The sequence below is a fragment of the Asterias amurensis genome, chromosome 18 (genome assembly GCF_032118995.1).
Source record: "Asterias amurensis chromosome 18, ASM3211899v1".
Lineage (NCBI taxonomy): Eukaryota > Metazoa > Echinodermata > Asteroidea > Forcipulatida > Asteriidae > Asterias > Asterias amurensis.
Genome location: NC_092665.1, coordinates 15,961,221 through 16,240,490, shown reverse-complemented (window position 1 = coordinate 16,240,490; position 279,270 = coordinate 15,961,221). Strand labels below are relative to the sequence as shown.

The following is a 279,270-nucleotide window of genomic DNA, read 5'->3' as shown; positions in this document are numbered from 1 at the left end:
TAAACACACGCAACTTCGTGTGACAAGGGTGTTTTTTCTTTCATTATTATCTCGCAAGTTCGATGACCGATTGAGCTCAAATTTTCACAGGTTGGTTATTTTATGCTTATGGTAATATACACCAACTGTGAAGGCTAGTCTTTGACAATTACCAATAGTGTCCACTGCCTTTAAGTAAAAACATGTAGTGTCATCACAACTTCATGGTTGACTTTGGGGACTTTCATAGAGATCTGGAATATCCTGAAGATAATCAGCGTATTCTGACCGAAACGTCGACAAACTTGTCTCACCATTTAGGTCAGGCTACATTTAGGGCTCGGGCTACGTTTAGGTGTCACACACACCATCGAACCCGAATCGTAACAACGCAACACTCGCCATCACACTAACACTAATCAAGATTGGTCTAAATGAGATCGCATGGACATTTAGCGGCAGTTACAAAATGCAAATTATACTTTTAAGAAACAAAAACAAAGAACAGCAGCTACACTATAAAACAAGCAAGCTTACAAAACATTTGGTTATTAATTTGATTCTTTGATTTATTGGTATGCAATGTAGCTTTTCGGTAGGGAAAAAGGAATGTTAATACTGGGCCCAGGAGAAACAACACCCTAGCAAATCGTGGCTACCTGGAAAAATAGTCTGGTCCATTGTTTTAAATTGAAACTTAACACTACAAATGACATTGTGTATACAGGGAGTATGACAATACAGTGAGATAATGAGCTATGGGTAAGTTAAGAATTCATCAGACACTCTAAAAAGATTTCCGAGTTTTACCAAATTCCGAGTCCATTAAGGCCTGACCCATTGCAGGGTCAATATAATCCGGAATCTGTGTCAAAATGACCCAGACATGGGTCGAACTAACACAGAGTTTGAGTTTAAAACCCATTTGTAACCACTTCTTGGGTAATAGTCTGAACCGCAAATGGGTCAGGCCCTTGGCACCCTGAATATGGGTCAGTTGTGACCTGGCATCCGGGTCAAGTCTGACTCCTGACATCCGGTTCACTCTGACCTGTGAGTCTTCTAGAGTGTAATAAAACTATACTGAGAATAGTGTCCTGAGAATGGGCCCAGCTGCGAATGTTAGAAACAATAGAACTAGGTATAGTACCTTGACGTATTGCATGCAAAGTAAACATTTATTAGATATTGAACCACCCTTTTTCAAGAAGAGGCTTCGTGATCGAAATAAAAACTATACAGTAACTGATATTCTTGATATGACTCGGTATTTATGTTTCTTTCATTTTCGACACTTTGTTTGCTTTCACTGAATCGTATTCTCTTTCGAATGCAAGGTAACAAAAACAAACTCTGATGACTTGCTATTTTGATATTTAATTAAGCCAAAAAAGGTTTGGCACAGTGTTTTGGATGAAACGCACTTTTTTTAAGGCGGATCCCGGAAATGTGGGAAGGGTAGGGAGAGTCGTGTTTAACTATGATACTAGACTTGTGCAAGTCTCGCGCGTATTTGAACTTCCTAAACCAAGTTTTGATCCTAAGCATTGAATGTTATGTGTAAAAGATTCGGTTTATTGAAACTTGTTTATACGTAGTTTATGGCTGCAAAATAATGTGTTGTAAGTTGGGACAGTATAGCCAATGAAATATAATTAGGCCGTAATAAAGTAACTTTACAATCAACGAAGATTTATATGATTTTGTTTCGGAGGTAGTAATGTGTTAACATTTTTTATTTGTCGCACAGGAACATTATTCTTTATTTTAACAGACTGTTTTTTTAATTTTTCAGAAAATTGTGTAAATATATTTTTAAAAGATCAAACAAACAAACAAACAAACAAATCTTCATTCGACTTTTGTTTCGCATTTACAATACGCGCGAGAAACTTGCACAATTTATTCATCACAAATGTATGAAAATGTTGTCTGCTGGTAAGGGTTGGGCGTGCGTAATAACAATCAGAGGTTTCTGAATTTTGATAAAAATATTGTGTTTATCCATCCTCCTTAATATTCAAAAGACTACTCTTGACCTGTCCTCAACTCATTTGATATCATCATGTACTTCACCATTATCTGTATCTAATACTTCTTCACTTATTATTTGAATTATCTTTATCAGCTGCCTTTGACTCCACGTGGTCACTCGCGCCCGTTGCTGCCGGTTTGAAAACAAGTACATGAGAAATGCTAGCGCCCTCAAGTGTCGTCTCTCCTTTAATGTTTGTAGGCTCCTCTTGTGGTATATTTTTAGCGGCTGACTTGTGTGTTTCTTCATCAAGCGTAGCTTCAGCTGCCTGTTCTTTATTTATGGACTCTGATTTTTCTTCTTCTTTTGTAGCCTCAGTCCAGGGAGAAATGTTACTAGCGCCTTCAAGTGTCGTCTCTCCTTTGTTGTTTGTGGACTCGTCTTGTGGAATTTTAATGGTTGACTTGTGTTTTTCTTCATCTAGCGTAGTCTCAGCTCCCTCTTCTTTGTTTCTGGACTCTGCTTCGTCTTTCTTAGCCACAGCCACCACTTCATTATTTGTGGGTTCTGCTTCTTCATCTTTCTTAGCTTCAGCTTGTTCTTCTTTTTGTGTAGACCCTGCTTCGTCCTCGTCTTTCTTAGCCTCATTTTGCTCTGCTTTTTGTGTAGACCCTGCTTCGTCCTCGTCTTTCTTGGCCTCATTTTGCTCTGCTTTAATTCTCGCCTCCTCTTCTTCTGCTTTCTTCTTGGCTTCTTCTTCTTCTGCTTTCTTTTTAGCCTCCCGTGCAGCCTTCTTTTGGGCTCTGATCTTAGCGAAGTCAATATGGCACACCATGCTTTCATTTTGCTCGCCGTATCCTTTACGGCTAACCAACCAGTAAGTGTTCATCATACCCTTTCCCTGAAAAAAAAACCCAACATATTGAGACAATTTATATTTTTAAATCGATGTCAAGCAATAAACTCACTTATACTGTACCGTTCAAATCAAATCAAAATCAAATCAAATTAAATCAAATCAAATCAACAGAAAAAACGAAACCAATGAATTAATTGATGCAATCATGACTGATTCATTTTTGAAAAAAAAATCTCTTAATTTTTTTTATTTGTGTCAGATGTATAATAATGTTGTATAGTTAAGTTACATTGGTTTGCTTTTTAGCGCTTTGATCTGGTTGAAAAGGCGCTTTACAATGCTGTACTGTAATGTAGGTATGCATGTATTGAAACTGAATTCAGCTCAATCAAAATTACTGGAATTTACTTTCAATTTGCGCTCTCTTTTCATTTTAATGAAATATTATTCGCAATTTATTTTGTGATAGCACTGACTAACTCTAAAAGGTTTTAGCTCGTCATTGAGATATTAAGATTGACGTTTCTCATTAGACATTTTCCCGTGTGTCCTCGAGAAGGAATTAATAATTCCATCTCTGATGACATTTCTGCACCTGAGGGTGGAGAATAATTGTCAAGATATCTTAGTGTAGCTCTAAGTATAGCTGCAACGAGACTAGCCTCCGACTCAAGGGTGCTTCAAATTTTTCCAATAATCATTGGTAATTAGAAACAAGAGTCGTTAATGATAGCACCCTATAATCTCATGAGGGAAGTATAGACCCGGACAATCTCTCGCTGAGAAAAAGCCTGGTATAATTTCAAGCAGAATTTAAAAACTTTACTCATGCTCAAGCCACATTTTAAGGAACTGCTTAATAATCACAAAACATAGCTTAGCATGAACAATTCTGCTCACAAGCAAGAACAAGTTTATCATCCAAAATACCATCTCACACATGCCATCTCTGGCTGGGTTCTCTTTTTTTGCTTATTAGTTTTGCTCAGCCTGGTCGGGCCTGTTGAGGAGTTCCTTTGTTTCTGTGATCATTGATATTCGACTAAGGTTTGCGTTGTACTTGAACATTTATCTCTATGAGTAATTGTGTCGGTTCTTCAACGTGGTGAAACAACGTTTCGATCAGTATGCTCTGAATGTCTTCATGAGAATGCTGTTGTCAGATGCAATACACATATAACAACTCACCATTAAATACATTCATGTAATCAGTGTGGATTAACTGTGTGACAAAATCACACCGTGGCATTTTTATAAACAACTCCGAAACCTAAGCGCATTTCAGATACTGATTTCTGCAGCATCCACTTGACCATTAGGAAAGTTTGAATCCGAAAACGGCAAATTTATTTTCACCCAAAGACAGGACAGATCTATCAAACAGTCTCACCTTGATGTTAATTTCTCCTCGCTTTTCCATCTCGTACGAACTGTCTTTGGACAGGGCCATGTATGTGACGTCACTGGCGTGGATCTTATTTGCTGAAAACAAAATGATTCAATCTAATCCACATCAGAGCACGTTATCACCATGGTAACAAGTAGAGTAATAAACATCGAAATAAATGGCGTACGTATCCAACAGAACAGATATAAAACAAAAACATGTTACAACACAACATGAAATAAACAATATAACACAATAGCGTATACGTGAGATAACAAACGAACATAAAAATACCAAAAGCGAATATTATGTTTAGAGAAAAATATAATTTAATTGCCAAAAAATAAACGAACTCACGTAGACTGTTTGACTCCATTCTTGAAGCTGTATTTACGGTGTCACCGAAAAGACAATATCGAGGCATCTTTGAACCAACGACACCCGCAACACACGGCCCTAAAACATACAAAGAGGAAATTGGAAGATTATGAAAATTCCTGAAAAGGGCTTTTGGGCTTGGGTTCCCTCATATTCTAGACCCATCAGAACCTTTAAGATGTTACAATTCAGGTGAGTTACAGACTCTGTGTATCATAAGAACAACAAAACCACACTTTAAAGACAGTGGACACTGTTGGTAATTGTCAAAGACTAGCCTTCACAGTTGGTGCATCTCAACATATGCATAAAATAACAAACCTGTGAAAATTTTAGCTCAATCGGCCATCGAACTTGCGAGATAATAATGAAAGGAAAAACACCCTTGTCACACTTGTGTGCGTTTAGATGGTTGATTTCGAGACCTCAAGTTCTAAATCTGAGGTCTCGAAATAAAATTCGTGGAAAATTACTTCTTCCTCGAAAACTATGGCACTTCAGAGGGAGCCGTTTCTCACAATGTTATCCATGAACCTCTCCCCATTACTCGTCACAAAGAAAGGTTTTATGTTAATAATTATTTTGAGTAATTACCAATAGTGTCCACTGCCTTTAAGACACATTGTGGACTATTTATTTCTCACATTGATGACTATATCACTGCTTTAAAGGAAAATCTGAACTCTCAAGGAGGTTTAGAGAAAATCCTGAAATATTATGTGCGTCACATTTGTGTATAATCGAGTAAGCTAAAAACAAATATCAGGCAAACAAAACAATATTCTTTAAAATTATAAACAAAAATATAAAGTTTGTCATTATTAATTTTTTCTTTAAACTTATCATAAATGGTTTAAAAAGCAATTTCATAAAACAAATTCAACTACCGGTACATGTTTATTACACACATTTCTGTCGGTGCCAATAATATATGCGTCTTTTATGTTCTGCACGGACACACACAAACATAATTTCATTAGAGTAAGAAACCAACTACGAGATATAATAGCCCCTTGTTTCCGCAGCAGGAAGTCCTACTCTTCATAAAACCCATAAATTAAATTTTAGTAAAGGCCTACCCTTTACCCCGGAAACCCTACACATTGTCATATTTTAACTTGATTCAATAATCTCTTGAATTTGAACTTTTGGGGTTAGTGTATTTAATAAGGATGTTTTTCAACGGGTTAATGCTAAGGACGTTGATTGGATTAAAACTGGATTGGGGGTTTTAGTGATCGATATTTTTTCCTCTTCTTTTAGGAGCAATTTATTTTATATAAATATTATTAAAAAACATTTTGCTCAACCAGTTAGGAATATTAAGTAATAGTGTTCCTCGAGCATCCCGGTAAATGCACTTATCTTGTTGTGTCTTTCCTGCTGTGAGTGTTTTTCCGGAAAACCGAATTTGTTATCATTCGGGAATATTTTTCATTTTATGTACAGATGTTTAAAACACTGTAGTAACTACCTGTCATGATGACATTATTGTAATATTTCCATTGCTTTAATCACATCGTACCGGCAGTCGTCTCATATAAGGCCATGATATCCTAAGTTGGACCATACCACATGTCATAGAGGGGTGTCAATCAACAGGGGTTAGTGATTTGGTTTGATGGGGGCAAGACAAACTCTGCCAGTATGTTCTTTGTGCACAGAATTTGTATGTCAATTGTCAACGATAGATCAAACAAATTAACAAACTTAAATACTGAGGCAAGTTATAACCCAGGTTATAACTGAACACGTTAACAACTCACTGGATAAAACATCCTATGAGAAATACAAAATATCCCCCCGCCCTTAATCTAGGGGGAAAGCTTGCCAGCATATTCTGACAACGACTCGAACCAAAGGGGGGCATTGCAACCAAACAGGTGTACGCTGCGGGATAATAATTAGTTCTTGTACACCAAGAGGCAAAACCAATTACAAACACAGTACAAGAAAAATAATAGCATAAATAAAAGAATGTCCAAATTTGTAAGAGTAGTAAAATTTGATCAATTGGTTGAATTTATTTGAGTAAAAATACAGCAAGAAGGTCGAATACATACAAATACATACACAGCATCGAGAGGTTGAACAATGAAATTAAATAAACCAAAATATAACTCTTACAGAAGAAAGAAAAACTGAAAAAAAATCATCTAAGGATATAGCCCCTCAAACCTTAGTTCCATTGGGTCCTTTTAATGACTTTCCTTTTCAGAATTTGAGAATTTTCTTTAAAAATCGAAACCCTTACCAGTGTGAATACCGATTCTCAGTTCTAGCTTTCTCTCCGGGTCGTGTGGCAACTGAACCTGCTTGATTGCACTACGAAGGTCTAGGGCCATCGTTGCGATCTCCCCGGTATGTTTATCCCCGTTGAGATGAGGGCAACCACTGACCACCATGTACGCATCTCCAATCGTCTCCACTTTATATACATCGTAGATGTCGATACGGCCATCGAAACACATGTATAAACGATTCAACATGTCCACAACCTATGGGAAATAAAAGATAAAAAACATCAGTAATATTTTGTATAGTATTTTAAGAAACAATTTATGAGTTCAGTTTGAAAATTGTCTGGTACAACGACTTGCTTGAAGTCGCAAGCAAAGATCTCACAGCAGCAAATGCACACTCTCGTTTTGCATCCATGTGGAGACAGCTTTGTTCTTTCTTTTATCCATTATACAAAAGATTTCCCCATAGATTGTGTACACAACATTCCTTGAGGAGCACCGGTCTTTGGAATTCCCGTATGGAGCCCCCCCCTTTCCCTGCGGTCTCAAGAAGGTACCGAAATAAAGGCAATGGTAGCTGGGTTTGTGAAGTTGGCATGGAAACATTGCGGCCATTGTATACATCAGTCTATTGTTACAACAAATAAGTCGACCAGTGCATATAACTTGATATTTGGAGGCAAGGAACACACACACACACAGATGAATGAGGTTGCAACACAAAAACATTTCCCCAAACCATTTAACATAACAACTGTCTTTATACTTTGAACAAATCTAATTTTAACTGCAATTTGTGACGGTAAATAAGCAAATATCAGTGTATGAACATTACTCACAGTGATTCCGCTTATCCTTTCAAACATCAACTAGAACGCCAAGAACATACATTGATGTCTTAAAGATAGGCCAAGGTCTCTCAGGCTGGGGGTGGGGGAGGGGGGAGCCTCAAAGCATTCAGATACATTTGCCGACAGTCCCTACCGTGGCAGAGTCTTTTTAAATGACTACAGAACACAATCTACACGTAATCTCGTGACAGATTGAGGTCAGGCAGGAAGAGACATGAATAGTTAAGAACGAGGCACAGAGAAAAAGGAAAGCAGTCGCAGAAGATGGACAATTCAAATACTTTTGCAGATATTTATGTTTGCTTTATTGGGGAAAAACGCACTGTGTGTTTAACACATGCTTTGATTGAAACAGAAAAAGCTCCACAGAAAAAAACAAATCTGAGTCAATCAAGAATAAATAACACAAACAATACCCAAAAAATAGACATCCCCAACAAACAACCACCGCATACAATAATAATAACAAGTAAAATTAAGATATGAAAAAAAAATACAGAAAATAACGAAAAATACAAAACAAATTGAAACAAAAGAGCATATAAAATAAATTAATAAATAAATGGTTTGAGATAATTACAAAATGTCACACGATTGATTTATGAGATAAAAACAGAACGGCGAGACGCACCAACAAAATGTTCCTCTCACATTTCTTTAATATCTTACCAACAAATCTAATAATTATGCCTGTTTTTCTGTATCACATCTGCTCCTTCCAAATTTCTCAATTTAAATTAAACTTATAGAATCGTTGATCTCGGAAGAGATTTAAAATGTATATATAGCTTGGGATAATTACTTCCAAGGACGAGCAATATTTGTTTTTCGAGGTGTTTGAAGTGACCCTTGAGAAAGGAATACTATTATACGGAAAGGAGAAATGAAACAATTATGAACGAACAGCCCTTTGAAGCAACTTTCACACAAATTAATCCACTTTGTTGTTGCCCCTTTTTAGTAAAAAAAAAAAAAGAAAGACAAAAAAAAGAGATGAAGATGGAAATGTAAAATGCACTTCATATTCATGTTCGGTGCTGCTGCATAGACTTTCCCGTGCAAGCTTTTAAGTCCAACAATGCTACCGCAAGCCTTTTTAATAACCAATTTGTATATTTTCAAATCCTACTGTCATGTCTGTTTAGTTCCCTGACCCATACAGTGTTTTCTTCTCCCGTCTTGGTATAAAGAGAACATACTGTTTTCTCCTTTTCAGCAATGTTTTGCTTTAATCAAGTTGAATTGTTGTATAGAACAAGAGAGTTTGGCACCATACGGCATTAACAAATTGTCTATAAATTGAAACTGTTGTCCCCCAATGTCACATTTTGTTAACATCATCAAGTAGCAATAAGAGATAGTATCAGGCAAAGGTCATTGAATTGTTTGTGTAGAATGTATTTAAAAGGATAACGGGGAAATATTTATTCAAGGTTTCTCGGAGTGCGATTAAATTAAAATGTCAAAAATAACCGTTCACGGAACGGCAAGTTAATTTTAACAAATTTTGTCATGAAGTTCGTTTGTGGTTATAGTTTTATTCGGTTGGCACATTGTGTCAAACAAATAGCATAATTTGTGGCTTGGTGTATTTTGAACGATAAAATACAACATCGGGTTGGGGTTAATCTTCGCATTTTTAAAAACTTGATTTTATAGCCATCTCTTGTCGCCAACGCTTTTTACTTCTTAATTTAAAACTTATGAGCTCCAAGAATGTCGAATTGTTTTCTTGCGTCGATAGTCGCTCTAGCTCTCCCTCTATAGCTACACGCTCTCAGAATCCGGTGTCGCATGCAATTATGTCCTCTATGCAATACTATCCGGAGGGCATTATTGCATATGCAATAATGTCCGCCGGACGGTTTTGCATATGCAATCGTGTCCGCCCGGACGCTGCTGCATAATGCAATTGTGTCCGCCCGGACACATTTGCATATGCAGTTGTGTCCGCCCCGTGCAAAACCGTCCTTGCAGTATAAAACGCCCTTAGTCGATTACAGTACACGTTCGCCATTTGTTATTTTACAAGCTAAGTGCATGTCATGAATGACATGCTGGGAAATGTTCGGCCGTTTGGTGTTCGCTGCAATCATAAAATACGTAAATAATCATGCTGCACTACGTAGGTTCAGTGCGTGCACGCTCGCTTACGCGCGCACATACATGTACAGTCATGCACATGTCCACCGGACGGTTTTTGCATAGCCCCGGACACTATTGCACATGCAAAGGTGTCCGGAGCGAACAGTTTTGCATGGCGGACACAATTGCACCTGGCACAGGCTTAGCCGGAGGAAAAGGTTTCATCAAGCGTATTTAAAAAGGGCTTTAAAAGATGTCTCGAGAAGTGTAAGTGAAATATGGAAATGGGGCGACGACTCTCTTGTATTGGTTTAGCCTTGAATAATTTGGTTCATTTAGACTAAATTAGATCAACCGTAACCTACATGTGAGGGCCGTAAGCTTTTATAGTCGGCTTTAAAAGCTTTAAAATTTATCTGAGTGCCCCATGTTCGGGAACAATTTTGCCTTTCGAGCCCCGCTGAATGAGTTGGACCACGAGACATGAACATGAACATGAATATCATTAAATACACTCATTCAAACTATAAAATGAGTGCCGCTGTTAGGACTAAACAGGTGCTTCAATTGAGGGTTTTAAATCAGGTGGCAAGAAGTGTACCTTCATTCACATTAATCTTTGACGTGTTAACCCAAATCATTAGAAATTAAATTGAAACGGGCACAATTGGATTTCCAAGCTGCTAGTAGGCAGTGCACACCCAAAAGGGAACAAAGAAATGTTCACAGAGTATGTGTTCCATAAAACTGTATTTTAGTGAAATTGTAGCGATATTAAAGCCATTGGACCCTTTCGGTAAACAGTGTTGTCCAAGGCCCACACTTTGTGTACCACAACTTCTAAATCAAATAACAAACCTGTGAAAATTTAGGCTCAATCGGTCATCGGAGTCGGGAGAAAACAACGGAAAAACCCACCCTTATTTACGCGCGTTTCGCCGTGTCATGACATGTGTTTATTAACATAGATCCGTAATTCTCGTTAACGAGAATTTATATTGTTTTGCTGTTTTCTCAAAAAGTAAAGCATTTCATGGAATAATATTTCAAGAGAAGTCTTTCACCATTGCCTACTGTAAACCCTGTAAGTTATTTGTAAATCTGTAACCTTTTTTTTTCTTAACCGAAAGGGTCCAATGGCTTTAAGACCGAGTACTTATAACATACAGACAATAGGTCCACGATTGCTATTCTAAGGAAAACAATTAGGTCCTTGTTTGCCAGGACAAAGCGTGGAGCAAAGGAGGGTGCACGCCTAGGGGCTATTATTAAACACTTGAATGTGTGCGGGTTGGGGTGGGGTACCATACCTGCATAGGTGTTATCTGAGCAGAGATGGATGTGAACCCGACAATGTCAGAGAAGAATATTGTGACGCTGTCAAAGCTCTCAGCGGGCACCGATTTGCTCCTCCGTAACTGATTGGCTACGGTCGGGGGTAACATTTGAAACAGCAGCCCCTCCACGATCATCTTCTCTCTTTGTAGCTCTAACGTCTTCCCCTGTAGCCTCTTGATATAGTCTTGAATCCACCCGGTCATGCTACACGCTGAGTGAAGAAGCAAAGGGAACGAGATGACTACGAGGATCGTGACCGCGAACTCCAAGGCAAGCAAACGGGTCGTGGACTCGATTTCAAGGGTGAGATGTTCGATGAGTCGCGCTCTCCGGTTGCGCTGGATCTCAAGCAAGATTACAAGAAACTCCTCCGAGGTGTCCAACCACCTTAAGGCTTCTGCAAAATCACACTTGCCCGTCCTCTCTACAGTCGTCTGTCTTATCTTAGACATCTCTTCAAGAATTTCCCGGGAAATATTTCCATTAAACTCATCTTTAAAGACGTTCAAAATATCCTCATCAATGTTAACTGCATGAGCAAAGAAAGCATCTCCAATGGAACGAGTTGACTCAAATCCCAGAGTTGATGTTCCTGCGTAGAAACTTGCCCCACCATACATGTTCCTGCTATAATAATCCTTCGCTAACATCAGCGAATCGTAACTTGCAATACAAACTCCAGAATTCTCAACTTCAGATTTACTTATAAGTTTCGAAACAGCCGTTACTAACGAACCGGTAAGGTTGTAGTAAAAACCAACCCCTGAGACGGAAGAGATTTGGTTTGGGCGGGAACGGTGCACTTTTATCGTCTGCAAAAAGTCATTGATTGGAATGGTTTCAATGGAATCTAAAGAGGCACAATAGGTTAAGGTACATGTACTCCAAGCAAGGTCAGTGTTTGAATAGCTTTGACGAAGACCAGCTTCAAAAGTTAAAATTTCAGTTAGGTTTGAAGACATATTAGTCGCACAGTTACTATGCCACGTGTGCCAGAATTCAGACATGGCACTTTCAACTTGCAAGGAGTGCAAGAGCGTTTCATCACCCGTGAGGTTCGTGAATCGAGTACGTGCTTTATGGAGAGCAAACTCAAGATTAGTGAAGTGTTGAATATCGACCAGAGACGAGAAAATAAGAGCGAGTGAAGCCAGAGCGCAGACCACACCAAGGCGGGCAATCTGGAGCCGTTTGCCCCTCTCCGAAGACAGGTCTGTCCTGCAGACAACGTTCCCCAACTCGGTGTCCGAACCCAGCGGGGCCACGCTGTTTCGTCGGCCGTAACTTTTGGTTTTTATCAGGCAGGTGCAGCACATTATCTCCCGCGCAGATTCCATCTGGGCTAGTCGTTCAACTTGTCCTTGTATATGCGGGAATTTTTTTTCTTAACCCATGGACGGCGAAGAAAATGATATAAACATATGACCAGAATAATCAATATAACCCGTCATGGCTATTCCTACCCTTCAACATTTTGATATCTTCAATGCGCACTGTACAAGCCTATCAGATTATTATACATTATTTTGATATCTCCACACGCACCACTTCAACATGTATCTCCATGTTGGTTGATACAGCATCAAGCTGATGGGTCTGTTTATATGACAATCGAATCCTCTCAGCTCAACAAACAGTGACGTGTTTTTAATGTAACATTTGTAGCGTGTCCAGATTTCACAGTTCAATGGTTAGGAACATCAGTGATAGGACCTTTTGCTGGGAGTGACTTTCGAATCACGGTGTTCTGATCCATCAGGGATTAAATTAACGTCACCTACGTAAACACACATTATTATGTGTGTTTACGTAGGTGACGTTAATTTAATCCCTGATGGATCAGAACACGATTTTTAAGTGACATTATTTATAAATAATCCTGGAATCTTACAAGAACTGATCGTTCAATAACTTGACGTTCGACCGCTATGTTCTGACGATCTTCAGGAAAACAATTGTGACGTTAAAACTCATGGATCAGAACACGATTTTCAAGTGACATTATTTATAAATAATCATGGAATGCACAGGAACTAATCGTTCAGTAAATTGACGTTTCGACCGCTATGTTATGTTGGTCTTCAGGAAAACAAAAGTGATGTGAAAATTCAATTTAAGCTTTAATTAGCCCTGGCAATGCATGTACATTGTAGGCAAAACACGAACAAATGCAAAATAAACCTCTAATTAAACCAATGGGAAAAGATTGTCAGCAACACAACGTACCGCAGGGGCGTTGCAGCCAAACAGGTAAACAATTATAATTTGCTGCAGGGTTAAGTAATTGTTAGTGCAAAATTTCATATTAGTTATTTCTTTTGCTCCTCAAATCTCCGCCAAATCAGAAAAATCAAAATATGCTCTTATCTCGAGGTAGTCTAACTCACAACCAGCATTATAAAAAACCAACCACTTATATGGATTATTTATTTGGTCTTCCCTCAGACAACATTAAGGTGTCCTTCAACTATTTCCAATGCAATAAGCATCGCCTTTTATTGCGCCATCATGCGACAGTCATTCGTAAATCATCGAAATATTCATTGATGAAATCCCCTTCGAATAAAAAGGAAGAAAGTTAGAGAGACGGAAAACAACAAAACAAGAAAAGAATCAATCTGTGCTAAGAAGCATCAGTGCGAGAGACGTTTCGATTATGCACCCATCAAGTTCAATCTCACCACACTGTGATGAACACTAAGAATCAGTTTCATTGAAGCAGATGCAATCTTATCACCGAATTATACAATAGTAAGTAAGTTTATTCAAGCGATACCACTTCAAATGCACTGGTTATTATTATATTTCTGGCTAGAGTGATGCCTGACGGGATAACGCGGGAATGGAGAACCCTTCACGTGATTTGGGTGTTTACGCTAGAGTGTTGCTTGTATCTTCACACAGTTCGATGTTGCTTTGGATATTGAGGGCTTTGAATTTAAAAGTACGTTTGATGTTATAAACTGATCAGCAGTTGCTTTTTAATATCAAAGGTGGTCTTGGTCATACACGGCATGAGATGTTTTTCTAATCGTGATAAAGGCACATTTTATATTGGGGATTTTCAACTATTGTCGGTTCGAAACTCGAAGTGTCTTGTCATTTGTGCTGGCTTGTGTCTTGTGTCGTGACTTGCCGTGTCGTGACTCGACGTGTTTCGTGTCTTGTGTGGCTTGTCGTGACTCGTGACTCGGCGTGTCGTGTCATGTCTCCTGGCTTGTCATTAATGACTCGCCGTGTCGTGTCACGTCGTGTTGTCGTGGGCCTTTGTGTCGTGACTCCGCGTCATGCCATCGTAACGTATTGTGAGTTTTGTTTCACATTATTTACGTGTCGTGTCACTTTTAGGTACCGTTATGCCGTAATGCAAATGCAATTTATTTGTAACAATGAACGATTGACGCTGTCTTTATGTATCTACTGTATGTCTTTAACTACAATCTTCTCCCAAAGTCCAAGATATTATATCAATATCATTTACATCGCATCAAACAGTGTGCAAATAACGTGCGCGATGACAATGTATTAAATTGACCGTCGAGTTAGATACCCGAGGTTGCTGCCATCTCAAGCATTAGCCAATCAGTGGCCTTCCTGTTTAGCAAAGAGGTTGTCCTTGAGCAAAGAGCAAGAACCTTTGAGATAATGGATTCGTGAAAACCTTTTTCTAGTGACCAGTAACAACAACGACAACAATTTGAAACGGCTATGGACGTACACAGATGAAGGGTTTTATTAAAGCATTGGAATTTAATATCAAGAAATAGTAATTATGAATAATGAATTAGTGCTGGCTGCACAGTTTAAATGGTCAATCGAGATATGGATTGGTTACTTTCATCCACCACTAAACAATTTTTAAAAAATCAACATGACCACAAAAGACTCTTAGATATCACAAGTTTTTCCTTCCTGGCGTTTTAATTCAATTTGAAGGTTGTTGGCTTTGCATTAAGTTCTCAAGGTCACTGATGATGGTGCGAGATGATGAATTAGTACGAGGAGTGAGCACTCACGCACCTGAGCGGAAACAGACTCAGCTTTCCCCCCGGTGTTTCGTCGCCATCGACGGTATAGTCTTTGCTCCGTGAACAGACAACAACTTGAGTTGTAAAGGCACTGGACACTATTGGTAATTGCTCAAAATAATTGTAAACGAGTAATGGGGAGTGGTGTAATATAAAACATTATGAGAAATGGCTCCCTCTGTAATGTAGTTTTTGAGAAAGGGTAATTTCTCACTCAAGCATAAGCAACAAGGGTGTTTTTTCTAACACAATCTCTTGTAAATTCGATGACAAATTGAGGCCGAATTTCCACAGATTTATTATTTTGTTTTATGCATAATATGTTGGGATACACCAAGTGAAAATGCAGGTCTTTGACAATTACCAAAGGTGCCCAGTGCCTTTAAGCACACTCAGTCATCCTTTTTTTTTTTTTTTTTTTTATTCAAGCTATGCTTTAATGGGGGACCGTGTAGGCTAGGTAATTGGTTGAAACGGGCTACAATCTACAACGTACTTTTTTAATACGTTTGTGAATGCAGTCATTATTCGTTATAATTATGCAAACAGTATTCGTAATTTTATGAAACAGCATTTTTGAGGAATTACAAGATAGTTTTGTAGTAGTTGATTTATTTTAACCTGACGTGCGATTGATCTCTTATGTCATCATTTTGTGGTCTGTAATGAACACATCACAATATACAACATATTTTATCTTACAATGAATCCCAATTTGTCCCTTTGTTAACGTCTATTTTTGTTAAGTCTCATTATTGTTTTAAGTGCTGGGTGATTGTTTTGTTGTTTGGACTGTTTGTAATACTTACTTATTAGCTATCGTGTGTTTTAAATGTTTAACCTTTAGCTCTTTTTAAAGATTTGTTTATTTTATAATGTACATGATCTAGTGCAATTCAACCGTATCGGTTGTCATACTGTTCATTTCTTTGTAATGTTTTTATGAAATAAACCAATAAATATAAATATAAATATAAATATAAAATATTTTATTCTTATCCGTAGCAGGAAAAGGAAAATAAATCACACGTTCGATTTTGAATCGAACACAGATACTTTTTGAGGAAAACTCTCCAAATAAACTTGACAAAGGTTACCTTTGTGATCAGTTATTAATGAATTGGTTTTTAATAAAACTGCAAAGTGTCAAGTGTGTTAGGCAATAAACATACCAATTTTAAATCGAGAAGCAACGAAAATTGTTTATACAAAATTAATGTGAAATGCCATCTTTAATTTTATTTCATTTGATGTTTTAGCCGACTCGTTTCAGACGATGACAACTGTTACATCTCTTCCATTCAAACAACGAGAATTCTGGCTGTTCGTCCACCCACCGTACCCTGAGCTCTCTGACCGGGCCGTGTCTCGGCTCCCAAACACCGGGTAAGTAAACAGCCGAATGACGGTGGTCCCATTTGAAGGTAACGTGAGCGAGGTACAACAGGACTGTAGCAAGACACGCGAGGAAAGTAGAAAATACTGGATGTCTGCATGCGGCACTCGACAAGTAAAACATGAAACTCTCGTTTTCTGAAACAGAGATTGAAATTGGGGATACAAATGAGGAGATAATCACTTTAAAACAATTGGGTGTCAATTTTTGGCGTAAAGATACTAGTCTCATAGCGCATACAAGTCTTGTCTGAAATGCGCACTCTGCACACAAACAAACGAGGTATTCCCAAAATGTCGGAGAAAGGATTTGTTGGAATGATGACGTCAGGTATGGGGTCAATACCCCAAATAAAGTACATGACAATCAATTTTGCAACGAGTCAGGAAAAGGAGGGTTAATAGTATATAAGGATTACAAAATTGTCCACTGCCATTGATGTTCCACCTCCAATAAACCAGTCAAAACTCTTTCATGGAGTATTTAAAGGCAAATCAACCATTATTGTTATATTTACAGGGAAACGCTTAATAACATGCGAATTTATCATATTAAGCATAATCAGTTGACTAGTGCAGAATCAAGTAATATGCTGTGTGGTTTGGAACTAGGTGAAGGTTATAAGGCAGATTGTCTGTCTTGCAAAAACATTCTCTTCCCTGTATTTTATGATTGCTATTTTAAAAGAAAACAACGTAACCAAGACTTCGATTTTTGTCCCGGATGAATCAGTTTTTGTTTTTCCAGCTGTTTCTTGACTAAAGATCATCCGAAAAATTTTCTTTTGTAAACAATGCAAAAAATTGTCCTTTTATTGTTTATTTTTATCGTGACAGAACAGTTTGAACAGAAGGTCAGGGCGGCGTGTGTTTGGAGACACGGGGGGGGGGGGGAGAGAAAAGGCATAACCTCAGATACCTTCAAGATATATCTTTTCCAGAAACATCGTACATGGATAACGAGAATCATCGCCCTCATCGGTCATTGAGGAAGGGAGAAAATGTTGATCGTCGCAAGGCGCCCTCATTGTCCACTCTGACAGAAACCCGTCCGCTAGTTTTGATCGCCGCCAAATAAAAGAGAAATAAAACCCGGATGTTGTGAGTCAAAAGTATATTATATTTAAAGTATAAAAGTTAATACTAATTTAAAAATAGTAGGCCTACATGAATAGTCTCATGTTTTTATTTCCATTTTCTAAAAATAATCTCGTCAGAATCTAATCTTACTGGTATGGCCTAAATTAAGGATAAGGAAAACAGAAAAACGTATGTTACGAAATTTTAAAATCTTACACTGTGAAACCGTTTTCAAAGTTAAGATTATCACTTCAATTGTGTACAACATTATCATGGCTTACTATGTCTACAATATGTTTAAACATAAAATGCTAAGATGGAATAAGTACCTATGCCAATGCATGTTGACAAGCCGAGCACCAGCGACAACGCCTTGATCCACTGCTGCATACTGAAAACCTTCTAGTGATTCAGAGTTTGATTGTTACCAGCGTAGATTCTGGACCAAAAAGGAACATTCAACCATCTTTTAAGAGTCTTACTTTATTTATGAAGCGTTTAAGAGACAGGCCCGTCTCTCTCGCTGCAAAGTGTAGAAACATGAACTACTGTGTTTGTTTGTTTTATGATGACGCGTCGCGTAGTAGCCCAACGCGCGTGTAGCTATCGCTGTACGGCGCCCAGGGGAGTATAGTGTGACGTCATAATGCCAATAAGTCTTTGTAACTGACGTCACATTTCTCCAGCAACGCGGGAATCTACTGATGGAGCAAGGCCATCACGCGTTCTTGCCAGATACGTTTCGGAATAAGGGCTTACAAGCTTTTTGTTTCAGCCAAGGTGATTTTTATTTTTTAGTAGTAACTAAAAACCAAACACAACTGCGTCACTTATTGGTGTAGTGGTAGGTATTGCACTCGTGTCATACGTCATTTATTTGCAACTAAAGACGAACTGGGTGGATTTCACAAAGGTAGTCCTAACTTAGAACTAGTCCCAGGCAATGCTAAGAGATAGGTCCTAAGTTAGGATGAGTTACTGGTCCTAACTTAGGACCAGTCCTATCTCTTAGCATTGCCTAGGACTAGTCCTAAGTTAGGACTACCTTTGTGAAATCCAGCCCTGATGTTATAAGGTGAGGCTGAGGTTTGAGGTAGTTTGAAAGGTTTAAAAAGGTCCACATTTGGGTCGGGAATACATCAATTAAAGGTCCATTATTAAAAAACATTGATCTAATTATTGCATGAACAAACACTAACAAACAAAGCCTTGGGTGAACTTAAAGGAAGGATATGATCATTTAATAAATAGCCTCGAAATATTGTGTAATTTCAATCCGAAAGCTTACCTAGTATGTAAAGATGGTAAATGGTTGTACGCATCCTGCCAAATCGTGTACCCCTTGTTTACAAATCAATACTGAGATTCTCTTTGATTCTGAACCCGAAAACAAAATTATTTCAACCGACGACCTTTTTGTTGTATACAATTGTAGTGGAATCCAGCACAATTATTTCATCTGAAGTTACCTCGTTGATCAGAAACCAATGTGAAACATGTATTCCCCATAGATCGACTTCAGACGACTTATGGCGAGTCAACTTTCCATGGTGTCTCTTTGTGAATGCTGCAATAGGAGATGCAGTTGATACCCGCATAGTCACTTTGTTAATGTGGATGGATTTGACAATCTTAATAAGTAACCAGATTCCCATCTCGTAGTGACAGAGTAGCCCCGGAAAAGGATGGGTTTCTATGGAAACTATTTTCTGAGTCTATGATTCATCTTTAGAACTGAGTAAATTATTATCCGTTTGGTTTGCAGACCGTTAAAGTTGCACAAAAATAACACAATTTCAAGGCATATTTATGTGAATTTAATGATTTAACTTCTAAACGTATGCCCACAGCATCATTGAAGCCAGTGTGCCCCTTAAACAATAAATCAAATTGGCTGTTATCGATCTTGCGACGACCCTGCTAATCGGACAAGGTTTGCTTTAGTTTGTTCATGAACGCAAAACCCTGTTTTACAAATTGATTTTGTTCTATTTTATCTGTAGGCTCTATTGTTCGAAAAAATTCTTTTCTCAGTATTGTTATAATTATTATTATTATTATTATTATTATTATTATTATTATTATTATTATTATTATTATTATTATTATTATTATTATTATTATTATTATTATTATTATTATTATTATTATTATTATTATTATTATTATTATTATTATTATTATTATTATTATTATTATTATTATTATTATTATTATTATTATTATTATTATTATTATTATTATTATTATTATTATTATTATTATTATTATTATTATTATTATTATTATTATTATTATTATTATTATTATTATTATTATTATTATTATTATTATTATTATTATTATTATTATTATTATTATTATTATTATTATTATTATTATTATTATTATTATTATTATTATTATTATTATTATTATTATTATTATTATTATTATTATTATTATTATTATTATTATTATTATTATTATTATTATTATTATTATTATTATTATTATTATTATTATTATTATTATTATTATTATTATTATTATTATTATTATTATTATTATTATTATTATTATTATTATTATTATTATTATTATTATTATTATTATTATTATTATTATTATTATTATTATTATTATTATTATTATTATTATTATTATTATTATTATTATTATTATTATTATTATTATTATTATTATTATTATTATTATTATTATTATTATTATTATTATTATTATTATTATTATTATTATTATTATTATTATTATTATTATTATTATTATTATTATTATTATTATTATTATTATTATTATTATTATTATTATTATTATTATTATTATTATTATTATTATTATTATTATTATTATTATTATTATTATTATTATTATTATTATTATTATTATTATTATTATTATTATTATTATTATTATTATTATTATTATTATTATTATTTTTATTTTTTACATATTATGCTGTTTTCGGGTTTTAATTTTTCGGGAGTGAAAATGTTGTTTATTTTTTTTTCTATGAAAAAATATTAATAATAAAACAATGGAATTATCTTTATATACGAAGCTCCGGCAATAGTAGGCCCTACAAGTCATGTTTGAAGATGTGCATAACAAAGAAGTGCTCATAATTTATTTTATTTATTTATTTATTTATTTATTTATTTATTTATTTATTTATTTATTTATTTATTTATTTATTTATTTATTTATTTATTTATTTATTTATTTATTTATTTATTTATTTATTTATTTATTTATTTATTTATTTATTTATTTATTTATTTATTTATTTATTTATTTATTTATTTATTTATTTATTTATTTATTTATTTATTTATTTATTTATTTATTTATTTATTTATTTATTTATTTTTTATTTTATTTTATTTATTTATTTATTTATTTATTTATTTTTTTTTGGGGGGGGGTTGAAGCGCTTTGAGGATCCTTGCATAAGGTGCTACATTGTTTACATATTTTCTATTGTTTGAGAACAAAGAAATCGCCGCAGAGTGTATATTAAAAGATAGCTGTGTTTTCATAATGGGTGAAAATGGTGTCACCGAGCTGGCAAATTGTCATTATCGATTTTGCTTGACTCGCGACGAGCAGTGCTCGATACAGATAGTGAACTCAGGGGCATTTTGGACTGACGCCTTAAAGACACTAGACACGTTGTTATTGTCAAAGACCAGTATGCTCACTTAAGTGTATCCAAATATATGCAACAAAGAATTTAAACTACGAAAGTTTGGGCTCAATTGGTCATCGAATTTGCAAGAGAATAATGAAAGAAAAAACACCATTGTTGCCCATATTTGTGTGCCTTCAGGTGCCTTATAAAAGGCTTCAGATCTGTATAGTCTTTTACTATTTAAAAATACATTTTTAAAGCACACTGAACGGTTGTGATGACAACCAGACTAGAAATGATCTAAGTGAATGTTTTAAGCTAGTTGCAGTCGTACAACATCAACTTGAGTGCAGTACCTTCAAATAAAAATTTGATGTTTAATGGTGTTTGAAATCCGAAATTAAAGGTGCCGAAGTCTTACATAATGATTGTTTTTTCTTTCTTCACCATTCAAAATTGAAGAGAGGGTGTACTGACTAAACCTAGACTGTCCCGGGCCAATTTCATAGAGCTGCTTAAGCAGAAAATATTGCTTAACAAGTTTTTGCTAAGCAACAATAACCAGGATACCAGTCACAGATATGCAAACTTAAAGGCACTGGGACACGTGTCTAAGACCAGGGGCCAATTTCATAGAGCTGCTTAAGCAAAAAATTTGCTTAAGCACGAAAAATAGCTCGCTTATTTAATTAACATGTTACTGGCCAAAATTTCATGCCATATACATTGCTTATGACTAGTATTTAGCTGTTGTTTACCTAGCATAACAATTGAGTGGAGTCTTGGCCGGTGATTTGATTTTACTTAGCAAGGATTTTTTTTGCTTAAGCAAAATTTTGTGCTTAAGCAGCTCTATGAAATTGGGCCCAGTATTCTCACTTGATGTATCCCAAAACTATGCATAGAATAAAATAAATTGGGCTCAATGGTCATCGAGTTTGTGTTGACATTACTTTGTTTGCTTTCAGATGCATATTAAAAGGCTTCCGCCGAAATCGTTTGTTATTTGAGGGAGAAATTACCTCTTTCACAAAAACTACGTTACTTCAGAGGGAGCCGTTTCTCACCATGTTTTATAATATCAACAGCTCTCCATTGCTCGTCACCAAGTAGGTTGTTATGCTAACAACTATTTTTAGTAATTACCAATAGTGGCCAGCGCCTTTGACCATAGACTTTGCACGCAAAATTCCCTGTGGAGACCCAGGTTTTTATATTTCCTTATTATCATGAAAAGCTTTTGATTTCCATTTGCTGTGTGTTTTCATCGGTCCCCATAAATAGCAAATATTACAACAGCAGATATTACATGCGTGTGTTCACACAATAAGTTACCACTATCTTTATTTATAGATCAATTAAATCAACTCACGGCGCATCAAATCCCTCCAAACTTGAGCTCCCGGTTCCAAATAAGGGAGATTCAGCAACAGATGGGTTTCCATAGCAACGCATTAACTGTGTCCGCTTTCTGATAATAACCTATCTCTTTGATGTTTGTTTATACACGGCGTAGGATTGGAGTTTCATTTAATATGATTTAGATCAGAAAAACTGGATGGTTTTCATGCTATCAACATAACTATTGTCAGATTCACGAACGAACGTGATTACAGATAATATACATATTTCATTTGTAATAAATTGTGTTATCAACATTATGAACACTTGCTTTCGGTTTTTGGTTCTTTGCTTTATTTGTTTGTTTCTATTGCTTCAGTCGTGTTTGACAGTTTAACGTACGAACGTGATTACAGATTACAGGAATAAATATAGACACATTTCATTTGTAATCATAATTATTATTAACATTTATTTTTATTTTTTATTTTTATTTTCTCTGTTTGGTTCCTTTGCTTTGGTCGTTTTTTTTTTTTTAAATGTTTGCCAGTGCCCATCTCGATTGTGATGCAATAACAAACAGTTTCCCCCGTATCTTATATAAAAAATAGTTTAATTAAATCATTTGCAGGAAAGGCAGTTCTGAAGTACCTGGCTGGCCCAGTTCACTAAAAAACAGTAATTAAAAACAAGGAAAGAAATTGACGCGTGTTTCTGATTATGGTGTAGTTTTTAACAGTCACTGGTATACTCAGTAATAACATTTACTCAGTAATAACAATTTATCCTTTGACGAATACTAAATTCGTCCTTGCCCTGGATTCCCAAATCTAAAAATAAACAGAAAAGGAACACACAAAAATCGGTCAGGTGATGGCCGTTAATTATTTTCAAACGTTATCCGCCAGGGATTTCTTTTTACAGAAAGATTAGTACACAAAGGCTTGGGCGTGGTCATTTGTCTTCAAACCTACCGCCAATTCTAGTGAAATTAAACTGTTTGCCAGTAAAAATAAAAAAAAATTGTGCAGCTCATAAAGACTGATAAGCACGGGGGTGGGGGGGGGGGGGTGGGGGTGGTGGGGGGGGAGCTATTTCATGAATAATTCATAGAATAGTAACAAGTAGTCACGTTTTCCTCAACTAGTTTACACACTTGATTAATAGCACGATAAAAAATTGTGCTTAGCTAAGGTTGCCAGCCAAGCCACAAAATACCATCAAGCACCTTGCTAGTTTTTGATAAGCAGTAATTTAATAAGCAATACTTTCTGCTAAGCGGTTGTTGGTAATTTTGCCCAGTTTGGAATTACAATGTAGTGAACATTTTAATAGCTGTTGTGAAACGAATTCTGTTACGGAAGGAGCACTCCGTAAGCTGGAAATATCTGCTTTAATATTCAATGCTAATTATTATTTTCTTTTCTACGAAAATGTTTCAGAGTGTACAATCAGCGGGTTTTACTAAAACCACTGTCTAAACAAGAACTTGACAAATTCACGATGACTTTGTGTTCACAATGAGTTTAAATTATTGTTGTTTAGAACTACAAGGCAGGTTGGTGCTGTTTGTTGCCGTTGATGTTTCTTTACTTAAATGCAGTAAAAACAAACTCAAAAACCCACATCTACAACACAAGCAAGTGTGACAATTATAGGCTAAACAAAATATAATAGTTGTTAAACAAATATTCGACAGAACCTGTCATCAAAATTCAGTCAGCTTTTAGAGACGTTTGTGTTTATAAAGATCTTTGCTGTCGTGGAAAAGTCACATCCGAGAGATGGTGTTGTTTGACCAGTTTAATTAATTCTCCTATTTAGGAAAAATGTAATTGTTAAAAAATATTTTCAACCAAAATCATGATCTATCTTGGTATAATTGCACATAATTGTTGATGGCCTCACGTGTTCACACAGCCTAGCTTAAGTCTTTAATCACAACTCAAAGTTGAAGCAGAAGAGTTAAGAACTCTGACTGTCTTTAGCCATCTTGGCAAAGTGGCCAGTTAGGCACGGGGGGACTTAAAGTAGCCGTCATCATCAGCTTCCAAGCAGAATAGCACGGGGCTCGAAGACGCACGGTGCGGCAGTGTGGTGGTACCGGTAATGACATTGAACTCACACATCCCGTAGTTAAGTTCGTCGCATTGTCGGTCATTTAATTTCCCGTCGAATTGGCTCCTCATCTCCACACAATGTTCCTTAGCATGATTGCTAGGTTGGTTTGAAGCCCATTCAAGGTAGACACATTCGTAGTCTCCCAAACCAGCCTGCACCCACCTTCCATCTGTCTTATTCTCTTCGCAGCCGATCCACAGTTCTCCTTCTAAGGTGACAGCGATCTTTTCCGTGAACATCTTCCAGATACCCGCATGCTCTTCCGGGGTGTCTGGGACGGCCATTTTACCCCCCATGGCCGAGCAGTCGTCCCGAGTATCTTGCCAAGTCTTCGTACCGGTGAGCAACTCGTAGCAAGAAGTGCCGAAGAGTTCTCGATGACCGGGTTGGCACGACTCCATGGCATACACGCAAACCAAACTCGTCAGAAATAGCAGCTTCACCATCATGTCTTTCAATGTTAAAAACACCTCAAAAGAAACGTCAGTTGTCTCTGTTTGGTGAAGACACCTCCAACGAAACGTCAGTTGGGCTTCTAAAAAGAATTACCGAACCAGATGGATATGTTGACGTGTGTGCAAAATCCCCGTGCGGTAAAAACGGTTTAGAATGTTCACCAATTATTCACACGGCCAGTGCACAGTGAAATAAATCACACAGAAATAAATGTTTCTTACCACAGGTACATACAAAATCGAAATTGGACTCAAACAAGTCGTTAGAAAGAAATCGATTCGATGACACTGACGAGTTAGCGATGTGACTTTACTAGATTTTCTCTCTGGGTCATGAAACTCGATTTCACGGGCCGTCGACTCAGACCGTCACAGTCGATTGCTTGGAGGTTATTCTTCTTATGAACGTGAGTGCTCACAATATTGTGCCAGATACGTCATCGTTGGCGTGTGTTTAGAATCCAACTGCGCCCTCTTTGATCTTGGGCGTAATATAACTCTTTCAATTTGTTTACTCTAAGAAACTGCATTTTGAACATGTATCTTCCCCTTTAGCTCTCCTTACAGGGACAGGCGACATTATTCTTCCTGTCGCTTAGTTTCTCTGTGGGGAGCATGTTTCGTGTTAGTCATGTGAAAGGGATCATAATTATTGCCCCCCCCCCGAGTTTCTTTTGGGTTTATTCCAAGTCATACATATTGATACCAAATAAATGAACAGAACGCAACCCTAGACATAGTGCTGTATGATGAGGTGCATCAACACTAGCAAATGAACCAAAACAATAAATTCATCATTTTATTGAATTGGTGAAAAAAAAATGAGCAACCCACCACATGCAGGGCTTTATAATGGTCGTGACAGATTGAATGTGAACAACTCCCTTCAGCAGAGGGCGATGGGATGAGAGCTCGACTGATGGAAGGGCTTGTAGAGTCTCTTCTACCGAGCGTTGAGGGCGTCGGGAGAGCTGCCTTCACGGGAGGGTACGGGTTTCGCTGTAGAAGCACTCGGGGGAGCTTGGGGCCACTCGGTTCGGGACTACTCGGTTCTTCGGTACCACATGATGAAATGTGATGTGCGGTCAATCACTGGGTTGGTGGCAATGCTGCACCCTCACGACCGATCCATGAGGGCGCACCAATTGAATATATACACCACTGGATCATGAGCAATTCTACCTATGGTGTGGTGGGGGAAGAGGGGCGTCAAAAATGTTTCAACGGACACTTTTTTGTTCTTTAATACACTAATCCAAATTTACGCCTTGAGATTTCAGTTCCAATTTCCCTTCTACAAGTAAAAATACAGGCCCGAATGATTGTGATGGAAATAATCGTAACGTTTTCTATTCGTTGTTGCGAATATTGACAGTAACTCAGGCCGTGTCCGCATTGGTGAATACGGCTGCGGCTACGACCGTTGCCAGGGGTGTTGCTAAGGGCGTCCTATACTTCAATGCATGATGACGCGGCGATCCAGCCGTAGCCGCCAAATCGGATACGGCCTTAGACCGGTAGAGGTGACGTCACATCGTTGTGCCGGAGAGATGGACCTTTAGTCTGCCTATCATTATCACCCCATCTGAGCCAAATGTTAGTTAAACATAAACTTGGAAATCATTGGCAATCAGACCTCAGACTCCCACACTTAATAATCACCATAACATCTTCACCATGCAACTACACCGTTAGAGTTATGAGACCTACACCTTTTACATAGCACCGTGTAATGGTTTACAAGGTGCTGTGGCGCAGTTATGCTGTCACTCAAACCAGGAACACCGGGGTTAACCCATTCCCTTTACACTGAGGTGTTTCAAAACACACGGGACCAACGGCTTTACGTCCCATCCGAAGAACGGGGCAGGATGGTTATGAGATCAGTCAAAATGATAACAACAATAAAAACTTGTTGAAAGATACATCGAGTTGTTAATGGGCTGTATAGAGAAGTTCGCAATACATAAGAAATAGTGTCGACAAACTATTTTGAACCCTAAAATAATTATATAATGATAATAAAACAAATCGACACGCAAGTATACATTGAGTCATTTCCAAGTAGATAGCAGCACTCGAAAATTTATTTTTAAATTATCTATATCGTGTTTTTTCTCATCCATTTTTGTTTTATATTGTATTTCACATCGTAATCTTATCAAAAGCTTCGTTTTACAAAACAGCAGCTGAAAGTTCACAAGCTTTTTACACGAGGGTTAAAAAAAAGTTTTGTCTGTATCGTTTGTGTCTCTCGTTGAGTTTGAGAAAAAGGGTTGTTGAGAAATGAAAAAAAAAAAAACTCTACAATGAAAATAATGATTTCCCAATATTATTGTTATTAAATTTAATAGTAGAAAATGGCTGAAAATTCTGCTGACTATAAGAGCATACTGATCGAAATGTCGAGTTGTTATAAAAAGCTGTTCTTTTTACGGCCACCAAAACTGTTTTGAACAGTTGTTTTTACTTTGATTTACATGGTTCTACCACAAACCATAATTGCGAATCCATCATGCAAAGTTTAAATCATATACCGATGCTGTGTATCACCAATTTAGTATTTGGAAGGATAAAACCAACGCGTGTCATGGCCGAGCGGTTAATTTAAGAGCACTGGATTCAAGCTCTGGTGTTTCTGATCAGCAGAGTGTGGGTTCGAGTCCTGGTTGTGACAAGACTCTTAACCATGATTGCTTCGTAAAGTTGGAAAGGTAGTGCTCCGCTCTGCTAGCTAGGCTTCTGATGGATGATACCCAAGCCTACATCCATATGGACTGTAAAGGGGGTAACCCTGTTTCAGCCCCAGGAGTAGGTGGCAACGGCCCGTGAAAAAAAATAGATTGTAGCCCACACCTTGAAGTGGCCTTCAGGCCTCGTGTATCAGGCGCCTTGCATGAAAAGGGGGACAAATGAAAGACACATGGAAATAGGATTTTTTTTCTTTTAAACATAAGAGTATGTTTATTAACAATAAAACATTTTTTTTAGTAATTGTTTGTCACGATTTATATGTTAAAAAAATTAATTAAGTGCTTGGGGGCTGACTCCGCCTACCCCTTTTGTGACGTAGGAAAAGGAAGACTTTGCATCGATGCGTAGATAAACACACGTGCAAAAGTACGTGTATTGCTGCTGGATGCAGCAAAACAACTAAAGATGGGGTCAGTCTTCATTTATTTCCTGCAGATCCCAAGTAAAGGCGGTTGTGGGCTGCGAAAGTCAGATTAACTAGAGCAAAGTGGTCCGGTCCGACGTCTTTTTCAGCGCTATGCAGCGAACACCTCGAGCCGTCGTGCTTCGAATCCGGGATACACCACTCATTTGACATGACGAGAAGAGCCATTCTTAAACACGACGCCGTCCCAACAATTTTTCCAGCTAGTGGGAAATCGAAGAAGGTATCTGAAAGACGTGACGAACCCAGAGGAGCATTTGCTAAACGTGAAAAAAAATCGGGTAAGTTTGAACTTTGAGGGTATGTTTTGAGCTTTTGCCAAGTGGCACGATTTGTTTTGGTACCGCATGCGATTCACCGTGCGTGCAGGTCCTATGTGATCGTCCGCACATTATACAGCAGCCATAGTGCGTGCGTGCAGTCTGCTCGTGGCCGTACTTCTATAATAATACGTAGGCAGACCCACTGCGTAAAATCGTGTCTAAATTTGTTTTGATGTGCCATGTTCCCAGACGTAATGTACGGGGGCCTGACTACAAATTTTCTCTTCAAATATCGCGCCTTGAATTACGTCACGAACAGCGCCCTCTCGGGTCGGGGCCTACTCGTAAATTTGTAAATACAATCAAAGCTAATATTTTTAAACCTTAGTTAACTTTTTATTCACATTCCTCTCGTAAAAACACATATTTGAGTGACAAAAGCTTTATTTATAAAAAATACCACTTCCAGGTGACTATTTTAGGTCTGGAACAATGCAGTAATTACAACTAATAAACCGTGGACACCCATTACGTCGCTTCATTACTAAACACCAACGTCAGCTCTGCCGTCACGAGTTTAAGAAATAAATAAATAACTTATTTTAAAAATGTAGTTAAAACTGTAGTTAAATAATAACCATTATCAACAGGAACAAACGCACTCTTCCTCAAAAAAAATGTTCAGCTGTTTAAACTCGCACGTGCTATCATTGTTGATCTACTTTTTAGTCAATATAAACCAGGAACACTCACCAAACACTTCACGCAAAGCTCTCTCTTATAACTTGAAGAAGTTTTAAACTCCAGGCCAGCCGAGACTCCTCTGTCATGAAGATCATCATATTCCTCTCCTGCCTCACGGTGGCTTTGGGTAAGGTATTCTTTTAAGAATTGAGTTGCCACAAACCATAGTTATTAAAATAAATATGGTTTGTGCTAACTCAATTCGACAACGGATGCAACAGGCTTAAAACTGCTCAATTACTAAAACCACCCCTTCAGTTGGAAGATCATAATAATTCATAAGGGGCTATTCCATCAAGAAGCTAGCGCACTTAGCGCAACTAACATGAAAAATGGGGAGTCTTTAGAACTTTACGAAATGCAGATTGAGTAACAGATTCCTTAATGGCAGTATGGAGGTTGTTGCAAATCATTGGACCAGCTACAGTGTACACTGAAAGCTTTTTGAACTAGAACTTTGTTTCCTCGGGGAACATTCAAGCGAGTGATGTCAAGAGTGTGGACCGAAGAAATCTGGAGGAGTGTAATGTGACAGTAAAATCGAAATGTATCGAGGAGTAGTTTTGTGTATAAGCATCAACACTTTTGAAATGGATTTTATTCTCTAATCGGTAGCCAATGAAAATCCCTAAGTGATGATGGGGTAACATGCTCTCCCAAGGGTGTGGAACATATTTATCGATCTGCTATGTTGATTATAAAATAGTATACTTTCCCTTTACTATCAATTTATAGTGCACTATCGACCATTTTGTTTTTCCTATTATTTTCTTTTCTCTCGTCCCAGCATTGCCCCGTGGTTATTCACCACGGAAACTCATCGTTGGGGGCGTTGAAGCACCCCGGGGGAGCCGCCCCTATCAAGTGGCTCTGTCATACACCGAAAAAGGGGACTCCCAGTTCTGTGCGGGAACCTTGGTCCATCCTAAATGGGTACTCACCGCAGCCCACTGTGTCAAGTATGTTGAGTGTTTTATTTTTTACTTTTTTTGACTGTTTTGTGTGTGCGTGTGTGTTGTTGTTGTTGTTGTTTTGTTTTTTTGGGGGGTGGAGGGGGGGTGGGTTGGGGTGGTTAAGTGACAAATTAATATGCAGCATGTAGACGGGTTGGAATGTCCTTTTATGTTTTAATAGTGTATTTCTAAGCACGAGAGCAAAGGCAGTTTCTACTGTATAGGGCCTATTAATAGCTTTAAACCAAATATAATCCCAATCAAATCTCGTGGTGCATAAAATGCTTTCACTGCAAGCAACTGTTTTTGTTAGCAAAACCAATTATGTAATGTTTCTTTTAACAATCATGGATACTTGCATTAATAATATATGTGATATGATGTATGTTCATTTCTTAGCGAATGGTCTGTGTTCGCTGGCATGGGATGGCACAACTTGGCAGACACCGGCTTTGAAGGTGTAGCTATTGAAGGTATATGGCACAGACACCCGAAGTTTGACAAAACAAGTTTTGACAACGACATCGCTTTGATTGAGCTTCATAAAGAAGTCACCCTAACCACCGTAATACAGACTATTCCTATTGCAAAGGCTGGAAGTGACGTAGCACCAGGCACCAAACTCCTTGTCAGCGGATGGGGCTCCATTCAGTGTAAGTATGTTATTTTTATACCAATGACGTCATCTGTGACATGTTTAAGAGGCGTGACTTGAACAACTTTATAAGTTAGACATTGCCAATATTTTTTAAAGATTTCCAATACTATAATATTATTGATGCTAATTACAGTTAAGGTATACTCAACTTGCATTATTGTTTCCCCATCTAAAACGGGAACGGTTGTACATAAAAGAAAAGTCAAAATAAATGTCAAAATTCGTTCATGACACAGTTTATAACGTAAACAGTTAACTTGACGTGATATTCACTTGTTCACCCAACAGCTGGTGGTTACCCCCGATGGGAACTTCGACAAGTTGTTGTGGATGGTATTGACAGGGCTAAGTGCGATTATCAGTATGATGGTGCTACAATTACAGATAACATGATCTGTGCAGCTTCCGACGGAAAAGACGCTTGTCAGGCAAGTTATGAATCAATAGATGTTAAATTTGTATCGGGGGCAAAGAATATTAATTTCGGTTTTACCTGTATACACCGATGTGTGTTAGAACTGTAAACTCTCAGTATATTCCCGAGTTATGTAATCAATATCAAAGGCATGATGTATCCTCCCTCTCAGCCAACATGTTTTACGAATTCGGATCTAGATAAATATTCTGAACGCTCTTATTAGAGCTAAACGAGAAATTAGAGAAGATGGTGAAGAAATTTTAGTTTTAGATGTGTGAGGAAACCCTAGAGAATATTCCAATCCCCGTGCCCCGGTGGGATTCAAACCGGGGTCCCAGAGGTGGAAGACGAGGCAAGACACCCAACACTAAGGGTGCGTTTGTTTAGCTTGCCTGGGTCGACCCCGGTCTGCCCCGGTGGTACATTCGAATAGCTTTAACGGGGCTCACCCGGGTCAGCCCCCAGTGCCATGCTTGTGGAGTGGGTCACTTGGGGGCGAGTGTGATTGTTCGATTAGCTCTTGTCAGGGGCTCGACCGAGTGAGCACTGCGGGGTCGACCCAGGGAAGCTTATCGAACGCACCCAACCTTATGCCTGATTTTATCTCCTAATCTCCTGACCCGTACCATTATTTGACACAGGGTGACAGTGGTGGACCGATGGTCAGTCACTTCGACGAGAAAGCTCACCAAGATGGCGTCGTTCTTGAAGGGGTTGTTAGCTGGGGCTGGGGTTGCGCCGACCCTAAATACCCAGGTGTCTACGCTCGACCTTCCAACTACTGCACGTGGTTCGCATCCACGACCAATAACGCCGTAACATGTTAGACTATCACTTCTTTGATCGACGGCTCAACCGACAGCTTGATCGACTACTTCACTGACAGTTTGGTCAATATCTTCAATTAACACTAAACGAATTAACAGTTTGTTACAATGGCTACTCTCACGATGTACAATGACAATCGATATTTATAAGGTATTTAAAAAGCAATTAAATTGTTGTATAATGCACCGGGCGGCTGTTATAAGCCATCGCAAGAGGGCAGCAGACATTTCCTAAACAATGAGCTTGTCTTAAGAGAGTAGGTCTTTGCCTTCACCAACAGTCTCCCTAAAATGACTCCAGATTGTTTAGTGTTACCTCCACGTGATATTGAAAATGCTGAAACAATCATGATACTTTTTGGGACACTTGGTGGCAGCAGACAGCTATATACTGCATTATTACTGACACATTATTTTACATACTGACTTTCATAACTGTATGACACCCTAAAATGAGTACACTTGCCTCCATGGCTCTGCTTACCGCCGAATTCTGCGCTTACGATCACGATTCCCCGCTTACGTGCAAGCGCCGAATTTCTGCGCTAGCCTTGAAAGCGTAGAATGCCTAGTAACGTGGAGTACGCAGACGCAGAAGCCAAAATTCGCCGCTAACCCGTGAAATACGCTTGCCGTAAGCACATAATTCCCTGCTTCCGTAAGCGCCGATTATTTGCTTACGGTAAGCAGAGCCATGAAATTTGGCCCAGAACTATCAGTTCATATAGATATCCTCAAGAACTGACATCTCAAGTTCGCCTTTTCAATCGTGTAACATCTTCGAGACAATGTACACAAGACAGTGTGATGTTCCTTGCCATAAGCACTTTGTTGAAAGCCACATTATTTTCTGGGTTTTATAATGATGCAGAAAAATTAAAGATTACCTTATCTTTGATCATAATATCAAACTTAATGATTCTTCGTGCGAATTTGCAATTATGATGGCAGAAATAAAAGAGAGTAGAATCATGTAAACTTCAGACGTTGTCCAGTTTGTTGTTGTCGAAGTGTTTTTGTTTGTTTGTTGGGGTGTTTGTTAGTTGGGGTGTTTGTTAGTTTGCTGGGGTCTTGGGGTGTCTGTTTGTTCATAGTGGTAAGAGTGTATACTCCGCCACCAAAATATGCAAAATATCAGTATATTTCCAGAACGCAAAATGCCACAGGGTTCAAACCTACACCGAAATGAAGCTTATAATAACACCAATACAGCTGTGTATGTAACTCAGTTTATTTGTTATGTCCCTTAGTACCCATTTTTGTAGAGCCGGTCATAGTCCCCATGTATAATAAGGAAAAGGAGTTCACAGTGTAGTCTAAAGCACGTTTATAGGATTTTGTCTTGAACATCCTATTATTGTCGCTCCCATATCCTGCTGTTGTTCTGCATGGTATTTTGTTGAGCTGTTTGTCATGTTTGACCGGGTAGCTGGCGGGAATGGATTGTGTATAATATAACAATAATATACACACACAAAATTTAACCGTGATGTTCACGATCACCAGTGAGCGTAAAAATAACTGTGATCTAAGTTCGCAAATGCACAATCCAAAATCTTAGATTGATGTTTGCTCTCCTAAGTTTAAGTTTCAACTATGGCAAACTCCCCCTCACCACCACCTCCATAGATACTGCCGCTGATCGTGTTGTAAATAATATTATTCATCATACAAAAATCGGCGATAGTGTTTAACGGAGAATGTACATGTTTTACAGCAATTTTTTAAGGCCTTAAAGAGTATATGTGTTTTTTCCAAACAAAAAACAAAATGTCAACAGATTTACATTGAACTTACACAATTTGAAGATTATGATAGTAGAAAGCTTCCCTTGAAATTTTACTTACTGAGGTGCTGTAGTTTTTGAGAAATGAGTAAAAGTGATAATTTTCGTCTCAGTTTTAGCATGTAAAAACGTATTAACCAGTTATGCTATGGTTTTGGTATAATATCATAACTGGTTAAGGGGATTTTACATGCTAAAATAGTTTTGGTCTCATGAGACCAAAACTATTTTGTGACTTGTTTTACTCATTTCTCAAAAACTACACAACCTTAGTTAGTAATATTTGAAGGGAAGCTTTCCACTATCATTATCTTCAAACCCTGTAAGTTTAATGTAAATCTGTGGACATTTTGAAAAGTATCCGAATCCTTTAAAGGGAATGTACACGTTTGGTAATTACTCAAAACAAATATTAACTTAAAAACTGAATTGGTAACGAGCATTGGAGAGCTGTTGATAGTATAAAACATTGTTAGAAGCAGCTCCCTCTGAAGTAGGATAGACTTTGAGAAAGAGGTAATTTCTCACTAAAATAATAAAAGACCCTTAGCCAGAAGTCTTTTATTCCTACCTGAAAGCACACAAATTCGTCCAACAAGCGTGTTTTTCCTCTCATCATTTTCTCGCAACTTTGATGACCAATTGAGTTCAAATTTTCACAGGCTTGTTATTTTAAGCTTATGTTAGGATACACTAAGTGAGAAGACTGGTCTTTGACAATTACCAAACGTGTACCTTCCCTTTAATGTTTTCTCATAAACTCAAAGTAATAAGGAACCAGGTTCCCCCCCCCCCAAAAAAAAAATGGTTGTTTAAAATAAGAAACAGTTTTTCTCAGAACAACCTAACGCATGAAAATTAATTTTCAAATGAAATTTTCTCCTTTTCCGTTGACTTTTTTTCCATGATGAAACCTACTCAAAGAGTATTACGCGCGATTTCCCAATAATAAAAATAAAAAAATTGTGTGATAACAAACATTTTAATGAACTTTAAGCCTAACCAAACATTGAATGAAGAAGAAAACTTTGTATCCATCTTTTACTTTCCATGTATCAATGAACTTTCTATAGTTTGCTTTTTTTTTTGTATATCATTTTTTTTTTGTGTTATCGCTGCCTGGTTAACCTCTATAGATAATATCTGGCAGAAACCAGTCTCGATGAATTATATATCTAATTGGGTTATCTGGCTTTATGGAAACATGTGTGTCTGTGACTGAAGTAAAAACAAAAGCGTCTGTAAAAAAAATTCGGTAAAATTATTAAATTCATTTTGTTTATGAGAATATTTTGCTTATTTAAAATGCTTACCGACGTACAGGATTCATAAACAAAATGTATTTATTTATACCTGACGTTTCGATACAAACTTCATAGTGTTGTGCTTTCAGGGCCAAAACTTATATAGGATGAAATTTGGGGGGCACAAGGGTGCACAATTTTTTTTAAGATATCCGTAGTCCAGGGTTTGATGACTGCATGAACTGCATTTACAAGGTTGTGGGTTCGAACCCCCACGCTAACTGCAGATTTCACAACGACTAATATGAAAAGTAGTGTCGTCTATTATTATATTTATTGGTTTATTAAGGAAAAACATCACAAAGGAATTAACAGTATGGCAACCGGTATGGTTAAATTGCACTATATAACATGAATACCTTACCGAATCACAATATATTGATGTGTGCAGAAGACGTTAAACTAATGTTTGTATGGGAGAGAGTGGCTGTTGCTAGCTAGTCATTTATCCCCTCGCGGGGGGGGGGGGGGGGGGCTAGTTCCTTTAGACGAGAAGATCATCTTAACAAACAACAAACAACAAAGCTTCTGGTCCTATTTAGTTTACTATTGTCTTAAAGGCAGTGGACACTATTGGTAATTACTCAAAATATTTATCATCGTTAAAACCTTTCTTGATTACGAGTAAAATGGGGAGAGCTGGATGGTATAAAACATTGTGAGAAACAGCTCCCTCTGAAGTGGCGTAGTTTTTGAGAAAGAAGTAATTTTCCACAAATTTGATTTCGAGACCTCAAGTTTAGAATTTGAGGTCTCGAAATCAAGCATCAGAAAGCACACAACTTCGTGTGACAAGGGGTGTTTTTTTCTTTCATAGTTATCTCGCAACTCCGACGACCAATCGAGCTCAAATTTTCACAGGTTTGTTATTTTATGCATATGTTGATATGCACCAAGTGAGAAGACTGGCCTTTGAGAATTACCAATGGTGTCCACTGTCTTTAAACAACACATGTAATTGTTCGTGTTTTATTGCAACGTGACATGTTCTCGTTATCTTTCCTTCTACATTCTCCACAGCTGGTGAATGTACATCACCAATCTACAAACTAATCAGTCAAATGAAGAAATTGTTATTATTGATAGCAGAAATTATTGCGGCAATAATAGGTCAGGACATCGGGCAGATGTTTTCATTTTCTCGCTGATTTCCAACCAGACATCATCTCAATCACCATGAGGGTTGCTGCCTTCCTCGCCTGCCTGTCACTGGCATTTGGTAAGAATTCACGGTATTGTCTGTTCTAGGAAACGTTCACGTCAAAATATGATCTTAAATGCATCTTTATTAAAACAGAAGTAAACATATTAATGTTCGATCTTTTCCCTCGGTAGCCTTCCGACCACCATCCAAGCGGATCATGGGGGGAACGGAGTCCCCTGTAGGTAGCCGGCCGTATCAGGTCGCTCTCATGTCAACCGACCATGGCTCGGACCAATTCTGCGGTGGCGTCTTAGTCCACAAGAAATGGGTTTTAACATCTGCCCATTGCAGCCAAGGGTAAGTCTAAGATCTGAATTTAAGTCGGCAAAGCATCCTCATGGAAACATCACATCAACTTTTTGTAGAGAAAACAATGATGACATTTAACTGATTCTGAATTATAAAGTCGGCAATGCATCCTCACGGAAACATCTAACAAATTTTTAGTAGAGAAGACAAAGACATTTCAGTTTTTAGACGAGGAAGAAAAACCCCCAAAGGGGTACATCAAGAGCTCAAGAGCGTCCATAGCATCCTCGGGACTTCTCTGTAATGGCTATCAAGAAATTATACTCAAATAATTTATAATATGCCAATTATTAAAGGTAGACATGCCTAAACATATTATGTGTTCGTAAGATGTGTTCAAATTTGTAATATGCTAATTATCCCTAGACACTGATGGAGTCAAAATGGCAGACAAAGCATGCCTCTTTTTTATCCAAGCACTAAACATAACAAGAAAACATGCTTACAAGACGTGCTCCTTTTCTTAAACAGGTCTACAACCGTGTACGTTGGACTCGGGTTTACCAACCTAAAGAACCAGGCTGGTACACAGGTAATTATGGGAACGTATCGACCCCACCCTAAGTTCGACGTCGCCACGTATGACGATGATATCTCTCTCATTGAGCTTGAGGAGGAGGCGGTACTTAACAGTCTCGTCGAGCCCATTGCACTCGCTAAGAAGGGCAGTGACCCCGCGGATGGAACTACACTACTGGTCAGTGGATGGGGCAGTACTTCAGGTAAAGAGTTTTGGGTACTTGTTGTACAATACAAAACACAATGTCAACACTTACAATAAACTTATACGGTTTTAAGATAATGATGATAGAAAGCTCCCCTTAAAACACAACTTGCTGAAGTGCTGTAGTTTTTGAAAACCAAAAATGAATTTTGTCCCAGGAAACGAAAACTAATTTAGCATGTGCAACGTAATTTATTTTACGCGACTCTCCTAAAAAAACATTACTCTGGGATTTTTACTTTTTATCCTCAACAACTTGACTGACGAATCGTGAAGCTGAAATTTCTACATGTAAACGTCTTCATTCCATTCGCAGTTAGTAAGGATTCATGTCATGACCAAATACTTGATCTACAAGCGGTACAAAAACTCATTAATATATGTTGGCGTTTGGCAGCCAGGCAATCATTTTAACACACTGCTCCAGCGAGCCCGCCTCCAAAAGTCTCTTTGAAAATACGACTTACTTGGGATTGTGCTCGAGGACTGTCCCCTCCGATAGAAACTGAATCCAACTATATATCTTATTATTAAGAACTTGGTTCACAACACACTGGACCAACGTATCTACGTCCCATCCGAAGGACGAAGCATCATGATTAATCATGGTTAAGTATATTGCTTAAGGACACAAGTGTCACGACTGGGACTCGAACCCGAACTCTGCTAATCAGGTGCTCTTAACCGCTAGACATCGACACTTGTTTTGTATTATTTGCTCCAGGTTATGGTAGTTTGGTTTGGGAGTTGATGCAGGTGGATGTGATGGTAGTTGAACGACGACTTTGTGATTCCTGGTACACTGGTGTTTCTATTACTGATAACATGTTCTGTGCGGGGACCAGAGGCAAGGACGCATGCATGGTAAGAACCCAGTAATAACGAGTAGTTAATGTTTCTTAGTCTTTATCGCCTTTGATGGAATGATAGCTGTTTGGTAGGAACCAAATAATAATGAGCAGTTAATGTCTCAATCCAATCAAACTAACCCCAAGATATTTCATTGAAAAAAAAAACCTATGTTACTTCAGAGGGAGTCGTTTCTCACGATGTTTTATATTATCAACAGCTCTCCATTGCTTGTTACCAATTAAGTTTTTATGCCAACACTTCATTTTGAGTAAGTAAAAATAGTGTCCAGTGCCTTTAATATTTTTGGGTTTTCTTTAAACAGGGTGACAGTGGAAGTCCCGTGGTCAGCAACTACGATGACAAAGTCCACAAACCAGGAGTGGTTCTAGAAGGGACTGTCAGCTGGACATGGGGCTGTAACAATCCCGGGTATCCTGGCATCTACATGCGCATTGCTAATTACTGTGACTGGTTATCAGCCAATTCGGGAGGTGACGTCACCTGCTAAAAATAGCTGCGAAAGATTGAAAATTGTTTGTGCATTTTGTTGATCTATTGCTATTTTAAAGGTGTTTGGTTGTAAGAAATAAAGTAAACATAATGGTAATATAAAGTGATCGAAAGTATAATGATTTACTGTTACAGTATGGGAGTACAGAGAGAGTTTTAGAAGCTATGGCAGGCATGGGATAATGTAGCCCTTTTTAGTAAGTTTCTGATGAAGTTTCCAGAACTACCATGTTAACCTGTACCACACATATGGCTAAGTTTTCTTTATGTTTTCTTAACCTTCGGTGAAACCACCACTAGTGTCAACAGGCTGTTTGTTTGTCAACGAATTCTGTTAACTCCACCCAATGAAAATTCAGTTCAAAATATTAACCGTTCAAAGTTCTCTATTTTAGACATAGCAAATAGCACGGGAAATGACAAACTATACACCCTGAGTTGATAATTGTTTGACTTTACAAAATCCATCAAATGTCCTCTCCTTTTGAACATCCACAGAATTGCAAACAAAAATTTCAATATTTGGCTAAAAGCCACACCAGGCTTTCACCCTCAAATTAACTTAGTTATCATAAACAAACTGTTGGAAACAGTACGATGGTGTAAAAGCGTTTGTGTACAGAATCTTATGGTGTCACCAAAGGTTTTAAGTTCTGTACGGGCAAGGGTTTTCCACCTCCCCGTCTCTCAATAACGGCTAAATGAACTCTAAATAATGGGGGGAATAAAATATACAGATTAAAACAAGCTGTTGATTGTATTGCATTGATTGTCCGTATCACTGTGTGTATACTGCTGTGCTAATACTACAGCCATGGAATATAGCAATTAGTCAGAACATTTTCTTGACAAAAGATTAATTTTCCACCTACAATACATATTTTTAAGACGTCACTCAAATCTCACCTGTTTACAAGAGCTTACTGTACGGCACAATGAGCAATGACCATTGGAATATGACGCCATTTAAATGTTACGATTGACTGATTGGAGTGTAATCAGAAGAAAACAAGTTTTTGAAAATTTCAAGTTTGACAATAATTAAGGAAGATTCAACCGAAGTCAAACATGGAGACCTGTGTGCCATCGACTTCCATCTTATGTTCTTCTTTCTTTCTATTTTTCTGGTTGTGCCCCCCCCCCCCCCCCCTCACCCCCCCCCCCTTGCATGCCAATATTTCAAACCTTGAATTTTCAGTGTTTATAATTCTTACCCAAAATGAGGCTATGGGCGCACGTTCCCCATCACTTGCAGTGGCTGCGCCCATCGCCTCGTTTTGGATTAGCATTGTGACGTACCTCATGCATAAATATTAAGAAAGGCGTATCACACGACCGCCGACCCTGCCGTCTTTAAACGGCCGTCGCTACCCCTTTATTCCCTTAGTGATGCATTGTTAAAAAATATCAATATTCCCAATAACAAACATCCCTGCATCACCTTCAAAGTGTCACGTGTTTTGAGGTCTATTGTTCGGTAATCATGCTGAACAATATTGTGGACTGCTGCTTTGGTCTTTAACTGTTTTGGTCTCTTGCAATTGCAATTAGATGTCGAGCGAGCGAGACACAGTACCAGTACGTGGGTGTATACACAAACACAGTGTCAAGTTTGATCGGAGCAACCGGTGTCAATATTTGCAGCAGCTGTGACATTTTGGTAGAGAGAGAAGACGAAGTTGATTAAAGTTGCAGACCACTAAGATCGTGTTTTACTACAATGAAAATCGCTGGTGTTTTCCTGCTTGTTCTGGGAGTTCACTGTGGTCGTCAGATGGCAGCAATATGCCCTCCTGAGTGGCAGCGATTTGGTGAGTCTTGTTATTTTATAACAAAAACAATGACATGGTTGGAGGCAAATCGCACTTGCGCTAAGTTACGAGCAACCCTCGCTGTGCCAACCTCAATTTCTGAGCACAACTATATTTGGGGACGTTATGAAGAGATGGTCGCAGAACCGTCAAGTCTCTGGATTGGATGTAATGATATTGAAGAGGAGGGAGATTGGCAGCCATGTCCACTTAAAGGAGGGTCCACTGGATTTGAAAACTGGTCAGTAAACCAACCCGATGACAGTGGAAATGCCGATTGCGCAGTTATGTTTAGCAGGTATAAGTCAAACTGGGACGACCAAGAATGTTCTCAGCAATTATGCGCAGTCTGCAAGCTGCCAGTCAGCAGCACCCCGATATTCAGCCTTCAGACCGGTCCTGATGGCCGCGTTGAGTCCCAGTGTCTGGTCGGTCACGTCATGAAGGAGCTACGGGCTGATGGTGTAGTGTCGTGCGGGAAGGCGTGCCGATCAGAGCCCCGATGTCGCTCCTTCAATCTGCTGATGGAACATGGCTCAGGGAAGATGGTTTCTCAGCTGAACAACGCGACTCGTCATGAAGCTGCTGATGGAAACATGAAGGCAAGAGAAAAGTGCTACTTCTTTGATCTGTAGCGAGATATCAAAGCAGTTAAGAACTGTTTTTTTTTTAATCTCTAAATTGAACACTTTGACCTATATTATTCGCCGCATCAGTTGATGTAATGCGCAGTGTTCTTAACTGTTTGAACATCAAGATCACGGAACGTCGGAACAATCATGCCAAATCAACAATATAATGACTTACATGAACTGTGTTGCTTAACATGACAGCATTATAGTCGTGTTGAATAAAGTGTTTTGTGGTTAGATCATTCGGGACATCAGTTTTAGTTGCATACTAGCCCGGTTATAAAGCTCATTATATTATTCATGTCCTGAACTATACATTGACTCTTAATATTGGTCCACAAATAACAATATTTATCAATGGGTGACACCATTCCATATAATATTATTCACATATCAACTTCAAATACGGAGTCAAAATTTAAAGTTACAAACTGCGGCTTGAATTCTTAAAGCTTTTTGTTGTCAAGTCGCTCTTATATTATTCCTCAATGTGTCCTTTTTGTTATTGGAGATATTTTCTTTTGCATACCTGCGAGTCCTGTATTAAACGGAAGCTTCAAAATAAAACACGTGCGCACAGCAACTGAAACAAAACAACTCGAGTTGCGTTACTGTGGTATCGAATATCATATTGTTGTAAAGTGAAGGTGTCGACACTCTAACTCGAAGATCTGTATAACTTGAAAATGAATTGCAAAAGAAAATCGAAACCAATGCAGCAGTAGTTAAGCTTTGAAAACGTATATAGACGTCTCAGAACTTCTAAAAACAAAGTCAAAGTATTTCATTTTTATCATAAATCGTCAAAGAAAATCTATGTTGAAACTCGTTTTGGAGTTCTGTGCTCACTTTATACCGTACTTATACGCACTGCCTTTGACTTCAGCCGTGTAAGAAGGCTCACAATGGGGGGGGGGGGCTATCGCTATTTCTAGACGCCGTTTCATGAAGTTTTAGTTAAACTACCGAATTGTATAGTCATTTTAATTCAAGTAAGTCCGATGTACCACTAAACTCTGCCATAATTATGCAGGCTGGTATAATTTTTTTAGCATTTTTGGTTTCAACGAGTTTTTACCCCACATTGTCACTTGCATATTATTATAGCTTATTGTATTTTATTTTTCTTTCGCGTTTTCTTTCGGTTAACTAGGTACATTCTCTTTATGATAACCAAGTCGATTTGTAAAGGGTTTTGTAACACTTTCAACAAGTCACGCGTAAACCATTATTATAATCATAATTGTGACATTATTGTGAATTATTCATAAATATCCGGTCTGCGGTGTAACATCGTCTCATCACTTTGAGATAAAGGTGACTACCAATTCATATAAGACCTTACCCGGCTATTGTTTCAGCTTGGAGACGAACCTTATAAGAGCTGGGGCCAATTTCATAGAGCTGCTTAAGCAAAAAAAATTGCTTAAGCACGAAAATAGCTTGCTTATTTTACACATGTTACTGGTCAAACTTCATGCCATATATACATTGCTTGTGACTGGTATTTAGCTGTTGTTTGCTAAGCATAACAATTGAGTGGAGTCTTGGCCGGTAATCTGATTTTACTAAGCATGATCTTTTTTGCTTAAGCAAAAATTTGTGCTTAAGCAGCTCTATGAACTTGGGCCCTGGTGTAGGACTTACGCTCAGTGGTCAGTGAAACCAACGAGCAAAGGGGAATCAAGGCACTTCGCGTTATTAACTTCCCTGCCGCAGACGGAGAATGCATTTTCGGTTATGGCCAAAAACAAAACCTTCTTTCATAACTGTACAGCCCAATGGTGCGTATATTAACGTACCTTTTGTCGTTGCCATCTGACCGTGTTAACGTGATAACAACGCACTGAGATGAAGCGTATGGTTTTAATAATGTACCGAACTGAGCGTGCAAACCTTGGATTATTGAGCTATCGTTAAAAAACTTCGTGACGGCATTTTTTGAGATACCAACGAGATTATAAAAAAAACCAATAAAACCATTAAAATGTAACAATTTTAACAAAGGCCTTTTTGGACACATCGAATCACACCTTAAAATGTTTTTTATTTATTTTTCAAATAAAATGTTAAAGAAAGTATGCTTCGTGAAAGGATCGTTCGTCGCAATAATCGATTTATACCGAACACGACAGCTCCTTTAAATCATCACATGTTTTGAGGTCTAATATTCGGTAGTCATAGTAAATGATTAGGGTTTGTTGGTGTTTGCGTTTTTTAAATTGACAATTGAAAGAGTGTCAAGATGGAAATCACACATACGCAGAAGCTGTGACATTTTAGTAGAGAGAGAAGCAGAAATTGAGTAAAGTTGCAGACCACTAAAGATTGTGTTTTACTACAATGAAAATCTCTTGTTTGTTCCTTCTTGTTCTTGGCGTCTACTGCGGCCATCAGATGGCAGCAATATGCCCTCTGAACTGGCAACGATTTGGTGAGTCTTGTTATTATTTACTGATGACAAACAAAATGACGTGGTTCGAAGCAAATCGCACTTGTGCCGAGTTACGAGCAACCCTTGCAGTGCCGAACTCTAGAGCTGAAAAAAAATATATCGGGCGACTTCGTGAAGAGAGGCACATAAATGGAGACTTGTGGATGGGCTGTAACGACATCGAGGTGGAGGGGGAGTGGCAGCTCTGCCCACATAAAGGGGAATCTGAGGGTTTTAAGAACATAAACGGGCAACCTGATAACGTTTACAATGGCAGCTGTGGAGTAACAATGAAAGGTTCTGGCTGGGATGATCGGGTATGCACCAATAAATACTACGCAGTTTGCGAGCTCCCAGTCATCAGCAGCACCCCGATATTCAGCCTTCAGACCGGTCCTGATGGCCGCGTTGAGTCCCAGTGTCTGGTCGGTCACGTCATGAAGGAGCTACGGGCTGATGGTGTTGTGTCGTGCGGGAAGGCGTGCCGATCAGAGCCCCGATGTCGCTCCTTCAATCTGCTGATGGAACAAGGCTCAGGGAAGATGGTTTGTCATCTGAACAACGTGACTCGTCATGAAGCTGCTGATGGTGATGTCGAAGCTAACGATAATTGTCACCTGTTTGATCTGTAGGTGAGAACGACACTCTCACCTTTGTGACACTCGTTTCACTTTTAAATGTCTTCATTTTCTTCTGAAACTTCATTCGTTAATCAACAAAGTCTCAAAAAGGCAATCTTGATCACTTAGTTTAGCCAATAACCACATGGAGCGAAGAAACATGAACTTACAGTTTCACATGATGATGAATTAGTCCGGGTTAAACCTGCGGAATAGGAACGAACGACCCAAACAAAATAGTGCCCCCGGTAGGATTTGAACCGTGTCGTGGAGGAGGAAGTCAAGGAAAGATGGTAAAACCAGCCCAACCCGAGCCGCTGTATACAAAACATATATAACAAATCTCGCTCCTCTAGATTTCAGACGGACACACTTTACACAGACTTGCTTTAATTGATGAAAGAAATGACGTTCAACTAAAAATCTGATCACAGACCATAATGGAGGACAATTGATGCCTGAGTCGTTTCTTATGATACACTTTTATTATTATCTGTGTGGCAAAAAAACAAAACAACAACTGTTTTTACAACAACTATCTAAAACATGAACCATGTACTTTGTGGTTGAACCATCTTTAATTTTAAAATGATATTATTATTAGCATCAATATAGCAGTCTTTTCAAAGTAGCTAGTATAGCAGAAAAGCATTAAAACCATAATTCATATTTTTGTAAATGTTCACGTCCGATATTCAGCACAACACAAACATTCATAAATTAACAAGTATTAAGACTCAAAGCTAGCGTTTCGTTTTAGCTAGGATTACATTTTGTTTTCTTGCACATTGCTCTGTTTTATCCCGTTTTTTGTCTTATTTTTCAAAGCAGGCAAAGTGAATATAAGACGCTTTTAAATACGATCGTAGTTAACATGTTATCAATATTTTTTAACTTAAGTAAGATTATTTGATTCCACTTGTTGTTCTTTATTTATTTAAAAAACAATTCTTCGCAAAATATTAGATAAATTCTTATTTGAAAAAAAGTTCAGTCAACAATTGTAACTTTTACGTGCAGCTGGATGTCGATATAAATAAGCTCTTAAAAGGGACACACACAAAAAAAAACAATATAAAAAGGAAAATTATTCCACGTCATTTTTTTGTTTTGAATTCGTTGTGTTTTTGGCCCAAACTATGTTGTTATAGCAATTACTATTATTTTATATAGAATGTTACCAATTATAAAAACGAGATGCATCCTACTGTTTATTTGATAATTCCGTAGTGAACATAAATGACTCCATTTCAAGAAGCAGTACATTCTTAAGAAGAGTTATCAACATCACCATAATAATAATAACAATAACAACCGCATTTCTATAGCGCCTAACACCTCCAAAAGAAAGTCTCTAAGCGCCCATAGTAATCTGTATTGTGGCATCACACTCATGCTAAGCAATAAGGATTAATACACAAGATAAGTCATAGCTCTTTGTGAAATCGGTTCCCATGGTTCGTGGTTCGTACTTTCCATGGAGGTGGAGATACCATAGAGGTGGGATAAACAGCGTCTCGGTCACTATAGACATTAATCACGGTGCAGCCATCTTGAATTTCTCTCATTGATATCAATGTTACCAAACCGAGGCTGAAAGAACAAAATAGTCTGGTTCCTATTTGCAAAATGATTATTAGCATTCACTATTGTTACTCGATACGAGGAGCATGACCAAGATAGAGGCAGCATGATAGGTCTATTGTTAGTACTGATAAAGAAGTGACTGAAATTGTCCGCTATCTATGACGACAGAAATTCCTGCACCACAGCGTCGGGAAATTCAGCGTCTTGGTGGTGTTGTGCCATTTTGTCGCCCGACAAAAGTGTCCATGCTTCGGTCTAACCCACTGGCTCTCTGCATCAGCAGCGACAGTTTCTCCGGAATAAAGCTGAGAAGAGAACAAAACAAAAAGAAGAGCTGAGTTTATAAATGAGTAAAGTGTCAAATACCTTGCCAGTACAAATTATAGGTTCGAAACTAAAACTTGAATCTGGTGTCCTATTCTTGAATCACGTGTCAGATTTTAACCAATGAAGTCAGTACTCGATGTACACATTTCTCGATATATGGATGACGTCATCATTGTAATCCAAAACGAGGCTACAGGCGCAGCGCCAAAAGGTGGGTATAGCCTTTTCGCGGCGGTGATTGGTCAATGAGAAAAGGGGCGGGCTGTGTGTATTGGTGGCACTGCGCCGTTAGTTTCGTTATGGCTAACAGTGATGACGTCATACATGACTTATTAGGAATAGCGTATAGAAAAATATATTTACCACATGAAATAAAAACCACATGAAATATCATCACAATCTTGGTGGCGCCATTTAGGGCATCAACGCCCCTGTGTGTTACACACTATAGTGCGAATTAGGCGATGCGGCGTTTACAAATTGTGGTAGTATGACTTGACAATCTAAGAGTTCTTATTATGTTACTCTATGAACTTGACTTACTATTTTAAAAGGACAGTCCAGAAGACGGAGCCTGGAATGCACGTCATCTTCTCCCTGAGTAGCATCCCTTCTAGAATCTTACTGACTACGTACTTTGGCTCCAGAAACCTGAAAACAAAATATTGAAAACAATCATTAATGCATAAACCTGTTGCTGTCAAAGTTTAAAAGATATCCGAACAAGGCTTAGGCCTATTTAGTGAATATGTTTTGTGGAAAAAAAACTTTAGGTATCAAAATGAGTATACAAAAATTATTGTGTCTCTGAAATGTAATATGCAATGTACACAAATGAACCATACTCTTCGCCCTTCCGGCCCCGGTTTGGTTTATACACTGATTTGAATGTGGAGAATCAAAATGGCTCCTCGTTAGGAACTTACTTGCTGCTACACTTGGCTCCTCTGAACATCCCAGTGTCCGTGAAGGCAGGGCATACCAGGGTCATATCAATGCCGTGTAAACCGTTATGTGCCAGCTCCATTCGTAGCGTCTCGTGGAGGCCAACAGTGGCGAACTTACTAGCACAGTATTCCGTCATGTTCTTGAAGCAAAAAAAGCCGGCCAGGCTGGCGATCGTCACGAGATGGCCTCGGTTTCTGGCCATCATGTTTGGTAGGAAGGCCTTATGAACCTGGAATTCAAATTAAAACATAGGGTTAGGGTGGCCTAACCTTTTTTTCAGTGCAATTTATTAATAGATATATATATCAAACGCTGACAAATCTGTTATCAAACAACACACTCTATTTTTATTTTTCAAACTAATGACATTATTTGAGGAAAGGTTAGATTCGATTGTCCGGAATTTCAGTTGGTACTAAATGAAAAGGTATTGCCAATAATAAACGGACGAAAAGAAAACAAAGCTACAAGTACAGCTTGACGGTCATAAGCCTATTTTGAAACCCCTTTACAGATGCTCCAACTTCATGGAAGAACGTTAACTTTTACTCTTTAAAAAAACCCGGGTCAGAATTATCACAGATTCCAAGTCCCATGGGGCCTGACCCATTTCTGGGTCAGTATGACCCGGAATAGGAGTCAAATGACCCAGAAATGGATCCAAACCCGATATAAAAACCATGTAACCAGCTTACGGGCGGTCAGCCTGACCCAGTATAGGTCATCAGGTCTGACCTCCCTGGACTGGGAATTCGAGTCAATTCTCCGGGAATTTTTATAGGATGTTCTCCTTTTCTTACCCAAAAATGTGCCATGACGTTGACGTCCATAGACCTGCGTATGAGGTGATCTGGGCATTCCAGTAGAGGTTTCCCCGCCACCACACCAGCATTGTTAACCACTACAGTGACCTCACCAACCTCACGCCTCACAACCTCAGCTGCTTTATAAACCTCATCAGACTTCGTTACATCTACTGTGTAAGCTAAGGCTTGACCTCCAAGGTTCCTAATCACATCTACAGTCTCTGCGTTCCCGGACTCATTCACATCCCATAGGACTACCGTTGCGTGGAGCTTTGCTACTTCCACGGCTAAGAGGCGACCCATGCCGCTACCCCCACCCGTGATTAAGACGATTTCCCCGGCGATGTTCTTACGAGCTCGGAGGCGGCGTGGAATAAGAGATTTTAGGACGGCCTCAAGGCAGTACCACATGGCAAGCAGAAGGAACATTACAGATTTCAAAAACGCCATTTTTTCCAACTCTAAAATGAACTTTCAAAGTCAATATAAAAAAAAAATAAGGATGCTGTCCGATTGTCCAGATCGTTGGGTGTACTTTCGGCAGCTAATAACTGGATAAAATTGACAATGTTGACTCGTTTTTCTTAATAGCCGACGAAGAAGAACTTGTAGAGCCGTAAGAGTAAAGGTTTCAAACCTAATGAATGAAGCCTAGAATAGAACAAAAACAGATTTATATCAGTGATATCAAAAGGTTTGTCTAATTGAATACACGTTGCTTACAATAATGGATTAGAGCCACGATGTCACTCCCGAGTAGTAGGCCGATATACCACTATGAAAATTTACGTTTTAATTAATAAAGTTCTCTAAAATTCTAAGCTGCAGCCCTTTTTTATAATCTGACACGGCCAAGCTTTGTTTTTATCATCCGATCAAACAGTAGCCATCCACAGAAATTTACATAAAGATGAGTTTATGGCTCGATGCGATAAGTTTTAATAGGCCTAGCTACCGTTTGAGCGATCATTAATTGCATTGGTCGTAAACGGCATACAATAAAACGGCAAACAACACACCAAAGTCTCACACCAACGGTGACAGTTTGGTTGTAAAGGTGTCCAACATCAGATAAAATGAATATGCCAATAAAACAAGATAAAACACTGCAGTTAGTTTTTCTTGTATTTTTAAAAGGCTGTTTTCATGCTAGATTCACAACATGTTTCCGAAAATGCTTTACTCTATCGAAATCTGCGGTATCTCTAACCTAGTACATGTATAAGTTTTTATTGGCCCTAATTTTTAGAGTAATTAACAAACGATACCGTCGACCTCTTTAATTTACCGTGACGCACAGTCTAAGGACAAAACCCAACATTGAACATGTACTCACCTATGATTAGAAGATTCCCGTTCAATGAAACTAGAGTAAGTTGAAGAACTCTCCAGACGCAGATCTTTTCATAAATTGACTTAACTTACTCTAGGATCGCGCTTTTTATTGTTTTTCACTGTCCTTGGCAATGGCAATACCCAACCTTGATTCTTTAATCCCGTCCGTTTCGAGGAGAAAACTTATGTCGTCATCATCAGATCCCATAGGTCAACACGCCGGGGTTTTAGATTGTCTGTATTGTCAATAGTGTTTAAGTTTGCAAGGTTGCATCAGCGCATTGTGAAAACAATGCATATAGGCCCTATATGTGCTCTACAATAATTTGATTTCTAACATCTGAAAGTATTTTCTCAAAAGGTGGTTGCGTTTTTCGATATTGCCAAAAATCCAGAGCGAGTCCATGCAGGAAGTCACCCCCTTATACAAAGTCACCTCCTGACGAAGTCACCCTTACAAAGTCACCGCCTAACAAAGTCACGCCCTTACAAAGTCACCCCTGACAAAGTCACCCCCTTACAAAGTCACGCCCTTACAAAGTCACCCCCTGACAAAGTCATCCCTTACAAAGTCACCCCTTACAAAGTCGGCCCCTGACAAAGTCACCCCCTCACAAAGTCACCCCTAAAGTCACCCCCTTACAGAGTCGCCACGTATAAATCACGCCCCCCCCCCCCCCCCCCGTTTGAGAAGTCCTGGATCCGCGCCTGATCTTCACCATAACCAAAATGATAACACTGTTAGTACATTGTGTTTGTGTGTTCAGTAACCTCCTTATCACTAGCTAACAAATACGATAAGTTCTGAAGTCCTTGGCATCACAGTAACCTCCAGCTCCCTGAGCCACATTCAACATTACCAAGAATCAACCACAACAACCAACAATAAGTTTGTCAACAACTGAAAGGGTTAGCAGTAGTTTTACCCAATAACCTGTCACCCAGTTCAATGTTCTCATGACGATTAAACAGCTCGCCTCTCTTTTTCTCAATTGTCACAATGGAGAATATTTCACAAGGGACCTTATACACAAGATTGTTTTCTATTTTACACGAGTTGCATTAGGTTTAATTTCGCATTCAGCCTTGCTAAATTACTCACGTGAAAAAGGCTTTTTAATTAAGGCTGTTTTTTTTTGTTAGACAGATAACAAATTAATGACACTACAGACGTAAACAAATTAATGTTTGATGTTTACGTTGCATCACTTCGTATTGTTATATATTTTTTTGTAAATATCTTTGTGTTGCATTGTATTATCTCGTACGATTTTCTATTTTTTGTATTGATGAATGTATAGGCACCTTTAAAAAACTGTTTCACTGAAATGCTTCCACATAAACAAGAAATTAATATGCGACAACGTAAATTCACATTGAGGCAAACGACGTCACACTATTGCGCGATGGCACACACAAAACTGTTCACGGTGCTGTATTTAAATGTTTACCAAATTTATCGGTTATTTATGACGACAAAAGATTGTTTTTTGTTGTTTTGTATTCAAGTCCCACAATACGTGTTTGCAATTTCAACGACTGCATGCTCAAAATATGTGAAGAAATGTTTTGTTTAATATTTTAGTGGATATTTTAAAATTGTAGTTTGACATCTTTAAGTAGACTACTTAATTGTTATAACATCAATGTTTTTCAGGGGGCACATCCGGAAAAGTATCCCCCGTTCCTGAAGCTGTACTTCTATACCTAAGTAGTGAACCCGTCTTCGTTCCCCTAGCCTCTAGCCTATAACGGTTAGAACAACCTCGTACCCCAAAGTTCAACCTATCCACGGAGGGGATAGTGACGACATTGGAGGAGCGAGTCAATGGATCCCGCACCAGCTGCCGACGATTCCTCCCAGTCATGATGGATGGCAGCCTCGCTCTGGTAGTTTTACGAGAATGAGGCTCCTCTGATGCCGTCGTAGATGCATCAACTACTGGGTGCTTGAAGATGAGAGGAAGTTTGAAGTCTTTCAGGATGGTGGACGCTTGGTAGCTCTTTAACTCTTTCATGCGGCCGCGTTCAGCAATGTCGTAACGGACTCTAAGACCGGATGGGTTGAGGTTCGAATCCCCCTTGGCTGAACTGACGTCTGGTAGAAGGGATCTCGCCCGAGAATGGTGCATTGGGGAGCTCTTGGTGGAGGTCAAAGTTTTAATTACTGCGATGAATCTTTCGTTACTTCATCCACGGATGGAGATGGTTACAATACAACAGGCGAAGTGTCCAGCCACTGCGACTACGAAAAGTATTACAAGAGTATGAGGTAGATTGTTACAGACGTAGTTTTAGCAACTACTTTGAGTTCAAAACAAATCACTACAAGTTGGAAAATTGCCCAGGTACAAACAACACAATGATAAGAATGTTTAAAGATCTTGTGACTTGTCGACATCTGACATCGACTATAAGCCTTCTAATCATGTGAATATATTATATCCTAAACTCACTTTTTAGCGATCGCACACACACTTTGCAGTCTACATCTTAGTTGGTGTAAAATATAGAGCGTTCGTAAGCATCGTCTTCTCTCGTACCAAACAATAAACTGACCATCTGATCATCACACTTTAGTTGTGTGCGATGCGCCCCCACGCGAACGCGCGCGTCGACTCCAAGCGACGCCTTTGTGACGTCAAAGACTCGGTTGTAATGTTGAAAATGTGACGTTTGATACTTTTCCCCAACCTCAATCCCATCCTTGTATGTTAATATCCCCATACATACATGCTGCCGCCGAGGGGTCGATAAGACGCTATCATTATGGGAACAGGTTTGTTTTAAATTGTCTCGACAAAATAATGTGCACGAACTTGCTCAACACAATTTCAAGGCATTTCTCTTTCTACTTTGCATGTACAATAAGAAGTTTACAGAAGACAAACCAAAAATGTAGTAACAAAGTTTATTTTCAGCAAAATTCTATTACTTCATATTGCACATAACCAAAGGCACTTTGAATGTATACGTTGCTAAAAGGCCTTAAATTTCAAATCCTTTTCACAAAATTGTTAAACTTATGAATGAAGAATTTACTAGTCACCAAGACTGGCCCATTAAAATTCTCTGCCAACAAATTCACTTGCAGCAGAAATATTTGGACGGTATCATGAACACATGGTCAACTTAAGTACTGCCTATCGACGGACCATGACGTCATCACGCCGCCATCTTAAAAGATAAAACTTTGATGAAACAGTATAAACGAACAGCAACTACGCGCGGCGGTGCACAGGTTGGACCAATTCGCAACCTTCTTATGACTTCTACCCGAGGGCGCCCTACCCAAATGACGTCATGTGCATAAGGCATTACTATATACATCAAGTAGGTTTTAGAAACATTGCATCCAAAATATATAAATTGTACTTCCAACAGAAACCGCACGTGTGTTTTGACAAATATACATTCTATTTACATAAATCTGTTTCTTGCAACACGTTAAGCTTGTAGAAACGGCTCTCATTTATAGGATTCCTGTTGCATCTTTTGAGTGCATGTTTTAGTACTGCATTAATATTTTCAAATTCTTAAAATCCATCTGAATAAATATTACTATAGACACACACTTTCCCTAACCCCCTCACAGCCCAAAGGAAAGACATAATACAAAAAGTACAATTTGTGAAAGGTACAAAATCTTTGGTAACCAAAAACTGTTCAGCGCACTAAAGCTTTCTGAACACATAAAAAACTCTCCGGCACATTAACCCTTTTTCAGGTACTGTTTCATCGTAGGCTGGCACAGTTACCCTATCACCAAAACCACACTGGAAGGTATCAAGCTGGTGAGGCAGTAGGAGGTTTGACTATGTACTGTATTGACTAAAAACGTTTCCTCGTTGTTGCCTTGTACTGAGTTTATCTATCATTCAAAATGGATGACATTGAATGGTCACACAGTAGGAGGGTTAGGAGTATATCGTTCTGACTAAGAACGATTCCTACTTGTCGTCTTGTGCTGAGTTTATCTATCATTCAAAATGCATGACATTGAATGGTCACACAGTAGGAGGGTTAGGAGTATATTGCTCTGACTAAGAACGTTTCTTCATTGTTGTCTTGTTCATCGTTGATGAAGATGAGTATCTCGGCACTGCCTGCTTGTTGACATGGAGAGAATCTTAAACCAAGACCGTACGTCTCACCACCATCAATCTAAGGAATCCAAAAATCAATACCATAATTAATCAATCAATCAATCAAGCTATGTTGCAACTAATCAAACTAATACTAGGCCTGGAACTTTATATTTGAAAGGGGCAAGGAGGTTCTCATTTTGCAAAGGGAATCGGAACATCTTAAAGTCAAAGACAAGGAGCAATGAAAGCCATGTCCATAGTGGCCTGTGGGGTATTCTAGGCCTACATGTATAATAGGTCAGTCAATACCTTAATTATTCAAATTATAATAATGAATCGTTACCATGATCAATCAAGTAATAAATAAATTAGTCAACCAATATCATTATTGAATCTTAAGAGTAACACTAAAGTTGATGAGTTTGAAAAAAACAAATCAATATTAAAATAGGACAATACCAAATTTACCATTGTATTTTAGACAAAGATATCGGGAATGTATCTTATTTTTAAATAAACTATCTTAATAACAGGAATCAATACCCTAATCAATCAATAATCAATACAATAGTCAAATATTATAAAATCAAGGTGGGAGTAAGAACCACAATCGAGTTATGAATAGATATGCACATTGATCAATCAATCAATAAATCAATAAGTCATTAATTTAATCAGGCAATTAGTCAATCAATCAGTTGTGTGATTGATAGGTCAATTTTGCAAGGGTAGAAGGCAACAGATACAGAAATGAATTAATAATCACAGTATCAATAAACAATCAGAGAGAATCAATAAACAAATCAAGAGTCATTAACCAATCAGATAGTCAATAACTGATTAGAGTATCAATCAATAAATAATTATATCAGTACAATCAATGCAAACAATCAGGAAATCCAGACAACAAGTTTTCAAGTTTAGAGGAGAACGCAAAATGAAAAGGATTCACAACATCAAGTAAATTTAATCAAGTTTTACAGGTACAAAGAAGTCAAGGGATCAACATCAATCAATAAACAAATATCAAATATTTATGTCAAGAATAAAATAGTTTAAGATTCAAGCATTCATAAATTTACATAATCTCACAATCAAAAGAATGAGAGAAGTAGAAATAGAGGGCGCTGTAGCCTACCTGAACCCGTGTCTCCTTAAACTGCAGCAAATCGTCCCGATTACATCGGATGTTAAACACTTTATGATGAGGGTACGGATTGGTGTACGTTATACGCTGAATAAATAGAATAATAACGGAGAAAAACAACTTAATACAAAACATATCAATTAGAAAATCTTAAGAACTAACTTTAAATCGTAAATTTGATGGTACAACCATGTACATGTACACTATCTCTTTTGGAGGAGTGCTGGCTCAGAAAAGAGCCAGTGTGGTTTGAGTGTTTCTAACAGTTTACTCTGCTCGTCTTCAGAAGACGAGCAGAGTATACTGTTCGAAACATCAAACAAAAACTGTTTCAAGCCGCTGTGGTCTATAAAGGGTTATTAAATGTATGCACATAGTACAACTGTAAGTCAAATAATATTCTCTGCACCTCTTCTCGAAGATGAGCAGAGAATATTGTTTGAAACATCGAGACCACATCGACCAAAAACTGTTTCCAGCCACTGTGTTTTCCAAAGGGTTATTAAATTGATGCACGTATTACAACTGTAGGCCTGTCCTAGCCTGACTTCCTTACCTTATTAGAACCTTTGCCTCCGCCCACCGGTAACTGCAGCTCAAAGGCTTTGGATATAACAGGCTGACGACACTGCACGCATACCAGCCAAGAACGTATGAGCTGGTGGTACTCATTGTCTGATGAACCAGGCTAAGGAAAATACCAGCACTTTCAGACTACTCTTCCAAAACAAACCAGAATGCTTACCTTGAAAGCACAGTTCTAAGTTGTTTAAATTTGAGAAAAAATATAATCATAGTTTGCATTTCTTATCACAACTTACAATTTGGATATCACAGATCATTTTTTTGATAAAAATGTTCCCTAACTCAAAGGATACCGACAACATTGATGTACATGAACTTGTTGCCAACTGATAGAGGGCGCACTCCTACGTGGATCTCGTGGACGGAGTTGGCTAGTAGCATGAAAGGCTCCGAGGGAAGCAACTGCTCAAATAAATACAAAAATATTTAGGTCAGTTCACTTGCAGAAAGTATCTCAATCTTCTGGAAAATTGAATTATTTAATTTTACTTTGTGATTTTTGTGTTGAGGATAACCCTCTTACATAATTTCAAATTTCAGTGAGTTAACCAACCATTTGAAAATATTCAACCAGTTAAAATATAAATATAAAAAACAATTAATGGCCAGAGCTTTTCGACCCTACCAGACTCTTCCTCAATAATTGATTTACCTTCATTTCGTTTGGATGTGAGGAGAAGCTTTGAACCAGTCTAGAGGCGTGCGTTCCTCTGAGGATGAGGGACTGGCGACTTGTCTGTCCCTGGACGCAACTCACGTCTACTCTCTGCAAAGCGTGGATGTAAAACTGCCACGTCTGGAGAGGTCTGGAAAGAAAGGGTGTCCTAAACCAGAGAGAAGGGAGAAGAAAAAGTTTCAATTTGATCTAAACCACCACTTATTTTATTTTATTAATTTAGCATTTTTTTCCTTTGTTCCTGCACTTTAGTTTCCCAAAGACTTTTTACACAAAGAGCACCCCAATCTTGATAACGGAGTCCTTTTCTTTTCCATTCTTTTTATTTTGTCCTCCACATCTGAGAATGTTTGATGGCGCAAATTTACTTACGAGTAGATTAGGATGAACAGCTTCTTGATAGAGGGCGACAGACCACACGCTACCTTGACGTACACATCCTGAGGCTCACCAGGAGGCTTAAGAAAACAAATCAATAAATCTCATTTAATTTCTTATAGAGGTAAAGTATTCATTGTTCATTAGTTGATTCTTGAATTTGTTAATCAATTGATTTGAAGATTAATGTAGTACTCACCACTCTCTTTGTTTCACAGATTGCATTTTCGTCGCTGCATTTGACAAAAAGCTGCCCCACAGCACCGCCTCCTTGATGTAAGCCTTTAAAAAAAAAAAAAAAATGGGAAGGTCCCAAGATAAATACCAAAACATTGTTGCAAATTTATACTAAAAACAGTTTCAAAACAAGCTGGGACAAAAATAAATTGACTTATCAGAGTCATGGCTCCACTAAAACCAGAAAGAGTCAACTTCTGAAAGATTCTTAAAAGTATAAAATGACTCGGACAGAGGGACTCGAACCCACAACCAATCAGCCAAATTAGCCACAATTCCTTACCTTGGGTGGAATGAAATGGAGGTAGACGGATGGACTTCTTGAGGAATGATTGTTCTGGGTGATTGAATCGAAACGTCTGATCGATAACGTGAGGTTGAGGCTCCACGTTAAGAGACAAGATGGCTATAGGTTTGTTATCCTGCGTCTTGAAGTATACCTGACAACAAGAAATAAAATTTAAAAAAACAGTAAGCCAGACAAAGCAGGGATAAGATATCCAAAATATAAAAACTCCTGAAAGTGACTTGCTGGTCCTGAACACCCTTATTCTAGAAGTTACAATTCAGGTTTAAAGACTTTGTGAATCACCATCTTTCAAGAAAATGTAAGTGCTGCAGGAGATTTTGAGGCCAATTAACTATTGTTATCGAACTGAATGGAATTAACTTGTCCCTCTAGACTGACCTTAACGTTTCTAGAATCCAAGGCGAGATCGACTTCCTTGTGCTCTTCAGGTAACTGAATCTTGAAGTGAGGTTTGGAAGTGACTTGAGGACCCTGCAAAAGGAAAGAAATATGAAGGATTTGAAACTTTCTATGTGGAATCAAAAACACGAAAATAAAAAAACTGTCGGTATAAGGTTAGATGACTTTTAACTGGTCAAACGGCATCTAAAACTAACATTGTCTTGGCTGTGGATTTTTTTCAAAAAACTCAGGAAAGTGCCGAGTATACAGTGCTGAATACACTTGAGTGTAAGGGTAAATTCATCAACATTGCTTCATCATCATCTTCACTTTACAGGTATCTACACGTTACAGTGTGAGACATCTTTGAGGAATCTTATGACCAGGAAGATAAAACAATCCTCACCTGTGGTTGAACGGAGTGGTTAGCCTTGAAGCTCTGATACTTAAAAGGAACGTTCACCGTCTCCTTGGGTCTGAGGAATAGTTGTAGACCTGGCACATCTCCGTCCGTCTTCTTATCTTGGTTAAACATGTTCTCCTCGATGGCTGTATACGTCTCAAAAAGCTGCTTGAAATGTCTCCACTCCCTGGGGTCCGTAATTACACTGGTCGAGATGAAAGGAGATCAGATGAGATATCAATTGAATTGAAGGAAATAGTTTCTTCATCAAGTATAAAAATACATGAAATTAAAATTCCAATTCTACAACAGAACAAAAAATGACCCACTCAGTTTCCCTATTACAAGATAGATTACAAAATTGACATTGACATAGCAGAAAAACTTTGCTTAACAGTTCTACAGTTAGCAGGGCAACAATCACATAATATAGTACATGTAATGAAGTATTTTTGGCTGGTAACCTTAGTCTGGTAAGCATATTTGTTTGACTTAGCGGAAAAACTTTCCTTAACAATTCTACAGTCAGCAGGATAACATTTCAAATAGAAAATGGAAAAAAATATTCTGGCTCGTAACCTGTTTCTGGTAAGCACATATTACATGTGCTTAGCTAGTTTCTGTGCCTTGATTTTACCTCAGCTCAGGTTCGTCCCACTGTATTGAGATGGTATGCTGGACATTGTACGGATTCCTCAAGACGAACTCAAAGAATTCCGCTTGTCCGAAGGTTGGATGGACGATGTGTTCTGTGGTGATTGCCGATTGTAACATCGAGAGGATGCCATCTTTTTTCATCCTGTCACTGATGGAAAGATAACATAACACACAGACAACTTATAAATTATTTTTCTGTACGCAATATATTTCTATTCTGACAAAAACAAAATTTCAGTTGTGTTTTGGATATATCAAGATGGAATTCAAAACATTATGTCCTTACCGGTGAATTTCAATTGTCTTAAGATCTCTAGTCCGTTGCACTTTCTCCTCTTTCTTCAACTAAGGATAAGACAAGATGAAAAAAATCACATTTACCTCTTTCAAAATGATCCAAAGAAAACTTTGACTCACTTATTGTTAGCATATAATTTGTCTTTACAAACTATCTTGATATTGGTGTAACCTACCAGTAAACTTTGGCTGAGTGGGCCTTTGTTTGTGTCGTTATTCTGAGCTTGTCTGATTGCCTGCATCCGAGCAAGCTTCCTCTGTTTCTTGGAGTCAGCCTCCCGCCCGGTGGCCTGACCAGTTTGATCAAGTTGCCCCTTCCGCGTCATGAGGAGGGATGACGCCAGCTCTTTGTCGGTCTCCACCATGTGTGACGCCATGTAGCTACGTTTTTGCCTCAGGTTTGCTAACCCAAGCCCTGATGGGGGGAAACAAATATCATTGTTACTCTTTGATGACCAAAGTGGCCATGGACGCTTGTATTTACATCACATCGTACATCTTGCATTCCGTTTAATTTTTAAGGTTCTCAGAGTACATCGTAAATTTTTGCCAGCTCTGGACACATTTTGACGATTGTACAGAAATACATCGTCTCTTAAAAGGTCAAGTCTAATCTGTTTTGTTGCTAATTGTTTGGGCCATTACTCAACTCTTGATTTCTAGATTCAAGCAAGTCGTGATCTCAGGGTAAAGGAACCAAGAATATAAAGATGAATCGAGAGAGATTTACCGCTTGGCCGAGTCCCAAGGTTGACGCTCCCGCCAAGAAAAGCTCCGCTTCCATCTTCCTGAACCACCACCTTAGCGGCCTTAACAGGCATCGTACCTGCCTTCATCACGTTCACGTCAACACGGTGCCCAACGTTGGCCAACTGAAGATGGAGTCGACCCTTCAAAATGGCTTTCACACCGACGGGGCGTACGCTACCACTTCTCATCTAAAAACAAACAAACAAACAAAGTCAACTCTGAAAAACAAACAAGCACACTTCAATCCTAACACGTAAAGGTAAATTCATTCAAAGTCAAAGAACTCAAGGGGCAAACCCTATGAATCAAAATCTGACAAAACCAAACAAACAAACACCCCAACGAACAAACAAACAAAATAACAAAAGAATTTATTCATCTAGCTAAACACTCCTTAATCAAATAAAATGATGGAAAAAAATGTTAAAAATTACTTTGGTTTTCCACCAGAAAGAAACATATTTACAAGTATGTGACAGTGCATGTTTAAGTGCAACGGTAGATGTCACGGAAGAAGGTCAATGTTACATAGCGCCCTCTATCATCACATTCATGTGATCGGGTTACTTCAATGACTCACCAAATCTCCCGTCATTGCATTTGCATCTTCACCATACTCAGTAGTAATGACATCCAGTTCATGCGTGATTTGCACTGCTTCACGTCCACATCGTAAAAGATGCTAACAAAACACAAAAACAAATGTATGATTTGAAGCAACTATCAAAGGTAGGTACACATTCAAACTATGACCCTATAAAACAAGGGACTTTAGGGTGCCCGGTTGGGTGAATTCCCTAGTTTGAAAACGTGTACAAAACCAAAGGTTTACACAGTTTTTGCTTTTACGTCCGTCTACTTTTTAAAATGATGAAGTGTTTGTTCTATGCAGGGCCCAAATGGAAACCAGTTCTTTAAACTGATTTGGCTCACCCTGGGTGAATAAAGGAAATAAATAAACAAATAAGGGGGACAAAAGGAGCTCACCAATTGCAGCCTGTGTTAGCAAACTTGTGTATGTGTGTGTAAAGCAGGTATTTGATTAATTGCTCAGGAGGCGTAATCCTCATCCCATCCCATGGACCAGCCCGAACTATTCTCTTCAGAACTCTCTTTAATCTCACCTTGAGTTCCACGGCGGACGAACCCAGCAGAAGCAATGAGTCTCCGTCCCATACATCAATATGGAGAGTCTGTTGATACAAATACTTCACAAATAGCCGTCCCTCACCGGGTTTTAAGAAGGAAGGATCCACAGTGTATCGCACCTGTCATATCAATTCAATTCAATTCAATATTGGTTTATTTTCATATAAAAATACAAGACCAAATAAAAAGTCATCGACTAATGGCATTTGGTTAACAATAAAATTACATCAAACATATATGTATAAGTTTACATGATAAAACAATAATATTAAAAATATTACTAGAGTTAAACAGACAAACAGGAATTGGGAAAACAGCTACAGACATGAGAGGGGATTTGTGGACACAAAATAAAAACAAAACAAGGGAGTTTAAAACAAAGGGAGATTTGGACACAACATGAGCACAAAGGAAATGAAACGGAGCTGTTCCTGTCATGAAAGAACGTCACATTAGCTTGAGTAGAATGAATGGACCTGTTTAAAGGGGACACTGGCTTTAATAACCATAGACTGGCCGCCTGCCCTTATCCCCAAGGATTAGTAGGATTAGGACAGGTGGATTTCCCCTTAAGGGTTTCCCTCCCATAAAACTGCACACTTCTTCTCATTTCCTATTCATTCTGTATTTAGTTGTTGGATGTGAAATAAAATAAAATACAAAATGAAATGAAGTAAAATGAAATTTACCGTCCACCCAGGTGGTTCATCATTTTTCTTCCCATCGTTCTGCATCTTCTTAAGAACACACGGCAAGCTGTGGGAATCTGCCGTCAAGTTACCCTCCACATTCCCAAGTAATAACCTACAAACACAAAAAGTATTTTGTTACTCACTTCAGTTTTTCAATTCGCATCAACGATTATTTACATACTAACAGCAAGTAAAGTAAAAAAAAAAGAAATGATTCTGAATAACCTCTGACCTTTCTGTCGTGACCGGTGGGTATCTATAGAACTGGAAGGTGAAGAACACGGTGCGTGGTGAATCGGAAGGAACGGACTGCTGAAACTGAAGCATTCTGTGGCAAAACAAATAATAAAACACATTAAAGCACCGCTAAAGAAAGAGGCTAAAATTAAAAATCCTTTTTTGTCTGGCAACTCACACCTGTTATGTTCATGTAATTCCTGTTTCAGACAGTGGACTTAGTTGGGTCATGCACAAACCATTGAGGGCTGGTAACCTTATTTTGGTAAGCATAACTTTGTTATACTTAGCTACTTTTTGTGCTGACGCAGCTCTACAAAATTGGGCCCTGAAGTCAAGGTGTATAGTACTCAAAAGTTTGAAAGAGACGAGATTGCTAAAATACAAAACAGAACCAATCATCCAGCGCGGAAATCTCACCCACCTTGAAACAGCCAGGAATCTTACAACAATCTCATTGCACTGTAGAAGATCCTTGTTCTCACGCTCCGGGTTTAAGACCACATGATCCGAGGGGTCAACGACCTCCGGAACCTCTCCTTGTCTGTCCAGGATGTCGACGAACCCTGCCTGGTAGAGATGAGCGTAGGAGGCTCTGCTTAGTCCTGGACCACTTTAGGGGGAGGGGGAAGTAACAAAAAGGTTAGCTCGGCAATAACTTAAGGGAAGAAAACGAGTGGAAGACTAGTAACAAGTTTACTTTCAGGAAAGGTTTATTGAGTTTCTTTAAACTGAAGTTGGAAAACAAAACAAAGTTTTCTCCTCTTGGTTTTAGTCATAAACCATCATGTGAAACCACGACTTTGACTTTGCCTGGGCTTAGACTTGGTGTTGGGGTTTGTGTAAAGTCTTAAGGTTCAACCTGACTGTTTGAAGCTTAAACAAGACCCCAAAAGAATTTGAAGAGTACCTTGTGTGGTGTGGGCCTACCGGCATGATGGGTGCATGAACAGGTGTATAGGGAAGCTCTTCCAGCTGATCTCCAGTACTAACTGTACCAACCTATAAAGACAATTAAATGTGGAGGTGCTTTAAGAAATCAAGGTGGAATAAAAAAATATTGTAACTTTCAGAATATAATCTGTGTGGATTATAAGCCACTATATTTTAAAAAACAACCAAACGAGCATGGCTTCATGGAAAGTAACTTTCTTAAATTATAATTTTATTTTTGGCTTATTCAAATTGTTACCTCTGTTCATCTTCAGAAGAATGAGAGAAGAAGACGGCACAGTGTCTTCTCTGAGTGAGAGAAGAAGACGGCACAGTGTCTTCTCTGAGTGAGAGAAGAAGACGGCACAGTGTCTTCTCTGAGTGAGAGAAGAAGACGGCACAGTGTCTTCTCTGAGTGAGAGAAGAAGATGGCACAGTGTCTTCTCTGAGTGAGAGAAGAAGACGGCACAGTGTCTTCTCTGAGTGAGAGAAGAAGACGGCACAGTGTCTTCTCTGAGTGAGAGAAGAAGATGGCTCAGTGTCTTCTCTGAGTGAGAGAAGAAGACGGCACAGTGTCTTCTCTGAGTGAGAGAAGAAGATGGCACAGTGTCTTCTCTGAGTGAGAGAAGAAGACGGCACAGTGTCTTCTCTGAGTGAGAGAAGATGGCAGTGTCTTCTCTGAGTGAGAGAAGAAGACTTCACAGTGTCTTCTCTGAGTGAGAGAAGAAGATGGCACAGTGTCTTCTCTGAGTGAGAGAAGAAGACGGCACAGTGTCTTCTCTGAGTGAGAGAAGAAGATGGCACAGTGTCTTCTCTGAGTGAGAGAAGAAGACTTCACAGTGTCTTCTCTGAGTGAGAGAAGAAGACGGCACAGTGTCTTCTCTGAGTGAGAGAAGAAGACGGCACAGTGTCTTCTCTGAGTTGGTTCTTTGAAAAGTTGAGCACGCTAGCAATGGCATGCAGTAGCACTTCACACACTTACATTTTACAAAATTGAAATGTAAATTTGTGGTTGTTTTACTTTCGGCCTTGTTTGGGGCGAGCTTGCATAAAAAAAATATAATAGAAATAAATCTCTTACCTCCATGTGTTTGATCTCCATTGGGTACAAGGACTGGGTTCCAGTCTGGCCTCTCCCCTGGTACTGGTCACTGGTATACTGGCCGGACGGAAACTGGCCGGTGGGATGGAGGGAGCCGGGTGGTTGAGAAGCTGTCATGTGACCGTACTGGTTCGTCATTGGTTGGCTGCCGTGTTGCGGATACGCGATAGATGGTTGTAAGTTCATTGGTTGGATTGGAGCATGACCGATTGGTGAGGATTGACCCCTAAAACAACACAAACAATTTATTACCCTAGGCAAAACTTTTCCCAACAATGAAAAAAGTATTCTTAGTCTGCAAGTAGTCTGCAAAAAAAGTAAACATTTCTGTGGACTGTCACTTTAACTTTCATAATGCAGCCGAGTCAGAAACACCGGAGTGAGCCACTTTTCTTTCATGGTTAGTGTCCTGGGTATTTTGTGCATTATACAACGCACAAGGACCTAGAGGTTTTTGTCCCATCTGAAAGACATGGGCTCGATGTTAAGGAACCGTATCATATCTAGCCATCAACAAAGACAATACATGGAACGGTCTCCCGTCCAACGACTGACCACAGTCAATGGTGCTTAACTTTGAGATTGACTTACCTTGAAGGCACTCTGGGACTTCTAGGCATTGGAGGTCTTCCTGACACCATACCCATGATGTCACCCGCTATCGATGCCTGGTCTGTAGCAGTAGTAACTGACGGAAGAGACGCAGCTGATGGAAATCTACCTTTCTGTTTTTTTTGGGGGGGAAACGTCCAATGTGTTTATAACAAGAATCCTACACATATCCTTTTGCAAAAAATACTTGATGGCGCGCGTTTCAACCCTAGCAGAGTCTTTCACACATGCAAAACAAAACATGAACAAATAAATAAATATCCTTTTGCTATGATCTACCTATGTGTGAAATGGGTTTAATTAAGCAAGTGGGCATACTGGTCTTTGACAATTACCAAACGTGTCAAGTGCCTTTAAGTGTCTTTTAAAATCGTTTTCTTTAGAAAATATGCATTTATGATTGAACCATCTTGAATTAATCTTGAAGAAAGTAGATTACTACCTCAGAGTCAGTCTGATGTGCCAGAGATGTAGATTCGGCAGCGAGAGGTGGCATGCAAGGATGGAGGGAAAACACAAAATGATCATCTAAGTTAGTAAACTAAAAGCGCTAAATGTATGGGTTTAAAATAATAGAAAATGATTTATCAAAGGCCGTGTCCTAATTAGCGGCTACAGCTACAGCTATGGCTGTCGCTAAGGGTGTTGCTATAAGGATGTCCTATACCTCAAGGCATAATGGCGCCGAAATCTAGCCGTAGCCATAGCCGTAGCTGCAAATATGGACATGGCCAAACAATCTATTATGAGAAAAATGTGAATGGTTTGATGAATGCAAATTATTTCTAAAATTTGTTCCACGGCAATCAGGAAACAATTGTATTAAACAGTTCTAAAGGTATGATTTGTTAGTCTCAATTGAGCAGAGGAGTTCTAATTGAGCAAAGGAAGGTTTAAAAGTAGGATCAGAAACTTTGCCTAGTGGGAGTACAATATTATCTGAGGTTTGCGGTCACATCATGTGTAAAACTTCTCTTCAGTAGTGGTGGTTCAGAGAAGAACCAGTGGTTGAAGAGTCAACTTTCAATCAGTATTCTTTGATCATTTTCAGGAGGAAGAGCAGACTGATTGAACTATTGAGTTGTCAACCACTGGTTCTCCTCAGAACAACCACTACTCATTTGAGATTTTAAACATGAACCACAAAACCTCACAAGAGAGGGAGATCAAATTAGGACCCAATTCCTCGGCTCTGCAGTCAACAGAATCATGCGTTTTATATGAGACAGTAAGCACAGAATTCTGCGGTAAGCAGTTGCCATGAAATTTGGACTCAGCCCAGCCTCCAAACTACCCCACCCAACTCCCTTCCATCCTAAGCTCAGTATCCAGAAAAACATGGTTTAGTTTTAAGCACAGACAGTTGCGCCGTCGAATGTACAATGTACATGTTCAACCAGAGCAAGGTCTTAAATTAGTTTGACAAACCGTTGGGAAATATTACACAAAGTAGAAAGGCTTATTAACGACAACAAATCTTCATGAAGCTAAAACACATACACACTGGTGACGTTTTCAAACTAGTTCAGCCTAGCTGTTATGTACAATGGGAGTTGATATGGTTGAGTGTTAACTACAAGCTGAAGATGATTATAGTTGAGCACATTACCAGTAGAGATTGTCTGTGGGATTCTGATGGCTCGGTTGACATTGGGGATGTGGGCCTGGATCCCCCTGGTCTCTGTAGACAACAAAATAGAGACAAATCAGAGCAAGAGTTGTATATGCAATTCGAGGCATTGCATGGTGTGGTATCAATGTGTATTTGGTTTGTGGTTTTAAAATATGTATCTACTTCCCCCTGTACTTGCTGGGTAGATGATGTTCGTTTGAGAACTTGTCTTAATATGAGTTGCATACTTAACCGCAACTGCCGTGGTGCCCTGTGCTTTTGCTGTGGTGCCCATTGCAAAGTTACAATACAAATATATTTTCCTCATAGAGTGTCCCTTTCCAGAGGAAAATTGCTAGGCCCCTTCAAGAGCAAAGTTAAAGGCCTGAATAAATCCTGTGGTTTTGTTGATTTTTCCCCCAAATTCAAATCCTGGTCTGATATAAAATATTTTACCTTGGACTTGAAGACAAACTGTAGTTTTCCGGCAGCAAGTTTAGCCATCTCCTTATCGTTCAACTCAGCGCTGAGGTTCTTATAGACTAACATATTATCAGGGTTTGGTAGAGCGCCCCCTTGCAGCTGGATCGAGACTTCACTGGTACTCTCTTTAAAAGACGGTGTCCATGCCCCCCAGCGTAGAGCAACTGTTTGGGTTTGTGCTCTGTTCAAGCTCACAGAAAGCTGGAAGTTAAAGGGAAAAAAATCAGAAATGGTTATAAAGCATACAACGTTAGTTTTCTGTTACAAAAAAGTACCATAAGCAATGTAAACTTGGTGCTTTTCCAAGGTCTACAGGAAAGCAATCTATTTAATGTAACTATTTAAACCGGTTTGACAACACAAGACTTGCTTGGTTGATTCGCTTTCAAAACAAATATGACCGTTACTTTTATATTTTCATCACATAACTGACAAGATTTACCTTTTTGTCTTGCGTAGATGTTGGCATGGATACGATGTACTCAAGAAAGAACACAATTGCGAACGATGGACTATCAACAAGATAAGGTAAAGTAACCTTATTCTTGACAAGTAAAGCAGATCCAAGATTCTCCCTAGAAGCAGAAATGAAATCATAAGAACTCTTTAGAGGGCATCATACTTGCAGCTTTGGAAAAATGTATGTCTAATGTTTCCGACCTAAAAAGCTTTAAAAAAACAACTGACTGGCACCCCCGAACAAAGATATTGACAAAATAGGGACACCGCCAATATAGGGCTAGATAGCTCAGTTGGTAGAGCGCCGGCACGTTAATCCGGAGGTCGTTGGTTCGAATCCCACTCTAGTCAATTCTTTGTTCAACCCCCAAAATCATTTCAAAAAAACAACTGTGCGGATCATTTTGAACTCTTGAAACTCTCCTTGAATTTCTCCTCTAAGAAGGTACTAAAGTTACCAGGTCTTGAACTTCACTCTTAAAGGGGCACATTAATTTTCCTCTGGTAAGGGCGCTTTTTTGAGGAAAACGTAAATTTGTATTGGAATTTATCAAAGGGCACCACAGCAAAATGCACCATGGCAATTGCTGTGGGTGCTGTGGGTGTTTTTGAGGGCCTGTTACCTAGATTCTGCCGAGCCTTGTCTTGACTTTGTTTTCTTCATACTGCCTCTGATGCCTCCTCTAGCCATGGACGAGTCGGAGGTATCTAAGAGAAGGATCTGTGGTTTACTGATGTACCCCCAGCCATTGTGGACACCAATCTGAAGTCTTCGCTCTGAGACGACGACACTTGACTTCTCGGTCTGCACGTGCTCCTTAAGAGCAGAAATGGAAAATAAAATTATAACAAATTATAACTTCAGTCAGAGAAGAGATTGCTAAAAGAAGAAGGCCCAATTTTATAAAACTTGTCAGCATAAAACCTTGCTAAGCACAGATAATTATTGCTTAGTAGAAACTGGTTACCAGCCAAAATACTTTAAAGTAAACATTGGTACAACTGGTGCCACACTTTTTTGTGCTTAACAAAGAAATTTGCTTAGTAGTATTTTCTACTTAAAACAACTTTTTGAAATTGGGCCATGATTTCAAAACGTTTTTTTTTTTCTCTGATAAAGTTAGATACACAGTATGCAGATATTATTCAAAACTTAAACTTTTGCACTCACCATGGCTAGTCGGTCTGAGTTTAAATGCTTGCATAGATCTTCTTCAAACTGATCAATATTTGGGTAGAGGATGAGGGAGAGCTTATCGATAACGGCTTGTACTTGCTTCATGGGTTTAGGTCGACGTAAACTGTCCCCACCTGTCACAAAAATAACGATTATACAAAGTTAACAATGTTCTCAAATTCTCTAAAGTCAATGAAAAGAAATTGTTTAGCGAATGTCTTCATTGTCTTCATTTATACTGTGTCAAGTATTATGCACAAAGACATTTGCCAAATTTCATAAAGCTGTTTTAAGCAGAAAATACTGCTAAGCAAAAATTGAGTGGGGCACCAGCCACATGATCAATGCAAGCGTGATGTAATTTTGGCTGGTAAAGAGTTTCTGCTAGGCAACACTATTCTGTGCTTAGCAAGTATTTGTGCTTACAGGCTTTATGAAATTGGGCCCTGGTAAGAAGCCAGAAGATAAGCCGTGTCCGAAACAGCAACAATGGCTACAGCTACGGCTAGATTGTGCATGTCTCCCCGTTCTTAAACACTGGCAGACATGCTGAAGTCGCAGTTTTGGACACGGCCGTAGTTTGACAATTGACCACATACCATCTTTTGGATCCACCACAGTCACACCAGGGATCAGTTCATTGCCACCCACCAGTACGTTCTCAGGTAGTAGATGCATGATTTTATCCATGTAACGATGGGTGCGTATCGTGTAGCAAAACTGACACTCAGATATGATCGTCAGCTTTTTATTTCCTGCAGCAACAAATGAAATGAATATACACTTATCAAATAATAAACCACAAGAGAACCGGAGAGAATTATTTTCTTTTTTTACTTATTTGAGGGTTTGAACAAAGAACAATTCACTCGAGCGTGATTTGAACCAACAACCTCCTAATAACATGCCAGTGCTCCACCAACTGAGCTATCTAGCCCTATAGATGTTGGTGGTCTCCCTATTTTGTCAATATCTTTGTTCGGTGGTGCCAGTCAGAAGCCATACAAGCCGTGTAGCTTCGAAGGTTGTATTTTAAAGCACTGTTTACTCAGTATTTTCTCAGTACTGAGCTCTTTAAAGAAAGAACAGAACTCAGGAAAGTACTGAGTATACAGTGTGTAATACACATCCATGAAGCAAGTCAATTTTCTTGATCAGAAGCTAGTCTGTTTAGGGTATGGGTGGGGTGGGGCCAGGAGGGAGTGGTCAGCGGGGAGGGCCTACCTTCAATGTCATCTCCAAGGAAGAAGAGAGCTCTTGGAGATCCATGAAATAAATCCACTCTCTTGACAGGTGCCGGCGTACTATGAGATGTATCGGTGAAATCGCCTTTAAAAAAAAATACAAATCAAAAATTATTTTTTTAAATTCAATAAATTGGTGAAACCACAAACTCAAACAAAATGGTAGATTTACAGCTGATGGGAGTTTCATGTTTGAAGGAAATGGGCAGGCTGTGTTTAATTTGCCAAGGGCAATCCAAGGGCACTTTTGTTGGAAAATCTTAAAGTTAATAAGAACATTTGAAAGTGGCACCAAGGCCAACAGAGTTCCAGTCCATTTAAGATTCTGAGGTACACCTGCAGTCTTAAGGATTTTGTTTCCAAAATTGAGTCCTGTGTTTAAAATCACAGCTGAACAGATGAAGTGCCGAATTGCAGAAGGTCTTATAACATTTCCAGAAAGAGAAGCAGACGTTTATTTTTGAAAAAATATTTACCTTGTTGGAAAATTCTTAAGATTCCCCATCCACTTGACATGTGTTGAGCTTTGCCGAGCTTTGGTACAGTGACCCGCACTATTTCAATTACAACGACGATGTTGGGGTCGGCTAACGAGGTGTGAAAATACACTGGCTGCAAACGAAAGGTCAAATGGAGGTCATGGTTAGGTGTAAAAATTGTTTAATATACAAAATGTTTTTAGATGATGAAAATTTTACCAAGATGGTGTGACAAATTCTTCAGTCTCCAATATTGACTAGAGTGGGACTTGAACAACCAACAACCTCCACTTGTTATTAATAAGGGGGTTGAAGAAAGAAATATTGACTAGAGTGAGACTTGAACAACAAAAAAACCTCTGGAAAAAAACAACCATCTTTTCTACCCTACCACATTAGAAAAGATCAAAACATTCACAGTATACAGGAAACTTACCACATTGTACTGTAGCCTTGTGCTCTGGGCTACACCTTTCTTGATTTTACGCCGAGGCCCGACCCACGAACGCCCAAAGAACATGGTGTACGTCAAGTCAAAAAGGTGCAGTCTGATCTCATATTCAATCTTCACACCTTCCTCTTCCTACAGATAAAAATATGAACGATTTTAGAACTTTAGAACAAACAGATTTCTTAAGTTTAAGATTCATGAAGGGTCACTTCAAAATGTACACATATTTTACAGGTCTATATTGAATGTAGAAAATGGAGGCACGGAGGCCATGGTCACTGTTGCCCCATGTGTTGGCCTTGGTGCCCCTGGAAAGGTTCACAATAGACACCGATGATAGACTTTAAGTTTGCAATGGAAGTGCCCTTTGCAAAATGAAAATGACCTTGCCCTATCAAAGATGAAATCCCAGACCTGCCTGTACTTTGGTAAAAGGGACTATGGCATCTTGATCAAACCTGGCCTGTGGCTATGGAAGTATAACCTCTCACCCTCTTCCTGCACGCGTACAAACAATAAATATTTTACAGAAAACTTTAAAACTAGGTCATTTGAATAATTAAAGAAACAAGAAGCAAGAAACAAGAAGGAAAGTCAAATAAATGTTTTCAGCTTGAAATTTGAGAGGAAAACATCACAAAACATGCAGTTTTGTACCTCATCTTCAAAGCTCCAGGAATGTTCTTGTGCTTGTGGTATCCCATCCACAAAAAGTATCGTTAGACAAAATGGCACCCAATCTTCTTGCGTGCTTTCTTTTAAGAGAGTCCGTCTAGAAGCAGCCGGAATAACAGAATGCTCCGAGAAAAACTTGCTTAAATTTCTGACCTCCTGCTTTGTTTGAGACACTCTTGCTACAGTCAAAGTCTGAGTAAAGGTTTGCGTCAAAGTTTGAAAAGATTGGTTAGATTTAGGACGAGTTGTTGATATTTGGCTCGGGAGGGTGTTGAAGGGTGGCGATAACCGTCCAGTGCTGGAGAAGTTGGGCGGTTCCAGCAGAGCGGGTGTGGCCAGAGAGATGGTTGGTACCCGCAGCCTACCCATACTTCCTGATGCTTGAGAGTTCATCTTTTACAGATGGACACCAGTGTTATTTATTGCAGTCCGATCATCATCATCAGTGCCGAGTACATAGAATCACTCACAACAGATTGATGAAAAAACACGTCTCTGTACTATGAACATAATCAATTCCAATTTTTCGTTGATCACTGAAAATAAACGAGTGAGTTGGTCTTCAAACAATAAAGATCAAGGTCTTGACATTTTTATTGTCGATCCAGGTCCAGCTGTGGCACCTTCTAGTCTGTGGATACTAATGACCGTGTAAAGTACAGAAAAACAGCGTCGTCTGCAAATGAAGCAATCGCAACCATTGTTGACACTGTCTATACCTCAGAGTACTAGATCATGTGAGATCACGTTTCTTGGAGCGCTTGATATTCCATGGCTACAAACTCTACAGCAAAAGGCAAACACACTGTCATGATGAACTGCTCGATGCTTTTAAAGGATATCTGAGTTAGCCAAAAGCAGCGGGTGTAGATATCTTAGACATGCTGTTGACGGTGTATCAATATCTTCCTCTCATATTTCACTGATCGTGGATGGAATTTGAGAAATAAAAAAATTCCTAAAAATGGCTCGCATAAATGAATTTCCTCCCAGAAGTTACACTTCAGGAGGTTCAGATTCTTTTCATCACCATAAAACACAAAACTATGATACAATGTTGACAACTTCTCTCTCCCCCAAATGTCTGTTTCACGGCTTAAAAAAAAAATAAGACTCAAGGAGATTTATTGAAGAAAATCCATAAATCAGGACAAAATCCAAGGAAATTACACGCCTGGGTGATCAAGTGCCTTTCTGGATCAGTCTTCGTTAATATACCCTTAGAAACAGAAGTCCTCTGTCACAGGCATACAAGACATCTACTCAAACATTTGTCTCCTGTTATCGTTAGCGATAAGCGAAATGAGCTCTGAACAGGTGTACATATAACGGAATGATGGTTATGGCTAATACTTCCTTCCTCTTTGATGGAATACACATCGTCGTCGCAGAGACCTTAACAACAAGTCATAACAGCAATGTACCGCCCGAGGCAGGTTTGACGTTTCACCCCTTGAATCATTCAAACATTAACGTTCTATCCTTTTATGATTCTAAAATTCACCTCCAAAAGATGAATACAAAAATAATCTATTCACTTCAATGCCAAGTTGTGGATAGTCAGCACACACATTGCACAATGTACACATGGTCAATTCTATGTATGTATGCAAGTCTGCAGCGTGGCTGAGTAAATATTCCGCAAGTAGCAATACTCGGAGAATAAATAAACCAAACAGCAACAACAAAACACACCCACCCCCTTATCAAGTGGCAAGATCTCCAATCACCATCCACAACAAAAATGTAGAAGCCAGGCACTGTGTGTATTTGTGCTCTTGTGTTACCATGGTAATTTAGTCTTGGTACAGTAATTCCTGTGGTGAATATTGAAGGATCAATTCCAATTGAGACCTTGGCAATCGAGAAGCGAGGCATTTACAACTGAGTCAGGTCAAGTTGACGCCAAGTGCTTAAGGCAACCTAAATGCATCTCATTATTATGATGATGTTGGGCAGACAAGATCCTTGAGTTGAGGGGGGGGGGTTGCTAGATATTATCTCAACCATCTAATATCCTGTGTTGAGGATTGGCGAGGGCTGCTAAAAGATTTAAAGATGAACGACTTAGTAAACAAAGAGACCACCTCTGCACACAGGTTTCTGCGTTTAGTAGAGTCACTGCGAAAACGGCATAAATGTACATTATGTACTCTAAAATTATGTACAAGACTTAAACAACAATATATTACGGAGGATAGTTACAAAAGAACTTTGTTATTTAAATATTTGTGGAATAATAAAAACAAATAAAAAATAAAAAACACAAGCAGGAGAAAGGATTTTTTGTTTTATTTTTTTTATATTAAGGAAGACTTATATAGTCTAACTGCCCTAGGGTAAATCTAATGAAGTCAATATACCAGGAGAACGACGGAAGGTAAGGTGGAGAGAAATATTACTTCATATGTCCGAAAATCAACATGGGGAAGGAATGAAGACAGGCAGTTGAGATGTTCTAGGATTGTTCCCTGAGATCAATTACACCTGTCATCAATTACTCCGTTATGGGGAAAGGAGATACAGGTGTGGGGGTGTTATGTGCCAGAGGACATGACATCAGTCTTGTCAGCTTAGCAGAAGGTATAAGATTGACTGCATGATGTTTAAGATTCGCTTTCAATCTTCTTGGCCGTTTGCCTTTTACATCTAAACTTGGTAAGTTCTCTTAAATTTCATAACACAAAGCTTTCTGACATTTCTTGTTCAGTTTGCAATTCTATCTAGTTTATATTTAATAAAGGTTTTACAATAAAAGAATAATTATTGGTAAACTTGGTGAGTGCAAAGATGAATACAACCTTATTGGGAGAAGTGTTGGCTTTGTGAATAACCAATGTGGTCTTGAGGTTGACAAACAATACGCACTCTGCTCAGTGCTTATTCTCCCAATGACATGTATAATTTAGAAAAGAGGTTTCAAACAAATTGCCATGTATCTTGTTCAAGATTTGCCACTAGGTACAATCTTTTAGTAACCCCTGGCATAAACTTCTTAATAATTGGGTGTTTCCTTATAAAGAGAATTTTGTTCATAGAATCGGGAAAGAAAACAAGGTCCACTTTTTCACATCCTCTAAAAAATGCATTAGAGTAAATTAGGTTTTTCTTTTTAAATACAGTTGGATTATTAGTACTGAGATGCAGTAAATTAAGGGGAAAAACATGACAGCAATTTACACTGAAAGAGTGACAGGTAATGATGATAAATAGCAGGCAAAGTGAAGGTTACTGGCACTCAAATTCAAATTAAGAAAATGTAGGTCAGTGGATCTATAAATACAATACACTACTTGCTGGGGCTGGTGGGGGGGGGGGGGGGGTAAAGAGCACCAGTAAAGGGCCATTGAAATGTCTTTGTCTTATAACCACCCTACACCTACAATGCAAATGGTTGCTAGGCATTCCTGTTAATGATAACAAGACTTGTCGGAGCGAGTCGGTGGATTTAGGGTTTTTGTCTGTCGCTATTTCTGAGTGAGAATGAAAGAACTGAGCCACACTGCCATTTGCTTAATTAGCAGAGTGATGTTTCCACTGGTAATGATTGCTGACAGGAAGTGTACATTTAATTATGCGAGACAGCTTGTCAAACATGACCAAATGTTTTCGTCTAAATTTTTGCATTTTAAAAAGCGTGTATGTACTTTTTGTACAACAAAAAACACAATGTCCACAGATTTCGCTAAACTTACACAGTTTGAAAATAATGATAGTAGAAAGGTTCCCTGAAAATATTACGTGCTGAGGTGCTGTAGTTTTTGGGTAATGAGTAAAACAATGTCATGAAAGTAATTTTCGTCTCATGAGACGAACATTATTTTAAGCATTTACAAACATATTTTCATGACTTTTTTGGACTCATTTCTCAAAAACTACAGCACCTCAGTAAGTAATATTTGAAGGGAAGCTTTCCACTATCATTATCTTCAAACCCTGTAGGTTTAATGTAAATCTATGGACATTTTGAAAAAGTACCCAAATCCTTTAACCATTTAGCCACTGTACCGCCCAGCCCCATATAGCAATACACTGTATGCGGTACGAGGAAACCTCGCTAGCTTGTGTTTGTAAAAAAAAAAGGAACATCAAAAGAAAACTCGATAGTCATTAGTAGGTCTACGCATTTGTTAATAAATCTAGTTGTTATAGATCATTATTAATTCTCCCTTCACAGTTGACTTGACGAAGCTAATGATGATGAAATAATTTAGCTCTTACGAAAAATAAAACGCTCATTAGTAAACAGGAAACTGTTCATCATTTATGATGATATTGTCGAAAATTAACGACTTCGCATTTAGTCAGTATGAGCATTGAGCCAGACAAAAGCCTTGAAAAGCTATTGTGTTCATTTTATCCGTGCACAAAAATATTCGCCATAAAAATTACCATAGCCATTTAACGAGAGGCATTTATTGTTCCCATGAGAACTTGTACTTTTATACAAATATTAATGAAAGGGTAAAAAATTGTGCATACACATTAAGCCATGGCTATCTTTTAAAATTTGAACTACGATTCCAGTAATTTACTGCAAGAATCTTGGATTTCAGCAAACTCAGGCGGTGCAGGGACTAAAGGGTTTTAACAAGGCATTTGTCCATATAGTTATGTACCTACTTTTAGCTTTAGACTAGTTCCATTTGTTCAGCGCCATAGAGCATGCCTACAATGTATGATTTTAAAACTTCAATTGCTAATAAGATTACTATTTTAACCTCCTTTCCCCAAAATGTAAAAGTAGAAAACAATGTAAGGTCAAATAAAAAAAATACCAGTTGATCGTCCCCGCCCGCATCATTTTTGGGGGCCGCAACCTTTTTTTTAACTTTTGTCATTTTTCGATTTTTGAAACACCCCAGATTTGTCTTCTTTTTGTTGTTGAAGGGACTGGCCTAGGAGCTTTTCCTGAACCTAACGCTATGCTCTTGACCATGTGTAACCGTCTGTTTCATGAAACAATATAAGTGAATGCTTACCAGATACAAGCAAATCTTTTTAGTGTAATAATCCGACCCTGTTAACACGGGTCCTCATTTAAAATAAGTTTGCGATGTTACAAACTGAAGAATTTGTGGCCTACTTGATTTGAAACACTAATGACCATCTTGGACGAAGAAAAAAAACAAATAAAAAATAAAGGCCCTCATCCTTCTCTTATTTGAAAAAAAAGGCAATCAACAGGTATTTTTTTTTATTTGGCCTATTCTTAAAAATAATGCAGTCCAACAAAAAATTTAAGTAAATTACAATTGTTTATCAATCAAGAGAAAATACAATTCTGGGTAAAGTATCAATGTAGGTTCCATGTTTGTTTGTTGCTTTTTTTTCTTTTTTTTTAACACAAAATTTATATTTCTGTGTTGAAAACTACATACGATTCAATTTTGAAGTATACACAAACCATTAGCCTAATGCCTGGCGTAGGCTTCTAAAAATCAAAAGAGGGCGCTATTTATAATTATGCTAAAAGTAATTGTAAAGTTTATTCACAATCTGAGTGAATGTACATTTTTTAAGTAAGTTAGTTCGACCAAACATTGGGGTCCCATTGAAATAACAGAAACATTGCTGTATTCGCCACCACCTTTCCATTTGTTAATGAAATAAATTAAAGGCAGTGGACACTATTGGTAATTACTCAAAATAATTATTGGCATAAAACCTTTCTTGGTGAGGAGTAATGGGGAGAGGTTGATGGTATAAAACAATGTGAGAAACGGCTCCCTTTGAAGTGCCATTGTTTTCGAGAAAGAAGTATTTTTCCACGAATTTGATTTCGAGACCTCGGGTTTAGAACTTGAGGTATCGAAATCAACCATCTAAACGCACACAACTTCGTGTGACAAGGGTGTTTTCTTCTTTTATTAATATCTTGCAACTTTGATGACCGATTGAGCTCAAATTATCACAGGTTTGTTATTTCATGCATTATGTTGTGATACACTAACAGTGAAGGCTAGTCTTTGACAATTACCAATAGTGTCCACTGCCTTTAAAATATGAAAGAGAAATTAGATATTCCGGAAAAGTTTCTGTATGGCGCCACCACTTTTTCATTCGAAATAAAAAAATATAGTATCTAATTTACCTGATTGATATATCCCTTTTTGTAAAAATTAGTGAAAAAGTGGTGGCGCCATGCGGAAAGTTATCCGATATTCCTTTTGGTAAAAATTAGTGAAAATAATGGTGGCACTGGCAGGGTTACTTCTTAATATTCTTAATCTTATTGTTAGAGTACAGAAAACAAATCTTAATTTTTCATCCGACTGGAACCCAAAGAAATAATATCCAACCAATTCAATTGACTTTTTTTTAAAAGATAATGGTTTCAAAACTTTCAAAATCAAAACTAATAAAAAAAAACCTCAAGTCAAGACTCAAGTCAAGTCAAGGAATTTTTTTATTTAAGACTAAGAGCGCAAATTCTTTGATTTGATGTTTTTAAAAGTTCCCAAATTGAATGAGTATTAAGGTTAAGCTGGTCCCAGCAAAATTCCTTCAAAAGGGCCAAACATTTTCGTCGACCTCCTGCACAAAAAGTGGGCTAACATGGCTAAGGTCGACTTGTCTTTTCAATTAACATTTACACACCAAACAAAAAACAACAAATTAAAAAGTTAAACCAGAACTGCAACTTACCGATACGGCTAAGCCTTCAACAACTTGAACATTAAGGCAATATGATTTGGAAGGATTACTAGCGACTTCATCACTCCTTTCACCCGCAAAAGGCTGTATATTGTTACAAACTGCAAATATATTTTTCCATGATTTTGGCGTTGTCCGTTCTCGTCCGTTGCCACTGATTGCGGCCATTTTAGCGTCAGTCTGGTACCTGGATCACGGGATAGCGCGCTCTTTGAGTTTACATGGTAGATACTTCACATCATGTGAAGTCATATTACACACAAACAATACTAAATTTCTTTGACATGTGTCAACATCACATGCGCAGGGTTCCTGCCAAAACAAATTGCAGTCAGGGTTCCGGGTGTTCTGCCCTCTTTATGTTTTATCTCTTTATTTTGACAGCTGTGTGGACTGCTGCACTGCAGACACAGACAGGATGTGCGCTTAAACTTCAAACTTTCTACTTATTGGCGATTTGCACCTCAGTGTTTGTAAATCGAGTTGAGGTACTGATCCGTCGACATTTCAATGAAAGTCCTGAATGATTTCAATTTTCTGAATGATTAAAAAAGGTTGAGCTAAAACTAAAAGTAAAGATTAAGAAATCGTCAACATGCAAATTGCAATTCAATGATTGTTATAAAACAAATGCAAACAATTTTCTTGTTTTTTTAGTAAAATTAGCAAGTAAGGTAGAAGTGTCACTGTTTATGCTGAGTAGTCATTTCGCATGTTGCATCACGGATGAAGGAAATGTTTGTGATTGTAAAATGTATTTAATTTTTAATGGTCTAAAATATTCAAATTGGATGTTTTTGTTTTTACAGGTGATGGTGTCAATCAATGATGTGCCAGCCTGGGTGCTACTGCTATAGAGGAAATGCTTGTAAATCACCATGCTTGTTGCAAATCATCCAGCATAGCCCATGAAAACAAGCACACAAAATGATGATCGGCTGTCATGAAAACCTCAATACTGAAGAAGAACGCCCCTATGCCTGTGAGCTCTGTGAAAAACGCTTCACAAAAATCGGCTATCTCCGCAGACACATGCAGATTCACTCCGGAAACAGGCCCTTCAGTTGCAAATTCTGCGCTCAGTCGTTCACCCGTAACAGTCACCTACAGCAGCACGAACGAATCCACACCAACGAGAGGCCTTACGTTTGCGACTTCTGCGGAGACACTTTCAGACAGCAGTTCAGTTTCAAACAACACGAACGCCTTCACACTGGTGTTAAGCCGTTTGCCTGCCACTTCTGCGAGATGAAATTCCTAAGCAGAAGCGACTTAATGAAACATCAGCGCTCTCACACCGGTGAAAAACCTTACGCCTGCGGTGAATGTGGAAAGGCTTTCTCCCTGAGCGTCCATCTAACAATACACCTCAGAACTCACACCGGGGAAAAACCGTTTGCCTGCAGATTCTGCGGTAAAGCGTTCACCTGCAGCGGTAACCTATCCCATCATGAACGCACCCATACGGGTGAGAAACCCTTCACCTGTGATGTATGCAACAAGACCTTCGCCCAGAACCACAATCTTAAAGTTCATCAGAGAGTCCACACAGGAGAGAAGCCGTTCGTCTGCAATCTCTGCGGGAAAGCTTTTGCTGGGAGCGGTGATTTAAAACGACATGAGATTATACACACCGGGCTGAAACCATTCGTATGTGGCGTATGCGGGAAGGGGTTTTCTAGATCGAGTCATCTTACTCAGCATGGAAAGAGTCGCACTCTGCCAAGATGTCGAGTCGGGCGTCGAAGCATTACTCAACCTCCTGCTGCCGAACCTTGAATAACTCATTATTTTTGAACTTATCGAGTAATGTTTCCCATCACTGACCGGCCCCGCCCTAAGCAACTGACCCTTAATCCCTAGGGCAAATTGACCCAAGGGCAACCTAAATCATGTACTATACTCCACCCTCTATGGTCACTCAACACCAAACATAATATTGGTAGTTGCGATAACGTAACCCTCCTGCCGATGGCAGTTACGTTATCGCAACTAACAACTTTAGACTAAAGATAGTTATGCCTAGCCCAGTGATAAATGAACAAATATTGATGTCATGAGCAACCTCCAATAATTTTGTGTTTAGAATTATAGACTATGTGGTAAAATTGTTATTTATTTGAGGTTTCGGAGGAACAGCTATACCCTTGATTTTCCCCTTAGTTATTAAAATCATGGATCATATAAATGAGTATTGGATTGCACAGCAATTATTATTCTGTTTAAAGAAATCAGAGCGTAATGTCCAACTCGATATGGGCCGATGAATTTTTGTTGGGTATTTATTTAACAAATTAAGGGCATGTATTATTATTATGAAAAGTTTATAACTCTTATTTATTCCTTCACAAACTTCCCAGGGCCCGGGCCCCCTCCCCAGGACCTTTGAGTTTAACAAATTTAATAATTAGATTGCCTTTTGTTTGAAGCTGTACATGCATGTAATACTATATTGTTATTTATTCGTATACTCATTGAGATTAAATATAATAACTACTTAGAACTGCAGTTAGTTTGTGTTGGTTTTGGTTCTTGTTTTGAATTCCCTTTTGTTAATTGTTTTTACATAAAATTGGAAGTAAAAAGGGGCGTGGTTACTGGGAAGGCTGTAGAATTTCTGAACATCGCCCTCTCTTGATATTTGCAGGCCATTCGTTGTACGCGTGTCGTCCATTCATTGATGACGCGAAAATGACTGAAAGTTAGCACTTAATTTCGATACCTTATCAAACACCGTAAACGACCGTCATCGGTGACAGTACGCACTTTCTCTGAAAGCTCTATGCGAACATTACGTGGCCACGGTTCGCAGCCACACACGAGCCATCACGCAGTCGGTTTGGGACTGCATTACATTTGACGATTGTTGACTAAAAAAAAGTTAAATCATGTTTGGCCGGGGCCCAAAAGTGGTTTGTTTACGGACGGTCATTCATCATCGGATTCCGGAAGAAAATCAAAACACAGTTTCGTCTTGTCAAAGAAAATCAAAACACAGTTTCGTCTTGTCAAAAATCATCATGGACGATTCTGGCGAGTTGACTGAAAATTGCCTTTATCAGCTGAGAAGAATTGGAGCAGCGGCAACATGCAAAGGAATCGAAGATGTATTTCTGTAAGTAGTAGCTTTTTTGCGGAGGGAGTGCAGAATATTAACTTATTTATTGCCGATTTTGCACTTTTTAATAAAAAGGGGGGGGGGGTAGTTAGTTAGACTGGCTCCAGTCCTTCTGAATCCGTTTTTTTTTTTGGCCATTCTGGCCTGTCCTGTCATTTTGCTCTAGCTTTATGTATTGTTATGATTTCTCAGTAAGGATTTGGAACCAGTGATTGTATGGGAGTATCATCTGGTACCATAGACCCAGTGGAGTAACTATAGAATACAGGTACACTTGGAGCTCTATCTGTGCCTCCGCGGAGGCGGAGTCGCGGTCACGTACGTTTTAAGTAACTTGGTCGTAGCATGGAGGAAGAAAATAGCTGATCGTACTATACTACTTGATTGTATTGAGTGCGATTGATGAATACAACAGATAAAATGTTAGGGTCGTAGGGAGTCAAAGTGTGACGTGAGTGGTGGGGTAGGTGAAGCAGCCGATAGAGGGCGTTTTAGGAAGACGTGCATTTGATGCAATCGTGAAAACGGGGAAGCTGGAGGCGCGGAGTCGCGGTGTTGACAATGGCCGATAGAGGGCGTCTTTAGGAAGACGAGCATATGATGCAATCGTGAAGACGGGGAAGGTGGAGGCGCGGAGTTGCGGTGTTGGCAATGGCCAATAGAGGGCTTTTTTAGGAAAACGGGCAATTGATGCAATCGTGAAGACGGGGAAGGTGGAGGCGCGGAGACGCGGTGTGGACAATGGCCGATAGAGGGCGTCTTTAGGAATACGAGCATATGATGCAATCGTGAAGAAGGGGAAGGTTGAGGCGCGGAGGCGCGGTCGGGCTTTCTTTCCCTTTTTTAAATAATCCTCTAATGGGGTCAAGTGTATGAGGGCAATATTAATAATTGTACGGAATTCGGGCTTTCTTTCCCTTTTTTAAATAATCCTCTATTGGGGTCAAGTGTATGAGGGCAATATTAATAATTGTACGGAATTCGGGCTTTCTTTCTCTTTTTTAAATAATCCTCTAATGGGGTCGTGTATGAGGGCAATATTAATAATTGTACGGAATTCGGGCTTTCTTTCCCTTTTTAAAATAATCCATGGTCTTGTGAGTTATCGTATAAAATAAATTGACAACACAGGTGCGCATTAGCTATAGCGCAGTTGTGTATTTTCGAGCCTAATGAGGGCGCTGTTGTGCATCTTTCAGAGTGCCCCCTAGGTTGCCAAATATTTATAGTTAAGCAACAGAGCGCGACCTCAACTCCAGTGTACTGTGTACGTATGAACGTCACCGCGACTCCGTCTCCGCGGAGGCGCAGTGGAAGCTTCGAAGTGTACCTGCATTCTATAGTTGTGCCGACCCAGTACTGGGGCGCTGTATGTCAAAAGTTACTGGGTCTAGTACCACCACAGGGTTTCGGTCTGAGTGCATTCTGCAAGTGTCATGAGTGTGCAAGCCAAGGTCTTCAATCAACCTCTTTTTATTAGTTTGGATAACTTTCCGTATGGCACCACCACTTTATAACTCATTTTTACAAAAGGGATATCTCATTGTTTGAAGTAAATTAGATACTATATAGTATATTATTTCATATCGAATGAAAAAGTGGTGGCGCCATACGGAAACTTTTCCATTAGTTTTACTCAGCCTTTACTTTACTCTTTAGTCTACAATTTACAAAGAAAACAAGCAAAGTCCCAAAACCACAAACCCACCTTCTTTTTCTGTATTTTATTATGTGACCCTATTCTTTAGGAGAATTAGGTCTTTTAGAACACTTTTAAACAAGCTGAGACTCTTGAGAAGCTATTTTAGTATTACTTATTTTTGGCGTATTTATCTCATTCAGCCTCAATCTTTATGCCATGTAAAATTATCTTTTCAAAAACAGATTAAATAAACAGAAGCTTACGATTGGTCGTCACATCGCGATGGTAGACGTCTACCTGAACTCATCTATCCACAAGCAACTCATCTCAAGACAACATGCCGTCGTGACGAGCGAATATCACAACAATAGACAGATGGTTTATGTACAAGACATGAGTACAAATGGAACCTTCATAAATGACATCAAGGTAGGCATCCAGTCCAGTGTGCAGCAGCCTAGCTAGTTGCGATACCGTAACCTTCCATCCTCCCGTTGGCGGATGGATGAATGGGTTAAGTTTACAACTACGGCCTAGCCCATTCTTGGGCTGCTATGGCTCACTTTTAACATCGGTCTTATCATAGTGATGAATTGAAATGGCATCTATGATTGATAAGGAGATACGATTGATAAGATCGATGTTTAAGAGAGCCGCAACAGCCCATTAAGGTGGCCGTCACGTTTCCTGTATCCATTTACTAGTGATGATTGCTACGTGTAGCTCAATACAAAAAAGGAGCCTGACTAATTTCTCTATTGAGTCCGAGGCTGTGAAAACACAAAGGATAACGTTTTTAGGTTGTTAAAGACGATTCTTTGCCTGGGATTCATTTTGTAATACATAATTTTAATTTTATTTTTTTGCATTTCTAGATTGCAGGTAGAGTCAGAATCAACGAAGGTGATACATTGACGTTTGGGCACACGTCTGGGGTCAAGCTCAAGCCTGGCATGCTCAGCCGACAGATACATTCAGAATTCAGATTTGTGGTAAGTAATTCAGAAACATAGCAAACAAATAACTAACTATTTGTCTTTGAAGAGCGACAGCCGGGGCTGTTTACTCCCCAGGGAGCTGAGAAAGATTACAGGAATGTTATTTGCCCAAAGACCAGGGCACTAATGTAACTCGCATTGATACAGTTATTGTAAAATGCGCTATATTAAAGAACTCAATTATTATTGTTGTTATTGTTATTTTCAGTTTGAAAAGGTCCTCTCAGAGAATGCCATACAAACCGATGAACTCAAAGTGCCGCCAGTTTTCATCTCACGCCATCCATCAACGACAACTTATTCACTCCCAAGAGACCAACACTCCTCTCCTCCTGGTTTCGATACAGCGGTACTTAGTGACATTGCAGTTGTCCCGAAATCCAATTCTGAAAATAGAATTCACAACTTCTCTACTCCGAGTCGTATCCCATCCCTTCAGCCAAACAGCAATGTAGAGTCTTCCGATTCGTTGACTCCCACTAACTTTGGAACGCCGCAAAGATTCACCAGCCCGACTCCTCGTGATGACCAAACACCTGCAACGAAAAGTAAACTATCGACAGACTTTGATTTGCAACCAACATCAGGCCTTCATGTATCACCAGAAATGCCTTGTATTCAAAATATGAACCCTTCGTTAAACTCTCTGCCGGGAACTCATTCCTCAAAACATTTCACGACAACTCCTGCAGCCCCCAGATTAAGAGAAGCCAGAGCTCCTGGAGATTACATCAGCAAAGAAGTCCGAAGTTCAGAGAGCAAAGACAAACATAGTTCGGGAAGCGGAGAAGAAGACAAACGTACTGCGAGATTAGGTAATGGTTTCCGTCTGGTTTAGTGGGGTGCCTTGGGTTAGCAGTCTTGGGCGGTAGACTTAAGTTCTGTATTTCACAAAATGTGGGTTTGAATCCTGGACGGTCAGTGCTGACAATTGTGTCATTGAGCAAGGCACTTTATCATAATTGCTTCTCTCAACCCAGGCGTACAAATGGGTACCGGCCCGAGTTGAGAGTAACCTGCGATGGACTGGCATCCTGTCCAGGGGGAATTAAAATATTCTCAGTCAATTAATGCCAAGGAAACGGGATACAAACATTGGCCTGTTTCCATTAGGATGCTTTGCGGACTCGGATTCAGGTCAAGCCTTGCCTCACCCAGAGTGATCTTTAGGTATCTGGGTTTTATTTTGACATCTCTCTGATGTGCCCAAAGTACAATAATGCTGACATTCTTTGAATTTTATTTTATTTCTAACCCAGATGATGAGCTGTTTCGACTGACGTCAGCCGTCAGGGCCAAGGCGGAGCACTTTGATTCGTCGGCCTCGGAGCAGGAATTGGATCATTTGCCTCAAAGATTCCAATTTGGAAACACAAACTTTTTAGCGCCTAAGATAACCAAGAATTCATCTCAGACACGCTGGACAAGTAGCACTCCATGTCAAGGTAGATTAATTTGTATAACGAAGCACCATTGCGCCATTGTCCATAATTGATTCTTTCCATCCATGAAGACAGAGAGAAATGAGCACAAATATTACACCCACAAATTGCTGGTTAAGTAGCACTGTGCTCAAATCCAGCATACATAATTCAAGTGTTCATATCCATTGTTGATTCTCTCCTACTGGGAGGATAGGGGAAAGTAGGCTTCATTTACAAATAATGGATCAAAAATGCAACTGATATTATTCCACTGTGTTGATATACATAGTTGATTCTCTCCACCCAGGAGGACAGCAGGAAATCTCACTTTTGATAATTTAAGTAACAGCCTTGTAGCAATCAAGGATTAAAAATCCTTCATCTTTGACTTTTAAAGGTGCTCATTTCTCCGCCTCATCAGACTTGCATTCCTCTAGATCATCATCTTCTGTTGTATCCTCTCAAACACCGTTGAGGAGTACGCTCTCGTCTTCGGATCAAGAGAAAGTTACTAGTACTAGTAGCCTTGGAGACTCGATATCTACTGAACCGCGGTCAACTTCTCCAATTCAGACATCCAAGAAGAAGAAAAGCATCAATGATTCAGAGGAGATACAAAGCAAGAAAAGAGGACCATCCTCAATGGAAACGGCCAAGAAGAAAGGCTCTAAGAAGCATCGTCGTAGAAGGTCAAAGACGAAGACTCAACCCCCTGCAAAGCTTCCCCTCGGACCCCCTGCAAAGCTACCCATCGGAGCACCAAATGAAGCCCAGATGCCGGATGTGGAGTTTGAAGTGTGTGACTCCTATGATTGCTGCAGGCCAACAGACAACACGCTTGAATGGGTGAGTGATAGAAACATAAAAACAAGCGAGGGACCGCTAATACCGGGCTAGACAGTTGGTAGAGCATTGGTACGTTAATTCGGAGGTCGTTGGTTCGCATCCCACTTTAGTAAATTTGTCTTTGGTCAACCCAAAATTCAAACTTTCCTACGTTGACATCTAATGTGACTTATTTGTATTATTTTATTTTGCAGGTACAATGTGACAGCTGCGATAGCTGGTATCATGTCACGTGTGTGGGCTGCGATTATGACTCAGTCAGGAAAGATTCAGCTTTGTTTCACTGTGGATGTTCAAAGTAACGTGTCTGCAAAAGTAACTCTGCCGTCAGAGTCCTGGGGCCAACTTCACAAAGATAGTCCTAACTTTGGACTAGTAATAACTTCAGACTTTTCCTATCCCTGTACTCAAACTTCAGGCTAGTCCTAGCTCCTATTAGTTATAGGACGAGTTATACTCGTCCCAACTTGAGATAAGAATAGTCTTAACTCTTTGTGAATTCCACCACTGACCTCGAGCAGGAAAACTTTTGGCCAAAACCTGTAAGTCATGAAGTTATCATGGAAATAGATTTTTAAAAGTTTCTATCTTTTACGTATTAATTTTGTGTCTTTTTGTAAACGATGTGGATATTGTGTTACGTCTTGGGTTTTTTCCCTATTTTTTTTTTTACACTTTGTATTTTTTTTATTTTTATACTTTTTACTTTAATGGGTTTTCAGGCTGTTCAAATGGAGGACTATTTATATAAATGTTCAACGCAAAACAAATCTGCAGACTGTATACTTTGTATCAATGAACAAGTTTGTAATGAAATACCTTTTGTGCCTAACTTTTACATACTGTAAGGAAACCATTCTAGTAATTTCATACTTGATATCGTACCACTGCTTTACCATCCGAGATCATGTTTGAATAGACCAATTGTAAATGATGTCACAAGCCCAAAATAGTCCCCTCACTGAGGTATTAATGAAGAGCAATTTGGCTGAGAGTCATGCACAGTGAGTACGAACATGCCATCAACAATCACTCAACTCTGATGTTTAAATATTATTAGAATTTCAGTTTAATAGCTATCATACAAGATAAACATTGAATGGGTCGATGAATCCTCAACAATATCATACATCTAGATATATGGTCTAAATAAAAGTTTTTATATTCTATACAATATAATTATTACATTATGTACACACTCTCCAAGCTGAAAAGTGAGGTAAACTACAACTGATTTCAAATTTCATTGAAAACATTTGCACAACAAAACGATAAAGAATTCACGGCAACATCTTTTCTACAGAACGCCTAAACACAAAATGTGTAAAACAGGAATGTGGTCTTTTACAAAGAAAAAGATAACATGTTGAACAATATTTTTAGATAACGGTGTTAAAGTTCATTGTGGAACTAGCTTGTTGTATAAATCACGTGCTTGGTGGGTTTTAACGACCCTTACAAATTACTGACCGCAACAATTTCGATGAGCTACGCAAAAACAATTGAGGTCAGTTTGAAGATCAAATAGTCGATCGGCAATGTTCAGTTGCTAAAACTGACATTTACGTTCTACATGAACAAACAAAAATGGACAGGCTTGAAATTTCCTTTAGCCATGTTACCTTCTATGAGAAACTTTTGAAGGGGTAACAAGGCAAAAAACGAGCAATACCAGGCCTCCCTGATTGTTGTACAAAACCTCACTGAATGCAAGATGCAAAATTTGAAATCGGTATCCAATGAACAAAAAAACAATCACTTGAACAATAAACTGTTGGTGTCACAGATTGACATGGTTTGTGTCTTGCCTTTTCTTATTGTGTCTTGGTGGGCAGCACAGAAACTAAGTTAACATTAAAGGGGGGGGGGGGGGCGGAAGGAGAGCATAATCTTGTCTAGGGGTACTTCTGGCATTACTGTAATTTCCTTCTCACAAGCTGAATTAAAAAAAATTCAAATTATCGCATTAAATCTTGTCCACATTTTACTCTGGCAAGCTTTAATCACGAGTCAAAACTTCAAAGGTTCACGAGTCAAAACTTCAAAAGTTTATTTTATAAATGTTTTGTCTGTGGGTTCATCTCTCCTTACAGCTCTCCTCAATGTTTTTATGTTTTTGCTTTGTGTATTGATGAGTTAGACAAGTTCATCTTTAAAACACATCTCTGCAGACATTTTGTCTTATTTATTTAGTTTAATGTCTTGGTGGGTGTCTATTAAGGCCTCGGTGTCTTCAGATTTTCACTTCTAAGTGCTGTGATGCTTTTCTCTAGGTGGGTTCAGCCAATCTCTGTTCTTGTAACTATCTTTACACTGGTGTCTTGTTATAGCTTTGTTCTTTGGTGGGTTGGTTGATACTCTCTCAAAAAGTTAAAACTGCGTTTCTTGTGTGACTTGGATCTTACTTCTTGGTGGGTTTCTTGAATTTATTTAGGCCTCTGTGTTTTTCCTTTGGGTTTGCGCTCCTTGGTGGGTATTTTACTCTTTGTTGCTTCTGGGGCTTTCTTTAGTGGCTGCTTGTCAGACGGGTTCTTGCTTTCTCTCACTGAAAACAAATTGAAGATGAGCAAGAAATGAGCTTTAGAATGTGGGCGTGTTCATTTCGATAAGAAAAATATAACTAGCTGTTGCAAACTGCTTAACGACCCAAGGGACTTTGAGCATTTATTGAAAGCAAGATTAAAACACTGAATTAACTCTTCTTAAAACCAATACATGTATTGTACTTGACGTTAAAGTTCTGACCTCTTTTGATGGAAGCTTCTCGTCTTGGGTTCTTAAGACAAGCATCCTTCCCCGTCTCCATAAGATGTTTCCTCCAGTTTTCATCTTTATCATCTTCAGCTGCAATACTATTATGACACAAGGGGCATTTACTCATGCCAGCCTTGGGTGCTGTGTAGAAACAAAGATCAGGTTTACAAAGTTGAGAGTACTTAGAGAGCGTCTCAAAAGTCGGGCACGTTCCTAGCGCAAAAGAACGTTCCTGCGGGCATATGCCCGCAGGATCGCAACATCATGACAAAGTATACGCGGAGCGTTCCAAAAGACCGGTCCTGTGGAACGGACAAAAGCGGCGGGGATACTCTTGCGATCCAAAAAGAACGTTCCTACTGTTCCGACTTTTGAGACGCTCCCTTATTCAAATTCATAAATCCTCACCAATATTATTAAGTCGTACGAGGTGGAGGACTAAAGCACATCTATCTCTCTCCACCGATCAGGGTTAACAAGGTGGAGGACTTATACAAGTTTACCCCTACTCACTAATCAAGCTTAACAAAGTGAAAGACTAAAGCAACTCTATCCCTAGTCGTCAATAATGATTTAACATTTTCCTCAAAATATAGTGAATTTTTTAGTTTGTTTTCCAATAATTTGACTTTCAATTATAATGCATTTTTACCAAACTAACCCTCCTACTGTCTGACCATTTAACATCATCTACTGATATTGCAATAATATCTATGCCAGCCTGTAGTCAATATCAAGGGGCATCAAGGCCATAACCAGGAGCAACAGAGGCCAGGGCTTCAAGGCCTCTGTGTATCTCCTCTGGTGTACACAAGTAACTCAGAGGCCCTCGATGTTGTTAGAGGATACTTACGATGACAGATCTTTTCCGATACATAGCGATCAATCTCAGACTTCTCATGAGTCTCCGTACATCTTGGACACTTGCCAAACTTTGCTCGTCCCTCACACTCCGTCAGAAGGTGGTTATTCAACGCTGAAATCTCAACAACCTGTTTATGCAATCAGAAAATGTCAACAAAGTAGTCAATAAATAATATGATTTTTTTAATTATAGTTTATCTGTCAATTTCACATAACAATTCAAAAATCAAAGTATATACATAAGTAGATAAAAACTCTAGAAGCATTATATATATTATGGTTTATTTATCAACTGCACTGGCGGCAAAGCAGGCCGAAAAAGTACATTTATAAGTAAAAATAGATCGTAAAAAATATATAAATAAGTAATTATTTTAAAATTAATTAATTGCAAGAACAACCCAAAAGCTCATTAAAAATCTTGATTCAACACTGGTGGTCAGGCAGTCCATAAAAAACGCATTACAGAAAATAGATTATATTAAAAAAATATAAGGAACCGATTTGGCCCGGTCATAGTGTGTCACTTTTTACCTGTTTACAGCTATGGCAGCGTTTAAGCATCGGGCAATGTTTCCAGTAGTGCATATCCAGCCCTTCATCCTTGAAGTTCTTGTCCTCTTCTGAGCAGAAGATGCATTGTTTATCAATCTCGTCTCCGTAGTCGGATTGCTCAGCGATGCTTGGAGCTCGAGGCAGCTTCTTTGGCAGATCTAGAGGCAAACAGGTAATAATACAAAAAAGGTAATAATAACAACAAATAAAGGGCATTAAGATCCGCTGGTGTCCATCTTAGAGAATGGAGATGCTCTTGGGGCAGCGACACATCAATAATTTAAATGCTGATGCAGTATACCAAGGGAGTCTTACAATTCAACATTACGATGACAAAACCCAATATATGAAACACAGTTACAGTACAGGTGTAGGGGAGAGATTGCATGGAAATAATTTTTTAAAAATTGCAAATTTCATAAAAGTTCCCTCCTGGTGTGAAATTAAGCTGGCTCTGTTACTGCCCAGTTAACCAAATCCACCAAGAGACACTCTTACCTTTATTTCCAGCTTTTGGACCCTTCTTCCCTGGAGCATCTGGCTGAAATTGAGAAGAAATACAATCATTGATTATTTATGACAGAAGTAATTAAAGTCAACAAAGAAACTTTTGTTTCACATTTTGATTCAAAGAAAGACTGAAAGTGACGTACGTTTTTCCCTTGTGCCAAGGTGGCTGCTCTGAGGTCAGCCAGCTGTTGCTGAAGCTCTTCAATCTCTGCTTGTTTACGTTTCTTCTCGGATGCTTTGTCACTCTGAGCCTTGGCCTACAAATATTTAATAAAAAATAGTAATAATTTAGCAAAAAACATTGGTCGTGGTGTCAGCCACTTTCTCACACGGGCCATAGCAAGTACAGATAAACATTAACAATTAAACAGATAGAAATGACACAATTAGATCTCTTTTAGCCATCGGGAAACATTTTTGTAAAGTGATTGGCCAAAAAGGACACAACAATTTTTTTTTCCAGAGAAATATGGACAAATCTCATTCATCCCTGTAATTTGTGAATTTTTTTCGAAAAAAAAAAAATTTGTTTGACTTGTACATACCTTCTTCTCCGCCTTGGTTGGTTTCCCATCAACTTTATCCATACCATCAAAGATCTTATGATAGAGTGGATTCTTTAACGTCTTATGATCGTCTTCCGAGGGGAGATGCGATCGGACGGCTTCCGATTTTATCCGATATAACTCCAAGATCAGATGAACGGATGCTTCCCTGACCTCACCGGCCGTATGCTCCAAAGCGCGCTTTGCAAACGTCATCACATTGTCAACGGTCAAACCACTGAAAGATTCAAGTGTCAAGATTAAAGTGAACAACTATGACAACAATAATAGTTTATCAAAACCATGACTGGCAGTTTAAAGATGAATAAGTTCTTAATGTGAAAATTAAAGACGAAATAAAACAAAAATTTGCATACAAGAACATTACAGGAAAATTAAAATTCAGACCCCCAAATGACAACAGTAAAAAAAAAAAATGCCATAAGAGAATTAATTACCAATTATTTAAAAAGTTAGTTGCATTTGGTTACCTTAAGGACAAAGCAATAATGGTCAAGCTGGGACTCTAACCTACACTCTGCTGATCAGAAACACTAGACCTAGAGTCTGGTGTGCTAAACCACTCAGCAAAGCAGGCTATGAAGAACAACCCATACAGATGAAAGAAAAAACAACTAAACCCCATCACAAATGTAACTAATAAGACATGGCGTTTTCTTTAAACCAAAAGAGCTTACCTATGTTTATCAACCCCAAGATCCTTTAACAGTCTGTCTACAACGTCTACTCTAGTGACGGCAATCTTAGCTTGAGTTGTGCTTTTAAACGGTGCAACAAAATAATGTGGTACCATGTGCAGAGAGCGCACATCTTTGTATAAAGCTAGCTCGTTGATAAAGTCAATGTCAGCTGCTTTCAGTCGGGCATTCTTAAAGAAAATGGGAGGATGAAAACAACAATTATTGAAAATAAAAGACTGGAGAACGATTTCACACAACACTGAGATTCATCTTAAGGTGAGTTGTTGATATTTGCCATATTTTATATTTATATTTATATTTATTTCATTTCTCGGGAATAAAAAGTACAATAATGCACATTAATTAGGTTAAAAACATTGAAAATACAGGAATTTAAATACAGTAAAGAAAAAGAAACAACTGGAGCCGAAGAATTGCCTAAAAGAAATTTGCATAGTGATTTGTGCTCTGAAATCACACTTTAATTAAGTACTTAACATTTAAAATTTATATAAGCATGCTAAGATCAACCTTAGCCCAGTGCTTTTCTTTGATAAATTTAGAAGAAAAAAAATGGATGTTGACATAACCATGAGATATTGGAATTGTTATAGCCCCTTTCACACTACTCTATTCCCCAGGGTTGCCCCCAGGGAATAACAGCAGGCCTTTTCACACTATGATCGCTTTACTCCTTGTCTTCCCCCAGTCTGCCCCGACAAATGGGCATACCCCGGGGAATAGCGACCCCTGCTCTGGAGTAGGGGTAAGCGGTAAAACCCTGGGGGTATTCTTGAAACATGCAAACAGAACCCTGTGGAATAGGGACACAGTGTGAAACTGCCCTGGGGTAGCCGTGGGGTAACCCAAGACCCGGGCTGTATACCATGGAGATAAGAGGTACAGTGCGAAAAGGGATATTGAGTAGGGAAGGATTGAAGAAAATCACTGCAGGGAGCTAGGGTTTTAAACAAAAACATTTGGAGAAAAAAAATGTTTTGAAATCTTCAAGGAGACCTTAGAAGGGGTGGGTCTGAGAGACTTACGGTGTCTCCGATCCTAGCCATGAGATCAGGCAATACTTGCTCCAAGGAATGACCCGTATCTCCTTTGCTTGGTTTGTGTCTCGGTATCCAATCATCGTATATTGATCTGACGAGACTCAATGCAGCCATGAACACCTGAAATCACCCAGGATAAAATTAGGACAAATATTACAGCAATGTGGGAAAAGCGGCATTGAAAATATTGTTTAAACAATGTGACACTCAAAAATAATGGGTCAGGACGCTATTCTGAGGATGACTTCTCCCTGAATCTAAAATCTGTCGCTTTTACATTTATCATCAGAAATCCAGTTTGAGCTTAACGCTAAGGTAGATCTTTATACATCCATCTTAACTCTAATCCCCATGAAAACTTTCATTTTAATAACCGCTTCACATTGTTATACAAAAAATTGCATTGATACAGCCCCTTGAAAATCAACTTACAGCAAAGACTTTATCTTTGAGTCCTTTGGAGGAAAGAAAGACAGACGCCCTGAGCATGCTACGCAACTCCTCCTTGTCCATCGCCTCCGTCTCTGTTTCTAGTTTCTGCTTCAGTTCAGCGAGGGCCTCCTCTCTTAACGACCAGTTCTTAGAGTACAGTTTACTCACCTTCGGAAACATAAATAGCCAGAATAAATAACGAGTTGAAAAGGGCCCAATCTTACGGCTCTGCTTTCTGTCAAAATTTGCACTTCAATCACAGGGCAAGCATACATTAGAATATTTGGCATACACGCACACAAGTAAAAATTCCTTCCTAATCTTTGTAGTACACTTGATGGAAGCACCGAAAGTTACCTCAAGTTAAATTGCAATTCTCCCTTATGAAAATCTTTCATTTCCTGAAAATATATGATCGATTCAAATTTTCAAAATGCTCTGAAAAAAATGCCATGAAATCTCACCAAATCTTGTCCAAAGATATCAATGGCCGTCGCTGCCTCCCGCAGCGTCTTCTCGTTCAGAGGTTCAGCGTGATCTGGTGGTGCTGCTCCAGTTGCAGCAGCTTCATTTACGGCATCTGCAGGTGCCACTGTCTCATCTTCAGGTTCAGGCAGGCGTGGGGATGGCTCGAGTAACGGCTCCCTCGGAGAGCTGTTAATAGGTGACAGAAGGTTGATCTTAGATTCACCGTCAAATTATACTATTATCAAGCCCAAAATATGGGGCCGATTTCACAAAGCAAATAAAATTCATCGTAAGACAACTTGTCAGCCTTACCATGGTGATTCATATTGTGACATCACACTTTGCTTAGCAACTACGTTTGATTTGCAGTTAAGATCAATCTTAGCTCTTTCTGAAATCGGCCCCAGGGGCACGCTGCAGCCTACTCATGGGGGTTGAACAGAAAGAGGACTTCTCCTTTCACGGTCCGTAATGATGTAGGCATTGGTATCATCCACTAGGAACCTGGGCCCAATTTCATAGAGCTACAAATTGCTTAGCATGAAATCTCTTCCTTGATAAAAACAGGATGACCAACCAAATTTCAACTTGATGCATTTTGCTTGTTACTGGTATTCAGCTGTTGTTTGCTTATCCTGAAAATTACGTGGAAATTTGGTTGGTAATCCTGTTTTAATCAAGACAAAAATTTCATGCTAAGCAAATTGTTTTGCTTAGCAGCTCTATGAAATTGGGCCATGGCTGGTAGAGCAGAATGCACTAGTTTCCCATCTTCTCACGATGCAATTATACTGTTAATTCAAAGGCAAAAGTGACATGACTGGTATTCGAACCAACACTGGATACGCTGAACAAAACTTCAGCCCACAACATGCCATGGAAAAACCATGTCCAACCTTCATGTCAATGCAACAAGGAGTTTCTTATGATCTGAACGTACCTTTTTATCGTTGGTAGAGGCCTCTCATCAATGTCTATGGGTGAGGCGGGTCGGGCAATTCCATTTCTCGTAGGGGATGGACTGATGGGCTTCCTGACTGGGTCTGGTCGTCGTGGTGACTCCTTCTCTAGGGGAACACTTGTGTCTCGATCCCCGCTCTGAATAGAAAATACAAAGTAATAATAATAACTTGTTCTAATATAGCACATTTTCAATAACCTATCAATGCGCCGGTTGTTTGGACCAATAACATTTTTTGTACTCTTTCTCAGTTCCCTTCAGAGTAAACAGCCCCGGGCTGCCTTGGCACTCACATGTGTTTTCAAACACAATACCATCCTCTGCCTTGCAGTTTTTATTTTTAAAAATGACAGGCATATAAAAACTGCAAACATATTTCGTCAATTTCTATTCAAAATAATACAAAGGTGATGTTTCAGTTTTACACAGACATTTTTACGGAAAGAATAACCACAAGCAGTGCCTAGTTTTGGCATGGAACATCACAAAATATTAACACACCTTAAATATTAGTACAGCACCACACAACACAGCAACAGATCTAGTGGATTAAATCTACTCATTTTAAAGTTAACCTTACCGCTTAACCCAACAGAAACAGCGCATATGTATTTTTAAAACCCTGTCACAAAAATATAGAATATTCTCATGTATTTTTTCGTACTTACATTTTTGGGTGGCCAGAACAAATTCTTGAGAGAAAAAAGGAAAATCAATGTTTCAATTAACAAAAATTGTATGATAAAAAATCTTCCTCAACTCTATTGGCAAGAGACTGTTCAATTCAAAACAGGACAGGTCTTATACTTCATTCTTGGGGTAATACAGTTTTTTCTTTCTAAGTGGGAATTTAAACATAGGCCTATTTGGAAAAAATTCAATAGGCACCAAGGAAGTGCCCGGTGCTTTGGAGGCAATTGCCTCAGTTGCCTCAGTGAAGTTTCTAGCCAGCGCAGGCCTCGTTATTAAAGGAACACAAAACCAATAACTGTTCGGTCTTTGGCAAGTGATTAACCAATGGGCAATTCAACCGAAACAGTTATTGGTTACGACCCCGAAAACGCACCCTGTTCTTTACCTTGCTGAGTTGCAACAGGTCGTTGACCTCTAGCTGTTGATAGATCTGTAGTCGATATTCTTCCATCTGGATCTTCTTGACCTTAGCAAGGTCGTAGTCTTCCGTCTCGATGGCTCGGCGTTTCTCCACCTCATAACGACCAAGTTTCTCACCAACCTACGAGACAAATTGTGACAGTCGTATCAGATTATTCCTATTGATTGGTAAAGGAGTCATTACTTTCCAAGACTGATTGAGCTGAAACTTGCACAGGTTTGTAAGTGACAAGAAAATAAAAGAGATGGCGGTTGACGAGACACGTTGTTAATCAATGTTGGTGATATGTTTTGATTGGGTTGTATACCCTCTTGGTTACCTACCTTTTGCAGATCAGCGATGGCTTGCTTTAACTTCTTGGCCATGTCATACTGCTCCTCTAAAGAAAATAACAATAACCAAAAATAATAGTGGAAAACATAATATCCAATAGAAACAGTTTATTACTTCCTACAAATGGCTACAACCTTGCTAGCCTCAATTTGAAACCCTGGTGCACACTTTTTTAAACCAGTAAAAGCAAGAAGAAACTTGATGTGCTTTGTGTTTATTAGTAATACTTACGAAGTACAGCTTCATTTTTTCTGACGTCCAATTTTCTGATGATTTGAGCCACCTCTGGGTCTTGGTACATATCAAATGCCAGATCATCCATTGGGGAGATGTAGTCCTTCCTAGAAGAATAAAACAGATTGGAATATTGGAATGGCTCTGTGTTCTACACAGAGTTGTGGCTGACGAATAAGAACACCAGAATCAAGCTCTGGTGTTGGGTTCGAGTCCTGGTCAAGACACTTAGTGTCCTTTTAAAAGCAAGACATTTCAAAACTATTGATGTGTCCTTCGGATGGGGGGCCTAACGTCGTAGGTCCCATGTGTTGTGTCATGCAAGTAAAAGAACCCAGTGCACGTATCGTAAAGAGAAGGGGTTTGCCCTGGTGTTCCTGGTCTGATCGGCAGTTTATTGTGACACATCAGCCACACCAGGTCGGACACACTTGTGGCACATATACCATAATAATATCTCTAGAAAAGACAGAGGCTGGCCACAGACCTACAGTGGAAAAGAAACAGTATGTCACTGACCTATTGACAGCACCAAGTACAGCAGGATCCACGTCGTTTCCATTCTTCAAATCATCTCCATAGTAACCTTCCGGCATGAAATCTTTGATCACCTGATTCACTTTCTGTTTGTTTTCTTCGTCATATTGGATGAGATCCTCTTCTGATGTTATCTCGTCACCAATCACGTTAATAGCGATCAGGCTCACCTAGAAACAAAAAAAAATGGGAGTTTTCTTCTTTGTTTTCCAGAGGCAAAAAAAGGACAATTAAATGAAGAAATCCACCATTTTTATGAAATAATTCAGCTCTCAATGAAACACAGTTCATCATAAGCAAACTAGTCTTGGTGCAAGACAATATTATCACTATCACTTAGCTATCGCAATCCCACACCTTACTTCTCCTTGCTGTGCACAAACAATAGTGGGCGCTGTTGGAAAAATTCCAGGTCACCACCAACACATCACACTAAAAAACAGCGGGACGTCACTGTTTATTTTTTGAAAGTGAATGGCCTCCTACTTTAGCCCTACCTGATTGTACGTGTTGTATTTGTTGACATGGTTTTTGTGTATGACGAGTCTTAGGTACTGCCCGACTGCATCTACATGGACAGACTTCAACTCTCTTGCCTTGTAGCCCGTCTTGGAGTTATCGGACATGGCAACATACCTGTTATCAAATGTACAAAGATGAATGCAAAAGATTAACCAACTTGGATTAACACTCAGACCTCGGACACTTTTTCCAGAGATGCCATTATTTGCATCTTGCATTCAGGGAGATTTTGTACAACAATCAGAGAGATTTCAGAATTACATTCAACATACATATAAATGAACAACGTTTCCAAAATTATGGAGATATTATATATGTGCTTTAGTGCTGTTTATTTGTTTATTATTATTCAAATTTGCTCATCAGATCATGGAAAGATGGGTTTATTTTCAGGGAACTTTCTTCAGAATCAGAGAGTATGGGGCCTCCGCTTTTCTCAAATACCTTAAAATGACAAACTTTCCAAACCATCTGTTTGTGGATCTCACCAGAGACTGAGTACAATGCAGTGCACTCCTACAGCCCACCAGATGAAATTAAAATGCCAATTTAATTTGTTTTACTACAATTTGTTAACTCATGATTTAGTTTAGTGTATCTTAACCTACCCCAGTCTCTTGTAGCGAGTTCCATGAAGTGTTGTGATGTGGTCTGGTGGTAAACTTCCGATGTAAAACTCGATCTTAGTCGCTGTGATGGTGAAGAAGAAAAAGAAGAAGAAAAAAAATACACTTTAAAAAAAAGTTCCAGAAGTAGTTGGCAACGTTTTGCCGCACTGACAAGTCAAGTCAAAACAATCCATCAAACAAAATAATTAATGTTTGTGAGTGTTGAACGAACAGCAGAATCAGATTCAGACTAAAGATTTGTATGCCTGGCCCAACAAAATAGTTGTTCTTTGGATCTACAGTTCACAATTTTTCGCAATCAGACTACTTCATGAAGAGGATTTTGGAGGGTTTGAAAGGATAGGTTTATGGTTAACGTCAAACTCACGTATCAGATATTGATGAGCTAGCAACTGCAGTTTCCTGATCCGGATCTTCTCCGCTAACTGGATGACAATCTCTTGAGGATAAAGACAAAATCTTGTGGACTGCCATCCTCTAGATAGCGGACTGTGAACCTCAAGCTCTCGGATATTGAATCCAGTGTCTACACCACTCGCATGAATCACTGTGAAGAATATCTTGTGTGGCATTTTGATTCGGCCTTCGTGAGGTTCAACTTTGTGTTACAGCCGAAATGGCCTTGCCTGTTGATAAAGAATAAAAACATTGTTAACTGTTATTGAGGGGTGTAATCTTATATACATTAATGAAAAATCCTGAACTGAATTTGGTGGGTGTGTCCTCTGACGGTGTTTAGAGTCTAGAGATTAGGCTCTCCTGATTTGGACATGATCTCATACTTACTCTCTTGAGGCATTTATCTCTGTAACGTTATCGTACACATCCAGCAGCGCAACCACCAATCGTCGGCAGGAGGTATACGTTATCGCAACTACAATCCCTGCGAATACAGTTCATTCAGTGTAATTATATAATTTAATACAATTTAGTATATTAATGGTGCTTGCATGGATATATCTGTGTCTAGCTTAGTTTAAAGCCATTGGACCCTTTCGGTACAGAAAAAAAAAAATCACAGATTTACAAATAACTTACAGGGTTTACAGTAGGTAGTGGTGAAAGACTTCTTTTGAAATAATATTCCATGAAATGCTTTACTTTTTGAGAAAACAGTAAAACAATATCAATTCTCGTTAGCGAGGATTACGGATTATTTTAAACACATGTCATGACATGGCGAAACGGGCGGATACAAGGGTGGGCTTTCCCGTTATTTTCTCCCGACTCCGATGACCAATTAAGCCTAAATTTTCACAGGTTTGTTATTTGTTATAGAAGTTGTGATACACAAAGTGTGGGCCTTGGACAATACTGTTTACCGAAAGGGTCCAATGGCTTTAATATATGAAATAAAAACAAGAAGAATCGTTCAGTTTTATGGAAGAATATGGATTCTGGAACTTTTTAAATATTAGTTTTTGGAAGGAAGGATTTCCATATCCTGCCACCACTTTTTTAATTTGTTAATTAATTAGGCCTAACTAACTGGTTAATTTACTCAAGTCAAATGAGATATTCCTTTGTATCACATGATGATCGAGTTGAGTTGAGGACTTTAGTAAACAACCCGGGCACTGACCATGCTGACTCGGGTAAAACTTAAAACCCAATCCAGTAGAGTACTACTGGTGGAAAAGTTTCTGCATGGCGCCACCACTTTTTCATTCGTAATAAAATAATATAGTATCTAATTTACCTGATTGATATATCCCTTTTTGTAAAAATGAGTGAAAAAGTGGTGGCGCCATACGGAAAGTTATCCCTACTAGTACTAGCTCCATGGTACTAGTGACTTAACTGCTAACACTTCTAATCTACCTCCATGCACTTACCATGGAGGTACAAATGTAGGCCCATGCACCTGCTAACTTAGTCAGTGATGACGTGAGCCAAAGGCCAAACTACCTCACCTGCTCGCTGCCAACTGCAAAAAGAAATTAATCGTAATACAATAATAAATAAACTTAACTTACCACATTAAAAAGCAGCAGTTGTTATCAATCAATGTTTAATCTTGTGCCCATCTAATGATGAAAGAAACGTGTCTTTCCCTAAAAAAAAATGAGTTTACAGCTCAAACAAACCTTCCCGAGTTCCAAACACAACAAACTCATGACACGAGCTACGCTCTGCAATATAAATACCGAGTGTCGAGATGTCTCAAGAGTGGCTACTGAGCCCTAAGTTCGACAACTCGACACAATGTATGCGAGATCTCGACCTACAACGGCTGCGTCATTGATGAGTCAGCTCGACCCACCGTAAACTGGCAACGGGGAAGCTTTAACGCCGTTCTCTGGGAGCTTTTCTTGGTACGTTAGATTAAGTGAGGGGTCGAGAAAAATGGCTGAAGATTGGGCCTGGGGCCAGCGGCTGTCAATCACAAAGGTGTAATATTATTATTCATCTAAAAATCGAAGTTTTGCCGGCAACAAGTAACAAACAACATTATAGTGTTATTTGATAATCTCTCCCTTCTGACAAGAAACTATGAACCAGTTTGTTTTCGTATTGCCATTAAACAAAAACAAAATTAATAAAATCGAGGCGGCTTTCTATTTTTGATAATAATATTTTTTCCCAGGTCAACTTCTTGAAAAATTAATTAACGTTCATTAAAAAAAAAAAGACGAACATAAATGCACGCATTAGGCCTTCATAAATTGAATTTTTATGACTTGTGTAGTTTTTGTTGGTATTTTATTATGCGACCAAAGACATTTCAAACTAGGCCTTTTATTGGATTTATTGTCCGCGCTTGCAGTTTGTTATTACAGGATGCTCATAAATATATAAATATAGATATATAAAAACCAAGAGGGCATACTTATTTATTTTACTGGTATTCTAGACGATGACAGGAGCTTCACTCCTCGGATGTGTATTGTCCACTAAGAAAATATAATAATATGTTGAGTGTCTGGACTAAAAAAATACATGAAGGATAATGACTATTATAGGACAGCAAACTAGATCACATTGAGAGGGATTCACTCAACAAAACGATTTGACTTAAAAATGCCACATCAACCGAAGTTCGAGAAAGTATGATATGTTAAGCTAGCTAAAAGAGATGCATTAGTCGATCGGGGGGGGGGGCAGCATCGGTCAGGCCATAAAATAACTGTTTGTTTGGGTTTTTTTGCCTTAGTTGATATACCTCATCAGGTCCTAATGGTTGGTAAGCAGTTTGCACCCGAGATAATTTTCTCACCTTTCAAGTAAGCACCCTTTTAAAATTATACAATTCGTTTTTGTTCGGCCCCCATCTAGAGCGTAAGTGACCATACACATATTGAACTTTGAGAGCGCTGTTGCTATTCAACCCGGTGTCGCATGCAATTATGTCCTCTATGCAATACTACCCGGAGGACATTACAAAAAAATGTCCGCCGGACGGTTTTGCATATGCAATCGTGTCCGCCCGGACGCTGCTGCATAATGCAATTGTGTCCGCCCGGACATAATTGCATATGCAGTTGTCCGCCCCGTGCAAAACCGTCCTTGCAGTAAACTTAACGCCCTTGGTCGACAGAACATGTTTACCCTTGTTTTTAAAAAAGCTAACTAATAAGTGCATGTCATGAATGACATGGGAAATGTTCGGCCGTTCGGTGTTCGGTAAAATACGTGAATATTCATGCTGCATTACGTAGGTTCAGTGCATGCACGCTCGCTTGACGCGCGCACATACATGTGCATCATGTACATGTCCACTGGACGGTTTTTGCATAGTCCCGGACACGATTGCACATGATGGGGGTGATCTGCGATATTATGGAGTGACTTTCCATTAAAACCATTTCACCTTGTTTGCAAAAAAGGGTGGCATTGTACGATAGTCAATAACTTGTCCTTGCATGCAGGACACAACAGTCGATCACCGTGGGCATGTAGAAATATATTTCTACCTCCACGGGTCACATACAGTTGAGTAGAAATAAATGCAAAAGAATTTTTAAAGCGAAATTTGCAGTTTACCTTTTTGTTCCCCATTTATTCAAAATCGTGACGTATAACTGCAGCAGCAACCTCATTCGTTGGATCCTAATTGCTATGGTTCGATGCTTTCTTTCATTGAGCCGTGTACAAAGTCCTAGCTATATAGGACTCTTTTGTAAACATTTGATGTAAGGGTATCTTGTGCAAACACTACATTTGAAAGCAGACGGCCCAACACACTGACGTCACACACTCACCTCGTAAGGTAAGTTTTGTTTATCCATGTTGTGTAAAAACACCAAACTGATCAATTTAAAAAGCAAACCTGTTCACTCCATTGATATAATGACTGTGTGCTTTTGGGATCCTTTCGGAATTTTTAGGTAGGAATTCACTTGCAGAAGCAAGGTTGTGTATTGCTCTACACACTAGGACCCGCACAATTCAGAGAAGCCACCCTTGCTCTTGTTCTGTCCTTACCATGGTTTCAGCGGGTACATTGTGGTGATACGATCCTGGTATTTGTACCTACGGCGGGAGGTGATGGGGGTGTGCCTTAAACAATTCTACCTCTGATTTGACATGCAAACTATGGAACTTATTGGTACACTATCATTTAGCTGTGTTGGTCCTGCAGTGTGCCACGACAATGTGGTCGGTATATTGGCTGTGTGGGCTCCCGGCCTATATAATAGGTTTGTCCGTTTGTCCCAATTCCAATTGGCACACAATCACACAGCAGCTAAGCCCTGCCATGGCAGGTTCTTTTCGGTTATGGGCTCTTGTGGTTCCAAGTGAGAAGTTGCAGAAATGTTTGTATACGCGCACGAGCTTTTGAAGGTCATGCGCCATTATGTTCCTATAAAACATTGACAGCCGTTTTGAAAAGTTTGAAAATTGCACTGCTGGAAGGACTAGTTATCTTTCTCACTGGCTCTTTTATAGCCATGCCATTTTCTGAAATTCGTGGTGCATCATAGACTGCAAAAATGTTAATTCTTTATCATCACAGTTGTTTTATCTTATAGATTGTGAGATGTGCAAAGTTAATAGGGTAACATAGGCTTATGCATAAATCCGTGGAACTCAATTTGAACTTTGTCCTTGCATGGTCTATTATAATAGACTCGTTGTCAAACCACAGAGCAAGCTCCGTCTGTGTACTATGTCAAGGAAGGAACCTTCCTCAATGGTCAAACTACCACAGCAGTGGCATAGGAACAGGAATCGATTTTATGAAGGACAAAAGTCAAGGCTAACTTCCTGCTACTTTAGAAACAAGAGACCTGTTAGGTCAAATAAAATATCATAAAAAAAACACAAGTTGATCGTCCCCGCCCGCATCTTTTTTTAAATATTTTTTTTACTCCATCTTTTCAAAAGGACACTGGCCTATCTGGGTCTAACATGATGCTCTTGAACATGTGTAACCGTCCGTTTCATAAAACATACCAGCAAATCTTTCTACAAATCCGTCCCCGGTATCACTAAACAGTAATAGTGTTAATTTTATGAAGGACAAAAGTCAAGGCTAACTTCCTGGTACTTTAGAAACAAGAGACCTGTTAGGTAAAATAAAATATTTAAAAAAACACAAGTTGATCGTCCCCGCCCGCATCTTTTTTTTAATATTTGTTTTACTCCATCTTTTCAAAAGGACACTGGCCTATCTGGGTCTAACATGATGCTCTTGAACATGTGTAACCGTCTGTTTCATAAAACATACCAGCAAATCTTTCTACAAATCCGTCCCCGGTATCACTAAACAGTAATAGTGTTAATTTTATGAAGGACAAAAGTCAAGGCTAACTTCCTGGTACTTTAGAAACAAGAGACCTGTTAGGTCAAATAAAATATTTAAAAAAACACAAGTTGATCGTCCCCGCCCGCATCTTTTTTTAAATATTTTTTTTACTCCATCTTTTCAAAAGGACACTGGCCTATCTGGGTCTAACATGATGCTATTGAACATGTGTAACCGTCTGTTTCATAAAACATACCAGCAAATCCGACCCTGTTAATACTATAACAGTAATAGTGTTAAGACGGGTCCTCCTCATGCAACAAATAATAGGTATAAAATAAGTTTGCAATGGGTTCATTTCAAACTGAAGAATTGGTGGCCTGTGATTTGAAATACTAAGCGGCCATCTTGAAAAAAAAGAAAATAGTAAATAGTAAGGCCCTCATCCTCCTCTTTTTTGAAAAATCCGGACGATAAACTGGTAGTGTTTTTGTTTTTGCCTTTTATGACCTGTTATTACTTTCCCTTATAACGCACCCGTACCCCGTGCCATTACAGACGGTACTAAAACTTTGCTCCAACCAGCATCTAAGACAAAACATGACAGCGGTAAGCAAAGACTCCTTTGACACGGCTGCGGCTGAGATGAAAGACGGGACGGTAGCCATCGTGACTGGGGGTGCTGATGGTTTAGGTAAATCCTTCTCACACGCTCTACTCAAGAAGAAAGCCAAGGTAATGTTTGGAGGAGACGATCATTTTGAGAAGTCAGTCAAAATATAAATGAATGGTGGGATTGGTGGCCGTGACTCGGCGCATATATCGCCAAGTATAGCGTGCGCATTTTTGTTACCAACTCGTCCGCTTTTTGTTTTTCTTTACACCAAACCCAAAAGTAGAAGGCAATAAAATTCACAACAATGGCGCAAATAAATTCTCATAATTATACCCGCATGTACAGTGCAAATATTCGCAAAAAAAGAAAGAAAAACAGTTAAAAATGAGTAGTGGTTGAAGCTTTTATGCTTTATGGGGCGGATAAACAGGAATAAACTATAAATAAACAGCAAATTTGAGGGTGGGTACAACCATGCAGGAAGGAATAGAAGGAGCTCGAATGACCCGCAAAACCGCAGAGTAACAAAAGAATACCCTGACAATGCCCCTGTCTGGCCAGTGGAAAAAGATAGGGGACCTCCAGCTGGACGGCCGATTAACGAGCAGGATTAGATTTCTTTCTACAGAACGTGCGGTACCGCCGCTCTGCACCGTTGCCTTCGTGTAAAGTTGAATCATTGGAGACAAGAATTGTGAATACACACCTTTTCATTTACCATTTTGTGGTGTTTCACTGAAACATCTTGGCATATTTTTTCATTTTTTCGACTTTCCGGTCACTAGCGGTGGTTCAAAATTTGGGTATTATAGCACACGAGGGTGGTTGGTATTCAATTGTGTTTTTCGATTTGGTGAGCACAAGTGTACACAATTTGTATCAGGTCTCAAAAAAGTTGTTTTTCTGTAGTATATCCATACGACATACGACACCATGGTTGAGTGAAGTCGTCGAGTTAATCCAACTTTGGTTCTTTTCAGAACCACCCCAACTCATTTAGAGATTGTTATTACATGGTGTTACCACAAACTGTTCTATATCTTAATCCTACTCGTTAATCGGCCGTCCAGCTGGAGGTCCCCTATCTTTTTCCACTGGCCAGACAGGGGCATTGTCAGAGTATTCTGTTGTTACTCTGCGGTTTTGCGGATCGTTCGAGCTCCTTCTCTTCCTTCCTCCATGGTACAACCATGTGTAGACACAAATTTGTGTGACTGTTTGGCTCTGAAAAGAGCCGGGGTGTGGTCTCAGTTAACAATGTGAATAATAATACACATACACTTATTCGATGTGCACTATTATGCGCACAATCCATATCTTTTTAATTGTGTCGATGACGTGTGAATGAGATCAACATACAAGTTGCTCATGTTTTCGATCCGTTCGCAGGGTTTGTGCATAGCTGATTTCAACGAGACGACTGGAAACAGGACGCTTCGGGAATTTGCGGATGAGTTCGGAGAGGATCGTGTCATGTTCGTCAAATGTGACGTTACCTCTAAGTCCGAATTCGAAGGTACATATCAGTTGTTACAGTTTATTTATAAGAGAATAGAAATATTTGGGATTAGACTTTCATGCGTGTGACGTCATTTGATTAGGGAGCCCTCAACTAGAGGTAAGCAGAAGGTTGCACGTTGGCCCGTAGTGCGCCGCCGCGCCGCGCTGCGTTTTCCTTTCTTTCGTCGGCGATGACGTCAATGCATAATGTCCACTGTACAAGTCGGTGGTTCGCATCATTTCGATACTGAACTGTTCCACACCAATAAGCAAGTGTTCATCTCTAATTAAAGTAAACAAATTGTCGATGTTTTTTACAGATGTTTTCAAAAAGACGAAGGCGAAGTTTGGATGCATCAACTTGGTGGTGAATAATGCTGGAATAGTGAACGAAGACGACTGGGAAAAATGCGTCGACACTAATCTGGTAACAACCTTTAAACGGTCGCCATTTTGTTTCCTCGCTCCTATCTTCCGAATTTATATGTTATATTCAGAGTGATGTCTTAGAAAACATTATTTGAAAAAAAAACTATGCCGGGCCTGATACTCCACGGAGGTAACGAAGGCGACCGATTGCCAACATGTCCATCATAGGGTGCCTTTCACCAAGAAGAAAATGTCTTGGTGTTCTTGTTCTTTCAAAATCGAAACATACATGCCTGCTATGCTGTCTATTTACGAAAGTCATTTGGATCGTTTATAACCATGTAGACCAACTGACGAATATTGTCATTGACTATATATAAAGATAAATGAGTTGGTACCAAATGGGTTGAGTGGGGTGGGGGAATCCCCGGTTCATTTTCACGTCTGTGTGGTCACTCATATTTCACAATTTTCCTCCTCTCTTTTGAACAGAAAGGTACAATGAATGAGGAGTTGGTACCAAATGGGTTGGGTTGAGTGGGGTGGGGGAATCCCCGTTTCATTTCACGTACGTATGGCCAATCATATTTCACAAATTTCCTCTTCTGTCTTGAACAGAAAGGTACAATGAGAGGAACCAAGCTTGCCATCAGATACATGGGCTCAGAAGAGGGTGGTGAAGGTGGAATGGTCATCAATGTTGCATCAATGGCAGGTGAGCAAGAAAACATTAGGGAGGTTTAGATGCACGTTTGTTACGCGAGCAAATACGTGAACGTAAACGTCAGAAAATGGTGTTGTTTCTATAGGTGACGTCGCCACTTTGGGCTTATTGCATGCTCACGTATAAAGTCTTCACGTACGTACACCTGACGTAAAAATAGGGAGGTTTAGTTGCACGTTTCGCGAGCAATACGTGAACGTGAACGTCAGAACATGCTTCTTACCAATCTTAGTGACATCACCATTTTGGGCGTATTTCATGCTCACGTATTAAGTCTTCAGGTACGTACCTGGCGTGAAAAATGGTTAAGTTCGCGTTTAACAACACTAGGGAGGTTTAGCTGCACGTTACGCTAGCAAAAACGAGAACGTGAACAGTCAGAAAATTGTGTTGGACAAATTTCACGTTTTTTAAAACGTGAAGTTACCATTTTTCACGTCAGGTGCGTACGTGCAGACGTCATACGTGAGCACGAAATAAACCCAAAGGGGTGACGTCACCTTGAATCCACGTTTTTGCTCACGTAACGTGCAGCTAAACCTCCCTACTATTTTCTGACGTTCACGTTTACATTATTTTGCTTGCGTAACGCGCATACCTTCCTATTACCGACGGGGTAAAAATCACATAAATGCATTCTATATAGTCACCGTTATACGAATTACATGTAGATCATTTAGATCATCAAAGCAAGTTTTCTCGGTAAATTCGGACAAAAAGATAAATTATGTAAAAAAAAATGTGTTCAACTTCCAGCGCATGTTTCTCTCACTCAATCAAACAAAGTTATCAGAAGAATAGTCTTATCAGTGATACTTCGTAAGTTAAAACTTGTTTTTCCCCCAATCTTTTTTCTTGTCAAAGGTCTTCAAGCGGCAAGTTTCATGCCTACCTACACCGCTACAAAGTTCGCCAGCGTTGGGTGGACTAGAGCTCTTCAGGTAAAAACTAATTACTTTCACTGATCAAATACAAAACCTTATCGAAATGTCGCCAAACGTGAAGTTTGCCATATTGTGCCTTGTGGTTCTGTAATGATCGTTTGTCATTAACTCGCAATGAGATATTCATGCAAGTTTCAAGAAGAGGCTTTGATACAAAATTGTTGCTCCATTTTTTAATCGTATTTTATTATGAACCTCGTGCGAATTTACTGCTTTAGCTGGGCTATGGCTGAAAGGCGTCACCCTTATAAAAAGCGTTGCCACCGCGAGCATAAAAACACACAACTTCGTGTGACAAGGGTGTTTTTTCTTCCATTATAATCTCGCAACTTCGAAAACCAATTGAATTCAAATTTTCGCAGGTTTGTTATATAATGCATAAATGTTGAGATACACCAAGTGAGAAGATTGGTCTTTGATAATTACCAAAGGTGTCCAGTGCCTTAAGTAACTAAACTCCATCTCGTTCACAGGCTGACCCGTGCTTGAAGGCGATTGGAATAACCTTCGGCGCTCTGTGTCCAGCATTTGCAAACACAGCCATCGTAAAGGAAATGGATCGGTTAAATAGTGATGTACATCGGGATATTGCTACTGCTGCTTTGCAAAAGCTTGGACTCTTAGAGTAAGTATTAACCATAGAGTTATATATAACTCTATGGTATTAACACAAATCAAACCTTATCTATCACCGACATTATTTAGGAAGTGTTTAGTTAAAAGGCTGAGCCGTCATTATCAAAAGTCGCTGTACATTGACTAAGCGTTTACCAAATTATTGCACGCACCCATGCCTTTACAAGGTTCCTTTAATGTTACTAGCAATAAGCTCATTTGTAAATGTATAAACGACTAACGGTGTGGGCACGATCAAGGTAATTAATTGTACACGGTGAGGTACGGCCTACATCAGTCCCCTGAGCCACGTGTCTTTGTAGCACTTCCCGTGATTGGTTCTCGACAAAAAAAAGACCTTTGAGGCCTATATAGGGGCACAGCAGACCTACCAGGTAAATTTATTGTTTCTTCGAAACAGATTGACACTTTATATAAATTTACCTGGCAAAGTGCACTGCCAGCTTGCTGTAGCATTACGGTCTCCCATAAATTCACAATAAAATTACTGTGGTATAACAAAACCGAATGTTGATGTTTTTTTTATTGTTTTGTTGTCCCATTCCAGAGTGGACGAGGTTACCGACTCTTTTCTTCGACTCGTTCTTGACAAGTTCTGGGAGGGAAAGGTGCTTGGCTTGACGAAGTTAAATGGTATCGTGCAGGTCTAAATGAGAATCACTGCCCAATTCAGAATTAAGGAGCTTTTATTATTCTCGTACTGTTTAATATTTAAAAGGCCGGTGTCCCAGTCCCAGTTCCAGTTAAATGCCCGCCGCAGATTCCGTTCCCCCGATCTCTATCGGAAGAGATTTGTACACAGTTTGCCACATGGGGGACCAGAAACTCCTACCTCACCGGTGTCAGGTGCAATTGTCTCCGCCATGTAATACTGTCCGCTCCGGACTCCCCTGCATATGCAATCGTGTCCGAGGCTATGCAAAAACCGTCCGGTGGACATGTACATGACTGTACATGTATGAGCATGCACTGAACCTACGTATATGCATCAAGAATATACACGTATTTTATGATTGCAGCGAACACCAAACGACCGAACATTTCCCATGTCATTCATGACATGCACTTAGCTTGTAAAAAAAAGGCTACAGCAAGGCTATTTTGCACGGGGGCGGACACAACTGCATATACAAATGTCCAGGCGGAGCGTCCGGGCGGACATGATTGCATATGCAAAACCGTCCGGCGGACATTATTGCATATGCAATAATGTCCTCCGGATAGTATTGCATAGAGGACATGATTGCATGCGACACCGGTCGTATTGGAGATGCCGACTATCGGCTTGTACCAACCGGTCAACATGCGTTGCAGCACACGCCGTATCCGAAATGGCGGCAACGGTTACGTCTCACGGTTCAAGTTGCTATGGATGTTGCTATAGGATGTCCTATATTCAATCATGATGACGCAGCGATCCAGTAATAGCTTCATCCGTGTCACCAATTTAGACACGGTCAAAGCGGCCCTCAGCAACTGCCGTATGTCGCCGGTTCGGAAACTATGGCCCTGACTAATGGCTAGTGTTTTGCTTGTAATTGTGTCAAGTTCAAGGTTTTGCCCCATCGCGGAGGCATGAATCAATATTATCCACAGCACAATTTATTAACAATAAAGTTTAGAAGGCCAATGCTGCAGTGGGCCTACTATAGGCATAATAACTATATTTTTCTCTCAAAATGTCATCAGAAATTATTAATGCACAATAATTGAATACATTATTTCATTATCATAAAACTCTCTTAAAAATACCCCTGTTTTTTGTTTAAAATAATATATCTATTCTATTGTTCTCAAAATACTTTTTATATTAATAAAGCAGTCAGACCACAAACAATCTTAATAACTATGGATGGTTAATTAATGGTCACCTTTTTGCTGCGAGTGTCATTTTGATCCTAGCATACACATTGACCGTTTGAGGGCACAATAGGCTCTCGATGTGTTTCGATACCTTCGACAGCTTCCTTATAATAACTTCTTAAAGACAAACTGAAAGAAAGTATGCTCCTTTTAACAGCCTTATTATAGCCCCACACATAAGGTTCTTTATATAAAACCTCAAACATATTTTATGAAAATGAGTAGCCTAGCTTATTATACAAAACTATTATCGAAAATTTTAGTATAGTCTCATAGCACAAGGTACTCCTGAGGTTTATAATAATAAAAATAACCATGTGCAAATGGATGGTAAGTAGCATGAGGTAGCCCCATAGCTGGGCTAAATTTCATAGAGCTGCTAAGCACAACAATTTGCTTATCATGAAATTTCTTCCTTGATAAAAACAGGATTACCAACCAAATTTCCAAGTGACTTTAATATGATAAGCAAACAACAGCTGAATACCAGTAACAAGCCATGTGCAACAAATGGAAATTTTGGTTCGTAAGCCTGTTTTTATCAGGGAATAAATTTCATACTAAGCATGTTTTTGTGCTTAGCAGCTCTATGAAATTGGGCCCTGGAGGTTTTTTATGAAGACCTCTTATGCAAAAAGGATGAAGGCAACCTCGCAGTTATAAAATAAAACCTCACATTTATGAAAGTGAGTAGGTACACAGACTCACATTAAAAACACAGGAATGGAGTCTGCCAAGTAGATAACAATTAAGATTGTCGTAGCAGTAAAAGAGCACAAAATGGAGGATTTCAGATGATCTTATGAGGAGTTTCCTGATGTTTCCTCAAGGTAGAACCTTAGTTCTTACCATGTCCAAGACAGATGAATCAAAACCGTCCGGCAGTAGCTCTTTGTTGCTTGTCACTCGAAAGGAATGATCTGGTTTGGTCAAGTACACTTTCATATCCTTTCCACCAAACTGCAAAAAAATTACGAGAAGTATGAGAAATACATAAAGGGATAATGAGTCATAGATATAACTTATGCTCATGCATATTCATCAGATATAAATCAAAGTTTTGACTTATGCTCATAAATGTTAATGGGGTAAGACTTATGCTCATAAATGTTTATGGGGTTTAATGTGTGTCTCAGTTGTGACTTATGCTCATATTATTATGAAAAATATATTTTTATGAGAAATAAGTTATAGTTTTGACTTATGCTCATGCATATTCATGAGAAATAAGTTATAGTTTTGACTATTGCTCATGCATATTCATGAGAAATAAGTTATAGTTTTGACTATTGCTCATGCATATTCATGAGAAATAAGTTATAGTTTTGACTATTGCTCATGCATATTAATGATAAATAAGTTATAGTTTTGAATTAAGCTCATGCATATTAATGAGCTAGTCATAGTTTTGACAAATGCTCATACATATTTATGACATATATTACTTAATACTAGTTCATTGATAAAAAGGGCTTACTTCAAACATCACTTGTCTGCAAGCTCCACAGGGAGAAATGAATTCGTCTTTCACATCACTGTAAAAAAAGAACAAATATAAGTAAGAACCCCTACATAAAATAATAAAACAGAATACAAAAATTGAACATGGTTTTTGTTTTGATTCATCCTTTAGTTGTTCTATTTGTTTATAACCAATATAAAATAAATATAAAAACTATTCCAAACCTATATTTTAAAAGCAGATCATGAGATGTGGCCATTGATTGATAACTTTACATTATAATGCGCCAATTCCAGACAATGCTATTCAAAGGCACATGATAATGTACAATAAAAAAAGTAAATTATTAACAATCACATTACAACTTAGAAAAGGAAAAACAAAATGAGAGGATTATACCAAAGCTACAAGTTGCAATACAATTTACATCACAATGTTTAAACATTCTGAGAACAACCAAGCAAAATTAGAAAAAGCTACAACCAAAAGTTAAAAGCTCAAGAAGAAAGAAATATTCTGTGATTAAGAAAGTAAGGCTAGTTGGTGGTCTAGAATGTACTTACCTAGCGACAGCGATTGCTTTAAAACTTGTGTGACCTTCGGATACTGCTTTGAAGATGGCGCACCTCTCTGCACAAACACCCAGAGTGTATGAAGCATTTTCTATATTGCAGCCTAGTTGAAAAGAAGAAGAAAATACAATAAAACAAGGTCTACTTTTGAATTTCAACACTGGTTTGAGTATTGTTTGGTCTGCAATAGAAACGTTCAACAATGCTTTCCTTTTCATTCAAAAGAACAAAAAAAAAAAAAAAAAAAACCTTTTAAACTTGAGGTGCAGAAGTGCTTGAAGTGGGCTTGGTGTGTATGGTGAACACAAATTATAGGCATAATTTAAAAATTTGGAAAGATCAAAACAAATCTCCATTGAAATATTTGTTTGAGAGTGCTGTGTCCCCTACTACTCCCACCCCAATCCCAAAGATTCTGTACAGTGCTTTTCAAAGTTGTGAACAAAAATGCACATGGGACCTTCTGAAAATGTCTTGTTACACCATTAGGTAATAACAAACTTCTTGTGGTAACATAAGAATCCTTACCAGTTATAATTTGACCATCTGTGGTCAAGAGAGCAGCTCCAACTCTGAAATTACTGTACGGACAATAAGCAAACTTCTTAGCCTCATTGCACTCTGCGATTATCTTCTTGATTTCATCTGCAGATAAAAAAGACATTACAAGTTTTTTTTTCACAATAATTCAAAATTCCAATATTATCTGTAATTCACAGGCCCAATCCACCCATTGTGTTGTAGACAAAAGGGTTGCCTGCCTGCACATCTGTCGTTACATGTACACAGTATTCTAACAAGTGTCTTGATTAGCAAGCTGTACATATCCCAGCCCCCCACCAAAAAAAAAAATAAATAAATAAAAATAAACAATCTGATTAACACAAACTTGTCTATCATGCCATAACAAAACCTGACAAATATTGCAGGTACTCCCCTACTGCATATAGACTTGATGACAAGTGGTTAGGTGCTGGATGCCTATTTGTTACAAACACACATTCTGCCATTCGCGTGCGATTAGTCATTCATGCAACGGTTGTAGATTGCCACTGACTCAGACACAAAGTGGGATCGAGGATGAGTGTACCGTCCCCGTAGCTACACCGGGCTTAACAATTACCGACTTGATTTCAAGACTATATACTGCATACAGTCCAGACTGCTTTATTAAATTGATAGGCCCAAGATCATAATGTTGCTGGTTCCTGCTGAAAACACCATGGTTATCATTATTATTTTATTTCTCTCAACAAGCTCATAAAGATCACACAAAAGTGATTTTAAAAGATATAGAGAAGACAAAACTGAGGAGGAAAATTTAACTTTTCCTATAACCGATAAAAAAGCATTTAAAAAAGGTTTATTTTCTTACCTGCCTTCAGGACCTTTAAAAAAAATCTTGCCTCATTTTATTTATCAAATTGAAACTTACATGTAGGCCTTACTGCACAAGTTATGTATTCAAAATCACTGTGTATTATATTACACTGTGTAATATTCAATAACAGGCTTTCTGTTTCTCATCTTTATATAATTATGGTAAAAATATAAATGTATTTTTATGCAGATTGTGGCACTCTATCAGTACTGTTTATTATTTTAATTATTAGTACCATTATGTACAAACCTGTATGCTTTGGGTAATGGCTGCTTAAGTAAAACACTTACAACACCTGTTAACCAAAAACACGTAAAACCCATCAACCAACCTTGGGTTAAAAACAGCATTAACTAGTGCAGAGATTATGCTTTCCATGTAATCAGGTAATACCACAATGATCAGAGTTCAACTAGACACTGCAGTATTACAAGGGGTGCTGTACTCCTTAAAAAAAAATGCTGACGTTTACAAACCGCAGATGTCAACAAACATCACCCCAGTTACCAGGTCGAGAGGCCAACAAAGGTGTGGAGTTCCCATACATTGTGTTTGATCATGGAGCTATACGAAAGGTCAATTTTGTCTGATCTTAAGAGCAAGTTCTTGCTCCATGGTTTAAGGGAGAAAAGTTCACATTCACCCTTGTGTCTACTTACTTAAAGGAACACGTTGCCTTGGATCGGACGAGTTGGTCAAAACAAAAGCGTTTGTAACCGTTTTTTATAAAATGCATATGGTTGGAAAGATGTTTTAAAAGTAGAATACAATGATCCACGCAAGTTTGCCTCGAAATTGCGTGGTTTTCCTTCTACTGTGCGAACTAACATGGTCGGCCATTTATGGGAGTCAAAATTTTGACCCCCATAAATGGCCGACGTGTTAGTCGACGAGGTAAAAGGAAAACCACGCAATTTCGAGGCATATTTGTGTGGATCATTGTATTCTACTTTTACAACATATTTCTACTAATATGCATTTTATAAAAAACGGTTACAAACGCTTTTCAAAGACCAACTCGACCGATCCAAGGCAACGTGTTCCTTTAAGGGATTAAACGGGCGTATGGGGAACCCTTTGGTCTAGGGGGCACAAGGTCGGGGTTGCTTTGCACAAAGTTTTACACATAACAGTCTCTTTTTTGCCTTCCCTAGTACTCTTCCCTCGATACTCGAAATAATGTTTTTCTTTTTAAAATAGTTACCAAATGTGATTACCATGCAATTTGTTTACAATAAAATAACAAACCTATGAAAGTTTCAGCTCAATGACTTTTGAGTCATCAGAGTCAGGACACAGCAGTGAACAAAAATAGGCCTACATGTTTTGGTTTTGAGTTTCACAGTCGTAACTATTCATGATTGTGTAAAGAATGTTGTATACTGGCGTCGCCCACAATCCGTGTAATCATGGTGGATGTATAACCCCAGTCATATACTTTGCTCTGCATATGGGCTATCCAATTCCAAGGATGTACGAATTAGATTGGCCTTATTTATGTGGCCAAGTTCCGACACCCCTCTTCCTACACCTCTCCCCATACAGTCCCAATTTATTTCCCAATAATCCTATCCAACCCTATAATCATCTAGAAGCATAAGCAACCCTCATAATTCTCACCAAGATTTGTGTATTGTCATTCACGTAGAATCCTACAATAGTATTATTGTACTGAAAATTCACACACCCATAATTTATGGGTGTGTGCTTTATGGCATAAATAAACATCCGGTCACTTTCACACACAAGATACACACCAACTTGAAAGAGTTCATGATGGAGTCCAGGACTCCAATACTAATGATAGACACAACCAAACACGCTAGACCACCCAGTGATCTGACTGCTTGAAAGTACGACAACCATCCCTAAGCCACGTTTAGTTCTTGAAGAATATGAATAGTGTACTTGCCTGAAACTATTGGGTCCGCCATTACGTCTCAAAATACACTTTAGCACACAGATAATAGAATGAAAGTGCAAACCGATAGCTCAGTGTGTATGTGAGGGCTCGACCGCTACGTGGAAACACATGGCAAATCAATACTCGCAACTACTCTGTTGTTTATGATTTTCTTGAACGTAAATAAATAACGAGTTCAACGCACACCTGTTACACAGAAACTATACGTCATTGAGCGGGGACCAATGAATGTAGCGGTAGGAAATGAATATTCATTTTAACTGTCTGGTTAGCTGTTTGTTTTGCAAATTGCTGTAACGGGAGGGGCGGGGACACGGAGATGGTAGGTGGGTGGTTGGGTGACGTGTAAATGGACCGCTCATATAAAACCATGAAGGAAGGAAACTTTCCTCAATCAATAAAGACAAAATAAAAACAAACGCTTGGTGAACTCTTTGAAGTTATGTTTCCGTCTTAAACAACAATAAAAAGTAACTTTATTGATTGTAAAGCAATGACCAAAAGCAACCCACCAGTGTTAAAATGTGGATAAAAAAAATGATAATAGCATATTTAAGCACACTGAGTACAATTAACAACAAGTTAACATGAAAATACAACAGGAAACATACTTCTTCGATTAAAGTTAAAGGCAAAATTATGTTTACCATTACCTATTCCAAGTCGTCTTAAAATAATAGGCTCTTTAAAGAAAAAAAAAATGAAACAAAATACTGGCATGGAATAGAATTGATTGCCCAGTCCATTTATAAAACAACTTTAAGAAAACAAAGTTTAAGATTAACGAGCCCATAGCAGTAATTACTTGAAGCAATGGCAGTGTTTTGCTTGACACTGTGTTCAACTGAAAGATCTCTAACGACTTTAATTGCATTTTCTTTATTAATGGTATCTTTTTTGGTTTCCCCTGCAAAATGTGCTGTCAACATTTCTAACTGTATCCTTGAATGACTACAGATGTAAATAATGATCATACTAAAACTATAAAACTGCAATGGACGGTGAAGCTAAGTTGTGTCGGTGCACCGCGGTAGGGCCGGTATCAGATGCAATTGTGTCCGTCATGCAATACTGTCCTCTCCGGACACTTTTGCATATGCAATCGTGTCCGGGCTATGCAAAAACCGTCCGGCGGACATACATGACTGTACATGACTGTACATGTATGTGCGCGTCAAAGCGAGCGTGCATGCACGCTACGTATAAATTACTAGCTTAAATATTCACGTATTATGATTGAAGCGAATACCCACAGGCCGAACATTTCCCATGTCATTCATGAAATGCACTTAGCTTGTAAAACAAAAATGGCGAACGTGTTCCGTTGACCAAGGGCGTTTAATTTACTGCAAGGACGGTTTTGCACGGGGGCGGACACAACTGCATATGCAAATGTGTGCCCGGGCGGACACAGTTGCATTATGCAGCAGCGTCCTGGCGCACACGATTGCATGCAAAACCGTCCGGCGGACGTTCCTCCGAATAGTATTGCATAGAGGACATAATTGCATGCGACACCCGCCCCCCGTGAAGCCTCAATTTTCTGTGTTTACATGACGTCCTTCAACTTGATTGGGATTCCTTTGTGGTAGGACATCATACATGTTTCAGCAATAATCGTCGCCATTATAGTATCAGTTCTTGTTACCTCCACGTGCTTGTCTAGCCCTGCAGGAATAAAACAGAATCATGGATGATCTTAGGCTGAAATTTATGACTTTTCAATGCACCTATCCCGCGCTATTCAATGCATGTATTTAAATGAGATGTGTCCACAAATCACGTCACTAGTGGAATGAGATGTTAGGAAATATCATCTGCTACCACGTACTATGTTAAATCAAAGTTCACACGACATTCCACCAGTTTCACATCATGAACACGGCCTGTGTTTGTGAGCATTCCATAGAATAATAATTATTGATTTTGATATGTTTACCATCCTACTATAAAAGTACATAGTTTGCAGAGCTCTTGTGTTTAATATAGGGAAATCTGTCCTCGAAGATTCTGCACCCCCCCCCCCCCCTCGCCCCCACATGGAAAGTTAAGCTAACGTGGGCTGGAGGAGTAGGATTCAAAAGAGGACGCTTTCAGAAGAAGTTTGTAAACAGTTCGCCGTAAGGGGACATGGGACACAGTATCTCCTGCACGTCGGCACAATCCGGAGGTGACAGGCTTATGACTTAGTTCTGTTCTAGACTGCTCTTTGTTCAACCCAAAGAAATGTACTGTTTTCTTTTACCTAATACGTAGTCTATAAAATACTCCAGTTCCTCCCTGTATGCGTCAGCGTATCTCTGTGGAAATGAGAAGGGAACTGGATCTGAAGAGGCGCCATTCTTACCAAGGTGACCCACAAGGTTTATCTTGCTATTATTCCTCGTTTCAAGCATCCCGTTTGAGCCGAAAACCTGTGGAGAGAAAACAAAAGACTTTTGATCGTACTGCCACGCCTTAATAGTGAAGTGTCTCGTTCAAGAATATAAGTGCAGGCCTAATGACCGGGACTCGAACCCACCCCGATGACTTTTAAAACCACCAGAACTAAGTGCCCTATATACATTGCTTGGTCATGACACCTTTGTTCGTGTGTACTTTGGCCTTCAATGAATTTCCAATAGTTTACCTCAATACGCTGGTCGTATCCGTAGGATGCTTCTCTGTTTAAGTCAATGGTAGCGATGATACCACTGGCAAACTTCATTGTTATGTTGACCTGGTCGACATCACCCAACTCAGCAACGCTCTCGTGGAAGGCGTGTGCCTGCGTGTAAACGACGTCGGGGAACTCGCCAAGAATCCAACAGACTACATCGATATCGTGAACGGCACAGTCGTGAAAGATACCGCCTGTCATAAGAGGTGTCAACGGAGATACCAGTTAATTTGGCCGGTGCACGAGGGACTATTCCCCCGGTGGGTGTGTCAGTATGTAAGACTAGACATTGAGTAGACAACGAATATCGGGAAGATTATTTGAATATCTTTACCTGATATCTTGAGGTATTCTTTTGTTGGCATGGGGCTATCTCTTGAGCAAGTCTTGATCGACTGGATCTGGCCCAGATCTCCTCTTCGAACACGTTTTTGGAGCTCACGAATGGAGGGGTCTTGACGTCTGCAAAAACAAAATTCGAGCAAAGAAAACCTGTAAATTATTTATGTATCAACTAATGTAGGAATCAAATCGCTCTGATCAGTCGATAAATACTTTACCTATTAAACGCACAAAAGAGAAACTGTCCGTTTTTCTCGGCGAGGTCGTAGCAAGCTTTCGTATCACTCAGCTCTGTGGCAATGGGCTTTTCACAAAACACAGATTTACCTGAAAGGGTATAAAAATGTGAAAAAATAAAAACACAAATTGACACCATGGGCGTTGTCATATACATATACCCCAAATCAACACTACGAGGTGTTACAATAACACTAATGTAAAATGTGTAGTAGGCAGGAAATGTGTGTTTATTTATGGTGTAATTGTTATTCTTCAGGCATCTGTATTTGACAGCAGACATGTCTTTCAGAAGTATAACTTATAAATCACATTAAAATAACGAATACTGATCATGACCACATGACGTAAACTAAAATAATAAAATAGTAAGATAGAGACTAATGACTTCACGTCTACAAACCTGCTTGGAGTGAGCTCTGCACGATCTCTTTATGGGAGTCCGTGTGTGTACAAACAATAACTGCATCGACACTGATAAGTAAAAAGGTAAATACTAAACTTTGTAATCGAAATATAAAATAAAAAACAGGGCTAGAGTCTGTAAACAAAATGTGCCAGACACAATACCAAACAATTTTGCCTTAACAAGGGTTGCTCATTGTAGAACGGGGTTACTAGAAAAAAAAAAACACATATTTTTGGCCAAGTTTTAATTTGTCTTCAATACCTTCGAACCTGAACACTACCTCCATTTTACTGTCCGAATTTGCACTCGCGTTGATAACTTCACTCATCAAAATAAAAAAATAAATCATTCTTCCTCGTAATCCAACCGCATACCCTCGAGAAACAAACTACTGAAGTTGAATGGCCAGGCATATCTGGTCGAAACAGTCCAATGCTTTTATACAACAATATTTAGGCACAGGGGTTATGTCCCTGACACGCTGGCTATCATTGTGTCAATTTAGTTCACAACACTCTCTTCCTTGCTCTACGACAACACACACACAATATTCAGTGAGGAAATGTGTTCAGACACACTGCTGGGTGCCCATACCTTTTCTAGTGCATCAGGTAAAACAAAGGGATAACGTTTGCACTCAGTGTAACAAATTAATATTAGGCATATACAAACCATGTTTGATTGTTAGCTCTTTAGACTCAGGTACAAAATATCAAATTGCATTTTGGACAGCCCAATGTGTTTTAAGAAAATCGATGGGAGCATCCACAACGGCTGCGAAATAAACGTAGTAAAATACTCATAATGGAAAACAATGCTATAGAAAGTGGTAGACCTATAAGCACCATAGATTAGCATATTAACCTGATTGGGATAGGGGGGAAACTGTGCACGCGTGTGTGGGGTGGGGCGGGGGAATGTGTGTTTGGTACGGGTGGTGTTAGTGGGCGTTTCCGACTGTTCAAAGGCTCATCATAGCACAACGCCCACAGGGCCGCCTCCTGACCACCCCCCCCCCCCCACACACACACACAGTCCAGGGTGCTTCGTTGTATTCCCTGTATTATAATAATACGATATAAAATCCTGGATCCGCCACATGATACAATCCAAGGATCAGCGCCATGTTTTTTTTCTAACCTCGACTCACAGGCTCCGCAGTGCTCAACCACATGGGTCCCAAGCCGAGAAAAAAAGGTGGGTGGGGCACATCATGAATCATTGGCACTATACACACCTTTTATCTTGGTAGACCTTGTCAGCTTCTGCAGCAGTGACGAGTTGGCACTCTTTACTAACAATATCAAACTGAAGTTCCTGTAGCACCTGTTCAGCCCTTGCACGATTCTCCTCCACAATGTACCGTATAACGGCACGCTGGTTCCGCATGAGATTGCCGAAGTGGATGGTACCAGCTCGGCCCAAACCGAAGATGGCAAAAGTAACTTTCTTCATCTCTGGGAAATTATTTTGGTGGTTTTGGTCAGACATTCTAACCCGGTTGTGACTACTAGTGATGGTATTATGCAATGCTTCAAATTACTGCCGATGAACTTTGGATAGGTATATACATGCTGAATAATTAGATAGTCGATCATAAAACATGTGTTGTCATTGTGGCCAATGGCATTGCGTTTTTAGTTTCTCGTTGTTCATTTTATTTTTAATGCGAAAATTTAGAAAGAGAACTCCAATGGTTGGTTTGAGTTAGTCTTGGTGTGTGTCTGTTGGGGTGGTGGTGGTGGTGGTTTGGGAGGGGAACTTGGTGGGTGTGTGTGTGTGTGTGTGGGGGGGGGGGGTTCAGTTGTTGCCGTACTGAGTTTGCAAGATTAAAGGAACTAGTTCTGCAAGATAATAGAGGAACTCTAGTTTACTAAAAACCTTTTACAAGTTCAACTTTTGTTTTCACTTAGCACACTTTTTGAATCGCAATATCTGAGTACGAAAAATACGCTATGACGTCACGGTGACGTCATTAGTTTTCCATAATAAGCTTGATCAAAGTTCCTCATTTCAAAAATGTAAGATTAAAGGAACTATAGTTTACTGAAAATCTGTTGCAAGTTCAATTTGTGTGAACTTATTTTATAGCACACTTATCGAATCGCAATTGCTTAACACGAAATACGCTATGACGTCACGGTGATGTCATCAGTTTTCCAATAATAGGCTTGATCAAAGTTCCTCATTAAAAAAAATGCTAAAACAATTAGCAACTATTAACCTCACGGGTATATACATTTCCTAGAAGACATGTTTACCAATTTGTATCTTTTTCATCAGCTCTTGTAACCTCGGACATGGTGTACATCGTACAAAACCTCAGCTGCATACGTCCGTAGGTCTTGATAACACTACTTAACAATACGTTCACTAGTTTTTGTTAAGGGGATTAAGTGTGACGCACTCATCCTCAGTTATAGAGATACCTTGAAAGCAAACATTATCCACTTTGCATTTTGATACCATGAAAGTTATTGAATGTTTAAGAAAATAAAACCTTGCTTTGTAAGATAATCTTTGAGACCCTGACGAGAGATGAATGTACTTTCTGCTGCAAAGGCTCAAGAGGTAATGGTCGAGCCGGCAAATTAAGTCTAGACGTTTTCACACAAACATTTAAAGGGAACTTGCAACTACACATTTCAACCCTTAATTTTCAAGATGTTTAAAACTTAACCAACAATAATGTCTCACTGCGTGTTTACGAAAGATTGTGAACAAAATGGTCAAAATAATGATCAATAAGATTGATAACACAAAACATGACTATTTGAACAAGTTAGTCTCGCCCCTTTCCTGGAGCTCCATAGAGGTGTGAGGGTGGGGGGGGGGGGGGGGGGGGGGGTCGAAATCATTCAAATGAAACGAGATGTCTGATGGCTTTATGACCTCTTTAACGTAATCTCGTAGAGGCTCCAGTGTAATTTCGTCAATGGTAATCAGTTTAATCGCACAGAATGGAAGAATGCTGAGTGTCTGCAACCTTTGTGTTATCTTTTATTCATAAAATAACCCACAGGGTGACCGTTGGACTGTTGTGTTTACACGCAACAATTCGAAGTGTGCAAACTCAACTACTTTTAAGTTATACAGTTTAACTCCCCGATGGAGGATGTCAATGGGAATTTACGGTCGTTTGTGGAATCATGGTATTCCTCCATGGTGGAATAAAGGTAAGAAATTTAACACGAAATTTTGTTCAGATTGGACTTCAAATAAGGTTTACATTTGGCTGTTAGAGCAACGAACAGCAACAATGTCTGCTTGAACGTAAAGTATCAAGCAAGTCTATGATTTGGCCAACTCAGGTATGGAATGTTACACTTCAATAACACCATGGAGGAGGAATAAAACAAATAGTGACTGGCTCGTTCATTGGAAGTTTTGGACAATGTTGGAACCAATGTGATCGTAACGCAGGTTTGCAATTGAACTTAAAACAGAAAATATTGGTGTCTATGTAGAATGCAATTATTTGTATTGTTGGGGAAAAACATCTCGGTTCTACCACTATACCGACGGTACGATTCGCGCTGTTATTAGTCGATGGCTTCCAAAATCCTGTCGGACAAGCCATCGCACCTCCCGACTAATAACTGATGTTGATCTTGGTTTCATTAAGCTATTTTTTTTTTTTTTTACTCTTGATTGGATGGAACAGTACATTATTTTATTCGATATTTCGAGTAAATTATTGTAGGTTATAAGCGAGCTGAGGTTTGGAAAAAGCCATTGACGCTACCTTACTATTTTGTTTGTATGTTTCAGATCTGTGTCTGATGACTTTCGCACTATGGGAAGGACCATGAATACATCTTGTGACTTATCTGGATCAAGTGAAATTAACCATGAGTTTCAACGTGAACTTGTGTAAAGTGTGAATCCCCTGTCATTATTCGGCAAGCCCAGACAATCATGATACGCTCCAAGCGCTCGCAATGCAAGAGGGCGCTGTTCGTTATATTAGCAGCATGGTTGCTCTTCGTTTTCCTCCTCTCGTTTCCTGCAACACAAGACGCCACCTCTAGAGGATTCCAGCCTTGGATACAGTGGGGAAAGGATAGTTGGGACAAGCTCAAGCTTTCCGTTAGTTTTTCGACGTTATTTTGTGACAGCTCTGGGACCAGAAATCTTCAAAACTCAGCAAGCGGTTGCTACCTTAGCGAGAAACTTAGCTGCTCGAAGCTCCCTACTCTCCACTCCGCCTTTGTGGAGTCCACAAGAGATGAAGTCGTTTTTATAGGAGTCCGGAGCTATGAAGATGATTGGGACGCAGAGAGGTACATCTGTGAATTTCCTAACGGCGAGATGAGTATCACTGATCCAATTGTAAAAGACTTTCTAAGTTTCGGTGGTTACCCGCAATACCTCATTATTATCACATGCCCTGTGCCGCATCACTTCATGACCCAAGTCAAACAGCACGCTATTGGTCGGTTCAGAGTGAACTTTCGTCTGCTGTCCAATCCGGAGTACGCTTACATGGGCGTACCGGTTTGCCTCACTGAGAAAGAGCAGCGGTTTTTGAGTCTTTGCACTATGGTCAAAGACATGTCAAAGTTCATCCCAGATTGGATGTATTATTACAAGAAACTTGGTGTTGAACATGTCTATATCTACGACAATGATCCCAACGCAACGATGTCTGGTGATCTTGAAGGGTACATTGAGTCTGGGTTCCTGACTATCATACCATGGGCTCATACACCGAGTCCAAATAAGACTTACTTAGAAGTTCAAATAGCTCATGAAAATGACTGTCTATGGCGACACCGTCACAACACGCACTGGATGTTAAAAGTAGACGTTGATGAATTCGTCCAACCCATGGATCCGGTCAGAACTAAGATTACTGATTATCTACAAGATCCGTACTTGAGTTCTTTAGGAACCGTTCGGATTCGGAACTGGTTCTTTGGCAGGCCACCTTACGCCAAGAAAAAAGTTGTCGAAGCTAAAACTGTTTTCGAGAGGAACCCGTGGAGAACTCCAAGTGCTACGAAGGAGAACCGAGGACGCGACAAATGCATCATTCGACCAATCAACGTGCACTATTTCAAAATTCATGGAGTTAAAGTTGGAAGTGACACTTTGACCCTTGACCCTGAGTCTGAGCTTAGACTCGTCCATTACAGAAAGGACAACCCAAGACATGAAGGATTTCGAATGCACCAGTTTGTAAAAGATGAAAGCATGATCGACATGTGGTCAGAGATGACAGGTGGAAGGGTGGTATCTCCTGAATGGTTTACATTGCACTAAAATAAAAAAGGACTTTTTAAAATTAAGCTCTTTAGACTTTCATGGCTTCGGAACTATTTTTTTCTTCTAATTTTCGATAATGATTAGTGATAATTTTGTTTAATTGTTTAGTTTTAAAAATAACAAAAAATAAATAAATGCTGGAACAAGCACAGCTGAAAGAGATAAGAACACAACATGCTTGATTGATTTAGTTGTTGGTGTTTTGTATTTTACTCAATATCAAATATTTTGTTGCCCAAACAGGTTAAATTTTTTTTAGTTGGATTTGACTGTTTACCAAAAAACAAATAATAATGAACAACTTACAAGACCCACAGATAAAATAAACCACCAGGAACAATACGGGTTTTTCGAAGATTATCGGAGGGCTCTGAGCCTCCCTCCACTCTTCCACAAAAGATCCCTTGTTTTTGCTGCCATTGCTGCTAAAACAAACATGCGTATTGGCTATGAGTCGTGTGCAACGCGTACAGGTTTACATTGTTATGGAAATGGAGCGCTCCTGACACTGAATTTGATTGATTAGACATCAGGGGATGTAATCAAATCTAATCATTAAACATCATGCAAACTTTAGCTCAGGTGCCGCGAGAGGGGTAGTAGGAAGTAGTGCGCCCGCGCTCACCAAAAGGATTGTTGAAAGTGGCGCGAGAATAAAGGGACACAAACTCGGCACGCGCTCCCAATGACAAAAAAAGATGCATAATGCCCATAGAGTTATATATAAGAACTAGAGAGCGCACTGACCTAAATACGCGCCCCGGCATGCGCTTATGCCGCCATTTTCTAAGCTGACAAAACTAGCATCTCACAGCGTGTGTTTGTGCGGCCATTTTCTAAGCTGACAAAACTAGCATCTCACAGCGTGTGTTTGTGCGGCCATTTTGTAAGTTGAACAAACAGCATCGCGTGAGCGTTCAATAAAAAAAAACCTCAAACGTGTATGACGCGCTTGCCCGTGGCGTTTGTGCACGAAGCATCACTCGATCATGCGCCCTCTAGTTCTTATATATAACTCTATGATAATGCCTGTGTGGTCAGAAAGATGAAGCTGATCAAATTACACCAATCAAAGTTTACCATTAGTCCTATAAGTCATGTCTTCTTAGTACTTCTACTGCAGTTTAAAGTTGTTGTTACATCAACGACCACTTGTCCAGCACCAAATCAAGTACTTCAAGATCATACGTATTCGTGGCAGAGCGAGTGGTCGCCGCTATCCTGCGCCGGGTTATGCCTCCAAGACACGGCATGTAGTGCCTTCAGTTTCTGCAAGGACGCCAAACGGTGTGAACTTCATAATGTTACGGCTGAACAGTATCCCGGTGACCTCCAGGTGGACGTAAATTGCACCTACTACGAAGTGTCAAAGGTCATCATATCTTAACCTCTAGTCTCCATTTTTTTTGCCAATTATTATAGCACAATGTCATTGTTAAGCACTCTTTGTCTCCAAGTGTTAAATTTAATACTTATAGTTGAAAGTTTTTTTTGACTGTTTCTTTCAACAGGAAGATAATGACACCAAATGGAGATCACAATCCAATTTGACAACATGTAAGTGATCAATCAATTTAGTAGCTTTGTTATTTTTACACAGTGAGAAACTTTCTACAAATTCGTTCCACCATCAAAATATGAATGCATTGGAAAAAGCTGTTCTATTCCTTCACAATCCCATTAAACATTTTGGACACAGTTTGGTCTTAATACATAAAGTACAAAATCCTTCGAAGACTTCCAATGAGTTTAGTTTTTAGTCGGTTTACCTTAAGACCATGTCACATTTACAGGAAACCAGTTCCAGGCAATCTCCATGAAAAAAAACCATTCACAATTCAATGTTCACATGGATATCATGTGGTGTGCATGTGGCAGTTGGTTGCCTTTAAGTTGCCTGTAAAAGATGCCTCGTATGACGGGGTACCGGCTGTGCCCCCCCCCCCCCACCCCCACGGTGCATTATTTCACTGGTAACCACATACGCCAATGATCGATTACAGGTAATTCCTCACCATTTGAATACGTGAAACCATCCAGCCCGGATACCACGCACAGGTTCATTTTCCCGCCATTCGACCCAGCAGAAGTGTTTGTTATGGTGTTCTCAGTACGGGCAAGTTCAACGGTGTACGTAGGGTTGGCTGAGGAGAAAGGAACTTACCATCGAAGAATGTACGAGATTGGTGAGAATTTTGTTCTGAGTTCTTTGTTTGTGCCAGCTGCCAGCAATTATTTAGTTAAGTTTCACGTCATCAAATCCCATTAAATTCAAGCAGAAACGTGAATTGTGCATAAATATTTAAACGTTGTGTCCAGTTTCTTATCAACAATGCTGAAAAAAATAACAATTGTGCATGAATCTTGTAGAGCTGTTTGTTCTCAACAAATCCCAGAAAAAAGGGAATTACGCATGAATTTTGAAAAGCAGTCTATTTTTTTTCTCCAACTTATCCCAGAAAAATGGTATTTATGCACAAAAATAAATGTCGACTCCTGTTTTTTTATCAACAACGCCGAGAAAAATGGAAATTGTGTAGAATCTCGAAGTAGAGTTAAGTTTGTTCACTTTTTGATTTGTTTAGCCTTTGGCGAGAAGAATGATGATAAGGTCCGGATACGAAAATGTCACAAGTGCAACATTCTTCACCAGGTTGATCTACTAGGGTTGATGTCGGCAGACGAGTACCACCATTTCTGGGTGATGAACTACAACGGTCTGACGATGGTAGGGAAGAGAGGTCAGCCAGCTTTCTTCACTTGGCAGGACCCCGGCCCACTCACCGCCCGTTGGGCCTCCATCGCCGCCAAAAATAACGTCCATGCTGACTGGGTGTTTCATAGCTTTGGCAATTTCCAGCTTTGCAAAGTTTGCGGGAGTCCTTGACAAAATTGACTGCTTTAAATTATCGAACAGGTTCTGTTGGCTTAGCTGGGGAAATAATTAACACACACGTACATGTACTAAGCTTACTTTTTTTACCAGTCGACTGTTTTTGTTTCGTTTTATTATTTCAAAACATGAGTTGTCAATACAGCATAACAAGTTTGTATCTTACCCCCAATATAACGAAACTAATGTTTTGCGGTAGACTTAGTCAACCTGACAAATTAAGTTTTAAGTGTTTGAAGATAAAACATGCAGATTGATTTCATACAAAATGCTCGATTATTAATGCTTGTGTTTAAACAGAAATAAGGAGCAAACGAAAGTCTTTTAACAAATTGTATAGTGTTTTTAAAAGCAAGTGCACAGAAACTCAATGTCTTTTAAAACTGAGTTTTTCTTGACACTATCGAATTAAAGTACAATAAAGCTCAAATAACAGTAACACTTTGGGCTTCTTTCAGTATTCAAAACTTTTCACTTCGAATTTATTTAAGTATTGAATATTCACAGTTCTGTTTAATTTCATGAGTTTGTGTAGAAAATTCACAGTATGTGATGAATATTCATAATAAAAAATTGAATAGTCACAGGTCTGTTGAATATTCATGAGGTTGTGTTGACCATTCACAGTATGTGTTTAACTTTCAAAAGTTTTAAATAATCACAGCTCTGTTGAATATTCATGAACTTGTTTTGACAATAATACACAGTACCTATTGAATATTCATGAGTTTGTGTTGACAATTCACAGTATGTATTAAATATTCATAAGTAAATATCGAATATTCATTTGCCGATTATCCACACATTTTTGTGCCTGAACTCACGCAATCCTGTTCATCCACTCTTCCACAATGTTGAGCTCTCCTTGTCCGTCTTCATCACTGGTTCCCTTTGCACTGCACTCTGCAAACTCCACGATGACCGGGGACAATTGGCTGAACTTAAACTCTTTCCCTCTAGCTCCGAGGAAAACCTCCCCGCCACTGGACCCATCGGTGCTGCCCAGAGTGGCTGCTCTGCTTACTCGCAAGGTGTTCCTTCAAAGATAAGGAAAATAGAAAATAGTATGAAATTGCTGGGATTTGAACCTGTCACATTTGAAGTGGCTGTGATTCGAACCTGTCACATATGAAGTAGCTTTTTTTGTATCACAACTTACATTTCTTTTTCTAGTCTTTCTTGGATGATCTTGCTGGACTTTGCCATAGTCATGTCCTGTTTGTTACAAGCGATGAGCACAGAAAGCTTGTGTTGGCTGATGATGTGATCAGAGAGTAAGGTGTACACGAATTCAGCTACTTCTTTTAGCTCACTCTGGAATGATGCGCTGTCTACCACAAAAATAATACCCCTGAATTTAGAAAATGAAAAAAATAAATATTTAGGCATTTCTGTTGCAAACTGACCACCAGTAAAAAGATTGGGTAGATTAAATTGCAAGTGAGGAACCAGAAAGTTTCAAACCTGGCAGGGTTCTTTGTAAATCGAATAAAAAAAAAATTAAAAAAATTCTTTTAAACAACAAAATAATCCATTCAATGGAAATTCTAAAACAAAGGAGCGGAAAAATTTAAAGCAGTACAGTACTTATAAATTTGAAATCTGACAGTATACCTGGCTTGGTTTTTAAAGCGGTCCCAAAATTGCATACGCTGGCGATCATTTCCTGGCACATCAATGACCACGAGGGCGCCCTTCTTTCTTCCAGTCAACTGATAGATGCCAGAGTTTTCCTTGATTGATGTATAGCTGTTGATGTATTTATTGTGGACCAACTATTGAAGGCAAAAGATAACAACAATGATATTAATATATTTACAGTAAGTTTCTTTTTTAAAGGCAGTGGACACTATTGGTAATTGTCAAAGACTAGCCTTCACAGTTGGTGTATCTCAACATATGCATAAAATAACAAACCTGTGAAAGTTTGAGCTCAATTGGTCATCGAACTTGCGAGATAATAATGAAAGAAAAAAACACCCTTGTCACACGAAGTTGTGTACGTTTAGATAGTTGATTTCGAGACCTCAAGTTTTAAACTTGAGGTCTCGAAATCAAATTCGTGGAAAATTACTTCTTTCTCGAAAACTATGGTACTTCAGAGGGAGCCGTTTCCCACAATGTTTTATACCATCATTCTCTCCCCATTACTCGTCACCAAGAAAGGTTTTATGCTAATAATTATTTTGAGTAATTACCAATAGAATCCACTGCCTTTAAGTTTTAGTTCAAGTTCCAACAAAAACTTGGTTTTGTAGACTGTATCACATGGATTTTGCATTATTTTATATAAAACCGATAGTATACTTTATGTTTTTTATATAATTTTTTTGTTATCATTTTTGTATCAACTTACTCGGCTGAATAGTAAAGTCTTTCCTGCATCACACAGTCCAACGAGAAGAACAGAGTTCCTTTTGTTTTTCCTTCTTGCAAGTATAAAAAGAAATACTGAAAGTGAAACAAAATCAAGAACAAAAAAAACTTTTAGTTTTACTTTGTTTTTAACTGGCTTACAAAAATACAACAATTAGTTTACATACAATTCGTGGGAAAAGTTCCGTATCCTGCCACCACACAACCTTTTCACTCATTATTTTAACAAAAAGGAATATCTCATTTAATTTGACTTTGATTTTGAAGTTTGAACTTTTGAGTGAGGGAGTTTAAATTAAATACTATTTTATTTCATAACGAATTAAAATGTGGTGGCAGGATACGGCAAGTTTTCCAAAAAACAAAGGCCATCACTCCCATCAGACAGTCAGAGCTGAGTGCTGACTCAAGCAAAATATACTGCATGCAGAGTGCATTGCATTGCAATGCATTGCCATTGCAATTAGTGCATTTACTTTCATTTACAAACATATGGCCATTTTGTTTTACTGCACACTTCTCAAGCGAACAAACATTTATACCAAAATAATTACCAATAGTAAGAAGTACAACAGCCACAGCTACTCCAATGCCCAGAACCATAGGATCTTGTTTGGAAAGTTCCTGTTTCAGGAAATGAATCGTTCTCTCCATGTCAAAATTCTCCACACGTCGTCTGTCCTCCATTTTGATTTTTTGCTTTACAACGGTTAATCAGTTTCCTACCACATGTGTTCAGTTTAGCTGAACTGCGACTAGGTACCAGACGTTGTGATAAAAGGCCCTTTAGCTTACTCAAAATATTATCGTTAATGTTACAGCACTGTTTAAATAAAAATCGTAATTTTTGTTTTATATATCTTTGTTAGGTAGTTGGAAATAATGTAAATATATAGCTTTTTTTAATTAGCTCAAAATAAAATAAAATAAAATAAAGCCATGAAATAATTATGAGATCAATAAAATATCAGAAACCTAAGCGGCCTACAATGGCAACTTACATAAAACAAGTTGTGTGACGGGGTGAAGTGAAGTCCCTCTCCGTGATTGTGATTTGAAGTTCAGAATCTCTTCATTAATCGACAGTTTTTATGGTTCATTATCACGCTCAGACACAATGCTACTAACAGCAAGACTTTGTTTTCGTCTCGGGCCTTCTAAAGTGTTCCAAGAGGCAGCGCTAGGTGGATTGATCTTCGCACCGCGTGCAACTCGTCCGGTCAGCTCGTTATGTAACAAGGTAGGCAACCAGTGACAAATCAATGGGGACAAACTTAACACAAAGTTTATTTTTCAAAATGTGCATATTGATGGTTGAATTTTATAATGTCAAACGGGGGGGGGGGGGGGGGGGGGGGGGTGATGAGGGAGTCTACCCAGCTCATAAATCATAAATCTATATATTTTTATTATAAAATATTAAATTAATTATGATTTATGAATATGATAATGTATGTACTATTAACTACCACATCAGATTATGTAAAAATTTAACTGTTGTTGTAAATAAAATATTTAATATTAATAACGGATAACTTTCCGTACGGCGCCACCACCTTTTCACTCATTTTTACAAAAAGGGATATCTCACTGAGTTGAGGTTAATCATGTTAAAATACTATTTTATTTCATTTTGAATGAAAATTGGTTGCCCCTACGGAAACTTTTCCAATCATTGTTTTTCACTTTGATTTTGAAGATGAATGCAATGCATTGTTGGGCTCTCATTTAGAATTCTTCGTTTCAACTGAGGATTTTTTTTTACTTGAGTAAATAAAAAGTCTGAAATTCTTGTTTATTAAAATGGTAAAATCCCCCCCCCCCCCCAAAAAAAAAAAAAAAAAAACTTGTCACTGAGCCTTTTCAGTTATCAGTACCAGCAAAATAAAAGGTAAAGATAAAGGTATACTTAAATCATTGTTTTTATTTAATAAAAAAAATTATATTTGTGTGTTTTTATTCCAGTGCTACCTCTGCCGGCATCTGAGCTGTGCTGGTAACCAAGGTCATTTATGCAACAGTGGAACAAGGCATAACCAACCAGATGTAAAAACATTCTCCAAAGTTTCTCTCAGTCAGCGATGTTACGCCACGAAAGCTGGCGGCAAGAACAGTGGTGACAAGAAATCGGTGTGTAAAACAACAATTGTTGTATTTAATGTTTCTCTGTTTAGTTAGTTTCATGCGACACGCCCAGTGAAAACAATTAAATGACATTGGATTGCAGGAATGGAGAAAGTAAATGGCAACATCTTGTCCACATTGTGAATTATTGTTTGTATATTTTTTTGGGAAATTTAATTTCAGCCTGTGACATGGAAGACTGTTTTGGTGACGTTTATTCTCAGTGGCACTCTATTGGTCGGCTTCAAGTTTGCACAACGCAAGAAACAATTAGGTAAGAAATGAATTCAAGTGAATCAAGTAATGCTCCAACATCCTATATAGAAAAATATTGGAGATCTGTAGAATGTGGTACTGAAGGCCCAATTAACAATTGTTATCCCTTCACAAGAAATATGCTAAATTTACATTTTTTGTGCATAGACAGTAATAGTTTACAAACACTTTAAAGACAAAATTATACTTGGATCAGGAGACGTACAGTGTGTACGCATCACGCCACATACAAAAATGCTGCTCTTGTTTTGCCAACCGGAAGTGTTAGTGCATACCGAGAAGGGTCTATTCTTTACGTATCTTTCTTGTTTTTTACAGAGGTTGAAAAAGAGAGGAGTAGAGCGGTTGGCAAAGCGGCCATAGGAGGCCCATTCTCATTGGTTGATCACACTGGGAAACCAATGACAAACAAAGACTATCTCGGCCAATGGCTTTTGCTGTACTTTGGGTTTACACATTGTCCAGACATCTGCCCGGACGAGTTGGAAAAAATGGCGATAGCTGTTGAGAAAATACGTAAGTGGGAAATAACCCTGATCAACAAGTTTTCTGAAGGTGATTTGATGAGCACAGAATTGGAAACTACAGGCTTGGAATTACACAAAGGTCACGGAGCACATGGCCTTCGTTGCCCCTGGTACTGGCCTTGGTGCCCCCTTCAAAGGTTTCTCATAGACTTAAAGATTTTTCAATGGAAGTGCCCATTGCTTAATGAAAATGGCCTTGCCCTCTCAAAGATGAAATTCCAGGCCTGAAACTATGCTTAGTCCTTCTGTTTAAAGTTGAATGGAACAAGAAACTTGTGGTGATATCAAGTAAACATATATCATTCTTGTGATTGGTTGTTCTGTGAAGAAGTGATTGACAACCGATCTTCTTGATGAACTCAACGGAATGGAACATAAATTATTCTCGTCCTTGCACTCAAAAATATTTATTTTTTGTGTTATATTTTACTTTTATTATATTCTTCAGATAAAAGTCCCAATCTTCCTGACGTGACTCCATTATTCATTACCATCGACCCAGAGAGGGACACTGTGGAAGTGGTCGCAGAATATGTAAAAGGTAAGTCTACGATCACAGTTAGTTTCAAATGGTTGGTCAAGTTGCTGGAAAAAACCCACCAAGACGGGGAATTTCTCCTCTACCAGTCAGGCTCCTAGTAGATGTACCCTAGCCTACATCCTTACAGACTGTGAAGGGGGTAACCCTGTTTAAGCCCCATGAGTACATGTGGCAACAGGCTCCTGGTGACAGTTGATCTGGGTCGGTAGCCCAAACCAGTTAAATGTAGCCCTCACGTTGAAGTGGCAGATGACTCCATCTGCACCCTTGGCGTTTGTAGCCTAAAATTATCTCATTCTTTCATTCATTCTCTATTCCTCCACAGAATTTTATCCAGGCTTAATTGGGCTGACTGGAACAAAGGAACAGGTTGACGAAGTAGCAAGAAATTTCCGCGTCTATCACAGCCAAGGACCCAAGGATGATGATAACGATTACATTGTAAGTCACTCTCATTTCACCTTTGACATCTGCATGACCTTTGACATCTGCTTGACCTCATACATTACATGGGTGTTATCCGTGGCTATATTATGGTAGTTTAAGGTTGAAGGGCTTTCTCACTGGCTCCCCAAACAACGATTGAAAAAGTAGGGAGGCCACCTGCATTAGGACTAGACAGCTCAGTTGGTAGAGCGCCTGCAAGTCAGTCCGGACGTCCCAGGTTCAAAGCCTGTTCTAGTAAATTCTTGTGGAATAATATTGTACCCACTCTCCCTTGTGGTTTATTAATTTGGGATTTTGTAAACATTTGGTTCAAAACTTCAAATGTGATGAACCTTAACTCACCCTTTTACAGACTAAATGTTGTTTGGAAAGCTTGCATGACACATTGGTGTAGGACCAAAATAATACAGCTTGAATGTTCTCTTCCATGACAATAGTTCAGCATCTCTTATTTGTGTTTGAATATTTACAGGTTGACCACACAATCATCATGTATCTCATGAACCCAGACGGAGAGTTTGTGGATTATTTCGGTCAGAACAAGAACGACGAACAAGTCGCTGGAGGAATTGCATCACACATGAGGAAATACATGGCACTCAAGAACTGAGTTGGAATCAGAATGGCAAACTATACGGCAAATTATCTCTTTTTAGTTGTGGAAAATAGAATTATATGATTGCAACCACAAGGACCTATAAATACAAATGAATAGTTAGTGGCCGGACGTTTCAGCCCTCGCAGAGTCTTTCTCAAAAGCTAAATGACAACACAACGTACATGTACTAGTTTGTAACAGAAAAGTGGAAAGAAATTAAGAGAGAGAGGATAGAGGGAGCTATTTTGTAAATCTCGTTTCATTTTTATCCACTTGACTTCTCTGACACCAATACACCTGTCTTGTGTTGTCTTGCCATTTTGGCCTTTGACAATGACTCTGCTTGGGTTTAAAAGTGGGACCATTTAATATACCTGTATTTTGCTTTTTTTTATTGACAGTGAAGTTTACAAGAAAGAGAGTGCATATTTGAAGGGTGGGTTTAGTAGGGAAGAAATATGATAAATATCTGATGCAACTTTTTATATATAATAAATATGAACAGATTATTTGTAGTTTTTTTCTTTAGTGATGTATAGACGATGTGACCCATGTTTACATTCAAACCGCCCTCTGTTGACAAAACACTGTATATGTCATGTTTCGCCAGGCAAAAAAAACGTAAGATTGCATACACTTTCTAGCAGGCTGCCAAAACACAAAGGTTTTGCCCGGCGGTATGCGCACGAATCATTGTTATGGTTTTCAAGTGACGTCAGCGGTCACATCGTCTATAGTTATAAGAGATTGTAGCTGCAGTGCTTTCCGAATCTTTAGAATGGAACAAAATAATTTCCCATGTTAATCACCTTTACATTGTCGAGCATCTCTGAATGCAAATGAAGGCTCACAAAACATGGTATTTGATTGGCAAAATGACTAAGCAATATTTAAAGGCAGTGGACACTACTGATAATTTCTCAAAATAATTATTAGCATAAAACCTTACTTGGTGACAAGTAATGGGGAGAGGCTGATAGTATAAAACACTGTGAGAAACGGCTCCCTCTGAAGTGCCATAGTTTTCAAGAAAGAAGTAATTTTCCACGAACTTGATTTCAAGACCTCAGATTTAGCATCAAATCAAGCATCTAAACGCACACAACTTCGTGTGACAAGGGTGTTTTTTTCTTTCATTATCTCGCAAGTTTGATGACCGATTGAGCTCAAATTTTCACAGGTTTGTTATTTTACATATGCGTATGTTGAGATACATCAACTGGAGGCTAGTCTTTGACAATTACCAATAGTGTCCACTGCCTTTAAAATGGTCTATTATACTTATTTTTTTCGTTAGGTTTCCTGTCTTGTCACCATTAAACATCTATGACAATCCTTTCCAGTGACTCCAGTGTAGCGTGTAAGTTATTATATGAACTAGACCCTTCATTGCATGGGCTCATCACTGATAGGGTGTCCCCTCTCATTCTTCTTTGTCATGCAACATGTGTTACTGTGCAGTTTAGGTTGACCATGTAAAAACATAATTCATTCCAACGGGAGTTGCGTCAAACACTTTCATTTTGACACGACCATGCTTAGCATCCCTAAAGTGCTCAAAAGTTTTTAACAAGTGTGCACATAGTCATATAGAGCCGTCACTTTTTGTAAGCAGCGTTTTTCCAGCACATCCCAGATTAGTGACGAGAGGTTTTGATGCAGCGCGCTGCCCGTGGTTGCTAGACTGCTTTGTGATGTTTCAATGCGAATCATAAATTGCAAACATAGCCGACAGAACTGTGTGTGAACATGCAAGTCAAGCAGCACTTCTCACAAAGTGTTAATATCGGGTAAAAAAACGATTACTAAGACAGTGTTACCATGGTGAAATAATAATGGCACAGTTTGACAAAACGATTGAAGGGCAAGGGCTTGTTAAAAGTTTAATGAAATCAATTAGTGAAACATAAAATAAATAATTCATTTCAGAACTGAAGTAAACAAAGATAGAAAGGAATACAAAATTTACTAATCTTATAGTAATAGATAACAGAGTACTTTAATGACCATTACTCTAACGTCACTGGTCTTTCACTACCTGGCAGATGACAAAGGTGGGACACATTTATAAAAACATATTGAAATTTAAACTTTAAGAAGAAAAGGACTTTGCAAGACCAAGAAAGACACAGTCAATTCGGAGCAGACAGGCCTTGATCTTTTTAGGTTTCAGTCCTCTTTGGGCCGAGCTGAGAGTTTGTGATTGTTCAAAAATAAATCTTTATGTATATTCAAACCTTGCTTAGCAATTCAAATTTTTCAGGCTTGGCCAAAAATCTCATTAAAGGAACACGTTGCCTTGGATCGGTCGAGTTGGTCTTTGAAAAGCGTTTGTAACCGTTTTTTATAAAATGCATATGGGTAGAAAGATGTTGTAAAAGTAGAATACAATGATCCACACAAACATGCCTCGAAATTGCGTGGTTTTCCTTTTACCTCGTCGACTAACACGTCGGCCATTTATGGGGGTCAAAATTTTGACTCCCATAAATGGCCGACCATGTTAGTTCGCACAGTAGAAGGAAAACCACGCAATTTTTGAGGCAAACTTGTGTGGATCATTGTATTCTACTTTTAAAACATCTTTCCAACCATATGCATTTTATAAAAAAAGGTTACAAACGCTTTTGTTTTGACCAACTCGTCCGATCCAAGGCAACGTGTTCCTTTAAAATGATACATCAAGAACGTCTCAAGTTCAGGGTGACAGAATTTGTCAAAGTTTCACAACTTCTTAAAGATAAATTAATTATCTAACTCTTTCATGAATGCATCCAACCACTCTGAATTTGTTTATTTAAATTTCAAATAAAACGCTTAAAAAATTGTGGGTTATTTTAAAAAGAGTTCTAACAAAATATTGATCCAGGTCGACTACTTTTTTAAAGTACACAATTGAATTTCTATTGTTTGGTCAAGTATTTCCAGAAATATTGCAGGGTAAAATGTAGAAGGAGAAAATAAAATATTCAAAAGGTAATATTAATTTAAATTAATATACACAAGGATATGATGTGGCTTCAAGTATACTTGGTATAATATGAGAATGTAAGAGAAATATAGAAAAAAAAATAAGCATTAAAAAAGTTTGAATGATGGAAGTGACTTCCTCTATAATATATACTATAATATATTGTGCAAATGGAAACTCAAAAATCACCACAAAACCCAAGCAAGGATGGAATTTCTTATTATATTGAATTCTGATTTCAACTTCTTCAGTTCATTAGCTTTAGAATGCTTAAAACTTATAGTTATAATTTATTTTTCGGCATATATTTCAAAAAGAACAATGGAAAACACAAACAAGACAATAAGCCAGTCACAATGCCACAAACTAAAAAGATAACAGTGAATTGTAAGTCTTAACCTCCAATGCCACTGGCTACATCAAAATAAATAAAACTCTGGATATGTTGGTAGCCCATCTCAGACTGTAGAGATAGTTTCTAGCAACCTCCAGATGAGCAAACTCTGGTACTATTCTGCCATAATTGTTCTTGCAGAATAGTTTATGGATCTTATGGCCTATAGAGTCACTACATAAAAGCTAGCCCCAAATCAGGAGACAAAAGAGCATCTGTCAATATAGATGGTGATCCTACGCCACATTGTTTTGAACCAACCAAGGCTGGTAACATTGTGGCATACACATTCTTTCAGAACTGTGTATGGGTGTTCAAAATTTAATTCATAAATGGTTTTGTAAACACACTTAATACAAGTAGTACACACTTTTAAGACGAAAGATTTTATATAACGTTTGACCTTGTAGTTTTAAAGAACAAATTAATAGTCTTATTATCATTTATATACACTGAGGTTCTAAGTCTACAAGTTCATTATTTTCACCTGGCCCTAGTTTTAAAAAAACGAATTGCTGTCGATCAAGAAGATTGTACGGGATCAAGTTAAACTCTTTACTGGACCAAGTTTCAAGTTGGATATCATTAAGTCTTTTCCTTACGTCACATTTGTTAGAAAAGATTTTAAGTATAGATCTTGTAATTCCGTAAAAGAAACAGAATCTAACATAAATTTGGCAACTAAAGCTAAATATAGGTTTTTGTATCTTCCCTTTGTCTTGGCTACATCTTAAGCTTCTTTGTACAAATTTCCTCATCCGTATCAGGCCCTTCAGTCTCCTCTCTCTGTCTCTCTTCCCGCCTCACCAGCATCCTCTCCAAGACCTCAAAGAGGAGATCTTTACCGTTGATGTAGTCATTGTTCACCAGATTGACCAGGTAGAAGGTGTCGTGGATGTGATTGATGATCTGCCGAGATGGGGAACCTTCCTCGTAGATGTGACCCCATTGCTCCTTCCAGAGTCCGAACGCTTCATCCTGCGAGACAACAGGGTAAAGCTTGTGTTAGAACTTGACCAGTCTGTCCCTTTAAACTAAGAAAGTTTAGAGGGAGTTCTTTTTTAGTCTAGGGAAATTTCAGAAAGTGTTTAATATTTTCACCTAAAAACAAAATGATTTGATTTAATCCAATATCAATTTTAAATATGGATGAAAACACAATGGACTGAGGTAAAAAAACATGATGGTTAATGACCAATACGAGTTTCCATGACACAAAGTTAAACATACCATAGAGCTAATAGAAGGAAATTAGAATATATAATTTATGTACAATAAATATTTGTAAGTACATTATCGCCTGCTACTTCAATTCTCAACAGTCTGCTCCTGATTCAAACCATTTCATCATCCAGTGAGTTACGTTAAGTATGACTTTACTGGACCAAAATCACAATCAAAAGCATGCAAATCTGAGCACAAATGTCATTCTTTTTAAAATAAAGCTAGATTTTTTGTTCAAAATTCTGGTCCAGTAAAAGTTTGAGCTACAAGCCTTTGGATTTTCTCACCGAATTCGAGCCCTAAGAGTTTGCTTGTGTCAACAGTTTTGAACTTTTTAACTTAGGCCTAATGTTGTTCCTGCATTTTAGTAAATTTTTTTCTCAATATTCTATATGTGTAGCTTAAGAATGTTATTGTTTGCGCACTGATGCCGCTGCTTATGCACTATATAAATTATTATTATGTACAAATGAAATAAATAAATAGATAAAAGCAATGATGGTAGGGTTAACTGTAATTCTGAGATGAGCTAGAGATGTGGGAAAGAAAGGCTGAAAAGGGAAATGGGATGGATGAAAGTTTTGAGATCCCATGTAATGTGGATACATTGGAGCATGCGGGATTCGAACCCACGGCCTGTGTGACCTCACAGGGTCACACGCTCTGACCAAGCTGAGCTAATGCTTCATTTTACCACATTATGGGAAAGTTAGTATCAGGGAGGTTAGAGGGTTAAAGGAAAGCCGATAGCAGATGACGACGGTTTAGATGGGATGGGTTACTGGCAGGTTGAAAAATCAACCAATTATCTTTTCAGAGGCACCTGTTAAAATGCTGGCAAAGACAGTGAGAAATGGGATTGGATGGGAATTAATAGTTCTTCAAGGAATATAGAATAGTATGACGAGTGATCTTATGTAAACTTAAATGTGGAAGAGACAATGTGAAACAACTCCATGTTGAGTTGAAACACCAAGACAAAATGCAAATTAAGTTCAATTCAATATTAAATCAACTACAATAATACAAATATCATTACATCATTTCATCATGTATACACATCTGAACAATCATTGCTCTTAATTTACCATTGGGTAGCATTTACCAATGACTACCCTTATCTCACCACATGCACAACAAAGGTACATTTCTGCCTGCTGGAATGGTAAGAGCCAGCTTATTCCCTTCCTTCAGAGCTGTGCAGCCAGGAGGGAGGGGCTGAGGGGTTAAGTGCAGTGCTAACAACAAATTAAAAGTATGGCCTAGCAAGGCCATAGATTGATGACAACATGCACATGAAACCAAACACATTCCTAGATCCGTTTTGTGACGTTAAAAAATAGGTCAGTATAAAGATGGTGAGTTTGAATATTTAAAAGGTTAAATTTCATAGTTATATCTTCAACAACTACTGGCTATATACTCACAAGAAAGAGGACAAATAAAATAGTGACATTTATAGCATACAAAATGGAATTTTTTTTAAAACCCTGACCATTATTGCCATGCCCGGAAGCTTCCAATAAATAACGATCAACTAAGAATGCTATACAAAAATTGGATGAAAACAAACTTGTGCATTTTAACAGAATACAATCTTGAGGTGAAATCTGGACTATTCCTGCCATTTCGCAATAGATCACCTTAACTTTAAAGACTCTTCTTCTGAAAATCCTTCCCTTGCCCAAACCTAAATGCACCGCAACCAGCGTCTATTTCCTTCCAAACAACCCCTTCTTCAAGACCGTTAAAACCAATTAATACTAAGCCTGGGCGACTAGTGAAATTAATCACTTGACTAGTCGCACCTCAAACAGTCTCCACTCGATATTAGGCGCAACCAAATTAGTTCCAAAGATGCATTGGGAGATATTGTTTGACACTGACGTAAAATTCAAGCTGAAAGGATTGAAGGTTTGTGTCACTGATGTGTGATGTGTTTCGTAAGTAAATTATTTTGTTGTGAATAGTGGTGAGCGACACAATTGGTTCACCAAGCAGGAAGTCACAACTAATTGTGTAGTACATGTACATGTAGCTGTTGGGGCACGGTTCACAGGTAGTTGAAAAACGGTAGTAGCGACTTGACTAAGCAATCAATAGTCATGAGTTTGACACTAACCGCCCAGGCTAACCAAATACCAGGGGATAAAATAGGTTAACAACACCAAAATGAACTCACCTTCCAAGTCATGAAGCTGATTGGATCGACGACGGTGGGCTGAATAATCTCAGCGCCTGGAAAGACGCCCCAGGTAACGGCTATCGGCCGCTGTCTATCTGTGTTGGTTATATCCTCCTTACCCTAAAATTCCATTCACAAGGAGGGGCAAAGCTTCTTGTCAAATTCTCAAAAAAACTCAAACTATTTTAAAAAGTAAGAATATTAATTTCGTTGTTGTCGTTTTGTTTTTAATTTGGTTACTATTAAAGCTTCCTGTTAAAACCTCAATAAATGCATTTAAGTTTTTCTTAAAACAAATAATATTTTAGTGTTTTGTCTTCTTTTGATTTGATTAATCAGCAAATTAATAGCATTTGATTGCAATGGTGATCTTTCTACTTTTCTCTTCATTTCAACCCTTTAACACCTTTAGTAATTTGTTCATACTGCGTCATAGTTGACAACTTCACATAAAAGAATAAAACATTACCCTAAAACTGGTATAAGGAGCAATCCATCACATCTCTCTACAATATTGGGAAAAAAAGAAGATTCCTAAAACAAGAGTTTCAATTTGAAGGGTGTAAATTTGACAAGACAAAGGTATAAAAAAAAACATTTGTATAAGAACTTACATTATGATTGACCACATGATAAGTGACAGCTTGGTAGTCTCTCAAGATGTCCAGTAAGGCGGCCACATTCTCCCTGGAGGTGAAGAACTCCAAGTACGCCTGGATAAAGAAAAACCTCAAAGTTCAATATGGCTCCTTTAGAAAAGTTACTTTTTGAAATACTTTGTATAAGAAGAATGATTAATAACGTTGTTTATGGTAAGCAGAGCTGTTAATTTAGGCCCTGATTTGATCACACCTTGGCTCCAGCTTCCGTTTGATGTTAGAAACACCATAGAAAATTCACACTGTTAAAAAATTGACAACGGAGCTCGAGCCCAAAACCAGTTCATTCCTCTCCATATAACTTCTTCTAGATTTACCCCTTACCTTTTGGTAGACGTAGCCATTAGGAGCTCCCCAACCCACGACGGGATCTGATGAAGGAACTCCATTGACACTCGGCTGTGAGTTTATCGTCAAGATGCCTCGCTTGTTGATACTGATGAGTCTGTCACGGAGACGAGATGTCTCCTGAGCAATCTCATCGTCGTTCCATGGCATCCTCTTCACCTGGAAGGAGGAATAATGGGGAGGAATGAGAATACAAAATAAAAGTTACCGAAGAGCAACTTCATTTCATTTAACCAGTATACTTGTTTATACTTGTTGTGCTGTCATTTAGCCTTCGAGAAAGGCTGAAGTATCAGGCCATTAACAATTATTTTTCAATTACAAAATAAGTCCGCTTGGTTGTTAAGCAGTTTGCAACAGCTAATAATATTTTTCTAAAAACTTGTATTTAAAGCTTCCCATACCTGATGTCCGTAACGGTTGGGCTCTCCATCCAAGTAACATTTGAAGATCTCAAATACATCTTCCTCACATGAGAGTTCTTCTCCCCACATCTTCTGCAGTTCTTCCTTTGAGGATTTACTCTTGAGATAGAAGAGATGGTAATCCTTGAGATCACCGAAGGCCGGAGAGGAGGAGTCGCCCCAGCGACCGTTGGGGAAATCATCCCAGTCTTTAGTTCTAGAACCAGAGAATTTTTTTTTTAATAATGATGTCAACTTTTTTATTCAAACTTTTCCAACCGTATAATATCTGAACACAGAGGAAAGTCTGAAACTGTTCATCCCTGGAAGTGTTATTGGTTAGATTTGGTTAGAAAAAAAATGACAAATATATTTTTAAAGGAAAAGTTTGAATTTACCGGTGTATGTAACTCTTCGGTCTTGCCCCCCAGAAGATTGGTCGCACATCTTCTTTAGTCCTCATGTGATTGGCAGTCATCTTCCAAGGAAGGGGACGGTGGACAGGATCTTCAGACCACAATCCTAGCTGCTTCAGGATCTCAATGGTTGCTACTTCACGATTAAGAGTGTAGATATGAAGGCCATGTACCTCACCACTGTAAACAAACTTACTCATTATTTTCAGCCTGAATTGATATCCAAACAATTTATCATTCATTCATTCATTCCTATTAAAGTCAAAGTCATTGCTGAACCTATATCAGAATTACATACCTTTCAAACATTTCTTTGCACATGGTGACAGCCTGGTGGATTCCATAGTTTCGTATGGCAGCATCATTGTCTTTGATTGGCTCAATAATTTTCATGATATCTTCCGGGATGTGTAGTTTGGACAACTTGACGAGATTACGAAGGGAGCCGTACCCCTATTAAAGACAATAGAGACCACTTTCTTTAGCCAATCACTATGTGAGCTAAATTCCTAGCCATCCAAAACCAATTTGTTTTGAGGAAATAAATGTATGTATACTGAATTAAAATCTAAAAATCCAAACTTGACTTTTCGTGGGCATCTGAAACACACTATTCTAATTTCTATGCAGCAAGGGTGATTTTTTGTTTTTTATTTTATTGTTTCTTGCAACTTTGATGACCAATTGAGCCCAAATGTCTGTTATTTCATGCTTATGTTGGAATACAGCAAGTGAGGATACTGGTGTTTGATTACTAGAATGTTTAACCTGCATTTAAAACAAACTTGTCTAAAATTGCTCACAGTTGTCATCCACAACCTTCAAAAATAACAGTCCTCTCAGACAACATCTTGAAATTTTATTTTTCAAAACAAAACCAACACAAACTAAGCCGTACTACTGACCTGAATTGGCATGACTCCAGGAATAATCGGGACCTTGATCCCGATAGCGCGACAATCCTTGTAGAACTTTATGAACTCACTGGCTTTGAAGAAGAGTTGAGTGATGATGAACTCAGCTCCTGCATCCACCTTCAACTTAAGATGACGCAGATCTTCTTCATAACTTTCAGCCTCGGGATGGCCACCAGGGTACCCTTTGGAGGAAAGAGGACAAAACAAAATCAAGACTAAAACTCGATGACAAAGTTTTAATTGCAGGCATAAACAATGAAGTTTGTGAAAAAAGTGTGCTCAGCCACAATCGTGTGTACATTTTTTTGGCGTCCATTGAAATCAACTGATGAAGCAGTTGTCTCCAATGTTACTTACATCAGGCATGATTTTTTTTCCTTGGAATAAAATGGAAACATTTTCTTGATAAAGGGCTGACCTTATTATACACATATCCTGTACACTTTAATTTATAAACATTTCAGGCTAATCATCAACATTTTCTGATTTTTCCAAGGGTAAAAAATCAGACTAATGTAGGAAGAATATCATGCCTGTTGTATGTTAACAATCACCGAGTCATCGATGAATAAAAAAAATATTGAGTTTGTCCGATACAAGACATGCTAGATATGCAAAGAGTTACTCAGCATTAACAGATTGTTAATTTTGATGTCTTTGTACCAAAAAGTGTACCTGTGACTGTGACTTTTGCAACTGACATTTATGACATGTGTTGAACTTGTTTGTGTCGAACCATCAAATCAAAAGATAAGTTCTATGGAAACACACCTGCGACACAGACTGTGAACTGATCACCGAAGGTCTTCTTGATGTGCCTCACAAGGTCAACAGCATAATTAAAACTATCTTCAGAGTCCGTCTTCTCCCACTCCAAGTCTCCAGGAACATCTACAGGAACAAAAACAAATATTTTGTGGTTGAACAAAGAAAACTAACTAGAGCAAGAATTTGAACTAACAACCTCCGAATTAACGTGCTGACCCTGTACCACTTAAGCTACTTATAAGTTATACTTTTAAAAGAAATCATAAAAATCAAAGTCAGCATTTGAAGATCTTAGCAATGAGGTAGTGTATTGTATTAAACTTCAAAAACACAAGACTGCCAGACTTTTCCAGTGTGCCTTCAATAGCCCAATGCAAATATCACTGGCCTCAGGCCATCGATTAGTATTAATTTTCAGCCCTTACTAAGATATAAAAAATTTTAAGTGTGAATCTAGGTCCAATGATTGAACCCAATTGTTTAAACAAAGAACACTCGCTAGCTTCATGCTGGTCAAAATCTAAGAGACGAGGGGAGGGCAGGTGCAAAGTATAAGAAGTGCTTGTTTGAATTTTATCTTTGTTTTTGAAACACTGCTGAACAATGGATTGTCAATAAATGACTGATAGTTTAGATTTTGCTGATAATAGCTTGTAAAGATCAATTGTTTCTAAAACAATTATCTTATCTATCAATCATTGTCATTTCTTGTATTATTTGTTTTCTTCTAATCAGTCTTTATTATTATCAAAAGATGTCAACAAGAGGATGTTGGTTATATCGTAAACAGGTTTCATCATCATTGTTTACAGTTACTCATGCAGGTTTGTTTAAATGTTTAATCTAAAACTGAAAATATTATCACCATTCTAATGGCTTGCATGTTATTTGTTTATCCTTAGCGTTTGCCTGATGTTGAACCTCAAGCCAATTATCTTGACAACTTGGCAACAGGTGTTAAAAACAAAACATTAGTTCTCTGTTATCAATTGAAAAATGTTAATGCCAAAAAGGAAATACTTATTCTGCGTTATCGATTGAAAAATGTAAATATTTTTTTCAAACCAAAGAAACATCTGTTGTATAAAAGAGGTTTAAGCATCAATGCAAATGATTTAAAATAACAGTCTTTAACATTCTGTGTTTTCAGGGAGGGAATTGAGGTACCCGGTACATGCATGTAAAATGTTGAGTGTCCCTGAAACTATTAGAGTGGGCTTGAGCAAGGCTGGGCAGGGAAAGTGGAGGACAACAAACAACAAAATACTTTACCTCCTCTAAGTGCCAATATGTTGCGTATTCCGCAGTCTTTGGCACGGTTCAGATATTTGGTGATGTCGGCCTTTGTCTGCTTGACACATGTCATGTGTAGCATGGTCTCTATACCGCAGTAGTTGACCGAGCTGTGTGCTATGGTGATGGAGCTGGTTTCTGTGTCTGCGCCTGGGTTTCCAGCAGGGTGCCATGTGATGTCACAGAATAGAGGACCGCCTTGGAACATACGCTCCAATCTGAAGAAAACAAAATTTAAATGCATAAGGGATGAACAAGAAAAATTGACATGAAACCGAGTTTGATCCTGCAACCCCTGCATTTATAAGCCAGTGGAGGCTCTTCACCCCACTACCGGTCTCTTTAACTGGGCCCAAGTTCATAGAGTTGCTTAAAAAAACACAAAATGCTACTACCTTAGCACATCATAAGTATGTTTACCAGGACACTGTTACCAGTCAAAACACCATGTCACATGTACAATTTGTGACTGGTAGCCTGCTCATTTATGCTATCCTAGATTTGTGGCTCTATGAAACGTTTTTCATACTTTTTTGGAAAATACGGACATGGTTATACTTTGTTCATACCTTGCAAGCAAGTTGACAGCTCCATTCGCTGTTCTTGGAGGGAAAAACTCCAATGAAAACCACTTCTCCTTGCACGCAATTCTCTGCAGGATTCGATCAATGAGGGGGGTATTGCAAGGGGAGGGGCTTCGTGAGACTGATAAGGGAGTCACGGAGGACCCCTCACTACTGCTGCTAGTCGAGTTACGTTTCCTGGTTCCATTGGATCCATTCGTTACGAGACTCATGATGGTAGAATACAGAAGGAGCTTGACTCAGGATGAATGTTGAGATTAATATCTGAAAATAAAAAGATGAGGTTGATATTTTATAATTATTACAGGGATTTGGGGCGCTTTAAAGAAATACAGCAGCCTATACTTCATTTTAAGGCAATGGTAAGTGACAAACTGGGGGCAACTCAGTCAAAACAACTGGAGTTTCTACTCAAAATTCATCTCAACTCAAGTCCTCATGCTATGAATGTGTAGGCATATGAGGGCCAAGTGATGCCATCATCTTGTGCTTGGCACAAGACAAAAATGAATTTCTGCTCTTAATCTTATTTTTTATAGCTCCATGTATGCTCTTACACACAACAGCATTCTGTTAAAATTATTTGTATTAAAATATATATTTTAAATGTATTTATACTACGTACATGTAGGCCCTATTGTTTAATAAGTACTAGGTTGTAAAAATGTTTTTTTTTTGAGCTGACAGTTTGAACCTCTTTCTACAGTTTTTTTACAAATTAAAAAATGGTTTACAACTGAACTTTGATAGTTTTAATTTTAGCAGCAACAAAACCCTCTGCCTACAGTCTACACTATTTAATTAGTAATAAACATGAAAGGATAAAGGCAAGTCACAAAGAAATTGTTCACGACACAAAAGTCAAATTTGGCATGTGGTATACTCAGTCAAATAATTAAATAAAAAAATAACAACAAAAACCGAAATTAAATTGTGACAGTTTGAACCTCTAGTCTACAGAGTTTCTTGAAATTAATTCATGTTTCACAACTGAACTCTTATTTTTAGCAGCAAAACCCTCTGCCTGTTCCAGAAAATTCCAGTCACAAATTGTTCAAAACAAAAGTCGTCCACATAAAAATTAGAACAAAATAACAACGAAATAAAATTGTGAAGTTAATTGTTTTCCTCACTACAAAACAAAGCTCAACAAGGCCCCTATGCACACCGAAGCCGGGTGGCAAAAATAAACAAGAATTCGTGAACAAGCAGAGCTCACCCTTTTCGGAAAGATGTCACAACAAAGTCACAATGTACACACGTCAAATGCACTGTCGTCTGCAACGATAACGCTGCATGCAATGTTCTGTCGTCGTTGTCCGCACGGCATGGCCGTCTAACCACGAAAGAGAACGAAATGAAATTGCACCAATATTTTGAGGGCTTTTAAATCATGAATAATTCAGTAGTTTGTGTGCGTAGTGGTTGACTGGGCATGTTGAATAATTTATGGGGGCCAATCAATGAGTGGGCTTGGTGAGTGGGTGGGATTTGTTGGTTTGGGTTCACGGATCGATGAATTAGTTTGTAAACAATTATCACAAAAAAAGGTCAATGCGTACAAACACAACGATATCAACGTGTGATCGAACAAACAACAACATTTGTACACACTTGCGTTGGTACATAGGCTACAGCTATAATTTAAACAGTTCTTCGAATTCGAATAAACACACAATGGACTGTGTAGCTTTTAATGAGGGCTAAATCCACGTTAAACCGTTCGCCGTTACGGCGCCCTCTATTGTGCGCACTAAATGATGTGGAGATTGACGTCTTTGGATAACCCAATAAATATTTTTTTCGAAAAATTACTCATGTCGATAAAATCCATCTTTGAAGAAGGTTTAAGCAAATGCCGTTTTAGGATTTTAATCAATACCATTCAATACCATTCAATAATTAAACAAGATTCTGTCATAAAAGTATAACTTGTTCAGGATATTAAAAAAAAAACGTATAGCGCCCTCACTTTACCCAGGCAGAAGTTACAAATAAAATCAATTTAGGGAGAACTGTATCAAATCCTATACGTACAGACTCTTCGTTTGTTTGTTATGCATTCCAGTGCGTTGTGAAATAAGACTTTACTTTGCAAAACAATGACCTTTTTACTATAGCAGTCTTTAACGAAAGAAGGCTAACAGCACAAAAAAAAAACAGGTATACATTGTGTAACCAAAAGCAGCCAAGCAAGTCGACATATTAATACCATTATTTATTCATTATAACAAAATAATATTCTGGGAAGCCAAGAAGGAGTTACAACGAACTCACATCATAGCTGTGTGCTTTACTTTATAAACAAAATAAAATACCCCTCAATTTATTTTTAAAGGATTCAATTCTTAAAAACATTTAAAAAAATATATCAAATCTTTAACATAAAAAGGGGATCCATTCAGGTCTGTATTCTTTTAAAATTCCAGAATTCCCGCTATTCATTAAGAGAACTTCCGGATGCAACTTCCGGATGAGATTTGTCATTTTTTATTTTAGAAGGCTCATTCAACGTTAACACTTCATTGTTAAAAAATGTTTATAAAATAAAATCTCAAAAACAAGAGTTAGAAGCTTGTCTTTGGTCAACACCAAGGAGGTATTGAGTGATTAAAAAAAAGGCAAAGTGCTCTCTGGTACAGAAGGTTGATCATGGCCGTCTGAAGGTGACCCATCCTCCCACGAAGACGACTGATATCAGTGCAACAACTTTAAAGCTGAGCGCCCTGCTACTGCTTGATGCAAAGTCTTTGACTGCAGACAAAAGTTATGGAAGGTGACGAAATTGTTATTATGACTTGAAGCAATGATGCTAATGATGACGTCAAAATGCACTCATTGAATTGCATATGCATTCATGTCCGCCCGGACGCTGCTGAACGTTGCATTTGTGTCCGCCCGGACACATTTGCATATGAGTTGTGTCCGCCCGTGCAAAACCGTCCTTGCAGTTAAACGCCATTGGTCGACGGAAAACTTTCGCCATTTCTTTTACAAGCTAAGTGCGTGTCAAGGATGACATGGGAACTGTTCGGCCGTTGGGTATTATTGCAATCATAAAATATGTGAATATTCAAGCTGCATAATACCTAGGTTCGTGCATGCACGCTCGCTTTACGCGCGCACATACAATGTGTACAGTCATGTGCATGTCCACCAGACGGTTTTTGCATATCCCCGGACACGATTGCTAGTGCAAAAGTGTCCAGAGCGGACAGTATTGCATGGCGGACATAATTGCATCTGACACCGGATAAAATGAAGATGACAATACTCATCAGGAGTTGAAGATAGGAATTGATATAGTTATGTTGTTCTGCATAATTCTCAGCAAAACAAGGGTGTAAGAAGAAGCAGAAAGACAATGACATACAAATCAATTTACTGTCCCTTACTTTTTGCAATTTCCTGGAAGACTTGAGTCCAGGGGGAACCCTTCCTATAAAAAACGGGAATCTGTCCGACTGGAGCTGATACTTGGACGTCACCACCACTGTACTCTTTGCCGTCCCAGAGAAACACCCAGTTGTCAGGAGGGAGGTACACCCACCACGTATCCACCCCTTTGTCATAAACAGGGGCAACCAGAAGGTCACGGCCGTATAAATACTCATATTTAATTGAGAAAGACCGCTCATCATTTGCATAATGCATAAATAGAGGGCGTTGAGCAGGAATACCGTAGTCGGTGTTTTCTTGGACTACAGAAATTGTGTAGTCCTTCAGCATGTTGAATATTTTGCTCTGACGGGCAAACTTAACGCTTGTCTCCGAGCTGGAATAAAACTGCCAGTTTTCCGCTGGTCTGTTTCCTTCGTGCGTCCTCATGACGGGGGTAAAGGCCGCAAACTCGGCGTAGCGTAGCAGGAGTTCTTCGGTCCGACCGATGCCGAACAGCGACGTGAAACCTCCCACGTCAAAATGCGTCAGCCCGAACCCGGTCATACCGAGCGAGAGAGCCGCTGGTATGACCGATGCCAACCCGTCTGCGAGACTGAAATCTACGAACTGATCTCCCGCCCAAGTGACGATGGTGTGTTTCTGAGAACCGCTGAAACCTGCCCTCATCCAGATCAAGATATCGCCAACCATCCCCACCTCCTCGACTACCTCACGATTGAGTTTAGCCCACAGAACGGGCCACTCGTTGTGGAGTGCCTCCCCGGCCTGCCCGCCGTAAAACACGGCATCTGTCGGGAGGTACTCCCCGAAGTCCGCCATCCATCCACCGAACCCTAAATCAATCATGTTTCGTGTGATAACCCCCTTATACCACTCTACAGCTGTCGGGTTGGTCAAGTCAACAATTCCACAAAAGAACTCCCCGTAATCTACAACGTAAGTATCTCCCGTAGAATTCTTGACCAAAAGATCCTTTTTATCTGCCTCCTTGAACAGACCCCCCTCGCGGTTCAGGTTCGGGTTGATATAGGCGAAGACTCTCACCCCCTCTTTCTTCAATCTCACAATCTCAATGTCCAAGTCAGGGTATTGTTTCTTGTCCCATTCCCAGTTCCAGAATAATCTTGATCCGAACGAAGTTTTGATTCGACCGACCCAATCTTGAATCCACAAACCAGTCACATAAGTAGAATTTCCCTGGAATAAAAAACAAAATACTTTTAATTCTAAACAGTAGTTACGATTAAAAAAAATACTGACACTGTGTTCTTACTGACCAAAACGGCAGATTTTTTATTTTTTAATTTAAAAAAAAATGTGATTTGAGGTCAAAATCAACGCTCTCATAGGCCGTATATCCGAAGTGATTGCTACAGCTACGGCTACGACTGTTGCTAAGGGCTTAAGACGTCTACTTCAACGCACAATGAAGCGGCGATCCAGCCGTAGCTGTAACCGTAGCCGCCATTTCGGATATAGCCTTATACCTGTGCATATTTAAGGTAATCCAACATGGCCGCCGTGCCTCCTTGAACACCCAAAATGGCGCCATCATAAGTCCACTCCGGTAAGGCAGGCTGCCGACCAAGGAACGCCGTCAGTTTCCCGACGAGGCCGGTGAACGTCTCGCTCGCCCCGAAGAAGATCTTGCCAGGCTTATTGCTCCAGATCTGGACCTCGTGAAACTCCGGGTAACGGAAATCCAACTCGGAATAACTCGTGGTGTCGAAATGGCAGCAGTATTTCCTAGAGGAGGTGAAAGTTGGTTCCGCCCAATAGGTGGTGTGGTAGTCCCCGCCCCCACCGTCACGTCGATCCGCCTCGAATGTTACTTCAGTTGACTTGTTACGCCCAACGCCCTAATGAGTTTTGGAAAACAAGTTTTGGACAAGTTATTGATTCATGCATAAGTAGCGCCCAACAGTCTAGTTAGTTTTGTTCAAACAAGTTTTTAAAGAAGTTATTAATAAAATACTTTCTTGCATGCAACTTAGGAAATTCCACAAAGCAATTTAAACCGGAAGTTCATACCTGCTCTTGAATCCACAACGGGAAGTTGTGACCTCTGAGGTCAAAGTAAGAAAATTGCTCCCCGGCGCCGTAAACGTGCTCCTTCTCATCAGCAAGGAGTCGTACCCAGATGTGATTGACGTCACCGGGAAGGTCCTCAAAAGTTATGACGTCACCGAGACTGCTGTTCTCTTTAGTGAAAGTAACCGTTGTCTGTATACATGATAAGATTTAAAAAATGTAAAGAAAAATCCTTGTACTTCGCTTGGTACACGTTAAAGGCAGTGGACACTATTGGTAACTGTCAAAAATTAGCCTTCACTGTTGGTGTATCTCAACATACGCATAAAATAATGAACCTGTGAAAATTTGAGCTCAATCGGTCATCGAACTTGCGAGATAATAATGAAAGAAAAAACAACACCCTTTTCACACGAAGTTGTATGTGTTTAAATGGTTGATTTCGAGGCCTCAAGTTCTAAATCTGAGGTCTCGAAATCAAATTCGTGGAAAATTACCTTTTTCTCGAAAACTGTGGCACTTCAGAGGGAGCTGTGTCTCACAATGTTTTATGCCATCAACCTCTCCCCATTACTCGTCACCAAGGAAGGTTTATGCTAATAATTATGTTGACTAATTACCCATAGTGTCCACTGCCTTTAAAATGAACAGCATGTAATTCTGATGGGTCATCCCTGATAATCAGACTACAACAAAAGCCCGAGGAAATGTAAAGGGTTTCTTTTTGTAAACCAGTGACACCGTGGTTTTTAACCCCTTATTACTTTGGGTGCGTTCGTTTAGCTTCCCTGGGTCGACCCCGGTGTGTGACGGTTTTTTTTCCCAGGACGAACGTGGGTAATTATCTGCACACGTTCGTCCTGGAAAAAGAAAACGCCACACACTGGGGTCGACCCAGGGGAGCTATAAACGAACGCACCCTTTATGGCGTCTGGTTTCTTTTCGTGCACTTTGCCAATTTCTTGATTCATAAAATCACAAGACGTTAACCAAAGTTTGTATGAGAGCGATTGGCTGTTGTTAGCTTGGCGTTTAGGCCTGTATCCCCTTATGGGAGTTTGCTGAGTTCCCCCCTTTTTTAACCATAGTTACTCTAAAAAACGAAAAACACCTTCATGAATCCATCTCTATGGAACTGGACTCGCATCATCACTTCTGCATCATCAATTACGGTGAAATTCTTCAGTGCAATTCGTTCCTCCACGTAGTCCTTGATGACGAAATTACCGAGATGGCCCTTGTAGGAGGACACTCCACTCCCAACGAACAGGAAGGGGGTGCCGGGAGAATGGGCAATCACCTGTAGGGAATCATCATGCAGTAGGGATGGTTAGACTTGATTTCAAGTCTGAGATCGCGGTTATTTCTCAGAATCAGCCACACAAAACTTTCCCACAATTAGCTACCAAATGCCAACTCGTAATTTTTATTGACTGAGGTTATTCCACAAGGGGGGGGGCGCTCTGTTTAAAATGGTTACTTTTGCTTTGGCTATGTACTGTTTTCATTAAGTAAGTAAATAAAGAGCGAGTTTAAATTAATTTAATAAACTTGATTTAGATAAACCATACACCATGCATGCAGTTTTACTACAGAAAACGTAATTTTGTTCAATAAATAAAGTGTACAATATTCAAAACAGTAAAACAATGTGTACCTGTATTCCGTCCACGTGCACATTCAAATTCTGGCCATTCAACGAGAATGTGAAATTAGCCTGAGATTGCCGCAGTACACACGATAGAAGCAATGTAACTAAGATGAACATCCTGCAAAGGCTGTATGCTGTTGTTGTAGCCATTTTAAAGTCGGAGTAAGTCTATAGTTAAAAAGGGGGTATAATTATGTGAGTGCAGTTCAATTAAAATTCGTACATATTTTTATCAACAAAGTTGCTAATGGCCTATTCCATTCGTCGCTCGGTCTGATCTATGACACGTGAACACTTGAACAATTATTGGAATACTAAATCCAAGCCCAGGTTGGACTCCTTTGTAGCACTGACGCCCTAGGGCTGCCGTAATCCATGCAACAAAGATAGACAAATGTCAACCTTACCTGAAAAATCGCACCAGAATATTGGTGTGGGACTCCCACAGCTCCTGACCCGAATGTATTGGTTAGCACACCGTCACTCCTGGGGTTAAAGCGCCTATATTCGACAAAGCCTGGTCACCCCATGCAAATGTGATAACATAATACAATGGAGTATTGCAATGTCAAAATAATGCAAAAAACCCAGAGATATCCCACCATGGCCTAACGTTGATCATGCTTAATCCTATTATGTGATACTGGGGTAGCCTGGCCTTTGGACTCGGAGTATTAATTCCGCGTTAAATCGTGTTGGGCTTCAAGGACTTGATTTGTTTTGTTGCTATCAACAGCTATCCATTGTTCACTACCAAGTTTTAATGCTAATTTTTTGGGAGTAATTACCAATATATAATGTCATAATCCTTTAACATTTTGGACAACTAGAGGACCTGTAGCTTTAATACTGGCCGGTCCATGTAGCCTACATGGTAATACAACGATTTAAAAGGCTCACTAACCATGTTACCTCTTTATTATATTAGGATGTGTCTCCCCAGTCAGTCTACAATGTCATCACAGCAGCACAACAAATATCCACTCTCCGTATTTTGTGCAATATTATTGTCATTATCCGTGACACCGACAGCTATAGGTACCCCGTTGCTGGCAAAGTTGACCCCCTGTATTTGACGCTTTGTATAAAATATATATCGCCCAAGGCTTTGACAATTGCTCATCCGTGGCACTAGTCTGGATCAGTTACTTTTATAATCGCAGAAATTGTGCATGAACCGAGCAGAAATCTTGTAACGCGATGACTCCTAACCTTGTATCATGAATCTCCAGTAGCCTACAGGTAGATATCGGCGTACCTCAGGGGTCGGTACTTGGGCCAGATTCTCTAAAAGCATGTTGCAATTTACATCACCATAATGCCAAAATACACAGCTCTACACCTATTCCTGGTGATTGTGTTATATAGCTCTCGACAACCTCCCTGTCTACTGTATTTTCCATACGCGGCAATGTGCTGAAGAGTAAAACCCAACAGTAGTACAGAACAAGTTTTTAAAGGAACACGTTGCCTTGCGTTTCATCCTCTCGCATTGTGAGAACCCGTGTTTTTCTTTTGACTCGCCTGTGTCGGCATGGCCTCCACATTGTCCAGTCCAACCATGTTCTGTTTGCAAAACATTCTATTTACGTAATTGCACAAATAACAAAACAAATGGGGGTTGGGGGGGGGGGGGGTACCAATTGTACTGGACCAGTCAGTCAGGGAGCGATCTATATGGTTTCAAGGTCCAATCTGGAGTCAATTCTGCTTCGAGGATTCGGAGGATTCGACCGTATAGGAACTGTGAGCTTGAGTTCAAACTTCTCTTGACGCATTTAAGAACCCTATCCAGGGCTGCTGGGACATAATGAATAGTGCCCTGTTCCCAAAAGTTATTGAGTGATTATGAAACATGCCACATAGATTCAGGACCCGATTATCCAGCGCTTCAAGAAATTACAACTCGTAAACCATGTAGTCTATACACCTGGCCACACACACACCACAAGTCAGTAACCTCAAACACAATGACACACAGAGTCAAGATATACTGGGAGTGCCCACATTGATAATTATTCATAAGCTGCTCATTAGCATTATGCAAATTATCAAATTGAATAGTTTATTTTAGATCACCCTAAATTTAAATCTGTAACCACAATTCACTTGTTATAGGAACACATTGACATCGTTTGGCTATCCAGCCTACAAAATAGACCCAATTGTGACACAAAAGGTATAACTGGCTTAGAGTAAACTGTTCCTAAATGAAACCGTCACATTTCGACGACCACTTTTTCAAAAATCTAAGGTCACATTAAAAATCCAGACAAAGCATTTATTATCTTTAGAGTAAATTTTCGTTCTAGACAATAAAGAAATAATAAATTATTGCACCAAATTCAATTTGACAAAGAGTAAAATAAAAATGTTGACCTTTGCTTATTTTCAACGTGACCTTTTGAAGATGAAACAATTTTTTTCACAGGATTCGGAGAAGTACTGAGAAGTACTGAACTCTGAAGTACTGAGTATACAGTGCTAGCACACATCGGTGTATGGGTAAAAACTAAAATTAATATTCTTTATCCCTGATACAAATTTCGGTACCCGCTGCCAAAACATAGGATTCGAACTGCCTCTAGCTACCGGGCAATCTCGGTAGTCTGGTTGGTTCGAATCCCACCCGAGTAACATGCCTGTGATATTTTTTAACAGGACTCGGGAAAGTACTGAGTATACAGTGCTAACACACATCGGTGTATGGGTAAAAACTAAAATTAATATTCTTTATCCCCGATGCAAATTTAGCGTCTATTATAATTTCACTGAGATGGTTAGCAGTACTGTGTGCTCCTTTAACACTAAGAGATATGTTCCGCAAACTCTGAGGTGCACCCATCGCCACCCCCATCAAGTTCAGTCTTTCTTTAAGAAACCCTTTGAAGGCTTCTAATTGATTACAGTTAATTTAGTTTAAATTATTATTTTTTTTTATTATTTAAAATACCAGCTAGAAGAATATCTACTGGCGAAGCATACATCCATAAAGACAAGGCCTTTACGAATTAATCTTATGTCTAAAAATTTAGATACTAATCGAATTAAAAATAAAGAAATTCAATTAAACCTCTCAAATAATTTGAGAAATTAAAAAATATTTTAAAAATTAACAGGTTTTTAAAATTCATTAGTTTTTCATATTAACCCTTAACTGAGAGGGAATTAATTCAAAGTAAAACAGATAAAAAATAAAATCGGTTTGCCTTAATAAATGGCCCCTTCCCTATCATTTAAACTCTTGTGTTTAAAGGGAAGGTACACATTTAGTAATTACTCAAAACTGACTTGGTAACAAACATTGGAGAGCTGTTGCGTGTACAGTACCTTTAAGCTACATGGCATAGTGTCACAGTCACTAACCTCTGACCTTAGGGGAATTTGGAATGTACCATTCACTATTATCCTGTGACCTAATTTTGTAAGCATTATTTTAATTTGTACAGTACATTTTAGCTTAGATATTGCAGCACCAATCGTTCCCACATATGGGTGAGAGTCAGTGCTGACGAAAAAGTCTAAATCTAGAATCCAAATGTTAGGAGACATGTTGAGATGATGGCATTTCCACTTCTTGGTAACCCCTGGAGTTATAGATTCCACAGAGCTTTGAGGAAAAGTGTCCTCATGCAGCAATAAAGAAGTAGATCAAAGAGTAGGATTTCCTTATTGTGGGAAAAACAGTAGCTGATTTACTACACCAAGTTTGACTTGTGAAGTCTAAGCTCGGATAAAAGTCTGAAATTCCTCATCCCTGGATATATTGTCATGTGCATTTCTCTTTCATCTTACACCTTCCATTCAATATCTGATGACTACTCTGGTCTTATCAGGTTTGCCTGTCAGATAAAAATAAAAATAAAAGACAAAAACACAAATTAATAACCAATAATTTGTTAACAGACATCACTTTGAGAGAAAACCAACCACATAAAGTTATAATTAAAAAAAACACCCGGATGGTGTAACAGTTTTGTTTCTTCACTTACATCAAACTTGAGTGGTTCTTTTCCAGCCTTGAGCTCCACCTTGACCAATGAGAACAGCTGTAAGGTCTGTGTTTCTTCTTCAGGATGCATGTGATCTGGTTCCCAGACGATCTTCATCAGGCCCTGCTTGCCTTGCTTCTCAAACTTGAAGCTCTTCAAGGGGAGTGCCTGAGAAAACAAAAAAGATTTGAAAAACTGATCAATAGGCTGTGTTTGTATCAAGAGACCTTGGCTTTGGCTACGACCGCTAGCTGCAATGGACAGAGCCATAAAATAATCCCTTTCAATTCCTGGTGATGTCTTTGTAATTTGTGTCATATTTAACTTTTAGCAAATAATCATTTTGGTTATGAATTTTTATTCTCCCTAATAAGGTTGAAAGGCTTACATTACAGTAGACTCGTTTGACCACCCCAAGCTCCATCACTAGTACATCAATGGCACGATCCAGTACATGCATCACCATAGCATCCTGCTTCAGGGGGCCACACTCCTATACAAAAAGTATATCATTTTGAGAGTTAGAAACAGCTTGAATCAAGTAGCAATATATAAGCCACCCTCTGGACATAGACTGGACTGAGGATCATGGAAATGCCTAAATAGACTACGTACAGAGGTGGGACGATGCAAGTCAAACATGAAAAAATGGGGGTATACCGTCGATGACCAATTGCGATTGTGGCACATCACCTCAAGATTTGACAGTGTATATATTGTACATGTTCACACAATGCACTGATGAATACTTGTGAATTAAAGAGTCTCACCCGGACAAATATAGCGAAGAACATCTCCCCACTCATATCTGAGACTTTCTTGGCTGCATCTTTGCGCTCGTTACATCTCACAGCTTGGTCTTGAATTGTAACTTCATCCCTCTGAGACGCAGGACCAACACCTTGAGAAAAATAAACCAGAGAAATTTTCAGGATGCAACTTTACAGAGAGATCTTTAAAGAGAGTTTCTAGAAGTTTCACAAACACAGTTCTGGCCACGGTGAAACTTACCAAACAATTATGAGATTTAATCTTTAAAGAATTGGGACACTACCACAAACGAGAAGACACAACAAAGTTTTACCTAGGGATGCGGCAAGTTGTCTGTGAACGATGATGTCAGCATAACGTCTGATGGGTGATGTGAAATGCGTATAAAACGGAACATTGAGGGCGTAGTGACGAAAGTGGTCCTCAACTTCAATGCTCCCGGTACAGAAATACTTGGCTCTCTGGAAATAAATTGTATTCACATTAATAATGAAAAAGAAAAAAAAACAACTTCAGTTCAGGTAGTTATTAAATAGTGAATAATTGTTTTCTTCTTCTAGAGTATGATAAGCACCTTACCTGCATCGGTTTTGAATAAAACACAGTCAGGATTTGACCTTTGCCCCACGATGCTTTATCTTCTACAGGACCAATGTAACGGTTCAGCGATTCCTGAATCGACTTGGAGCTGCTACCGTCGACTTTGAGTCCGATCTCCGAACACATCAGGACCAGGTCGTCAATCATTTTGGTCTTGGGTGGAGGGTGACGCCGCAAGAGGGCAGTATCCTTGTTGGCGTTGTAGATTCGGTGAGCGGCGGCCATGTTGGCAAGCAACATGAACTCTTCAACTAATCTGTTAATTGCGGTGAGAGAAGGGAAGCCAAAAGTTAAAGGGGTGCATATTATTAAAATTGGTGAGAAAATTGGGGTCGGTAAGGGGTACCTATGGGCTAAAGGCAGTGCACAAGATGGTAAGAATGAAAGATAAGTGTTCACAGATATGCACATAACTGGTATAAAGATGGCTTGATGGAAAATTTAGGGATTATTTTTCGCTCCAGATTTTCTGCGACATCTCACAAATACAAATCACCTTTTGAAAATAAATTTTCACCAGTTATTGTGTAAGTGTACGATTATATAGGATTATAACAAACCGCTCAAAAAGCCAAAGGTAAACTCTCCCTTTAAGGAGAAGTTGACTTACTTGTTACTCTCTTTCTGTTGGTAGACATTGTAACCCGATGGTAAACCACTCTCCTTATCCAAGGTAAACAGTAGTTTCACCTGGTCCAGGCGTAACGCTCCGTCATCGGAACGTTTCTTCCTCATATTCTGGGCAATCTAGAAACAAGACCAGAAAATGTTAAACATCAGGTGTGAATCAACTTCTGTGAATCTTTAAATGATTCTAAAAGAAAAACCTCTAATTTCCGGTTTACGTGCTCAGTGCTCAAGATAATGCTTAGCAAATTTAAGCAGGGCACCAGTGACAGACACTACATTAGGCAATGTGTTTTGGCTGGTAACCTTATATCCTGGTAGCATACTCTTGTTGTGCTTAGCAACTTGGGCCCTCAAGCTGTGGGCACCATTTTACAGTAAATAAACCAGATTATCTACAGGCTACCCGATCAGGTCTACTTCAATGATTCCATCAAACCACATCAACGAGGATGCCCACCATGGCGCTGAAAGGATCAAGTCTAAGAAGGTGTCCTAATTCCACTTGAATTCCAGACTGAATTGGGGAAGGTCATCTAAGAAGGCCAAGGGACATCTTGTCCTTAGCAGCTAAATAAGTAAGTTAGTGAATAAGTAAAATTGGAAAACCAAAAAGTAACAATAAATTATATGTAATGAGAAAGAGGTACCTTGTTAAGGTTAAGAACTCTCTCCACGATGTCCGGGATGGTGAATCCGTTTGTGATTGTTGGCATCTCCTCTGGTTTCCAGACTCTCTCAGGCTCCGTGATGATTCCTTGGGCGTGAGCGTAACTCATCTTGACACAGGAGCGGATGACTGAACGACCGCACCACTCATCAAGAATCTAGTCCAAGAGGTAAGATACATTCAGGAGAAGTTGAAATAAACACAGTTTGAGATCAGTGTGGGGGTACTAATTTATATCAATAATTTTTTACTGATTTGTATTTAACACTGATATCCAGCACTTTTATGATAACTAGAAACATGACCTACCTCTCCATTCTCCGTGAGTCGCCATAGAAACGAAAAGGTCAACTTGTCTTCGTTGGGGTTGAGGCTGCAAAGATGCTCACAGAGTAACCGTGGTAACATAGGAATCACCTTAAAAAGTGTCAAAACAAAAAAGTTATTGAGAGCAGAGGCCACACAAAAGGTGCACCCTGTAAGTTTCTTAGGATGTTAAGAAATTATCTTTCTCACCTTCTGCACCAAGTAGACACTAGTGGCCCTCAATCCGGCAACCTCATCCAGTGCATTGTTCTCATCAACGAAGAAGCTGACATCGGCGATGTGCACTCCAACTTCATACTCCCCTAAAATTGATTCAGTCAAAACAAGGGAAGTTACTTTAGTTTGCGATGGGTAAATCATAAAGTTTTTAAATGACAAAAACAACAAAAATCTCAGAAAATATAATCGAGAAGGTGAAAGCTGATTTCAAGGTCTTACTTTTAGGCATTAAGCAAAACATCATGTTAAGCTGTCTTGCATTGCCAAGGCAAAGATTGGCCAGGACCCAATTTCTTAAAAACCAGCAAACAAAAAAGGCTTAGCAGAAACAGGTTACAAGCATACATTCCATCAATGCATTCCATACAGATCACGAAAGAAATTCGCTAAGCAATTTTTCCTCTTAAACAGTTTTATGAAATTGGGCCATGCAATCCAAATAGTCAACTTGAGTTCAATCATCTTTTTTTATGATTAATTGGATATTTCAAAGTCCCACTTCCAGGGGTTAGGAGCGAGCAAGGCAAACTGGGAAAGAACAAATGCACGGCGAGATCATACACCACTTGGCGTGAGGTTTGGAACTATTTATCTCACCATTTCCTAGTGCAACACAAGACAGAGCATCATCAAGGTCTCTGGCCGTAGCTGGATCTATAGTGAAGACACATTCATCTCGGAAGGATCTACGTTTTGCAATCTCATCTTGAGGAATAGTCCAAGGAAGGTTCTTAGGAAGACAAGCTATGACCTGAAAAAATGGATGAAAGCAAAACATGAGGAAATGAAATACGTCTGTTGGAAGCTTTGGAGTTGATGTACTTAAAATTCAAATCAATGAATTCATTCGAGCAAATCTGTATAAACCTTAACTGTTTAGGAGAAAAACTGCTCAGAGAAAATGGACTGGCTGAATTGTTTTGAGACCTCACCTCGTCTGAGAAGTCGGAGTAGTCTACTCCATGCTCCATCAGCATCCCTTCTGTTTCTGGCTCGATTTCTCCAGCCTCCCCAAGACTCCGGTGAAGGTGGCTGTACAAAAGGAATAAATAAAGCGTTAATAAAAACAAGATGCCTTAACTCATGTCTGAGGAGAGTACTACCGAAAGATTAGCTGTGTGCATAGTTTTCCTTTGGCTGTATAACCTACATTATTTGGATAACAACTACCGGAATACCCAAGCCTCTAAATAGCCCATGGCACCCACAGCGATTGCGTGGTGCCCTGTGCTTTTGCTTTGGTGGCCTCTGCCACCGCTGCCACCATGTTGCGTAGACAAGCAAACTGAGTCAGAGTGTGACTTTTATCAGAGTAAGAGTAACTTTTATTAGAGAGAAAAAACAAGTACATGTAACATCAAACATGGTCTCTTATACACAAGTAGTAAACAAGGTCGCTTGAGGGCGCTATTAAAGGAACACGTTGCCTTGGATCGGACGAGTTGGTCAAAACAAAAGCGTTTTTAACCGTTTTTATGAAATGCATATGGTTGGAAAGATGTTTTAAAAGTAGAATACAATGATCCACACAAGTTTGCCTCGAAATTGCGTGGTTTTCCTTCTACTGCGCGAACTAACATGGTCGGCCATTTATGGGAGTCAAAATTTTGACCCCCATAAATGGCCGACGTGTTAGTCGACAAGGTAAAAGGAAAACCACGCAATTTCGAGGCATGTTTGTGTGGATCATTGTATTCTACTTTTACAACATCTTTCTACCCATGCATTTTATAAAAAACGGTTACAAACGCTTTTCAAAGACCAACTCGACCGATCCAAGGCAACGTGTTCCTTTAACTTTGTCTAAATCCTCAACTCAACACTATACAAATAATATATTTTCCTCATAGAAGTGCCCCTTTACCAGAGGGAAATTGCTGTGCCACTTCAAGAGCGAAGTTCAAGGCCTGAATACCGCTCCTCAAGAAGGAAAGGAAAGAAAAAAACTGAGACGATTTGGTTGCTTACCCTAGAGCAAACGGTGAGTCCTTAGGCCACTCATCTATCCTCGCAATAAACAGAGTTGATTCAAAATCACCGGGACGCTCTAAGAATCCCTCTGGGCATTCAGACACTGGGATGTAGATCCTTGGCACACGGTAATCAGTCGGTGAAAACAGAGCGTTTGGAGCATTCTGCAAGATCAGATGAAACTTATAAGAGTTTGAAGATATCGACTCTCTGGGTAATTCTTTCTATAATGTTATCACCACACAATACTTTTGGATCTCTCTCTCTCTCTCTCTCTCTCTCAAAAAAAAAAAAGAATTACCTCTTACCTCATGAAGTTATCTATCATTATAAACCATAGTGAATGACATTAATGGTCAGACAGTAAGAGGGTTGACTGTGTGTTGTGCGACATACATTTAACTGTTCACTGTCATAGTTTTTCCATCATTCTAAACATCATCATGTAGATAATATTAAGTGAACAAATAGTACAAGGTTAAAGTAACAAAATCTTGGAGATATAGTTGACTTACCTTCACAGGTGGTGGTCTCAATTGTCCGCTGCATGCTCTAGAGTGCCTCCTCTCAACGATGTAAACAACCTTGGCAAGCCTTTGATAAAACCTCTCAGGAATCTCCTCATCCATGCCTCGTTCCTTCTTATCCTCCTCTGGAAAAAGCCTCTTCACTATAGAATCAATCTCCTCCTTAAGACTTCCTCCTTCATCTTGGCTCTTAGTATCGAGTCCTTTTGAGGTTTGACTCTCTGTCTCAGGTCTTTCCGATTCGGAGCTTTTTTCGAACGTCAAACAGTCAGCTTTGTCATGTTTTCCCAAAGCTAGTTCATCTTTAGTGATTTCAGCTGCTTCCCCAGTGGGGTTCATTGCACTCTTGTCTTGGAGACTATCTATTTTCAGATCTTTGAGTTGCTTGGCGAGAACGGCTTCTTCAGTCTTTGGCTTTGAAGACGATTTGGATTTTGATTCCTTCTGACTCTTTTGCTTGTATCGCTGATAATCGTCTTCCATGAGCTGAGGAAAAAAAGAGAGTTTTCAAAACCTGTGTTGTTTTTTACCCTCTTTCAAAATTTTAACATGTTAAGATCTCTATATCAGTATGGAGAGGTTAAGCTACCTGGTAAATTTTAAGAAGAGTTTAATGTTGAAGATAATTTAAATTGGGACATTTGGTCATTGGTTCAGATGGTTGGGCGGTTTGGCGGTTTTCAGTTTATCAGTTTGGAAAATTTGCAGTTTGACGTTCTAATCCTCGTTGGGCTTGTTGGGAAATCAATCCAGCCCAATTCCTACAAACTTACACTGTCTTCCAAAAACTATTCAAATTTTGTACATTAAAAATTACAACAAAATAGAAACAAAATATCACAGTGAAAACCACTCACTTTATTTGATTGAAACGCATCAATACCTTACCTTCCATTTAGACTTATGGAGAAATTCAACAACGACGATGTCCCCCTCCAAAGCGCGATTACGGGCCGCAAGTCCATTCAGAAAAATATCAGCTCCACCATCCTGAAAAAAAGCAATAACAGAGACGTTTGATAAACTTGAAAAAGGCTTTCTCAGGCAGGAAATTACAGGCAGTCTCTTGCCTCTGCTGCCCCTGGTCTTGGCCTTAGCGCCCCTTCCAAGTTTACCAAAGACTTTAAAATTTCCAATGAAAGGGCTCCCTGCAAAATGAAAAAGACCTTGCCTCTAACACTAAAATTTCCTTTTTATTTCCTTTTCATCTTGTTCTTGATGCAAATTATTGTGCTGTTGGACATATAAATAATTAGGTGCTCGGATAACAGTCGAAGAACATTTTTTCCCCCTTTTTTTGTTTTAAATAAAATGTAGTTTTGTTAACAACGTAGAAATACAGATGATCACTTTGCGCCATCATACCTACCTCTGCAGCTAAGTAAGATTCTTCAAAGTTCCTTGGGTTGATCCGTATAGCTCCTTGAAACAGACGTTTTCTCTTTAATCCATCTGAGACTTCTTCCAACGAGAGATAATCTTCAAAAGGCTATTCAAGAGAAGAAACAAGACACAATTTACAGCCAGCAGAGAGTAAACTAAAAGCGCTCTTATGTTTTGAGAGATACTTTATCGCCTTAGTTAATCTCTTAAGTGATCTGGTTACTGTGTTGTGCTGATTGGCAGTAGTTAGTACACAGCTAATAGCAAACCACAGTAACTTGTTCTCTCATTAAATTCAACGCAGGCAGCAGTAAACTTGTTTTATCATTTTCATTGAAAGGAAAAAGAACCGCGACCAAAATATAAAAGATGATTACCTTGAAGTTTTTATTCCTGTTTGGAGTACCACCATAGTTCCTGCTCTTTGATGTTGGAGTTCCTTGACCTTGACCCCTACTTGCTGACCTTGGTGTACTTTGACATTGGTGCGCCCCCTTAGTGGGTGTCATGTCACCACCGTTTACACTAGGATGATGCTTGTTGGGTGTCTGAGAACCTTTCATCTTGTCCCGTGAAGATCCTCCAAAGTCTTTCTTAGGTGTTGCACCCTGGCTCTTTGTAGCATCTGCACCACTAGGTTTCTGTGAGTCAAACTGCATCGCATTCTTTCTCTTGCCTCTGGAGGACATTGGTCTGGCTTTGTTCCCAGCATCTTGATTTGTCTCAGGGTGGGGGTTTCGGTCTTTGGTTGATACGTCAGGCTGGTCAGCCAAGGAGTCAGTGGCCTTCTTGTGTTTTGACTTTTTGTTTCTCTGATTGTAAAAAGAAAAGAAAAGGAAAACACATTCAACTAATTTAATGAAAATATGAAACCCTCTACTCTACCAAGTTAATATTTTTAGGACAGGATGACTTTACAAATATTGACAACTCAGCTTACTTGGTTCCATGCTCCCAATGAGCTTTTGCCACTCCACGCTAGTTTTAAATTACAATTTTAAAGATTTCAATTTAATGTTGGGTCACAAACTAACAGAGTTTGATCCTTAAAGATTTTCATCTGTGGGACTTACATTTCTCCTGGTCGCAGAATTCCTTGAATCTGTTTCTTCTGCGTTGTTTTTGTTTAGTTTTTTATCTGTTGCCGTTGCTTGTTGTCCAAGCTCTGAACTTGATTGCTTCTTATGCCCATCTTCTTTTGTCGTCTTCTCTTTTGGCATCTCAAGACTGACCTTATCATCTTGAGTTGTCTTGGCTGTCGTCTCCATCGCAACTTGTAGAAACGTTGTTTCTATTTGGCAAAAATGGATGACATTCTTCAGTCTGACCCTTGCGTTGGCAGCCATGGCTGAGAGTTCGAACAATGATAAGTGCACGCATGCACATCTACCCAATCAAAGGTCTTCATTGACCTTAGCGTAGCCGCGCGCGTAGCCCCACCTGTGTGGCCAACTCGAATCGTGCACTGGCCACACAGGTGGGGCTACATTGACCTCAGTGGCTGCGGAGGGTGCTATAAAGTTAGTGTTAAGTAAAGTAGTACCATTTTAGCAATAAAACAAAATAAATATAAACTAAAGTTCCTAAACAAATCAACAAAGAAAACCTGTTATATAAGACTTTGCCCCTGTTTCTGGTTCTGGTAACTTCGTAAACGATAAGAATTAAGACCCACTTGCACCATGGAGGAAGGAACACTGTCACTGCAGAACTGTCCTGATGCAGTGGGTGGTGTGTTCATGTTTCATTCACATTGATCGCGTGTTGAGAAAAATGTGACTAACTAATGCAGTGAGTGAATGATTAACACGATCTCCGTGAACAAGTGCACGTAGACGTAATAATAATTAATAGGTACTCTGATACGATAGGTTTGATTCCCTTCCTCCATGGTTTGATTTGAGTTCCATCATGTGTTCTACCTCCTTCCTTAAATGATTTTTTTTTTTCTCGAACTAAGTTGTAAGTAAGTGCATCAAGTCTTTAATCAGTCAATAATAATAATTACATGTATCTCTCGATTCTTTATACCCTTATAAAACCCTTACCTAGAGCTGTCCGCACTTCTTGCTAGTCCTTCTTTGCTTCTCCTTGCTAATTATTAACCCACAGCTTACGTCATTCTGAGGATTTTTCGATGAGAAATTTTATGCTCTGTGAGAAATTTCGTGCTGTGGCGAAATTTCGTGCTGTGGCGAAATTTCGTGCTGTGGCGAAATTTCGTGCTGTGGCGAAATTTGCACAAGGTTGTTTTGTTGGGCGGTCGAACTTAATACACAGCGCCCTCAAGTGCTCAGATAATTATTGCCAGTTCATCATCTCGTTGACGAGGCTTTCCGAGAGCCAGAGCGTGGATGGCGGCTCGTGGATTCCAATGGCTTGCTAAGGGCTTCTACACTACATGGCGATCAAGCCATAGCCATAGCCACAACTGCCAATTCGGACAGCCTATCAACACTAAGCTATTCCCAGGCCTGGATTTCCACTCTTTCCACGGCCACTCATTTTGCACAAGGGCTTTGAAAATCTTAATCTCAAGGAAAACTTTGAAAGGGCACCATGATTGAGGCCAAGACCCACAATGTGATCAGAGGTCTGCAATTCCAGGCCCGCATTCCTCCAATTAACAACCCCATCTCAGGTTGTGTCTATGTTTCTGTCGTTATTTTACTCAAAAGAAGAAAACGGCATCAGGCAACATTAAGCTGTACAATAATAATTTATTAATTTTGAGCGATATAGTTTTACACAGTTTAGCAAGTGAAATTTTAACATACAATATTTACAGTGGGACACTACAAATGTGTATTTTTTTTATGCGCGACTTATTTTAAATGTTCTTTATTTATTTATTTAGCTAAATTTTGACTTATCATGGCAAGAGAACCCGATGAAATACCGCCTAAAACGTCAACAAGTTTTTAAGCTCCCAGCCCGTTTTGAAATTGGCCGAATAATGACCGGCAAATACTCATTAACTTTTCGAGATTATCTTGGCCCCTCGAGCAGAGAAGATGATTAAATAAATTTCAGTTTTAGGGAGGAAAACCCCAGATAATTATTCTAGGGAAAACCCACGCAGCAGGTGTAGGGACCAAAAACCAAATCCACAAAGTGCCCCAAGTGGGATTCGAACTGGTGTCCCAGAGGTTGAAGGCGAGGCAAGACAACACGAACACTACACGAACCACACTGTATCGTCACATCATTGTGTTTCATAGGGGACATGACAAACATTCAAAAACACATGAATTGCCCTATATGAATTTATGATAAATTGTTGTAATTCAGCCTTTGTGCTGCGAGGACAAGTTTTTTAATAAACCATTTTATCTATCTATCTATCTATCTATGTAATAACAGTAGGCCTTGTAATACCAAACAATGCAAACTGAACGATTGTTGGCTGATAACCTGTTTCTGGTAAGCAATGATTTTCAGTGCTTAGCATTTTTTGTGCTTCCAGTCAGACTTTATGAAATTCCCCTAGTCGGACGTCTCATTTACATCACGAGGCATCTGTCTTCAGATTCCTGCAATGAATAAGAAAAATAATATTGTTATTTTTATATAAAAAAATTCCTAGAACCTTGTGAGTTAAATAATAACAAAACAAAGTTTAATCTTCTCTGATTTATGGTTTTTGATAATATTATTACACAAAGTACACTCACTGGTTCGCCCTCCGTTGGCTGGTCGCCATTTTCTTCAACATTCACCGCTGTTGTGTCTTGAGAATTCTGTAAAAAAAATCAATCAAACATCAATAATGTATCAAGCAATAATCTTAACTTTGACATCAGTGAGGGTGTTTTTTTTTTAGAGAGTGACGTCATTCGGCAAGGAACTTTACCTCTCCGGCCGGTAGATCGTGGAAACCCGACTCTTGACTCCCCACAGAGCCGTCTCCGAGCGCCCTGAGTCCCGTTGAGTCCGAGCCAGGCTCCGGGTCCGTCTGTACTGCTGTGGTACTTCGCTGGGCTAGTCTCAGATCTAGACCATCATCTGATGAATAATGCAGTCAGATCATGAATAAGTCATAGATACATTGGACAGTAATATCCATTCTGATTGGCTTAAAGGAGTCCACGTGGCCATCTTTAAACATGCTATACCCAAAACATGTTTGCTCTAACTCCACATGGGGTGAGGGCAGTTCTGAACAAAGGGATTTTATACCATCAAGATTATTAGAGGGTTGTTGTCACATGAGGCAACTTTTACAAGTAACTTGGAGGCAACCAAAACTGCATGCAATGCCACAGAACCACTTTGGTAATGTATGGTTTTTTTTTTCAAACAATGTCTTACGATCCCCAAGAAAAAAAATTATTGTGAAAATTGAAATGTGAATGCTATTCTTCCTATAGAGATTGGTTGGAACCGTAAATTGCCTCGTGTGACGTGGCCCAAACTCTCTCATCACGTAGTAAACGTTAGGGGGGGGGGGGTATTATGAAAGAAGGCCAGGGTCGTAGAATCATACTTATTATTATTTTAAACAACAGTAAAAGTAAAACAAAACAACAAAATAACACCTCACCAGCTATCGGAGCGCTGGGTATCAACGGTTGATCGTGACCAATTGATATAAATGGGTTGTCTCGATCACAGCCGTCCGTGTACATGGCTTCGTCGACCGTGCCTTCAGTCTCAGGTCGGCGGTACATGAAGCTCCATCGACGGTTCATTCTTTCGCGGTACAGAGCCTGTTCTCGGAGAGCTCGTTCACTTTTCGAAAAAAAAAGAGAGATAAAGAAAGGCATTTTTATTTATTTATTTATTTATTTTTTTTTTTTTTTTGGGGGGGGGGCCCCTCTGTTGACAAGCATTAATTTGTATTGATCCTTTATACCGCATACTTCAGTGACGCCTTGAATTGAGACTAATCAGATACTGACCTGTTAGGATCGTCGTCTTCTTCACGACATTTATGACGCCACTTGCAGAAATACTGGAACGCAGCAGCAACGAACAACATCCCAATGGTAATACCTATCACGAACGCGCCAATCTGCCATGGTTCTATTGGAGATAGTAAGATTTAAAAAAATCAAATGTTTACATAGTAATATAACACTGTTATCAAATGGCTAACAAAATGAATTATTTTGTGCAAAAGACATACGCACAATCGTGTATGCGTCACAGCACTATCATCCCCACACAACAAGGCAAGACGTTCCCTCATGTGGCAAACTATAGGTTAGGGCCATGTCTCACGGTGCAATTTATAGGTAACAAGTACCAAGTGATCTCCAAGAAGTAAACAGCCATTTCTATTTAAAAATTCAGATAATTCATTAGCGTTTTTATAGACCGTTCTAAAAGTATTACCAAATCGCTCTTGTGCATACAATTGGTGCGTTCGTTTAGCTTCCCTGGGTCGACCCCGGTGTTTGGCGGTTTTTTTTTTCCAAGGACGAGTGTGTGCAGATAGTTACCCACGTTCGTCTTGGTAAAAAAAACCGCCACGCACCGGGGTCGACCCAGGGGAGCTAAACGAACGCACCCAATGCGGTTGCAATTGGTTGCCTCTAAAGTGGCAGTAACAACTCCACAGTGTGACCAGGTCCTCATATAGAACAAGCCTAAAAGTATCCCAGCACTAAGCTTCAGCACAACAAAATTATGCTTACTCAAAATATTCAAAAACCTACCCCAAGTCGGTCCGTTGATACCTTTCACCATTGGTGGCTTTTTATGCGTGATTGGCCTCCTCGTCGTTGCTGAGGATAAAAACCGACAGAGTGACGCAATATTAGACCAGCTACCACAATAATGTTCGTTTCATTTTGGTGTTGTTTGCTTGTTTTCGTTTCTGTGTTTACAAGTCGATTCTTTTTGCTGTTTATTCTGTTGTATGCGCCATGGAACATTATTTTCAATGGATTTGGCACTGATAAGTATTATTACGCCTGTGATTTTTTTCACAGGACTCGGGCAAGTACTGAGTATACAGTGCTACACACATCGGTGTATATAGGTAAAAACCAAAAATTAATATTATTACTATTATTATTATTATTATTATATCATGATGTTTCATGTATTTGTTGTTGTTTTGTTTGTTTTCTTTCGGATAATGCCTTTTCGTTAACTAAGGTTAACGTTAATCTTCGATGGTTCACATGTATTTTTGACCCATTTTTTTATAATATGAAAACACGATTGTCGCGGTGAAATATCCGTCTGGTATCCTATGATAACTTACGGAGTATACACTCTCGTCCTGGCTGGCCTAGGGTCAGTGTATCAGTGGTACCAGCCTGACAATGACATGTAAAGCCATCGGCACCGAGATTCTCACAAGTAGCGTACATGGAACAGTCGTCGGTTTCCCACTTGCATTCGTCAGTATCTGAAACCAACCAATTAATTCAAACCATTACTTTATGTGCAAGAAGTTATTATAAAAATAAATTCAACAAACACAGAACGCTTCGAGTGTTATTTGAAATGATTTTAACACACCACTTAATTGAGTTGACCGGGAATATGCTTGGTAAAGGAACGAAACAGAATTGGTAAGAAACTTACATGGTCTAATGATGACGATAGAAGAAAACACCTCTTGAACTATTTCTGTATGAAATGTCATATTATTTGATGAGAAATATAAATAATTTAAATTTGCGTTTGGAGTTTATCGCTCAGTGAGCGTTTTGTTCATTTTTTTTTTTTGCATCAATGTCATGCAAACTGTGTTATCGGTTTTTCAGTATTTTCTCAAGACCGTAATGGTCGATCGATCTCAAACTTCTACAGGTTTGTCAGTTTATGGATATGGTGGATTGCATAAAGTACATACACTGCACGCAACTGTTTGTTAGAAATACCAATTCTGTAATGTTCCTCAAAGAAAGCAGCAGAAAACTTACGTGTGAATGTTATGTGTTCAGGGTCAATAACTATTTCAACTCCACCCATCTTCCCTTTTGTGAAGCCGAGAATATCCTTCATTTGGTCCTCAAAATCTTTCGGGTTTAGGTTGCTATTCTGCGTCAGAAACACCGAGAATTCTGCCATGACGCTGCCGTTGCTGAAGCGCCGCAGCACGGCGCGAATATAGTCCGTCTTGGTCTTTGGCAACGTCTTAAATACAACATCAACCTGAGGGGAAACAAGAACGAAGGTCAAGATAAAAGGACGCTTCAGGTAGAAAAAAAACACCTCTTCTTTTTTGAGTAACGGTTAATTTTATTTTAAATTAGGTAATTTTTTAAATCAAGTGTCCAGTGTCTTTTATAAAGTTAAAAACTTACCAATTTTACAACATTTAAATGAAGGGTCAGATAATATAATTTTCTCGGGTCGTCTAAAGATGAGTTATACACAGCAGGCTTGCCATCCAGCGTCAAGATTCTTAAGACGCCGTCAAAAGACTTCTCTCCTGTTGTGCCGTTACCTGGAGGGATCGGAGTTTGCAAAGGGGTTGTTGAAACTTTGGGCTCCGCTGTTGTCGGTGCTGTGGTTGTCGACAGCAATGTTGTTGTCGGCAAGTTTGATTGGGACTCTGTTGTTGGTATGTTGGATGTCGACAGTAATGGCGTTGTCGACGCATTTGGTTTGGGCTCTGCTGTTTTCGGTGCTGTGGTTGTCGATAGCAATGTTGTTGTCGGCAAGTTTGATTGTGACTCTGTTGTTGGTACGTTGGATGTCGGCAGTAAAGGCGTTGTCGACGCATTTGGTTTGGGCTCTGCTGTTGTCGGTGCTCTGGTTGTCGACAGCAATGTTGTTTTCAACACCGGTGGTTGATCGTTTGCTGTAAGACCATGATCAAATGAGCAAACGTTATTGCAAACAAATCTAGTAAAATTATTAGAAATGCTTCAAAACGACAAAGAAACTGAGAAATGAAATTGTACTCAAAAACAATGTCCCCTTTTTAGTAGTAGCAATCCTTGTCAAGCACCATGTCATGGCTATAATCCATTAGAGAGAAAAAAAATTGTAATTGGTGACAATAGTAAATACAAATGTTTGTTTGGTACATATGAGGGCGCTCTTTGGTTTGGGTGTATACAGACAAATTTACACAAACCTAGGGGTTGTCATAATTATTGTGTCCTCTATATCTCAAATGGCTTATTCTCTTCATTGAGGACATAATTTTCACGAGTTTCCGGGTGTATTTCAAAGAAGCAGACAACTTACATGCGAATGTTATGTGCTCAGGGTCAATGACTATGTTAACTCCACCCATCGCCCCGTTTGTCGAACCAAAATAACTATTCATTTGGTCCTCAAAATCTTGTGGGTTTAGGTTGCTATTCTGCGTCAGAAACACCGAGAATTCCGCTATGACGCTGCCGTTGCTGAAGCGCCGAAGCACGGCGTGACGATAGTCCGTCTTTGTCTTTGGCATCGTTCTAAACACAGTATCGAGCTGAGTTAAACAAAAAGGAAGATTAAGATGGAACATTCCTTCCTGTGCTAAACAACGAGGGGCTTTTTGGACGCTAGGCGGCGGCAGACTTGTCAGGTAAATCTATTGTTCTCAACCGGTTAGTCTGCTGCCACCTTGTGTTCCAAAAACCTCCCCAAATAAACAATAAAAGGTGAAGTGGAAAAAAGGCATAAATAACCCATAAAGCACTCTGTTTCTTCGAGTGACAAAAATGACAAAGAAACAAACTCGTATCATACATGTAACATGTAACAGTGTAACAATGAAACTTTGTTTGCAGGGGAAAAACTCACAATTTTTACAACATTGTTATGAAGTGTCAGATAGTAGGAGTTTTCCGGCGCCTCTAAGGATGAGTTAAACACAGCAGGCTTTCCATCCAGTGTCACAATCCTCAAGACGCCGTCAAAAGACGTCTCTCCTGGTATCACAGTCGTGCCGTTGCCAAGAGGCTCCGGAGTTTGCAAAGGAGTTGTCGAAACATTTGCTTCGGACGCTTCTGTTATAAGTGCCGGAGTTGTCGACAACAATGGTATTGTCGACGCCGGTGTTTCCGGTGGAGAGTTTACTGAAAGACCATGAAGAAAGTTAAGATCAGTGCATAGCTCTAAAACAAGCAAATAGGCTAAGAAATGATTCCGAAAATGTAATTCGGACTTCGTTCCCAAAAATTACATTCTTTAGATTGTGTACAACCCTCACTCTTAAAACTCCCCTATGCCCAGGGCACTAATGTAAACCGCATTGATACGTTTTTTGTGTGAAATGCGCTATATAAGAGCTATTATTATTTATTTATTTTTTTGGCTAATGTAGCATAATATCACTGAATCCAATGTGTCTGTCTTTGTGAGCCTTCTTTACAAATAACAAGTTGAGACGGTTGGGATTTGAATACCTCAGCGTTTCGACCAGTTTGCTCGAAAAGTCTTCATGAAAAGACACCAGTGTCTCAATAGCGTTCACATCATGCAATAATTTTTAACAAAACACGTATGGAGGAAGCCATTGATTGATTGTATAGCTCTAGAATTACTAACAAACCATGACATGAAGTCACGCTTTTAGTTCGTAGTTACTTTCTAGAACTTTACCTTTTGTAAAATTTTGTAACAAAAAGTATAATTGGAGAAAAAGAAAAATGTTCACGTACAAGTAAACTTCGTTGCTGTTGGATCAACCTGTATGCTAGAATCTGGTATAAAGTCATCATCTAAAGCCGTCGTTGTAAGAGTCCCCAGATCTTCCGCTGTGATTGTCGAAACCGACGCCATAAGCGTCGTGTAGTTTGCGATAATGCTCCCATTACTGAAACCCCATACGGTTGAGTTTATGTACACATTGGCTGTCTGTGGATTATTGTGATAGAGGTTGTCCAGCTGAAAGAAGTCAAATGTGCAATTGTATTAGTTTGTTTATTCATTTACGAAACAATCGTAAATTTAGTTTCGGCTTGTTTTTTTTAACGTCGGGCAATAGAAATCTATGTTATAGACTGTGCAAGTCTCGCGAGTATTCAAACATCGTGACCCGTTAAGTTGCGTGAGTTTGTTTTCCGGTCGCGTATATTTTTTTCCCAGGGCAGATGAGGCCACTTACCAGAAATGGGCGTGTTTTACCTACTTTCGGGTCTGTTTCCCACCAGGCCCCAATTTCATAGAGCTGCTTAAGCACAAAATTTTGCTTAAGCAAACAAATCCTTGCTTAGTAAAATCAGATTACCGGCCAAGACTCCACTTAATTGTTATGCTAAGTAAGCAACAGCTAAATACCAGTCATAAGCAATGTTTATGGCATGAAATTTTGGCCAGTAACATGTGTAAAACAAGCGAGCTATTTTCGTGCTTAAGCAATTTTTTTGCTTAAGCAGCTCTATGAAATTGGCCCCGGGACAGATGAGGCCATTTAGCATGCGCCCATTATGGTAAGTGGCCTCATCTGTCCTGGGAAAAAAAATACGCTTCCCGGCATGGGACCATAGTGGTCCCCCAAATGTTAAAAGACGCGCGAGACTTACAAAGTATATAGTCAGCATGTCTTTCCTACTTACGGCTTTTTCGACTTCACCTGCAACGTTTTGGAAGTAGAGACTGTTATGGTCGCTAAGAGAAGAGTTAAAAGCTGCAACCTGACCGTCCATTGAAGTGATTCTCAGAACGCCGTTGAAAGACTTCGGTTTGACGTTATCCGTTGTTGGAAAGTCGTCAGTTTGGGTTGATGGCTGTGTTTGGTCAATTCCTCCAAGGTCTGTGGACATTTGGTCGTTGTCGACACTGTTCGGTGTACTTGGTGAGATGGTTGAGGAATTCGTCATAAGTGATGTACTTAGTCGACTAGTCAGTATTGTAGGTATTTCTGTCGTGCTTGAGCCCTGATGTTCGACGGTTTTCAGATCGGTTGTTTCCGTAGACACAACTTCTTCGACACTTACTGATGGTACATCGGCTAACGTGGTCGTCGCTGGGAGCGTGACATTCACTGTAATGGAATCTAAAGAAGTCGAAGATGTTGTATTTTTTGTGTTGTTAACAGCACTGATCGTTGTCGACACTTCTGAAAATGGTAGTGTTGATGTCACTGGAAGCGTTATGTTCATTGGCATTGTAGAAACTTGCATTGTAGCATTTACATAAGAGTCGATGGTAGGTGTAGGAGTTGTAAGTTCTTTACCAGGAAGCAAGGACGAAATGTTAAAAGCTGCGGTTGGTGTTCCTTTCAGTGTCGTAGAAGGCGCACTTTCCATGGCTTCTGTCGAATTACTGTCTGAAACTGAATTTGTGGTCGTCAAATTATTGTTCGGCGATAGGGATGTTGGCACTGTGCTATTTCCAACTAGGATTTCTTGTGTGACTCCCGAAGTTTGCTCATTAACCTCATCTGATTGGAGTGGTCGAGTTGTCCACGTGCTGGTCATATTCTCATCCATTCCTGTGGAGTTAGGGGACGAGTTGGGTGTTGCCGTAACAAATGGCGACTGTGTCTCGTTCTGAGGTGACGTCTGGTTTGGGGACGAGGTTGTGATCGTTTCATTTGTATGGATGGAAAGTGTCGAAGTATCCGTTAGAGGAATGTCTGAATTGTATGTGGTTCCTGCAGAGGTATGATTTGACGAAATGAATGACTGTGTGTTGTTGGTTGTTACAGACTCAGTAGTGATCGACGCAATTGTTGAATTAGCCCAATCAGATCTCGCAGTTGTTTCATTATTCAAACTAAGTGCCAAAGTTGTGTGCGATGTCGTCTTGCCTAAACTTGTTGTTCTTTGTTGATCTTGAGATGATGTTGTGATGTTTAACTCACTCGGGAGGGTTGCAATGGTCGAATTTCGTGTTCCAGGTAATATAGTTTCCGTCGTCCGTGTCGTTAAATCGCTGTCACTGGTCCCATGTGACATCGTTGTATTGACCGTCCCATCGGGTCTAGCAGTTGTGTCATTTTTCGTTACCGCAAAACTGAGTGGCAAAGTTGTGTGTGATGTCGTCTGGCCTACACTGGTTGTTCCTTGCAGATTTTGAGATACTGTTGTTGTGTTAAGCCCACTCGGGAGTGTTGCAATGGTCGAGTTTTGTCCTCCAGGTAAAATAGTTTCAGTCGTCTGTGTCGTCGAATCGCTGCCATTAGCCCCTTTTGACATTGTTGTGTTAACCCCATCGGGTCTAGCAGTTGTTCCATTATTCGTTCCCGCCAAACTAAGACCAAAAGTTGTCTGCGGTGTCGTCTTGCCTAAGCTTGTTGTTCCTTGTTGGTTTTGAGAAGCTGTTGTGTTGTTTAACTCACTCGGGATTAATACACCGGTCACATTTTGTGTTCCCTGTGAAACAATTTCTACTGGCTGTGTCGTCGATTGGCTGTCATTGGTCCCGTGTGACATCATGGTGACATTGGTGAGCGAAAACTGCGTCGTGGGTACCGGCAACGATGTTGACTGACTTTGCGTTGTAGGCCTGCCACTTTCGAACGGTTCATTTTTCGTGGTAGAGTCTGTTAATACAGATACAAAGAATTGGTCAATAAAAGGTGAAAATTACATGAGTGAAACACCAAAGCCATATCATTAATGTGCAATTCTGTGAACATTTTCCCCAAATGTTACCAATGTTAGGCTCACCACTTATACTGTTCTTGAGGAATTGTAGTTTGCTTTCACGATATGCTTTGCTCTTTTGCAAGATGCGAATCAAGTTATGCACCGTCTTATTATAATACGTTTGATTCTGAATATAGAGCATGATGTACCATCTATTGTGTATCCATTGTGTGGTCGGAATCTTAGGAATTCTTTAAAGAAAACTGTCGGGGGGGGGGGGGGGTTGATGGCTACATACTTATGTACAAGAGGAAAACAATGTGTACAAAAGGGATCTCTGTGACCATTTTGGGCATATAATTTTTAGACGGTTGCAGTTCAAACAATTGCATGAGGTTTTCCAAAAGACTTGGCACGACTCATATCATTCTGTAGCAATGTGTGTTTATACTAAATGTATGGATTTTTTATTCACTTATTTATTTTCGGAAATACACCATGCCAATAGATAAATAATTAACCTACCTGTTTGCGATGCAAATGGAGAAATTGACAAGACAACCACCACAGCCAGAAACATAAAGTGAACCGTCATTTTGTCTGATTCCTCCCCAGTTGTTCTCCCAAGCATTTTGGCTCCAAACCTCGTCAGAGTCTGTGGTATGATAACACGGGTTTCACGTAGTCGCCATTACGGTCAGTTAGACAAGGAACGACATCTGCAGTAGCGTACCTCAAATAGGTTCTCAAAATCAGTTACCAATAAAAACGTCTGGAATAAAGACCATATAGGGACGAGTGGAGACAATCGTGACGTGGATCAAGTCTATTTTTATTCGGAAAAAGCAGATTTCGAAAAGAACTATTTCAATACCGTCCTAAACAAACATATACCTTCGTCATCAATAGCGTATCATTAACACAACAACAGTACAATCCAATCGAAACGCCCATTGTTGAAACAGCAATGTTACATTCTATAATTTGTTTTTTTCTCCGAACAAAACTATAATCAAAAATCGATACTCTTTGAAATGAATTGAAACCCAATGCACCTGGCCTGATTTCGAGGCAGTGAACAATAGTCGTTTGATAATATGTATCGATTTGTTTATTTCGATAAATAATTAAAAATAAAACTCGAAAATGGAACATTGGACAAATTTTCTATTCGTCAAATATAGTGAGTGAAGTAGGAAAAAAACCATTTTGTCAGGAGTGGGATTCGAACCCACGCCTACAGAGTAGACTACGACCTGAACGTAGCGCCTTAGACCGCTCGGCCATCCTGACTTGTTGGTTATTATCTTTGTTTTTAAAACAATAATTTTGCACTTTTTATTTTTTATTTTACCAAAAATCTAAAACTATTTTGTCAGAAGTGGGATTCGAACCCACGCCTACGGAGTAGACTACGACCTGAACGTAGCGCCTTAGACCGCTCGGCCATCCTGACTTGTTGTTTATTATCTTTGTTTTCAAACAATAATTGTGCACTTTTTATTTTATTATACCAAAAATCTAAAACTATTTTGTCAGGAGTGGGATTCGAACCCACGCCTACAGACCGAACGTAGCGCCTTAGACCGCTCGGCTATCCTGACTGGTTGTGACTTATCTTTGTTTTTAAAACAATGATTTTGCACTTTTTATTTTATTATACCAAAAATCTAAAACTATTTTGCCAGGAGTGGGATTCGAACCCACGCCTACAGAGTAGACTACGACCTGAACGTAGCGCCTTAGACCGCTCGGCCATCCTGACTCGGTGTTTATTATCTTTGTTTTTAAACAATAATTTTGCACTTTTTATTATTATTTTTTATACCAAAAATCTAAAACTATTTTGTCAGAAGTGGGATTCGAACCCACGCCTACAGAGTAGACTACGACCTGAACGTAGCGCCTTAGACCGCTCGGCCATCCTGACTTGTTGTTTATTATCTTTGTTTTTAAAACAAAAAAATTGCACTTTTTACTTTATTATACCAAAAATCTAAAACTGTTTTGTCAGAAGTGGGATTCGAACCGACGCCTACAGAGTAGACTACGACCTGAACGTAGCGCCTTAGACCGCTCAGCCATCCTGGCTGGTTGTGTCTTATCTTTGTTTTTAAAACAATAATTTTGCACTTTTTATTATTATTTTTTATACCAAAAATCTAAAACTATTTTGTCAGGAGTGGGATTCGAACCCACGCCTACAGAGTAGACTACGACCTGAACGTAGCGCCTTAGACCGCTCGGCCATCCTGACTTGGTGTTTATTATCTTTGTTTTTAAAATAATAATTTTTCACTTTTTATTTTATTATACCAAAAATCAAAAACTATGTTGTCAGAAGTGGGATTCGAACCCACGCCTACAGAGTAGACTACGACCTGAACGTAGCGCCTTAGACCGCTCGGCCATCCTGACTTGTTGTTTGTTATCTTTGTTTTTAAAATAATAATTTTGCACTTTTTATTTGATTATACCAAAAATCTAAAACTATTTTGTCAGAAGTGGGATTCGAACCCACGCCTACAGAGTAGACTACGACCTGAACGTAGCGCCTTAGACCGCTCGGCCATCCTGACTTGTTGTTTGTTATCTTTGTTTTTAAAATAATAATTTTGCACTTTTTATTTGATTATACCAAAAATCTAAAACTATTTTGTCAGAAGTGGGATTCGAACCCACGCCTACAGAGTAGACTACGACCTGAACGTAGCGCCTTAGACCGCTCGGCCATCCTGACTCGGTGTTTGTTATCTTTGTTTTTAAACAATAATTTTGCACTTTTTATTATTATTTTTTATACCAAAAATCTAAAACTATTTTGTCAGAAGTGGGATTCGAACCCACGCCTACAGAGTAGACTACGACCTGAACGTAGCGCCTTAGACCGCTCGGCCATCCTGACTTGTTGTTTGTTATCTTTGTTTTTAAAATAATAATTTTGCACTTTTTATTTGATTATACCAAAAATCTAAAACTATTTTGTCAGAAGTGGGATTCGAACCCACGCCTACAGAGTAGACTACGACCTGAACGTAGCGCCTTAGACCGCTCGGCCATCCTGACTTGTTGTTTGTTATCTTTGTTTTTAAAATAATAATTTTGCACTTTTTATTTGATTATACCAAAAATCTAAAACTATTTTGTCAGAAGTGGGATTCGAACCCACGCCTACAGAGTAGACTACGACCTGAACGTAGCGCCTTAGACCGCTCGGCCATCCTGACTTGTTGTTTGTTATCTTTGTTTTTAAAATAATAATTTTGCACTTTTTATTTGATTATACCAAAAATCTAAAACTATTTTGTCAGAAGTGGGATTCGAACCCACGCCTACAGAGTAGACTACGACCTGAACGTAGCGCCTTAGACCGCTCGGCCATCCTGACTGGTTGTTTCTTGGCCTTGTTAAATGCATATAACAAAATACTAACATACTTCTTAACAAAAGACATGTACGTGATTTCATAAATCATTTTTTGTTGTTTTATTTTATTTTATTCACAGATCCACGAAGCAAGAGATCGGGGTCGCTATCCAGACTCATTAACAACGAATTTTATTAAGTAATCACTGGCGTCGACATTCAAAAATGCATCTTATGTAGCAATTCATGGTTTTTGGACTAAATATGTGATGGAAATTACGTGTGTTTTATAATCATACATAAAGTATTTTTAGCAGTGAAGGGCGAAGAGATTGTCCTTTAGTTATTTTTTTAACTATTAATTGAGAATAGTACAACATTTGATGCAGAGATTTCCTTTTCAGACAAAATTTCAACTTTCTTAAAAAGTTAATCATACAAGTTCGAAATGTTCGTTTACAAGAAAATACGGAGTGTTAAAGTGTTAAATATTGTATGAGTAAATGTTAACAGTGCTCTCTCAACCGATCAAAATGGACACGAACATAGTGAGCCCAAACAGATTTCAGTCATGTTGCGTCATGAATTGAAAATGAAATAAATGATCAATGTTGTTATAAATTTATCCCCAATGAAACATAGAACATCCACAAAAGACCACATTTGGAATCATTGTATAATCCACACATTATTATGGCATGCAAGGTCAAAAAATACATCTGGTCGGTAACTGCTAGGCTTTATAAAAGCCGGTATCGGGCGTTAATCACGAGCTTCGATCATTTGACGTCAGATGTTCGGGTTAACCAATCAACAAAGGGCATTATTAACCCGCCGAAACATGTCTCATACAGAGGGCGCCCAGTTTCCTCGATTCCTTCCAATCATAATGTCACCGATGACATCTGTCAGAGTAGGTATTGTTCTCTCTCGTTGCTTAACTGTTCTACCTCTTAAAAACGCTTTATCGAGTAGAATCAATATTCAACTTCATACTGCTGAAGAAACACACACAGTTTCCCAGTCAGAGTGGACTGATTTTCAGGGAGGGCGCACTGATGCAAAAGCATCATACTGCTTGTGACGTTTGGAAAGTTAAAGACGCTTAATATTGCAGGCAGTTACCAAAGATGATTACCATTATTATATTAATGAAAGGTAATTAGGCACCGTCGACCGTAATTGCAATTCATATCCATCATCAAGACCTCAAAGTTGTAATATCCGTTTCCTCGATAAAACTGACGCCCTCAACGGCGACATAAACACCGTCATCAACGTCGAAATGATCAACGCCCTCAACGTCGCGGTGCTAACTAGCCTCAGCACCCGTCACGATTCCTCCAACGGCAAACCGAATGGTAGACAGAGATGTTCAAATCAACAAGACTCCGTTAATTAATATTCTCAGCTGAAAAATGAAAAGGAAAACTGTCAGAACCTCTCAAAAATTATGAACATGGCATAATTATGTTTTACTTTACCCAAAGTGCGTTACACTGCCGATTACCAAGTTGCTAATTAAGCATCTTTTAAATTACTTTGTGTTGGAATTTCGTTAAAATCCCTTTTCTTTTGACTTAAGAATACGCCAAAAATAACACATAAATAATTATGAAAGTTTAAGTGGCCATCAAGGAAAGGTCGTTTATTCGCTGGATTAAGGACAACATAGACTTGTCCGCTGTCTCAAGGGAACCCCATTGACTCGAACAGAATGGTAAAATTTGATTTTTTATTCAACAAGGGGTTCAGCTTACCAGACAATAGTACTTAGATGTGACGTCATCATATCATGTCATCGGGTATCCACGGTGGTCCGGACGGCGCTTTTGTGACCACATCCATGGTTTCCTGTACCGACTGCGCAGGCGTACCGGGGTTCCCGCGTTGCTGGAAGATTGTGACACGTGACCGTTCATCTTTTTCCTCCATGTGCGTATGAAGAGAGAAAGGGCGCCAAACCAGACCGCCAAAACCATCAGGAGGATTAGAATGTCGGCTGCAGTCGTTGTGAAGGTGCGGTGGAGGCCCCCTAGTGGTGGTAAAAGGAATCGGTATTGTTTTTAAATAATGGGGGACTTTGAAGACGCTAGGTGGCAGCAGACTTACCAGGTAAATCCATTATTCTTAGTTGATGTGCTCGTGCTCAGAACAACAACAACAATTTACCAAGTCAGTCTGCTGCCACCTAGCGTTCGAAAGTCTCCCATTAAATTGCATAATGGTGGCAACATTCAATAGCAAAAGGCCTTCTCCAGCTATAACGGGTGAAATTTATGAAATTAAACACTGGTATAGAAAGTTATACTTTTCTTGAGTGACTCAATTTTAAATTCTTTATATCTGGCTTACCAAGTAAGCTAACTAGCTAACTAGCTACCTTTTTGTGGCTTAATTTTTTTTGAAGGCCATTCTTATTTTCCCCTAGATGATAGATAATAACGTTTTAGTCTAATTCAATCTAATTTAATATAATCTAGTTTAATCTAATCTAACTCACGTACTTTTACTTTGGGTGTTAAATTCCAGTTTGGAGCTGCCCTCGCTGTGGTCGTTCCCAATCGCTGCCTTGACGTACACAACATACTTCGTCTCTTCTTTTAAATCCTTCAATGTGAATGACGTATACTCGGGGTCAATGCGGGTCACGGCTTTGGTGTCGCTCCCCTCGGCTCTGTTGACGATGATGTAATCGGTTAAGGGTTCATGGGGATTCCCCGGAGACCAGCTGATCTCGGCTTCCTTGTAGTAGAGTGGAGGGTTATGAACCAGGGTGAGGTTGAGAGGTATCGATGGCATAGCTGCGGAGAAACAAAATGGCGAGGAATGAGAGTTATAGTAAATCGAACTGGTAGTCGCCATGTCTGGTTTAATGAGGCCGGACTCGAAGCAGGACTCGTCAAGGGTTAAGTGGATAGAGATATACTGGCAGAGATTTTTAATTCTGTACAACACGACAAGAGTCCAAAAATCAGAGACAGCATTGGGCAAAACGATTCTAGGTGAAAACAGTAACTTTGAAGAGAATTATGATATCAGAAATTATTTTGCGTTTTCACCGAAAGACCTGTACAACTCTAGTTAATAATTTCACGAAAGCGGAAAACGAATGTCCCCCGCCAGTATGCACAATTATTGCCAATTACGTGAGACTAAGAAGTCGATGTCTATTGCATTATTAGTTTCCATGTTAGGGAAAACAAACGCTTCTTCAAGGGAAGAACACGTCACCTTATTTTAGAGGTTTGGGTTTCGGGCTTTGGATTTGGTTGCGGGAGAGGTTTCTTTATTCTTGAATAAGTCCATAGGCTGGCTGCACTAAAAGAGACCTTTCCTTGCAGGCTCAGATGTCAAACGTCAAACTGTACAGCTAACATTTTTTAAATGTTGTTTAGTGTTGCATTTTCGACGATCGTTTTTATTGAAAGATTAAATTATTCTATACTTGGTGACAAAACTCATGGTATCGATTTTAACACCTCATTATTTTGCAGTGTTGGTGTGTTTTAATACCACGCAGAGTTGTCCAACCCTTGATCCGGTTAACATACATCGTTTTCCTCGATGCAGTGCAAATTAGTTTAACTTAATATCCAAACATATTGCTCTTTAAAACGGAGCTAAGAAACATACGCACGCACACAGTAGTGCAGTATGATTGACAGGTGGTATTATTAAGTGTTGGATTCCGTGGCATGATGGTACAAACCGAGAGATCAACAGTAGAGCAGGGGGGGGGGGGGGTTGGAGAGGAAAAAACTCGATACTGAGGTACTGCACTATATTCAATCGATTTACAACATGTAACTTACTGCAATTAGATTCTGGTCAATGCGTTTCAAATTTTATTCAAACGCGTGTTTACTCTATATGCCGCCGTGTAAGAGCTGCCTTCCTGGATCTCGTGCGAATTGACAAGGTCCTTAGGCTGAGGGCAATGTTCATTAACTACGACGGAAGAATTACAGATGGATTATGTATGCGTCTATGTTGAAATCCCAAACGAGCCTGCTTCTCTGTTTATAAGCTAAACAAACTCAACACGAGTCTTTACAAGATAGTCAAAGGAGATACATCTTGAAATCATCACGGAGCCCTCAGCTGTGTGTAGGTGTTAAAAACAAAAGCCGAGAATTTTTGTTTTTGTGGTTAAATTATTGTGTGGAAACACCTAATCGTCACCTCTTCATCCTCAACATCAAGACGAACGCAACCAATTTGCAGCAATCGTCTTGTGCATCTTTTAGAGCACGGCAATCGTCTTGTGCATCCTCATGAGAGAAGCAATTGCATGGTTGAAAGCAAGGCAATCTCGGCATAGTAAGCTCTAGGATAAATTGCTCCCCTCACTTAAAGGGTTTGGAACCTTTTGAAGGACACAAAGCCCAATGTCCACAGATTTACATTAAATGTAATCGGTTTGAAGATAATGATAGTAGAAAGCTTCCCTCAAAATATTACTTGCTGAGGTGCTGTAGTTTTTGAAAAATGAGTAAAACAATGTTATGAAAATTATTTCCGTTTCAGGAGACGATTATTATTTAAGCATGTACAACGTATTTACGCGACTCTCCTGAAAACATCGTTTTGGATTTTATTTTCACTTTTCTCTAAAAATTTACGGCTATTGTAAAATATATTACATACATCTTTAATTCACAGTAAGTAGGGATTCATGTAATGGCCAAGACTTTAAAACCACTCAAAATCGTACTTAGATGGGAATGTTATTATGAAACATAATAAAAGCACCGCCAGAAATCATACTTAAAGTGGGAATATTATTATGAAATTTATTAAAATGTAATATATTATTCATATCTCACACCATCTAAAATTTATTTAGCAATGAATTATTAACGTGTCCTTCAATTCCCTAGCATTTTCGTCCTCTCTGGTTCAATTATTAATTTGTTCCACGCCGTTAGTCGAAGATTTAAATTAAAAAAAAACATTGTGTTTTTGTACAACCAGCCCGATCAGAAAAAACACGGATTCTTATTATGACTCGATCTGCTTACTGCCAAAGTCGGCGCTTATGGCGTCCTGTAAAAGACATGGCTAACACAAAATGATACGAAATCCGTGCGTAATTTTTTTAAAGCTGACTTTCTTATGCAAAAGTTTGTACAAAAAATGTCTTTTGCGTATGAAGAAAAGGTGACTGGGGTATCAAACACATCAAATCAACATAAATGATACACAACTAGAAAGTCCCTGGTCAGAATTGACCCGGAACCAATTACCAACAACACTGACCAATTTCTGGGTCAGTGTGACCAACGATCTGTGTCAAAAATTATCCAGAAGTTTGTCAATCGAAACATCAATATAAAAGAAAAACAATTTTTGACAAATAAAGTGGATCAGCCTGACTAAGAAATTGATCAGTATCGGAGTAAATTTTTTTACCGAGGCAATTTTGATCCGGGAAAGTTTTCACCCGGGAAAACTTTGATCAGGGACAATTTTCACCCTGGACAAGTTTGACCCGGGATTTGTGACGAGTATGTACAGACACACTACTCACCTCTCTTTGGGCTGTCAGTAAGGCACAGTACCGTCACAAGTAACTGCCAAGCCACAGGAAGCAGAACGTGGACCGGAGTTGAAGAAAACATCCCACCGAATGAGAAACACACGGTTAGCTGTGAATATTTCCCGTTGGCCAACCTGGAGACAGTGAAAACAACAAAACCATGCTAGATAACGAATGAAGTTTCAAAAATATCATGAAAAATGTTTATGTGATGACTATTTTGGCTGTTACTGGATAGGTATTTTGTTGAAACAGCAAACCAAGCATTGGCCTTTAAATAATGTTTTGATATTTAGAAACAGGTGTGGGCAAATTTTATACTAACCCACATTTATTTAGTAAGCTAGTGGCGCATGATTGCTTATTGGATCACTATTTATAGTTCGATCAAATGTCTGCCACATGCAATCATGTCCTCTATAGGCAATACTATCCGGAGGACATTGCATATAGTGTGAAGTTTTCATTTGGTCTAGTTTTTGAGATATCGCTGAAAATCCGTAGCAAGAATGATCCCTAATGGGAATGCACAATCTGAGAAGATCCAAATTTGGGGCATAACAACCGATACTTTAGATAACCATCGATACTTACAAGATCTTGGTACTTTTTGTAACACAAAACACAATGTCCACAGATTTACCTTACACTTACACCGTTTGAAGATAATAATGGTAGAAAGTGTACCTCAAAATATTAGATGCTTGGGTGGTCTAGTTTTTACGAAATGAGTAAAAAAATGTCATGCAAATACTTTTTTACATGCTAAAATAATTTGTTTATCCGAAGTTTTTTTACTGTCGAAAGCAATGTAGGCTTTCTAAACCAATAAGTTTCTTATTGCCATTTTGAAACTTATTACCATATACCTTAATATGATGTAGCAAAATGGTGGGGTACAATATAACCGTTTGACAAATTTATTTATCTCCGAAACAAGGTCGGGTGAATTGAATTACAAGTACTCCCAAGGCGGAGTTTGTTTGGACAACGGCAATACACAATTTTTAACAAAATTTATGATCTCGGAAAACGAAGGCTATTCATCAAAAAACAGCGACCGTAATTAATGGTGTTCCCGCCCGCGCACTTGAGGAGAGCTAAAGGCAAGATCTAAGACTGTCCGTGGTCTTGTGACCTGAACATTGATTATACGATTGATTATAACATGGCAGCATGGGATTTTATGACAATTAAGAAAATATTCAACAAATTTAAACTATCAATGTACGTTTGAAGTTGTTGTTTTTGTTGAGGATGTTCTCAATTTAAGAGTTACTAAAGATCATTTTTTGTTCTTCTGGATTAAAAAGAAACTTCCTGATTTTTTTTTTCTGAAATGAAGTCATATTCGAGAAAACTGTATTTGAAAAAAACCCTAAAAAACGCACATTTCGTTTTGGCGTTCATACTATCTCCAAAATCACACTAATTATTAGGCCGTACTGTCTACAATACCCCCCCCCCTTGAAACCCTTTTTTTATTATTTTTTTTTTTACACAATTACAAACAAAAATAATAATGATTACACCTTTAAACATTCCCTGAATACTGAGACACGGAATACAAATAAATATTTTTGTGGCACAGAAGTGTTGTCTACAAATACGAAGGCAGTTTGTTCATTCCTCTGACTTAGTTTCTAGAAATGATGTCAATGTCATGACCCAATTGCACGTCTGTTCCTAAACACTGACATTTCTTGCCAATACATCATGACATTTGCGAATCACGGACACTGTATTAAAGGCATTGCTTGATGCTTAATATCAAAGGTATACCGTGGAATAAATTCGGTTGTACCAAGACCTCAGGTTGACACCTTCAAATGAAAATCAGGAAATAATCAAATTTTGTCAAAAAAGACAAAGGGCTCTGCAACTTGATTTTTGAAAGTTTGTATCGCGACAAAACTAGTCAGCCGTCGATTTCACAAAACTCTTCCTAACTGAGGAATCATAAATCTTATGACTTAGGACGAGTCACAACCCTGCACTGTAGCATGCAGACCTTAAGATTAATCCTAAGTTAGGACGAGTTACTCGTCCTAACTCGAGATAAGACGAGTCCTAACTCTTTGTGAAATCGACGGCAGGCCCCCTTTTGGAGCCACGCCAGGGAGCATGACGAAGATGCAGCAGTGCATTTCGGTTAACTGATACTATTCCTTTAACAATATCAGAGAGCGAGACTATATAGTCCACACAGCTTGACGCATCTCCATAGCATGTTTAATCAGCAGACATTGCTCCGCCAGCAGACGGTCTCCAAAAAAACACTTCATCATAAGCATCCTAGTCACGCATATCTGTTGCCATGGTAAAGTTCTACCCTACCCACAGTCCCCACACTCCTGTCATCTTAAAGAAGAAAGGTTGTTGGAGAAAGGGGAGGGGGTGTTCGCAGAGTGTGGTGTAAAGTGAACATCACACGTCGCATCAAAATCGAAGCAAATTGGTTTAGGAACCCGTAAGGTCCGGATTGTCGAGACGCTAATTTTAACATTGTGGCGGAATAAAAAGGTTACGGAGTGACCGGATCGTATGGTTTTACATGGGTTTTTACTTTGACAACCGGAACTGATCCGGTAAAACACGGAACTTGAGTGACCTTCATGTATCATTGAGCAATTAATTGGAAGTGTTGAGATTGTACGGTCATTTTAGGCCAACAAGTTGCAACTAATCCGGTGGTACGTGTGCAGAAATCTGTTTCGTAAGGACAGTTTTATAGATCTTGCAAAATACAAAACAATATTTCCTCTAAAGATAAAAAAAAACATGTCTTCATAATCATCTGCATGCCCTATATATTTTCCAATTAAAAATAAAATTGCAAACAATAGAAACTGTTTCACTCTGCAAATTAAAAATGTCCCATCCAAGCCCAATATTCACAAACAAACCCAATACATGTCACCTGTTCGTATTTTTCTATTAACTTAGATTAATTGCTTTTTAGAAAGTGTGACAACCTTACTCTCAATGATCCAAATTAATTAGATCACACGAAACCTTTAACTGATCACATAATAACTCCCGGATATGCAACACGCCTCCTCCCCGGCCCGCGTAAAATGACCCGAGGTAAAAAAAAAAAAAAAACTTTTGGTTCATCATGCGCAGACGTCATGTTTCGCCGTATGAAAATGGTTGACAGATGGTATTTTTTAAACTCAGGAAATGTACTTTCAGCATCCACTCTTGATCACGAATCTTTTAAAGTGAATATTTTGTACACATTTCGTACTTACTCCTAAAATGAATGGCAATACAAACGTACAGCTGGCAGCAGCTTTCGAAAGTACAAAGCTTTTTTGAGAACCATTTCACCTCAAACTAATTTGGTTATGGAAAATGCCATATCGGGTTTTTATCCCCCCAAATTTGAATTTAGACACGTTACTGCCACAAATGTTTCCTACAATCAATGTTTATTCCAATTACGAATGATTTTTTTTTTAACATGCGCGGACTAAACCGCTCTGGATTATCGGCGATATCTAAAAAATGCAACCACCTTTTAAAATTAAATTTTCCCAGGTTAGTTTTTTTTTTATCTACATTTAGGATTAAAAAAATCGAACGGTTCAAAACTCCAAAGGTATAAGTTCCCTTTAAAGGTGCAGTTATGTAATATTTTATGTGAATATTACTCTGCAGAGAATGCCTACCGGCAAATCCGAATTTAGTCATGTTCACCTTTGACCTAACTAAACACCATTGTTCGAACTGTAGTACTGCGATTTACGTATGTAGTTATTTTGAAGACAATTAAACTGTGTTGATGGCGGTGATGTGTGTTCGGATTCCCTGCCTAAAAGGCCTACATAAGAAATCAATGTGAAAGGTGAATTGGGAACTGGGAACTGGTTACTTATTCAACATTTTATTTTCACGAGTGACATTATTTGATCTCAAATATTAGGGCCACCATAACTTTGAAGTTCATGTATTATTAGTTTGTTCGACACCAGCCAAGTTTCATTCGTCCAAAGAGTGAGAAGACAGACAATGTAATTTGAGAATGAGGTACACCCGTATTACTCTTGGTGCCAGAGGCCCCTAAGGTTCCTACAATAATTACGAACATTTGGAAAAAGAAAGCAATGGCTGACTATCGAAAAAGGTCAAATACTGCATTACCTGGCTGACCTTAAAGATTGCCTTTATGAACAACCATAACAACGGCTGCCCCCGTAAGTGTATGACATATAAATGTCATCAGTTTGCATGAGCACCCAACCCAGCGTAGACCATTCCCGACCGCCACTAAAAAAATAATGTCATATGTTTTGCATTTAAAGTGGTTACCAGGGAAACCATTCCGGTTCGAGAGTTAACTTTGCAGCTTCAGAATCTTTCCATGCTTGTCAGTTTCGCCAAAATATGGTTTGAAAAGCAAGTGTCATAATTATGATGGATTCGATCTGAAAATACATCTTGCCGATTGGTCACCAGTGCACGCAGAAACCTGGTGAATCTTTAGATCAATATGTGTTGGTCAAAATGGAACAATTTGCTAACAACTGACATCAAAAACAGTCCACAATACCCTGAAACATAAATTATATATAGCCTCTATTTATATCATTGTGTTTTACTCTTCTGTTTCAATTTATGAGGGAGAGTATTGTGCCTGCAAATTTTTATTCTGATAGAAATTCCTTTTATAACGCTCTGAATTGGCCGATTTTTTTAAAGAAACTGGATTTGTACACATTCATTAAAGATTGTATTTACGTAACGCGAAGCAGTAAATGGCTTAGGTAAATCCGAAATGTAGCGATTTTTTGTACATTAATTATTATGGCTAGCTCATGAAAGCTGTTTTGTTTGAAGGGTATTAAACGTTTTTGCTATAGTAGTCACATATACCATTCATGGCTTGTGTGTTCAACCATGAAATTATAAACCTGCGAAAATGCGGGCTTATTCCGCTGTCTGAGTCAGATGAAAATAGTGAAGACCGTTTATACATTATCAGCTTGTCCTGGATTTTGGTTGTTACCACCAAAATCAGCTGTGCTTAGGTTTTTTTTTCAGATACAGTTTCCTAGTATAAGACTTTTATTTCAGAGGGAAATAAAATTTAGTTCACAAAAAAAAATCATTATAAAATAAACGTCATAATCAGTAGATTTAAAGTCACCTGGAAGTGGTATTTTTTCAAAATAAAGCTTTTGTCACTAATATATGTGTTTTGATGAGTGGAATGTGAATAAACAGATAACTATCCGTTCTTATGTTATTTACAAATTTAAGAGTAGACCCCGACCCGAGAGGGCGCTGTTCGTGACGTCAATCGAGGCAGACTTTGCCTGTAATGCGTAGAGTAAACACAATTGCAAAGTACATGTACGGACCAACTCGTGAGTTTGTACGTTTCAAAAAAAAGATTTTTTTTTTTTTTTTTTTTTTTCCGGCAATGCCGACCAGGTGTATTGCTGCTAAATGCAAAAAACACTTTTTGAAACGTACCAACTCACGACTTGGACGTACATGTACTTTGCACGTGTGTTTACTATACGCATTGCAGGCAAAGTCTGCCTCGATTGACGTCACAAAAGGGGTAGGCGGAGTCAGCCCCCCAAACAACTTTATATATTTTTTAAACATATAAATCGTGACAAACAATTACTAAAAAAAAAATTTTATTGTTCGTAAGCATACACTCTTATGTTTGAAAGAAAACAAATTATATTTCCAGGTGACTTTAAATCGAATTAAACAATATATTTTACCCCTTTCAAACCGTGTAGAATGCCTTTAACGTTAAAAGGTTTGAAAGCGTTATTTCCCCTGTCGGGTGGATGGTGTATACACAAATTAGAAAATTCAATTTGAAAGATTTTATCTTTAGTCAAAAGCACAACACTCACACGGCAATACTTTAATAAAAGTTAAGAGCGGAAATTTATTTGAAAATGACGGTATTGAGATTGAGTGATAACGACAACGTATTGTACTTGTAGCAATTATTCAGAAACCGCTGCAGAACATGAATTTATTCGTGCAGTGAATAACATTCCATCTAATTGATTGAAAAAACAAAATCTGAATATGAAAAGAGTTCAAAGTGACTCTTACAGGCAAATAGTCAACAGCGGTGAATGCATTGTTACTGCATCCCGAACAAAGAAATGCCGCTAATAATTATGTCCTACCACTTACGTATTACGCCGGAGAGGGTCCACCCGGTGCTAATGGTGAATTACACGGCAGGGTTTACCAGAGCGGCACGGTGACTGTGATGGTGAATCTCGGAGTTCTGGCTCTTAGAGCCGGTACAAAGATCCCACTTAAAACGGTTGAGAGGGAGAACTGAGAACGCTATGCGGTTAACCTATCAGCATCATAGCAAAGCGTTCATCAAAGACGTGAAACGAAAGCCCTCTTCCTGCTTCAAATTCACCACGGTACTCTAAGCTTCAACTGGGTTTCCGACATGTCGCTATTATATCTCCATGGTTTTGCCTCATCAGAGATGCGTGGAGATGGGCGTGCTAGACTTGTACCAGTCCCACCACTTCATGATGGAACTTGAACCCGTTTATATGCAGATAGCAGCAGCTGTCGGAACGGGCCTCTCGTTTGCCTTACGCTTGAAAGCGCGCCAAGTCGATCGCTTGTCGTCTCTAATTGGGCTCATGGCGAAGTTGAGCTAGACTTGTACAAGTCAAGATGGTTAAACCATCAGCGTTGAAGGTCAGGGTTAAGTTATTCAGGGCTACGATCACCCCATAGACCAATACGGTGCCACATTATTTTAGAGACACCTTTAAGGTGTGTAATAGACTGCCTAAATTTCCGTAGGTTAATAGTGCCATGCATCGGCGTTGTTTTCATTACTTCATGCACCGTTCTGGTGTCCCACTTTCAAGACCATAAATGTTTTAGTTCGAAATGATCGTCTTAAAGAGTAATCGGGTTACAAGGTCACATTTGGATATCTCCCATATGGATACAGCTTCAAAGACCTGCTTAAGCAGGAACATTCTGCTAAGCAAAAATGAGCAGGATACCAGTCACAAACGGTACAAGTCTAATGGCACTTTCTTATGATGACCTTTTTCTGGTAAGAATCATATTAACTATTTTTGCCAAAAGGCGCGTTATAAAAAAACAGTAATTATTATTTTGTTAGTTTATGTACTTTGTTTTAAAATCTCGGCGCCGTTTTAAGCAATATGTGAGACAGGGTTATTTACATTTATTCACGGGAACGATGTGATACTTAGGCACGAGGTTGTGGTGTACTTAACAATTCATCTAGTAATGTATTATTAAAGTGGATGTGTTCTTCTTTAATTATTCAAAATATCATCGTAGGGCAGGTTGCTGAATATGAGATTAAAGATGCCTGGGGGATGTGTGCACTTTAATCTTAAAGGTGTATTAGCCCTACATACTCTAAGGGGAGTATTCTTAACTTAACGACGCGTTTTGCATTCTTCAAGGTAATAATGTTATTAATATCATTGCTATCCATTATCCTTGAGTCTTAGCCTTTGAGTTCTAGAATTTCTTTTAAATAAATTTTAGCAGTGTTTTTATAAAGAGTGTAAATAGTATACTGTAATCTTTCCACATGTATTTTTTGACACCTATCTCTCTGTTCTAAGGTTTATATTTTGTACGGAAAGTGCCCTTGAAGGAATTTTCAGCTTTAGGTGTGGGAGGAAATCCCTGTAGAGAACTATTCCAGGGAAAACCCACGCAGTCAGTCAGGTAGGGACTGGACACCCAATCTATGTATGGTGACCCTTCGTGATTCGTACCAGGGTCCTAGAGGTTGAAGCAATGGAAGAAACCACGACAACCTGTCCATTATGTAATTCAACCAATGGCAATAGAGGTTTTATCTAAACAATCATGAATAATCATGTGTGGTTGTTCATCTATAGATTTCCCCCTTAGGGTTAACACAACGGTAATAAGCAACACGACAAACTCAAGTTTTATCTAGATGTTATACTTTATTTACAGCGTGCGAGACTCAGAACAAGCAACGATACACTGACTTTATGACACGGTTTCCAATCTACTTGCCGGTAGCGGGCGCTATTCACCTCAGCTGCAAAATGATAGTCCCTGATGAAGACTAGTTTATAAATTTCGGTTCTGTGAGTTAATTAAGTAACCCCCATTGAAGCAAGTACATGCAACTCTGGACACAATTTCCAATAAGATGGTGAGGCACAATGCAAACATCACTTGTTTACTTTGATGTAGCCATAAAATTACAATCAACCGCCGAGGTCCATGCAAAACATACACGCGTGTACGAAAGTGAGCTCCACCAGTCGGGGCGCTGTTTTGGGCTTGTGACGTCATATGTAAGGATTCAATTGCTTCTGCTGCCTTCGCGCCATAATCTCCCCAAGATCCGATCCAATGTAACAAGATTCTTCGACCTTTAAGACAGAACCCTGATCCAGATTTGCACCTAATGGTGGCCAGGGTGTGATTTTGACGGCTATAAGAATCCCCTTTGCGCAACAACCAACTGGAACGAGCACATCATTCTTGAATCAATGACAATATTATCATTAATGACGTAAACATCTGATAAAAACAAGTCTGGTATAAATTCAATCTGATAATTTACCTAAAAAAAATAAATGATTTATAACATGAATCCAAGTGTTTTTATAACAACATTAGTTGTGTATTAAGTTAAAACTAAATTCCGAAGCTCCCGGGAGTTAATTCAGAGACGATAATTTGATCCCGTTGCATGGCCAAGGGTCTACCCAACGGCCACATCGCCAGAAAATCACCATAACACTTTTCCCAAGACAAGAATACATTAATTGAAAGAAGCGCCATCGATCTCTTGAAGTTGCTCTTGAGACTCTTATCCTCTCCTCCTCTAGAGAAACTTCTGATTGACAACAAACACCTCGGTAAATCATGAAGAGAGGAAAGGTAAACTGAAATCTGACCGTCTCGATGGTGAGTATTCTAGTGGGGCCTACAGGAGCGTTGACCCCCATTAACATTCCTGTGAGAATACTCTTCACCGTCCTCATTTTAAAAGTTCATGAGGCGATACCCTGGTTTTCTTTTTAAAGCAAATAACTATGCATAAAAGTCTCTGAAATTTCAGTCTTACTTATCTAGGGAAAGAAGGTGGTGACACAATGTTAATTTGACCGTTTTCTTTCAGCTGATCTATTTCTAAGTTACTACTTTCATTAAACATACATACTAAGTTATGGTTTAACTATGGTACCATTGATGTAATACCATCATACGATTATACTTGAGCCGGACATTTTAACACCTGTCATTTGCGGAAACAACACACGTGACACGTTGTTTTGGCTGGTAGTTCAGCGGCTAAAACCTAGACAGTTTATCCACACAAAAATAATTAGCCACGTCTGTTAAAACATCCATTACGCAGAAATAAGTTACTTCGCTCTAAACATCCACAACAGACCCTTGATCAATAAGTACACTATACGCTATTAACAACCATAATGTATCACTATTTTTATATACATACTGTACAATGCTATCATGCTTTGAATAATCCAATCATTCTCATTTCAATATTCAAATTAATCAACATCAATTTAAAAGAGTATTTTAAAAAATAAGCAGTATTTTCACGTAAACTAAGTCCAACTTGACACTTTTTGTTAAGACACAACGCTAAAAATGATAAGTACAGTTGATACTGGCTCCCGTAAGCAGAGTGTACCAAACAAAAAGTGTTACCACCAAAAATAAACGTTTAGACCGAACAAGTCTACGTGTAATATGACTGGACGGAAATTCACAAAAAACTTAGAACAGTCGGAACATCGGGCAATGCTTGGTCCGTTTTCTAGCAGATTGGACTCAAAAATTTTAAAAAGGCTGTTTTGAGATAAGCATTAAAACTAAGTACTTTCATGTTTACATTTCTTTTATTTATGTTAAATCTCTGTACAATAAAATACACCGTTGTTATAGTGGAACAACACATTGTTAAGACAATAATTCATCCGTAATATATTTCATATAAACTAATGGAGACATGCTCTATTGTCAACGCTATTTGTTGTTGAACAAACCCTGCTGGTTGACACAAATATACGGCCGAATGATGGCAAAACATTCAGTCGATTGTGTTAACTGATGTTCTGACCAAATTCCAAATTGTCTGCAAACTTTCAATTTAATAATACCTTCCATGAAGAGTGTTTTGTTTCCAACAAATTCAACAGTGTGAAACATTAATTTTGTTGTTGTTTTGCATTGGCTTTCCATAGTTTTCAGTCCAATCTCGGTTGACAACAACTTGAGCTCTGAAGCCATTTGAGATTGGCAGACAAAAGACTATGACACTGTTAGTGTTTTTTTTTTAATCTCAAAAAGCCGATAGAAAGGTCTACATAATTGTATTTGCACCGATAATCCGGATTCTTTATTGGTCTTTGGTATCCTCGGCAACATCCTGTGAATCGTCAAGGGCGCCATCACCGGTCACATCTTCCGACATTGTCGTTGAGGGCTCTTCGGCTCGCTTTCTTAGGGTTTCAACACTGTGTCGTATACCGTATGCAAAGTAAATGGCCAACCCTGTGGTTTCAAAAAAGACGAATAAGTTAAATAGATAAATCAATGGCTGCAATGAGACAGTTTTGATACGGGGTGGCAGCAGACAGACAACCAGGAATATTCCTATAGATAGTCTTTTAAAAAGTGGGAGGGTGATTTTATCGAGTGCGTCTGCTTCCACCTATTGTCAGAAAGATCTCACATTGGTAAGAATTGGAAATATTTGATACACCAGCACAAGTAAACACACTGCATCAGCCAACCAACAACCAAACATACAGGTATCAGCTCATGAATATGCATCAACTCATAAATATGCATAGTCAAATAACCAACAAGTTTCAGCTCATGAATAAGCACATTGGCGTCAGCCAATCAATCAATCAAAAAGTATCAGCCTATGAATATGCATGATGGCGTCAGCCAATCAATCAATCAAAAAGTATCAGCTCATGACTATGCATACTAACATCAACCAATCCCTCATTCAAACGGGTATCAACTGCAATAAGATTTGAATACTAACCCACTGCGAGCCAGATGACGAGCCGAGCCCACGTCGCTGCCGAGAGCTTCATCATCAAGTAAGTATTACAGAGCAGAGCTAGAAGCGGAAGAAACGGAACAGCGGGCGCCTTGAAGTAAAGCTCCATCTGATTTTGAGGTTGTGTTTCTATGATAACGGTGAGGCACACTAAAGCGGCAACGAAGAGGCACAGAAGAGCAATGGCCCACCATTCAATACGTGAGATATCATCCATCCCAAAGGCTAGCAGACAACTTAGACTAATGATCAAAACTACGAAAATGGTGAATGATATTGACACCACCATGTAAGTCTTTATCGTTGGTGGCGTCTTCTTGCTGTCGGTTTTCTGATCGGTGCCGTCATTCTTAAGGAGTCCGTAGCCCGACCTACCGGACGGCTCGTCGGGTTTACTACCCACGGTGTCATCGACGGCATCCCCAGGTGAAGCCGCGTCCGTGTATTTCATGTACTTCCCGGCAGACTTTTCGACCAGGGATATAGCTTCTTCACTGTCATCCTTACTTCCCGACTTTCGAGCTAGTTCCTTCACTTGGTCTTTGCTCAGACCAACGTCATCCGGGTGGTATCGAAGAAGCAACACGCTAGCCGCAACCAGACTGTAAGACAGCAAGGTGCCTATGGACATCATCTCGACTAGCTGCTCCAGGTTGAATATCAACGCCATGATCGCAGTCAGGACACCAGACATGATAGCAGCCGTGACTGGTACATCTGTTTTGCTGTTGACACGTGCTAAGAACTTGAAGAGCAGCCCGTCTTTAGCCATTGCGTAGATGATCCTAGGCAGAGGGAAGATGGATCCCAACATGGCGGATGAGAGTCCGAGCAGTGACCCAACCGCCACGATATACCGCCCGGCCGGTAACCCTCTTGATTGGAAGACTTCAGCCAATGGTGCGTATGGAGAGAGTTGGTCATACGGGATCATTAGGGTCAAGACTGCAGAGACGCTCATGTAGCATACCATGCAGATGAATAGGGTGAGGGCTATGGCGATAGGTATAGCACGGCTTGGGTTCTTAGCCTCCTCTCCAGACGTTGCGATTGCATCGAAACCAACATACGCGTAGAAACAGGTGGCGGCACCCGCAAATACCTGCAGCAAATTAACAACAACAAAACAAAGTTCGTCATTCACCATTCTTCTTTAGAGTGAAAACACCAGTACAAAATTATTTGAATAAACCAGTACAAATAGCCCATGGCCCCTGAGGTGTTGTAGCTATCCCTAACCATCAGGCCCCAAAGCCGTATTCGAATTCCCATACGTGGCTGCGGCTTGACCAAAGGCTGCCCTTAGCAAAAGACGTACCCGTCATATTTCGGACACGCCTTTTTAAAAAGTGTTCTACTTTCCTGTACTATTTTCCATTGTAAAGATCTCAAGAGGGCGCTTCTCTTTTGGGATTATGACACTCACTTACTTGTAGGGAGGTCAAAACGGATGGCTCTGATTTATTTGTACCGTGATTTTTGAAAATCCATAACGCATTTGCATGCGGAACACCCCCCCCCGCCCCTTCCCAACGGATCTACCAATAGAAAACGTACCCCGGATGTTCCATATGGAAAGAAGCCGCCATTCGTCGTCCAGTTCTCCCCGTCAACGTAGAACGACCCAGCCACGATGACGAAGACTATCACCAGCATATTAACCCCCGTCAAAGCCATCATAACCACGGTAGACATCTTGGCCCCGAGCGCTACGATAATCGTGAGAACGATCAGCAACCCGAAGGCCAGGATGTCCGGGTAATCCCCGAACCATGGCGAGTCAAACTGCACCCGGGATTTGATAGCTGTGCTGATAGTCTGGTTCACGATGGAGTCTAGGTATTGAGACCACGCCTTGCCAACGGTTGCCGCGGCGATGATGTTGTCCATTATCATGCTCCAACCAATCACGAAGGCGAGAAACTCACCCACGGTGACGTAAGAGTAGATGTAGGCGGAGCCTGCTTTTGGGACGCGGGCCCCGAACTCAGCATAACACAACCCTATAAAAGAGCAAACACAGAGAACGTTAAATATCCAGTTCGAGACGCTAGGTGGCAGCAAACATCCCGTTCAGTAAAACCACAGACCGTTTTGCTTGTTAAATTTTCAAAAACTTAATATCCAGTTCGAGACGCTAGGTGGCAGCAAACATCCCGTTCAGTAAAACCACAGACCGTTTTGCTTGTTTACATTTTCAAAAACTTAATATCCAGTTCGAGACGCTAGGTGGCAGCAAACATCCCGTTCAGTAAAACCACAGACCGTTTTGCTTGTTTACATTTTCAAAAACATAATATGGAAACACAACGCACATATGTCTGCTTTATGTTTAAATTTGAACAATAAAAAGTAAATCAAAAACAAAAATTACTTCTAAAACTTTTTGGTTAACTTGGTCTCTTACGTCTTTGTCCAGCCTGTTTACTACATTTTCCTTTTTTTCCTTTCTCTAAAAAAAGCTTGTTATCTTTATTGAATCCTTCAATAGTAGCCTCCTCCCAAGGCACAAACTATCAATTTTGGGTTACTCATTAAAAAACATCTTAATCTAATCAGCTTGAAGCGAATCTCCTATAGGGAGATATTTTGTGGCTGTTTTACAAAACCTATGCCACGCTATCGATGACGTCAATGAATATAAAATCAAAATTAGCATATGAATGGAAATGTAGATCTTCCTTTTGGGAAGACGTTTCTGTCCCTCGCAAGCTGAGCTACTATCTACCACCACAAGATATAATGTAAACACAATTTCCCTCATCGTCTCCCCGCTTGACAACAGTCCTCGACATATCAGCACGTCGTGACGTCATCATTACGTCAACAACACGTCAATGCAACTCAATCTCAGCCCTGGTACATCGGAACAAATTGAACGATACATCATATGAAGCCATTGCGGTGATCGCGCAGTATTTTTTGAACTGATATCGGGCGAGTGACAACCGGCACGTGTAGATAATAGAAGGGTCGTCTTGCTTAGTGACCAAGGACCGTTCTGCGTTATTTGAGATGGAACACACACAAATATTTCCACAGAGCAAACAGGTTTCCTGGCAATTCGCAAAAGGCCATTAGTTTTCTTCATTGTCGATGGGATGTGTGTATTAGAGACAAGATACATTGACAGAGCGCTAAATATAGTAGCTTCATCACTACTCTTCGTAAATTGGTCTCGTGGAGAGAAGCGGCACATTGTCTGGTTAAAGGTTAACCACCGAGCCCTTAAATAGCAGCAAACGAGGGGATGGGAAAATGCAAAGTGAAACCTCAAATTATCAGCGCAAATGAGTTTTGTGAACCAAGGGCCGATTTCCAGAGCTAAGATTGACCGTATATGTAAAACAATTTTACTTTCTAAGTAAAGTCGGATGTCACAACACACAAATCACTATTGTTAACTGATTTCATCCATGTTTAAATGGAAGAAAACCATGGATAACAATATGATTGGTAACCGTTTTTTAATGACAATTTTTCTGTTCCTGTCTCATTAAACTAAATTCTGCTCAAACAAAATTCAATCACTTGTAATTTAGTTTGAATACATCGTTTATTGCTATATGAAGTATGGTGTGATATCTTCTCCGAACAGAACGTGCACAGCTAGACCGTCGACGCCGTTAAAACTTAACGATTCCCCACAAACACATTTTATAGAAATTAATAAGTAACCCAAATTGACGAAGGGTCTGAAAGTGGAGAGTGATTTGATTTGAGGAGAAGTCAAGGGAGTTGTAATGAAATTAAGCAGTCCGGAACGTGGACATGGAGGCGGGCGACAGGCCTCAGAGAGTGGAGAAACACGCCGTGAAAAAGCAATAGCTTGCTCTCTGTATGAGCGGCATGCTCCTTCCTCTCACGTCTATACCTCGACAGATTCAAACATAATTTATCGACAGAAACATCCCTGAATTCACAAGCAGTGCTCTCATAAAGAACTCACGGAATCTTAACAAGTCTTGATGGGACAGCAGGCTCTGCAATAATGCAACAAATATAGGTCAAATTGCTTTCTTGCCTCTTCAAAATTTACCCAAGACTCATTTCGTTCGTTTTAGTGGTTACTTGTTCCATATTTTTTTTCGACGGAAGAAATATTTTATTCAATTTGAAAACAACCTCTCAATTTAAAAACATAAATACTTAAGGCACCATGGCAATGTCACAAAATAACTTGACCCACATAAAACTTTCAAAAATACAGAATTCCTCTTGACATTACAAATCAAAGCGGGACGATTTTACATGGAGGGAGAAGGGGTGGTAAATATTACATTAAAAAATGAGGCACGAAGAGTTTCGAACGCATGTCACCTTTCATTCCTTGCATATTAGGTGTCCAAACGGAACTAGGTTAACTAGATTAAGTCAACAGTCATGCGATCACCCCAAGCATTGTAAATAAATTTTAATGCTTGAATATTTTAGCTAAGGTTTCCCGACCATGCTCCTTCGTACGTGTATGTGATTTTCAAGTTGTACTCCTTCCTCCATCCACATTTCTAATAAAACGTAGCCTTCATTTTCAAATAAGGAGCTTTTTAAGGAGCAAGTATCTGACAAAAATTTAACATGGCTACTCCACTGTAGTAGAGAAGTCTCCCAAATTTACCCCCAAAATCTACTCCACGGTAAAGTAGAATAAAAAAGCAAGAAAAGATATCAACAGAACACAGTCTACCCATGAAGATATTCACATGGTGTTACGACAAACCAAACTTGCATGATACCTCACCATGCAATGCCTCAAATCCCATCATCAGCTTCTCCCTAAATTTGAATAATTATAAGAATAATATTCATAACTTCAAAAGGATAATTCAAGCAAAACAAATGATATCCACTCCTCCCCAGGGAGGTGCATCCCCCAGTGTGATCGTCTTCAATAACAGGACGGGGCATCCAGCAATCCTTCTGCTTACATCAATGATTAACGCATCCTCAAGTTCCGTTGTCTTGTCTTCACTAGGGGGATTTCAAGACGGGATTTTAAAGACGAAGAGCTAGGGTTGGGAACTAGGTACTGAATAATTTACCGCAATCTCTTTAGCTCATCCATAAGTACAATTTTAAAGTCAGGTCGGTTCAAAAAAGATATAGGTCGGTATGACGGGCCAAAGTTGGGATAATTGTATTTGAATCTCCACCCCCCCTCACCATTGTGCAATCGTCATAATTGATAATAACAATAGATGAGGAAGTGGTTTCTTATAATACCGCTCAAATCCGCCATTAAGGACCTTTTCGAAACCACGGCTTTGGCTTTTGATTCGGCTTCGTGTCCCGCCCCCCCCCCCCCCCCCCCGTCTGAAGCCCTGCGCACGTACGCAAATCACACTCAATTGTCCAAACCACTGCGGGGCCAAGCTAGCCTGAGCCGAATCCAAAGCCGAAGCCGTGGTTTCAAAAAGGGCCTAGTGTCTGTGGACGCTCATGGCGTTCTAACATTATAATATCCCCTTATAATCACTAGTAAACCATCTCATTTGGGGTACTGTTAGCTCTCCAATCATGTATTGGTAATTTAAAGAGAATTTTTATGGTACCTTGTCTGAACTGAAGAATGGAAGAGACTATACATGGGAAGAGAACGTATGTAAAGGGTTGACGCATTACTACAGACAGTGGGTGTATTGTATGGAAATACATAATCATAATTGTTAATTGTACACGTAAACTGACGGAATACAATGCGGCAAGAATTGCAAAGAAACACATTGTCTCTATGGCACTGTGGGTGTCCTATTCACACTTAACATATTTTCATCACTTCACAATTCCCTAAATCTCTGTCTGTAAGATGTAATTTAAAGAATTTAACTTCAGAATTTAACTTTATTTCTATATTTACAGTTACATAAAAGCTTTAGAGTTATAGACTGTGCAAGTCTCGCGCGCACCGGAGCGAGAAAACACGACAACTGAAGAACTTAATTTTTTTATGAATCAAATCTTTGCTTAATTTTTTTCTTAATGCCGAATCTGAACAACAAAAATACCCATTAGAGCTTGTTAAATTAGTTTTAGCTTTTTAAACTAATACACAGTTATCGGTTAAAGTCTATATATAGACAAAAGTAAAACTCTGGGACAAGGATGTTTAGTTGATCTTAAATGTTTTGAAACCCCTTTTGTAAATCTACGCCCGAATGTGAGGCCGTGTCCGAAACGGCGACTTCGGCTACAGCTACGGCTAGATCGCGCGCGTCTGCCTATTCTTCAACACTGGAAGACGCGCTGATCTAGACGTAGCTGTAGCCGAAGTCGTCGTTTCGGACACGGCCTTAAACTACTGAAAGCTGGTTTATACGCGGACGCACGATGGTCGCAAGGGCGTTAGATAAACGCGTGACACATTTTAAAGAGGAAGCCGACGCCTAAGCGACCAATGAAAAGGCTTTCCACCCCGCGCGGCCAAAACAAGCGTCTGCGTAAGTTTCGTGATCGGAGATGGGCACAAATTCTTAATTTTTTACAAGTAACCTGACCTGAGGTCAAGTTTAAATATCGGTTTTTCTTCGTTATTATGTTGACTTTATTTTTACTTTTATATATGTTGTTAATTAGTATAACATTTTTAACAACATATGTCATTTTTATGGTCATAAACTATATTAAACTAAAGTAATGGACGAAACAAAATCTCCCCAACGTAAAACTCCATAAGGTTGGGACCACAATGGTCCCAGAAGTTCAAATCTGCGCGAGACTTGCACAGTCTATTGCGGGTGTATTTTTATGGGGAGGAATTAAGTCCAGGTTAAGTTTGCCTTTAGGTGACCGTTAATTCTTTGTTCTTATGTTGCTACATTATACATTTAGTTTTTGCAAAACGCTATACAAATGTATGTTATTATTATTATTCACTTGTGTGTTCTTATGTTGTCAAATTAACCCAATATTGGAGAAACAATGTAGAACATTGCAAAATAAAAAACATAAAAAAAGAACATGAGAAAAGCCTGAGGGTATGTAAAACAACCCCGTAAGAGTACAAGTGCGTAACCGACGTTATCATGCAGCAATGATTCAAGGACTAGAATATTAATGCTTTACGGCATTTTTTGTCTGCCAGGGGCAAGGAATAAATTCACCATCACCGTGATTAAACACCTGCTCATGCTTAAATCTATTTGCAGTTTTTAATATGAGTGTTATCATTAATAACAGTTATAGACATTAACCACAGACAAATCACCCGTCGGCATCTTTATATTTCCCCCTACAAAATCAAGAAAGACGTAACACACATTGTTTTGTAAAGGTTTCCTCCATCTACGTTTTTGTCTTCTCTATTTTTTATAATATTGTAATTTTTACCATTGTGATCCAAGCATCCGGTAAGTCCTTGAACGTTTTGTTTGGTGATATATTCACTTAACAACTGAAATAAAATGACGTTTGAACAGAGACAAAAATAACAGCTAACCCTATTTGTGTGATCACTAACTGAATTATAATACAATAATGGTGTTCGTAATGGGCATGCAAATTTGACATCTGCTTCCTTCACAGGGACGAGGTTAACGCAGAGTAATGTGGGCGTGGTCATACCTGATTGGGGAGGGGGCATCAGAAGGGTTTGGACTGTGTAGACGTCTCTATGACATGACAGTTGTCCTCATGTTAAACATACACTTGTCTATCTAGTCCAATGTCTTTCTGTTCATTCGTCTCTTTAGCTGCCTTGCTTGTCCTATATAGGGCTGATTTCTACAAGTTTCGATGTTTGTTCGTCTATAGTCCAATGTTTGTCTAGTCGTTGGTTGTCTGTGTAATGTCCTAAGGCTGATTTCTACAAGTTTGGACTTACTTAAACAGCATCCCTACTCCTCTTTCTACGATGTTAACCTTGCCTTCATTCATTGGTATTTTTTCTTTTCTTTTTTTGGTGGTATACTATTTTCTCTTGTACGATCTTGGAAGTATATTTTTCCTGAATGAAACGTCAACATTCCACAAAAATCGACCATACTGGCTCAAAATGCCACCATGGTTGAGTTATACGTGATTGATTCTTGGAAGCATGTTCTGCTGATTTGAATTTAATACATACATCGACCTGAGAAGTCATTTTACGCATCGTAAAACCATGTCATACACCGTCCCTTTAATGTGTTATTGGCACTGAGTTGTTGAGGCCGATCGCTATGAGCTTATTTTCCCCTCATCTGCAATTCTGCCTTGCTAATTAGCAGGAAGTTCAGTGAGGTATACCAGCGAATAAATTATGCTCCTTGATGTGATTTGAAGCATGCCATTAATTGACTAGCACCAGTTAGAATAGTTTGGGCGATCATCAGAAAATGACCATATGGACTGAGGTAGACTTGCACAAGTCCGGTGTGTGTTATGTTGTGCCCAAGGGTATGTGCCTATCGGGAAAAGTTGATGAGACAAAGGAACATGACATGATGCGTTTCCTCATGTGGTTGATGCGGCGTTCAGAGGTTAAGGGTAAAACCGGCCACCATCATGTTGCGCTAAATTTAACAAACTCTATGGTGTTGTTAGTGGCGTCCATCTTGGCAGCTTGAAAGGTTTTTTTTCCCGGTTTCCCAAGATACGTTCGGTTCTTTTTCAAGACGGTGCATGTGCATATATGGGGTGGGGCATTGCTCTTATTGATCATGGAGGAATTATTCCTCCTTTTTATCAATATTAGTCTGTGGTCTAAATGCTACATGTGAATTAAATACAGTTTGAAACCATGCAGTCGCCATAATTTTAAAATGCATTATTTATGATGAAATTTACTCAAATTATATAGCGTTACAACGTGAAGATACATACAACGTAAACAACATCAACCTCCGTCATAGACTTGCATCAGTCTTCTTTTAGTAAAGCGACTGGTGGTCGCTCATGACATCCATATGGCGGACTTGTTCGTTTCATCGACTTCACCGTATAGCATATAGCAATCCCAGTAAATCACGACACCGTACGAATACGATACAAGACCATATGGCAAGGATTTCTCGTACCGTCGACTTGCACAAGTCAGGTGTGTGGACTTTGAAACAAATTAATGGATGCAATTTATTTCGAAAGGCAAAACCAAAAGGTCTTATAAACCGAGGGAAGATGAATATTAATTGATGCAATTAACTGTAACGACAAACAGCCTGTTTAAACACATCCCATTGCTAAAAAATCAGTGGGTAGATTTTGGGATGCACTACAACACAAAGAAGGGCTTTCTCCGTAGAATGGACAACGGACTGTTTAACAAGTCTAGTTTTTACTCTCCCCACCATACGGAAGATAAGAAGAAGAGAGAGAAGGTGTGTGCCATGGCGTCATGACGTCACGACCGCTAAATTGTGGCAGTTATCGGTGTGTGACAAAAGCCAGGATGGACGTACACTTGAGATCAATTTATCATAATCGTTTTGTTTCATCAATCAGAATTGTTTTGCTGGAATACTTCAGCGCATAAATATGTGAATCATTATAATTACTATTTCTGGATGAGTATATGAATAAGTGTTTTTGTTTGTGGCAAGTTAAGTGTACCACATTGTTAGTCTTTCGATTTATGTTGGTGAAAAAAACACTCTACGTTTCATTGCTACTCCCTAAAAACAAGGAACCAACACAATAAGTTAAAATTTTAATAAACTTAAACAAATATTTGCGTGACTGTCTATTGAAAAAAAAAAAACATTCGAACTAAATTCTAACCTTTCTCGGCTGTAAGTAAACAAACTAATTCCAATGTCTTGTTATCTTCGAAACATATGGTACCTTTATTCCCCAAACATATGGTTCGATAAATCCAATGATAAATTCCCTCTTGAAATATTTGGTTTGTAGATATAAAATAGACGTTTTGAAAGCAAGCACTACAGTGTGACACAATTCACTGCATAATTTGTGTTCGCGCCCACATCAAACTTTACGATTACAAACTTCAGTTTTGTTTTCATTTCCTCCAGTACATCGTTCCACTACAGTGTTGATCTGCACGCCAATTCCTGACACGCCTAACTACCTTATTCCAATGCCGAATCGTGTCCTGCTAGCAGCCAAGCATAAATCCTTTAGAAATGCTGAGGAATTGCCCCCGTACATCAGAGAAGTAGGAAATTGGCACGACAATCAGTAATCTCTTTTGACACGACGTGCCAATGCCTAAAATTGCCGGATTTTGAATTTACGGGGGCTAGGATTGTTCTGTTTTCCGGTACGACGATTCGCGCTGACTGCCTGTGGCCTCGTCTACAAAAAGAGAGAGAGAGAGATGTGTGGATAGACGTTCGTGAAGATCTTGGCCTTAGACTCGCATCTTCGTCTACAGAGAAAACATTTCTGCAGCAGGTTTCAGATTAATATAACTATTGAAATCGTATTATATTTATAGATATGAATATACTTTTGCATTGACCGAGACATAAATTGTGTAATTTCTACCTAAAAGCCTCCTTGTTATAGGGATTGTAATTTCAGTACTAAACAACCCCGTATTTTCTTCAGAGGGTGGGTACTCACGGTAAAAAAAAATGCATGTTAAAGCTCTCCGCTGAGACAGAATTTCAGAATTAAAATATTATTTTATAATCTCTGATAATATTAAATCTTAAATTCATTTCCCGATATTAATTAATATATCATCCTTTGTAGAAGAATTTATAGGGAAGATTTGCTCCTCCGTGACCTTTCCTCCAAGATGGCAGCCAAACAGCGCGGAAAGTTACACCATCTGAATGACGACAAGGAAAGGTTTTGTTCTCGTCTCGTCCCACTTTGACATTTAAAAAAAGTTGGTGATAAGGTCAATTTGGGGCAACGTCTCTTGTTACATAACAAAAGAGTAAACTTGATGGAATTCTTAAATTCTAAATAAACCGTATACGATTGTGTGCTAAACACAAATATCTCCCATGACTAAATGACAAATGCACTGCTATATAATTTTCCCACATTCGCTTTCAGCCTGAAAAAGGGATACATTTTTACTTTGTTCCTGAAAAAGATTTTTATTTTCTTCTCTCTCTATATGCAACAAAAAACAAACTAAGACAACAAGTCACAGAACAAGTATCAAACAAAATCAACAGAAAATCCTAAAGGGCAATTAACGAGAAATCATAAGACGGAAGATACACTAAAAGAGAAAACAAAAAGATAAAATGAGGTTCCTGAAAAGATACCTTTTTACTTTGTTCCTGATCGTGCTTTATGAAAGACCTTTTCCCTTCGAAGGAAGCGAGGTCCCATGGAAATACGAAAGACTTCATCCTCGTCTTCTTAAGACCAATGCAGGGGCTCCCAAGACAATCGGGCAAGGAAACCTCAACAGAGCAATTCGAGATGAGAATTATAGTTTTTGGGAAAACTGAGCATCGCGAATCACTTAATGCATGCTCAAATCAGTCATACAAGACTCCCTGTGCATCCGAACAATGATAACGATTTTTTTTATGACTGCACTAAATTTTAATGGAGAGAGAAAGGAATTTACTAAATTACTTTTTTCCCAGAAAATTATACGGTCCCTGGACCAGTATCTATGGCCATCAAATTGTATTAATAATTTTTTTAATAGAAAACTGTAACAAAGTTCAAATTAGAACAAGAGCCAGTAAAAATGAGACTTATCTAATTAACTATTGTTAGTTTTTACACATTTGCTGAGGATAACGTTTTTGCTTTTAATGTGGGAAAGAAAATGCTTTATATCCATCTTTTATGCCTAATTGGGGTATCGATTTACTTTCACACAAAAAATATAAATAATCACTTAAGCGTAGATAAAAAAAAAATGTATAAAAATAATTAATTCCAAGAGACGCTTGCTGAGCTAGGATTACAGGTTCGATATTGGTTGTATTGGTTGTTGACCAAACCGTCTCCCAGGTGCAAACACACCGTATATCGCTGGATACATCCATTTTTAATCACACCTCGGCTAGCAGCAACGTCATCTGTAGGGATATTCCCGGATGTTAATAATGCGATCTTAATTGCACTTGACTCTTTCGCACCGTATCATCTGCTTGAGCGTTCGACAACACTTTGATATTATTATATGTCTAGTAATGAAACCAAGGATGCTTGAGCAAACCTGTAAGCAAGGATGCTTGGTGAACCTAAAGCACTGGGGTGTTCCACGACAAGTGGTCTGGGTTCATTCACGTCAATTACCAATCCCAGTACATGAGGGATACGGCTTATGTGAACTAGAAACACCAGGGTTAACCCCATACTCTTTCAAGATAAAGGTACGTGCGCTACCGGTACATGAAACCTACGGATTTATGAACCAGAAACTCCAGCCTAAACCCTACTCGTCACGATAAGTGTTTTGTGTTCTTTGACGTGCACTACAAATTTCTTCAGCTTTTAAAACAAGACCAACACCTTTAAGAAAAACCACGTCATTTTGAATACGACTTTGTTTATTTGGAAGCGCGTTACACACGCGAGTCCATGACAACGCATCTTATCAACATCTCTGAGTACGCTGTGAAAACAACTTGAGTCTCGCGAAGTCTCCTTTCAGCTCAATCAAGATACGAGATTAGGGATTTCTTTTTTATATGCGAATTTGGTAGAGGTGATGTTTTTACAGGCCCTGGCAATGACCTTTATGACAGCACACTAGAGGGATGGTGTGGTAAGTGTAATAGAGGCCTATGCCTTTTGTGTGGAGGCATAAAGAGAGGTTCCAAATAAAGGGAAGAGGAAAAAGAAGAAGAAGAAAGCCCTCGGGGCAGATCAGGGATGACGTTTCGCGTATAGCGCCATCAATACCTCCCTTTTTCCTGGATTTTGCGTACAGTTCCAACATTACTAAAGTTCCGTGAAACTGAGGGTGATGCCATCTTAAACAAAATCAAAACAATTATGATGACTATTCACACCAAATTGTAGTTTGTACAAACATTCACAACACAAAAGATAAGAGAAAAGGGTCAGTACGAAAAGGATGACACGATTTGAGTTTGGGGAAAGTGGATCTCTTGACTTGGTCGTACAATTTAGGGATCTGTACTTATTATATGGTGAATCGTTGAAATGCAAAAGGGTGTAACCACGCAGAAATTGCTTTCTCTAAACCAGTCAAAATGTAAAGTATTATATTATTGCTTTAACAGATACACCCATTGTGACGTCATCCAGGGAAGAATTTCTTTTAGTGTTCGTAGCGTCGGACTAAAAAAATGAGGCACTAAGTAAACACAGTAAGAAGTCTAACAAAGTAGTAGAAGAAGACGACGACGGAGAATAAGAATAAGGAGAGGGACAGAAACACTCGGAAGAAAGTGTGTCAGCTACAGAAGAAATGTCGAGAGGGACGATTGCCTTACGTTTCGGGGGGGGGTACTGATGCGGGACACGCCTCATTATTTCCTGAAGACTTTTCCAAACCAAACGAGCCGTGAAAACATCTACATCACTCTAAGCACAATATACTTTCATTTCCATCGACGTCCACTGACGAAGCACGTCTGTATTTTGTAAATGCCATCCTCGCAATCACTAAATCGTGAGAAGAGAGTGGAGATTTGTCTTACCTCGGGCCAAAAGAACTTTCTCTTATCTGCAAATTTGACAGCCTGAAGTTTTGAAAAAGGACTAGGCGTGTCAAACTTTGGTTAAAGGGGGGGGTCGATTTTCTATTGGGTAAAATGGTCTCTTTGCTTTCACTTTTCGCTTTTGTTCTTCATCTTGCTGTGCTCGAGGTTTCCGAACTGTTTTGCCAGAATTTGGAGGGGCAGTTGCCTCCTCCCCGTTCACAATTTCACGATTGTCTGACTGCACAAAATTAATCTAAAGTGTCATTCAAAAATGCATTCCCTTTCTTCCCCGTTTGTGAAGCAGCGTTCAGTCCGGCGGCCGTTGTACAAAAAATCTCCCCCCCCCCCCAAGTTCATCATAAAAGCTGGGTCTGTTGATTGAATTGTCCCCACGTAAATGTCTCATGTGAATCAAAATTGAAACGACCTTGGAAGGTTTACCGGCTTGAACGGACGTCTACAGAACGCAAAGGCCGGGAATAAAAAGCACAGAGACGTTACTAATGTTTAAAAGGCCGACATCGAAGCTTGCCTTAAAGGTGTAATCTCCTCGAGGTTCCCTTTAACATTGCCTTGTATCAAAGACTGACCTTTGACCTTTTGTTGAACTAACTGCGTACGACATCACGCTCCCGTTTTAAGACAATGTGAACAGTCGAGAGTATTTGAACGTATAGACTTGCACATTAATTGCATGTGTTCTGTTGCCGTCACAGCCGGGCCCCGATTGTACAAGCCTCGTTATAATACTTATTGTTAGAAATATGTAACAATGCTGTACCATCTAGTGCATCAAATTGAAAAAAAAAAAAAAGAAAAAAAAAATCCAGGTCATGCTGGGATAGATTTCTTTAGCATTTTGTTGCAAAACTATATGATAATGCCCTGATGTAACCCCAATATGAAAGAACCTTCTTGTTTAATACTATTACTAAATTATAAAGAACCAGACAGTAAACCAAGAGGCCTTGAGTATAACCATTATTATTTTGATCGCAAAAAATATAATTCAATCGAGAGAAATCCAAACGAAGGTCGATTTGATTGAATAGCAGACGAAGGGTATATTCAATTCGTGGATATCTGATTATAATTTAATATTATATTTTGCAACAATGATGTAGACATTAAATAGAAACTAAATACCCGATAAAAAGATTAAACAAACACTGCATACAATTTTCTAGCCTTGCCAGTTTTCCCCGGTCGCTCAACTAAAGCATCTGCATGTCCCTTACCCCTTCCCTTCGATTGAGCCAGGGAATTACATGGCTGGCTCAATTCACGAGAGAATTTCCCCCAAAGACGAGATCTAAAGCCCGATGGTGTCGTGTTACACATCTACGCCTTATTAGCAACCAACCCGAAAAGACAGCCAATGTATTAACCGTTGATTAGCTCTTGCGGCCCGGGTAGATATCGCAGATCTGCCCGGTGGGGAAATTCGTCCCGTAGTTTTTTTTTTCTCCCCTCTTCTATTCTTCTATTTCACAGCACAGAAAATCATACACAAGTCTTGCCTGTGCAACATGCAGTGCGGGGAGAGATTATACGCCATGATTGTGTGTGTTTTTTCCTGTCTGCGGTGTGTGTTTTGGGTTTTCTCAACGTGTGAGTGGAATGATTAACCTTTCAAACATGTCTGCTCTCTGAACATCTTCAGGAAGAGGAGACTTTCTCGACAAACAATCCTCTGGGTTTCGATTGAGTTAATTGTGTGTTTGTGTGTTTTGGGGTTTTCTCAACGCGCTTTCAAAATGTCTGCTTTGAACATACTTCAGGAAGAGCAGACTTTTTCAACAAACAGTGTTTTGATTCATTTAATTGTTTATCTGATTTTTTTTTAATGAGTTAATGCTTCGTGTCGGCTTCGTTTGATTCCAACTCTCCGGATGGGAACAAACATTCGAAAAATGGCATGTGTTTATGCGTTTTTTATCTCTCAAACACAGCTCTGTACAGACTTGTCTTCACCGAACACCTAGTGTTTGTAAATACAAGCACTATATTTCCAAATACAAACACTACATGTCTATTTTTTTAAGAGAGTCGCCGAGGCTTCGTTTGACTGCAAGTAAAAAACAACTTCACCAGAGGGCAAACAAACATATCACGATTCATTTATCTTTTCCTGTGAATATTATGATTTCATCATTTTAAAGCCTCCGGATAAATCAAGACTTGAAGAGGATGAAGCTGCGTCATCTTCATCTTCTAAGACGCCGCGCTGTCTCAAGTCAAAACGGAACCCGGAACCTCAAGACATTAAAGTCACTGGACACCTTTGGTAATTGCCAAAGACCAGTAATCTCACTTGGTGTATCCCAACAATGAATAACATAACCAACCTGTGAAAATTTGGGGCTCAAGATGTCATCGAATATGCAAAAGAATAATGCAAGAAAAAACACCCTTGTTGCAAATTTGTGTGCTTTCAGATGTAAATAAGGCTTCAGCTGAATTGAGTGAGAAATTACTTCTCTCTCAAAAACTATGTTTCTCACAATGTGTCATACTATCAAGGGGTCTCCATTGCTCGTTATCAAGTAAGTTTTTATGCTAGGAACTATTTTGAGTAGTTAATTACCAACTGTGCCAAGTGTCTTTAAGCACACAAATGAAGATAAGTGTTTATCCCTGGTAGGCTGCATAGTGAAGCATCATCATAATTGGCTCCCACTTCGAGTAGACTACTCGAATGCCCACGGAGCTTCAAGACATTAAGTTTGTTCCCCACTTATGATTCACGATTCTTCACAGGGTCTTACTTCTGTTCCTAAAGGCTTGATCCATTTCTAGGTCAGCTTGACTCGCTTATAGTCAAACTGAACTTGATGCAATCTCATCTCAAAGTACATAATATACACACACTATCAGTGTTGACAATGTTTTACAATAATGTTTCAAGCTGGTGTCAAAATACAAGTAATGTCCTTAAACAAGACATTCCTCACTTTGCTAGATAAAAATCATTCACATTGTGTCAGTGTTATCTTTATGTAATACACATTTCTAATTTAAAAGGAGTACCTCAAGCAAAGTACTCAAAATTAATCCCCTTCGTTAAGAAAACAAAAATTTAAATAATAGTTATCAAGACACATGGATACGGATAGTCCATGCCATTCGTTTACACAAAGAGTGAACTAACTTGTACAATCCATGACATTTCCTGGCAGGCAAGATACCACACTGCTCATACTGATCATAATATGTAAACGAAGTCAAGAGCTGTACAAGTTTGAAATGTGACCCCTTCAATCATCACATCAAAACTTCAATCATCATATAAAACCCGACTGCAATCTCCATAGTTGTGTTCTTTCATTGAGCACCGTACAAATCATGCCTGCATTGAAGTTTATGCGCTGTAGCTCTTTTGTAATCCATGTTATGTCATAGGTTTTATGTGCAGTGAAACGTTTCCACAAAAAAAAGTTTTATACAACACCTTTGACAAATATAGGCTTCGGATGATTAGCTATGGTATATAGAGAAGGACCACTCTGGTCAACGTTTATCAGGCCATGGGTCTGTTAATATGACACAGCAGTAAAGGCTCCCGTCGGTTTCACAAAACTATTCCTAACTTTAGACTAATCTTAGGACTTAGGACGAGTCCCAACCCTGCACTGTAGCATGCAGACCTTAAGATTAATCCCAAGTTAGGAAGAGTTACTCGTCCTAACTCGAGATAAGACGAGTCCTAACTCTTTGTGAAATCGACGGCGCATTTGTATGCTCATCTCAACGTACACAATCAAATTAAGCCAACACACAATATGGACTATCTTTTTGACTAGCATGACGACAGAAAGTAGAAAGCAACACATGAAAGACAGCTTTGAAGATTGAAGGTCTGACGGACAAAACACACTGTCAACTATTATAGTCAGTGACGAAGCTGTTCAAAGCAAAGTACCCATCACTGGACACACCACATTGGGGCGGTGAGGCAGAGGACACCAGACGAAAGAGCAGTAAATACAAACGAGACTTTATGGTGCATAAATCTTCTATTAAATACTATCAACTGCTGCCTCAACAATAACCTAAACTCGCCATGGGTCTCCGACGAGCCAAAACCAAACAAACAACCCCAGGACACCCATCCCACTATATCAACTGCTGCCTCAACAATAACCTAAACTCGCCATGGGTCTCCGACGAGCCAAAACCAAACAAACAACCCCAGGACACCCATCCCACTACACATCAGTACGCCTCCCCCCCCGCGAACCCAACTCTTGCCACCCACCCAAGCCCCACCCACCCTAAACAGAAAGAAAATACACAACATGCTACCCCCCCCCCCCACCTTATCCTAAAATGGAAAAAGATGCAGAGTCCGCCACTTTTTCACTCAATATCACTCTTGTTGAATATTAAGATACTCTAGGTCTAAATGGGTGAAATGGTGTCGGGATCGCATCAACATTTACCCAAATCTCCCCTACTGCCTGGAGTTGAACAATATTTGTGTAATCTTCAATACCGGCTAATAAAACGCTTAGGCCACTCATTCCCAACGTACAATAGACATTCCCTGTCCTTTTCTCCCGACAAGGAACATTCTCTTCCCCGTCCCGTCACCTGCCCCCCCCCCCCCCCGCACAATTGGGGCCAAACAGTATGGCCGGGATGGTTGGCTTATGCAATGACATTACAGGAAAACGGTGGTGAAAAGACCTGAGCACATAATGTAAGACTTTAATTATTTACCTGACAACATAGAGACGATGGCCGCGATGAGGAAAGATAGAACGATAGCCGGACCCGCCTCCTCCCTCGCAACCTGCCCAGCCAGGACGTAGATACCGGCCCCGAGGGTGCCTCCCACCCCGATGGCAGTCAAGTCCGCAATCCCCAGACATCTCGACAGCTCGGTGGTCACCAACTCCCCGTGGTTTAAGGTCTTGGTTCGGGCTAAACTCCGAAAGGTTGACCTCAGCGCTGAGAGTACCATCGCTGGACCGTGAAACGGGTCCGATTCCCCGGCTGAATGTTTCGAGGTGAGGGTGGTGAATCCTCGGTCGGTGTGGTGTAGATATACTCGGTCGTTGTGGTGAAACCTCGGTCGTCGTGGTGTCTGATAAACGCGAGTAGACCTACTGCCCTATTGGTTATAGATGGTTGGACTTCAAACGCAGGCACCAGTGGATGTGTTAATAGTGCACTTGTACCGTGGACGCGCTTGAACGCAAAGGCAAGTGGGCCTAAGCGCACTTCTGTTGTACTGTGTCACGTATTGCAAACCTCTGTGTGCATGTGTGCAAGCTTGCCGCCGAGCTATGACTAATATTTTGTTTACTCCATCCGAAGTCAGATGAGGGCGCTGGTCTCTTTAAAGAAAACGGCAAAACTCTGAAGATCGTCACAACAAAAATCACTGCATCGGTATTGCGTCATTAACACATTATTCTCAGTTTATAATGTCATCAAATAAGTGTATCAACATCAGTTTGCAAAGATAAATACAAAACATACCATTAACTATTTAAAAATATATATTGTTTACTCCCGATTATATTTAATATTTATGTCTTATAAATTTCTTGCCTAAAATACCATGAATAATTTGTTTGTTCTACTCACATTACAGAAATATAAAAACACATACTGCTCTACAGTCGACGACAGACACCAAGCAGAATGAGTCGCTCTACTACCAATAAGCCATCCAGCCCTCAAAATGGTGGACACAAATTGCCATGTTCAACCCAAAACGAATGCACTTTTTTATATTGAAACGAGAATCATGTTCTCCATATATTCACTGCACATTTTAAATTGTAAAAAATAGTTTGTTATTTAAAAAAAACTAAACATTATAAATGCGAACAAAAAATTAATAAAAGTAAAAAACGTTTCAGCACGTTTTCGAGTCAATATTTACTATATAAAATGTTCTTCCAACAATCATGTTTGAAAACTTTACCTTTTCGCTAAAACACCTCAGTTATTAATAATTAAAAAGAAAATTAATATAGGCTTATTACAAGAAAATACAACTGTCGGTGGTCGTTTCGTGACATATAGCCTGGCGTCCATACTGATTACCAAACTTTACCTTTCTCGGTAGGGTTCATTTATAAGATGGTTATTTCGTGACATAGCCTGGCGTCCACACTGATTACCAAACTTTACATTTCTCAGTAGGGTTCATGTAACTCCCTGCCGCGCAGTTGAAGGTCTTTGAGAAATCCTCATTGTTCTGCAGAGTGCCGACAGGTCTAAATCAGGGCAAGAAAACAGACAAGGGTAGGAATTAGCAAGCTTGCTTAACAACTTTGATGCCAAGTGAGAATTAATAGTATGCTGTTGTAACACAATAATAAAGATACACACCTAAATGGTTCCAAGGAGTGTGATTTGCGGGAAATCGAGTGAAGTGCACCTTTTGGAGTAAAAATGCAACACCAAATCTAGAAAGAGAAGACGGACAAAAATCCTTAAAAAAATAGAATCACCGATGTAGTGTCGTGATTCAAGTTTGGTGACCCTCTTCTAAGTCATTTGACCTATGACCTTACCTGAGCGTATGAGATAAAGAAGAGTTGATCCTGAGTGTAGTCCACACCGGGTAGAAGGGGCTCATTTGGTGAGCTATCTTTGAAGGCCTGACGGGAAAACAATATAACAAGGGGGGTACTTAAAAGCAGCGAATATTAAGCAGCATTTTTCACATTTATTTTTTTGTGCGTGTAGGGATGCACCAAATGAGGATACGTGTACTCTGATATATTTGACAATACCAAAAGTGTACCCTGTCTATAAAACGAGAAATGTGTTAATTTTTTATCATACCAGATAAGCTTCCTTGACTCCTCCATTATCAGCAATGTTTTCATCCAAAGTACGTTCGCCATCGAGCTGGAGTAAAAACAACAAAATCACAAGACAATCATGAGCCGAGTTCACAAAGAGCTAATAATATCATTGATCTTAAAACTGCGAATTGCTAAAGCAAAGCATGACGTCATAGTACACATCGCTCTGGTAAAACTGACAACTCATCTCAAGATGCATCAATAGTGCTTTGTGAATAAGTAAGAACAAGTTTCATTTAAATAGGCAAAAAGTAGGATCATGTTCTTATCTAATATTACTTGAACATCAACTTTTTTCAACAAAAATGTCAGATAATTTGACAAAAACCAAACGGAAAACCGTGCTTTACTTACATGTGTCTCTGTGTCCAGCAAGGCAAATTTGGAATATTGATCCACCATACACTGAGTCTGATTATTAAAACTATCGATAGATTTCTCACTCCACCAAGTCCTGACGTTTCCATCTTTGTCGTAAGTCCTTCCTGAAAGATGTTCGAACATTTTCATTCAATAACAGAGCTAACTGCCAGTGTAAGCCACGCCTACTTCATTTAATAGCCACGCCTACTGCGGGATTATAAAGTATAGGCGTGGTTGTATGTGGTTGTAAGTAGGCGTGGCTATTAGGATAAGTAGGCATGGCTATATGTGAAGTAGGCGTGGCTATGGGTGAAATAGGCATGGCTATTAGATGAAATAGGCATGGCTATAGGTTAAGTAGGCGTTGCGGAGTCAACCTAACTGTATCTCACCTTCTGTATCAAACCCATGTGTTATTTCATGACCGATGACTGTTCCTATCCCTCCATAATTGAAATACCTGCAATGAAATTCAAAGGAATCGAAAAAAGGGAATTCAGAGCATGTTGAGGACATCATCAGAATGCAGTTATTGCTTCACTACACGTGGTTTATTATTTGGAGATTATCATGTCCCCATACTGCCAACTGTGTACATAGCGCCCTCTTTTGATTCATCCTCCTCTAGCTTATGTTAATTTCCCATATGGGGGACAGAATCTATGGGGACAGATTTCCTAAGGACACCGGATTGAAGTGATTTCCCGTGAAGGGAATTTTCTTCGAGAAGCACAGAGATAACTTACAGTAAGCACTAAGAAGACAAGCTTAATAATATTGCAACCCACTAACATTACCATGGAAGGTCTTGGTGGTAGAATGGCGGTTGGAGAATACCTGCTGGAAACTCTGAAAAGACAATCAAACAAAGTACGAAAGCAAACCATGAGAATGCTAGACTTGAAATCAAGCCGTTTGTTTTTTTGCAATATTTCCCACTGCGAGAGTACAATGTACCACGCTTTCTAAACATACATTGTGTAAACAAGCCTCACAGCTACCAGCCCACCCGACATTATCAGAAAACCTCGCCATAACAAGATTACGCAAAATACATTTAGGCCTAGATTATAATAATATGCGAACCACTACTTTTGACTGGGCACAGAAAGAAATGCGGAAACTATTAGTAGACAAATTTATAGTTTGTATGAACAAACTACAACAACCAATGCACTAAAATGGGAAAGTTTTGAATAATGTCATCATAGAACTTGAACATTTGAAATGTGAAATGAACATTGTGTAAAGTTTCATTAAACTTGGGAACTTTGAAAAATACGGAGGGAAGGGGGCACTTTTATGCTCACGGCGGTGCATATTAGGGGTAAACTGAGGGTGTGGCGTCAAATCAAATGCATTGCTTACGCATCTTATTCGATGAACCTATGTAGAATGCATTTATAGTAGCAGGTCCCTTTCTCCACCTGTTAATATAAAGAAAACACAATCAATTTAGAATGATAATAGGACAAGAATCATTTATTTAGTTTTTTTCCTTATTTATAAGGGATCAACTAACAAGTACACGAACTTACTCGTTCTTGTCGACCGGGCGTCGCAGAATTTGCAGATCTTCTCTTGACCTCCATTTGTAGTACGATAATAAGTTTGCAAACCCATTTTCCTTCGTAGTTTTAATCTAAAATCATCAAATCACACCATCACATCAACATCAATTAAGGGTGACAGTTTATAATTTATTTCATAGTTTATAATGTTTTGTCGGGGGCAATTATCCTATAATTATTTTCTGTAGTTTTAACCAAACGGATAAAAGATTCCCGTGCAATTTTTGACGAGACTTGAAGACAGGACAGAAAAGGGACAAATACTTCACTCATTCCAAATTGTTGCAAAACCATGGTTTTAAATTCCCTTTCTAAAATTAAGTTACATGATTATACATACGTCCTTATACTTGGCGTCCATTTTAGCATTGTCCTTCATCCATTCCGGAAAACCGATGTCAATTTCCATCTTATCTGCCTGTTGGTTTATGACAATAATAATAGTCATGCAATCAAAAATATAAATTAATTCAATTTTAAAAGTAATGCTATGCTGTTGGAACTTAAAAATGTACCTGATTATTTTAAACCAATATTTGGAAGTTTGGTTTCTGTTTTCAATGAAAAATGTTACATGATCAATTCAAATCAATGAGCTTTATATAAATAACGATGTTAATACAACAACTGCACTCATATAGCGCCTAACACCCAAAAAGAATATCTAAGCTCTCAAATTTCCATTATTTTACGTAGTTCTGAGCGTGCGCAGATTACCGAGAACAATGGATTTTACCCGGTAAGTCTGCTGCCACCAAGCGTCCCAAAAGTCTCCCATTGAACAGAAACGTTTTGAGAAAACGTGGGACAGTGGTAGCTTGTTTGATGTGTAGAGGGAGATTGTTCCATGAGTGAAATCTATTTGACCTTACTCCCCTTTGAAAGCTTTAAAGTCTTAATCGTGTTGAGCCTTAAAAAGGAAAGAAAACAACGAGGGGTGGGTGTGGGGGGGGGGGGGGTTAAGGCAGGCTGGAAGGGGGCACGTGGGCGTTTTAAAAAGTTCAACAAAAAACTGACCTTTGCACGAGCTTCCTTCTTATCCGCTTCCTGCATCCACTCGTTACTATCCAACATGACTTCAAAGGCGTCTAAAAGTTTATGAACCATCTCCTTCGTCTGAAAACAAGTCAAGTTGACAAGATTAAAGGTCTGGACTTTCACTTCTTTTGACTTTTGTACAGTAAGGTGAAGTTCGTGGTAGCACCATTACACGTGGCGCTGTACCGTGAGCCTCACCTAGGATACTCCACATAGGATACTTCCACCATCAACAAGTTTGAATCCTACTTATATTTACAAGTATTTCATTGGGGAGTATAAACAAGTCGATTACACGTCGCATTATTTTGTTTTATGTTATGTTATTTCCTACTTTGCTGTGTACATTGTTTTGCATTTTGTTTGTATTATGGTTTAACAGAAAAATCAGAATTTTGTCACAAATTCTTTACAAAATTAATTTGTTTCTTTTGTAAGGGTCTGCAGGAGACAATCACTATGAAGATTTACCCAAAACACCTTGAATTGTGTATGTCCTTGTGTATGTTTATGTACCATAACAATACTGCACTTCTCTCATTACACAGGGCTGATTCCGCTTCAGAGGCTGCCAACATTTTTAGTCCAGTTTGTTTGTTCATTGTGACTCTTCAAAAGTTCCTACTTTACCTTTTCCTTGGCGGTTTCGGGAAAATACTCATCAATAAACATCCTCCCAGATGCGAAAGAAAGTACAGCATTTGTGTTCCACGAGCACGTCTTCCATCGCGGGAGCTCTTTGGTTGTTCCCCGGGTCGCCATTTTGTATTCCTGCACTATATCCGTAAACTCATTTCCAAGATCCGAAACCATTTTTTCCACGAGTCGCCAGAGCATGTAATTGGCTGTCACCCTGGAAGATCCGAAATTAGTCCGGTAATTTAAGTTTGGGCTTATTTATTCAGTAATTCTTTTCATTTTATTTTTCTATTTTTTATACGATTGTGTTATTATGTCTTACCTGCTTCTAAATCTATCCTCTGCCGCCAACCATCTGATTACATGCGTGAAGTAACCAGTGGGTCCCCCTGCGTAGTCAATGATCCGTTCAGATGGTGTAACTGGTGGAGTCATAGTCTCTGGCATGACGTGTTCAAAGAACAGCTCCCAATCAATCTAAACATGATAAGAATTGCCAAAAACAACAACATCTTGAGCCAAAAAACAGCCTATGTTTTGGCTCCGGTTCTAGCTTAGGTTTGGATCAGTTTTGAAGCTAACGATGCTTCAATTAATTACGCTTTATGGTTTTTTTTACTCTAAATTTGTTACTCACTTCAGGGTAGGTGATTCCCAGTTCTTCTATTGTGGTCTCATTATAGTTTTGATCCGGATCCGTAGTGTCTCTAAACTGCGAAGAAATAAGTCGCGTAAAGATTAAGTATGGTTTGGTGTCATAAGGCTTTAGGAACTTTTGACGTATTGCACGGTCATGTCTTACATTGTCAATTGTTTCAAGACACTGTACAAACTTACTAGCCATGTCTTACCTTCTGCAACTCTATTTCAAATTCCATAGTCTCATTCATCTGCTCGATTGCAGTCGTTTTGTTCCCACCGAGAGCGACTACGGTATCAACCATGTACTTCAGGTATGCCTTTCTTGCCTGCATGTATAAAAAGACTCGAGTTAAGACTAATAGTAACAGCTCGAGATCCCAGGGGTCAGAGAGTACAGTGGAGAATGCACAAACACACATTATTTTGTTCAGCTCACTGGATAATGCATGCATCTTACTAGACGTGTTTTCTAGTCGTTTTTATTTGTTGACATTATTTAATACCTGGCTTTGAGAGTGTGTGTACTCAAGGAACTGATTTACGGGAAATTACGGCTTGATTCAAGACTATTTTCTTACCGCTGAGTACGCTGTTCCTTTGCCAACTAAGTTTCTGTATCCAGAATCATACTGAGGCTGCTCAGGAATCTGTGAAAAGATTGGCGTAAAGGTAAAACATACACAAAATGGACACGAACAACAGATCAATCAAAAGAACAATAATGATTTTAATAAACTCTTGCAGGTTCAATCAAAATTCACTTCTCTCACCAAAGACTTAATCCGGTTTTGACGGGTATCTTTATCACTGACTAAGCTTGGCACATCAAAACCCGGCAGATCCATCTATGACAAAAAAAAAAGACAAGAGTTTATTATGATTGTTTTTCTCACAAATCCTTCACTTGTACACATTCAGGGATTGCAGCCCAAACAATATGTTCTATACCTTTTTGGCACCCGAGGCTCTGCCCACGCAAACTGTCTCGTCGATCAAGTAGATCGAGTTAACGTCCCCAGCTTCTCAAACCATCCAGATGCGTTTCGTTAAAACAGACTCAAAAACCTCATGCATTGATTGTTATGAATCGAGAACTTCCTAGAGTTGTCCCCTTTTTTGTTCCATTAATTTTGCACATATAAGTTGTCTCACTGTTTTATAGCCCCAAGGTCCGGGGAAGTCTTTGCCCCCCCCCCCCCATCTCCGTGTAGTTTTCCTCGTAACTGATGGTGCAACTGATTACCATAACAACTTCCTGAAAAATGTCAAGTTCACATTACTGTAGTAGAACGTGATGGTGAAACAGACGTCCGTGGCAAGTTCAACGAAAAAAACAGAGTACTTTTACAAATACGAAAACGGTCACACAATTAACTCCCCCATGAACCCCTCTCCCGAAAAAAAGGGTATCAAACACCAGTCATGGTAACTTTAACTTATATTCAAGTTTATTTAATTTATAACTAGATGTTTAGACTATTTAATTTGATGTATTTTAATACAGACATTTAATAAATTACCTGCAAAACATATTCACTAGAATTCTTGTCATCCGTTTCAACAAAAACAGATATGATGGGATAAGTGTCGTACTGCCCAATTAGAGTCGCCAACAGTCGCTCGAAGCTGAAGGAACTTTGGTTCCAGTTACCACCAGGGTTTGTTTCGAGGACTGGCCAGCCACCGAGACTGGTTAACATCTCTATCATTGGTGCCTTGCCCAGGTTATCGATTGTTTCTAAAGGAAATCAGTGGTCAATATTACTTCAAGAGAAACAAGACAGATCATGGTTAGTAAATGTTTCTCTTCCATCTTGGGACAGATTGTTTAAAGGGGTGAGAGTGGTAGCGAGGGCGGAAGAGAGGGCACGTGGGGTGCTACATCACCCGTAAATCTGGTTGCCATGTTTTAAAATTTTAACCTTTGTTCTCGTTTACTATCCATTGGGTTATTGGCGCTTATGATGCTGTTATGGGGTAATAAAGAAAAACCGAATTTTTAGAAATAAAAGTTAAAAATAACTGAAACGATACCTGTGTCCATACACCCATGGTAGAAATCCCTGACTTTCTTGAAAGATGCGGGCTCGTTTGGTTTCGGATCTCTTTCAAACAGTCCTAGTAAAAACAAAAATATTGTTAATGTTAGCTGGCTTGTCACATGGGAACATTTTACAAGCATAGACAAGCAAGTAATCCCGTCTACTATACTAAATCATAATGGATTTGTGCAATATTCATAACCAACCATACACGTTGAACCAATGTTTGTTTGAGAGAGAACGGTTGTTGCCATTTTGGCGTATAATATATCCCCTTGTGAGAGTTTGCCGAGTTCGTGAAGGCGCATACCACATGGTCAACTAGAAGACAGCACTTGACAACTTGGCACTTGATACAATACCTGAAGATGCTTAGAGACAGAATCATTGATTGTTTCTCTCATTATCAAGAAAGATACAATCAAAGTCACCTGTGAATGTTTCAGAATGAATACGGTGTCTATATGTGTTCGATCATGTGTAGCATGTTGTCCCCCCACCCCCCCCCCCCCCCCCGTTGCGTCTTCATTGTGATCTGGGAATCTCAGGAATGTTTTAGAAGATTTCAGAAGGGGTGGGTACTTCTGCCAAGATGAAAGGAGTGTGTTAAAGCATTCGAGCATTTGGTTTGGGGAGTGCCACATATCGGGCATGGAACACTCTTGTTGAGCAAACAGCAAAAAACTATTGTAAAGCGAAACCAGCCAAAATGTCAGTCAAGGTCTAGTATCCTGTATACCCACCTTTGAGTTTCATGCTCGTTGCCTCTTGAAGTTTGGCGAACTGACCAAAGCTGGTTTGATCACCCGTTACTACGTGCTTCTTGCCCCAGCCACCGCAGGCAAAGTCGTAGAAATTATCGCAGGGCTTGGCTGATTTGTCCATATTCGTCTGTAACATGGCAGCTTGAAAACACAAAAAGGGATCAACACACACAACATTATTTCCATATATAGACAAAAACAAACCATTGATATTGAGACAGTTTGAAAGGACAAAACATCAATTACTTATAATTATAAGACACGATGAGATATGGGTTGTCTGCGCACCAATATTCGAGAACAAACTAAAGTTGAACTTGCGCCTTGAAACAAGACTACTGAATTGTATGCCGCGCGAAAACAATTTTCGCCAAAACAGCCACACGCTGTTTTTAATAATACTGCCAAGTAGCCTACAGTGAGAAACATGATAAAGATAACGTCAAACATGCGACTTCATTTAAATGAAGGAAATTAAGAAAATGCGCTCATTCGATCACTGAGTTGTGACGACAGGTTAAGTTCATGGACAAAAATAGTCACAAATAGTGTTCACGCTTTCAACAATCGTGAAATAACAAGCTGTGAAAATGTGGGCTTAATCTGTTTTGCCTGGAGAAAAAAAAGGTAAAAAACGATGCACCATTTTCAGTAGGTAAATATATTGTCCTCATGGTTGTAACAACCAAACTTATTGCCTGCACCTTTTACTATAAGAAGTCACATTCAGTAAGCTCTCAAACTTAAATGAGTTATATCCTTACCAAACTAAACCTTTAAGCAAAACGAAACTTAAAGACGTGTAAATTTTTGGCAATAACAACTTGAACTGCCATGAACACTTCTTTCTTCGATCCTTTCTTTAATACGTCATTTTGGATATTCGTTAAAACTTACCAGCACCTGCTGGCAACATTGTTTTCCATATATAGGGGTTGTTCGTTTTTCCGGCGACTTTTTTTAATATGCTGTTAAATTATTGGTCATTTGAAGTTATCTGTTTGCAATATTAATTAAGATGTACAGTTTCTACAATTGACATAGTCGGTTTCTCTAAATGTAAAAGAGTAAAAAAACACCACTCTTTACATTTCGAGCTGTCCCTCATATGGCTCTTCAAAAAGAGTGGTGGTTATTTCTCTCTTTTAGAGGGATTTCACTCCAGGACAGAGTGAAAAATCACTCATAAAGATGCATAATTCAATCTAAAAGAGTGGAAGACCACTCGACAAAGAGTTGTCCTTCATACGGCTATTCAAAGAGTGCTTTTTCACTCTTTTACATTAAAGAGAGCACATAAAGGATGCTGGCAGAACATCAACATCAACAACACACACTGGCCTCCAATCAACATTTGGGTCCTAAACTTTAAGCACTTTGAAGCAAGTTTGTGGAGTAACTTACCTGACTGGACGCACTGTTCAGACAAACATATGACATCTTCATATCCACTACTTCCTTTGGTGTTAATTCTGTCAAATAACAGGACGACTGGAAAACAATAGAGAGACTTATGTCAAGTTTCATTAGAGCTGACTAATTTCATAAGGCTGTTTAAGCACAAAAGGTATAGCTAAGCACAACAAAATTATGCTTACCATACTAAGGTTACCAGCCAAACTACCATCATGCCGCATGTATAATTGATGTCCTACTCATTTCTGGTAAAAAGTATGAAAAATACTAAGCAGCTCTATGACATTTTGCCATTCGCGATGACAGCAACAAAGTTAACAAAATAATTTCACTTAATTGTGTTGGATCAAAACCCTAGTGAATTCGAACTCAGCAACTAAGGTTTACGGCATGCCTTTGACATTATCAGAACAGGGCCTTTTGGGAGAAAACGAAATCACCAAAAAACGTTGAAAACTCAGAAGTTTTGTAGTGATCTGATGCAGCGTTAGAAAGGATAATATGGAATAAGGGCACATTGTGCCCTCTTCTGTCCTGATAGGATTGACAATGTACAATCAAATGAAATATACGAGAATGCAATTGTACAATATACGAACGCTGTGCTTTAGGACAGGGTCAGTGAGCTTGTAAAAAGCACAATGCTCCAGGCATGCAAAAAACAAACCATGTACATATCAGAATTGCTGATGTATTTTTTAAGGATTTCCGTTTTGAATCAATTTAGATAAAAGAATGCTTCTGAAAAGCACTACGACAGTGGTTATTTTGATGTACAGAAAAAGAGAATTTGCCCGCCAGGCATGCCTTACTTGTAGCGACCAGGAACACCACGAACCCCACAATCACAATGAACTTGAGTAGAATCATACAGGCACTGTCTCCTGGTTTCCTCCTGGTTGCACGTCCATCGCCTGCCTCACCACCTTCTCCAGTCATCTTCATGCTGCTCGAGAAAAAAGGTCTTGAGTCGGTGGGCTCTCAAACTCAACTGCTTGATAGCTTACTCTGATCTGTCAAGTTGTTGTCAAGTTCAGACTCGCGATTAGACGCTTCCTGAAATACAGACAGCACGCATCCTATGGGGGGCCGACGTCTTTAACCTTTACTGAAGTCCATCATTCATCATTTCATTTTCAATACACGAAATAATAATAAATTTCGTCTTCCCTGGGTCGACCCCAGTCTGCCCCGGTACGTTCGAATAGCTTTGACGGGGCTCACCCGGGTCAGCCCCCCAGTGCCCTGCTTGTGGAGTGGGTCACTTGGGGTGACCTGAGTTGCATGCCGTCACCACGAGAGGGCGAGTGTGATCATTCGATTAGCTCTTGTCAGGGGCTCACCCGAGTGAGCACTGCGGGGTCGACCCATGGAAGCTTATCGAACGCACCCGTTGTAAGCTTAGCTCGTCACTTACAAAAGTTCAGGTGTCAAATAAATGCATTATAATATTCCAACTGACCTTGGGTCTTAATAAACTAGACTTGACTTGACCTAGAAGATTTTATATCAACAAAATATTGTTTACAGGTTGAAAAAGTATAACACGGTAATGTACTATGGGTTGTGACTTGGGGAAACCTATATTGGCTTAATTTATTTAAATGAGGCACATCCTTTATGTAACCATGGATGTAACAGGAACGAAGAGGGAACCTCAGGATAGGAGACTGGGGGTACAGATGACCCAAGTCTAAGGGGTAGAGGATGTGACCTTGGACATTTTCAAATCCACGGCTTCGGCTTGGGATTCGGCTTCAGACTGTCCGCAAAGCTAGACTTGATGACGGCATTATGCCGTTCATGCAACAGTCACAGTCCCGTAACTACACCGCGCTTAATCAATTACCGACTTAATTTCAAGACTAAGGCCGTGATTCGAAAAGGGCATTATACGTCCAGTAAACTGAGGGCGCTGTTCGATTTATTTGTGTAGCTTTTGAACCGCCCTTTGGGTGTACTTTTTATTATTTGTCAAAGTCCCTAGTTGTGTAATGTTTTACTTCTATGTTTTATGCCTCACTCGTTGTACTCTGAAAATAATTTTGCTCGTTTAAATTGTTTTCCAACTACATAGTATTGCGTCTATACTACCGAACGCTGACCTTCATGACGTCACAATCTAAGGCCCTTCCCTACCAACCATCTGCGCATGATCCGAATAATACAATTCACCACTTGCGATTATTGACTTTGAGATTTGAACATAAGCTGTCATCACAATATATCAAATAATGTTCAAATAAACACGAGGCTTGCTTTGAACAGCTTCCTTGAACCGGACCGGAAGCAAAAACTCCGAGACCGACCTTGGGGCGTGGAGGTCATGGTGGTCTGATTTGATTGTGGTGTGCAAAAAGGAGGCAGTGTACAGTTTGATCATAGGACTGTCCTTCATCATTGTGGAATAGTGCGTAGTACATTCCAGGCATAATAAGCCAAGCATGTACCAATAGAGATCGTATTTGTGCCATTGGTTTCACTTATTAGGTCAAGGCAGCCCACGAGGGTTAGCGCTAGCAGAATGCAGCAGGTCTGACACATAGACCACACTTATTGAAACAACACTGCCGAGAGTTCGCCCCACAGACCATTTTTATTTTTGGTGTGTGTCGGGATGATGAAGGTGACTTCCTTTTTCTTACATGGATGATCTGCAAACCAACACTACACCACAACCAGTACTGTATCACGAGACATGCATTATTATAATTAGGAAAAGACGGGAAAACCAAGGAATAAATTATGGTAAATAAACCATGAATGTGGACATGAGTGTTCTTGACAACTGGTGACAACTTACGTTCACGTTCCTTTGATGGATGGAGCTACTGTGAGTTGGAACGTATAAAGGTAAGATGTTGGTGAATATTTGTAGTGCTTTTTACCACAAATCCTTCATTATTATTTTGCACTATCCATCTTCGCCTGCTCTCTCTGTTTTAGGGAAAGTAGGGTTTTAAATTACCACTGCTGTTTTGTTTTTGTTGTTGTTTTTTGTTTGTTGGTTTGTTTGTTCATATAAGGCAAGGACTTGCTCTATGGTTTGTTGTTGTGTGTTTTCGTTTTAGGTGACGATATGTATCTTACTGCTTCGTCGCCAATGAAAATCACAGACAAAAAAATTAACAAGTGTGCGAATGGTCATGGCTTCAGAGTCTTCCTATACCATACGTGAACTTCAATATTAAAAAAAGATATATAAAGAAGTTATGGTGAATTTTCGGGAAATTACCCAAATTGGAAACTCACAAGAAACATCAGCGTATCGAGGAAACGGTTAACGACAATACATCAAGGACTTTGGTTTCCGTTTGTAAACAAACACTTAGAGAAATTCAAGATAAAATTGAGGGAAACACAAAGGGGAAAACCATTTAAAATGTTTTTATGTAGGAGTTTTCTCTGCGTATATATTCGTATGTGCATATGTGTTCAAACTCTGACATCGTAAAAAATACAATCTGTAGTAGGCCTAAACATAACTAAAGCCATTGATCCAAACCCAAAGAAAACCCACAAAGCTCAGCATTGTATTAAGAAATAGAGTCTGTGACCTGCAGTGAATGCCCCACCTCAATTGCAGTATTTTTGTTAACATAGAAATGTAAGTTCGGCACTATTGTGTACACGACAGGCTCTACTTTAAGTGTCAACTATAAAACATATAAAGGCCTGACATAAAAACGAAAGCTATCGCGGGATTGTGTTTTATGACAATGGAATGTACATTTACTTTTGCGATTACTCAACGGGGATTACCGAAATATTTATGAGACTCATTGGTTTCGTTAACGACCGTGGACACTATTAGTAATTGTCAAAGACCAGTCTTCTCACTTGGTGTATCTCAACATATGCATAAAATAACAAACCTGTGAAAGTTTGAGCTCAATTGGTAGTCGAAGTTGCGAAATATGAATGAAATAAAAAAACACCCTTGTCACACGAAGTTGTGTGCTTTCAGATGCTTGATTTCGAGACCTCACATTCGAAACTTGAGGTCTCGAAATCAAATTCGTGGAAAATAACTTCTTTCTCGAAAACTACCGTACGTCACTTCAGAGGGAGCCGTTTCTCACAATGTTTTATACCATCAACCTCTCCCCATTACTCGTTACAAAGTAAGGTTTTATGCTAATAATTATTTTGAGTAATTACCAATAGTGTCCACTGCCTTTAACAGTAATCTTTAAGCTGTCCGTGCCGCGGCTTAGTTATGAGTGGGCGTCCACCGATCAGCCCAACATTCTCCAAGTAGGTTTGACAACATAAATAATTGAAATTTTTCTTTAGAATGAAAGTTCTTTGAGGAGATATTATGTGAATTAAAGAACCAGCACCTGATTTCACAAAACGCTAGGATTAATCCTATCTCGAGTTAAAATGAGTAACTCGTCCTATAACCATGTCCTAACTTAGGATGGGTTCAATTTGCGTCCTAACGTCTAAGGATACGGAACTTAAAGGAACACGTTGCCTTGGATCGGTCCAGTTGGTCTTTAAAAAGCGTTTATAACCGTTTGTTATAAAATGCATACGGTTAGAAAGATGTTTTAAAAGTAGAATACAATGATCTACACAAATTTGCACCGAAATGGCGTGGTTTTCCTTTTACTGTGCGAACTAACACGGTCGGTCATTTTTGGGAGTCAACAATTTGACCCCCATAAATGGCCGACCGTGTTAGTGACGAGGTAAAAGGAAAACCGTACAATTTCGAGGCATGTTTGTGTGGATTATTGTATTCTACTTTTACAGCATCTTTCTACCCATATGCATTTTATAACAAACGGTTACAAACGATTTTCAAAGACCAACTGGACCGATGTTCCTTTAACTCGTCCAAAGTCATAAGATTAAACATACCGTAAGGATCATTGTAGTTTTATGCGGCATGGCGTACCCCACCCCTCCCCTCATATCATGTCCTCGTTGTGTTACGGATATCTCAGGAAGTCTTTAGAAGTACCACACCCCTTAAAATCTTCTGAAGAGTTTCTACAAGAAAAATAAAATAGTTTTAAAATGCGTTTAATGAATTAAAATAATCGATGAAAATCAGGCTATGCGACTTTAAATTGCATGTAAAACAAACGTCTCATGTGACAATGCCGTACTGCAGGACTTGTTCATATGAGTCAAAGAGTAAATGTTAGGCATAAACTATTAAAGGCAGTGGACACTATTGGTAATTACTCAAAATAATAATTAGCATAAAACCTTACTTGGTAACGAGTAATGGGGAGAGGTTGATGGTATAAAACATTGTTAGAAACGGCTCCCTCTGAAGTGCCATAGTTTTCGAGAAAGAAGTAATTTTCCACGAATTTGATTTCGAGACCTCAGATTTAGAACTTGAGTCTCGACATCAACCATCTAAACGCACACAACTTCGTGTGACAAGGGTGTTTTTGTCTTTCATTATTATCTCGCAAGTTCGATGGCCGATTGAACTCAAATTTTCAAAGGTTTGTTATTTTATGCATATGTTGAGATACACCAACTGTGAAGGCTAGTCTTTGACAATTACCAATAGTGTCCACTGCCTTTAACTTAATATTTTAAAAGGCTAAAGGTCTAACAATTGGAAACGCCCTCTACTGTTTACCCTCTGTGTGATATTATTTCATGATTTTAATCATACTTTAAAAGGATAAAGGTCGTACATTCGGACACGCCCTCTACTGTTTACCCTCTGCGATATGTCATGATTTTAATCATAAGAATACATGAAACTGAAGGGTTTCAAGTCTCGGTTGGTGTTTAACATTCATTTGGTGAGCTATATGTTTCGTCAGCCCAAATCGAAACAGGGAAACTAATTGCTGATCTAAAAAAACACAGTGTGGTTTGCCATTTCGAGTTGGTTTCCTTCAGGCCACTCGTTTCCGTTATCCAGTCCGCATTAGGACTTCAGGAAACTACACTCAGTTCATGCATATTCATATCATCATTAAATTACATTGACATTAGGTTCTTCATGATCAAAATGATAATGCACTCATTATCCAATAGAACGTTGTACTAATAATAAAACCATTCTTATATAGCGCGCGTATCACCGTGAGGTCCCATGATGCGCTGTACTTGTGAAAGCAGGGAAAATGTTAAGCCTGAAACTCACATTTTGAATGATTGAAAATGCCTTTTGATTTTATACTCTTTCAGAGAGAAAATTGAAACATTATACGAAATACAACAACAAAAGTATTTGTTTGCGCATCTCAAAAAGTAAATTCAATGACTTTCCTGTAGATGTCATCAAATTGTAGGACTGAACAACCTGCGTAGAAAATGTGACATCCTTAGATATTTTTATTGGATGTTGACAAAACTCGCATATACAAAGGCATTTGACACCAGTTTAACGTAAGGTGACAGTGTCCCCCCCCCCCCTCCGAACCTTCATGATCCCAAAGTTTAATTCGACCTTCTCTATATATGTGGATGGCAAACAAAGGTTTAAACAGCCTACTATTCATGTCAATATTATTGTCAAACTGAAATTACAATACGAAACAAGTGTTAACTAAAATACACAAAGCGGTTCACCATGACAATCCTAGTCATGCAGAAACCGTATTAAAATGTCACCTTGACACTTAGAGAAAACTAGAGTAACAAAACATTTGTGGCAAAATTAAATGCGTTGCCATTCAGTTATTCACAGTTGACTTCTCGCATTGTACTCACACGCCTACACATACAGTGTGTTTCATACACGCCTGCATGTATCATTTAAAGTTGACATTGAGCCGGACTATGCATGCACTGAAGCATGGGCAGTTCTGAACCAAGGATTTTGAAATAACAAAAGAGTGTGTTTTACACTCTGATACGGTGTAAACTTTTTTTTTTTCGTGTAAATGATAAAATGCACAATCGGAATTTGCATTAGGTGTGCTCACTACATACCACATAGTCAGTGTCCATCGAGGGAACTTTTGGTTCCGTTTGGGGTTTTTACTTTTGGGCTGAAGCTCTAAAAGTAAAAGATTAAACAAATCGTAAGTTACCGATACAATATAAAAATCTAAATTCCAAGAAATCTTGTGTAAAAGCACAAAATTAAGAGTATCGTGAAAATAGCACATAATTCACAGTTATTGGCAAACATAATTATTTTTTGTTCAACATTTTTTATTTATTTTTTGTTTACAGAACTTGAAGTGAATCAAGACGAAAGTAAATAGGTACGGTGGCCATTAGCGGACAATCCAAACTTGGCAATCATGGCGTCTGCCGTGACCTTTTGTGCATATGCTGTGCAGCTAACGATACTTATGACCTATCTGAGCTTCCGTACTGTACACTCCGCCTTAACAGTGACCGTTGTTAATATCACAGCGTATAGCGCCACCATACGATGGGAATTGGGCATCCCGCAATCCTCTAATCTGACTGGATTTAGTCTCACCAACTCAGGTGACTTCGCAATGAACATGATTGAAGACATTCACAATGTTTCATCGAGAATGTACAGCCTGCAAGATTTGGACGACTTGAGAGGCTACAACGCATGTGTGGCGACCCTTGTCCCTGCACCGGAAGTACCGGAAGTTGGCTGTGCTAAATTCTCAACACCAATGGGTTCGACCACATCTCTTGCCATCGTAGCGGGCTTATTCCTCCTTATCTGCTTGGTGACGTTCGCCATTTTGGATTTCGTGGTCTCAAAGAGTCGAAACAGGGTGTTGGCCCACAAGCGAACGGAGCTCCTTGAGCAAGGCTGGCAGACCTTCCAGAGACACTCAAAGAAGAAAGGCAAGGCCCGAAAGAAGAAGAATGCCTCTGGTAGACCCATCTCTAGCGCCCCCTACGATGAGCCAGATGGTGAGGAGCCACAACCAATGGACGCAGATTTGTCAAATAATATTTAAGCAAACAAATATTGGCCCAACAAAGGTGTAAACATAAACACTGGTACTTCTGTGCAATGGTACCTCTAAAGCCAGAACTTAAATAGAGAAAGTTGCTTGCTGTATGTTGCATAAACATGGATAGAGATGATCAAATTACAATGCACGAGAAGAGGTCTGAGACAGCAAAATGCATTTTAAGCTGAGATTTAAAAGTACTATGGAACTTGTCATTAACAAGTTATTTTAAGATTTACGGTCATTACCCATATATTTTAACAGAGCTGACTGTTTGAAACCTTTTCGTCACATACATGTTGGCTAAATTTCGCTATAGCTGCTGACTAATACACGCACAAGAATGTATCTGATACGCAGTGCATGTTATCAGTACTTGACACCTTTTAATGGCTGCATAAACAAAAACATTTATTTATATCATACAATTAGGTTAAAATAGTTGAAAGTTTTTTATAGTAAAATAAATTCATACTCATGAACAATGACACAGAGACTATATTTGTTTTGATACGCATTGTTATCCATTAGAGAATTTGTGTACATGTAGTCACATTGGTTGGGAGGCGAGGAAACTAGCAAAAACACACGAAAATCAAAGAGGTGGGACATCATTTTATGCATCATCAAAATCTATGTATGGATATTCTTTTGAATATTATAATTGTGCAGAGTTTCGTGGTTCGTTGAGTTTAAGTGGGTGGTTGAAGTGACAACAGCCTTTTATCCTTTTGATCATCATCAGCGCATGGATATAGTATTTTAACTTCAACTATTGCCACTATTAAACTCGGTTCCATTGTGTGCTGTCTTTTACCTTCCAAACATAGATTTTCTTGTGAATTATTGTGTATGATTTATAGTTCGCTAAATATCGTGGCGACAACAAAATTTTATCCTTTTTGAATTGAATGCATGATTTATAACTTTAGTTCTTCTCACGTAACTAGTATGGTCAAAGCGTGAGGCCAGTAACTGATTTAACACGTACACCATGTAGTTTTTGTCAATCACAATCTATTACCCTTTGAACTAAAATCAGAAAAATTATTAAGCTTGCTTGTTACATAAAATTAAATTGAAGATGGTGCCCTAATTGGTTTTTGCAATCGGAGTTTGACTCAAGATTGACGTATTGGACTTCACACTACGTTAATTTAAAGTGGTTTAGGAAGTGCAATTCCGATCATGCTTCAAGACAAACAAGGTTTTCTCAAGACATACAAATTTAGGCTGCAATGGACTTTATATACAATCGATTTGGAGACATTCTCTATAAGGCCCCTTTTCGAAACCACGGTTTCGGCTTTGGATTCGGCTTCGGGCTCCGTCTTCTCGTCTGATGTCCTGAGCACGTACGCAAAGCACGCGCAATAAATTGCAAAAAACAACCGCGGGGCCAATCTAGCCTGAGCCGACTCTGGAGCCGAAGCCATGGATTCTAAAAGGACCTTAATAAAGTTTAAAACAACTATCACCCGAACTTAAAACTTTATCAGTTCACTGCAAAAAAAAGGAGTCCACAAACTTTAATACATGGATGGATGATTTTCATTTTAGAATATTGCTATATCTCTGTCTTTGATTGGACTTTTCGGCTTCTCCTTGTCATCTTTGTTACCCTGCTCGCTAGGGGGCTGTTCATCGTTTACACCTGCCCCATCCTCCACAAGCTTCTCAACATCCATAACCATAGGCTTGGGATCGGCAGGGAGACATTTGCTCTTCAAGATTATCATCGTCAGTAAAGTGACAATGATGAAGCCAATCACACCCAACGCTCCGATGAACTTCGTGTTCCATGTGGTGTATTTAGTCCAGAAGGAAACAGAGGCTGCTTCCCCAGTGCTCTGCCCGGTCGAATCGTAGGTGTACACAAGCACGGTGTAGAAGGTCGAGTAGGTCAGCCCGGTGATTGTGTGCGTGTTAGTCGCTACGGTCGAGATGGTCACATTCTCGAGAACGCTGGTGTCTAAGACAACTGAGACGATGTAGCTTGAGGCATTACCGCCGCTGGTTGCTGATGTCCAGGTTAGAGTCGCGGTGTTTGCCGTCTTGGAAGACACTGTAAGATTCGAAGCATATTCCAGGGCTGAGCTCATGGTGATTACAGTTGATAAGACCAGGATCAGCAACCCATAGGAGCGGGTGTTTGGTGAAAGCCTTCCAATTGCCATGGTTACTATTATACCTGGGTTATGTAACCGAAAAAGATGAATTTTGTTTAGTTTCACAATTTAGTGCACAATGGGATGTTTTTGAGGCATTGCATGGTGAGGTTTCAATAAAATTGGTTTGCGGTAACACCATGTGTGTATCTACTTGCCAGGTAGAGTTTGTTCTTTAGAGAACTGTCTTTCTTTATTCTACTACCGCTGAGTAAATTTATCGGATGTTCGGGAGACTTCTCAGTTCTGAAAAGAACTGTCCCCTAGTATGTTAAAAATCAGGACAGTTCTTTTCAGAACTAAGAAGTCTTCTGAACATCCGATAAATCTACTCCGCGGTAGTAGAATCATGTAGAATAAAGAAGACAGTTCTCTAAGAATAAACTCTACATGTTAAGTAGATACACACACCGCAAACCAAATAATATTACTGTGTATTTCTCCACCTAAATGGTTGTACCCCTCCCCCCCCCCCCCTCCTTGGTGTATTCACTTTCACTGTGTTCTCTAGGAATCTGAGGAATTTGTAGACAGAGGGTTTTAGGGGGTACTTTTGAACACGAGAAACGATTGTGTTTTTAAAGCACGGAGGAAGATGCACTGGTACATTTAGAGGGACACCCTGAGTCCCGATCCAGTGTGGTTCAAGTCTCACCCAAGCCTGGAACATGGTGGATGCGGCGAGTCGGCACTGGATGGGCGACCCTGGCTAACGCATATGCCTTCTTCCGTCACCCCCACCTCTAAAGCTTGACACCATCATTGGAGTCGGTAAGCACTCACAATTATTTTAAATTAAACTATGAGGTGAAAGTAAATCTTACCTTAAAATCTTTCAGACAAATCTTGAAAATGAGACAGCGAGATCATCTTCTCTTGGCGGCCATTTTTGTTTCCGGGTTGACGTGAGCAATGAAGGGGAAAGTGCTTGAATAGATACTGTTGCAGGACCACTGGGGTTGTGACATTACAATGCCAGTTCCCCCGATTGTTATGCAAATAGTAGGTCTTTATATCGACCGTTTTTGCTGCACAGTAGCTTTAATATTTATCCATGAGCAGTCAGGTGACTGAATAACAACTGGGCAACGATGTAAACAAATTATTGAGTTACTGGTTTAGAGGTTAGAAGTTGATTTTGGCAAACGAGTACAATGTATTTTGTATATGGACAGTGACTTTATAACATAGAGGTGTGTCGTCAAATTAATAACCAATGCAAGACAAATTTCATTTGAAAAATTCAGATTTAGTATGTAAACCCAGACAGTAGATCTAATGACTTTGTGTTGTCAAAATATCCAACCAATTGACAAGTTGAACCGAATCATTGGTTTTGTAAGTCGACTTGTGATCAATTTAACAGTAATAGTCAATATCGGTTGTTAGAAATATTCTGACAATGTTCAGAAAGTGGGGCATCACATAGATGATGGGCATTGTTAGGGCTGTGTTTTTGGGGGAGGGGTTATAGAACTGCTTATATAAGCGATATCAGACATTAATATCACCAGACTTTTGAAGCTGCACAGGATCGGTCTGGATGCCACAGACGATTTCGAGCTTTTGGAAAAACTATTTTGTCACAATGTATGGAGCCGAGTTTGGCTCGACGAGTATAGTGTCAATATTACATCGGGGCTTTAGGGGGGTTGAAGCCCCATCCAAACTCTCCGTCTTGATCTGGTGCAAACACCGTCTAGGGGTCAGGGATCATCCCGAGGTTCTGCTACACGTTGTTATTCCGTGATAACAAAGACCCAAAGCTGCCAATAAGACCTTCTAAAGCACGGCCAATTTGCTTAAAAGTTTCAGTTGCCCGTCCTTGAAACTTTGCACTTTGATTTGACGAGGTATTCCGATAGCGTGTATATACCGATGTAATTAATTTCAATCTAACAATAGCCAAGCTCAAACTACAAATAGACATTGTTTTATTGGTAAAACTAGCAAACAATACTATCGCAATGAATGCAGTTTTTACGCTATACATAGGGTCAGTGAAGAGAGTTCATGTGTAAGTATGTACATGTACGTACGGGACGGCAACGGGTAAGGTGCAACGGTTCCTCCATGGTTTAACCGAAACATTGATTGAGAAAACTCCAAATTGTTGGTAAGTGTTTATCATCCATGTTACTTTTTATGTTATGTGCTTCATTATGGGTCTTGACAGTGAAGTTGTATTCGGTCAGTGTTGATGGGGGATGGGGGGGGGGGCAAGCATTATGAGCGGAGGGGGGGGGGGGGTCCGACCGTCCCTCCCCTTACGTTGCTGATGATCAAAGTACAATTTACGAAGTTGAAGCTTTGCATTTTGTTTATGATAATCATGTTTAATAGTTAATATAATAATTTCTATGATTGTTGTAAAAAGGACTGGAATGAGTGTACAGTGCTTTTCACACATTGGTGTAGGCCTATTGTTAAAAGTATCTTTAAGGGATAAGGGTTGGCCGTTTCGAACAGTTCGTTTGAAAAAAAAAAACATACAAAGTGGTCTCATTTTATGACAGTTTCCACATAATATATTGTCAAAATTTGTCAACATCCCTTGAAACACACGAATTGATGCTAATCATCGATGTGATAAACAAACTCGATTTCACTCCCAGAGATTTTCCATCAAACTAGTGCGGGTATACCAGCACCTTAATACAGTGCCGTAATACCCCCCCCCCCCCAGCCTATAGTGCAAACGCAAAGTCGTATAAAAACAGAATCAATGCTCTATGACTTGCTGTATCATCCATGTATTGTCATTTAACACAAAATCTCACTAACACAATAATATTGCTTCATTTCAGATGAGCGTCACGGAGTGTTTTTAAGAAGTGTTGTTTCACGATTATATTGAGTCGGTGAGTGACTTGGACAGGATCTCTCAAGATTATTTCTTCCCCTGCTTGAATTGGAAGACGTCATCCTGAGAGAATGAACTTCAAATCTGTCGTTCGATTTGCCGTGATTTCGACCATCGTCATAGGTCTTAGTATAGTTGTTATACATCACTGGCTCAACAATAAAACCTACCTCCTTGATGACAAGATTGTTGCACAGATTGCTGAAAAATATGTTGGTAAGATTGTTATTATCTTAACTAAAATAATTATTTTTTTTGTTCTAAAGTGTATATAAGTGTTAGCCTTTGAGAAAGACTCTGGCATGGTCGACACGTCAGGCCAATAAATTTGTTTATAAATCATTTAAATAAAATTATTTTAAAGGTTTTCCCAGTCATTTTCAGCAAAACTATAACGCTAGACTAGACTGCAAAATGGGTTCTGCTACGTCCAGTAACCACGTGACCAGTGCACTGGTCACGTGGTTCAAACTGCTCCCTCCATGTCGCAACTTTTTCAATACACACGTCTGGGTGTGGCAGCTGAAAAGGGGGCGGACGGATTGGCGTAGTGGTGTCTTGCCTTGCCTTCAACCTCTGGGGCCCCGGTACAAATCCCACCAGGGGCACTGCGTGAATTTGGTTGTCAGTCCCTACCTGACTACGTGGGTTTTCATCATAATGTCTGGGTTTTTCCTCCCACATCTAATAAACTAAAACGTCCTTCCTTGTCTTCTCTCCATTCTTGGCTAGTATAGTGATTAAAATTTTAAATGATTTGGGGTTGAATGATGACAAATTGACTAGATGCTGTTGGACTCGAACCAAAGACCTCCGGATTAACGTGCCGGCGCTCTACCAGCTGAGCTATTCATCCCGAATGGAAATAAGAATAAAACAGCAGATTGGGGAAAAAATGGAAAACAAATGTGATAATATTTTGCTTCTCTCTCACAGGATTGCCCCACGAGGAGGCTTTTGACAGAGTCTACTCTGACCTCATGAAGATGTTTCCGGGTCACATCTTACCACCAGAGGATACCGAGTGGATGTTTGTATGCGCAGGAGGATGGAAAGGTGCAATGCGCATGATCCATGCCTCCGTCACGGAGTATGTGACGTTCTTTGGGACAGCTGTTGATACAGTGGGACATTCAGGTGGGTTGATATGGGGTCATTTGGGGTCAAGGGTTGAGTCTCTAGGTTTTTTTTTAACTTGTTTTTTAGTTGCTTGTGTTTTTTATTGTTAAGACGATTTTCCCGTCAATGGAACTCCACAAAGCTATAGTAACAGTCAATCTCACTCCTACAAACATTGGTTTAACGCCTATGATTATGAATCATGCAGAAATCCATTGTGTTTCAGAAACAAGACGCCAATACTTATTCCAGTCAATGAGACATCACGCTTGGTAGGCTGGGGAGTGAAAGGGGGTCCGCTAAGAACTCAAGATGTAGTGTAAACCGCATGCATCAATTAAAATTCCATTTGTTTGTCCATTTGTTTTTTTACTAGGACGGTACTGGGCCAACATATCCGACACTGTCATGACCGGCACTTTCAGGCAATGGACGGAAGGGACAACACAAAGCCAAGTCTTTATCCCAGGTAAGTAAAATTCAATCACAAATGTCATTCAATTTCCTTCACCCTTCAGGTCTTTAGGGCCGACCCTTTTTTGGGGGGGGGGGGTGGGGGTAGCACAAAACTGACAAAATCGTTGTTTAAGCTTCGGTCCTATTAACACCCTTAAGTGTAAGAATCCATTTATGACGTTAATAAGCCCTGTGGTGGATTTCACAAAGGTAGTCCTAACTTAGGACTAGTCCTAGGCAATGCTAAGAGATAGGACTGGTCCTAAGTTAGGACCAGTAACTCATACTAACTTAGGACTGGTCCTATCTCCTAGCATTGCCTAGGACTAGTCCTAAGTTAGGACTACCTTTGTGAAATCCACCCCGGTCCTTTGACAACTGGCAATGCTTATATTAAAATGCTGTTCATGTACCGAGGGATAAACAACTGATAGCAGTCCCACCCTGTTGGTCTAGAGATAGTACTTCGCCATTCCACGGGCAGCCCGTGAATATTTGCACTGATGAGTCAGGTGTGCCATTTTTCGGCATTACCTCAAATATGCTACCTAGTGAAATGCATTTTTCACAGTTTCTATAATTATAGAGTATGATTTCTATATCGAAAGAATCAGCAACATTTATTCAGAGCTTAGTTGTGTCTCGTCAATGTTGTCGAATTTCTTGAAATTGTGCGACCGAAACAACCTATTTTGTTTCCTATTTCAACAGGTGACACGATACTTCACGCCTGGGGTGATGTTACGATGGTGCAGTGGAGCCAGGGAACATGGATGGTAGAATACGGGCGAGGTTTCATCCCATCCACGATGCCTTTTGCTTTATCAGACACTATCTCAAGTACTCAGGATGTATGGAGCATTGTTAAAGTCGTCAGAATGTACATTAAATTTCTGTCGAATGAAATGCTGTGTTTTGTTAATGAAATGGGCAGTTGATCTTCACGATGTGGGTATTTCATTTGCCTGGTTTACCTTTTCTTGTTGTGGGTATCATTGAGGCTGTTCCTTAAAGGCAGTGGACACTATTGGTAATTACTCAAGATAATTATTAACATAAAACCTTACTTTGTAATGAGTGATGGGGAGAGGTTGGTGAGAAACAGCTCCCTCTGAAGTGGAGTAGTTTTCGAGAAAGGAGTAATTTTCCACGAATTTGATTTCGAGACCTCAAGTTTAGAATTTGCGGTCTCGATATCAAGCATCTGAAAGCACACATCTTCGTGTGACGTCACGGGTGTTTTTTTATTTCATTCATATTTCGCAACTTCGACGACCAATTGAGCTCAAACTTTCACAGGTTTGTTATTTTATGTATATGTTGAGATACACCAAGTGGGAAGACTGGTCTTTGACAATTACCAATAGTGTCCACTGGCTTTAAAGACAGCTCTAAAATGTTAGTCCTATGGATGTCACTCCAATTCATACTGCATTGTGATTTGATACATTTGTAATGACCATTATTCATTATTTATCTGTACGTATGATTGTATGAATCAAAATAAAACAAACAAAACAAACACGGAGCCAGATTAAAGTTACTTCAAGCCTCGTTTTTGGATGCGTGAAAAATACCAGAGAAAGATATTGTACATGGCTGAAGCTTTTTGCATAGTAAATGGCAAGGAACTTGTACAAATGTTACTCATTACTTTGGTGTCTTTTTCTAAAACCTCAAGGTTGGCTCCAGTAACGTCCGTACCAAAAGCCACGCGGAGGAAATCAAAAGTTTCAAATGACTACTGCTTTGTGACGACGTTCGAAACAGCAAATATGTTTTAGGAATAGACCCACTACTGCCGTCCGTTAATATTGAAGTGCGCCCTCTACCGATGCTACATAAAATAACCTTCATGTTAAAACGAACAGCTACAAAATGTACAATGACATGTTCATGAAATGTAAATGCATTTATTGAAAACCAGTAAAAACAAAACAGAAATACAAAAAGCCGAGTGAGAGAAGTGTTGGTTTGCAAAGGAGAAAGTTTCAGTGAATAAATATTTTTTTCTTTAGCATGGTCCATCTTTACATTGGGTTCCATTTCATACAAAGTTTACAATACTTTGAGGAATTCAAAAACCCAAACCCATAATTTCACATCTTAACTCTCATCTTCAAGATGATCTTGCAACTACCTGTCCCCTTCTCCATCTCGAGGAGGAGTGACTCCCAACCCGATATCTCTCCACATCCTTCTATCCTTATTCAGAACCCTCATTCAGAATCCTCTCCCAAAACCCATAACTTCACATCTTAACCCCCATTTTCAAGATGATGTTGCAACTACCTGTCCCCTTCTTCTTCTGAGGAGGAGTGACTCCCAACCCGATATCTCTCCACATCGTCCCCTCCCTCCTCCCCACTCTCATCACTATCCTCCCCCTCTTCTTCCTCTTCCTCCTCCTCTGCTTTGACTCTTTCCTCCTCATCTTCTTCTGGAGGATGTTGCAGCATCTGCTGCGTCTTGTACTCCTCCTTGGCGTGTTTGATGATTTGCTCTTGTCTCAGTCTCTCCACTTCTTGCTCCAGCTCTAGGCAGGCTCGCTCTATCTCATAGTTCTTGCCAACGAGGCCTGTCCAACTGTAAAAAACAAAAATTACAGAGAGCTTGTAATGATGCAAACTCTGTTTCAATCACGTTTTGTATTCTATTATAAAACAAATTTAAAGCCTGGATCATACTTCCTGCAACGAACAATTTGCAACAGTGGAGCTGTACTCAACTCATGTGAACCATTCGCAGTGAAAAAAGCAAGGTGATGTCAAAATTCAAGTATGAACCAGGCTTTAGAAACAACATTTTGCTCTACTTGTAAGGTACACCTTGTACATCTCCTGGATGAGAGGTTTCGATCGGATTGTCTTCAGGAGAAAACCGTTTCTCTTACTTACCTTTCTTCAAGATTCCTCAAGGCTTCGCCAGCACTTTTCTGAAAACAAACGAAAGACACAAAACATTTACGATACAAACAGAACCAAACGCAAGGTTTGTCATTCAGAAGGGATACAGTGCTCTTTTTTAAGGAAGGTTTAGTTCGTACCTGTTTTGTCTTTCTTTGCCAGTTCAGCTCTTGGATGTGTTTGCGAATTTTGGACAGCTGATCCTGTCCTTGCTCGACCATCTTCCCCAGAATGCTGAAAAAATGCAATAGAAAATGGTTTCAATCATAAAATTGATGAAGTTCAAATAAGAAAGGCATAGCAAGCATTCAGTGATCCAGTTGCAATAAAGTCTGGTACAATGACTTGCTTTGTCACCAGGTACCGCCGCTTCAATTTGAATTCCTCAGACTACAGAGACAGATGCTATGTCACTTTCGGCTACACTATAAGAACTTACTCATTGTAACATCTCCAGGCTGAACTGCCGTACTTTGAAAGGAGCTCCAAATTGGCAATTCTGAAAAAGAAAATGGTGTCAGAAATTTTAATCATGATTACAATTATACTTTTTAAAAGGTGTTGGAACAGTTCCCCCTAAACTTAAATGCTTCATAATCTTTCACATTTTACATTCCTGGTTGGAAGACAAGAACCAAGTCCACCAAGAAGATACCTATTATCATATTACAGGCTGGCATAGTTTAAATATAACTCAAAACCACAGTGGATGATATTGAATGGTCAGACAGTAGAAGGGTTGACCGTGCGTTTCCAGATGCACTCACCACATGATATTATATTACAGGTTGGCATAGTTTATCTATCCTTCAACACCCTTAGTTGAGGCTCACCTTTCTGACTGATGTTCTAGCTGGGCCATAGAGTTCTCCACGGACTCATTCCAAGCGAGTACATCATTCTGTCTGCCTGCAGGTGGAGGGGGTAGCTCATATCTGCAGCAATAATTATTCAAATAGCATGATTATTAATACAGTCACAAAATTAAACTGGGGCCACGAAGGTTATCTTTGCCTGATTTTAGCCTTGGTGCCCTTAAAAAGTGTCCCATAGACTTTAAGAGTTTTTAATGGAAGTGCCCTTTGAAAAATGAACATGGCCAGTATCAAGGTATACTTTTAAAACAATTTTTTTTAAACTTTTCTTTATACGTGCTGAAGTGTGTAGATATTTTGTTCTCTCATTTTGACTCTGGTCCAGTAAAATATCTGCCCTAATTGACGCACCAGCGCTCTACAAATTCAGCTAACTAGCCCTATATTTGCTTTCTCTAATCTTATCAACAAAACTTTCCCCAATATTTACACAAACTAAACCGTCAAATCAAATGCTTTGGTGGAATATCAAAATCAAGATCGGCAGGGACAAATCACCTTTTCATGCTGAGGACGTCCATAGGAAGTCTTGATGCCATCCGCTCAAACTCATTCTTAAGGACGTCGGTTTCAAACGGTGTATGATCAATCGCTGGCAAATGCTCCAGATAATTCTTTGTCGGGCGGTAACGTCTTGTTTCTTCCTCGACCAGGGCATAGGCCTGAGGCAAAGAATTATTTGACATGGTTGTAATCAGGTTAAAGATTTCATTGTTAATATAATAAACATCTTGCTTTTATGACCTGCTTTCTTCTGTTTTAAACAGGGAAATTATAATATAGCGAGGGCCCTACCATGGTTTCCATCTGCATGTCACGATGGCCGACTCCCCGAGAAGAAACTAATCGTTGTTTTACAATTGACACACACCAGTGACCATGCGCACTATGTTTGATTCTCAACAGGGATTTGTCTTTCTTTTTTTCCTCCCTTGGCTTGAGGACAAATTGTACGACCTCGCCACCAATTTCTGGCGTTTTTATAAAGGGAAACAAGGGAAGTATTACATGCCCCCAAAAGCCACTATAGTGTGTCAGCCAAATGTACACCGTGTTTTTTTTTAAACGGACATGTGTCGAAAATACACGGATATCGTATACCTAAACTACACAACTCTCAAAACCTATATTTCGACACAGCAAACGAATGGACGAATAAATCTTTACAGATCCAGAGCAGAATGTACAATAATATACTTCTTTTATAAATATGTGAAATATTACCGCTTCTTTTTCTCCTGGTTCGTCGTATCCTTTATCGTGATACGGCAGAGCATCAACTAAAACTTCACCGGCCATTTTGATTTTTGTTTTCTTTCTCCCGGCAAGTAGTCTGGTACCACTTTTACATTCAACTAGTATTTTACCTTGCAAAAGAGTAAATACCAGACTTCTGCAGCCACGCGTAAACAACCTCGTCCTCATGAGCAACTGAACGCCACCACGTCCGTGTAAGTTAACCGTGTGCAGCTAGTTGAGTCCATTAAAACGAGGTTAATAATAAAAAATGAAAACAATGTCAAAGGTCAAGGTGTTAACCCGACGTTCCTTCGACAACCAATGACGCCCTGCATATGTATGGCTCGACATTCACTGTATTTTCGTCGATATATTGACGTGTTTTGTTTGGCACAACAAGATTAAAACATTTTCGGAACATCTGTTTTGTTTTGTTTTTTGCTCGTTCCTGTTTCGCTGTTGTGAAAACTGACAGGTTTTAAGAAGGCAAACTGTGAATCACTTGTTTGAGAGATGCGTGACTGAACGTGAGTACACACGCTGTTTTGTTTTGTTTAGGGCGGTAAATTAAATAACTGAATTTAATTATTATAACTGCATATGGTCATGGATGAGTAATGGCAAACTTTATGCAAGGGCCCAGGTCACTGTTCAGTGTTGTTTCGAATGACTAACAAAATAACGGTGTTTTGCGTCTACGTACTAGGCCTACTACAATTACAAATGCAGTGCAGGACTTTGATTCAATAGTGTGAATTAATTTGACATTCCAAGCCCGCCAATCCAAGCAATGCCGAGGCCGTCACATTAATTATTTATCATTTATGTTTTGAAAAATGATCTGTACTCGACTCCTGCCTTGGTTTGCCTTTTCAATCAATTTAAGGCAGAGGTAATTGAGTAGATTAAATACAAGTTTCAGAGTGTCAGTCAGTGTGACATCCTACATCCATCCATGGTGTGACAGTTGTCCGTTTTCAACTTGTGTCAATTGATTGAGTCAATGATTCTCAATGTCATGGTCAGTTGATGTCATTATCAATCATCATTACATGGTTAATCATACCTCCCAAAATTGTTTGAAAAGATTATGAATTCAATTGCTGTTTTATTCACTCAAGGTCTACCAATATCATCAACAAATAGTTTTAACTGTGTTACCGAGGCACAGTTTCACGATATTGTGCATTGGTCAGGCATTGATTTAGTGTGTTCTTGAGTTTAAAATTTAAAATTTTATCTAACTTGTAAATTATTTTCGTTTCAGAGATTTGATCGAGATGCTTTAGAAAAACATTCCCCGTGGACTTCAAGCTACCTGAAAGCACATCAAACTTTGTAAGTATTCAAGTTTGAATGATTCAGATAACATATAATGTCAGGAATTTACTACATTTTACCAAATGCTTTTAAGCTGACAGATCTATTTTTTTTGGGGGGCGCTATTTGCTGCAAAAATTACAGACGCTATGTTATGCACTGTTGCATATATATTAAATTTCACACATTTTCGAACACTACTGCATGGTCAAGTGGAATCCCTATTAATATATCCACTGAAACGTGCGCTATGCGCAAGTGATTTTGCCGCCATAAATAAAACAAAAAAATTCTAAAATATAAGAACATAAACAATTTAAATGGGTACAAATTACTTTAATAAAAAATTAAAAAATTGTGGCTCTTGAAGAAATTTGAAAGTGATATAAAGTCCGAATCGTCTGAATCCCATCTCGTTATTACGAAGACACATCGACTAACACGACGCGAAAACAGACTTTGCTGTGAAATTTCCAGTTCCCCTCTAAAAGTCGTTGTGCAGGTTCAGTGCCGGTTATATATACACTGCCCAACATCAAATTTACTTTAGTAGTATTAATAAAAAGGTTTAAAATCAATGCAAACATTAGGAACAAATGATCTGAATTGTTGTAGGTCTACTTCAGTACAATTTTTGTTAAAACAAATTTTACAAACAAAATAGTTAGTTGCCTGATGTTTCGACCTTAGCAGAGTCTTTGTTGAAGGCTAAATGACAACACAACACGCATAACAGGTATACTGGCACAACAGAAGCAGTCAAGTGCAAAGAGATGAAAAGACAGAGAAATCACAAGAGAAAGTACAAGAAATGAATAAAGAAGAGCTAAGTGCCTGGTGATGGTTTTTGTTGATTTTTTTTAAAGCGTTATTCAATTTTTCTTTTTAAAAGGTTGGATTTTCTTGGTCTTACTGAAGTGTTCAACAACTCATATTGGCAACATAATATATAAACATGGCTTCAAAAGTCTCTTCACAAATCCCAACCAGTCCGTTAGAACGCAGTTTCTCGTTCTGGAATAGCACAGCACCCCCACCAACGAGGGTGTACCAGTGCGCAGAGCATGGAGGTGAGATGCTGAAGCAACTTGATGGATTGCTAAAGAAGCGAGTGTTGTGTGATGGAACTCTCATTTGTGGAGAGCATCACTTCTCAATTCATCGCATCGTCCTTGCATCTTGTAGTGATTTCTTCCACAAGATGTTTGTAGAGAATGAGAACATCAAGGACATCCAGATTAGTACTAGCATCCCAAGACTCGGTCTTGAGATGCTCATTCATTTTGCATACACGTCTCAGCTGACGTTGAACATAGAGAATGTCCGCAAGACACTGTATGCTGCTATTAAGCTTGGTTTCAGGCGCGTCACCGAGTACTGCGTCCAGTACCTCATCACAACAATCAGTTTGCAGAATTGCGTAGAGTTACTTCATCTCGCTGAGAAGTATGACTTTCCAATGCTGCTCTCATCGGTGCAGGATTTCATGATAGCAAATTTCGTCCAAGTGTCGAAGACGAGAGATTTCCCAACTCTGACCCCGGAACAAATCACGTATTTCATACGACAGGATCGCATGATGTCGGGCACTGAGATGGAGTTATTTGGAGCGGCAGCCAAGTGGATAAATCACTCTCGCAACTCAAGGGAACAGTTTGCACCTCGTCTCATGAAGCACATCCGATTCCCGTTGATCTCAACAAATGAGCTTGTAGATCATGTGCAGTCGGAGAGCTTCATGATGGAGAATGCAACGTGTCATGAGTTTCTCCTAGAAGCCTTGAACTATCACCTTGTACCCCAACGCCAACATCTTATGCAGTCGGCACGGACCAGAATGCGCTCCACCAGCGAGGTGATTCTAGTTGTTGGTGGGGAGCTAGCCAACAAGTGTGTAAGTAACAATATTATGATTTTGGACGAACCTCATTGTCAGCTAAAGCATCTAACATCGATGCCTCTGAGACGAGTGGATCACAGCGTTGCTGTCTTGAACGGCTTCTTGTATGTTGCAGGAGGACAAGTAACTCTAACCTCAAACGGGAAGGAGAGCATTGGGACTGTCCATCGATACGATCCAAGATTTAACAACTGGCTTCAGGTGTGCCCAATGCAACAACGGAGAGCTTTCTTTGGCCTTGCTGCTCTAGATGGTAAACTCTTTGCTATCGGAGGTAAAAATGAGCAAGGAGCCCTTGCTTCGATGGAGTCTTACAATCCGAACAACGATACCTGGGTTTATGTCCAGCATCTCCCTGAATCCATGTATGCTCATGCTTGTTGCGTCATCAGTGATAACCTTTACATCTCTGGTGGGTTTGCAAATCACAATTTCAGGAAGACTGTGTTTGAATACAATCCCCAACGGAACGAGTGGACGCAACGGTGCTCCATGAACGCAGAACGAGGTTTCCACATGCTGTGCGCCGTCCGTGATCAGATGTACGCCATGGGTGGGAATCATCTGAACTCATATGGTGACAGAGTGGATGTGATGAGTGTTGAACGTTACAATCCCTCAAATGACCAGTGGACACCCCTCTCCCCAATGCTGACCGGTCTCAGTATGGCCGGCTCGGCCGTCATAGACAATCAGAGGATCTACATCATAGGTGGCTACAACGGACTCAGTCGACATAGAGAAAAAGACATTCACTGCTACACAGTTGCTGAAGATGAATGGGATGTCGTGGGGGAGCTACCCGCGCCTGCATTGCGTATGGCATGCTTTGCAATGACGCTCCCTAGTAACCTCATAAACATTACCGGGTCTGATAGTCAATCCACTGCCTCCCAAGGAACCGGGTCTCTGTCGAATTTCACCTCAGTTAGCCAGCAGTTTTCACACTGAAACTCCTTACAACTCAACAATTGAGATCTACATGTACATGTAGACTCGGAAATAGAGATCAAATGTATGCAATACAAAATGACTTTTGTACTGCCTTTTTTTTTAAATGCTCAAGTTATTAGTTTTTTTAGTTTGTGGGCAGCTTTAGTAGTAGGTCTTAGTTGAAGCTTGTACAAAATATTTGATTTCATGGTGGTTTGTGCAATTAAATGAATAAAACACCTCGGAGCATTCAGCAATGCATAGGCCTACCTTCATGTAGCCGAGGCAGATTCCTCTTAATTCATAACAGGAATGCCACAGTATGCTTCAACTTTCTGATGAGTGTTGATCATCTCAAACTGGTCTTGAGATTTCAGACCTTCAACTTCATTCTTGCAGGGGGCGTGGCAATGTTCTCTTCTCTTTAGACTTTGCAAAAGTCTACCATGTAGCAACATTGTGGGGCAATGACCGTTGGTGCTGTAGGTTAATTCTAGGCTTGGGTACATACACAGGCCTTGAACTTTGCTTTTGAGGGGGCACTGCAATTTCCTTATGGTAAGGGGCTTCTCTAGAATACGAAAACAAGTAAATTTGCATTTGGAACTTTGCAAATGACGCCACAGCAGAAGCACAGGGCATCACAGCAATTGCTGTGGGTGCAGTAGGCTTCACAATAGCCAAATTTATTTAATGTTCAAGGCGGAAAAACTGAAGATTTGAAACCATTATGTTAGACAACAAAATTTTTTCAATTTATTTTAAATTTTGTATTTTGCAGAAAAGGGTCAATGACAGCAAGTTGAAAAGTGATGTATGATTATTATTAATTTAGTATGTGAACTCCTATCTCTCCTTACCAAAATTAATTTTAGAACTGTGGAATCAAGGGCGTGTCCTTTAAGGGGCGTGTCTTTGTCTGATTAACAGACTGGGTGTGTCTTGATTTTGATGATCTCTAGTAACACTTTGACCAATTGCATTAACACCAGATATGCAGTCTAGGCTTGTCCACTCAAATCAAAGTTAGTATTTCCTTATCAAAGCACCAGTGACCAAAAATGGTCAGTTTACAGAGTGGACATATTCTGTATTGGGACTGACTTGAAGCAGGAAACACTTCTTTAGGCAGATTGGAATCATACGTCTAGTATTGAGTGATGCAGTTATTTTATGGTCAATAAGGTGCCTTTTTTTGTAACTCAAAATAATATTTATACTTTGGTTGCGTGTAAAACGTAAAACGTTTCTCACTGGTAGACTGATTGTATGCCAGGCCCATGTATGCTTCGTTTTTGAAAGAGCGAGGGCATCCAGGCATTTTCTCCTTGGTAAAGGGCACCCTATGAGGATAGTGTAAACTTCTACCGAAGCATTTCAAGGGCACCAAGGCTTAAGTAGGGGCATAAGTATCAGGTCTGGCACTTGCTGCAAAATCATGTATATTGCCATGTAGTTTTAATACAACTTTACATGTATACAACATTCCTTTCGCGTGTTTATATTACACACATGTGTTTATACCAAAAACTGAATATATGTAATGAGTAGGGTGGAACTGAAAACTGAATATTATGTACACTTATACCTTTCCCATACAATGCCCCACAAACGCGACAGACAACAAACATGTAAATTAAACTGGGCGGAACCTGTAGGCATAAAACGTGGGTCTTCCTACCGGAGACATAATGTCCCTTACCCCAGGCAAGAAATGATACGCCTATAGCCGAAATGAGAAAATCGATTTTGTGTTGTGTCATGGCTATTTTTGTCAAGGACAAAACTTCCCTGTTTGCAATATTTATGGAAAACCGCAATAATATACAGTACATTCTCTGCAATAGTTTGTATCCGCACAGCATAAATATATCTAATGGAAATGGATATTTTTGTTCACTTCTAGGAAAACATGGACCACCAGCCTAAGCAATATGTCAATTTAAATATGTTGATTTTTTTTTAAATAGAAATACCCCCTCACCATTTTGGGCTGAGCCGGTGATATGTTTTTTAACTTGCATTTTTAGAATGTTTTTGTGTTTTAACTTGATACAGGGTTTTTGTGATATTGTTTTGTATAATTGAAGATGTTTGATTATTTGTATATATTGGTATGGCACTTTTGAAATTGTGATTATGCTTTTGTGTCATTTCTGTTTTCATTCATGCTGCAATTTCTTCGTTTTTAGTTGGATATATTATGTATTTCAATTGTACATATTATATTATTATGTAAGTGTATCAGAGTATGTTATGCTTTGTTTTTAAACAGTAAAATATTGAACCGCTGCTTGTGTAGTTAAATGTGGAAAACATGTTTAGTAGAACTCTGATCAAAAACTGAATAAATTTACATATTTCGCTGAATGAGTGCTGTACATTATTCTATCACAGTGAATGATTTGTCGTCAGGTTCATATTGATTGTTTACTGAAAGGCTTGTCTGGCATGGTTTCAATAGTAACATGGATTTATATTTTGCCTGCGGGGGCTTGTTTTCAAGGCAGCTTTGACATTTTCCTCTTTGCTGCGAAATAGCACGCGATGAATTCGCCACACTGTTCGTGCAGTGTAGTGTATTGTTAAAAGGTCATACAGGTAACGTGTTGTATGGTGGTGGAGTTCCGGAGTTGCCCGTTGTATTATTTCCATGGCAACAGTAAACAATAACCTATTTTTACCAGTATACTTGCCAACACACAGCCGTATTTCTAGCTACAAGGAGACCTTGATCAACAGGTTGGGAGCTAGAATAGAAAGATAGAAATAGTCATGGATTAGGCCTACTTTTTTTAAATTGAACAATCAGAAAACACAATAGGCGAAATTCTAGAGCTGCATATATCAGCACGCTTCACTGACATTGGTGATAATTCCTTTCTACAACATTTAATTTAATAGCAAAATAACAGCTACATATATGCAGCAATGCTAGGAAAGATACCTATATCGCGGATAAGTCAGTGCTACAAAGTTCACACCATGTTCTTCTAGCAAGAAAAAGAAAATAAAAAATTGTGTTTTTTTAATAAAAAACTAAGGCATGTCATGTAAACAACAACAACAATACAATTTGAAAAATGGTGGTCTACTATAGGTCCTTATTGGAAAAAAAATAAAAAATTGCAAAATGCAAAAGCTAATTCTATTTTCTCTCGAAAAATTGAATAAAAATACATTTCAGATTGCAAAAAAGGGGTACCAGGAAGCAGTGATTAAATCTGCCGGGGTCACGCCTGTCTTGACCTGCAACCTTATTATATCATAATTCATATGAAATTCATATGAAACTAAGCCCTACCTGTGTAACACATTGAACAGCCCACCAGACCTGCGTCAATGTGTCTATTTTTGTTCCCTAATACATGTTCAAGACTCTTCTTTACGCAATTGCCACGGTTTCCTAACCCTTTTTCGGACCCTTAGTGGCGCCAGGTAGTTTAGGTAAAGTTTCAATACTTTTTGTCGATGGAAAAGATAAAAGTGTGCCATGACATGAGGTCATGGTAAGATGCATACTTATAGAAGTATAAATAAAGATGCAAAACACGTGCTATATATCTCCTTGGAGCCTTTGTCACAAAATTGAGAACTTTTGCCTGAACGGTTTTCTGTAATACGCCTTTAAGTTTAAGGTTATTCTTAAAAAGTTCCTTTGAGGTTGACATTGGTAGGCTTACTTGCGTGATAAGAGGTTTGGTAATTCCCTTGTTCTTTAATACGTTCCTGTCTTCTTCGCACTCTACATGCAATAACTTGAATTCTATTAGAGTGAAGTAGTGTTTGAAGTTTTGCATGTTTTTGAAAATAAGTAAAATCTCTTTTGGGTTGAGTATCCTCTGAAAAGAGCCGGTCTGGTCTCGACGTTTCGAACAGTATACTCTGCTCGTTTTCAGAAGAGTTCACATTCATGAAAACGCCCACTTTACTTCTTCTTCCTAGAACACCGATCTCCTTGAAACTACCTCCCCCCCCCCCCCCCACACACCTCCCGTCAACACACATTCTCTCAGGTTTGACAGCCCCTGCCTGAGTTGAGAGACGTGCGATTTCCTCAGCTTAAGCCGACGTACGGAAGCCACGCCAAGCAATACGGAAAGGTTCAATTTCTCAGCAAATTGCAAATTAATTATTTGGAAACCGCGACCCACGGCCACACTCTCTCCGTGCCTGGGAAAAGCAAGCATGATACCGGCCCCCGTAGCAAATCTTATTCACAAATCTACGTTATTTTCTTAAAGGGTGTCTTGAGAACTTTTGCTTGCGTAGTAGCGATGTTAAGAGGTGCATAGACATCATTTTGTAGAGCTAGACCTTCTTTAGCAGCAAACATTGCTTAGCGGTTTTCTGCTAAACAAAAATAAGTATGATACCAGTCTAAGACAGTTTCAAAACAACCTTTTGGCCGACAACCTTGTTCTTCTAAGCATAGTTCTGTTTGTGCTTTATAGCAAATGCTTGTTCTTATGGTCCCATACAATGAAAATTCTTTAGAACGCTAGGTGGCAGCAGACATACCAGGTAAATTTCAATTATTGACTAAAATACAAAAATATACAGGCCGAGTTGATGACAGATGAAATAATTCTTTCCTTTGTCACTAAACGTCTGGGGCAGTTTTTCAGACTGACCCCCTTGCATTGCTTTAATCTCTTTATACAATGAACTTCTGACTCACAGCTGTACCGGGTCTCTGGGGACCAGACTCTCACAAAGAGTGTTTCCTGCATTTGATAAAATTTTCTTGTTTTAAACCCAACTATGTCTATTCGATCTGTTTAGTAAACAGATCGAGTCAAAAACAATGTTATAGTTTAATTCTGATAGAGACCATGCAACGCTTTAATATAACTTCTAAACTCAGCCCTACAGATCAGGTTTCGGGGGTCCTATTACTCATCTTGTTGTATATTCTCATCTCACTTTAATTATTTTGTTTGGAATCAAAGACTGCACTGGTTCAATCGTAGGACGAGATGTCTCAGTCATCAGGAGTTAAAGTTCAAACCCACACTGTTGTGTATCCCAAATTTAAATAATTGGTTTGGGTTAAAGACTTGTGCTTTCAATCGTATGACGAGATGTCTCAGTCATCAGGAGTTAAAGTTTCAACCCTGCTGTATATCCTCACTTTAAATATTTAGTTTGGTATTAAATACTTGTGTTTTCAATCCAGGACGACTTGTCTCGGTCTTTCAGGTTACAATGTAAACTGTTGTATATCATCACTTTAAATGTTTCGTTTGGTATTAGGCCATTAAAAGACTTGTGTTTTCAATCAAGGGGGAGATGTCTTGGGATTCCGTAGCTGTTACTAGGCATAGGGGAAATTGAAACAGCATGTCAACATGACACACTTTCTCCCCCCGGGTTGAGCTACATGCATAGGCCTATATTCCTTCATAGGGTCCCACTCGATAATCATGTTTGTTTGACAATAAAAAACGGTCAAATAAAGCTTACGGCAGCCATCTTTGTAAGGCTTCCTGTATTCACTAAGTTGACCACAGTGTTAATCACGCAAAGGCACCAGTCTGTTGCTAGTTTTTTTGTAGTGTGTACCGCCCTCTTTGATATCACGGTTCTAGCTTTTGCTCCGACTGAGGCTCCGTTCGCCATTTTTAAGCCTTGTACGGAAACTCTAAGTTTTTAAATGGACGAAGACTATAGGCCAAAGCTATGGGTTTGTTCTATGAGTAAGGCTTCTTTTTGTGTTTCTATTTTCTACACACGTCGAGTAATGCTTTTTGGCTTCTGACTCGCATCCCGAACAAATATAGGGAGACCGTCAACCATTTGTTATGTTTAGGTGGCCCAGTTTGTAATAAAAGCATACTGAAGTTTTCTAGATCAGCCCTAAAATATTCACAATTTACCCAATCAGTTTCCCTTTACCTCGTGTCTTGTTTGAATAATAGACCAAATAAAATTATGAATTGAACCTGAGGTTTAAAAAAAAATGTCAAGTTGCATCAGTTTCATTGTGTTTATAATAACAATTGAATCATCGGATGTGCCAGGACAGTCCAAATGTTCATTAACCGATACAAAGTTTTGATACCGTTGGTATTTCCGTCGGAGAAGGTTGTTTGTGACGTAAGATCTTTTCCAATCAACCGGTAGTCTTGTGTTGCTTAGTCAGTTTGTTCTTACGTGAGGAAGTGGGTTACAATACCATGAAAGGTAAACTGAGTTGACTACTGGATGTCATTGTCTTTTGGAGAGCGCACATTTTTAAAGGAATTTCCTTTTGTTTTAAGTTGTGTTCTTGTTTTTTGAGTGTATCATTTGTAAACAATGAAGGGTTCAGCAAAGACTGCACTGTGGACACTGATGATCGCTGTTCTTATTCAAAGTGTGTCTGCCGCTATGGAGCTCAATGTTACGGTTGCTCCGATGGACATCCGAGAATACCAAGGGAACATTGTAACGATCAAATGTGCCATTCGGAACGTGAACTTACTGAATCAAGAGTTTTACTGGATTCATAAGAATGTCGTCAGCTCTGGACTGACGGTCGTCAGCTCTGGACTGACGGTAGACAGACAGTACAGCAATGGGCGATTTGAGGTCAGTGTATACAAATTGACTCTCACAAATCTGGACTATTACTTGACTATAAGTGACTTGATGCCTGGCGACACCGGTGACTATAGGTGTGTGGTGGTAGATATAAGGACTCGCCGAACGTTGGCAGCAGCAACTGCAACCGTCTCCTTACACGATCACCCGAAGGCTCTTTCATGCTCCCCTGAGGGATCGGTAAGCGTCATGGAGGGAAGCTTGCTGGGTATCTCTTGCTCATCGGAGAAGGTCGCATCACCGGGCAATATGACACTTACATGGATACCACCCAGGAACACCTTGACGTCTTGGGCCGGACCTCAAGACGCTGACTGGGAGGTCGTGAATGACAGTAGCGGCTCGGTTGTCAAACAGCTCAGTTTAATTGTTGATAGCAAGTTCAACGACAGTAAGTTTGTATGTGCTACTGAAACAGAAGTGGATAGCTATCTAGTTTATGGAACTTGCATAATAGGTATCATCACAGTGTTGCCAGTGCCTCCTGGAGCAATGGACGTATCAGTCAATATTCGTCAGCATCAGTTCCCACTACGGGAAGGAGTCATTTCAGGCTTCACCTGTGATATTGTATTTACACCACCCGTGTCAGCAACAGACTACATCCAGCGTCACTGGCAGATCCCTTCCGAGATTGGTTACAACAGAACATTCCGTTCAGGCAATCCGATCCAAAGAAATGTTTATATAGGCGTCCTTGTGCAGGATAGTGGAAGTGTCTTAGAATGTGCGGTTATCTTCAAGGGTAAAGTCTACATGGGAAAAATAACCTTGCATGTTACGCACAGTGCATCGATTCCTGACACAACTGAAGTGTATCCCACCTCTGCTATCAATTCTGGGTATCCCACCGCTGCAACCAATTCTGTGTCTACGCGCACCTTACCCCCAACATCAAACCTCCCTTGGTATACCGAGCCAAGTTCCATTGCAATAATATCTGGTGCTGCTGTGGTGCTTTTATTGCTGACTATACTCATGGTAGTGTGCCTGACATACCGCCGAAGACGCAAACTGAATCGCAACACGGTTCAAGAAGCTCAATTCCGGTCTGAACAGGACACAGGCTACTCACCGGTGTACCTAAACTCAAGACCATTGACGATGTTTTCTGAGAACATCTACAACGAAGCAAGCGATCCGACAACAGGACCACCGGATGCATTCGGCGGAGAGAACATCTACCACGAGACTGTGGGCCCAACTGTGACGTCCACATTTGTTGGAAATAATATTTATCACGAAGCAGTGGACCCGACGGATCCGCTCTCAACAGAAGGGGAGAATGTCTACCAAGAGGCCGCTGAAGTGGTGGTTCTGCCGTTGAACGAGAGCCAAGAGGATGTGCTCATCTCCGAGTCGGAGGAGGTGCATTTTGAATGTGGATCTCCCGTTCCAGAGCTGGAGTTGTACGCTGAAACTGTGGAGAATACTCTTTATGTTCCTCTGACTCAAGAAGTCATCTTGGAGGATGGATACTCTACCGTCTTAGAGTAGAGACACAGCTGAGATGATGGCTACAAATATTGAAGGAAATTGTGGTGGACAAAAGTACCAAATGCTGAGTTTTATTTAATAAGCTGTGAGACAGAATATCAAAACAGTGCTGGAACCAAATCACGATATGCGTTTCGCTAAAGATGTTAAACTATGATACCAAAATAAACATAATAAAAAGTTAACAAATATAAAGAGAACAAACATCACAACAAACGAGAATTTGAATCTGATTTGTTTTCGTTAATTAAGTTCTTATGAAGCCTCAAGATAAACTAAGATTGTTAGTAGTGATTCTTTATTATGTGAATCCTATAGATCATTATATATTTATGTATTAAGTTTTTGTATTAAGAGTTTAACTAACGAATTTAATAGATATCAATATAAAACACAATTTAATAGATGTTAGTTTTGCATCAGGTATAAAGAATCTATTTTTTTTTTTTACACTTTAATACACCGATATTGAGCGCTGTATACTTAGTACTTTCCTAAGCTATTTGAACAAATTCAACAGGCAATCACTCGGTTGGGATTCAAACCCACGACCTTTGTTGCTTGTACAGATGTCTTTCCACTAGACCACCGAGTAAGCCCGAACTAAACGAAATCATTAGTCATATTTGTTCCCAAATTGTATAAAGCCATGATTGCATGTTAGTGTATTAGGCAATTTTATTAGACTTGACATGCACATTCCAGTATTTGGACACATCCAATTTGTCATGTTGCAATAAATAGTTTGCTCTGTGGTTTGAAAGCCATTATTGAACCAACAGGAAAGAACACTTGTCTTTCGTGTTACCAATTGATCGGAGGAAGATTCTCACGCCGGATTTTATCCATTCGTCACCAATTCCTCTATAATCTGTTCTACTTTTCTTATGTATATCCTTTTTTGTCGGTTTGTCATCCACAATCAATCAATCATGCTTTAATGAAGATTCAGATGAATATGGGCTCATTCTAACGCATGAATGATGATACCCAAGCCTACCCGTATGGACAGTTCAAGGGGTAACCCTGTTTCAGCCCTAGGAGTACATGGTGGCAACGGTGTCTGGAAAACAAAAATCAATTGTAGCTCACACCTTAAAGTGGCATTCAGGCCTTGTGTGTCTGGCGACTTGCATAAACTAAAATAATAAAAAATAATGATGACGGTCAGTGTTAAGACCTTTGCTCTGACTTAAAGCTAAGAATTACGCTGTAAAAACTGTGTTTATAGAGTTTAAATTATATTTTGTTTTTCATTTTGACACCTGCACACATAGTTTTGAGGATTCAAAATCAAAACAAGAATCTGAACATGTTTTAGGTTATACATGTGTAGGATTTGAAACTTTGCATGGTGGAGATAAGATATAGAAGAGTTTGCGGTAACACCATGGTGCATGGTGTTACCGCAAACTCTTCTATATGTTATTCATGTGAAAAATTGTGAAAAGTTAGTCGTCAAATGGGTGTCTGGGTGTCTATTGGACACCCGATTGTAATTATTTGGACACTCTTTTTTATGAGTCATTATACATGCAAGTTTGTTTTAAGTGACCAATTTGGACACCTTGTTTTAAAATTCCAGCCATTTAGGACACCTTTTTACCAGATGGCTCAAACCTTGGTTGGGGTGGCGTGTGAAAGGATTGCAAATTAATAATTCAACTGTCACTTTTGCTATGTTTCGGGTCCATTAAGGCGTTTACTGTCGCAGTGGTTTGACTAAATAGGGACTTTAGATATGCCTGATTGCAGAGCGACCTTGTACCGTTCCCAGTCAGCATTTCCGGGCATCGTTCAGATGACGTTTATACCATGGAGGAAGCTCATACAGATTGCAATTTTTGTAGGCTATCACCATAACATCACATGTTTTTAAAAAGAGCCATATAGAGCATGGACTTCATGCAGGCACAATTTGTGCACAGCTCAAAGAGCAACAGATCCTGGACTTGCAGGCTAGATTTGTATTCATCAGCTCAATTGAATAAATAATTTTTGTGCAGATTACACTGTCTGGTTTTTAGCAATTTTTGATCTGACAGTTGATAACAATCATACATGTGGGGCACATTTGTCCAGTTGTTACTTTTACAACTCTTAAATTTATGAGAAAATTATGACATAATGTGTAATTTCCGATAGTACATTGGCCATAATGTAGGATCTTGCCTTACGCTAAGGCCCTGGGATATTCAAGGTCACTTTTTTTGTAATAATAATTTACATGGAAAAATAAGCTAACACAACCCTATCTTCCATAACATTGCCAGTTAAATCAGATTCGAGATTAGGTGGTTCTACCAAGTCTACACTTGTCCTTAAAAAAACCTGCTATGCTCTTCCTTTTTCAAGGCGATGTATAAAATAAAAAAAACTTAAATTGTTTGTTTTGGTTTTCTGCCTGTCTGAGTAATGATTTTTGTTGTGATGTTTTTTTTCTTCTCAATATCATATATTGGAATGAAGCTGATCACATTTTGTATATTCTGAGACTGGTGTACTTTTTGAGTGAAGGCAAATCGTTGGGAGAATCGCATACTGCCACAACACCCTTCAAAACATGAAAACACTGAGACTTAAAAACCCAGTAAACTTGAAATTAAGACAGACTTGAAAGATATAGTTTACGGTGACGTCTTATCACTGAGTCGTTTTATGGTTGGGCTTTTAATACACAAAAAAGAGAAAAATGCGGGAAAGCAAACTAGAAGAGCATATTAACCCCATATAAAGATGAAACTTTTAGCCAAACCAAACTGCCAACACTTGATCAAATAAAGACACTAACGCTCGCAGTTTGTAAAGCTAATTGCCTTGTAGTAACTTGATGTGTATTGTTATGTGAAGGGGGTAAACAGACCTTATAAACTCCCTTAAGCCCCGGTTTGTAAATGCTTCCCGCAAAAATGATTCCCAACTCTATTCGATTTGTCAGATGGTTAATACAGCACCTGCTTAGCGGGTTTAGGTTTTGCACTTTGTTTTAACTCTGTGTGACATGTAATCAAAGGCAAACCTTGCGACCCGGGAAAAGTCTTATTATGGTTCCGTCTGTTGGATAGTTTTCTCATTTATTTGCCGAAGAACCTTAATCCGACGATATGATTCTGTGATTTCTGGCTCCTTAAAATCAACATTAAGAAGTTATGACTAAACCTTGGCGCTTGGTGATGCATACCTGTACGAGATTTAAAAATAGCAAAAATAGAGCCTAGATACATTCTGTTGACGCTGGTTCTTGAACTTGTATCCTCTACATATTGTGTCCAAGATGTTAGAAAGCGTTTCAATGTATTTAAGTTACCAACTTCTAGAATTGCCTGACCTTTGCGTGTAGTGGGTGTAAGCCTGGCCTGAAGCCATTTGAGTTTATTTATATAATATGTATACATGTATTCTGTGAGACCCGCAGAATGTTTCAGACTAGTGTCCCTTTATTTTAGCAGACTTCCGTTTTTAAGTTCCTCCTCGGCTGATTCCTTCAGATGAGGAAGTCGAGATGTCTTCGGGCATTGGCACCCTGCCTCTCGCTCGACCCCCCCTTCCCTTACATACATGGCTAGAGTCCAATGATCTGTCACCGTTAAAGAGGTTGAGCTATAGTAATCTTCCATATATGTATGTCGAAATTGGCTGTTTCCTGTTCTTGAATGGCGTGGAGGGAATATAATGGACTCTCGTTGAGCCGGTGTTGCAAATTGTAGTGACTGGACCAAGAAACAGTTCCCCCAAGAGGCATACATGTATGTTTGCACTGCGTGACGAAATGAGATTGTGGGATTTTTCTCTCAGAATAAATAGAATGTATTTTGATGGGAATAATAGTACAACGAAAGCAGGCCCCTTCAAACTGGACTCTAATAAGGTTGTGTGTGCCTTGGCGTAGCTTGTGCACATGGTGTTTCAAGTCCCTGCATTTGTGAGGAACTCTTGATTTAATTATTCACTATCTTAAAGAGACCGAGGACAAAACAGAAAAAGGAAAACAAAAGGTCTCCAGTAAGACATAAGACATAAGAAACTTTATTAATCTCCAAATAGAAGAATTACATGTTTTTTCTTTCTTTATTATCTCGCAAGTTCGATGACCGATTGAGCTCAAATTTTCACAGGTTTGTTATTTGATGTTTATGTTGAGATACACTAACTTTGAAGGCTAGTCTTTGACAACTACCAATAGTGTCCACTGCCTTTAAGGAATATTAGTGACTGGAGCGCTCCACAAGAAATCTGTTGTACAAAGTCTAAGGGAGGTATTTAACTACAGGGACAAAGGAAAGAACAAAAGATATCTCCACAGGGATGCACAAAATAGAGTGATTGTTCTCAGGCCCACGCTTCGTGATTTGAAACACATTTTACCTCTGTCACCAGTAAGCTCGTATTCTGCATATTGTTTGCATAACATTTCGACAAGTAGTATCACACCATAGGACAGATCGGTTCCATCTTTTCCTATGCGTCATTAAACACATCCTGTGTCAGAGAACTTATAGCAACATGTGTAGACGTCCTTCACGCAGACTAGTCTCCGACCCAGACGTCATTGTTCCGCGATTCGAAGATTGCAAAGAGTTAAAGAGTTAGTTCATGCAAAAACATGTTCATTTAGTTAGACAATAGAATGCAATGACCTGAGACAAGGCAACAATACCTTATGCGGACGGTCCATTGGGGGAATATGGGGACCTAGGGTTCCCCCAAAATGGGTAAATTCTCACCCGGGATTTTTCAGAGATCCCTGTGAGATTAAAAGTGAATGTTCTGGAACTGCTCAGACACAACTTATGTTAGCGCAAAACATGTTCATGTCGATTTAATCATGAACCGCAGCATTAAGCTCCGCCCCTTAAAGCGCTCTGCTGACTAACCCCCTTGAAGGTGCGCCCAAAAGTTTCTAAAAGACTTTTAAAACAACCAAAACTAGACGCGTTAAAACACAACAGAAATTTAAGCTGCCGTCACATGGAATCGCTGCGTTGTACATGTACTTTGTGATTATGAAGTAATCTTCTGGCAAGATTATTGAGGGCGTATGCGCACGTGACCAAGTCACTATAGGGACCGTTGCTGGGGATGTTACTGAAGTGGGCGTGGTTTAATAATGCATCTTCATTTACTGGATAGCAGAAGTAGTAAAGAAACATCACTGTTCACACTCATTGACGCATCTACATTCTTTATCTTAGCAAAGCACTTAAAGCCATTCCTCTCTCTGTAGCGATGCGGACGGTACTCACTGGCACCGAACCAACACTTGCTCAGGAGTGCAATACAATTTGTAACACCCAGTCGCCCATCCATCAGTGTGTCTACATGATGATGGTAGCCGACACTGACAACAGCTGCATGCCACACACCATCTCACTAGGATCTCCTGCGAGTGACTTAATGCGGTATTTTAGTACACGATGTTTATGCCCGTAATTTGTGTGTATGTTGCGCTCTGCTGAGACACGGTTCGCACTTGACAGCGGTGGTGCGTTTCTACGTGGAGTGGTGCGTTTCTACGTGGAGAGAGAGCTGTCTGACTAACGGGGAGCTGAGGTATTTGTGGGACCCAACTTTTTGCTACTTCCACATTTTGAAGAACACTGTCATGGAGGTCTGACTGGGATGGTTTATGTAGCTCAGTCAGCTCAGCCCCTTTTGGAATGTTGTACCTGCTCGGTGCGTCGATATGGTGGCAACGGTGAGCTTCGTTGTGCCAGATTTACTAAGCTAAATCAACAAGTGGGACAAGCATCCTTGGGGATTTATTTATCTCTGGAGACCTCTAAGAGGTGAAACTGGACTAAGTATGTTTACCTTAACCATCCGATGGGTCACTTCATTCGCTATGATGTGGATTTGCAGTTTCTCCGGAGTGGGTGCCGTACTGAGGGTGGATGTTGGCACCCCGGTAGAGCAGAAACTCGGCACGCGAGCCTCAATCGAGTGCAATGTTCAAAACTTAAGCAAAGCAACACAGTATCTAACATGGGTGTTTATGGACGCTGAGAGTGTCCGGAATACACTGGTCAGCGTGGGGAGCGTCGTCCAGGCCCACTATAGGGAGAGGTTCTTCGTGTCTGAGGAGTCGAGGGCGAGACGGACGCGTTACCGCCTCGTCGTCACAATGCTACGCAAGGAAGATGATGGAACTTACCAGTGCCAGATTATGGATAGATTTAAAAACATTGCCGTGGCGTATGGGATTACCAGCATCTCTGTGTTATACTTCCCCAGTCCTCCGACGTGTTACCCGTCCGGTGAGTTCTACGTGATCGAAAACAGTCGTATGACAATGGCGTGCCTCTCAGAGTCCGGGAACCCTACCGTCGACATGAGGATCACGCGGGAGGTCGCGGGGTCCGTCCCGCTCCTCACGGCCGGCGGGATCCGGCCGGCAAACTGGTCGTACTACGAAAACGATGACATAATTACCCGTGAGTTAACGGTGATTATGTCTGCAAAGTACGCTGCAAGTAGTTATCCGTGTCGTATAAGTGCAAGTAGCCCCAAGCCAAGAGCGGCATCCTGTACCATTGGGCCGATTGTTACCGTTCCAGTACCACACAGTTCAATGATTGCTCTTACCATGGAACCAGTCTTGACGGTGTATGTCGGTTCCCCGGCTAAACTAAACTGCGTCCTGACCGTAACGCCGCACGTGCCCAAAGCGAAGGTACAAAAAACATGGACGACAGTTCCGTTCGTCGATCCGGACAGGATTATGGTACCTAACAGAGGTTATGCAGACTCAATGTGGCTCAAAGCCGTAGACCTGGACGATGATGGCATGATCGTAACATGCAAGACAGTTATAGCTGGTGTAATCCGGACGGCAAGCTCGAGACTCCGGGTGGTTCCGGCCACCGTTCCCCCTCCAACTACGGTCACGACTCGCAGGGTTGCACCGACAACAACCGAACCTACCAAAACAACAACTCTGAAATCACTCACAATAAGCCTTGTTACGGGACGGGGTTCGTCAGGACGAGATGACCCGGATACGACAACCGGGTCAAAAGATCAAAACTTACCCAAATCTACCTCTACACCGACCAGGCCGATGCCTTCCGAACCAAGCCTACCGGCTGTCCCTTTACAGGCCTGGTTCTCTCGACCCACAGGTATCGCCTTTATCGTCCTCATTGCATTGTTCCTCTTCGTCCTGTTAGGCATCATCGGCATTGCTTATGTAAAACGGTTCCCCCAGAGGCAAAAACGGAAAAGGACCTCTATGAAGTTTCACAGTCCGCGGTATCAGAATGTATGGAGCACAAAATACCCCACCTTACCCGCCGATTCGACCACACGAAACAATGTCATAACATCCATGCATATTTATCACGAAGCCGGGATCTTAACGGACAAACCCAGAGTCGACTCTACCGTGGATCGCGCAAGCGGCCTACCCCTAGTCGTTTACGCTGAGACGGTCGTCAACAGTCTCTACGAGGCTGATTTGGCGGACTCGGATCGAAGCAGAACGATGCCGTGTCGGAGAGTTAGACCCTCCTCGAAAAGTCGGAAGAAATACGGCCACATCAGTAGCAGTTTTGAAGACTGTGCCCGATATGTGACATTGCCAAATAACTTTGTGATCTATAGCGATGTACATTCTGAAACCACAAATCCGTACGAGACACTTCTGGACCCATAAAAACAATGGGCAGTCATTAATTATTGAAGAACACAAGGACAGTGATACCAAACACAATTATGACATCGTTTACAAATGACGCTCGTTGCTGTTGTTGTTATTGATTGTTGCTGAGTGTTGTCGTTCTGTGTTTCATAAAGTTAGGGTGTGTTTGGCGATAATTTATATTTATGCAGCAATTTTTATTGCAAATCGATTGACTTTCGTTGTAAAATACCAAAAAAGAAACCTGACAAATAGCAAAACTTACTAAAGGCTGGTGTTCCCTTTAAAAGTGCACTCTTCGATGGTTTCGACGAACAATTGGTGTAACTTAAGTCTAAACTTTAACTTTGTTTAAGGTCAGGAAGAAGGGGAGATACGCATCTGAGATTTAGCGCTCTAATTATTGTTTAAAGAGTTCATTATTTATGCGGCACAAAGTTTCCGCTAATAAGCTTATCGAATACCAATACTGAAATGTGATGTATGAAATTATTGTCAGTTAAATCCTTTTTGATTTTCTCAAAGTGTTAATATTTAAAATCCCATCTGAACTGTCTCCTGCAAGTCAGGAATGATTGTAATTGATGTATAAAGACTTTTCTTTTCCAAGACTAGAAACGAGAATGTAATTATTTATTCGAATTTAATTTATATTTTTTCTTTGTATACAGTTTACTTGAAATGTAAATTTCCATACGGTTAGTGTTCACAACTTGACTGAATGTGTTATCAACAAAATGACGATTAATGGAGTAAGAAATATATAATATATCTGAAGTTAAACAAAGAACAAGAATGGCGTGTGTTTTGTATTCTTATGTTTTTCTCGCATTCAAATCATTGTCATCAAATCGAGGCTGAAATGACTAAATACTCTGGTGCTTTTTCATATAATGAGAATGTGTGTTTATATTGAGACAGGGAACCTAGCAAAGATGGCTGCATACTGACACAGTTCTATTTCCATGTGCCCAGTTACATATAGCTGCTTAATTAAGCACAGAAAGTAGCTCAATACACAGCAAACTATGCTTACCAGAATAAGGTTACCGGTCAAGCTATCATATCACGTGTACACTTTGTAACTGGTATTCTGCTAAATTCTGCTTAGCAGACAATTATTAAGCATTTGTTTCCGCTTAAGGGACTCGATGAAATTGGGCCAAGGCTATTTCGTTCCCTCGAGCTTTTACCCCTGTAGATAACCAATATCAAATCCAAGTTAAGTAATAGATCAACTTTTACCTCTTTTTCGAAAGGCTCCAGTCTTTCCTTTGATCTTTTCCGTTGCATCAGATGTCACTAATTAAGTGACTTGTGTAGACCCGTTTAAAACATAGGTCAACCCATTTGGAACCATTTTGATTCAACCCCATGTATAGACGACGAAGCACGCATGGGCGTTGCCCGTTGGTTGAACCCAGTCTGGATGGTGTAAATTGCGAACGCGATGCTATCTATATAAAGTGTAAAATGGTGCGATATAATCGGGCAGAGATAACGCGTGAATATGCAGCCATCTTAATTAAATAATTAAGCAATTAAATGTCTGGGAAGTTCAAATGATAATTTGGTGGAAAATACCATTTTGTTTGACAATCTTTGTTCAATCTGTATGCGTCACCTTGCGAATGATTCTTGTCAGTGAATCCATGCATAGAAGAGTCAATAACAACCAACCACTATAAGCCCATTTTGAGATAATGGTGGGCACGATACTACGGCACTGTTAGGTTTGGGTAAAGGACACCAACACCAAAATGGCCACCATATCTCAAAAGGGATAATGTCTTTCTTTTTTTAATATAAAGATGTAACCTGTGACATTACATGTTTAGAAGAGAAGGGCTACATAGCCTGCCGTCGATTTCACCAAACTCTTCCTAACTTAGGATTAATCTTAGAACTTTGGACGGGTTCAATTCCGTATCCAAATACGTAGGACGCATTGAACCCATCCTAAGTTAGGACGGGTTACTCGTCCTAACTCGAGATAAGATTGATCCTAGCGTTTCGTGAAATCGGCTGCTGGACTTCCTGCACGCAAACAATCAGCTCAATGGAGGACTACGTAAAATCTACGTTCCCGTGGAGATCGCACTCTACGATTTTTTTTTTTTTTATGAACTTTTATTTCGCCCCTCGTGTAGGTGTTATTTTTGTCGCGATTATGATTTCAATGTACAACGTTTCTTATAACTATAATGACAAGTTTAGTCTTAAAGGAAATGCCATGCAAGGTTATTTTTGTTTGTCAACATAGGTTTAATACAAGGTCAAATGGGACGTATGGCGGTCATGGTGACTGAGGTGGTGAGTTTCACCACATCTGAACACCTCAATCAGTAGGCCTAAAGACACATTGCTTTCAGATGTCTGTATAGTGAACAAAATAACTCAATAAACTATAACATTATACACACCTCCATCAGAAGTCATCGCAATGTCTTACCTTTCCCTCCAAGAAAGTTATAAATAAATCTTAATGAGCACAGGGATATAATATGCCCAGACCAATTTATATCAAAGACGGAACAGCCTCGTGCATAAGGTTTTGCGATAGCGTTACCCCCAAGACGACGGGATTATACCCCCGGTGAATATATGGTGTGTCACCACCAACTCATTATCAAATATCCTACAGGTAGTTTTCAATCAGTGCATTTCTTAGAAAGTTTCTTTATATTTTAAGATTTGAAGCACCTTTTTGAAGACACTGCTGATGAGTCTGACAGCGTGCCTTGATTGTTTGGTACTCTGTGGATAATATGAGGGGAACCCCTTGTGTTTACTTCGATCAAGGACTGGCTGTCCATGCATAGCAACGTTTGAGAGATGGGTCGGGGTGCTGCCCCTTCAATCAAACCGGGACTGACTACTTCCTTCCAAGATGACTGTCTTTACTCCAGGAAATAATCATTTCTACGACGATGTTTGCGTTTATTAGATTCAACCGAGTTGACAAATCGTCAAAACAAGTTCATTTTATGTTTGAAATTCTGTACTGAAAATCTTGAGATGTTCTGTTGTTGATTCATGGCTTTTCTTATTGCTTTGTTCTTATTGATTGTCTTCGTGATCCAAGAGATATCAGTTGTAATACTGAAAAGCTATCCCTTTCTAAACATTAACATCAAATAAAGATGTACTAAATAATCATATTTCTCAAAAGGCTTATACTTAACAACATACAGAATTGGAAATAAGACTAGGCCTACACATTTCCTTTTGAGTCTACCAGCCATATGTATAATATACGAACGTCAAATGATTTCATGATATAATCTTGTATCCAATGCGTTGAGTTGACGCAATGAGAGTTTCTATTGTTTTACTTCAAAAACCACAATAATGAACCACTTCCAGTTTCCTACAACTTGCAGACACTAATTCTTTTACATTATTGTCTTGTTTACATGCAGAAATTGTTATTGCCTTTCGAAACTCCCTAATTTACAAACTGCAACATTTCCGGGTTGTGGGGAGCGGTTTGCAAGCGTCCTCGTGGAAGCGCGGGTGCCTTGAACCCATAACGGTCAATAACAAATGGGGGAAGGCTTGGGAACACGACGGCCAGGTGTGGCTTGAAACACATACACCGGACTTTTGATAAGCCGGGGTCTTTATGCAGATATTCTGATTCCCTAACTCATTTTGGCAGGCGGATTACAGACATGTCTAGAATAGACTACGGATGGGCAAAGATCTCTAATTGGGACACCGTAACGGAATTCTGTAATTAGAATAGTTGTTGGTAATTGTTATGCTTTTAGGTCTGCAGTTTTGGCTTGGAGTGTTAACGGACGGTTGTTCAGACCAAATAAAACATGGTGACTCGTGAAAAATTGCTTCCTTAAACTTTTGATTGTTATAAAAACTTAGCAAAAAAGGTTTGATGCATTGTCTAAAATTATTTTAACGGATAGAGAAGATGCGCGGCTAGTTACACACGGTTTTACGTGCACACGGGACCCACGGCTGTACGTCCCGACCGAAGGATAAAGGACTTAGGTGTCAAGACCGGGACTCAAACCTACACTCTGCTGATCAGAAACACCATAGATTGAGCCCAGTACGGTTGACCGATCGGCCTCGACACGACACTAAACGTAACTATTACTGAAACACCCGTGAGACAGTACCTAGAGAGCTTACCCAGCTGCCTCTGCCAACTCCCTTAAGGGGGCGTGAGGGGAAATCCGGTCAGCCTAATTGAACCCAAAGCCTAGGTTACTCTTATAGATTAATCAATATATATTATTCATTTTTCATCCTATCAATTAAAAGATTTACAATTCACACGCAAGCAATCCAAAAGGTTTGGGATGGACTCAGTTGACAGCGGACGCATTATTAGGATTTCGAAAATTTCTTTTAAGCTAACAGCTTTGGGCTTGTTTGAAATAAGCCCTACTGCGACAAGTTATTCTTAAAGGAACACGTTGCCTTGGATCGGCCGAGTTGGTCTATTAAAAGTGTTTGAAACCGTTTGTTATGAAATGCATATGGTTAGAAAGATGTTTTTAAAGTAGAATATAATGATCCACACAAGTATCACTCGAAACTGCACGGTTTTCCTTTTACGTCGCGAACTATCACGGTCGGCCATTTATGGGAGTCAAAATTTTGACTCCCATAAATGGCCGACCGTGTTAGTCGACAGGGTAAAAAGAAAACCACGCAATTTCGAGGCATATTTGTGTAGATCATTTTATTCTACTTTTACAATATCTTTCTAACCATATACATTTTACAACAAACGGTTACAGAACGATTTTCAAAGACCAACTCGACCGATCCAAGGCAACGTGTTCGTTTAATAACTTTGAATCAAGATAATGTACAGTTGGTAATATTATGCAACTGCTGGGAGGGGTGCATCGACTTTAGGTACAGCATTGTATGCCGGCAAAAGTGTCGATAATGATTCACTGGCTTTGAATCAAGATAGAGTACAAAAACATTGACAACAGCTTAGACTGGTAACGTCAAAAGGTCTGGTATAAAGTATGTAAAAAGGTCTGGGAATGAGACCATGGTCTCTGTTGCCCAGGTCTTGGCATTTGTAGCCCTTCAAAAGTTTGGCATAGACTTAAAATTGTCAAATGTAAGCACCCTCTTTTTAAAATGAAATGTTCAAACAAAATGGCCTTAAAGACGAAATCTGATGCCTGTGCCGGTGGATATTTTTGAGAATCAAACAATTTACAGAATGTTTGTTTGTTCATTTTTGCGATAATTTCTTTTAGTCTGAACTTCCATTCAGTCGGCGTTGTTCCTTGCACTTGTTTCTCCTTCCTTGCCCTCATAAACAAAATCTTATCGCAGTCAATGCTGATCTTGAGCTTGCTTTAAAACCAAGGTCATCAGAATCTTAGAAAAATACAACAAAGTGTTGCTTTAAAAACCCAGCGCACAATCAACACCGGATATCTATATTCGCCTAAAAAATATCTGCCAATGCTTTTAACTCAAACGGAAACCAAGCATTAAGAAGAACACAGTTAAAGAAATATTAGAAGTAATGAAGTTATATTTACCAAGTAAGAGAACATGTCATAATCTGCTGGGAAATTTATGACGGACAAACTCAATCCCCAACACATGGGTCAGAATAATTGTACAAGCATAGCTTCAATTATGTCATAAAAGTAGTTTAAAAATGTCACTTCATATTAGTCACTGGGTGACTGACAAGAAACTGAGCGCCAAAACATCCTGTCAAAATATTGATATAATTTTTCTTTAGTTCCCTCCTGGAAATTGGAAATGCAAACTACGGCAAGTGTGGATATCCCCTAAACGAGATGTGGGTCGGACTTGGCCTTGATTTATCGGGTGTAGTCACTGGGGAAAGGTGGACGGAGGTCCAGATTAATATGGGGCATGGTAGAAGGAATTTTATTGGTTGTTGGAGATTGACTCTTTTGGAAGCTTTTGAGTGTTGAAAAACTAGCTAGACACCTATTTTAGATAGCAGAGAAACATGTATATTTTCCTGAACGTGGAGCGATTTCGCCACACAGAGAATAATCCCAAATAGGAATACACAATATGAGAACCATTACTGACAGTCACGCTTCTCAGAATATTTTTTTTGGGGGGTGGGGGGGTCGAACACTTCGTTTTTATATAACCACATTACTTTTAAGTGAAATGTTTCTCAAATTGCTGTATCCTAACGAAGGCTCCAATAATGTTGGCCCTGAAACGTGTCATGCACAGGGTCGAGTATCTTCTCTTTTTGATCAGGGTCACATGTAAAACCCGGTAAAGCTTAAGAGTTTATTTTTGACAGTCCCCTCCTTACTCGTCTGTAACCTACAATACTTGGCACAGACGGAGGTTTTCAATAACGCTGTTGTCACAAACACTTTGTAATTAATCATCACCAGTTAAAAAGATTTCATAATACTTATCCTCTGATACATTTTGGTAATTATGTCGATATCGAGGTCATAATGTGGAAGGCTGGCCTTGTGGGATATTTGTTCATGTGTTTTGACAGACTATTCAAATGTTCTTTCATCACTGGATTAGGCTCGTAGTGTAACATTTGCCACCCGTCCCGACGTGACTAATAACGGGGGGCAATTTGCTCCCAGGAAGGGATGGTCGCGTTGGATCGATCCCCCACAGCACCTGTTACTGCGAACGGGCACATGCTCGGTTTGGCGGTTTGAATATGTCAAAGTAACGGCTTCTCGCAAAGGCCCCGTTTCCCTTGCCGACATCATGTGGGGGTTCGTCATGGTAGACAGTTGCTGTAACTGCTCATGTGGATAGTCGAGGGGAGGGGAGGGGGGGGGAGTCTGAGGGAATGATTTAAATGTACATCAGCATCATTAGCAGCAGCCACACACTGGAATAATTTTGGGCGAGGTCGAACTTTAAACCAATAAGCAAACATACAATATGCTATCGTTATGGCCCAGAATTAAGGTGTGTCAAAAGAAACAAGTGCCTGGGCGATTTATTGATTGTCCGACCTGGATCATCCTATCAGGATGTTTGAGCGTGAAACCTAGCTCTCGCTGCTTGTTCTCATCTATACACTTTCCATTTGCTGTCGGAGATGGAACATAGAACCACCCACGTAACATCTCTTCGGAACTCCTTGCCTAGTGCATGTTTCCCTCCATCTTACAATCTAGACTGTTTTAAGAGGAATATCAATTCCTGCCTTCAGCTCTCTTGAGTTTCTCTCTTTAGAACTCCTTGTCTGATGCATGTTTCCCTCCATCCAACAATCTAGACTGTTTAAAGAGGAATATCAATTTATACCTTCAGCTCACCAGAGCTGTTTTAATATAAATTAATATTTCATAATTTCACTGTTTAAGATAAAATTCCAACTTTTAGCTTACCTGAAGATTCCTTCTTGTAGCCCCTTACCAATAGTGGCTTTTGGCCTTGTTTGGTGTGGGCGAACATGCAAACCTTTAAAACAAAATAGTCATTTGTGTTTGTTCAATTATTTACTTTTCTCAACTTTTTTTTGACAGAATTTCATCTTGAAAATAACCCAACAACATGTGAGACATCCAATGAGAAAAATAACGCATCCGTTTAATCTGAATACAGCAGATAGACATTTCCCTCTGATACAGGTGCCACTAAACGCTGCATTTCTGGCGGATGTCTCGATTCTATCGATTGCAATTATTGTCTGTCAATGTACCTGCTTCTTTGCTTATTATCTGTCTTCCTGTTTGTATCAGCGGTCTAGCTGTTTGTCAATCACAGATCATCTGTCACTAAGGATCCAGGGTATCAAAAATATGATTAGCCAACTCTCTCTCCCCCCCCCCCCCCCCCCTCTCAACGAGATAAGAGGAACATATAATTTACACCTGTGGAGAGGGGGGGACTAAACCCGACTATAGTTTAACCTTGAATGTTAAGCTGTTAAGTTTATCAAGATGCAGTAATGGTGCACAACCTGATAAAGAGGGGCAAAACATGACTACATGTTTCTTTCTTTTGCATTTATGCCATAGGTCCTTTTCTTTTTGGTTTGTAAGTTGTTTCCAACAGCTAATTCTATTTTCTCAAGTATACAAGCTGTAAGGATAACTTTTTTGATTTCTGCAATAACTCATCTTTTCTTCAATTTTTTTTATGAGACCAAATTAGTCACCAAATTAGTCCGCAAAGGCTGTGCGACCGTCTTTGTTTGTCAGTGCTATTATAGGATTTGTATTTTGCTGACTAGTATTTGCTTATACCTTTTGTTGCGTTGTATTTTATCCTCTCCTTTTATGAAGTTTTGTATCATTATTATAAATAATAGTACTAGTATGATTGGAGTTGAGCTTTCAACATTGTGGGCTGACTCTGTGTGCGCAGAGTTCACACGTGGCTACAAAACCATACCTTGAACATTTTGAAGTTTCTTAACGACCTCTCACTCGATCTGATGAGGACTTTAAACAGAGAAAGCCTGACCGGGAGTTGAACCGGACCTCCCAATAGACCTTGGCCACCCCTGGAAACCCCTAAACGGCTAAGTGTACTCAATCACCTGGCTGTGTGTAGATACCTCGCGGGGAGCGACCTCAATATACTCGTCAACCTCGATGTCCTCTTAATAAAGGTTGATTAAGACCCTGCGTCAATGCCCTATTCGCTCAATTAGATCGCTTGTCTTTACTGTCATGTCCAGTTAGGAGTATGTTTCAAGAATTCCAAGTCAATAACCCGAGTGAACAATCTCTTTCTTTCAGAGCATTTTCTCGACCTTTGGTTGTTTCAAGAATTCCAAGTCAATAACCCGAGTGAACAATCTCTTTCTTTCAGAGCATTTTCTCGACCTTTGGTTGAACTTCCATTGAGACAGTGATCTATTTTTGTGTGAAGGGGAACTCCCTCCCCCCCCCCCCAAATGTTTTTTTTTTGTTTAACTGCATTGCGTTTGCATGGGAACTATTTATCAAATATGAATCAATCTGTGTTAAACCCCAAATCATGTTAAGTGTCTAAATGTATTTTTACATTGAATCGGGATACAATTTTTTTTTAACCTTAAACACCGATGTATTAAACTCAGCTACTTTACCAAGTTCTGTGGAAAACACTTGTACAGGCGTGTAAATTATTATTGTGTGGTTCGTGACTTATAAAGACACCTGTACAATAATCTGCCGTCTTACATTTTTGAGAGGGGAGAATGGAAAGAAATCACAATGAAATTGTTACCTTATTAGAAGGTCGATTAGTTTCAATATTGCAGTCATGGGTGATAAACCAGCTCGGCAAGAATTCAACTTTTCCGTTTTTATGGTTCGAGACTCCACACTTAAAAACTATAAGCTCAAGTGAAAACAACTTCCCCAGTATTCAAACAGACTTGGCTGAAATCTTCTCTTGTTCAAATGATTTGCATGAGAAGTAGGATTTGAAACTGTGCATGGTGTAAATACTATATAGTATACGTAAGCTTTGCGGTAACACCATGTAATAGTTATCTGAAATGAGTTGGGATGATCTAAAAAGAGCCGTTTGTTCATTTGCATGAGAACAAAATGGTATCCAGTTCCCAGTGCGTTTTGTTCAGAAGTACAAGTACTCTGGCTGAGTGAGTATTAACAATGGTCAAACTAGAATATCATCTTTAGGATGGGTCAACTGGCTCTTCGTACACCTTGCCATCCGTACTTCAAAAACCCGGAAATAAAAGACGGAAATAAACCAACTCTTCCGTGTTATGACAGTCGGGATTTGTCGGAACAATTCACTCCGTGGGAAAGACGATCTGGTGATTGGTATTTATATGACGTCAGGACTAGCTTTGAACACGAATCTCTGACTGTGTGAGGACTGGAAAATGGATTTAGATTGTTTGTTTATTGCGGAAATAAAGATTGTAAATATACAGGTGAGGAGATGCTTCATGAGAAATCTTTACATTGAGTGTTGATTCTGGGGAGTATAGGTTCATATTGCTCCATGGTACGCCCTGCAGTTTGGCCAACCGAAGCCATCTCATCGTGATAATCTGATGGAAAGCCGAAGTATTTTGTTTCATTCTGAAGACTTTTTTGTCTAATTGAGAATCAGCCGACACCACCCTTAGAAACATTGGGGACGTTAACAATTGTTCACTCGGATCTTCAAAGTGTAGGAAATATACTTATTGTCCCAATATTCTTTAACGTTTTGTTGAGAATCGGTGTTGGTGTATTGAATACTGTTTTATTACAATTCGAAACGCCGATCAGCAATGCAGGACTTCAACGAAAACTTCGATAACTGTGTACAAATGTGTTGAACAATGTACGTACGTTTTTGCTTGGATGAAAACTACCATTGAGTAAGGCTAACTGTATTGAGCCATTTGTTGACATGGCCCTTTTATCTGAAGTACGTTTCGGGGTGTTGTGTTGTATCATCTTCATTGCCCCATACGTCCTCCCGCAAACAGCGGTAGCAACCGTCAGCGTCCTGCCGGAGTTTACCGCCGAGCCCCGGGAGGGAGACGCGGTCTCGCTACGCTGTGAGATCCTCCGTTTCCAGGCAGGATTCCACCTTGTAAGCTGGAGGAACCAAACCCACACTATAACATTCAACGGGAAGCTTCTCGCTCAAATCACTGATCCGCGTTATACCACGAGCGTAATCAGCACCTCGAGCCCAGACACGGTACCTGAAGTGCATCTTCTGACTATAACCCCGGCTAGCCAAGACTTCAGCGGGACTTACACCTGCACGGTTTACAATCAAACATTTGCGGTTATATCTACGGCACAAGCTTCCATGACCGTCTACCCAGCGGATATCTTCCCGTCCTGTTCACCCTTAGGTCCGGCGTCTCTACTCGCAGGTACCCCAATCTCGTGCACCGTTGAGTCGGACGCGATGGCCGCCGTGGTCACCGTTTCTACAGGTGAGTCCTATGACGTCCTCGACTGGCCGTCCAGCGTCCCGATCAACGGTACTGGAACACAGCTCACGATCCCGGTAAGCTCCGCTGAGGATGGAGTGACATTTAACTGCTCGTCCGTGGCTGTGGACTTCTCAGATGTGACCCTCAGCTGTCAGATTGGTCCTCTCTCGGTGACAACTCCGTCTACTCTCGCCGTGACCCGGGACCTCGCCGTGACCCAGGACCTCGCAGCGACACTTACGACCACGACATCACCGCAAGCGTCCTCCAGTACCGGGACTATTGTCGCCGTTGTCATCGTCATATTGGTACTGATCCTCCTCGGTGTAATAACTGCGCTGATTCTTTGCCGCAGGAAGCTGGGAATGTCACCATTTAAAATGCGACGGAGCCTAGGACGTTCCATCCCCTCCTCGCACCAACCTCCAGAACAGCACCTTGTGGAGAACTCCAGCGCCCCACCCAGGAAGCCAGTGCCTTACGCGCTCAGTATGCGGCAAGGGAGTGATCAGGTTGCACCCGCAGAACCCGTACAACCTCGCCGTGAGAGTAGCGAAGCCTCACCCGAGAAACCTACGGGGGTTGTCTACGCCTCCGTCCACAAAGAGAGCAAGAAGAAGGGTACTGGTGGGGGCAAACCTCCAAAGAAACCCATTCCCTATGCGATGAGTACGAGGCAGCTCTCAAAAGAACTGGATGTGACCGTGAAGGGAACCGGGGACAAGCCTCCGAAAAGACCCATTCCATACGCCATGAGTACCAGGCAGGTCTCGAGAGAACCGGACCTCCCTGTAGTATATGCATCAGTGGATCCTCATCGTAAAAATGAGCAGTTGGTGACACCTCACGAACCTCAACAGGAGGCTATATATACCTCAGTCAATAAGGACCGCATCAAAGACTTGATCCCACATGAAGAGGTATCTTGTAAAAGTACCACCGGAAGCTCAGAACCATCTCAATCTGCTGACGTCACTGACACGGATAGAGGTGTCCCGGATGCAGAACGCGCCTCTTCGACCCCCGGGGATGAGGGTCACTTGTGGGCCGAGGTTGAGGCAGAGGGAATTGTTTACGCTGACTTGGATTTAATTAATAATCCATCCAAACATAATGAGAGACCAATCTCAAAAGAGGAGCCCACTGTGTACGCTTCGTTGGCAGAGATGAAATAGTTTCCAATGCATAATATTTGTAAAGTTTTCTTTACAAATTATGTGAAATAGTTAAAATGTATAACTTTGGCAAGCGAGTACTTTCAAGTATGGGATTTGGTAAAAGGTCTAAATGTGTAATATCTACTAGTATTTCAAAGATGAACTAGTCACTGCAAGGCAATATTTTGTCAATATCCAAGATATGAAATAGATACAAATGGCAAAGTAGTATTTGCAAGGCAAAACTTTTGGCAAAATAGTTTTGCATAAAAAGTTGAGCAAAGTTCGATGGGAGGGGGGGCACAGTATCTTTAAAATCAACGAGAAAACTTAAGAGTGTGTACCATGCAATTTTTCTCTGAGCTGAGGCCCTACAATCATCGGTTGTATTAAACAACTCTAGGGTACGGTCTCATTTTATAAAAAAAACTAACTTGTTAACTGATGGAATAAACCAAAAATACTTTATATCTTATCTACACCGTGCAAAATTTCAACCTACACTTTTTATTTAAGAACATTGATGAGGTAAGGGGGAAATTTATTCAGAACAACAAAATAGCTTTTTTGCACAATTTTGCCTTGTGTAAAAAAATCTACCAATATCAATTACCGATACATGCATTTTTATGCGTAAGACGAGTAGCTTAAACCCGGCTCCATCAATCTTGACCCCCTATCAGTGCCCCAAGTAGCCACCTTTGTAATCCCCTTCCCATCTTAAAACTCTTCCCCCGCACACCTGCTCATGCTATTCCAAATATATAGGCCAGACTCATCATCTTGGTACAGTGAACTTTTACTCAACCGCTAGATATAAATTGCACACCTATAGCACAAAATGCGAACAGACATGTGCGTCTTGATGCTGCCTCCTTGTCTTTCACCATCATCATTTAGAAGAACAGCCATTGCTAGAAATAACTGTTTATAGTCGGGTTTTGTAATCATTTTGTATTTACATGCTTGTAATTTCACCTCATATTATACACTTTCCTATGGGAACGATTTCCGTCGGGGCAAACCACACGCAGCTTGAGTTTAGCCGATGTAGAATCAGTTATTATTTATTTTAAAAGTTGGCAGTTTTAAACCACTCTACGCAAAGCACAAATCACGAATTGGAAATACTTATTTAAGCCGTTATTTTTAGTTTAAATTAAATTATTTAACTTTATCATAGTGCACATAAATTATTTAAACGTATTTCATATAAAAACTCATATTGTGATGACCCAACAGTATCGGCTAATTACACCCAACTTTGTCCAAACATTTCTGCACATTTAAATTTTTAGTCAGAGTGGGACCTGCCCAACTTTGATTTACTCAAATTTGGTTGATACGTTCCTTATCCTTACTTGATTACATCCACTGAATAACGTCGCTAGTTTATGAAATGTTAGGAGAGAAGAATAATTCACATTCGGCTGTAAATTTATGTTAATTTATTCAACCCAAATAAAGACTATACCCAAATATTGTTAGAGGAAGTAACAAGGAAACGCATACAAGTTTCGATTGTACCCGTGTTGTAAGAAGAGGGCATTGGCCTCAAGATGACAACTTCTTAAAGTCTTTATCTTTGTATTTTAATAAGGAAGTGAGAGACGGGCGGCTGATTGGCAGCCGATGACGTCATAACCAGGGATGAAGGGGCGTGGTCATGTGTTATGATCACCCCGGGCTGGCAGTCACAGTGAGGATTGATTCCTACCAAGAAACGGATCCTCTAAATAGAATGACCGTCATTTTGGGTTTTAGTTTTAGCGTTAAGGGTGAGTTGGGGCGAGTGAACTTCTTATAATAATTATTATATTAATAACAACAATATGCAGTTCTCACAGCTTTTATGATGTTTCTTGCATAAGTTTTATATGCGGGATTATGGTCGATATAAAACTTTTCTTTTACAGTAGAGCAACATGTAACGGTTTGAAGACGCTGTGGCACAATCTTCAGCCAATCATAACCGAGAACACCGGGCGAATACTTTCTCTTAAAAGCTCATTTTGTCAAGGGGGTCCAGCCCACCAAGCCACCCCCCCCCCCCCACACACACACCAAATAATTCATAATTTCGTAGAGCTGCTACAGAAAATAATGCTAAACAACTTTCAGCTAGCGAAAATGAGCAGGAAACCAGTCACTAAATTGTACACGTGACTTTGTAGTTTGGTTGGTAACCTTATTCTGGTAAGCATAGTTTTGTTGTGCTTAGCTATACTTGTTGAGCCTGAGCAGCTCTGTGAAATTGGGTCAAGTGTGCTGTATGGTTGGCACTTCACAGGCCTACGTGCGTAAGGTGGTTACAGCCCGTGATTTATGACAACTATTTCTGCCAAATTAATTTTCTCACACACTC

At 39.4% G+C, this 279,270-nt stretch overlaps 30 protein-coding genes and 14 non-coding genes across 53 annotated transcripts in view; 11 read left to right on the top strand and 33 right to left on the bottom strand.

The window, feature by feature from the left end:
• The window catches only part of LOC139951076 (uncharacterized), a 7,926-nt gene extending 164 nt beyond the window's left edge, over positions 1 to 7,762 (bottom strand). The window contains exons 1-5 of one of the 2 annotated variants that reach the window (XM_071949902.1): positions 7,661 to 7,762; positions 6,833 to 7,076; positions 4,558 to 4,656; positions 4,204 to 4,295; positions 1 to 2,855 (exon numbers count right to left, since the gene is read on the bottom strand). The exon at positions 1 to 2,855 is cut by the window's left edge and continues 164 nt beyond it. In XM_071949902.1, coding sequence (XP_071806003.1) covers positions 2,079 to 2,855; positions 4,204 to 4,295; positions 4,558 to 4,656; positions 6,833 to 7,076; positions 7,661 to 7,687 — 1,239 coding nt within the window. In that variant the 5' untranslated portion in view covers positions 7,688 to 7,762 and the 3' untranslated portion in view covers positions 1 to 2,078. Of the gene's footprint in view, positions 2,856 to 4,203; positions 4,296 to 4,557; positions 4,657 to 6,832; positions 7,077 to 7,174; positions 7,179 to 7,660 lie in introns of those variants that run through there. The other variant, XM_071949903.1, reaches the window with a different exon arrangement.
• A 3,263-nt stretch (positions 7,763 to 11,025) lies between these two features.
• On the bottom strand, positions 11,026 to 12,432 carry LOC139950358 (uncharacterized). Its single transcript, XM_071948979.1, has one exon. The coding sequence runs from the start codon at positions 12,430 to 12,432 to the stop codon at positions 11,026 to 11,028; it is 1,407 nt and encodes a 468-aa protein (XP_071805080.1).
• A 3,500-nt stretch (positions 12,433 to 15,932) lies between these two features.
• LOC139950582 (uncharacterized) lies at positions 15,933 to 18,168 on the bottom strand. Its single transcript, XM_071949333.1, has 3 exons — positions 17,928 to 18,168; positions 17,438 to 17,572; positions 15,933 to 16,656 (listed from the first exon to the last, which is right to left on the bottom strand). Exons 1-3 carry the CDS (start codon positions 17,986 to 17,988, stop codon positions 16,379 to 16,381), a joined length of 474 nt encoding a protein of 157 aa, XP_071805434.1. The 5' UTR covers positions 17,989 to 18,168; the 3' UTR covers positions 15,933 to 16,378.
• Positions 18,169 to 24,579: 6,411 nt separating this feature from the next.
• Positions 24,580 to 25,137, bottom strand: LOC139950357 (tetranectin-like protein). The gene has a single exon (XM_071948978.1). It carries the CDS (start codon positions 25,135 to 25,137, stop codon positions 24,580 to 24,582), a length of 558 nt encoding a protein of 185 aa, XP_071805079.1.
• A 4,190-nt stretch (positions 25,138 to 29,327) lies between these two features.
• Positions 29,328 to 33,145, top strand: LOC139950677 (mite allergen Der f 3-like). Its single transcript, XM_071949467.1, has 5 exons — positions 29,328 to 29,458; positions 30,119 to 30,290; positions 30,684 to 30,937; positions 31,231 to 31,370; positions 32,002 to 33,145. The coding sequence occupies exons 1-5, from the start codon at positions 29,416 to 29,418 to the stop codon at positions 32,185 to 32,187; spliced, it is 795 nt and encodes a 264-aa protein (XP_071805568.1). The 5' UTR covers positions 29,328 to 29,415; the 3' UTR covers positions 32,188 to 33,145.
• A 3,223-nt stretch (positions 33,146 to 36,368) lies between these two features.
• LOC139950653 (mite allergen Der p 3-like) lies at positions 36,369 to 39,646 on the top strand. Its single transcript, XM_071949432.1, has 5 exons — positions 36,369 to 36,496; positions 36,613 to 36,778; positions 37,262 to 37,512; positions 38,239 to 38,378; positions 38,689 to 39,646. Exons 1-5 carry the CDS (start codon positions 36,454 to 36,456, stop codon positions 38,872 to 38,874), a joined length of 786 nt encoding a protein of 261 aa, XP_071805533.1. The 5' UTR covers positions 36,369 to 36,453; the 3' UTR covers positions 38,875 to 39,646.
• A 4,645-nt stretch (positions 39,647 to 44,291) lies between these two features.
• On the bottom strand, positions 44,292 to 49,215 carry LOC139951082 (epidermal retinol dehydrogenase 2-like). The gene is made up of 4 exons (XM_071949911.1): positions 48,036 to 49,215; positions 47,214 to 47,464; positions 46,831 to 46,938; positions 44,292 to 46,265 (listed from the first exon to the last, which is right to left on the bottom strand). The coding sequence occupies exons 1-4, from the start codon at positions 48,489 to 48,491 to the stop codon at positions 46,157 to 46,159; spliced, it is 924 nt and encodes a 307-aa protein (XP_071806012.1). The 5' UTR covers positions 48,492 to 49,215; the 3' UTR covers positions 44,292 to 46,156.
• A 3,042-nt stretch (positions 49,216 to 52,257) lies between these two features.
• LOC139951081 (nephrocystin-4-like) lies at positions 52,258 to 77,355 on the bottom strand. Its single transcript, XM_071949910.1, has 32 exons — positions 77,239 to 77,355; positions 69,901 to 70,047; positions 69,462 to 69,597; positions 68,966 to 69,070; positions 68,341 to 68,496; positions 67,736 to 67,875; positions 67,188 to 67,381; positions 66,548 to 66,680; positions 66,079 to 66,306; positions 65,620 to 65,691; positions 63,990 to 64,123; positions 63,378 to 63,624; positions 62,274 to 62,365; positions 61,788 to 61,976; positions 61,359 to 61,454; positions 61,124 to 61,238; positions 60,410 to 60,553; positions 59,866 to 59,967; positions 59,266 to 59,473; positions 58,712 to 58,950; positions 58,525 to 58,583; positions 58,219 to 58,386; positions 57,585 to 57,786; positions 57,176 to 57,268; positions 56,771 to 56,927; positions 56,450 to 56,532; positions 56,245 to 56,330; positions 55,849 to 56,020; positions 55,490 to 55,598; positions 55,168 to 55,286; positions 54,603 to 54,698; positions 52,258 to 53,540 (listed from the first exon to the last, which is right to left on the bottom strand). The coding sequence occupies exons 2-32, from the start codon at positions 69,982 to 69,984 to the stop codon at positions 53,400 to 53,402; spliced, it is 4,299 nt and encodes a 1,432-aa protein (XP_071806011.1). The 5' UTR covers positions 69,985 to 70,047; positions 77,239 to 77,355; the 3' UTR covers positions 52,258 to 53,399.
• A 240-nt stretch (positions 77,356 to 77,595) lies between these two features.
• On the top strand, positions 77,596 to 79,745 carry LOC139951080 (uncharacterized). The gene is made up of 2 exons (XM_071949909.1): positions 77,596 to 77,735; positions 78,057 to 79,745. Exon 2 carries the CDS (start codon positions 78,175 to 78,177, stop codon positions 79,024 to 79,026), a length of 852 nt encoding a protein of 283 aa, XP_071806010.1. The 5' UTR covers positions 77,596 to 77,735; positions 78,057 to 78,174; the 3' UTR covers positions 79,027 to 79,745.
• Positions 79,746 to 80,080: 335 nt separating this feature from the next.
• On the top strand, positions 80,081 to 85,606 carry LOC139951078 (uncharacterized). 3 transcript variants are annotated; one of them, XM_071949907.1, is made up of 7 exons: positions 80,081 to 80,362; positions 82,250 to 82,436; positions 82,883 to 82,999; positions 83,214 to 83,820; positions 84,265 to 84,450; positions 84,851 to 85,275; positions 85,470 to 85,606. In XM_071949907.1, exons 1-7 carry the CDS (start codon positions 80,136 to 80,138, stop codon positions 85,575 to 85,577), a joined length of 1,857 nt encoding a protein of 618 aa, XP_071806008.1. In that variant the 5' UTR covers positions 80,081 to 80,135; the 3' UTR covers positions 85,578 to 85,606. The 3 variants fall into 3 exon arrangements, with proteins under 3 accessions (XP_071806008.1, XP_071806007.1, XP_071806009.1); XM_071949906.1 differs by having other exon boundaries at positions 84,827 to 85,275; XM_071949908.1 differs by lacking the exon at positions 80,081 to 80,362 and adding an exon at positions 81,716 to 81,819 and having other exon boundaries at positions 84,827 to 85,275.
• Positions 85,607 to 85,627: 21 nt separating this feature from the next.
• LOC139951077 (centrosomal protein of 104 kDa-like) lies at positions 85,628 to 99,666 on the bottom strand. Of its 2 annotated transcripts, XM_071949904.1 has the most exons (21): positions 99,472 to 99,666; positions 97,863 to 98,121; positions 97,475 to 97,556; positions 96,842 to 96,980; positions 96,327 to 96,514; positions 95,805 to 95,914; positions 95,564 to 95,619; positions 95,205 to 95,360; positions 94,795 to 94,818; positions 94,106 to 94,263; positions 93,162 to 93,351; positions 92,698 to 92,865; positions 92,251 to 92,385; positions 91,202 to 91,392; positions 90,504 to 90,741; positions 90,102 to 90,215; positions 89,947 to 89,989; positions 89,428 to 89,606; positions 88,883 to 89,021; positions 88,021 to 88,170; positions 85,628 to 87,820 (listed from the first exon to the last, which is right to left on the bottom strand). In XM_071949904.1, the coding sequence occupies exons 2-21, from the start codon at positions 98,065 to 98,067 to the stop codon at positions 87,702 to 87,704; spliced, it is 2,784 nt and encodes a 927-aa protein (XP_071806005.1). In that variant the 5' UTR covers positions 98,068 to 98,121; positions 99,472 to 99,666; the 3' UTR covers positions 85,628 to 87,701. The 2 variants fall into 2 exon arrangements, with proteins under 2 accessions (XP_071806005.1, XP_071806006.1); XM_071949905.1 differs by lacking the exon at positions 94,795 to 94,818 and having other exon boundaries at positions 85,629 to 87,820.
• A 1,575-nt stretch (positions 99,667 to 101,241) lies between these two features.
• On the top strand, positions 101,242 to 109,454 carry LOC139950788 (15-hydroxyprostaglandin dehydrogenase [NAD(+)]-like). Its single transcript, XM_071949597.1, has 8 exons — positions 101,242 to 101,705; positions 103,743 to 103,919; positions 105,190 to 105,316; positions 105,621 to 105,727; positions 106,288 to 106,384; positions 107,258 to 107,334; positions 107,811 to 107,962; positions 108,521 to 109,454. Exons 2-8 carry the CDS (start codon positions 103,785 to 103,787, stop codon positions 108,621 to 108,623), a joined length of 798 nt encoding a protein of 265 aa, XP_071805698.1. The 5' UTR covers positions 101,242 to 101,705; positions 103,743 to 103,784; the 3' UTR covers positions 108,624 to 109,454.
• A 473-nt stretch (positions 109,455 to 109,927) lies between these two features.
• On the bottom strand, positions 109,928 to 115,304 carry LOC139950789 (cytidine deaminase-like). Its single transcript, XM_071949598.1, has 5 exons — positions 115,164 to 115,304; positions 112,399 to 112,515; positions 111,862 to 111,973; positions 111,314 to 111,371; positions 109,928 to 110,796 (listed from the first exon to the last, which is right to left on the bottom strand). The coding sequence occupies exons 1-5, from the start codon at positions 115,183 to 115,185 to the stop codon at positions 110,662 to 110,664; spliced, it is 444 nt and encodes a 147-aa protein (XP_071805699.1). The 5' UTR covers positions 115,186 to 115,304; the 3' UTR covers positions 109,928 to 110,661.
• A 367-nt stretch (positions 115,305 to 115,671) lies between these two features.
• Positions 115,672 to 124,425, bottom strand: LOC139950526 (myo-inositol 2-dehydrogenase-like). Of its 2 annotated transcripts, none has more exons than XM_071949256.1 (8): positions 124,397 to 124,425; positions 120,060 to 120,279; positions 118,817 to 118,887; positions 118,395 to 118,503; positions 118,169 to 118,296; positions 117,805 to 118,028; positions 117,421 to 117,589; positions 115,672 to 116,843 (listed from the first exon to the last, which is right to left on the bottom strand). In XM_071949256.1, the coding sequence occupies exons 2-8, from the start codon at positions 120,275 to 120,277 to the stop codon at positions 116,725 to 116,727; spliced, it is 1,038 nt and encodes a 345-aa protein (XP_071805357.1). In that variant the 5' UTR covers positions 120,278 to 120,279; positions 124,397 to 124,425; the 3' UTR covers positions 115,672 to 116,724. The 2 variants fall into 2 exon arrangements, with proteins under 2 accessions (XP_071805357.1, XP_071805356.1); XM_071949255.1 differs by lacking the exon at positions 124,397 to 124,425 and adding an exon at positions 121,084 to 121,124 and having other exon boundaries at positions 120,060 to 120,332.
• On the top strand, positions 121,799 to 124,245 carry LOC139950607 (uncharacterized). Its single transcript, XM_071949365.1, has 2 exons — positions 121,799 to 121,998; positions 122,594 to 124,245. Exon 2 carries the CDS (start codon positions 122,741 to 122,743, stop codon positions 124,085 to 124,087), a length of 1,347 nt encoding a protein of 448 aa, XP_071805466.1. The 5' UTR covers positions 121,799 to 121,998; positions 122,594 to 122,740; the 3' UTR covers positions 124,088 to 124,245.
• A 639-nt stretch (positions 124,426 to 125,064) lies between the features above and the next one.
• LOC139950999 (uncharacterized) lies at positions 125,065 to 127,746 on the top strand. The gene is made up of 4 exons (XM_071949824.1): positions 125,065 to 125,462; positions 125,602 to 125,647; positions 126,094 to 126,276; positions 126,676 to 127,746. The coding sequence occupies exons 1-4, from the start codon at positions 125,136 to 125,138 to the stop codon at positions 126,975 to 126,977; spliced, it is 858 nt and encodes a 285-aa protein (XP_071805925.1). The 5' UTR covers positions 125,065 to 125,135; the 3' UTR covers positions 126,978 to 127,746.
• LOC139951000 (signal recognition particle receptor subunit beta-like) lies at positions 127,061 to 130,081 on the bottom strand. The gene is made up of 5 exons (XM_071949825.1): positions 129,914 to 130,081; positions 129,340 to 129,434; positions 128,598 to 128,758; positions 128,143 to 128,334; positions 127,061 to 128,020 (listed from the first exon to the last, which is right to left on the bottom strand). The coding sequence occupies exons 1-5, from the start codon at positions 130,044 to 130,046 to the stop codon at positions 127,804 to 127,806; spliced, it is 798 nt and encodes a 265-aa protein (XP_071805926.1). The 5' UTR covers positions 130,047 to 130,081; the 3' UTR covers positions 127,061 to 127,803.
• A 275-nt stretch (positions 130,082 to 130,356) lies between these two features.
• LOC139950863 (protein SCO1 homolog, mitochondrial-like) lies at positions 130,357 to 136,385 on the top strand. The gene is made up of 7 exons (XM_071949698.1): positions 130,357 to 130,599; positions 131,325 to 131,489; positions 131,667 to 131,757; positions 132,078 to 132,275; positions 132,735 to 132,827; positions 133,153 to 133,268; positions 133,747 to 136,385. The coding sequence occupies exons 1-7, from the start codon at positions 130,477 to 130,479 to the stop codon at positions 133,882 to 133,884; spliced, it is 924 nt and encodes a 307-aa protein (XP_071805799.1). The 5' UTR covers positions 130,357 to 130,476; the 3' UTR covers positions 133,885 to 136,385.
• Positions 136,386 to 136,453: 68 nt separating this feature from the next.
• Positions 136,454 to 147,395, bottom strand: LOC139950428 (methylenetetrahydrofolate reductase (NADPH)-like). Its single transcript, XM_071949104.1, has 12 exons — positions 147,255 to 147,395; positions 146,021 to 146,299; positions 145,431 to 145,669; positions 144,162 to 144,281; positions 143,379 to 143,572; positions 142,772 to 142,926; positions 142,456 to 142,653; positions 142,058 to 142,274; positions 141,630 to 141,812; positions 141,261 to 141,359; positions 140,644 to 140,766; positions 136,454 to 138,215 (listed from the first exon to the last, which is right to left on the bottom strand). Exons 2-12 carry the CDS (start codon positions 146,245 to 146,247, stop codon positions 137,961 to 137,963), a joined length of 2,010 nt encoding a protein of 669 aa, XP_071805205.1. The 5' UTR covers positions 146,248 to 146,299; positions 147,255 to 147,395; the 3' UTR covers positions 136,454 to 137,960.
• An 837-nt stretch (positions 147,396 to 148,232) lies between these two features.
• Positions 148,233 to 153,790, bottom strand: LOC139950427 (sulfoquinovosidase-like). Its single transcript, XM_071949103.1, has 7 exons — positions 153,527 to 153,790; positions 153,126 to 153,287; positions 152,580 to 152,768; positions 151,469 to 151,660; positions 150,925 to 151,296; positions 149,431 to 150,634; positions 148,233 to 148,789 (listed from the first exon to the last, which is right to left on the bottom strand). The coding sequence occupies exons 2-7, from the start codon at positions 153,267 to 153,269 to the stop codon at positions 148,686 to 148,688; spliced, it is 2,205 nt and encodes a 734-aa protein (XP_071805204.1). The 5' UTR covers positions 153,270 to 153,287; positions 153,527 to 153,790; the 3' UTR covers positions 148,233 to 148,685.
• Positions 153,791 to 155,110: 1,320 nt separating this feature from the next.
• Positions 155,111 to 166,448, bottom strand: LOC139950715 (DIS3-like exonuclease 2). Of its 3 annotated transcripts, none has more exons than XM_071949500.1 (19): positions 166,255 to 166,448; positions 165,280 to 165,497; positions 164,584 to 165,018; positions 164,193 to 164,312; positions 163,712 to 163,813; positions 162,812 to 163,309; positions 162,294 to 162,460; positions 161,258 to 161,357; positions 160,923 to 161,076; positions 160,296 to 160,408; positions 160,089 to 160,196; positions 159,760 to 159,936; positions 159,093 to 159,229; positions 158,462 to 158,738; positions 158,196 to 158,343; positions 157,882 to 158,012; positions 157,500 to 157,604; positions 157,112 to 157,279; positions 155,111 to 156,961 (listed from the first exon to the last, which is right to left on the bottom strand). In XM_071949500.1, the coding sequence occupies exons 2-19, from the start codon at positions 165,472 to 165,474 to the stop codon at positions 156,938 to 156,940; spliced, it is 3,159 nt and encodes a 1,052-aa protein (XP_071805601.1). In that variant the 5' UTR covers positions 165,475 to 165,497; positions 166,255 to 166,448; the 3' UTR covers positions 155,111 to 156,937. The 3 variants fall into 3 exon arrangements, with proteins under 3 accessions (XP_071805601.1, XP_071805603.1, XP_071805602.1); XM_071949502.1 differs by lacking the exon at positions 166,255 to 166,448 and adding an exon at positions 165,882 to 165,987; XM_071949501.1 differs by lacking the exon at positions 166,255 to 166,448 and adding an exon at positions 165,813 to 165,948.
• Positions 166,449 to 167,062: 614 nt separating this feature from the next.
• Positions 167,063 to 173,980, bottom strand: LOC139950790 (uncharacterized). Its single transcript, XM_071949600.1, has 12 exons — positions 173,770 to 173,980; positions 172,910 to 173,184; positions 172,364 to 172,595; positions 171,472 to 171,971; positions 171,088 to 171,319; positions 170,421 to 170,567; positions 169,867 to 169,935; positions 169,108 to 169,231; positions 168,750 to 168,937; positions 168,060 to 168,211; positions 167,881 to 167,946; positions 167,063 to 167,739 (listed from the first exon to the last, which is right to left on the bottom strand). Exons 1-12 carry the CDS (start codon positions 173,888 to 173,890, stop codon positions 167,710 to 167,712), a joined length of 2,136 nt encoding a protein of 711 aa, XP_071805701.1. The 5' UTR covers positions 173,891 to 173,980; the 3' UTR covers positions 167,063 to 167,709.
• Positions 173,981 to 177,853: 3,873 nt separating this feature from the next.
• Positions 177,854 to 177,936, bottom strand: Trnal-cag (transfer RNA leucine (anticodon CAG)). Its single transcript has one exon. It is a non-coding gene; the product is annotated as a tRNA-Leu (tRNA).
• Positions 177,937 to 178,016: 80 nt separating this feature from the next.
• Positions 178,017 to 178,099, bottom strand: Trnal-cag (transfer RNA leucine (anticodon CAG)). Its single transcript has one exon. It is a non-coding gene; the product is annotated as a tRNA-Leu (tRNA).
• A 77-nt stretch (positions 178,100 to 178,176) lies between these two features.
• On the bottom strand, positions 178,177 to 178,247 carry Trnap-cgg (transfer RNA proline (anticodon CGG)). Its single transcript has one exon. It is a non-coding gene; the product is annotated as a tRNA-Pro (tRNA).
• Positions 178,248 to 178,325: 78 nt separating this feature from the next.
• Trnal-cag (transfer RNA leucine (anticodon CAG)) lies at positions 178,326 to 178,408 on the bottom strand. The gene has a single exon. It is a non-coding gene; the product is annotated as a tRNA-Leu (tRNA).
• Positions 178,409 to 178,490: 82 nt separating this feature from the next.
• On the bottom strand, positions 178,491 to 178,573 carry Trnal-cag (transfer RNA leucine (anticodon CAG)). Its single transcript has one exon. It is a non-coding gene; the product is annotated as a tRNA-Leu (tRNA).
• A 78-nt stretch (positions 178,574 to 178,651) lies between these two features.
• On the bottom strand, positions 178,652 to 178,734 carry Trnal-cag (transfer RNA leucine (anticodon CAG)). Its single transcript has one exon. It is a non-coding gene; the product is annotated as a tRNA-Leu (tRNA).
• Positions 178,735 to 178,817: 83 nt separating this feature from the next.
• Positions 178,818 to 178,900, bottom strand: Trnal-cag (transfer RNA leucine (anticodon CAG)). Its single transcript has one exon. It is a non-coding gene; the product is annotated as a tRNA-Leu (tRNA).
• A 78-nt stretch (positions 178,901 to 178,978) lies between these two features.
• Trnal-cag (transfer RNA leucine (anticodon CAG)) lies at positions 178,979 to 179,061 on the bottom strand. Its single transcript has one exon. It is a non-coding gene; the product is annotated as a tRNA-Leu (tRNA).
• Positions 179,062 to 179,139: 78 nt separating this feature from the next.
• Positions 179,140 to 179,222, bottom strand: Trnal-cag (transfer RNA leucine (anticodon CAG)). The gene has a single exon. It is a non-coding gene; the product is annotated as a tRNA-Leu (tRNA).
• Positions 179,223 to 179,300: 78 nt separating this feature from the next.
• Positions 179,301 to 179,383, bottom strand: Trnal-cag (transfer RNA leucine (anticodon CAG)). The gene has a single exon. It is a non-coding gene; the product is annotated as a tRNA-Leu (tRNA).
• An 82-nt stretch (positions 179,384 to 179,465) lies between these two features.
• On the bottom strand, positions 179,466 to 179,548 carry Trnal-cag (transfer RNA leucine (anticodon CAG)). The gene has a single exon. It is a non-coding gene; the product is annotated as a tRNA-Leu (tRNA).
• Positions 179,549 to 179,626: 78 nt separating this feature from the next.
• Trnal-cag (transfer RNA leucine (anticodon CAG)) lies at positions 179,627 to 179,709 on the bottom strand. Its single transcript has one exon. It is a non-coding gene; the product is annotated as a tRNA-Leu (tRNA).
• A 78-nt stretch (positions 179,710 to 179,787) lies between these two features.
• Positions 179,788 to 179,870, bottom strand: Trnal-cag (transfer RNA leucine (anticodon CAG)). The gene has a single exon. It is a non-coding gene; the product is annotated as a tRNA-Leu (tRNA).
• Positions 179,871 to 179,948: 78 nt separating this feature from the next.
• Trnal-cag (transfer RNA leucine (anticodon CAG)) lies at positions 179,949 to 180,031 on the bottom strand. The gene has a single exon. It is a non-coding gene; the product is annotated as a tRNA-Leu (tRNA).
• Positions 180,032 to 180,178: 147 nt separating this feature from the next.
• On the bottom strand, positions 180,179 to 191,975 carry LOC139950702 (uncharacterized). Its single transcript, XM_071949495.1, has 5 exons — positions 191,726 to 191,975; positions 185,543 to 185,685; positions 182,517 to 182,813; positions 181,770 to 182,044; positions 180,179 to 181,420 (listed from the first exon to the last, which is right to left on the bottom strand). The coding sequence occupies exons 2-4, from the start codon at positions 185,631 to 185,633 to the stop codon at positions 181,803 to 181,805; spliced, it is 630 nt and encodes a 209-aa protein (XP_071805596.1). The 5' UTR covers positions 185,634 to 185,685; positions 191,726 to 191,975; the 3' UTR covers positions 180,179 to 181,420; positions 181,770 to 181,802.
• Positions 191,976 to 193,567: 1,592 nt separating this feature from the next.
• Positions 193,568 to 215,431, bottom strand: LOC139950921 (cationic amino acid transporter 2-like). The gene is made up of 4 exons (XM_071949760.1): positions 214,904 to 215,431; positions 198,207 to 198,652; positions 196,632 to 197,751; positions 193,568 to 196,126 (listed from the first exon to the last, which is right to left on the bottom strand). The coding sequence occupies exons 1-4, from the start codon at positions 215,145 to 215,147 to the stop codon at positions 195,972 to 195,974; spliced, it is 1,965 nt and encodes a 654-aa protein (XP_071805861.1). The 5' UTR covers positions 215,148 to 215,431; the 3' UTR covers positions 193,568 to 195,971.
• Positions 215,432 to 215,706: 275 nt separating this feature from the next.
• LOC139950599 (endothelin-converting enzyme homolog) lies at positions 215,707 to 226,454 on the bottom strand. The gene is made up of 22 exons (XM_071949356.1): positions 226,299 to 226,454; positions 225,475 to 225,561; positions 224,050 to 224,211; positions 223,299 to 223,382; positions 222,785 to 223,002; positions 222,035 to 222,109; positions 221,843 to 221,911; positions 221,474 to 221,590; positions 221,260 to 221,334; positions 220,945 to 221,099; positions 220,614 to 220,836; positions 219,963 to 220,061; positions 219,286 to 219,363; positions 218,913 to 219,016; positions 218,743 to 218,801; positions 218,172 to 218,223; positions 217,767 to 217,834; positions 217,366 to 217,496; positions 216,989 to 217,054; positions 216,715 to 216,801; positions 216,530 to 216,606; positions 215,707 to 216,414 (listed from the first exon to the last, which is right to left on the bottom strand). The coding sequence occupies exons 1-22, from the start codon at positions 226,429 to 226,431 to the stop codon at positions 216,315 to 216,317; spliced, it is 2,319 nt and encodes a 772-aa protein (XP_071805457.1). The 5' UTR covers positions 226,432 to 226,454; the 3' UTR covers positions 215,707 to 216,314.
• A 1,201-nt stretch (positions 226,455 to 227,655) lies between these two features.
• Positions 227,656 to 233,376, top strand: LOC139950499 (uncharacterized). The gene is made up of 2 exons (XM_071949210.1): positions 227,656 to 228,339; positions 232,651 to 233,376. Exon 2 carries the CDS (start codon positions 232,722 to 232,724, stop codon positions 233,367 to 233,369), a length of 648 nt encoding a protein of 215 aa, XP_071805311.1. The 5' UTR covers positions 227,656 to 228,339; positions 232,651 to 232,721; the 3' UTR covers positions 233,370 to 233,376.
• A 1,530-nt stretch (positions 233,377 to 234,906) lies between these two features.
• Positions 234,907 to 236,483, bottom strand: LOC139950500 (uncharacterized). Its single transcript, XM_071949211.1, has 2 exons — positions 236,359 to 236,483; positions 234,907 to 235,557 (listed from the first exon to the last, which is right to left on the bottom strand). Exon 2 carries the CDS (start codon positions 235,541 to 235,543, stop codon positions 234,923 to 234,925), a length of 621 nt encoding a protein of 206 aa, XP_071805312.1. The 5' UTR covers positions 235,544 to 235,557; positions 236,359 to 236,483; the 3' UTR covers positions 234,907 to 234,922.
• Positions 236,266 to 241,494, top strand: LOC139950498 (sigma non-opioid intracellular receptor 1-like). Of its 3 annotated transcripts, none has more exons than XM_071949209.1 (5): positions 236,266 to 236,305; positions 238,342 to 238,613; positions 239,334 to 239,534; positions 239,893 to 239,985; positions 240,684 to 241,494. In XM_071949209.1, the coding sequence occupies exons 2-5, from the start codon at positions 238,469 to 238,471 to the stop codon at positions 240,908 to 240,910; spliced, it is 666 nt and encodes a 221-aa protein (XP_071805310.1). In that variant the 5' UTR covers positions 236,266 to 236,305; positions 238,342 to 238,468; the 3' UTR covers positions 240,911 to 241,494. The 3 variants fall into 3 exon arrangements, with proteins under 3 accessions (XP_071805310.1, XP_071805309.1, XP_071805308.1); XM_071949208.1 differs by lacking the exon at positions 236,266 to 236,305 and adding an exon at positions 237,060 to 237,650; XM_071949207.1 differs by lacking the exon at positions 236,266 to 236,305 and having other exon boundaries at positions 238,268 to 238,613.
• Positions 241,495 to 241,865: 371 nt separating this feature from the next.
• LOC139950497 (pre-mRNA-splicing factor SPF27-like) lies at positions 241,866 to 245,082 on the bottom strand. The gene is made up of 7 exons (XM_071949204.1): positions 244,978 to 245,082; positions 244,252 to 244,415; positions 243,712 to 243,813; positions 243,318 to 243,377; positions 243,019 to 243,112; positions 242,870 to 242,907; positions 241,866 to 242,558 (listed from the first exon to the last, which is right to left on the bottom strand). Exons 1-7 carry the CDS (start codon positions 245,050 to 245,052, stop codon positions 242,261 to 242,263), a joined length of 831 nt encoding a protein of 276 aa, XP_071805305.1. The 5' UTR covers positions 245,053 to 245,082; the 3' UTR covers positions 241,866 to 242,260.
• A 228-nt stretch (positions 245,083 to 245,310) lies between these two features.
• LOC139950429 (kelch-like protein 9) lies at positions 245,311 to 251,481 on the top strand. The gene is made up of 3 exons (XM_071949105.1): positions 245,311 to 245,519; positions 246,260 to 246,330; positions 247,205 to 251,481. The coding sequence occupies exon 3, from the start codon at positions 247,268 to 247,270 to the stop codon at positions 249,161 to 249,163; it is 1,896 nt and encodes a 631-aa protein (XP_071805206.1). The 5' UTR covers positions 245,311 to 245,519; positions 246,260 to 246,330; positions 247,205 to 247,267; the 3' UTR covers positions 249,164 to 251,481.
• The last annotated feature ends 27,789 nt before the right edge of the window (positions 251,482 to 279,270 follow it).

Coding starts and splice junctions, on each gene's coding strand:
- LOC139950653 (XM_071949432.1), top strand. CDS start 36,454: ATGAGGGTTGCTGCCTTCCTCGCCTGCCTGTCACTGGCATTTG. Junction 36,497..36,612: donor CTGCCTGTCACTGGCATTTG/GTAAGAATTCAC, acceptor TTCCCTCGGTAG/CCTTCCGACCACCATCCAAG. Junction 38,379..38,688: donor GAGGCAAGGACGCATGCATG/GTAAGAACCCAG, acceptor TTCTTTAAACAG/GGTGACAGTGGAAGTCCCGT.
- LOC139950500 (XM_071949211.1), bottom strand. CDS start 235,543: ATGGCAATTGGAAGGCTTTCACCAAACACCCGCTCCTATGGGTTGCTG.
- LOC139950921 (XM_071949760.1), bottom strand. CDS start 215,147: ATGGTACTCTCAGCGCTGAGGTCAACCTTTCGGAGTTTAGCCCGAACC. Junction 198,653..214,903: donor CATCGTCTCTATGTTGTCAG/GTAAATAATTAA, acceptor GCTCTTTTATAG/GGTTGTGTTATGCTGAGTTC. Junction 196,127..196,631: donor CGTCATCTGGCTCGCAGTGG/GTTAGTATTCAA, acceptor TTGAAACCACAG/GGTTGGCCATTTACTTTGCA.
- LOC139950702 (XM_071949495.1), bottom strand. CDS start 185,633: ATGTTTTCTTCAACTCCGGTCCACGTTCTGCTTCCTGTGGCTTGGCAG. Junction 182,814..185,542: donor TACTGACAGCCCAAAGAGAG/GTGAGTAGTGTG, acceptor GTTTCTCCGCAG/CTATGCCATCGATACCTCTC. Junction 182,045..182,516: donor ATTTAACACCCAAAGTAAAA/GTACGTGAGTTA, acceptor TACCACCACTAG/GGGGCCTCCACCGCACCTTC.
- LOC139951082 (XM_071949911.1), bottom strand. CDS start 48,491: ATGGCGTTTTTGAAATCTGTAATGTTCCTTCTGCTTGCCATGTGGTAC. Junction 47,465..48,035: donor ACGTCATGGCACATTTTTGG/GTAAGAAAAGGA, acceptor TTTGAATTCCAG/GTTCATAAGGCCTTCCTACC. Junction 46,266..46,830: donor TGGACTGTCCTTTTAAAATA/GTAAGTCAAGTT, acceptor TTCTCTTCTCAG/CTTTATTCCGGAGAAACTGT.
- LOC139950499 (XM_071949210.1), top strand. CDS start 232,722: ATGGCGTCTGCCGTGACCTTTTGTGCATATGCTGTGCAGCTAACGATA.
- LOC139950526 (XM_071949255.1), bottom strand. CDS start 121,124: ATGTCCGAGGTTACAAGAGCTGATGAAAAAGATACAAATTG. Junction 117,590..117,804: donor GATACGACCAGCGTATTGAG/GTAAACTATTGG, acceptor TTCTCTCCACAG/GTTTTCGGCTCAAACGGGAT. Junction 116,844..117,420: donor TTTTATAGACTACGTATTAG/GTAAAAGAAAAC, acceptor TTATTCCTGCAG/GGCTAGACAAGCACGTGGAG.
- LOC139950607 (XM_071949365.1), top strand. CDS start 122,741: ATGATACGCTCCAAGCGCTCGCAATGCAAGAGGGCGCTGTTCGTTATA.
- LOC139950788 (XM_071949597.1), top strand. CDS start 103,785: ATGACAGCGGTAAGCAAAGACTCCTTTGACACGGCTGCGGCTGAGATG. Junction 105,317..105,620: donor CTCTAAGTCCGAATTCGAAG/GTACATATCAGT, acceptor TGTTTTTTACAG/ATGTTTTCAAAAAGACGAAG. Junction 106,385..107,257: donor CAATGTTGCATCAATGGCAG/GTGAGCAAGAAA, acceptor TTCTTGTCAAAG/GTCTTCAAGCGGCAAGTTTC.
- LOC139950677 (XM_071949467.1), top strand. CDS start 29,416: ATGAAGATCATCATATTCCTCTCCTGCCTCACGGTGGCTTTGG. Junction 29,459..30,118: donor CTGCCTCACGGTGGCTTTGG/GTAAGGTATTCT, acceptor CTCTCGTCCCAG/CATTGCCCCGTGGTTATTCA. Junction 30,291..30,683: donor ACCGCAGCCCACTGTGTCAA/GTATGTTGAGTG, acceptor TTCATTTCTTAG/CGAATGGTCTGTGTTCGCTG.
- LOC139950790 (XM_071949600.1), bottom strand. CDS start 173,890: ATGGCGTCGGTTTCGACAATCACAGCGGAAGATCTGGGGACTCTTACA. Junction 168,212..168,749: donor ACCCAGCGCTCCGATAGCTG/GTGAGGTGTTAT, acceptor ATTATTCATCAG/ATGATGGTCTAGATCTGAGA. Junction 167,740..167,880: donor AGCCAACGGAGGGCGAACCA/GTGAGTGTACTT, acceptor TATTCATTGCAG/GAATCTGAAGACAGATGCCT.
- LOC139950599 (XM_071949356.1), bottom strand. CDS start 226,431: ATGAAGATGACTGGAGAAGGTGGTGAGGCAGGCGATGGACGTGCAACC. Junction 225,562..226,298: donor GGTGTTCCTGGTCGCTACAA/GTAAGGCATGCC, acceptor ATTGTTTTCCAG/TCGTCCTGTTATTTGACAGA. Junction 219,364..219,962: donor AGAAGGAAGCTCGTGCAAAG/GTCAGTTTTTTG, acceptor ATAAACCAACAG/GCAGATAAGATGGAAATTGA.
- LOC139950497 (XM_071949204.1), bottom strand. CDS start 245,052: ATGGCCGGTGAAGTTTTAGTTGATGCTCTGCCGTATCACGATAAAGGA. Junction 244,416..244,977: donor AACCAGGAGAAAAAGAAGCG/GTAATATTTCAC, acceptor TCTTTGCCTCAG/GCCTATGCCCTGGTCGAGGA. Junction 243,814..244,251: donor GACGTCCTCAGCATGAAAAG/GTGATTTGTCCC, acceptor TTATTGCTGCAG/ATATGAGCTACCCCCTCCAC.
- LOC139950863 (XM_071949698.1), top strand. CDS start 130,477: ATGCTACTAACAGCAAGACTTTGTTTTCGTCTCGGGCCTTCTAAAGTG. Junction 132,828..133,152: donor GGTCGCAGAATATGTAAAAG/GTAAGTCTACGA, acceptor ATTCCTCCACAG/AATTTTATCCAGGCTTAATT. Junction 133,269..133,746: donor ATGATGATAACGATTACATT/GTAAGTCACTCT, acceptor GAATATTTACAG/GTTGACCACACAATCATCAT.
- LOC139950498 (XM_071949209.1), top strand. CDS start 238,469: ATGAACTTCAAATCTGTCGTTCGATTTGCCGTGATTTCGACCATCGTC. Junction 238,614..239,333: donor GATTGCTGAAAAATATGTTG/GTAAGATTGTTA, acceptor TCTCTCTCACAG/GATTGCCCCACGAGGAGGCT. Junction 239,535..239,892: donor TGATACAGTGGGACATTCAG/GTGGGTTGATAT, acceptor TTTTTTTACTAG/GACGGTACTGGGCCAACATA.
- LOC139950429 (XM_071949105.1), top strand. CDS start 247,268: ATGGCTTCAAAAGTCTCTTCACAAATCCCAACCAGTCCGTTAGAACGC.
- LOC139950715 (XM_071949500.1), bottom strand. CDS start 165,474: ATGGAGACGACAGCCAAGACAACTCAAGATGATAAGGTCAGTCTTGAG. Junction 160,409..160,922: donor TTGTGTTGCACTAGGAAATG/GTGAGATAAATA, acceptor AATCAATTTTAG/GGGAGTATGAAGTTGGAGTG. Junction 159,937..160,088: donor GACTCACGGAGAATGGAGAG/GTAGGTCATGTT, acceptor CTCTTGGACTAG/ATTCTTGATGAGTGGTGCGG.
- LOC139951080 (XM_071949909.1), top strand. CDS start 78,175: ATGATGATCGGCTGTCATGAAAACCTCAATACTGAAGAAGAACGCCCC.
- LOC139950789 (XM_071949598.1), bottom strand. CDS start 115,185: ATGGCGGACCCAATAGTTTCAG. Junction 111,974..112,398: donor AGATGGTCAAATTATAACTG/GTAAGGATTCTT, acceptor CTTTTCAACTAG/GCTGCAATATAGAAAATGCT. Junction 110,797..111,313: donor GCAGACAAGTGATGTTTGAA/GTAAGCCCTTTT, acceptor ATTTTTTTGCAG/TTTGGTGGAAAGGATATGAA.
- LOC139951077 (XM_071949904.1), bottom strand. CDS start 98,067: ATGCCACACAAGATATTCTTCACAGTGATTCATGCGAGTGGTGTAGAC. Junction 93,352..94,105: donor CCTCTACCAACGATAAAAAG/GTACGTTCAGAT, acceptor ACCTATTAACAG/CTCTCCGAGGGAGCCGTTAC. Junction 88,171..88,882: donor ATCGGAAAAGATCTGTCATC/GTAAGTATCCTC, acceptor GTTTCTACACAG/CACCCAAGGCTGGCATGAGT.
- LOC139951078 (XM_071949906.1), top strand. CDS start 80,136: ATGTTTGGCCGGGGCCCAAAAGTGGTTTGTTTACGGACGGTCATTCAT. Junction 83,821..84,264: donor CAAACGTACTGCGAGATTAG/GTAATGGTTTCC, acceptor TTTCTAACCCAG/ATGATGAGCTGTTTCGACTG. Junction 84,451..84,826: donor AAGTAGCACTCCATGTCAAG/GTAGATTAATTT, acceptor TGACTTTTAAAG/GTGCTCATTTCTCCGCCTCA.
- LOC139950357 (XM_071948978.1), bottom strand. CDS start 25,137: ATGGTGAAGCTGCTATTTCTGACGAGTTTGGTTTGCGTGTATGCCATG.
- LOC139950428 (XM_071949104.1), bottom strand. CDS start 146,247: ATGAGTCTCGTAACGAATGGATCCAATGGAACCAGGAAACGTAACTCG. Junction 142,927..143,378: donor CTGGAGTCATGCCAATTCAG/GTCAGTAGTACG, acceptor TGTCTTTAATAG/GGGTACGGCTCCCTTCGTAA. Junction 141,813..142,057: donor CCAACCGTTACGGACATCAG/GTATGGGAAGCT, acceptor TCCTCCTTCCAG/GTGAAGAGGATGCCATGGAA.
- LOC139950999 (XM_071949824.1), top strand. CDS start 125,136: ATGAAGCTGATCAAATTACACCAATCAAAGTTTACCATTAGTCCTATA. Junction 125,463..125,601: donor CCTACTACGAAGTGTCAAAG/GTCATCATATCT, acceptor TTCTTTCAACAG/GAAGATAATGACACCAAATG. Junction 126,277..126,675: donor TCGAAGAATGTACGAGATTG/GTGAGAATTTTG, acceptor TGATTTGTTTAG/CCTTTGGCGAGAAGAATGAT.
- LOC139950358 (XM_071948979.1), bottom strand. CDS start 12,432: ATGGAATCTGCGCGGGAGATAATGTGCTGCACCTGCCTGATAAAAACC.
- LOC139951000 (XM_071949825.1), bottom strand. CDS start 130,046: ATGGAGGACAGACGACGTGTGGAGAATTTTGACATGGAGAGAACGATT. Junction 128,759..129,339: donor AGACTTTACTATTCAGCCGA/GTAAGTTGATAC, acceptor TGCCTTCAATAG/TTGGTCCACAATAAATACAT. Junction 128,335..128,597: donor CGCTTTAAAAACCAAGCCAG/GTATACTGTCAG, acceptor TTCTAAATTCAG/GGGTATTATTTTTGTGGTAG.
- LOC139950427 (XM_071949103.1), bottom strand. CDS start 153,269: ATGGCTACAACAACAGCATACAGCCTTTGCAGGATGTTCATCTTAGTT. Junction 151,661..152,579: donor ATAGAGATGGATTCATGAAG/GTGTTTTTCGTT, acceptor TCATGTATACAG/ACAACGGTTACTTTCACTAA. Junction 151,297..151,468: donor CGTTGTGGATTCAAGAGCAG/GTATGAACTTCC, acceptor AAAACTCATTAG/GGCGTTGGGCGTAACAAGTC.
- LOC139950582 (XM_071949333.1), bottom strand. CDS start 17,988: ATGCAGCAGTGGATCAAGGCGTTGTCGCTGGTGCTCGGCTTGTCAACA. Junction 17,573..17,927: donor GTCAACATGCATTGGCATAG/GTACTTATTCCA, acceptor GATCAAAACTAG/CGGACGGGTTTCTGTCAGAG. Junction 16,657..17,437: donor GGAAAAGATATATCTTGAAG/GTATCTGAGGTT, acceptor TCTCTGTTTCAG/AAAACGAGAGTTTCATGTTT.
- LOC139951081 (XM_071949910.1), bottom strand. CDS start 69,984: ATGTTCTTTGGGCGTTCGTGGGTCGGGCCTCGGCGTAAAATCAAGAAA. Junction 66,307..66,547: donor CATCTACGCAAGACAAAAAG/GTAAATCTTGTC, acceptor TTTAACTTCCAG/CTTTCTGTGAGCTTGAACAG. Junction 57,787..58,218: donor TGGGACGAACCTGAGCTGAG/GTAAAATCAAGG, acceptor CATCTCGACCAG/TGTAATTACGGACCCCAGGG.